The 218,932-nt window shown below is 45.7% G+C and overlaps 1 protein-coding gene and 2 long non-coding RNA genes across 4 annotated transcripts in view; 2 read left to right on the forward strand and 1 right to left on the reverse strand.

The window, feature by feature from the left end:
• LOC149747470 (uncharacterized) overlaps positions 1 to 3,505 on the forward strand; it is a 6,937-nt gene extending 3,432 nt beyond the window's left edge. The window contains exon 3 of the long non-coding RNA XR_016387888.1: positions 3,089 to 3,505. This is a non-coding gene — a long non-coding RNA (uncharacterized LOC149747470). The remainder of the gene's footprint in view (positions 1 to 3,088) is intronic.
• A 99,197-nt stretch (positions 3,506 to 102,702) lies between these two features.
• STK35 (serine/threonine kinase 35) lies at positions 102,703 to 144,198 on the reverse strand. The gene is made up of 4 exons (XM_022592828.3): positions 143,867 to 144,198; positions 142,676 to 143,276; positions 128,979 to 129,728; positions 102,703 to 102,913 (listed from the first exon to the last, which is right to left on the reverse strand). Exons 1-3 carry the CDS (start codon positions 144,170 to 144,172, stop codon positions 129,016 to 129,018), a joined length of 1,620 nt encoding a protein of 539 aa, XP_022448536.1. The 5' UTR covers positions 144,173 to 144,198; the 3' UTR covers positions 102,703 to 102,913; positions 128,979 to 129,015.
• A 163-nt stretch (positions 144,199 to 144,361) lies between these two features.
• Positions 144,362 to 204,315, forward strand: LOC111184365 (uncharacterized). Of its 2 annotated transcripts, XR_002647247.2 has the most exons (6): positions 144,362 to 145,935; positions 168,325 to 168,417; positions 168,996 to 169,082; positions 170,966 to 171,059; positions 181,182 to 181,339; positions 204,003 to 204,315. It is a non-coding gene; the product is annotated as an uncharacterized LOC111184365 (long non-coding RNA). The 2 variants fall into 2 exon arrangements; XR_002647245.2 differs by lacking the exon at positions 204,003 to 204,315 and having other exon boundaries at positions 181,182 to 203,995.
• The last annotated feature ends 14,617 nt before the right edge of the window (positions 204,316 to 218,932 follow it).

Consider the following 218,932-nt stretch of genomic DNA (forward strand, 5'->3'; position numbering starts at 1 on the left):
AACTATATGCTGAGTCCTGTGAGTCCTGATAAGGAATCAATGAACCTGTGGGTGTTCTGGGGGACCCCAATGCAGAGTCAGAAGTGGGCTTCCCCAGAAGGACCCTGACTCTGAAATACATTGAAAGGACTGTTTGGGAAAATGAAGGACGAAGGGGCAGGAGATGCTGAACACTTGGTGTCAGGATGGCTCTGGAGATAGGGCTGGCATAAAACAGCAGTTCGGCTGCTGCCTCTTGTGAGAGGGAAAAGTTACCCATAGACTTTGAAAATGAGAACTCAACTCCAGAAGAACAGGCTTGCAGCTGCCCTGGCTACTTGCTGGCTAGAGTGAGAGGGGAAATCCAGCCTGAGAGATGCCTTTGCTTTCGTCCTCTCCTCCAGAGCCCAACTCTTGCAAAAGAGGAGCTCGCGTGGGCTACAGAGGTTGATGTTTGTAATGTTCTTTCCTCTAAGGGGGAGGGCAAATTGGTTCCCAGGAGTAAAGCTTTAGACCAACTAGAGAAAAAATAAAGGAGGAGGCAATGCAGCCAATTCTTCAGACCCATATCCCCCTGGCACTCCAGCCAAGATTTCCTGGCAGCTGTAATGTTAACCATGTAAATGCTGAATTTACTGTGTGGGATTTGAAAATTTGAAAAATGAAAGAAAAGGGGAGGGGAGGGGAAATTTTTTAAATGGCTTTTATTTTGTGGCTAGGGCATTTGGATGTATGGCAAAAATTGAAGAAAAGTGTTATCCTTGTAATTTCACAAATGCTAGAGGGATCATCCCAAGCAGGGGAACTGCAAAAAAAAAAAAAAGTATTAAACACAACTTCCTTGCTTTTTTGCCACTGATGAGTAAATTAGAATTTAAACTCTTTGGATATTAAGCAGAGTAAGTCTCCATACTGATGATCTTCACTATGGGTTTTGCCTATTGGAGCCTCTGGCGTGCCAAAACTGGGTCCGTTTGCCCAATGCCCAGCGCAAGCCAAATGCTGAGACGCCAAGGTTTGCAGTGGAGAAAGGGTTTATTCACCAGGCGGCCAAGCAACAACATGGGAGAACAAGTCTCACATCCGAGGGGCTGGGATATTCATGGGATAAAGAAGCAGGGTGGTCTGAGGTGTGGGGACAGAAGACTGGAGGCAAGAAAAGGTGAAGCAAGCGGTGCTCTGTGCAGGCGTATCTGGCTTGTGTGCTCCTTCACCGGATGTGTGTTCAGAAAATGGTGGCTAGCATGATCTGAGGGTGGAGTTTTTGGCCTCTGATGTCAAAAGGTCGTCCACTGGACACTCACACAGGCCCAGGTAAGTGGTCTCTACTGGTTTGAACTGGACAAGACTAGCTCCATGTTCCTGGAAAACAACTTAAGCAACCAATTCTATAGCGACCCACACATCCGAGGTGTTATCTATAGGGGTTGGTTAAAGGAGTCTTGTGATATATTGTCTAAGTTTCATGAAGCTTGGAGGAGATGATTTGAGAGAACAATTAAGGTGAGCTTAATCAATGAAGGCAGGTTACAGGATATTATTTACTACGCAAGTTATAATTTAAGGGATCTAATTGATGGTTGCCCTTGGTTTCACTGGGAAAAGGCAATTGATATGAAAAGAGAAGCACTCACCAGTAGAAAACACACTTTGGAGATTTAGAAAGCAGTCTTTAGTAGCTAATGCCCACCTGTAATCATATCAGATCTTGTAAACGCTGACCCTAACAGGCTGGTGATTTTCTTGCCTGCTGTGCAAATTCTGAGTGTATCAACTTGGACTCTAAGAATAAGACAGAAAGTGCTTAGGAAAGACTGGCTTATCACTGGGCTTGGAACCCAGCCCTTTGGTCCACCAGTGTCAGACTTTTCTGCTGCCAAAGAAATGCTATTGGCCTTTTTGGAGTCCTGAATTCACTGACTCTAAGGGCCTGAGCCTAACTTGAAATCTGATACTCTCTGCTCTGGGTCTTTGTAGCCCCAGCTGGAGCTGGGCTGAACCAAAAGCTGGACCCGAGCTCTGGGAACTCTGGGACCTATGTAGATAAAGGGCCCTAAACAATGAGAATGTCATGGATTCTGGCTGCACTGTCTGGGTCGCATACAAGGGTCCACAGGAAAGGGCTTAGGTTCAAGATGGGACCCTCTGAAAAGGAGCTCCTGATAGGCTCTGCGCTTCTGATACAGAGACTGATGGTATTCTGATGGCGGCTGCCAGGTGGGGAGGGCACACCTCAGGGCCTGTAACCCCTCAGTCCCCTCCTGACAGATGGGGCTCTCAAGCCCCTCTCAGGGATGCCTCCCTGCTGTTCCCAGGTCAGTTCAGCTCAGCAGACGCATCGATGGCCCAGCTCCCTTGCCCTCCCCCTCCCCTCTCTCCTGGGCCCATACCTTAGGAGGCAGTTTGATAATCAAACGCAGCCTGCTCTAGAAATCGATGCTCACAAGATAAAAGATCAGGATGAAAAGGATGGGAAGTTATGTAAGTCCATTCTGAAAGGCGTTGAAGATGCTGAATATCATCCCAACCAATCCTTGAACAGGATTATCTTTCTGGTTCAGTTGTGTAAAAATATTTTTCTGTAAGAATGCTTTTTTTTTTTTTTTCCGGTACGCGGGCCTCTCACTGCTGTGGCCTCTCCCGTTGTGGAGCACAGGCTCCGGACGCGTAGGCTCAGCGGCCATGGCTCACGGGCCCAGCCGCTCCGTGGCATGTGGGATCTTCCCGGACCGGGGCACAAATCTGTGTCCCCTGCATCGGCAGGCGGACTCTCAACCACTGTGCCACCAGGGAAGTCCCTGTAAGAATGCTTTTGATCCTCTTGCATACAACCCTTCTGGTGAAGGGTTTGAATGACAGTAAGGCATCCCTTACTGTCATGTAAGGATTTTAACATGTAAGGTTATGATTGCTAAATGGGACACACTGAGTTTGAAACAACAGAGGAAAAACCAAATCCCAGCACCTAGGGAGGCTCAGGGCAGCACTAATGCCCTGTTTTTCAACTGTCCCTGGAAGCTGCCACTCTTCCTGAAGGAAAACTCCCTGAGCACCTTTCCAAGCGGCTGGAAGCTTTTAACTCACACTGAGCCTTTATCACACCTGACAGCTCTGAGCATGGGACAGCAGGGGCAGCCCAGCTCCCCGCACTTCACATGGAGAACGCCTGCAGATGCTGTCCACTTGCGGGTGGATGAACTTCTGTCACAGACAAGCCCACCATTCGTAACTGCCAGCCTTGGGCAGTCCCTCCGAATCCGAGGACTGAATTGAACTAACTGGATGGAACTGGAGGCCTTTGGAGGGAGCCCCATGATGGGGACCCACAGTGGGGGCCCTGTGAACCCGTACTGCCTGCCCAGTGGCTGTCCTGCATGGGGTGCCCCAATGATCATCAGCTCTTGGTTTCCAGGGGTTCCACGTGCACCCTCTGGGGTACTCTTCTTGTGTGTTGCGCTTTCTAGCACCACCTCAGTCCTTGGAAGCCTTCGGGTCAGCTTTCACATTCCGTGCAGAGCTGTGCTGAACCTCATCTGATGCCTCGGACCAGTAAAAACTTGACAAGAAAGCCACCTGGATTGCTAAAACAGCCCTTTATGGTTATTGGGCTTTGTTTAACTGGCAGAGTCCCGAACTTCTAAAGGGCATGACTGAGGTCAGTGCTGCAGGCTGGTCTCATCCTGCTGTATGTGCTCCTAATGAGAATAATTTTGCTGCAAAGATGCCTTGGCCAAGAATGGAGGGGGTGGACAGTGCAGAAAAGAGCGAGTATAGCAGGCCTGAGACTGCACTTCAGAAAGACCGGCCCTTGGCTAGCACTGGGCAACATGGGTTTCAGGAGGGCTCTCTCCAGTCCTGAGATGATGAATGGCTCGCTGTGCTGAGCTCTTTGTACAACCATGTGATTCATGCTGAATATCTGCTTTCCTTCTGGAAGCCTGGAGTTTGGGTGCCTGCCAGGCACAGGCTACCTATGTGACTGACCCCCGATAAAACCCCGGGCCCCTAGGCTCAAGTGAGCGCCCCTGATAGATGACATATCACATGTGTTGTCACAATTTGTTGCTGGAGGAATTAAGGTACATCTACTGGGAATCTATTAACACTCCAGAAAGCCTGAGCCTGGTGCCCTCTAGACTGCCCCGTGTACCTCTTCCCTTCACTGATCTCACCTTGTGTCCTTTCACTGTAGTAAATCACAGCTGTGAGTCCTCCTAACAGATCACAGAACCTGGGAGTGGTCTTGGGGATACCTACACACTATGGAAAAAGGACAAGAAGGATTAAGAGATTTGTAGGAAGGATGAAGAAAGCTCAATACAAGAAGATGGGAAAAGGGACAAAGACAGGAAACGAGGCAAGAATCAATATAGCAGCAGGACTGAACTTGTGGCCCCTGAGGCTGCCACCCTCAATGTGAACTCAAGGGCTCACAGGATTGTCCAGAGGACAGTCCTCAGATGACCCCTGCACAGCACAACTGCCAGAGGGAACAGAATGACCAACACCCCCAACTCTACTGGAAACATGAGCAGACAGGGCAGTAATCCTTTTAGGATGTACAGAGGTACAGGATTTGAGACTTTGTGTCCATTTTGTTGAGCTTTTGCAACCACTCTGTGAGGCAGACTGGACAGGGATGATTATTGCTCCTAATTCACAGAGCATGTAAAGGCCTCCTGCTTCTAGAGTCACAATTAATTGTCCCAGCTGTTTGTACCACTTTGATAAAACTCACCATGACCTACCACATGTGCTGGTTCACCGTGCAGTTCTGTCTCTTCTACTAGACTGTGATTTCCTTCATGGGGCCTGCTCTGACTTTTTTTTCTTGTCTTTCTTTGGGATGGGGGGAGAGGATAATCTTTTCTCATGATAAATTCATTGTGGGAAAATAATGAAAATAAAAAGCTCATGTAATCCTTATTTTAGTCATTTCTGTGTCCCACCCAGATCCAAGAATAACCTGGCACGCAGTAGGTGTTGAATCAACAATTCATTGTTGTCAGCTGAAGGGCTGTCGGAAGATGACATGAGATTAGGCCTGGCACATAACACGCAACCTATCATCTCTGTGTTCCACCCAGATCCAAGAATAACCTGGCACACAGTAGGTGTTGAATCAACAAATCATTGATCTGTTGTCAGCTGAAGGGCTGTCGGAGGATGAAATGAGATTAGGCCTGGCACCTAACAGGCTCTCTATCAATGCTAGTTGAGTATCATTGTTATTTTTCTTTTTGCTGTTAATAAGTTGAAACAGGAGGAAGAAGATCACCTTTTTGGCTTGCAGAACCAAGTGAAACTGGTCTAGCAGGTCACTTGTGAAACCAACCACAAAAGGTCTGCACCTAAGAGACCACATGAATAAAATGTTAAAGTCAGCACCTTCCACCCCTGAGATGAGGCACCAAGTAGAATCAAGCATCTCATCCAGGTGTGAGGCTTCTTTTCAGCATCAGCCTCACTGACTACCTGTGACTCACTCAATGTAGAATGGCTGACTTTGTCTTCGCATCTCATGAATGAGTGTCTGGGCAAGGACAAAGGAAACTATTAGGGTGGGGAAGGGCAATTAAAAACTCCAATGAAGAAATTGAGGAATGACCAGAAACAAGCAATGTACAGAGTTGAGACATGCCAACTTGAAATCACGTCATGATGGTACCTTAGTTATCTCTTTAAAAATGCAAAAACTGCAGTAGACAGAAAATATGAGGGGAAGAAAAAGCTGTAACCATAATCAGAAAAGGCCAAGGTCAGCGAGCAGGGACGGAGCTACAAGATCACCTACTGGTATTCCCTGCAGCCACAGGAGTCTTCAGAGATGCTCCAGATACTACAAATCATTAAGTATCTCTTGCCAAGAAGATGTCTTGCTGCTTGAGGAATCTTTTCAAGCTTTTAATCTGTTTTTGTTCCAGTGGTAGAGATCTAAAAATTAGTGATATATGCCAGGCCTATCTTTTATAGTTAGGAATCTAAAGCCCAGAGAGGGCAATTAACTTGTTCAGAAAAACTCAAGGGCAGACCTGGGTCTTCAACCCATAAGTCTTGCTTCCCTAACCCACATGAGGATAAATTGATAAAATTGATAGACGCACTGGTTCCAATTGATGTATAATACCAGACAGGGGCCTCTACCTGCCCCCAAACTAAAGGAGGTCTTCGTGAGAGCCCTCCTCTTGTCATAAGAAGGTGAGGTTCAGAAGGGCTTCAAGATTTGGGGATCAGAGAGTTCTCACTTCCTGAAACATGACCTCCCCAGATTTCTCTTGCCTGCTGCCAACAGAACTAGTGTCTTACCCCCCGCTTTTAATCCATGCCATTCTGGCTCAGTCTCTCTTTACCTTCTGCTCTCACCTTCCTGTCCCTCTGGGCTCAGTCTGGCCCTTGCACTGTGCAGTGAGTGAGAGGTCTGGATGTCTCCGTTCCCTCTTTCATTGACTCTCTCTGGGCCTGGATGGGGTTTACCTCCTTGCAGTGTCCCAGGGCAGCTAATCAATCCCAGTCAGAAGAGTCCTTGAGGTCTTACAGCTGGAAGAAAACTTTGAGGAGGAAGGACATATGAGAAAGGAGCAGAAATCACAAATTGATCCAAAAGAAGCTGTGAGGGGGACAAGGATGTATTCATCATCCTTAAGAGGCTTATGATCAAGAAGAAAAGGCAATAGCATAGGGAGATCTTCTCAGTGCTTTGCAATGACCTACAGGGGTGGGATAGGGAGGATGGGAGGAAGGCTCAAGAGGGAGGGGATATGGGGCATGTGTATGCATATGGCTGATTGGCTTTGTTGTGCAACAGAAACTAACACAGTATTGTGAAGTAATTATACTCCAATAAAGATCTATTAAAATAAAAAGAAGAAGAAGAAAAAGCAAGACAAGTACATAACCCACGGCAATATATAAGGGCTCTAAAAAGGTTTACCCTTGTTAGATAAGAATGAAGGAAGTTTAAGATGCTTTGATAAAGGCTTCGGGGAAGAGGCAATAATTCAAACAGGTTAAATCATTCACCTCCCATTCAGCTCCCTTCTAGCTGGCCCTTAGAGGCTAGAAAGCCAGAGACCATCCCTGACTCCCTTGCAGTGGGGGTGGCGAGGAGACTCCTTTCTGGCCAATGAGACATAAGCAGGTTCCTTCTAGGACAGCTTCTACCACTTCTGCCTCGTTCTTCCAGGAACTTGGGTTATGCTTAGAGTACAGCAGCTGTCACTAAGGCAGGGACAGTAGGGAAGATAGAAAGAGTCTGGTTCTGGAAGGAATTCAGGATGAAGCTGCCACACCAGCCCTAGACTGCCTGCTCCTGGGCTTCCTGTTACATGAGATACATTGATCCCTATTGGTTCGGCCCCTGCAGCAGAACTTCTCTTATATGCAGCTGAATCCAAACTGGCTGCTTCACAGGCCTTGGAAAAGTGATGGGATTTCCAACAAGCAGAGGTGGAGGGCAAGGAGGGTGTAAAAGCAAGCACTCCAGGATGGGGAATGTATGGGGCACATTCTCAGGAAGCAGGAACGAGTACAGAGGGAGATCAGAGGAGAAGTTGAGAGATGCAGTCTGGTGCCAGGGACAGAACCTGGAAGCCTGTGGACTTCGTTCAGAAAGCAGAGAGGGATTGCTGAGAAGGGAGCAGCACTTCCTTGGGGAGCTGATGTTAGTTCCTTGGCATCAAACACCAGGTGCCTCGGTGAGCAGGCTGGAGCAAGAGTGGGTGGCCCGTTTCCTTCTAATCTGCAGCACACATATTACATTCCTGTTTGCTTAGTGTGTACGCGGAACCTCAGGAACCGCAGTACCACAAACTCCCTCCCATCTGAAGGCGTTACTCTCATCACTTTCTTCCCACCAGCGCTTGCCTGGCTGGCAAAGCACAGCCAGAGCCCTCTGGCTCCTAAAGTGTGCCCTTCTCTGACTGCAGTCCGTGTCAGGCCACAGGCATCCTCATCAAGGATGCTCAAAGAGGGAAGCAATGAGAAGACAGACATATGCAAAAATAAACCTGATCTGGGGTCACTGACGGGAAAATGGAAGTGGGAAAGATATCCAACCTATGATGGTCCTGAACAGGCTCAAGACCACCAGGCAGCAACACAGAATAAATTCTTCCCAGGTTGGACTTGTCTATGTGTTTCTCTGATTCAGACACTTGGGCTCAGAGTCAGTGTGATACAGTGGAGAAGTACTGCTTCCAGTCTGCCTCCAAATAGATGTTTGGACTAAAAACTTCTTTTAATTTTTGAAAATTTTTAAATTTTAAAAATTATCACTTCCTTGACTTCAATCTCCCCATATACCCACCTATACACTGAGAGGTATGGATGGAAAATCAAAAGCTTCACGCTTCAAGCTCCCAGGGCAGCCAGCAGAGGGCCCTGCTCTCTCTACATCCAACTCACCAGGCCCTGTTCTGAGTCCTCAGTTCCTTGATTGGCAAGAATCCTGTTTTCTCCACAGTCAGTGCACATAGCAGAAACTCAATAAATCTTTACTGAGTGGATAAATGAGCTGCACAGTAATTCTTTGATAAAGGTTTTAGGAGAGGTACAGACACTCTACAGGCCTGGGACCACAGATGGCAATTAAATGGCACCAATCTGCACACCTAAGCCCTAGGCCAGTCGGCTCTAGGAGAGAATGAGGCTTAGTGCAGTTTTTCACCAACTACACTCCATAGAACCAGTCCCACTAGACGCTGATAACGTTCTGAGAAAAAGGTCCTCTGGTCAAAAAAAGTTAAGAAATGTGCTAACTTTACCTGGCATCCTACCCAACTCCCTGGGCATTAATTACCCTAGTAAAGGCCTGAGAAGTCCTATAGGAAAGATATTTGGTTAATCTTGTGTAACCTAGGGACTTCCCTGGTGGTTCAGCAGTTAGGAATCTGCACTCCTCCTGCAGGGGGCCCAGGGTTTGATCCCTGGTAGGGGAACTAAGATCCTGCAAGCCATGTGGCGCTGTCAAAAAAACATAAAAAACAACAACAACAAATAAATCCTGTGTAACCTAGAATTTCTCAAACTTATTTATCCATGCAACCTGTTTTTGGAGAATACCTATGAGCATGACCATGGTTGGAGAAACGCTGGTTTAATGTGAATGGTCTCTACAGTGCAGTTTTCACTTACAAATCCTACCGAGCATGTGAAAAGCCCCCCAGGACAAAAAAATCATCGGTTGCTGCATAAACAAATGGACAGGACAAGGAAATGAGGACAGGTATAAGAATTCAGAATTATTACTACAATTATTGTCTCATCCTTCAGTGAACATCTACTCAACATCAGCAGATTATCTATTTGGTGTTAAATACAGGGGATATAAAGAGAAATAAGGTAGCCCTTTCTCCGTAAGAGCACTGCCTAAAGGGAAGAGATAGTAAGTACAGAATAATGTGCAAGTACCTAGGAAGAAAGACCTGGGAGAATCACGGAAACTGGACCTTGAATAATAAAAATAATAATAACATTAATAACAATACCTTTATATAGTGCTCGCCACATTGCCAAGTACTACTGTAAGCACTTTACATATATTAACCCATTTAACCCTCACAACAATCTTATCAGGTACCTTTAATACCTGTATTCTACAAATGAGGTCAGTGAAGCCCAGAGAGGTTAAGCAACTTGCCCAAGATCACATAGCTAGGTGCCTAGACTGTTTGTGCAAACAATATGGTTTATGCTGAATACCATTTTCCTCCTGGAAGTCTGGAATTTTGGTAAATGTTAGGCAGAGGGTGTCTATGTGACCAGCCCCTGGTAACAACCTTGGGGACTAGCTCTCTAATGAGTTTCCCCTGTTGACAGTATTTGACATGTGTTGTTACTGTGTGCTGCTGAGGAATTAAGCACATCCTGCGTGACTCCAGTGGGAGAGGACTCTTGAGAGCTTAGGCCTTGTTTCCTCTGGCCTTCACCCCACGCAGCTTTTCTCTTTGCTGATTCTGCTTTGTATCCTTTCCCTGAAATAAACCTCAGCCACAAGTACAACTATATGCTGAGTCGCGTGAGTCCTCCTAGCAAATTACCAAACCTAGGGGTGGTCGCGGGGACCCCTGACATGTCTCCCCTCAGGTGGATGTGGGCTGGGAAGTATAGTCAGCATCTAAACCTGCATGGCCTCCCTATACTCCTGGCCATCCTCCCATCTCTCTCTGCCTCAGTTCCAAAGGAAGATAGAACATCAGATGTTTATTTAAAATAAGCCTAGAGCTTCTCAGAAAAATGTGGGGTGCAGGTCAGATGTGCTCCTCCAGCCCCACCTGTCCCATGACTGCATCCGGAGCACCAGGCAGGTAACACCCAGGCCCAGCTGCTTGTCGCCAGGAGCCTTAGCAACATATGTGGGCCGACCGCGTGCTTTCTGGGTACCTATTCACTCCAGCAGCCTGTGACTCTGTGATTGCTCCATACTGGAATGGTCTGGGATTCTCCTGAGACAATTCCCAAAGGAGGAAACAAAGGCTGATGGTCATGAAGCTTGTAAAAGGAGGTGCAGGGCGAATCTTCCATGCCATGCCAGAATCCAAAGTAGCCCCAATTAACATGTGATGAGTGAAGGGTGATGCACCCTGGACCTCTGATCTTCATTGTCCCCAAGTTCAGGAATTTGCACGTTCTCCCAGCCAGGCCCTGGCTCCAGGGGTCTCAGTCATAAAGGTGTGTCTGAGGGAGGAGCTGTCAGACCAAACACTGGTTCCTCACACTGGCTCTGCTCTGCAAACTGCCAAGGTCCCCAAGTACTAAGCCAGGGTTCTCTGAGAAATGGGGGTGGGGAGCTGGGGGTGGAGAGCTGGGTGGGGGAGGGTTGATGGCCTTTTTGTGCTACAAGTCATAATTTTTGTTGCTGCCACACCTTAAAAGATATGAGCTGGGGTAAAAAATATGAGGCCTGGCAAGCCCTTCACTGTCAATTCCCCATCATCCAGGGGACTGCCTTTCTTCCTAGAGCTCTAACATTGGCAGTATAGACTTTTTCTTTTCATTCTTTCCAGACATACTCCTCACTCCTCCCAGGAAAACAGAATATCAACAGTATTGAAAGTAACAACCTATTCAACTACAGATGGGAGAGTTTATGGGGTTGCAAAGGGTACAGAGTGCTGCTCACACAATTCCATACCTGTATGTGGAGGTAGGTACCTGATTTTCCTATACAACCGTGAAAACCATTTGAGTCTTTGTAAGATGTAGTCTTTTTTTTTTAGAGAATCCTTAAGTCTTCATTCTTTGATATAGTCACCTGGGGATAGCCTTGCCTAATCTGGGTTTTCCTTTTGGCAGTTTACTAAGAAATCTCTATTTTCTTCTTAGTTTCACCCAAATTCTATTTCCCCCCAAACTAGACTATTCCTTTTGTGGTCCATTACCTTGCAGAAACAACCAGAGTTCTGAGTTAAGATCTAAAAGGGCTTGGTTTCAAATGCCACCAGTGGACTTTGGACAGGTTCCATAATCTCGCTAGGCCTCGTTTTTCTCACCTGTAAAACAGGAGCAAATATAATAATCCATGTGACAGGCTTAGCTGTGCGCCCTTCACATAGCAAACCTGGAATAAAAGGTGGCTATTATTATATCACTTGCCACAGCAAAGACTTTCTCCAAGTCTCCTTAAACTCAGGTTTTAGAGGTCCCCATGCAGACAAAAGTATTGACTTTTTTTCCATTTCTCCCTCATCTTTTATTAACTCCCTATTTGTCTTCTCTCTTCTTTTCCCTTACGGATTATTCTCTGACATCTGAGTCCCGTGAGCCCTCTGACCCCCGGTTCAGCAATCTTTATCTCAAATCCACTCTTGGTGCTTCCTCCTCACGACTCTCTTGGTCAATTAGCAGGTGTTTATAGAGCACTTTCCAGGCTACAGGTAGCATTTTCACAGCAGATAGGACACATTAAATTTTTCTTCAGTTGAGACACTAAGAGTTAATAATTAATAAGAGCTACTAGAAAAAAGTTTCTTTCCTGATTTAGCTCTGAGTTTTGTATTACCTGTAACAAAGATTTTATGGTTGATTGAGATAGCTAAATAACCACTTTTCTTCTTTTATGAGCCACATGCATTCTAGATGCTTTTTTCCTCCTGAGGGTCTAATAAAATCCCACCCTTTCTGCTGGAATAACAATGGCCATACAGCACATTGTGCAGTTGTGTGGGTTTCTGGGATCGGCGGGGGTGGGGGGGAGTAAGTATGAAATCCCATCATTTATCCAGCCAGAGTAGCTCCAAGGAGAGGCAAAAGAGGGCATTTAAATATCAGATTCAAGACACAGTACAGGTTTAGACATCAGGGAAATGCCAATCAAAACCATAATGAGATACCATCACACCTACCATTGTAGGATGGCTATAATCTAAAAGACAGATAGATCACGGGGGGAGGAGGAAGACGGCGGAAGAGTAAGACGCGGAGATCACCTTCCTCCCCACAGATACATCAGAAATACATCTACACGTGGAACAACTCCTACAGAACACCTACTGAACGCTGGCAGAAGACCTCAGACCTCCCAAAAGGCAAAAAACTCCCCACATACCTGGGTAGGGTAAAAGAAAAAAGAATAAACAGAGACAAAAGAATAGGGACGGGGCCTGCACCAGTGAGAGGGAGCTGTGAAGGGGGAAAGGTTTCCACACACTAGGAAGAACCTTCGCGGGCGGAGACTGCGGGTGGCGGAGGGGGAAAGCTTCGGAGCCGCGTAGGAGGGCACAGCAACAGGGGTGCGGAGGGCAAAGTGGAGAGATTCCCGCAGAAAGGATCGGTGCTGACCGGCACTCACCAGCCCGAGAGGCTTGTCTGCTCACCCGCCAGGGCAGGCGGGGCTGGGAGCTGAGGCTCGGGATTCAGTCGGAGCACAGGAAGAGGACTGGGGTTGGCGGCGTGAACACAGCCTGCAGGGGGTTAGTGCGCCACGGCTAGCCGGGAGGGAGTCCGGGGAAAAGTCTGGACCTGCCGAAGAGGCAAGAGACTTTTTCTTCCCTCTTTGTTTCCTGGTGCCTGAGGAGAGGGGATTTAGAGCGCTGCTTAAAGGAGCTCCAGAGACGGGCGCGAGCCGCGGCTAAAAGCGCGGACCCTGGAGACGGGCATGGGACTCTAAGGCTGCTGCTGCCGCCACCAAGAAGCCTGTGTGCGAGCACAGGTCACTCTCCACACCTCCCCTCCCGGGAGCCTGTGCAGCCTGCCACTGCCAGGGTCCCGTGATCCAGGGACAACTTCCCCGGGAGAACGCATGGCGCGCCTCAGGCTGGTGCAACGTCCCGCTGGCCTCTGCCACCGCAGGATCACCCCACACTCCGTGCCCCTCCCTCCCCCCAACCTGAGTGAGCCAGAGCCCCCGAATCAGCGGCTCCTTTAACCCCGTCCTGTCAGAGCGAAGAACAGACGCCCTCAGGCGACCTACACACAGAGGCGGGGCCAAATCCAAAGCTGAACCCCAGGAGCTGTGCGAACAAACAAGAGAAAGGGAAATCTCTCCCAGCAGCCTCAGGAGCAGCGGATTAAAGCTCCACAATCAACTTGATGTACCCTGCATCTGTGGAATACATGAATAGACAACAAATCATCCCAAATTGAGGAGGTGGACTTTGAGAACAAGATATATTATTTTTTCCCCTTTTCCTCGTTTTGTGAGTGTGTATGTGTATGCTTCTGTGTGAGATTTTCTCTGTATAGCTTTGCTTTCACCATTTGTCCTCGGGTTCTGTCCATCCATTTTTTTTTTTTTACTTAAAAAATTTATTTTTCTTAATAATTATTTTTTATTTTAAAAACTTTATTTTTTATCTTATTTTATTTTATCCTATTTCTTTCTTTCCTTCTACTTTTTCTCCCTTTTATTCTGAGCCGTGTGGATGAAAGGCTCTTGGTGCTCCAGCCAGGAGTCAGTGCTGTGCCTCTGAGGTGGGAGAGCCAAGTTCAGGACACTTGTCCACAAGAGGCCTCCCAGCTCCACGTAATATCAAACGGCGAAAGTCTCCCAGAGATATCCATCTCAATGCCAAGACCCAGCTTCACTCAACGACCAGCAAGCTACAGTGCTGGACACCCTAGGCCAAACAACTAGCAAGACAGGAACACAGCCCTATCCATTAGCAGAGAGGCTGCCTAAAATCATAATAAGGACACAGACACCCCAAAACACACCACCAGACGTGGACCTGCCCACCAGAAAGACAAGATCCAGCCTCATCCACCAGAACACAGGCACTAGCCCCCTCCACCAGGAAGCCTACACAACCCACTGAACCAGGCTTAGCCACTGGGGACAGACACTAAAAACAACGGGAACTACGAACCTGCAGCCTGCAAAAAGGAGACCCCAAACACAGTAAGATAAGCAAAATGAGAAGACAGAAAAACACACAGCAGATGAATGAGCAAGGTAAAAACCCACCAGACCTAACAAATGAAGAGGAAATAGGCAGTCTACCTGAAAAAGAATTCAGAATAATGATAGTAAAGATGATCCAAAATCTTGGAAATAGAATAGAGAAAATGCAAGAAACATTTAACAAGGACCTAGAAGAACTAAAGAGGAAACAAGCAACAATGAACAACACAATAAATGAAATTAAAAATGCTCTAGAAGGGATCAATAGCAGAATAACTGAGGCAGAAGAACGGATAAGTGACCTGGAAGATAAAATAGTGGGAATAACTACTGCAGAGCAGAATAAAGAAAAAAGAATGAAAAGAACTGAGGACAGTCTCAGAGACCTCTGGGACAACATTAAATGCACGAACATTCGAATTACAGGGGTCCCAGAAGAAGAAGAGAAAAAGAAAGGGACTGAGAAAATATTTGAAGAGATTATAGTTGAAAACTTCCCTAATATGGAAAAGGACATAGTTAATCAAGTCCAGGAAGCACAGAGAGTCCCACACAGGATAAATCCAAGGAGAAACACGCCAAGACACATATTAATCAAACTATCAAAAATTAAATACAAAGAAAACATATTAAAAGCAGCAAGGGAAAAACAACAAATAACACACAAGGGAATCCCCATAAGGTTAACAGCTGATCGTTCAGAAGAAACCCTGCAAGCCAGAAGGGACTGGCAGGACATATTTAAAGTGATGAAGGAGAAAAACCTACAACCAAGATTACTCTACCCAGCAAGGATCTCATTCAGATTTGATGGAGAAATTAAAACCTTTACAGACAAGCAAAAGCTGAGAGAGTTCAGCACCACCAAACCAGCTTTACAACAAATGCAAAAGGAACTTCTCTAGGCAAGAAACACAAGAGAGGGCTTCCCTGGTGGCGCAGTGGTTGAGTGTCTGCCTGCCGATGCAGGGGACACAGGTTCATGCCCCAGTCTGGGAAGATCCCACATGCCGCAGAGCAGCTGGGCATGTGAGCCATGGCTGCTGAGCCTGCACGTCCGGAGACTGTGCTGTGAAACAGGAGAGGCCACAAGAGTGAGAGGCCTGCGTACCGCAAAAAAAAAAAAAAAAAAAAAGAAGAAGAAACACAAGAGAAGGAAAAGACCTACAATAACAAACCCAAAAGAATTAAGAAAATGGGGTAGAAACATACATATCGATAATTACCTTAAATGTAAATGGATTAAATGCTCCCACCAAAAGACAAAGGCTGGCTGAATGGATACAAAAACAAGACCCATATATATGCTGTCTACAACAGACCCACTTCAGACCTAGGGACACATACAGACTGAAAATGAGGGGATGGAAAAAGATATTCCATGCAAATGGAAATCAAAAGAAAGCTGGAGTAGCAATTCTCATATCAGACAAAATAGACTTTAAAATAAAGATTGTTACAAGAGACAAAGAAGGACACTACATAATGATCAAGGGATCAATCCAAGAAGAAGATATAACAATTGTAAATATTTATGCACCCAACATAGGAGTAACTCAATACATAAGGCAAATACTAACAGCCATAAACGGGGAAATCGACAGTAACACATTCATTGTAGGGGACCTTAACACCCCAATTTCACCAATGGACAGATCATCCAAAATGAAAATAAATAAGGAAACACAAGTTTTAAGTGATACATTAAACAACATGGACTTAATTGATATTTATAGGACATTCCATCCAAAAACAACAAAATACACTTTTTTCTCAAGTGCTCATGGAACATTCTCCAGGATAGATCATATCTTGGGTCACAAATCAAGCCTTGGTAAATTTAAGAAAATTGAAATTGTATCAAGTATCTATTCTGACCACGATGCTATGAGGGTAGATATCAATTACAGGAAAAGATTTGTAAAAAATACAAACACATGGAGGCTAAACAATACACTACTTAATAACGAAGTGATCACTGAAGAAATCAAAGAGGAAATCGAAAAATATCTAGAAACAAATGACAATGGAGACACGACGACCCAAAACCTATGGGATGCAGCAAAAGCAGCTCTAAGAGGGATGTTTATAGCAATACAAATCTACCTTAAGAAACAGGAAACATCTCGAATAAACAACCTAACCTTGCACCTAAAGCAATTAGAGAAAGAACAAAAAAAACCCAAAGTTAGCAGAAGGAAAGAAATCATAAAGATCAGATCAGAAATAAATGAAAAAGAAATGAAGGAAACTATAGCAAAGATCAATAAAACTAAAAGCTGGTTCTTTTAGAAGATAAACAAAATTGATAAACCATTAGCCAGACTCATCAAGAAAAAAAGGGAGAAGACTCAAATCAATAGAATTAGAAATGAAAAAGGAGAAGTAACAACTGACACTGCAGAAATACAAAAAATCATGAGAGATTACTACAAGCAACTCTATGCCAATAAAATGGACAACCTGGAAGAAATGGACAAATTCTTAGAAATGCACAACCTGCCAAGACTGAGTCAGGAAGAAACAGAAAATATGAACAGACCAATAACCAGCACTGAAATTGAAACTGTGATTAAAATTCTTCCAACAAACAAAAGCCCAGGACCAGATGGATTCACAGGTGAATTCTATCAAACATTTAGAGACGAGCTAACACCTATCCTTCTCAAACTCTTCCAAAATATAGCAGAGGGAGGAACACTCCCAAACTCATTCTACAAAGCCACCATCACCCTGATACCAAAACCAGACAAAGATGTCACAAAGAAAGAAAACTACAGGCCAATATCACTGATGAACATAGATGCAAAAATCCTCAACAAAATACTAGCAAACAGAATCCAACAGCACATTAAAAGGATCATACACCATGATCAAGTGGGGTTTATTCCAGGAATGCAAGCATTCTTCAATATATGCAAATCAATCAACGTGATACACCATATTAACAAATTGAAGGAGAAAAACCATATGATCATCTCAATAGATGCAGAGAAAGCTTCTGACAAAATTCAACACGCATTTATGATAAAAACCCTGCAGAAAGTAGGCATAGAAGGAACTTTCCTCAACATAATAAAGGCCATGTATGACAAACTCACAGCTAACATCGTCCTCAATGATGGAAAACTGAAACCATTTCCACTAAGATCAGGCACAAGACAAGGTTGCCCACTCTCACCACTCTTATTCAACATAGTTTTAGAAGTTTTAGCCACAGAATCAGAGAAGAAAAGGAAATAAAAGGAATCTAATTTGGAAAAGAAAAAGTAAAGCTGTCACTGTTTGCAGATGACATGATACTATACATAAAGAATCCTAAAGATGCTACCAGAAAGCTACTAGAGCTAATCAATGAATTTGGTAAAGTAGCAGGATATGAAATTACTGCACAGAAATCTCTGGCATTCCTATACACTAATGATGAAAAATCTGAAAGTGAAATTAAGAAAACACTCCCATTTACCACTGCAACACAAAGAATAAAATATCTAGGAATAAACCTACCTAAGGAGACAAAAGACCTGTATGCAGAAAATTATAAGACACTGATGAAAGAAATTAAAGATGATACAAATATATGGAGAGATATACCATGTTTTTGGATTGGAAGAATCAATATTGTGAAAATGACTCTACTACCCAAAGCAATCCAGAGATTCAATGCAATCCCTATCAAACTACCACTGGCATTTTTCACAGAACTAGAACAAAAAATTCACAATCTGTATGGAAACACAAAAGACCCAGAATAGCCAAAGCAATCTGGGAACGAAAAACGGATCTGGAGGAATCGGGCTCCCTGACTTCAGACTATACTACAAAGCTACAGCAATCAAGACAGTATGGTAGGGCTTCCCTGGTGGCACAGTGGTTGAGAGTCTGTCTGCCGATGCAGGGGATATGGGTTCGTGCCCTGGTCTGGGAGGATCCCACATGCTGCAGAGCGGCTGGGCCCGTGAGCCATGGCCGCTGAACCTGCACGTCCGGAGCCTGTGCTCCATAATGGGAGAGGGCACAACAGTGAGAGGCCCGCATACCGCAAAAAGAAAAAAAAAAAGTAAGGTACCGGCACAAAAACAGAAATATAGATCAATGGAACAGGATAGAAAGCCCAGAGGTAAACCCACGCACATTTGGTCACCTTATCTTTGATAAAGGAGGCAAGAATATAGAGTGGAGAAAAGACAGCCTCTTCAATAAGTGGTGCTGGGAAAACTGGACAGGTACATGTAAAAGTATGAGATTAGAACACTCCCTAACACCATACACAAAAATAAGCTCAAAATGGATTAAAGACCTAAATGTAAGACCAGAAACTTTCAAACTCTTAGAGGAAAATATAGGCAGAACACTCTTTGACATAAATCACAGCAAGATCCTTTTTAACCCACCTCCTATAGAAATGGAAATAAAAATAAACAAATGGGACCTAATGAAACTTCAAAGCTTTTGCACAGCAGAGGAAAACATAAACAAGACCAAAAGACAACCTTCAAAATGGGAGAAAATATTTGCAAATGAAGCAACTGACAAAGGATTAATCTCCAAAATTTACAAGCAGCTCATGCAGCTCAATAACAAAAAAAACACAACCTAATCCAAAAATGGGCAGAAGACCTAAACAGACATTTCTCCAAAGAAGATATACAGATTGCCAACAAACAAGAAAGAATGAATGCTCAACACCATTAATCATCAGAGAACTGCAAATCAAAACTACAATGAGGTGTCATCTCACACCAGACAGAATGGCCATGATCAAAAAGTCTAGAAACAATAAATGCTGGAGAGTGTGGAGAAAAGGGAACATTCTTGCACTGCTGGTGGGAATGTAAATTGATACAGCCACTATGGAGAACAGTATGGAGTTTCCTTAAAAAACTACAAACAGAACCACCATACGACCCAGCAATCCCACTACTGGGCATATACCCTGAAAAACCATAATTCAAAAAGAGTCATGTACCAAAATGTTCATTGCAGCTCTATTTACAATAGCCAGGAGATGGAAGCAACCTAAGTGTCTATCATCGGATGAATGGATAAAGAAGATGTGGCACATACATACAATGGAATATTACTCAGCCACAAAAAGAAACGAAATTGAGTTAATTGTAGTGATGTGGATGGACCTAGAGTCTGTCATACAGAGTGAAGTAAGTCAGAAAGAGAAAGACAAATACCATATGCTACCACATATATATGGAATCTAAGAAAAAAAAATGTCATGAAGTACCTAGGGGTAAGATAGGAATAAAGACACAGACCTACTAGAGAATGGACTTGAGAATATGGGGAGGGGGAAGGGTAAGCTGTGACAAAGTGAGAGAGTGGCATGCACATATATAGAGTACCAAACGTAAAATAGATAGCTAGTGGGAAGCAGCCGCAGAGCACAGGGATATCAGCTCGGTGCTTTGTGACCACCTAGAGGGGTGGGATAGGGAGGGTGGGAGGGAGGGAGACGCAAGAGGGAAGAGATATGGGAACATATGTATATGTATAACTCATTCACTTTGTTATAAAGCAGAAACACATCAGTGTAAACCAATTATACTCCAATAAAGATGTTAAAAAAATAAAATAAAATAAAATCTTGACACAAAAAAAATAAAAATAAAAGACAGATAGTAACAAGTGTTGTCAAGGATGGAGAATTTGGAACCCTCAAACACTGCTGGTGGGAACATAACATGGTCGAGTTGCTGTGGAAAGCAGTTTGGCAGTTCCTTAAAAGGTTAAACATAGATTTATCATATATATGATCCAGCAATTTCACTCCTAGTTATATATCCAAGAGAAATGAAAACATATGTCCACACTAAAATGAACCTTGAAAACGATACGCTACGTGAAAGAAGCCAGTCATCAAAGATCACATATTGTATGATTCATTTTATATGAAATGTGCAGAATAGGCAAATCTATAGCGCCAGAAAGTAGATTAGTAGTTGCCTAGGGCTGAGGAAGGTTGGAGGGAAATGGGAGTGACTGCTCATAGTACAGGATTTCCCTAGAGCGTGATGAAAATGTTCTAAAATTGATTGTGGTGATGGTTGCTCAACTTGGTGAAATGCTGAAAAAACACTGAACTGTACACTTTAACTGGGTATACTGTATGGTATGTCAATTACATCCCAATAAAATGGTTATACTATAAATAGATAAATAAATAAACAAGCAGGACAGAATCTTGATAACAAAGACTAAAGACTGAAGGTCAAAAGATAGTCTGAGTAACTATAATCCCCTAGGCGAACCTAATAATCAGTGCAAAATGGGTGCTACGTGCTGTAAGGAAGGCACTCTGAGAAAACCAAACCTTCAAAACCAGATAAAAGTGGATCATCTAAAAAGATACTTTAATGTCACCTTCCCTTGGCTACTTTAAATTATATCCAGATTGCTCAGGATAGTAATTATGAGGTAAAAGCTAAACCTGTATGCAATTCTACGTGGCAACCAAACCAAGTAAAGATGTTATTGGCCATTGTGTACTCCACGCCATCAAATAACTCCCAGGTTATTCTAGGCCCTGCCTGGGAGTTGTTTACCATGTCTGATTTAGCACTCTGCCTGTTACATGGCAACCAAGTCAGCTTTGCCATCTGCCTCAGAGTCTCAGCTCACCTCTTACCATGTAAGTAAAAGTGCAAAAGTAAAAGATGTTGTTCCTATATCCAGTAATAACCTAAAGTATAGTAATTATATAAGATATAAAAATAAATATATTCATTTCATAATATAATATAAATATAATAAATAAGGCCCTACTGACAATGGCAACAAGGAACACAAAATGTGTGATATCAGTATACAGGAACTATAAAATTCTACTGAAGAACAAAAAAGATATGAATAAAAGGAACAATATTCCATGTACCAGGATGGGAAGACTTGGTATTGAAAAGAAATCAATCCCCTTCAAATTATTCCATAGGTTCAATAAAATTCCAGTGAAATTTCTAGTGGAAGCAAGTGTGTGTGAGAATGTGTACGTGTATGCGTTAGTGGGCATGTGTGTAGTGCGTGTAAACAAGTACTTTTGCAGGGGGTAGGGGCACAATTTGGACAACTTGATTCTCAGGTTTTCTTGGATGAGACTATAGCCAAGAGTTTTTTAAAAATAGGAACAATGAGGGTGGAGTAAAGCAACATCTATAGAATTAGAGGAGCAGAAGAGAGTTCAGAAATAGACCCTTGTATTTATAAGAAATTTGTAAATGATGTTGGGACAGCTGGCCAGTGTGAGAGGCCACGGCTGGCCTGCTGCTTGGGCGGCTCTAGGCCGCAAAGCTTCTCCACTGCAGGGAAAGCCCTCGTGTCAAGCTGAAAAGTCCTAGGTCTGTGACACAGCTAATGTGAGAACAAGAACCCAGACATCAGGACATCTAGACTTGGAGTCTAGATTGGCAGGTACAGAGCAGTTACACTGCTGTGTAGGGTAGGGTTGGGAGCTATTGTATTAATAACATGACTTCCTACTATATTGGGAATAAAAACTCCAGCAGAGGAGATACAAAAGATTCCCCTAATCCTAACCTCTGCCACCCTATGTGAGCCTCAGAGAGAGAAGGTGGGTCGTGAGGAACTGTGAAAACATTCCATCAAGGTACCCTTCACCTGAGTTAAGTAATCGCTTGCCCTCACTGACTCCACATCTGAATGTCTAATTTCCGCTGACCCAGAAACTAACGGGGGCCTTGGCCTCTCACAAGTCTCCATTTGGAAAAGTGCAAAATAGATCTCTCCCTTAATCTGTTCACCAAAATTAATTCAAATAAATTAACCTTCTGACGCAACAATTCAATTTCTAGGAATCTCAACTATTGCAGTGCTCATAAAAAGTATATCAGGATGGGCTTCCCTGGTGGTGTAGTGGTTGAGAGTCTGCCTGCCGATGCAGGGGACACGGGTTCGTGCCCCGGTCCGGGAAGATCCCACACGCCGCGGAGCGCATAGGCCTGTGAGCCATGGCCGCTGAGCCTGCGCGTCCGGAGCCTGTGCTCTGCAACGGGAGAGGCCACAACAGTGAGAGGACCGCGTACCGCAAAAAAAAAAGTATATCAAGACATATGTAAAAGAATATTCATTACAGCAATGCTTGTATTGGCCAAAAGAGTAGAAAATAGTAGTCATGATAATAGGTAATAGATATTGAGGACTCACTGTGAGTCTGGCTTTGCTTGAAGTCTTTACACTGAGGCCCTCATCTGACCCACACGGCACCCCACCAGAGAAGTGGTGTTATCAGTTCCATTTTACAGACTGGGAAACGGTGGCACCGAAACGTGGTCACAGAGCTGGTTTGACTTAGATATCTGGCTCCAAAGCTCACTCTCTTAAGCAGTACTCTTCACTGCCTCAACGCAAACGTTCAGGACTCATTCACTCATTCGTTCACTGGAAAATCTTTATTAAGCACTACCGTGCTAAGCACTGGAGACAGTGAACAAGAGTAAACGTGGTTCCTGCCCTCATTGAGCTTTCAGTCTAGTGGGGGGACAAAGACATACAAAAGCATGCCTAACTATAAAGTATAATGAGTGCAAGAAAGACGGATATACAGTGTTCTGCTAGGAGGCCATTTAATAGGTCACATGATGAACCCAGGGTGCGGGGAAGGCTTCCCTGAGGAAATCACATCAAAGCTGAGATCTGACGGGGGAGTAGCTTGGGGCAGGTAGGGATGTGTGTGTGTGTGTGTGTGTGTGTGTGTGTGTGTGTGTGTGTGTGTATGTGCAGAGAACAACCTGTGTAATGAATCTGTGGCAGAGGGAGTGTGGTGTAAACACGTATACCAGTAACTACAAACACTATTTTAGGGCCCTGGCTTCTGAGAAACCTACACGTGTCATCCTGTTTGCAACCTCCCAGCCACAGAATGCTGGCGCTTGGTAGGGTGCAGGGTGATGGCAGTTTTGTCCGGGTCTGGAGTGTTTGCCTCTAGGGCTTGGGAGGGAAGGAGGCCCAGATACTTCCAGTTGCTGGGCTGGGGCTTAGCATGCTTCACATGCAAACAGCACCTTTGGTGATACACATCTGCAGGAGGGAATGAGTCTAATCTGGTCTAGAGGGAGGCCACTCCTTCTCCAGAAAGGAGGGACAAATTCAGATGGATACAAAGGACCAGAGACAAACTCATTTTCAAAGGCACTATGTGGAGGGCACAGCTGGGAGGTCCTGGCTGCTTCCTGGAGTCAGATACAGTGTGCATCTGCTCTCCACTGGAAAGCGAGTTTCCACAAGCACATAGCAGGGGTAAAGCACAGGCTTGCATGCTGAGGGCAACAGAACGAAATACTGTACTTACATACCTCATAAGGCCTCAAATCATTTTTGAAATGAGAAGCAGTATAAATAAATATAACAGAAAAGCAAGGCATACAGACATAAAAAGATCAAATTCTACACAAAATATATTATGAATATAACCATATAAAACAAACCAACCAGAATACTATAAACAGTAAAAGGATTGGGAAGAAATAGTCTTAAAAAAGAGTGTAAATTATGTTTTTCCTCTCAAATGTGAAATTATGAAAGGGTTTTCCCACTATTCTGTATTTCCTAAAGTTCTAAAATAAACACACTACATTTCTGATGGCAAGATAGTAAACTTTATTTAAATCCATTAATTAATGCACTCAATAGATCCTCACTGAGTGCCTCTTGCACCAGGCATGGTTCTAGAAGCTGGGATTCAACAGTGTGTGTGTTGACATCGCGAGGATCAGGAAGGGCAGCGTGACTGAGGCAGAGGGAAGGAGGGAGGAGGGAGGAGCGGGGGTGGGGGGTTTGGGCGGAGGGGATTACAGGGTAGCGGCATCCTGTAGGCCCTTAGAACATGAAAAGATTTTGGATTTTATTCTAAATGGATTTAAACAAAATACTAAGCGAGAGTAAAATGCCCTTGCAGGAGAGAGAGCAACACAGTATATAACTTCCCGGTTCAGATGTCACGGTGAGGAAGGTAAGGACACTGGGCAGGAGAGTGAGGAAGGCTTCACAGGTGGAGTAATCAGCAAGCTGGGCGCGAGGGAAGGTAGGATCACACCAGCAGCTAAGGCCACGCTGGGCGGAGGACACCTATTTTGTCACAGCCCTTTAACAAAATCAAACCCAAAATACGGCTTAAATAAATCTTGCGAATAAATATTTTAAAGGAAGGAAACTCTGTGTTAAAAATGGACAACTAGACCTTTTACTGGAGATAAAAAATATGCCAAAAATGATGGCAGGAAATTTGCAAGATGTCTGATATAATTGTGTCCATAAGATCTCAAAGTATGTTAAACCTCCTGGCTCTTATGAAATAGTCACATTAGGGAGGAAAAAGAAATTCTACTTAGAGGGCAGCCCAGAACCTTTGTGAACCTATGGAACAATGAGGAAGAACTTTCCATTCCTTCCCCCCCACCCCCTTCTTGGCACCTGCTAAAAGGGACCTGTCCAGCCATCAAACACAGGCTTGTAATTGAACATGATACAACCACTAGCCATGTGTTCCAAAAAGGCTAGTGGGGCTTTACTCTCAAAGTCATCATACAAGGGTACAATTTCAGAGGACTTCAGAGCCAGGTAGAGCGCCAGGCACAATACCAGGTCACCTGTGAGGGTCACTCAACAAGCAGTTACTGCACAAGGAGCAAGGGAAGAAGGAAAGCAGGGAGGAGGCCAGGGTGCTCGTACAAGAAGTAACTGAAGAGTTCTTGTTTTATGTCCCCCCACCAAATGGAAGGCGCCCTAGGCCCAGCATTTCTAACCCCCAACTGAGCCACAGAAGGCAGCCCAGGTAAGCTCACTCCTTCCTCAGATCTAGCAAGAATCTCTCCATCAGCACTAGGGGAGCCCAGCAGTACTAGCAAGTGGAACAGATTGGGAGCCCTGCTGAACAAAAAGTGCAGCTGGGGGAAATGCTCCACTTCTCCACTGGGCCTCAGACTCCTTCCAAGCCCATCAAGGGGATACTGTGGTGGTGGGTGGTACTGGCAGGAGGGACTCTAACACACAGGCAGCCTGGCCCAGGAAGCATCTTTGTCCCCATGGGCTTGAAACTCCATTCTCCCACCCAAAGATGGGGGTAGCCAGGTGATATTGACATGAGGGATTCTGCCATAGCAAGTGCCTGGCCTAAGAAGCCTCTTTGTCCCCATGGGCCTTGTCCCCTCCCCAACTGAGAGACACTCAGTGGCCCCAGTCTGGGGAAACCCCTTCCTCCCCCATAGGCAGCTCCAGCAGAGGCCTATGGGAACAGCATCAGATAAACCAAGCAGACCCAGATAACACTGCAAAGGCTCTGAAAATTAAACTGCCATTGAAACCACAGCCCACCAAAGTAGACCAGGACCTGTGTGCTAAACCTAGCACAGTGAATGCCTGCTAAGATAAAAAAATTTAAATAGGACCTCAAGCATGCTACTCAAGTATCCTAACATAACAGACAACGTGTCCAGGAAACAGCTTTTTAAAAAATCCATTACACCAAGGACCAAGAAAATCACAACTTGCATGAGAAATCAACTGATACCAATCAAGATAAATTAATGTTGGAATTACCTGACAAGGATTTTAAAGCAGTTGTCATAAAAATCCTTCAACAACTAATTACAAATCCTCTTGAAACAAATGAAAAAATAGAAATTCTCAGCAAAAAAAGAAATCATAAAAAAGAACCAGTTGGGCTTCCCTGGTGGCGCAGTGGTTGAGAGTCCGCCTGCAGATGCAGAGGACACGGGTTCATGCCCCGGTCCGGGAGGATCCCACACGCCGCGGAGCGGCTAGGCCTGTGAGCCATGGCCGCTGAGCCTGTGCGTCCGGAGCCTGTGCTCCACAACGGGAGAGGCCACAATAGTGAGAGGCCCGCGTACCGCAAAAAAAAAAAAAGAACCAATGAAAATGCAAAAGCCAACTGAAAAATGCAATAACAAAAATAAAAGTCTTGCTGGCTGGTCTCAATATTAGAGAGGAGATGACAAGATAGAATCAGTGAACTTGAGGACAGAACAAAAGAATTTAAGCAGTTGAACAGAGAAAAAACAGAAAAAAAAAATTAACAGAGCCTCAGGCTCTGGTTGGATAATAACAAAAAAGCCAACATTAATCACTGGAGTCTCAGAAAGAGAGGAGTTAAAAGAATATCCAAAAAATAATAGCTGAAAACAAAAATTTTCCAAATTTTATAGACACAACCTACAGATTCAAGAAGCTGAGTGAATCCAGAGGATAAATCTAAAGAAATCTACGCTAAGACACATGATAATTAAACTTTTAAGAACTTAAGACAAACACAAAATTTTGAATGCAGCCAGGGAGGAACAACACAGTACCTATAGGGGAACACCAATTTGAATGACAAATTTCTCATCGGAATCCACGGACGCCAGCTGAAAATTGCATCACATTTTTTCAAGTGCTGAAAGAGAAGCTGTCAACAGTAAATTCTATGTCCAGCAAAATTTTCTTTCATGAATAAAGGGGAAATAAAGTCATCCTCAGTCAAAGAGAAGTTAAAAGAATTTGACACTGGCAGACCTACCCTTAAAGACTGCTATAGGATGCTCTTCAAGTAGAAATGAAATGATAAAAGAAGGAATATTGGAGCATCAGGAAAGAAGAAGGAAGAATGGATAAAACAGATATATGGTTACATACAATAGAATATTCTCTTCATGACATTTATAAGGATATTTGATGACTGAAACAAATATAAGACACTACCTGATACCCATGTACACGGTATTTAAAAACAGAGAAAGTAAAGGGACCTAAATGAAAGTAAGGTTTCCACACTTTACTTGAAGTGGTAAAGTCATATATGCATAATGTAACACCGACAGCAAGCACTAAGAAAACTATACCAAGAGATACACTCAAAAACACTATAAATAAATCAAGATGGAATTCTAAAAAATGTTCAAGAAACTCACAGGAAGTCAAGAAAAGAGAAACAGAGAAATGATAATCAGAGGAATCAAACAGAAAATGAATAATAAAAGCTTTGGCAGACCAAAGCTCTAACATATCGATAATTATCTTACACATAAGTGGTCTAAACATATCAATCAAAAGACAGAAATCAGCAGAACGGATTTTTAAAAAAAAATGATAAAAATGGGCTTCCCTGGTGGTGCAGTGGTTGAGAGTCTGCCTGCCGATGCAGGGGACACGGGTTCGTGCCCCGGTCCAGGAGGATCCCACATGCCGCGGAGTGGCTAGGCCCGTGAGCCATGGCCACTGAGCCTGTGCGTCCGGAGCCTGTGCTCTGCAACGGTAGAGGCCACAGCAGTGAGAGGCCTGCGTACCGCAAAAAAAAAAAAAAGCAGGAGTAGCTATATTAATATCTGATAAGATAGACTTTTGAGCAAAGAACATCACTAGAGAAAAAGAGAGACATTACATACTGATAAAAGAATCAATCCACCAAGACATAACAACCCTAAATGTAAATGCACCAAACAACAGGGCATCAAGATGCAAGAAGCAAAAACTGAGAAAGCTGAAAGAAGAAACAGAAAAATCCACAGTTACGGTTGAGGACTTTAACACCCCTTCTCAGCAACTAACAGAACTACTAGACAGAAGATTAGCAAAGATATTTAAGAGCTGACCAACACAATGCTGGTTTTAGGATACAATTTCTATCCTCTGGGAGAACTGCTTCTACCTCAAAAGGATTCATACTTTGAGAAAAGCCCTTGAGGAAATCACCAAATCCCTGCCTCCTGAGAGCACAGACAAGCAGTATGGACCACATTTCAGAATCAGCACAGAAACTTCATATGGACAACTGGTCAGAAGGAGATAAGCATCATAGATCATTAAGGTTGGAAGAAGTCGTAAAGGTCATTTATACCAGCTCTGGCCCCAGGCAGTACTTCTTTCCACACTATTTCCTCCATCAAATAATCTAGCTCAGTGATGTACAACTATGGGGCAAGATAAAGGGACTCACTCTTTTTAGAAGCTGTTATAATTCATGCTCAGTATTAGGAAAACAGAGTTGAGACCATAAAAGTTCTTACTCATGAAATGAGCACTCTCTTTCAATCGTCAGCAGTCCCAATTAGTACAAAGTCTTGAGAAGATAATAAAATGTAAGTATACATGCATATATAAGCATAAAAAATTAATAAAATAAAATATACTATTAACAGGGATTATCTCTAGCATTATAGTACCTTTTATTTTTGGCACTTTTGTTTTCCTCATAGTCTTGTCGGCCTAAATAAAGAGTTAAACTGAGCCAAGCTCGAAGTTGTCAAAAAGATGAGCTCTTGTAGGAATAGCAGAGGAAATGCAATTCAGGACACAGACTATAGCAAGCTACAGGTGCTGAGGCTTGGGGGCAGGAAAGCAAAGAAAGGAGAGTTCACTTAGAGTCAGTTACAAAACAGAGACCAGCTTGAAGATTCCCTGAGCAGACAAAACCAGTACAACCATACAAAGCTCAGTTCAGCTTGTTTTTTGAGACCAACCCAACCTGGGTCATGATTCACGCCTCTGGAAACCATAAGCAAAACTTCCCATGGTTGATACGAGGCAACCCCTGACCAAGTGCCTATCATTTAAGAAAATGCCAATATTATCAATTTCCTGTAATCAGGCATTTACAGGAAATCAGTGTCTCGGTCCTTAGGTTTTGTTTTCCTGAGGGCACATGTGTGAGATTTTACATTTCATATCCTCTGGCTTCATTTTATTATTTTTTTTATTATTTATTTATTTTTTGCAGTACGCGGGCCTCTCACTGTTGTGGCCTCTCCCGTTGCGGAGCACAGGCTCCAGATGCACAGGCTCAGCAGCCATGGCTCACGGCCCAAGCCGCTCCGCGGCATGTGGGATCCTCCCGGACCGGGGCACGAACTCGTGTCCCCTGCATCGGCAGGCGGACTCTCCACCACTGTGCCACCAGGGAAGCCCCTCTGGCTCCATTTTAGATTGAAATTCTTTAACAGTTTATAAAATGTTTACTTCTATAATCACAAAATACTCAAGTTAAGTTTTGATTTTGACAAGAACTTTACCTTTATCATCACGGCTGTCAGCCCACCTCTTGTTGTCCCTTTCCTCTCACCATCAACGACCCCGTCCCTATGGTTCTCAAAGTCTGACTTGCACCTCCCTCCTTTTGTACTACTTTCGTTCTAACACAAACCAAAATCCTCTTTTCATTTTTCTCTTCAGCAGGCCAAGACAAGGTGGCATTTTCCAAATTCAACTGAGAGAATTAAAAGGAAAACAATTATAGAAAAGACTAGTAGGAAAAAAACAGTTATGGCAAGCACTGTTGGTCTGCTCACTCAGCACGCTATCCACACCTATGGTACCTGGTCACGTGCGCTACTGAGCACTGAAGGGTGGCTGGTCCAAAATGAGATGTGCTAAATACACCAGGTTTGGAAGACTTCGTACAAAAAAAAAAAAGTCCAAATTCTCTCATTAATAACTTGTATATTGATTACATGCTAAAATGATTTGGGGATATAGTGAATTAAATAAAACATATTTTAAACATTCATTTCAGCTGGGTTTTTTTTAACACCTTTTAAAAAGTGTGCTACTGGATCATTTAAAATTACATACCTGGCTCGGGTTCGAGTTCCACTGGGCAGCGCTGCCCTACCCCTGTCTCCCTCATCTGCCTTTACAGGAAAGGCTGCAAAGCGAAACACTCACCTTCCAGCCTCTCTTTCATGTGGGGGGAGTCGTGGGCCATGGTTTTGGCCAAGGGGGGGCTGCTGGGGTTGGGGGAGGATGGGGTTCCGAGAAAGCCTTTGCTTTCCTGGTAAAAAGAGACAGGCCCAGCTGGCTCTACGCTTTTACCTCCTATTCCATTTCTTGCTGCTTCGAATGAAGGTTGGACGCCAGGAACGAGGGCGGATGATTTGTGGCCACGAGAATAAACGCCAACCCACTGAGGAAGAGGGAGAGAGGCCCCGTGGGCCCGAGTCCTGAGATCAGGACCCACGTCTTTCGTCCCCAAACCCTGCTTTTTATTGTTAAAGACACCTGGGGTGGTGTTACTTGTCCATGTTCCCAGCTGATAGCGAAGCTTCCACAGGATGGCCCTCTGCCTGCGGCCGGCCCGAGTGTGGCCTCTGTGGCCGTGTCAGCCTCCGGCCGCATCCCACTCTCTTCTCCCTCGACTCCCCTCCAGCTCCAGCGAGGCCCCCACCTTATCTCAGGCCCATATGGGAACGAGCTCATCTCCTTCTAGGTCAAGACCTCAAAAAAACCCAGTTTAAAATTTTAGAGCCCCAACGCTGTGCCAACTCTCGGACTGGGGACACACATCAGTTAGATGCTGGCACAGCTGTGGTGACAGGTATGCGGACCTCACTTCAGGCTCACACGCCTCCCATCCAGGGGCAAGCGGTCAAACCAACAAGAGCAGAAGGATTATCCTGTAATTAATGAATAATACTTTAAATAATGAAAACCATAAACTACATATAATTGGAAACAGCAAACACAGTAGCAGGAAGCACACTCTCAGAGGAAACACTCAAGCCCCACTGACTCGTCTCCAGGCAAACATCCCGGTTCTCTGGGCTGTCCCCGGTCAGAGTGCGGTGTTCAGTGCCCTGGCCGTTCTGAACATCCTCTCCTGAATGTACTGTGGTTTGCCTGATTCTCCTTCAAGCATGCCACTGGGAGAAGAGAAAAGCTCACATGCTAATCTGCACACCTGAGCTCTTCACAGCACCAGCCATCCGAGCATCAGAATGCACCGCAGGCAGCCTGCTGCCTCTGGTCATGGCCCCTGGACCTGAAATGGAGCCAACAGAAGTGACAGTGTGTCGACACTAAACAGCCACCAGGAGGCCTCAGCACTGGAGATCAGTTGACCCAGCTTCTAGATCCAGCTTGTGTGCCCTCAGGAAAGTCACGATTATGGGAAAAAAACCTCAGTTAACACCCACTTCAGGTCTCAGACATTCTAACATCACTCCTCTTCCACCATGAGAGCAGCTGCATAGGCAAACTATGACCAATGTCTGTTGTTGCCTCTCCTCTTCAGTAAATGGCACCTTTCACCCAGGTGCTCAGGCCCAAGCCTTGGAGTCATTTGTGATTCCTCGTTCTCTCCCACCAGACATGGAACTATTTGCAGAGCTTTCAAGCTCTACCTTCCCAAATCTAGTACCTCTCACATTTTCTCTCCACCACCCCAGTCCAAGCTATCGTCACCTCACACCTGGGCTCTTGAAAAAGCCTCCTAACTGGTCTCCTCCCGAAAATCTATTCACTCCCCAGTCACCGGAATGGTCCTATCCGTCAGGCGATGTCACCCCACTGCTCTCACTCCTTCAATGTCTTCCTGTCTCCCTTAGAATGAAAATCTAAAGTCCTTTCCACACTCTCTAGTGTCCTAGAGCAGACCCCACCCCTCCCTGCTCCCCCCACTGGCTCCATCATTCCCTCCTCGCCAGCCACTCTGGTCTCCCACCTCAGCGACTTTGCACAGCCACCCCTCTGCTCAGAACATTCTTTCACCATTTATCAGTCTTCACTTCCTTCAGGTCTCTGCTCACAATTCCTCTCCTCGGAGAGGCTCTCCATGGCACATAAATTTATTGTCTGTCTCCTCCCACTAGAATATAAGCTACTTGATGGCGGGAGCTTCTTCTGTTCACTGCTGGGTCCCCAACACCCTCATAGAGAGTCTGGGAATGAGGTGAATGAAGAGCTAAATGAATAAATATCTTGCTCAAAGCCTCTGTCTGATGACTGGGCTGACTTGCTACTAAAGGTTCTACTGCAAGATGAAAAGAGACTTGTTCCTCAATATTCCAAAGATGTCACAGAGCTCACTCGGGTTGAATCAGAGGTAGGATGCTCCAAACTCTGCCTGTTTGGGTAGTTCTTCTCCCCAAAATAGCAGCTTCTGGTGGGGGAAAGGGGCCCTTTGAACCCCCAAACCCCCACAGAGCAGTATTAAAAGCACTAGATTAGGTGATTCCTAAAGGATTCTCTAATCCAAAAGTCAAATACCGTGAGAGGATCAGGAGCAGAAAGACCTTCCCTGGGGCTGCTGCCCTGCTCTGAAAGCGGCCACAGAGGTAGAAGGAGGAACCTGATGCTGTGTGAGGTTGTCCTGGTAAACGGGGGCCCGTGCATCTGAAGGGCTGCAGCAATAAACTCTCATTGAGCCCCGCTGTCTCAGGAGTGTAATGTCAAGCGATCCACTAAGGGATGAGGAAATTGCATCAAGGAAGCCAGCTCACCCTTGGGGAGATAAGAACACAGGGCCTGACACCAGACTCTTAGCAGAGCCTACATCACAGAAATAATGCTCTTGTCAACCTCATTATGAAAATAATACAGAAATCTGCAGCAGATGTCACTGTCAGCTTCTGGACTGTGAATCAATGACACCAACGCTTCAGGAATCAAACTAGAAGGCTAGACAAGGTCATTGAACTTGATTATTAAACGAGGTAATGGGACGTAATACAGTTCCTGGAACACATGTTCAACAAATGTTAATTGCTAGTAGCCAGAGCAATGTGAAACCGACTGTTACTAAAGTTTCCTGCGTGGATTCGCTCATTCATTCCACAAACATTTGCTAGGCCCCTACTACGTGCTAGGCAATAAGGAGAGGAAAAAGGCTATAAAAGATTGTCCTGCCTTTTGTAAGCTAACAATATAATAACAATGATGATGGTGATGAAAAGAGCAGCTAACATGTTTTGAGGGTTTGCTCTGTACCAGGTACTGCTGGACCCTTTAAGTGCAGTATCTCATATGGGTATCACTATCCTTGTTTCAAAGATGAGGAAATTGAGGCTCAGAGACTTATCCAAGGTCACACGGGGCTCAAATCCCCTCTGACTTTCAAAGCCAATTCTCTGTGACCTCCATGAAACATTGCTTATTTACCATTTGACCTAGTGGGTTAACATTTAAGGTGAGTTAAGGGAGGATTTCTGAAAACAAAAGAAGAAAAATACTATTACCAGATGCTCCTGCTGCAGCTGGCAGAGGAGGTCAGCCCAGGAGTCCAAGGCTGGGAATCCGTAGCAGTGGCCAGATTAGAGTGGTGGGCAGGAATGCATTTAGCTGCACAGCTCCCAACAGAGATGGGGGATGGGGGTCTCATGTCCTAGACTTTTTATTGGGTGGAGGGATAGAAATTTACTCCCCTTCCTCACAAAGCCCACAGTATCTCATCTGTAACTTCCTCACAGCACTTGCTACTTTCTATTCTACTGTTCTAGAGACTCGCTGACACACAGTGCTAATTAATTTTTACTGAATATATTACTAGGAAAGGCTAAACATGTATAATACCAGGTGCCCGTGTTGAAACAGCCCCAAAGATAGATGTGGAAACTGTCAGTGATCTGCCCAAGGTCGCACAAAGAAACAGTAGCATAACAAACACCAAAATCCAACTGGTTCACAGCCCAGTGATCTTTTAAGGACATCACACTGCCTCTTTTCACCATGGGAAAGGCTGAAAAACTTTGAGAGGGAAAAAGGAGAAATGTGGGCAAATATATCTGTAATCTAGCCAGAAGCTAAAAATCATTTTGGTAGCAGGACAGATTCCTATTTATAAGCAACCACGGGTGAAGAGATGATTATAGTTATAACAATGCTATAATCATGGTAATAATGGAGAGTATCTATATAGCACGTACTATGCGCCTGGAACTATTCTAGGGACTTGACAAATATTCACTCTTATAATCCTCACAACTGTGTTAGGTGGGTACTATTACTGTCTGCATTTTTTCAACGAGGTAAGGTTAAGTACGGAGAGTAACTTACCCAAGGTCACCGAATAAGTAGCATTTACCGAGCACTTGCCGCGTGCCAGAAACTGAGTCCAGAAATTGTACAAGTCCCATTATCTCGTTTAACACTCAAAGCAACCCTAAGATAATTACTATCATTACCACCACTTGCAGATGAAGATCCTGGGGCTGGGGAGGGTAACCAGTCCTAGCAGTCTCAGCTCAGAGCGCGTGCTTTTAACCACGTAGGTAAGCCGCAGCGTGCAGAGCGGGAGAGCTGATACAGCCTGGGCGCGAGGGGGACCGAGCGCTGGGCGGAGACCTGTTCGCTCCAGGACACGGAGCGTCACGATGGAATCTTCAACCTGGTCCGCGCCGGGGTCAGATCTGAGTGTGAGGAGGACCCTCGGCCTCTCCAAATCTCCGCGCCTCAACGCGGAGATTTCTGCGCCGGGATGCTCGGCGCACTGAGAGCCGCTATTGCCCCCTGCCGCCAGCCCGACCCGGAGCCCAGGCCCCGCCCATCTAGGTCCTTCCAGGAGAACCCGGCCTGAAGCAGGGAGCACACCGCAGCCCGACCCCGGTCCCGTCCCCCTTGCAGCCGGGACCACCACACCCGGATTGCCATTCCCGCCCCCCGCCGCTCCCCATACCCAGAGAAAAAGGACCTCGACTTCCCTGAAGTTTCTGCACTCTTCTCTTCGCCCTCACTTCCCTTCCCACACCTCCTCTCTGCCACTCTCCGTCCCTTTCCCTGGGACGCCAGGCCACTGCCCAGCCGCCTACCCTGGACTCCGCGCAAGCCCGCAGCGTTCTACCCCGAGTTGCCACGGTGGTGCGGCGCAGCCAAGAAGAGCCGGAAGAGGTGGGGTCCCGGGGCCGTAGGCGCGCGCCCAGGACCCGAAAGTTGGCCGAGCGCCCCCGGGTTGCCATGGTGATGCGGAGCCAGGGAGACGAGTCGCAAGGGGCTGGGTTCGATGGGGGCCTGCGAGCACCCGGGATCTGGAGGCGGAGGTCCGGATTCCTCCACCCCGGTACAGGCGCTCTCGTCTCCCGGTAGTCGGGGGAGCTCCTTGTGGCTCCCGCCGCCGGGCTGCAGTCACTGCTCTGCAAGAAGAGCGGGAGCTGAGGGACGCAGAGACTCCCTGGCTCTCCGGATTGCAGGGGTGGTTGGGAAGAAGCCTCTCAGCTCCGGTCCTCCTTTTCCCTCCATCAGTGCTGGGTAGCCCCCGGTTGCCATGGTGATGCGGGCAGCAAAGGCGCTTCGGGTCACAAGTGACTCGAGGTCCGCTCCCCTCTTCCCCCACTTCCCTGCTATGGGTAGTAGATGGCGACCACAGGCGCAGCAAGACTCTCAGGGCTGTGAGGTGGCGAGCTACTTTGGGGAATGGACACGCTTCTCGGGGCCTCTTGGCTTCTCATCGCGGGGTGAGGGTGCAAGAGGGTGAACTGATGATGCCTGTCGCTGCGGGACCGCCTGACCTTTTAGAGACCGCCTAGTTTTCAGTGGCATGAATGTGCCATGAAAGTATTAACCAGTCCCCTACTGGAAGACATTTTTATTCCAATCTTTTATTACTGCAAACAATGCTGTAGTAATACCTTTGACTATACCTCTGGGTACATGTGCAGTTTTCTCTGTAGAATAAATTTCCAAAAGTAAAATTGCTGTGTCAAAAGCCAAATGCAATTTTCATGGATATGGCCAAATTGCTCTCCAAAGACGCAAATTAACACCCCCCAAAAACTGGAATCCAATAATTTTTAATTGGGATTATATCAATAGTGATAAACTGCTGTGAAAGAATTTTTCCAGAGCCAATGCCATTAAGCCAACTTAATTCTTTGATCAGTGATTTTTAACGCAATGTAGCCAAACAGTATCCAATCCCATTTTATTTTATGGAAATTATCTTCTCTGAGTGATTCTTCTACATGTAGACTTCACAATAAACATTTTACTTATTTAGTAATTTGTATATAGAATTTTACTTTAGTTTCTCTCGTGAAGTTTCTTACGTCAGCATCATTTTACTGAAAACAAAAATGAAAAACCAGACTTTGATATTCAGAAGCTGGCTTGACATAGCGTGGCCATGTTATTCTCCTACTGAACGTAAACAATATCACAGAACGCCAATCTCAGACAAGCTTACTCTGGTAGCATCCTTTAATGAGACAGAGCTAGGCTACCACAAAATTTTGTCTAAGCACAGACATAAACATTGTCACTATCTCACCCACAAAATACCAAACATCCCCCTCTCTTGGCTAAAATGAGTGACTGTGACTTCTTTATCAATTATAGTTTTTACTGAGTGAAGTAAGTCAGACAGAGAAAGACAAATATCATATGATATCGCTTATGGGTGGAAGCTAAGAAAAGGGTACAAATGAGCTTATCTACAAAACAGAAATAGAGTTGCAGATATAGAAAATAAACTTATGGTTACTGGGGGTAAGTGGCGGAGGGATAAATTGGAAGATTGGGATTGACATATACACACAACTATATATAAAATAGATAACTAATAAGGACCTACTGTATAGCATAGGGAACTCTACTCAATACTCTGTAATGGCCTATATGGGGAAAGAATCTAAAAAGCGTGGATATATGTATAACAGATTGACTTTGCTGTACACCTGAAACTAACACAAGATTGTAAATCAACTACACCCCAATAAAAATTAAAGAAAAAAACAATTCGAGTTTTATCCTCCTTGTAGTTCACCTTCCCTAGAGATTAGATTTATTAAGTTACCCAGTCACAGAATTGCACCTGCTTTCTTAAAGCATCCAATCTAAAGCAAACCCCACTTTCATAGACCCTCCCCAAATCAACCAACCAGAGCTCAAATCCTATAATAGTTTCTTTCTAACCCTTTTTCTGAGATGCTCCAGTTCCCCTGTGGTGTGCGTTCTCACTGGCTGCAACAAGTAATAAACCCAGCTTGGTCAGTTACAGCTGCATTCCTGGGGGTCTTTGGCTAGAAGGCATTGCCACTAGCAAGTTCAATTTTCTATGGTGGAACTTTTCAGGTCTAATATTTGTCAATGGCAGTCCTCCATAAATGTTTAATAAGGAACAAATTTCACATGGACTGACTATTTTAGTTAGATTGATTATTTCAACCGGATCTGATTTTTCCCAGCTTTTGCGATTTTCAATGTTACCCTCAGGATATGAGTCTTCTGAGTTTTTTTTTTTTAATTGGAGTATAATTGCTTTACAATGTTGTGATAGTTTCTGCTGTACAATGAAGTGAATCAGCTCTATGTATACATATATTCCCTCTGTCTTGGACCTCCCTCCCCACCCCCATCTCACCCATCTAGGTCATTACAGAGCACTGAGCTGAGCTCCCTGTGCTATACAGCTGGTTCCTACTAGCTATCTATTTTACACATGGTAGTGTATTTATGTCAAACCTAATCTCCCAATTCATCCCACCCTTCCCTTCACCCCCCCACGTCCACACGTCCGTTCTCTACGTCTGTGTCTCTATTCCTGCCCTGCAAATAGGTTCATCTGTACCATTTTTCTAGATTCCACATATATGCATTAACATACAATATTTGTTTCTGACTTACTTCACTCTGTATGACAGACTCTAGGTCCATCCACATCTCTACAAATGACCCAATTTCATTCCTTTTTATGGCTGAGTAATATTCCATTGTATATACGTACCACATCTTCTTTGTCCATCCATCTCTGAGTATTTTAAAAATAATAATTGCAGGGCTTCCCTGGTGGCGCAGTGGTTGCGAGTCTGCCTGCCGATGCAGGGGACACGGGTTCGTGCCCCGGTCCGGGAGGATCCCACATGCCGCAGAGCGGCTGCACCCGTGAGCCATGGCCGCTGAGCCTGCGCGTCCGGAGCCTGTGCTCCGCAACGGGAAGGGCCACAACAGTGAGAGGCCCACGTACCGCAGAAAAAAGAAAGGAAAAAAAAAATGATTGCAGCAGGTGCATCTTAATCATTGTCAGTTTTATTGTGTGTTATTTGTTTCTACCAGTAATTGTCATTGTGAATTGGACAGAAGATTGATAACTGGTATCTACTTCCTGACTCAAGAACTATCAGTAGGACTTGGACACACAGAGAAGTAAACATGTTTTGCTTCAATTGGCAGGTTTACCATGTGTCACCATGCCCTTACTGGGCACTGGGAACATGGACCTTGCTGTGAAGGAATTCACAGTCTAATCAGAGAGATAGAGGATCTGGCTGGCCTCAACTTGCCAGTTGGATGAGAATAAAAAAGGCCTTCCAGGTGGAGGGAACAGCCAAATACAAGGTGTTTATTCATTCAGTAACTATTTATTGCGTGCCTACTCTATGCCAGGACCTGGGCTGGGCATTGGGGATGCAGAGACGAACAGTTCCATGGGGTCCCTGCCCTCCCAGAGCTCTCAGTTCAGTGATAGAGATGCATTTTAAACAATCACACTCTTGATTATAATGACTGACAACTGCTGCAAAGAAAACCCCGGGTTCTGTGGGAGGTGGGGGCAATGGCATCCTAACCAGTGGGGTTCAAGGAAGGCTTCTTTGAGAGAGTCGTTGTTCATCTGAGACACGAAGGATGAATTGGAAGGGTGCTCCTGTCCAAGCAAACAACTCATGCCCTGAAGTGAGAAAAGGCTTGGTTCTTTTGAGGGTATGGAAGTCAGCGAGTGTGGCCAGAATAAAGTGGACTGGCGGAGGGTTGGGGGATGAAGTTGCTGGGCAGGTGTCTGGTCCCACAAGGCCTTGTCCACTATGCTAAGGAGTTTGCACTTCAACTTAAATAAGCAACAAGCCAGGGAAGTGTACCGAGTGGAGTGATATGATTAGATTAGAAATACATTTTTACAATGTCTGTGTGGAGAAGGGGTTGGAGAGGGAGGATAAGAAATGCCATGAAACCAATTAGAAGGAGATTTGGAGTTGTCCGAGGGAGTGATGATGGTAACTGGACCGGGTGGTACTCAGAGTAGGGAAGGGTTCTGCGGAGCCTGGAGGATGGAATGAGATTGGCGTGGATTGAGGAGCGCGTGAGGTGAGGGGATGTCTAGCAAAAAATATGCACACCACTCTGTTATGAACTGACTTCTGTCCCCTCGAATTCATATATTGAGGTCCTTATCTCTAGTCCCTTAGAATGTCACTGTATTTGGAGACAGGATCTTTGAGGGGGTGATTAAGTTTACTTGGTGGGGGGACCCTAATCCAATATGATCAGTGTCCTTATCGGAAGAGGAAGAGACACCAGGGATAGAGAAAATGCCAGGTGAGAAGGCAGCCGTCTGCAAGCCAAAGAGAGAGGCTTCAGGAGAAACCAAAGCCACCCACGCACCTGCCTTGGACCTTCACTATCTAGACTTGTGAGAAAATAAATTTCTGTTGTGTCAGCCACCCAGTCTGTGATAATTTTGTTATGGCAACCCTCAAGGACTAATACAAACACAAGTGCCCAAATAATAGGGCAGCGGGGAAATAAATTATGGTGCATCTTATTATGGAAAATAGTCTTACCCCAAGATATGCCCATGCAAGTTCAAGATTTTGACTCATGAGGAGTTTCATTTAACATCCTTTCTTTGACTTGGAGGAATTTCAGCACATTTACAAGGATCAATACAGAGCTTCAGCAGCAGCCACCAGGCTGGAGCTCCACAGTGTCCTGGTTGGTGTAGGCTGCAGTTAAGTTTGCTGCTTTATTGCAGTGGCAATCCCAGGCATCACTAGCATTGTTTCCCTTGCCCTCTTTTGTCTCTATTATTCTGGATTTTTTTTCTTAAGTTTCATAGCTTTGAGAATCAAGCATATGTGTTGTTTATGAACTCTTGCAGTAATTGTTATATACCATCAGTTTAAACAGTAATTATCTTTTCCACTTATGAAAATTCACCCTATGAATTTTTTTAGGAGCAATTAGTCTTGTAATGAGAGGGAGGACTATTCTATGCAAATATTAAAAAGGATAAGGTAGGGGGACTTCCCTGGTGGTGCAGTAATTAAGAATCCGCCTGCCAATGCAGGGGACACGGGTTCAAGCCCTGGTGCGGGAAGATCCCACATGCCGCGGAGCAACTAAGCCTGTGCGCCACAACTACTGAAGCCTGCGCACCTAGAGCCCGTGCTCCGCCACAAGAGAAGCCACGGCAATGAGAAGTCCGCGCACCGCAATGAAGAGTAGCCCCCGCTCGCCACAACTAGAGAAAAGCCCACGCACAGCAACAAAGACACAACGCAGCCAAAAATAAATAAATTTATATATAAAAAAAAGAATAGGGTAGGAAAAAAATCAGCTAAAGCTATACTGACATGAAAAGATGTGGAAAATGTATGTAGATTATGAACCTGTTTTTTGTTTTTTAATAGAACCGTTTGTTAGCGAATGCTTAGGGGAAAAATCTGGAAGCCTATGCAGCCAACTTTTAAAGTATTGTAAAAATTCTACCATTTAAAGATCTGAGTTCTGTCAGATGAACGCTGGTGGTGATTTCCTGTAGCAGGGAAACTGCGGTCCATGGTAATATGCTGAAGGCCAGTAACTGACTGAGAGCCCCAGGCTCCCATGCTGGAATTCCCATGCTTACTGTCCATGACACATGACTGAGGGTGGCCTCTGGGATCAAACCGCATAGTAAATACTAACGAAGCTTAATGCTCACCTCATTTTAAAATAAACACAAATACAAATCCTAATATTCTTTTTTCCCACCCCAGTGGATCACCCTGTGCAGCCCATGTACCCTGCTTAAGAGAAGACCAGTGTTTTTCTAACTATACCTATAGGGCACTCTACAAATGGAGTGGATGGTGATTCATTAGAACAGCATGACGATGCAATTAGAACACAATTTTGTGTATAAAACATCCACTGTGTATGATTCAGTGAACATAACTGATCTTAGAAAGCAGGCAGCAACACTACCGGGTATTTATCTCCTTCGTTAAGAAAGAAGATGGACTTTGACGATCTCTCAGGCTTTCTGACACTCCTGGCCTTCTCTAAGCCATTGATTAAGCAGTTGAGGTGGCTGTACCAGAAGGAAGTACAATTCCTTGAAGGAAATTGTGTCCAGGGTGACCATTCAACTGAGTGATGTGGCAGTCTTGAAATAAAGGTATTTAAAGTCATTTAGTGTGATTATGTGTAGTTCTTCCTTCATGAAGATGATCTGTTTTATAAAACTTGAATTTAATAAAAGAATTTAGTAACTATTCTCTTGTAATACAACAAAATATTGACTTTTAACTACTTCTGCTGGAGGTGGAGGTTCCAGAAAGAAGCTTAAGCTAAATGCTAAGCGCTGTTACCAAGTGGAGAAATGAAGGTTGTACATTGCCAAAGTCATTATGTGGATTTTTGAGAAATTATTTAGTTTATCAAAGTGAAGTTCACAGAACTTTTAAGCAAAAAGTGTACAAATGATCAAAATGGCAGTGAACTAGGGAAAGTTAATGAATCAATAGAACTATCTTTATTTGAAATCTTCTGTGCTAGGGTCGGTGAAGGAAGCACTGTAATGCTGGCTGACATTTATCATGACATTTATTGTACTATGTAGCAGGCTGAGCCAGGTCAAAGGGTGAGTTACCTGCACAGCTGCCCAAAGCACTAATCCATAAGCAGCACTAAAACATCAAGGGGAGGACTTCCCTGGTGGCGCAGTGGTTAAGAATCCGCCTGCCAATGCAGGGGACACGGGTTCGAGCCCTGGTCCGGGAAGATCCCACATGCCACGGAGCAACTAAGCCCATGCACCGCAACTGCTAGCCTGCACTCTAGAGCCTGTGAGCCACAACTACTGAAGCCCGTATGCCTAGAGCCCATGTTCCACAAGAGAAGCCACTGCAATGAGAAACCCGCATACCGCAACAAAGAGTAGCCCCTGCTCACCGCAACTAGAGAAAGCCCGCCTGTAGCAATGAAGACACAATGCAGCCAAACATAAATAAAATTTTTAAAAAATAATAATAAGTATGTAAATTTCATCTAAAAAAAACCATCAAGGGGACAGATGGGAAACATGGTGTCAGTTACTTACAAATTTCACACAGGATTATTTCAGAGTTGGTAAGCTGTTAAGTGGTCCCACTCCCACTGATGCAGGCTGCATGAAGTGGGGGTTAGGGAGCTTTAGATCAAATTGGGAAGGGAACTTTCAAGCTAGGACTACTGAAGGTGAAGGAGCCAGCCGGGGGGGGGGGGAACCAAGAGAAGGGTCTTCCAGGCAGAGTGACAGTGAGTGCAAACACCCTGGTCCCAGGTTCAGGAAGGAGAAGGGGGAGAGGTGTCAGTGGAGTTGGGAGGTGGTCGGGAGCCATGGGAAAGAATTTTAACATTATTTCAGCTGTGATGAAGACACATTGAAATTTTCAACAGGGGACTGGCATGAGCTGACTTACCTGGTGTGTGGAGAATGGCTCCAGGAAGACGAAGATGGAGAAAGAGAGAGTAGATAAGTGGCTATGGGGTAGCATTATCCAGTGAGAGATGATGGAGGTGAGAGGCGGGGATGGTGAGATGAAGGGAAGTGATGATGCTTCTAGCTAGCGCCGATGAGGTTTGCCGAAGAGAAGATAGGAGATCAAATAGGATTCCTAGGATTGTAATTAGTGCATCTGGTAGATGGGGTGGCCATTTACTGATCTGTGGCAGACCTGGGAAGACGGGCTTATAAGTGGAGTGTTCCGTATAGAACATGTTAAGCATGAGGCGTCTGTTAAACATCCAGGTGACAATGTCAAGTGAGCAGTTGGGTATCTAAGAGCCAAAGATAGGAATCTGTAACTTAGGATAGAGATGCATTAAAAACCACAGGTCAGAATGAGATCCTCCAGGGAGACAGGGAACTGTAGGCAGGGAAGGAGAGGGGCTCAGGGCTGCTCCCTGAGGAGCGCCAGTGGATGTTCAGGCAGCGGGTAGAGGGAAACCTGCACAGGAGACTGAGAAAGAGCAGCTGGTGAGACCAGAGGAAACTCCTTGGGATGGATTCCATTCAGACATGGAAGGTGGAAAGTTCCAAATAAGGGTTATGTAACATTCAGTGTATATAACATGTGCTTTTTTGTTGTTTGTTTTTGACCACATAAAGAAAAGGCTAAGTGTTATGCAGAGAATCCATCCTTTACTGCCAGTTCTCCTGCCTTTACCTTCTGCCCCGTTTGCAGAAGTCAGACATGAAATGCTGTTGAGAGAATAAGGGAGTCACCATCCCCCCCACAATTCCTAGAGCTCAAAGTTGTCTTTGATCCCATTTTATTTACTTCTCATATTTAAGTCATCAGCTAGCACTGATGGCTCTGTTTTCTAAACATCCCGTATCCACCCATTTCTCATGCCCTAACTGCCACCACCCTATTCTGTTTCCTGAACAGTGGCAGCCCTCCCTAACTGGGCAGTTAGACTGCAGCTTCCGCCGTCTCTCTCCCATGAGTCATCCTCCATGCAGCAGGGCTCTGTCTAAAATATAAATCTGGGTGTTTCCCTGGTGGTGCAGTGGTTAAGAATCTGCCTGCCATTGCAGGGGACACAGGTTTGAACCCTGGTCCGGGAAGATCCCACATGCTGTGGAGCAACTAAGCCTGTGTGCCACAACTACTGAGCCCACGTGCCACAACTACTGAGGCCCACAGGCCTAGAGCCCGTGCTCCACAACAAGAGAAGCCACCGCAATGAGAAGCCGGCGCACCGCAACGAAGAGTAGCCCCCGCTCGCCACAACTAGAGAAAGCCCGCGTGCAGCAACAAAGACCCAACGCAGCCAAAAATAAATAAATTAAATAAATAAAATTTTTTTTAAAAAGTAACTTTAAAATATAAATCTGAATGTTCCTTCCCCTTAAAGCACTCAAGTGAAATATCCTAATGACTATCGCTAGGAAAACTGTTAAATAAATGCTGGTACACCTATGGAATGGAATACATGCAGACCTACCCAAAAATGATAACGAGAACACTCTGTCAGTACTATCAGATACAAATGATCTCCAGGACGTGAAGAGAAAAGAGCAAAGTGTGACTATTAAGCCACCATTTGGGAGGGGGGCAATGTATGTGTGCTCGCCCACATGTCTGGTTGTACGTGCGTGTGATAGCTTACAGAGATATTAAACAAACACAGGAAACCAGTTCCTAAATGGCTTCCAGGGAGATGATCTGGGCAGGTGGGGGGGAGATAGCTTATCTTTTGGTAATTCTGCATTTTGAATCGAATGACCATATTACCTGTCCAACAATAGATCAATCAAAAAGTTTACATGAATTAAATAATTAGCTCACTTAGAAAATCTAGTCTCCGTTGACGTAGAGAACAAACGTATGGAAACCAAGGCGGGAAGGGAGGGTGGGATGAATTGGGAGATTGGGATTGACATATACATACTACTGTGTATAAAATAGACGACTAATGAGAACCTGCTGTATGGCACAGGGAACTCTACTCGATGCTCTGGGGTGACCTAAATGGGAAGGAAATCTGAAAAAGAGTGGATATATGTATACTTATGGCTGATTCACTTTGCTGTACAGCAGAAACTGACCCAGCAGTGTAAAGCAACTCTACCCTAATAAAATAAAATTAAAAAAAAAAAAGAAAGGAAAATCTAGTCTCCTCACCCCTCTCTGCAAAGCCTCATAACAGGACCTGCCCCATCTCTGCTCTCGTCTTCCAGCACTTTCTTACCGAGTTCCAACCTCTCTGCCTCCTCTTGAACCCCAACAGGCCAAGACAGTCCCTCCCTGGGTTTTTGCTCTTCCTGATCTCTATGCCTGGGCTTCCCAATAGCTCTCCACAGCCCACTCCCCTTAATCTCTGCTCAGAAGTCACTTCCTCAGAGATGTCTTCCCTGACCTCAGCTTAAATTTGCTACCCTTCACCTCCCATCACTGAAAATCCATGTTCTACTGTCTTCATAGCAATTAGCACCATCCAAAATTAATTTATTTACTTGCTTATTGTCCATCTCCCTGGCTGTGCTCACAAGCCACAATAATATTGGTGCCTGGAAACGTGTCTGGCTCATACTATACAACAAATATCTGTTAATGAATGAATGAGTGTCTTTCTATATTGGCTGCAACCTCCTGACAGCCATGATATTTACAATAGCGCTTGTTGTATTTTCTTACAGTTCACAGTGACAGCAAGTAGACTAGCATTCTAATCCCGGCCTCTCTTCTTAGCTCTGAGAACTTGGGCAGGTCACAGGCCTCACGGGGTTTGTGAAGATTAAATGACATCTGAGGAATAAAGTGACAGTTCTGGCAGGCATCCCTCAGTGGAGCCTCAGGCCACCCAAGAGTAGGGGGACTAGGAGGGACTGTAGACCCCGCAGGCAGGAGAGTGAACTGCCCCTGGCCTTGGAACCTGGGCAGCACGGCGTCTCCAATCCCAGGTCTCTGGTTCCAGGCTCATCCTCTGTGCATGACCGGCCTTTCTTTGTATTGTTTTCTAATCCTGAAAGAGTCCCGGCCCTTCCCCTGGGAAAGGAGACTGTGCTTACAATCAACCACCACCATAATTTCCCTCTCTACTGGGAACTGGTCGTTTGTCTTTCGGTTTTCTTCTCATGAATGATTCTTATTTTTTGGACTGGAAAACAGTACATAGAGTTTCTAAACAACATCATCAAATTAAATGCAGTGACACACTGATTTAGGGAAGTTGTTCATCTCGTCGTTTCTTAAAAGCAATGAAACAGTAGATCAGTCTTGCCTCCACATATTTACCTGTTACAACTGATAGAAACACCAACATTTAAAGCCAGAGAATTGAACCCCTGACTTCTAATCTAAGTGCCGAAATTCAAAGTCATTTTCCAGACATCGTGTTCATATTTTATTTTCTCAGTTTAGACCACAGGCCACAGGAACAATTGCTGGATTTGTAATGACCTGGAGGGAGTAGTAAATGTCTGAAATTTGACAACAGATGTCACCTGTGCCATGTTGCTCACAGAGCCATTGTTGCTACCTGGTATTTCAGCGCTCATATATTTTCTTTGGTGTAATAAAATTTTTATGAGAATGGAGTGGATTATTGTCAAAAATCTCTGCTTCCTTGTGCCACGACATCTGATCTTGTTTACCCCTGCAGTGATCTTAGGAAGTCACAGACATCCTCTGCATCTTATAGGCAGGGAAGCCAAAGCTCAGAGTAGCCCTGTATTGCCCAAGGTCATGCAGAGAAGGACCCCTGCCTGTCTGTCTCCAAAGTTGTGGTGTTTCTGTGCCATCCTTGGTTAAAGTCCCCAAAGTGTGCCAACCCTGGAGAGTATCTACCATGCAGAATGTAAACGAGCAAAATGAAGGCCCAGAAGCTCGGGAAGCAGAATTCTAGCTCGCAGCTCCCCCTGCTAAGTCACTGACATGAAAAGCCTTAAAATGTGCGTCCTGTTTTCCTTTTCTGCCTCCTCTCTGTGAAGTAGCAACCAGCTTTGTCATTCATTCTTCAGGAAGCCAGTCAGGGTGTGCCAGGGAGACGGTAACTGAGAACTTAAGACGTCTCTTTCTTGCAAAATTTTGGGAACAAAAAAGCTGTTCTGGGCCCTTTGATTCATGTCAGTCTTCAATACAGGAGAGTGTTCATCTTGCTGCCAAAGCCCAAGTGAAACTGTGGAGGGTAGAGATGGAGGAGGGTGAGGAAGGAGGTCATCCTTGGTTTCGGGGTAGGGGACAAGGGGACACTAACATTTCCTAGTCCCTGCTGCGGACTGAGTGCTTTATACACGGGGTCCTATCTAATCCCAGCGACCTTGCTAAGCAGTTATAACCCCCCTCCTCCCATTTTACTGATGGAAACTGTGGCTTGGAGGTCACAAGTCTTAGCCAGGAGCCAGAGCCTGGACTCAGAGCAAGTCCCTTGAAGTGAAAACCTCTTATTCTCTGCAAATTCCCACTCTTGGTGTTCCCAGTGCCAGGTCCCTACCCCGGGCCCTTCACCATGCTGGATCATCAGAGATGTGACTTCTATACCTAAGTTCTGGTCTAGGCTGTGCCAATGTCTGGCTGGGCAGGATGGACAGGCCATTTCATTCCTCTGAGCCTCAGTTTCCAATGATAAAACTAGGATGACTCATCATTACAGGCTCAAATCGGACCATTCAGTACCACTGCTGGAGCTCAGGCTGCGAGTCAGTACTGGTGCCGGGCCCTGTGGGAGCACGGCATCTTACACCTGGGCATGGGTGGGGGGGTGGTAGGGTTAGTAGAGGCAGGTTTTGATCTCAGGTGGCCTCAGCCTGCAGCGGCTTGAAGCAGGGTCTCAGTTCCCCTGACAGAGACTGAAGCCAGGCCCTGGCAGTGAGAGTGCTGAATCCCAGCCACTAGACCATGAGGGCCAGTGGCCAGAGACAAGGCCCAGGCCTGTCGGCTTTGTAGAAATGAATTTCCACAAAGAGAAGGAAAGTAGTGAAACAAGTAAAGTCTTCATTAGGAGGAAAAAGATTATGCATGAATAGACTCACAAAGGTGGGCTCAGAGAGAGAGTCGTGCCCTTGTGGTAGTTTGAATCACTTATATGGGGCATTTCTTCTGGGTTTCCGCTGGCCAATCATCTTGCTTTGCCTGGCTCTGATCCGTACTTGGTTTATCTCAGGGTCCTCCCCAGTGTGCGTGCATCTCTTAGCCAAGATGGGTTCCAGTGAAGAGGTCTACGGGGAGATGGACATCACCTACTATGGGGTGGTGCCCCATCTCTTTTTGGCCCCTGAGGAGCCTTTCTGCATATGTGTAGTCAGGGAGGTCTCCTTGACCTTGAGAATGAGAAATCTGTGGTCTCTTTATCTCTTCTCTGGGCAGAGCTCAGCTCCTCCTCCCTCCTGCTATTGTCTTCATCTTGGAGTGTCTGTCCAGCTGCTCAGCCAGGGGCCGCCTATCTCCTGCCTCCGTTTTGCACTCTCCAAAGCACCATGGGAGAATACATCAATATTAAGTGAGTATTACTGCTTTACTGGAATGTGGGGAAGGTTCCTTTTCTTAGAGCAGCCTGAGACCAAGTTGAAATTTTTCAAATAGAACATCAGCTAGGAAACTACAGAAACATACACCCTCCAAAAACATATCAAAAAGAGAGTTTACCAAAGGCAGATTTCGGGTATCACCTTTTAAAGTCCTGTGAGCTGGTGGACGGTTATGTAGATGAAGGGTCCCTGAGGGCGGGAGGAAGAGCGCTTCTCCACCCCAATTCCAAGTGTGGCTTCTGTGCAGAGCAGTGCTGCCACCCACTCTCTGCGAGACTGCCTTCTCCCTCAGGTGGAAGACTTCCATCCATCCATCCATCAGGTCGTCACCCATGGCTTCATTCATTCATGTCATTTCTCTTACACCCAGCACTCAGCATTAATGGTTTACAATCTCAAACAACTTAAAAAGAATAAGTAGATTACATGGTGTAAAATTTCTGTGTAGTCCTCTTTCCTCTATGAAATCAGCTCTGTCCCCGCCCATCCTGTGTGTGAGGACCCAGGTGGGCACCCTGGGCTGAAGGAAGGAAGAGAAAGAACAGGGCCACATTGGCAGATGGGAACCCAGGGAGGAGCAAGCCCAGTTCGAGCCCAGTTCTGACTGTGCTGACAAGGGGCCTGGCCTGGTGCCGGCTGGGTCAGAGGTCAGGCTTCTGGAGGAGTTAAAGCAGCCAGGAGCCCCCCCAGCAAGTCATGGAACACTCCTGCCACACCGGGCCCAGGCTGAGGGCTCCATGTGCTGGTCACGACAGCCTGGGGGCTGCACCTTTTGTACCACTTTAATACACGAGGCTCCCGTGGTCCCAGGGAAGTGCCTTGCTCAAGGCCACTCCATAACAGTTGCCTCAAGTGGATTCAAACCCAGGCTTAGCCAACTCAAGCTCTTGTGCTCAAGCCACACTCTGCATCAGAATTACCCAGGGGAAAGAAAAGTCACCCAGAGATGTTGTTTAAAAATGCAGAATCCAGAGCCTCACTCATCCCCTCAGATTATGATCCAAGAGTTATGGGCTAGAGAAGAAATCCTCCTTTAACAAGTATTCAGGTGATTCTGTTAAGAGCTGTCCAGTGCACCTTGGGTACAAATAAGGAGGGTTTAACAGTTGGAACGTTCACCAGAATGGCCCCAGCATAACTAGAACTAAGATTAACTCAATATTTACTAAGTACCAGGCACTGCTCTGAAGGCAGATTAACTCACCGAATGCCCCTAGCAAACCCATGAAGAGGGAGCTATCTCTATCTCCACCTTATATTACATTATATTATAATAATATAACAAATAAATATAAATAAGTAATATTTATTCTATTGTAAATGAGGAAAGGGAGCAATAGAAATTGAGGTTGGGGAGGACCTCTCGGACATATTATAGATGAGGAAATTGAGGTCAGTGCCACAGAACTTTTGATGGACAGGGTTAGGGACCAGGCCTCTGAATTTCCATGCTAAACATCCTCTTGAAACATGTGCTAAAGGAGCCCAGGAGAGAGTGACCAGTGCTTCCTGGGATGCTGGCTGTGGAGAGGGCAGTCAGGGAGAGCTCTGGGAAGACACACAAGCTAGGACTCCCAAGTGCAGAAGTCGGCCCACGGAGAAGTCAGGAGAGGGCACTGCAGACGGAGATAATAAAACTGGCAGAGGCCTGGGCAGGCAGAGGGTGCCGTCCATGGGGTGTGAAGACGTGTGTGAGATTGTGGAGAAGGGAGTGGCCACAGGTGGTGCTGGAGGGGAGCCTACTGATCCCAAAGTCTGGGGGTTGGGCCCGGCCACCTGCGCTTCAACATGTGCTCCGGGTGATGCCGATGCTTGCTGGAGTGTGAGGTCCTCTGAGCTAGAGCATCTCGAGACAGGTCTTCCTCGTGGCCTCGCAGTTTCTGGGGATTTTTCTTAGTCTCCTGGTTGACTTCTCCAGGTCACTCCACACACATAATTACTAGGTTGGCACAGGGGAGTGGAGGGGGAGGAAGGCTGGATTCAAAAAGTTCTTCCGTTTTGAAAACAATGATTCCGAGGACAGAAGCACTTCCGCAGCGAGACATCCTAAGTGAGCATGGCAGCAGGGGCCTGCTTGACCCACCCAAGGGTGCTGGAGCGTGGGCACAAGTGATCTCTTCAGCAGACTCATTTCCAGCTCCACTGTCTCCGAGTGGGGGCTTCTGGCAATACCTCAAACAGGTTAAGCGCAGCGACAAGTGTTTGTAGCTGTCAACCTCCTCACCCTTAAGAGCTGGAGTGTAACCCCCAGCACTCGGCTCCATTCTTTGCCTGGCCCCCCAACTTACTGCTCCAGCCATGTGGGCCTCCTGCCTGTTTGCAGATGAGGGGAGGCTGCTCCTTACTCAGAATCGTGGCCCCTGCCCTTCCCTCTGCCTAGAATGTTTTTTTCCAGGCTCTATCACTTTCTACAAGTCTCTGTTCCAATGCCACCTAATCAGAGGAGCCTCCTTGGCCACTCAAGCAAAAGTGGTCACCCATCCCCACCCCATTCTACTTACCCTATTTGGTTTTCTTCCACTGGACAGTACTCGACATATTTGTTTATTATATACACTCATCTCATCCAGGATGTTAGTTCCATGAAAGCAAAGACATTTTTGTTTACCACTAAAAACCCTAGCTGCTAGAACAATACCAAGTACATAAGGACTAAATAAATCTTTGTTGAATGAAAAATGTATGAAGTCTTTGTGACATCCTTGGCCAAGGTGAGCAGCTGCATTGGGCAGCAGAGACACAACTTTGGGATTCTTGCCTTTGAGCCAAGGATGAGGCCTGGGTCTACAGTCTAGGTCAGAGACACCTATTGATCATTCATTCGTTTGTTAATATTCCTAAATGTATATTAAGTAAACCCCTACTAAGTACCAGGCTCTAAAGTAGGTGCAAGTGATACTGATTACGAAACGCAAGCAGTGCCCTTAACACCCTAGAGCTTACAGTCCAAATACTACAAAATAATCACACAAACGAAATATAAATGTGCACCAAGGAGAGGTACCTGGTGCCCCAAATCTCTCTAATGGAAGGACCTGATCTAATCTGGGTTGATGGGGAGAGCTTCCCTGAGGAAGTGTAGGATGAACAGGGGTTAGGAGGTAGAGAGGAGGAAAGATGATGGGGGAGAACATTCTAGACAGTGGGAGCAGCATGGGCAAAGGTCCTGTGGCAGGAGAGGGAGCCTGGTGAGTGTGAGGGAACAGGAGGAGGCCAGGGTGACTGGAGCAGAGAGAATGATGAAGAGGATGACCTGAGAGTGCCTGGGAGGCATGTGGGGGCTTAGAGGTCATGATTAGGGATTTTGCCTTGATGCTAAGAGTGGTGTAGAACCACTGATGCGTTTTAAACTGGGTCAGAGTGGGTAGATGGGTGGCATAATCAGATTTTTATTTTAAAAAATATCTCTTTGGCAATCCATTTGAATACATATATTGAACTCAAAATGTTATATATATATAAAATAAGTGGTGGGTAAAACCGTGGAGCTGGACGCTTAGGTTCAAATCCCAGAATTACCAGTCATTACCTGTGTATGCTTGGGAAAATTACTCAGCCTCTCTGCCTCAGTTTTGTTATATGTAAGATGGGGATAATATTAAGTACTTACTTCACAGGGTTGTTGTGAGGAGTAAATTAGCTAAAACATATAAACAGCTTAGAACAGTGTCTACCTCACAATGTGCATTTATAATATTAGTTATTATTATTGTCCCCATTGAACAGATGAAAAACTGCAGCACAAAAAGTTAAACCATACATTCAAGGTTGTTAGGCACAATGACAGAAACATAATTCAAACCCTGTCTAACCCCTACATTATAAGACATCCCAGCAGCCAAGATAAATAAGACTGGCTGAATTTTATTGAAATATTCCAGCAAAGTCATTAAACAAGAAAACAACTCTGGGAGAGGGGAGGGAAATATATCTAGAGTTGCTGCAATATATTATCTAAAATGTCCAGTTTTCAAAAGAATTATGACAAATGCAAAGAAGCAAAAAGTATGGCCAATCAAGAAGAGAAATGGGAAACAGAAATTGCCTTTGAGAGGGTCCAGACAAAGACTTCAAAGCAGCTATAATAAATATGCTCAAAGAACTAAAGGAGGCCATACTTAAAGAAGTAAAGGACTAGGTCAGGGCACACAGGCAGAAGTTAGAGTGAAGGCTGGGAGCCTAACAAAGGAAGAGAAATTCTTAAAACCAGACAAAAGAGCATGAAAATGTTGGGCTGCTGAGAGAATAGGCCAGTAGCTCTCAACAGCTATATACCTTCTCCACATTATATAGCACCTTTCATAAATGGGTATTCTTTGCAACAGTTATGATTTTTTTTAAAGTCTAAATATGCTTGGTGTTGTCTCAGAAGATAAGAAAACATAATATATTTTAGATGGATTTCATCAGTAATGTGTAAAACTTAGCTATCTGGGAATTCACATAGGTGATAGAGATCAGTTCTGAGTACTTCTAGCTGAATGAGGTATGCTGGTTGCATTCTCCATGCCAGTATTAGTTAAAGGTGTGTACTACAAAGGAAAATGTGAATTTCCCTACGTGCATGCCTACTCCTCTTAATCTTACTATTTAATACATTGGATACAATCATCATTAAAAATATGTAGATAAATACACCAAGAGGATTTTGCTGCTTCAAGTGAAAGTTTTGCTCCTAATTCTTAAAATGTGGAAAGCACTTTATGTGGCTAAATATTTTGATAACCAAGCTCTCTAGGAATTGCCTCATTTGGCTGTTGGATTTTGAGCAAAATCATCCAAGGGAAAAAAAAGTGTTGTTTAAAAACAAGGGCTTCCTTAGTGGCACAGTGGTTGAGAGTCTGCCTGCCGATGCAGGGGACACGGGTTCGTGCCCCGGTCCGGGAGGATCCCACATACCGTGGAGTGGTTGCACCCATGAGCCATGGCCGCTGAGTCTGTGCGTCCGGAGCCTGTGCTCCGCAACGGGAGAGGCCACAACAGTGAGAGCCCCACGTACTGCAAAAAAAAAAAACAAAAAAAAACTCATCCACCAGAGGGCAGACAGCAGAAGCAAGAAGAACAACAATCCCGCAGCTTGTGGAACAAAAACCACATTCACAGAAAGATAGACAAGATGAAAAGGCAGAGGGCTATATACCAGATGACAGAACAAGATAAAACCCCAGAAAAACAACTAAATGAAGTGGAGATGGGTAACCTTCCAGAAAAATAATTCAGAATAATGATAGTGAAGATGATCCAGGACTTTGGAAAAAGAATGGAGGCAAAGATCTAGAAGATGCAACACATGTTTAAAAAAGACCTAGAACTAGAAAACAATAAAATAAAATAAAAATTAAACAGATCTATGGGCTTCCCTGGTGGTGCAGCGGTTGAGACTCCACCTGCCGATGCAGGGGACATGGGTTCGTGCCCCAGTCTGGGAAGATCCCACATGCTGCGGAGCGGCTGGGCCCATGAGCCATGGCTGCTGAGCCTGCACTTCCGGAGCCTGTGCTCTGCAAAGGGAGAGGCCACAACAGTGGGAGGCCTGCATACCGCATAAAAAAAAAAAATGACCTTGAAGAATGAAAGAACACCACCTAGAAGAATTAAAGAACAAACAAACAGAGAAGAACAATACAATAACTGATATGAAAACTACACTAGAAGGAATCAATAGCAGAATAACTGAGGCAGAAGAACGGATAATTGACCTGGAAGACAGAATGGTGGAATTCACTGCCGCAGAACGGAATAAATATAAAAGAATGAAAAGAAATGAAGACAGACTAAGAGACCTCTGGGACAACATTAAACGCAAAAATGTTTGCATTATAGGGATCCCAGAAAGAGAAGAGAGAGAGAAAGGACCCGAGAAAATAGTTGAAGAGATTATAGTCAAAAACTTCCTTAACATGTGAAAGGAAACAGCCACCCAAGTCCAGGAAGCGCAGAGTTCCAGGCAGGATAAACCCAAGGAGAAACACGCCAAGACACATAGTAATCAAATTGACAAAAGTTAAAGACAAAGAAAAATTATTGAAAGCAACAAGGAAAAGATGACAAATAATATATAAGGGAACTCCCATAAGGTTAAGAGCTGATTTCTCAGCAGAAACTCCGCAAACCAGAAGGGAGTGGCATGATATATTTAAAGTGATGAAAGGGAAGTACATACAACCAAGATTACTCTACATGGCAAGGATCTCATTCAGATTCGACAGAGAAATCAGAAGCTTTACAGACAAGCAAAAGCTAAGAAAATTAAGCACCACCAAACCAGCTCTACAACAAATGCTAATGGAATTTCTCTAACTGGGAAACACAAGAGAAGAAAAGGAACTATATAAAAAAAAAACACATTACAATTAGGAAAATGGTAATAGTACATACATATTGATAACTACTGTAAACGTGAATGGATTAAATGCTCCAACCAAAAGACACAGGCTTGCTGAAGGGATACAGAAACAAGACCCATATATATGCTGTCTACAAGAGACCAACTTCAAACCTGGGACACATACAGGCTGCAAGTGAGGGAATGGGAAAAGATATTTCATGCAAATGGAAATCAGAAGAAAGCTGAGGTAGCAATACTCATATCAGATAAAATAGACTTTAAAATAAAGAATGTTACAAGAGACAAGGAAGGACACTACAGAATGATCAAGAGATCAAACCAAGGAGAAGATGTAACAATTATAAATATATATGCACCCAACATAAGAGCACCTCAATACATAAGGCAACTGCTAACATCTATAAAAGAGGAAATCGACAGTAACACAATAATAGTGGGAAACTTTAACACCTCACTTACACCAATGGACAGATCATACAAACAGGAAATTAATAAGGAAACACAAGCTTTATATGGCACAATAGACCAGTTAGATTTAATTGATATTCATAGGACATTCCATCCAAAACCAGCAGATTACACTTTCTTTTCAAGTGCACATGGAACATTCACCAGGATAGATCACATCTTGGGGCACAAATCAAGCCTCAGTTAATTTAAGAAAATCGAAATCATATCAAACATCTTTTCTGACCACAAAGCTATGAGATTAGAAATCAATTACAGGGAAAAAAATGTAAAAAACACAAACACATGGAGGCTAAACAATACGTTACTAAATAACCAAGAGATCACTGAAGAAATCAAGAGGAAATAAAAAAATACCTAGAGACAAACTACAATGAAAACACAACGATCTAAAACCTATGGGATGCAGCAAAAGCAGTTCTAAGAGGGAAGTTTATAACAATACAAGCCTACCTCAAGAAACAAGAAAAATCTCAAATAAACAATCTAACCTTACACCAAAAGGAACTGGAGAAAGAAGAACAAACAAAACCCAAAGTTGGTAAAAGGAAAGAAATCATAAAGATCAGAGTAGAAATAAATGAAATAGAAACAAAGAAAACAATAGCAAAGATCAATAAAACTAAAAGCTGGTTCTTTGAGAAGATAAACAAAGTTGATAAACCATTAGCCAGACTCATCAAGAAAAAGAGGGAGAGGACTCAAATCAATAAAATTAGAAATCAAAAAGGAGAAGTTACAACAGACACTGCAGAAATGCAAAGCATCCTAAGAGACTAGTACAGGCAATTCTATGTCAATAAAATGGACAACCTGGAAGAAATGAGCAAATTCTTAGAAAGGTATAACCTTCCAAGACTGAACCAGGAAGAAATAGAAAATGTGAACAGAACAATCACAAGTAACGAAATTGAAATTGTGATTAAAAATCTTTCAACAAACAAAAGTCCAGGACCAGATGCTTCACAGGTAAATTCTGTCAAACATTTAGAGAAGAGCTAACACCCATCCTTCTCAAACTCTTCCAAAAAATTGCAGAGGAAGGAACACTCCCAAACTCATTCTATGAGGCCACCATCACCCTGATACCAAAACCAGACAAAGATACTACAAAAAAAGAAAATTAAAGACCAGTATCACTGATGGATATAGATGAAAAAATCCTCAACCAAATACTAGCAAACAGAATCCAGCAACACATTAAAAGGATAATACACCATGATCAACTGGGATTTATCCCAGGGATGCAAGGATTCTTCACTATATGCAAATCAATCAATGTGATACACCATATTAACAAATTAAAGAATAATAACCATACGATCGTCCAATAGATGCAGAAAAAGCTTTTGACCAAATTCAACACCGATTTCTGGTAAAAACTCTCCAGAAAGTCATCATAGGGGGACTCTACCTCAACATAATAAAGGCCATATACAACAAACCCACAGCAAACATCATTCTCAATGGTGAAAAACTGAAAGCATTTCCTCTAAGATCAGGAACAAGACAAGGATGTCCACTCTAACCACTATTATTCAACTTAGTTTTGGGAGTCCTAGCCACAGCAATCAGAGAAGAAAAAGAATAAAAGGAATACAAATTGGAAAAGAAGAAGTAAAATTGTCACTGTTTGCAGATGACATGATACTATACATAAATTATCCTAAATATGCTACCAGAAAACTACTAGAGCTAATCAATGAATTTGGTAAAGTTGCAGGATACAAAATTAAGGCACAGAAATCTCTTGCATTCTTATACACTAACAAGGAAAGATCAGAAAGAGAAATTAAGGAAACAACCCCATTCACCATTGCAACAAAAAGAATATAATACCTAGGAATAAACCTACCTAAGGAGACAAAACACCTGTATACAGAAAACTATAAGACACTGATGAAAGAAATTAAAGATGATACCAACAGATGGAGAGATATACCATGTTCTTGGATTAGAAGAATCAATATTGTGAAAATGACTGTACTACCAAAAGCAATCTACAGATTCAATGTAATCCCTATCTAATTACCAATGGCATTTTTTTTACAGAACTAGAACAAAAATTCTCACAATTTGTATGGAGACACAGAAGACCCCAAATAGCCAAAGCAGTCTTGAGGGAAAAAAACGGAGCTGGAGAAATCAGACTCCCTGACATCAGACTATACTACAAAGCTACAGTAATCAAGACAGTATGGTACTGGGACAAAAACAGACATACAGACCAACGGAACAGGATAGAAAGCCCAGAGATAAACCCACACACCTATGCTCAGCTATCCAACTGTAATTAGTTGTATATTCTTGCCAAAGGAGGCAAGGATATACAATAGAGAAAAGAAAGTCCCTTCAATAAGTGGTGCAGGGAAAAGTGGACAGCTACATGTAAAAGAATGAAATTAGAACACTCCCTAACACCATACACAAAAATAAGTTCAAAATGGATCAGAAACCTAAATGTAAGACTAGACACTATAAAACTCTTAGAGGAAAACGTAGGAAGAACACTCTTTGACATAAATCGCAGCAAGATCTTTTTGATCCACCTCCTAGAGTTATGGACATAAAAACAAAAATAAACAAATGGGACCTAATGGAATTTAAAAGCTTTTGCAAAGCAAAGGAAACTACAAACAAGATGAAAAGGCAACCCTCAGAATGGGAGAAAATATTTGCAAATGCAGCAACTGACAAAGGATTATTCCCCAAAATACATAAGCAGCTCATTCAGCTCAATATTATAAAAGCAAACAACCCAATCAAAAAATGGGCAGAAGACCTAAATAGATATTTCTTCAAAGAAGACATACAGATGGCCAAGAGACACATGAAAAGCTGCTCAACATCACTAATTATTAGAGAAATGCAAATCAAATCTACAATGAGGTATCACCTCACACCAGTTAGAATGGGCATCATCAGAAAATCTACAAACAACAAATTCTGGAGAGGGTGTGGAGAAAAGGGAAGCCTCTTGCACTGTTGGTGGGAATGTAAATTGATACAGCCACTATGGAGAACAGTATGGTGGTTCTTTAAAAAACTAAAAATAGAATTACCATATGACCCAGTAATCCCACTACTGGGCTATACCCAGTAATTCCAAAAGACACATGCACCCCAATGTTCATTGCAGCACTATTTACAATAGTCAGGTCATGGAAGCAACCTAAATGCCCATCAACAAACAAATGGATAAAGAAGAAGTGGTACATATATACAATGGAATATTGATCAGTCATATAAAGGAACACAATTGGTTCATTTGTAGAGACATGGATGGAACTAGAGACTGTCATACAGAGTGAAGTAAGTTAAGTCAGAAAGAGAAAAACAAATATCGTATATTAATGCGTATATGTGGAACCTAGAAAAATGGTACAGATGAACTGGTTTGCAGGGCAGAAATAGAGACACAGATGTAGAGACCAAACGTATGGACACCAAGGGGGGAAAGTGGTTGGGCGGGGGTGTGGTGGTGTGATGAATTGGGAGATTGGGATTGACATATATACAATAATATGTACAAAATTGATAACTAATAAGAACCTGCTTATAAAAAAATAAATAAAATTAAATTTTAAAAAAGAAAACAAGTCTACTTTTATTCACTGTTACCTTTTTTTGTATGCAACAGTCTAAGAGCAGGGTCTCCTTATAAACAATAAAACAAGATCATAGGGGCTTCCCTGGTGGTGCAGTGGTTGAGAGTCTGCCTGCCGATGCAGGGGACACGGGTTCATGCCCTGGTCTGGGAAGATCCCACATGCCGCGGAGCGGCTGGGCCCGTGAGCCATGGCCGCTGAGCCTGCACGTCCGGAGCCTGTGCTCCGCAACGGGAGAGGCCACAACAGTGAGAGGCCCGCGTACCGCAAAAAAACAAACAAAAAAAACCCAAGATCATAGCTATATTTGATATTAAAAATAAATTGTTAAAAACTTCTTTTTAAATTAGTAATTTAATAACAGCTCTAAATAAACATGTTTTGGTTTTACTCTAAAAAAGAGAAATAATAGAAGTTATAAGGATAATGTCTCATTGAATAGAGCGTAACAGTAAAGAGATAGGAATTACCAAAAAAAGAAACAGGTGGAAATTCTGGAGTTGAAAATGTAATAACTGAATTGAAAGACCTCACCAGCAGGAGTCAGCAGTAGATTTGTGCTGGCAGAAAAAAATAATTAGTGAATTTGAAGATAGATTGATATAGACTGTACAATGAAGAACAAACAGGAAAAGAAAAGCAGAAATTAAAATGAAGAGTTGCTTAGAGGCATGTGAGATACCACCAAGTCTACCAATGTATACATAATGGGAGCCCAGACAGATAGGAGAGAGAAAAAGGGACACAAAAGCAAAGAGAATATCTGAAGAAACTGTGGCCAAAAACTTCCCAAATTTGTTAAAAAACATTAAATGTGCAAGAAGCTCAGTGAAATCCAAACAGGATAAACTCAAAAAGATCTACGTTAGACACACTATATTCAAACTGTTGAAAGGTGAAGACAGGGAGAAAACGTTGAAAGCAGCAAGAAAGCAGCAATTCATCACTTATACACGATCATCAATAATATTTACAGCTGATTTCTCATCAGAAACTATGAAGTTCAGAGGGCAGTGGGATGTCATATTTAAAGTGCTGTGAGGGGAAGGAAAGAATTCTATAGCAAGTAAACTTATATTTGTACATGACATAATTTTGTATAAAGGAAATTCTAAGAAAACCATTAAAGTCTATTACAATGAATGAGCTTGCCAAGTCTGCAGGATACAAGGTATACAAATCAGTTTTATTTCTCTACACTAGCAATGAACAATATGAAATCAAATTAATAAAACAATTCCATTTACAATAGTATCAAAAGGGAAAAATACTTAGAAGTAAATTTTACAAAATACATACAAGACTTTTGCTCTAAATTCCTAAATAAATGGAACAACATTCAATGGTGATGAATTAGAAAACTTAATATTAAGAAGGCAACAATCCTCAATTGATCTATAGAGTCAATACAATCCCTAACAAATCCAAGTTATCTGTCTCCCAGAAATTGACAAGGTGACCCTAAAATACATATGGAATCTCATGGGACCCCAAATAGTCAAAACAATCTTGAAAAAGAAGAACAAGGTTGAGGACTTGCACTTCCTGAATTCAAAATTTACCCCAAAGTTACAGTGATCAAGACAATGTAGTACTGGCATAGGATAGACAGACAGATCAATGGAATAAAGTCGAGAGGTAAGAAATAAACTCCTGCATTGATCATCTATTGATTTTCAACATTGGTCCCAAGAAAATTCAATGGGGGAAGAAGAGTCTTTTCAACAAATGGTGCTGAGACAACTGGATTCCTTTGCCTCACACAAAGGAATGAAGTTGGAACTCTACCTCACATCGTCCACCAAAATTAACTCAGAATTGATAATAGATGTAAATGTAAGAGTTAAGCGTATAAAACTCAGAAAAAAAAAGGAGTAAATTTTCATGACCTAAAGTTAGGCAAGGCCTTCTTATACATAATACCAGAAACATTTGGTAGATTAAAAAAAAAAAAAGATAAACTGCACTTCATTAAAAGTAATAACTTTTGTGCTTACAAAGGGCATCATCAAGAAAGTGGAAAAGACAATACAAGGAATGAGATAAAGTATTTGCAAATCACATATATAAAAAAGGACTAGTATCCGGAGTATATAAAGAACTCTTCCACTCAAAAATAAAAGACAAATAACCCAATTTAAAAATGGGCTAAGAACATGAATGAATAGACATTTCTCTGAAGAAGATAAACAAATGACCACTATCACATGAAAAGATGCAACACCATCCACCATTAGGAAACTACAAATCAAAACCATGAGATATCACTTCCCACCATTAGGATGGCTGTAGTAAAAAAGACAGACAATAACAAGAACTAGCAAGGATGTGGTGAAATTGTTACTCTCGTACATTGGCAGTGGGGATGTAAAATGTGCAGTCACTTTGCAAAATAGTCAGGCAAGTCCTCAAAAGATTTTGTGTTTACACAAAGTTGCCATATGACCCAGCAATTCCACTTACAGGTACATACCCAAGAGAAACTGAAACATATGTCCACACAAAAAATTGTGCACAAATTTTCATAGCAGCATTATTCATAGTTAGGCAAAAAGTGCAAACAACCCAAATGTCCATCAACTAATGAATGGAGTTTTTAAAATGTGGTATAGCTATATGATGGAATATAATTCAGCAATAAAAAGGAGTGAAATATTGACGCAGGTTCCAACATGTATGAGCCTTGAAAACATGCTAAGTAAAAGAAGCCAGTCACAAAAGACCACATACTGTATGATTCCATTTATACAAAATGCCCAGAAAAGGCAAATCTATAGAGACAGAAAGTAATTTAATGATTGGCTAGAATTGAAGAGGTTGAGAGGAAATGAAAAGTGGTATGAAGAAATTAAGAGTGCTAATGGGTAAAGGGTTTATATTTGTGGTGGTAAAAAGTCCCAAATTATTTGAGGGGATGATTGCACAACTCTGTGAATATATTTAAAACCACTGAATTTAAAAGAGCCAATTGTGTGGTATGTGAATTATATCTCAATAAAGCTGTTAAATAAAGAAGTTTCACCTTTGCCATGTTTAGAGTCAGATTGTTTTCAGGTAGCTTCTTTTTTTCTTTTGCAGTACGCAGGCCTCTCACTGTTGTGGCCTCTCCCGTTGCGGAACACAGGCTCCAGACGCCCAGGCTCAGCGGCCATGGCTCACGGGCCCAGCCACTCTGCGGCATGTGGGATCTTCCCGGACCGGGGCACAAACCCGCATCCCCTGCATCGGCAGGCGGACCCTCAACCACTGCGCCACCAGGGAAGCCCCCTTCAGGTAGCTTCTTAATCATCACAAGATAATTGCCATGGTTCCAGGCATCACATTTTCATGGGACAATGTCTAGAAGAAAATAAAAATGTGTGTGTATGTGTGTGTGGGAGGGGGTTCTTTCTCATGCTTTCTTTTAAGGTCAAGGAAACCTTTCCCAGAAGCCCTCGGGCAGATTTCCTCTCACAACTCATTGACAACAACTGGGTCTCAGGTTCACCATTAAAATAAGGAGACTACCACTTCTCTGCTCAGAACTATTTAAGGGTTTCCCCTTAGAGAGCCAAAGTCCTATGATGGCCCAAAATATCCTACATGACCGAAGCCCTCCTCCTCTCCCCAATCATTACTACTCTACCACAACCTCTCTAGAAATTATGGAATCTCTATTATGTCAACTCTAAGTAGGTTTCAGCACATTCCATCAGCAGCTCAGGCCTGATGGATGGCCTGATGGGTGTTTAGACCTCAGCTCAATCTTTGCAAGTCCATCTATACCCTTTGCCCTGAGACAGGGATCTGCCTTGCTTAGAAGGCCATGTTTCCTAAGCCGGGAAGAGTCTTTTAACCCCAAGAAGTTTTAACATTGTTAATAGAAATAATGAAGTAAACCATACTCACATTGAATACTTTTTGTGTGTTTGGTTCAGGAATATTTATGTATATTTGGTATTTTTAAAGTACTAGTAATGTTTAAAATTATTTGGCATATTGGAGTGTACAAGAGATCAATTTATGATTCCAATTAAAAATGTAATTGAGTAATTGATTTAGATTTATGATTTTACATTAAAAAGTGTGATATTTTTAAAATTAATTTATTTTTGGCTGTGGTGGGTCCTCGTTACTGTGCATGGACTTTCTCTAGTTGCAGCAAGCAAGGGCTACTCTTCTCTGCGGTGCGCGGGCTTCTCATTGCGGTGACTTCTCTTGTTGCAGAGAACGGGCTCTAGGCGCGCGGACTTCAGTAGTTGTGGCATGTGGGCTCAGTAGTTGTGGCTCGCAGGCTTAGTTGCTCCACGGCATGTGGGACCTTCTGGGACCAGGGCTCAAACCTGTGTCCCCTGCATTGGCAGGTGGATTCTTAACCACTGCACCACCAGTGTAAGTGATTTTATTAAGTTTGTAAACTGATTTGAAACATGTAAGAAGCATTAAAATCACCATATTGCAAGTATTACTTATATATTTAAGTTTTATTTATTAGATAATGAAAGTACTCAAAAATAAAATCAACTATATTAAATTTAATAGTGCAGTTTGATATGTTTAAGTTATTGCAAAGGCCACCTAAAGTTGATGATTAAAGTCGGCTAGATCTAGAGGTAGAACAAAGATTTATCAGTTGAACTTAACAGTTTAAAGAACTAGGTTTTTAATTTCTCACCTTAATATGTTTAATACTAAATGCAAATTTTAAAGTAACCAAAAATAGTCTTTTCTGTTTATAAAAGTCATCCTCAGGGAACACACACTGATATTTTTGGGAGTAGGCACATGACCCACCAGAGCCAATGACATGTGAGAAAATGTTTGCCAGAATTTCTGGAAAGGTGAAGTTGGTTTTCTCTCCTTTCTACAAGGGCTACCAGGGTATATCTTCTCTCTTCCTTTAGTCAATAGTGTAGATGATATGAAGTATAGAACAATGGGACCATGGTGCACAAAGGAGAACCTGGACCTATTTTTGTGATGGGGCAATTGTGGAGCCAGAGGAAAAAGCTAAACAACACAGCACTGTGAGATCAAAAGAAATTAGGCCTTTGGTGAGTTCATTTGAACTGCTGGAGCAACTCTTAGCTGAACCCACAGTAAACTCTTTGGTTACATGGTTCTGTAAATCCCCTTCTCTGCACACATCTCAGGCAGGGCAGTTTGATTCAGTTGGATTCTCTGAAGGTGTCCTGATGAGTAAAAGGAGTCAGCGTAATGTTGTGTATTGAGCCTGGATTTGGATTCGGGTATATCTGGATTCAAACCCTGACATAGCACCCATGGACAATACTTCTCTTTTCTGGATGTCAGTCCCATTTTGAAAAAATGGCAGCAACCTCTTTACCCAGATACCAAAAGTGCCCAGCATAGCGCCTCTCAAACTCTGTAGGTGACTAAGAAATACGCTCATTTAACATCTTCTATTTGCTGGGGACCAATCAGGAACAGAGCCCCTGCATCATGGATAAATCTGTTCCTTTTCCTTTTATTTTTATATGCTCATGTCATATGTACCCCCAATAGGAATTTTGCAGCTGAACTGAATCTCTTCCTCCCGTCCACTGGATACAAAGTTACCTCACTTCCCAGGACTCCAACACATTTTGCTCCTCTACCAAGATTCCCAAGATCCCTTTGTTTTATGTTGTAGTTATTTGTATCCTTGGTTTATTGACTCCGCTACACTCAAGAGTATCTTGCTGACAAGCAGCATGGGAACTGGTACACCATAGGTACTTAATAAATACTTGATGAATAAATCAATTAGTTTATATCCAAAGCCCTTGAAACTCTCATCCTGTCTGCTTTCTCATAAATAAAATAGTGACTATAGCTGCCTACTCTTGATTGATTTTTCTTGCGCATGAATGCCTACTCTTATTCCCTCAAGCTAGAAGTGGCGTACCCTTTCCCAGCTCTCCTGTTTGATCATCCGTTTCTCTAGCGGGATCCTGAAGTTGTTGATGATGAAGGGATTAAAACCATAGCCAGCGAACAGCTGATATGGCAACATCCATCACTGGCTTCATTTTGCTGCCTTGGCTTTGCTTGTGGATGAGTTTGAGATACACTATTAACTTTGATGCTTCACTGGAGGGCTGTTCTGTACCTTTGATAATGAGATTTGGCAGTTCTTCTCTGTTCTCACCAGGGCTGGAGCTGAGCCTGTTGGTTCCAGGCATCTGATTAAATTGTCCTCTGAATTTGTCTTTAATTCTCAAACATGAGTAAAATCAAGTCATTTGGGGGGCAGTTTCCTTCAGCCACCTCTGTACCCATTTAGAAATGTGTTTAGTGCAAGAAACAGACAATTTGACTCTGAAGGCTATAATCCAATAGAGGTTTATTGTTCTAATATAATGAGACCAGAGATAGGTGGCTGTTGGTTTTGGTTCAGCAGCTCAGCTGTGTCAGGACACATGTCTTTGTGATTTTCTTGACCTTTCCCTCATGGTAACAAAATGGTGGCCATTACACCAACCATCGTGTCTGTGTTCAAGGCAGAAAAAGAAAGCAAAAGCTTTAAGAACCCCCAAATCCACCCTACACCCAAGTCAGCAGAATTTTGCATAGGTCTCATTCATCAGAACTGTGGCATGAGGCCACCCTTAGCTGGGAAAGTGGGGAACAGGACTGTTGAGATTGGCTAAGACCAGTTGTGATCCAAGCCATGGGTCTGGGTACACAATCTTCCTGGGTATGGCTACCTCAACCTTCAGGTGCTACTGCTATTGTGTTTGGGGGATGGTGCTTGTAGTTGCCATTTTTAATGTTTTATTTAAAACCTGTATTAGCTGGGCCTCCCTACCTCTTGAGATCTTAATAAGATTTGCTAGAACCCTTGGCTCCTAGCCTTGTTAAAGATTTCCTTAGTGAATTTCCAGGGTGGGGTAGGAGTATGATTGACACCCTCAATATCAATTCTGGCTTCGAACTCCTGCTTCCCCAAGTGTTACCTCTGCTTCAACATGGCTGCCTTCAAATGTTTCCATACTGCTCCATCCTCTATACCATCACCACCATCCCCTGCCAAAGGAAAGAAAACCAATCCACACAAAGAACCTGTTAAAAGAGCAGACTTTAATAAACTGTGGGAGTGATGGAGAGGAGTTGCACTGTACAGCATTCTGTAAGCAAGGTTGCATTTCGGTACCCAACCATGTTCTTGAACTCCAATTGGTCTCCCAGTGACAGGGGCTTCCTCCAGGCCTTTTGCCCTCCACAGCTCAGGCCCAACTGTCTCTGCAGCGAATCCCCTTCCCTCCTCCACTTTCTTCTCTCTCCTTTCCAACCCCCTTCCTGGGAAAAAGCACACATCTCAGGCAGGGCAGTTTGACTTTTCCTCATTGGTGCCCTGACCCTGCCAACACTTAGGCCCTCACTCTCTACCCTTAGTTACTTCCCAAGGTATCTTCCCCACTCCTACTCCCCACAAAAGAAATTCTGATGCCAAACATGAATACAGTTTTGTTTTGCTACATGCCCAACTTTAGCTATGGGTGGTAGAGGGCTCAATTAATTCCTGAACTTCAGCAGCTGAGGGGCATCGGGTGAGACTAGACCAGAATACACTGGTTTGAAACTATTTTGTCCTGACCACCTTGAGAAAGGAACGGCTTACCCTCGTCTACATCACTCACTAGGTTCTCTTTGCTGATACTTACGGCAAAGCTCAGCTAATCATAAAAGTTTGCCATGCCCCTCTTTGTCGTGGTGTTCTGTATTCATATACCTACTCAGGGTGAGGTTACAAAGGGTTTTCACCTTCCTTTTGCTTATATGCAATGAGCATGAAAAATAACACATTAATTTGCATATATATTATATACACACACACTATATACTTCAACAAATATCTCTCCTCTCTCTGCCATGAGCCTCATACCACTTTGTTCTAATTAGCTGAATTAAGGAGGTTGATGAGGGTGGTTTGAGGGCCAATATGTCCCTGAGTTCCAACCCTCAGTCTTCTCTAACCCAGTTACGATAGTTAGGATTGTGGGTTGTAAATAACAGCAACCCTGCCTCCCCTGCAAGTTTGCTTAAGGGAAAATAATTACAGGGATAGAAACCTTTCTCCTGGAGCTCCAAGGACAAAGGCATGGCACAGACTTGGGACCCAGGCCTCCAAGAAACTTTCTCCCCATGTTACTCGCTGCATCTCTGTTATACTTGTCCTTCTCTGCCATGGCCACCAAGAACCATAATGTTTTTAGAGCTCCTCCATTCAAGAGACCAGCCCAAACTAAACTCTTGGTCCCAAATCTATATTTCCAGGAAAGAGACTGGTTCAGCCAGGATCAAGAGTCTACCCTTGGTCCAATCAGCTATGGGGGCTGGGGTGGGCTGGGGTCACATTGCTTAAACATGACAGCCTGTGTCCTACCCTATGGTTTGGGTGAACGGTTTCCACAGAAAGTTAGGCAAGGCATTCCCAAAACTGTCCTCTGTACTCAAGAAACACTAAGCCCCTCCCAACACATCAGACATTTTTACTTCTGTAGTTGTGGATGGACAGACATGGGACCTTTCATCCCCACCTAAGGAGCTGGCCTGGCCACAGAGAGGCTTCTGGTGTGTCCCCTTACCCCTCCATACCTCGTCAACATCTAAGCAGCTGAATTAGTTCCAGTACAAACATGTGAAAGCCATCCCAGCATCTCCCAATTCTGAAGAGAGCAATGTTTATTCATGTGTAGTGGACACAGTGGATTGGTTTGATTATAATCTAGACTAGCTAACAAATTTAACAATTTAGGTGGAATGAGAAAATTCCAAAATGAACAAAAATAGCAAAACTGACACAAGATGGAGCAGAAGATATGAGTAGCTCTATAGCTGTTAAAGACATTGAGTTTGTTAACATAAAACTTCCCACAGAGAATACTCTACCTCAGGTAGTTTTGCTGGTAAATTCTAACAATATCTAGCTGAACCGACTTCCAGTGTGACTTTCTCTACTGCAGCGAATGGAAAGCTAGGAACACATGTCTCAGACTCTTGTGCAGCTGGAGATTTGGATGTAATTTCATCTGACCAATCAGATGCACTTGTGCAAGACTTAAATGTAGAACTGAGTGAGGTGGGGAGAGGGGCAGGACACAGGCATTTACTTTGCCCACGTGGGTCACAGCGAAGGCAATATGGTTCTGGAGCCAGCAAGCAGAGCAACTGTTTCTCACTTTTGTTTTTTAATAAGTGGCTGCGTTGGGTCTTCATTGCTGCACGCAGGCTTTTCTCTGGTTGCAGCAAGCGGGCTACTCTTCGTTGTGGGGCACAGGATTCTCATTGTGGTGGCTTCTTTTGTTGGGAGCACGGGCTCTAAGTGCACGGGCTTCAGTAGTTGTGGCACACGGGCTCAGTAGTTGTGGCTTGCGGTCTCTAGAGCACAGGCTCAGTAGTTGTGGCGCACGGGCTTAGTTGCTCTGTGGCATGTGGGATCTTCCTGGATCAGGGCTCGAACCCGTGTCTCCTGCATTGGCAGATGGATTCTTAACCACTCCGCCACCAGAGAAGCCCTGTTTCTCACTTCTGCAGGCAGCTTCCTCATTGTGGTAGGGACAGTAACTTGCTTGGTGGCCCAGTTCTGCAGCATGACTTTGGGAATCACTTCCAGAAGGTGAGCCTAGAGGTTGTTTCTCAATCCTTCCACCAATTCTGTTAGCCACTTACTACTCTGGTGTAGACTCCTTTCCTCACAAATTAGCAAGAGTAATTCTGTTCTCTGAAACTGAACAACACATAATCTTTCAGGTCCATACCCTGGAGCTGCCTCTTCCAGGAAGCTTTCCTGGATTACTCATGGAGCTTCTGCTCCTCTGAGCTCCTGCAGCCTTAACCATCTGGGCTTTACATCTGCATTTGCTAGCTGCCTTGTATTATAAGTTCACTTTACTGAGACTGTAAGCTCCCTGAGGGCAGGACCTGCCACCACATGGGTGGTAATATTTATCATGGTGCTGTGTCCCTTAGCAAATGACTGGTGAGGAATGAACGAAAGACCAGGTTCTAATGAGGTTACTGGGAAGCATGAAGGCTCTTAGTAAGATTTTTGTCCCAGAAAAAAGAAAAGAACATTTTGAGAAAATGGTCCCTGTTTGATCCATTCCCTTCCTCCTGTCTTGACTCTGGTTTTATAAAGCTACAGCAGCTATTTTATAACCATGAGAGTGATGACAAACCTAAGGACAAAAAGCCAACACAGCTGTATCAGTTTTTGCCAATTAAAAAAAATTCCCAAATGTAGTGGCTTAACACAGTAATCATTTATTTGCTCAGGATTCTGTGGGTCAGAAATTTGGGCTGGGCTCAGCAGGGATGGCTTACATCAAGGTCTCCTGGGGCCTAGGCTTAGAATTTTCACATCCTTACTTCCATTGCATTCTATTGATCAAAGACAGTAAGAGGCTGGCCCAGATTCAGAAGTTGGGAAAATAGACTCATCTCTTCATGGGGCCATTTGTAATTGACTGGAACAGACAAGGATGATTGGACAGAAAGAAAAAGTCTGGTCATAGAAAACACCTGTGAGATGCTCAACAATGCAGAACTGCCTTCCTCAGTCTTGACTATATGTTATAGGGAGATTTCCTTTTCTAAAAGGGCGGTCTTTTTCTTGCAGCCAAAAGGAGCCCTAGCTTATGTATTAGAGGGAAGAAGAATATCTACTCATTGAACTGTTGGGAGATGAGATGAGATCTGCAAGCGTGTAAAGCGCTTGGTGGAGTTGCTAGGGTACAGCAAGCATGCGGTAAAAGTTAGCAGGTATTGGCGATTAAATGGCATTCTCAGCTTGCATCCTAAACACGAGCCACTCCCATTATGGGTTTTTATTAGCACCCACCGAAGGGGACACACATATGCTGAGCCTGGGCGCCACAGGCCAGTTGCTAGGGGTCAGTATGACTCTCAGCTGCCAGCTGCTGCAGAGAGCTTGTGTCCTATAGAGAACCTAAAGTCAAGGGCGCCGACAACTTCAGGCTCACAGAGAGGGGTTTCAGGTCCAGTTCCTGAGGAAATCACTACGTTTTCCAGATGGGGAAACTGAGGTCCAGGCAAGAGAAGTGGCACAGCCCAAGTCCTAGAACCCCAATCTCCAGACCCCAGCCCAGTGTTCTTATATCATTAAACTATGTCTTTCTGGAAACGGTGGGGTTTTCCCCTCAAGAATGGAAATTCTTGCCCTGAGGGTAAAGTGGCCACTAAAAGTCAAGCTGAAGGTAAAAGATTTTCCCAGGGATTGTGACTTGGTGGTGACACCAAAGTTTGGAGCTTCTGGGGAAATGTTCTGTTTCTTGAACTGGATATTGAATCTACAGTGAAATTTTGTGAAATTCACTGAGCTGTGCACTGATTTGTGTTTGTTTTTTAATCTATGTTATATTTCAATTCTAAAAAAACGTTTAAAAAATGCTTCCCCATGATCTCAGCCTCACCAGAGGCTCACGGAAGGTGGACGCAGCCTGCTGTGACAGACAAGGCACTGGGTCAAAGCTCAGGAATTAGGTTCTAGACCAGCTTCGTTGCCTTGTCTTAACCTGTGTCAGTGTCCACTGCCCTCCTTCTGAAAGAGGAAATCGTACTTCTGCCAAATCCATGAGGTTGAGTGGAGGCAGATGAGATCATAGATGCGAACAAACTTTGAAGACAACTGGGAATGTGAGTTATGTGCTCTCCACGCCAGGGCTCATAGTTCTTCCATGAATTATTGTGGGGGGCAGTGGGAGGGGCCAAGGTGCTGGCTCACAAGGGAATTGGTGATCCAGCCCCTCCCACAAGCAAATTAAACCCTGTCTGGCCCTGGACTTCAAAGTCCTGTTTCTGCTGAGGGAGGCAAGTCAAAGCAAAATTAAACAAATGTGATTTCGCAGTGCTGCCAGCTGGGGGTGTGCTCTGTGGAGGCTGACTGCTGCCCTGCCCATGCACTGGCCTCAGTCCCCCTTCCCTTGCAGCTCCTGGAAGCCATACCACTGCCAGGAGGTGGGTCAGTGCCTCCTTCCTCTCCTTTCATTAGCAGCTCTTCCCAGAAGGTGGGAGCCCGCTAACCTCTGCTCCAGGCTGTCAGGCCCAGCGGGAGGGGAGACGGGCTCTCCAGGCCATCAGGCCAGTGTGGGGATTGTCAGAGGCCGAATTAAAGTGGCACAGTGGTTAAGAACCTGCCTGCCAATGCAGGGGACATGGGTTCGAGCCCTGGTCTGGGATGATCCCACATGCCATGGAGCAACTAAGCCCATGTGCCACAACTACTGAGCCTGTGCTCTAGAGCCTGCGAGCCACAACTGCTGAGGCCACGTGCTGCAACTACTGAAGCCCGCACGGCCTAGAGCCTGTGCTCAGCAACAAGAGACGTCACCGCAATGAGAAGTCTGCGCACTGCCACGAAGAGTAGCCCCCGCTCACCACAACTAGAGGAAGCCCACGCACAGCAACGAAGATCCAATGGAACCAAATATAACTAATAAATTAACTTAAAAAAAAAAGTCTCTAGCAATTTACGTCCTTGTCTCTCATGCCATTGGTGCCTATGAAATTGCAATATATGGGCCACATTAAGGGCTAAAAGAAAAACACTATGGCGTTGGGGAGGGGGAGGGGGGATGGGGACACCAGCTGCTGCTGAGGCTGAGGGTGGGCTGACGGTGTGGGGGGTTCAGTTCCAGATCCAGTGGGCTCTGCAGCCCCTCCCCACATGCACACCCGCCCCCTTACTCTGCTCCACTCACCGCTGTGTCTCACCTATAACACATTTACTTATCTGTTGCGATCATTGTTTATTGCATGTCCAGCCTGCCCGTCTCCCTCACTGCTCTCCCAGCCCACTCCCTGCCAGTGGCTGCAACACCCAGGACTCTGCCTGAAGATCCCCTCCAGCAGGCGCAGCTCAGGCTGCACTTGGGCCGGGCCAGGGCATCCAGGTGATGCTGGAGAATGGGAGGTAGTGGACCAGTCTCCCCATCTTTCTCGCCCCTCGGGTGGGAGACTTCTCAGAGTCCCCGTGGAGGCGAACCCCTGTGCTCACAGTCACCTGCTGTTTCACTTCCTTGTGTGGCTTCTCTCCCTTTCCTGTTTCACTTCCCCGTCCCCTCCGGGTGCTTCCTGTTCCTCTCAAACACCCCTTTAGCACTCAGATCCTAGCCTCGGGGTCCGCTCCTGCCTGGACCAACCTAAGACAGTTAAGGTGTGTCTCAATTGCTAGAACATAAACTCTACAAGAGCAAGGGTCTCTGTTTGACTCAGGGATTCAGCCCCCGCACCTAGAAGCGTGCCTGGCACATCAGAGGCTCTGCAAAAATATTTGAACAGATTGTTTATGCGTTGACTGACAATTCAACAGATCTTTAAGGAGTGCCTACTGCCAAGCTCTGCACCAGGCAGCTGGGACATTTGGGGAACAAGATAGATGCAAGTCCTGCCCCCTGGTACTCACAGTCTAGTGGGAGGAGAAAAATAGACAATCACTGCTGGTGATCATTACCAAGACCAGGACACACAGAGGGCTGCGGAGCACAGAGGAGACCCTGGGTGCAGACACTGGGGTGACAGCCTAGAGCAGGGTAGGCTTCAGGGGTCTGCAACATGTACAGTCACACGGGGCCCTAGCTTAGCAGGGCCGCAAACTTGGTTTAATGCTTTGCTGTTGCATCTTGAAATTCTTAATACATTTTGAACAGGGCCCCCATGATTTTATTTTGCACCAGGCCCAGCAAATCACACATCTGGTACTTGCTGGTGTGGGGTCCACCCTGAGTCCTGAGAGGCTGCACGGTGGGCTGGGGGGATGCAAAGCACATGTTCCAGGCTCAGAGGTGAGAGAGATCCTAGAACATTCTGGAAACTGTAGTACTTTGGTCCAGTTGGAGTGTAGAGGGCGCAGGGATGCCAGAGAAGGTGGTGGGGGCCAGATGTGAAGGGCCGTGCGGGTGTTCCATGCTCAGGGCTGTAGACTTTATCCAGAGGGGTTCTTTGTGGGGCAGGAGGGCTTGGGGCAAGACCAGAGGCAGAGAGCCCAGTTGGAGCTGCTTCCAAGGACCCAGGCTAGAGAGACAGGGAGAACCTGGCAGATCTGAACGACGTTTAGGAGTTAGAAGCCAGTTCTCAGTGATTGATTGCTATGGAGGGAGAAATTGCGCCAAAGTCTGTGTTCACCCAACACCTTCAAAGTGAGAGTCCCTCGGGAGTGGCTCCCACAGGCCCGGGCATCGCACCCCTCAGATGCTGGCTGGTGACGCACCCCAGCTCAAGCGGGGGAGATGGAACCCCTGTGGGGAGAGACTTGGCTCCGGCCTCTCCTCCCAGCTCAAACACAGGCTCCAAATGAGCTTTCTGCCTGGAACTGTAACGTTAAAAATGACCGTGGCACTGCCTCTGCCTCCCAGCACCTGGTGCTGTGGGAGCCACAGAGGCCCTGGCTAGAGGGAGAGAGGAGTTGATAGACAACGGAGGGGCCTGGCTTGATACCACCTGAGTCCCCAGGATCAGACTGCTCGTTCCAGTGAATCCTGGAACAGAGAGTGTCAAAGCCAGACCGAAGGTTAGCCATAATCTCATCCAACCTCTTTCCCATTATATAGATGGGGGAAAAGGCCCTGCGGAGAAGGGTCTTCACAAGGGAGGGATGAAGCATCCCAGGCTCCTGACTTCTGTCTGGTGCTCCTTCCATCACCCGTGTTGCCTCCCTGACCCAGAGGATTTGGGAGGCACACAGCTCCATGTCACAGGATGCCTCAAGATGCTTTTGGCTTCATGGAACAGAAACCTTAACTCAAAATGCTTTAAACAGTGGTTCTCAAAGTGTGGTCCTCAGACCAGCCAGCGTCTACATCACTGGGAACGTGTACAGAAATGTAAATTTTTGGCTTTGCCTACTGAATCAGAAACACCAGGGGTGCGGTCCAGCCATCTGTGATTTAACTGCGATGTTACTGCTGCTCAAGTTTGACAACATGAAGCAGTAAAGATGCCTCCTACATCACAAAGCAGGAGGCCCAGGGCTGGCTATTTCAGTGGCCTGATGGCTTTGTAAGGATCCAGCCCTCCATCAGTGCATGGGCCTGTCTTCAGGCTTGGCCACTCCCGGTCGCTAGGTGGCTGCTTCCATTGACAACTTCGCAACGCAAACATCAGGAAGAGCGGAGACTATGTTCTCTGGACAGTCTTTTTTTTTTTTTGGCTGCACTGTGCAGCTTCTGGAATCTCAGTTCCCCCACCAGGGATTGAACCCGGGCCATGGCAGTGAAAGCCCAGAATCCTAATCACTAGGCCACCAGGGAACTCCCTGGACATCTCTTTTAATTAATAAGAAAACCTTTCCTAGAAGTGTTCCCCCTAACATCCCCCCACCACCCCCGCCAGACATCCTCTCACATCTCATTGGCCAGAAGTGTGGCATGTGCCCTTCTCAAACCAATCACTGCTTAGGAAAACAGAGTTCTAACGATTGGTTAGGAGTAATCTCCAGCTACAGAGAAGAAATATAACATAGTGATAAAAAGCACGGATTCTTTGGCTCCTCCACCCTTCAAATCCTGGCTGCACCATTTACTCGTTTCACGACCTTGGTCAAGTTACTTAACCTCTCGGTTTCTCAGTTCCCTCATCTGCAAAATGGGTATTATAATAACTCCCATCTCACAGAATTCTTGGGAAGACTAGGTGAATTCATATTTAAAAAACACATATAACAATACTTGGCTATACAAGAGTTTATTAAATAAATATACAGAGAGTTCTTTATCCTGATTTTTATTTATCTTTATTTATTTATTTATTTATTTATTTATTTATGGCCGTGCTGGGTCTTCGTTTCTGTGCAAGGGCTTTCTCTAGTTGTAGCAAGTGGGGGCCACTCTTCATCGCGGTGCACGGGCCTCTCACTATCGCGGCCTCTCTTGTTGCGGAGCACAAGCTCCAGATGCGCAGGCTCAGTAGTTGTGGCTCATGGGCCTAGTTGCTCCACGGCACATGGGATCTTCCCAGACCAGGGCTCGAACCCGTGTCCCCTGCATTGGCAGGCAGATTCTCAACCACTGTGCCACCAGGGAAGCCCTATCTTGTTTTTTTTATATAGCTAACTATAGGGCTTGGGGATCATCCAGTGAAAGTATAGAGAGGACTTATTCATTCTCTTGTTTGTTTTTTGGCAGGATATTCCATTATATGGGTACGCATAATAAGGTTATTTAAATTTCTTTGCTATTACAAATAGAGCTGCAATAGATGAACTTGTGGATATGTTGTTTCATGTGTGTGTGAGGATATACACTGGAAAACATCCTAGAAATAAAATTGCTGGGTTGAAGGATTCGTGTATTTGTAATTTTGACGGATCCTGCGACATAGCCCTCCACAGCAGTTACGCCAATTTACACTCCCACCAGCAGCGTATGAGGTGGCTGCTTCCACACAGTCTTATCGCCACAGTTAGCATTTCTCAAGTTCTCCTACCTTCATGACAATTCACATGGATTGTTGCTCTCACTTGCCCAGAAGTGAGAAGTGAGGGTGATCAGTGGCTCAGATGAGAGCCGGGAATGAGGACCGGGTACAGCACTTCACAGTTTCCAGAGCACTTCCCTCCTATAGCAGATGATCCCTTGGGCACCAGCTCCCAGTGTGATTTCACTCCCAGCAGCCAGCACCCGTGTCTTTCAGAGGACTGCTCTTGGCCTGCATTTATGGAGAAGGAAGTGCCTGGAGATGTATGTATGCCTGAGAGGAATTTACTTCCTCTAATCACTGATGAGTGCAAGGGTATAAATACCCCAGCTCCTTTGCCCCCCAAATGTGACACCTCTGAGATGCCATCTACAGTATCTCCAGAACACTGTTGCCAGATCGGTCCAAAGTGGGACTTTGAGATGACACATCATTGCTTGACTTCTGTTCATCCTCTCTCTTGATTTGCCATCCTCTACCAGCTTTCCTGGGAATGCTTCACAGTAATTATAGTATATCATATCATGTCATCTTCTATTATATGGAATCTTTACTCTCACTGGAATCCCTGTCTCAGGGTCAACCTCTGGGGACCTAACCTGAGACACCTGCCATAGTCTCCTTCATGCTTCCTCGTCATTGTACCCATTATACAGATGAGAAAACAGATTGGGGAAGGGACTAGTTGGAAATTACAGAGCTACCAGGCAGCCCAGTTAGGGATGAGTGCCCAGGATGTCTAACTCCTCTTCCATGTTCCTTCAAAGGAAGGACGGAAGCTTTAAACCCAGGTGAGAAATGAAATTTGTCCCTTCCTCTTTTCTTACCTCCTGAGCACAGTGAATCTTCTGCAAACACCTGCCTGTGTATGCCTTTCCCCACGTGGCATGTCTGGGTCTCTGGGCCTCTGCCTCATCTTGTCTCCCATGTGATTACGCTGTCTGATACTAAAATCAGCTCATCATTTCATGTCGGTCACATCCTGAATGCTGACTTTAACTATAATGGCAGCAGGCAGACCATAATACATTTATTTAACATACCTTGAATTAGGACCTCTTGCATATATTTGCATGAGATTTGCATCTATTTGATTGGACTGGAAAAAAATCAACAGACGTAGCTCTTGAATCAGGCAGGCTGGAAAGGGGCTGAGCAGACCCTCATCTCTGCTCTGCCCACAGGGGCACCTGGGCAGGAGCTGGGCTCTAATCTGAGTCTCTTCTCACCCCAGGACTCACCATGCCTAGGACTGGGGTGATGCCCCTCTGAGTCCAAATCCCCCTCCTACACATGTCACCCCAGACCATGCTCCGTGAAGGCCACCATCACCTCCGTCTTGTCGCTGCTGGATTCCCATAGGCTGTTGGATGAATGGATAAATGAACAAATGGACACACATGGTCTGGTCTATTTTCTAGATCCTGCCCCTTCCTTGCTCAAAAACTTGTGGTGGCTCCCTATGAACACAGGATAAAACCCAGGGCTTCGTTCAAAGCCTTTCACATCTGATTCCGAACGTTTGAAGTACAAAGGCTGATTGCACCCTACCGTACCAGGCCTCTGACAATGATCCTGAAATTTGGCTTGGAGAGGCGAAGCGGTGAGCTGACTTCCCTGAGTCACACTGTTTCCCACTTCTCCTTCCCGCCTTCCTTCTGCACACCTGGTGAGAACATTTTGAGGTTCAGGCCTGGGGCCAAAGGCCCGGGTAGGGAGGGAAAGCCCAGAAATGATAGCGAGACCCCACCTGGGAGGGGGCTGGCAGGAGTCCCCGGTACCTGCAAGGAAGGAGTTAGGGTGAGCCTCAGGTCGGCGTCCTGAACCTGGCTGCACTTCCTAGATTGGGCCAGGAGGGGGCGGCAGCGTCCCTGGCTGCAGGTACCCGAGCCTCTCCGAGTTTCTGGGCAGGATGCGTCTGGGAGCTTCTGAACATGTAAGCCAGGCGTGGATGAGGGCATATGTTTGCAAGTGTGGGAGAGGGTCTGAGCATGCGACTGAGTGCCCTAACTGAGAATATGTGTGTCGTGAGTGCATTTATTCTTTCAACTCTGTCGCTCATTCACAAGTGTTTACTAAGCGTCCACTCTTCCCCAAGCCCTGCTCAGATGCTTAGGGCACAGCAGTGAGCGTGACGAATGTGGTCCCTGCCCTCATGAAGCCAGGGCTGGGTAGAGGGGAGACAAAGAAAAAGGCAAGCCAAACCAGTGACGTCACAGGGTGGGAAAGATGACCTCAGGTGGGGGTCAGGACTCATTTAGGCCAGGTGGGCGTAGAGCACCTCTCCAAGGAGGTGACACTGAAGCTGCGTCCAGAAGGACTAGAAGGAATCAGACAAGCAAAGATGCGGCAGCTCATTCCAGGCGGAGGGAGTGAAGAGGGCAAAAGGTTGATGGCGACACCTGTAGGAGCCTAGGTTTGAAGAGCTTAAATCTTATTCTAAGAAGTCCTCAGACTTTTTAAACAGGGAGTGATGTGATGTTGGTTTACAGTTTAAAAAATTCTCTGGCTGCTGAGTGGAAAATGACTGGGAACTGGGCAGGGTAGACAGTGAGGCGCTTCCTGCAAGGGTCCAGGCAAGAGCTGATGGTGGCTGCACCCCAGTGTGACCATGGAGCTGGGGGACTGATGTGGACCCCTGCACTGTGGAGGCGGCTTGACGGTGGGCGAGAGGAGGAATCAAGGGCACTCCTGGGCTCTTGGCCTGGACGGCTCAGCTTCTAAGTGTGAGCAGCTGTGTTTGAAAGGCCTGTTTCTGCCTGGGGCCTCTCTGTCTGGCTCCCTGGCCTGACCAGCTCAGACCTCCTGGGGCCGAGTCCCACCCACCCACCCCCGCCCCCACCTCCTGTGCTCCGGCCCTGCCCTCCAGGCTTACCCAGGCTTCAGGGACTCAGTTCGCTTGGATCCTGTGCGGGGGGCCTGTCAGCTCCAGGCAGCTGCCTCTCCTCCGCCCTATGCTTTGTTACCCGCACATTCAATCCTTGCCGGGGTGGTGGGGTAGCAATGGGCTTTGGAGACAGAGAGACAGACTCTCCCGGGACTCTTCCTCTTGGAAGCGAGGCCCCACGGAGAGCCACTCAGGCCACAGCCAGCAGCTACCACCCAGCCCGGCGTGAAGAAGCCTTCGGGAGACTCAAGCCCCAGCCCCCGAGCTACCAGGCTAAAGCCAACAGGAGCAGAGATGAGTGGTCTCTGTGCCCTGCCAAATTGCACTTTCAGGCACACAAGAAGTGTTGCTGTTTCAAGTTGTGGGGTAGTTTGTCACACAGCAATTGAGGGTGGCTTCAATTGAAGGTGAGCAGAGATGTGGAAGCCTGGCCTGGGGCCTGTGCCACGTGTACTGCCTGGTCTGTGTCCCCTACGCTGAAGCAGTCCCTAGAGACCCAAGCTGGGCTGGCCACGGAAGGGGTGAGGTGGGGTCTGAAGAAGGGTCGGCACCGAGGCTCAGTGCTTCTAGGTTCATGACCTGAGGGTGTCCACGGAGGGGACTGCCTGCCAGAGCCACTGCCCAGGTGCCACGTGGGCTCCTCCCACCCCAGGGAGTTCAGGGCCTTGACCACTTCACCTCTGGGGACCTTCCTCTCCGCTGCAGTTGCACCCTAGACCTTATATCTCCGGGACCTGGGAGGCAGGAGGCCCACAAGCACCATCTCTCTCCACCCCATCTTCCTCCTCTCCCACCAAACTCACTCTGAAACCTACCCACGGCCTCCGACGCCTCCACTCTGTCTCTTCAGGCCACAGTCAAGGGGGGCCGCCTGCCGACCCACCACCTGATCCTGGGTCGCACACTGGGCCAGGCTGAGTCTCAGTTTCCTCACCTGTGCAGAGGGGAGGACGATCCCCATTTGCTGGTTCTCCTCAGGATTAAGGATGATAATAACTACACAGTAGCACCTGTGTACTTCTAGGAGGGCCACAGGGAAAGGTCCTGCAGAGGGAAGCTCTCTAAGTGGGAGCAGCTGTGTCAGAGGCCACTTTGCATTTGAAAGGCCTATTTCTGCCTGGGGCCTCTCTGTCTGGCTCCCTGGCCTGTCTGACCAGCTCAGACCTCATGGGGCCAATCCCTCCATCCTCCTCTGCTCCAGCCCTGCTCTCCAGGCTTACCCAGGCTTCAGGGATGGTGGTGTGGTCTGGGCCGGTGATGTGGGCCACCACTGGAACCCGTGGCCACCCACGGTGTGTGATGGTGCCTGTTGCCAGGCAACAGGCCTCAGCTCAGACCCTGTGCCCCCGGGGTCAGCTGCCCACCAGCTGTCCTGTTATTTCTGGGCTGTGGGGCTGCCAGTGTCCTCCTAGATTTCCCTCCTCCAACAAGCCTGGGAGGGAGGAGGGGGCAGGCTGTGCTCTGGGGACTCCTTAATTTGCCATGCTCCTTGACAGGCAAATCCAGGTGGGGGGCTGGGGAGTGAGGAGTCCCATCATGTTTGGGGCCCAGCGAAGGGAAGGAGCTCGCCAAGACACAGAGCAAGTCAGTGGTGGAGCGTGGGCTCTAGAACACAGATCTATCTCCTAATTTCCATCCCCACTGGAAAGATGATGCAGATGGTTCAGAGATATCAAGTGACCAACCCAAGATCACACAGCAAGAGCAAAGCGAGGAATCCTGCTGCCCCTGTCTGCTCCAAGACATTATTTATGTAGCTTGTGGTTTGCAGGTGGGACTGCTAGGCACCTCAGGTGTCTGCAGAAGTGTCTCGGGACCTCAGAGGGGAGGTGACAGAGAAGCTGACTCTCAAGTCGAACTTCTCCCCCACTTTCATCCATTTTATTTGGGTCTCACAGGAACACAGGAAGGCTAAAATTTTTGAAAAACTGCTGACTGATTCTGCACCTTAATCACATCAATGTGAAAAGCAAGGCTCACAGAGGGGAAGGGGCTTGCCTGAGGAGCACAGCAAGGACCAGGAGCCAGGGTTCCTGAGTCCCCAGCCAGGAGCTTCCCAGGGGCAAGGGATGGGAAATGACACGGATGGAATACAGAGGGGCTTTGTATACACCAGGCAGCAGCTAAGACACTAAGTGCTCTCTTTACACCAGTACATGAACATTTTCTTTTACCCCATCACATTACCTAAGCAGCACCCTGTTCATTTCTTTCCCGTTCGTCTTGGTATTTGGTGTCCTCAGGAATCATCATGTTATTTATCGAATCACTTGTTCAGTGCCAGCCCCCCCACAACCAGAAGGTGCACCCTGGGGGGCAGGGACGAGGTCCATCTCCCTGTACAATGCTCGGTTCAGTCCCAGAAATGATGAAGCCAAGTCTTCACAACACCCCAAGCTGGGACATTTGTCATTTGGGGTCACCCAGTATCCATCCTCTCCTTCCTAGCAGAACCCCAATTTCCTTTGCGGGAATTACCTTTCCCACATTGTGTGGAATCCTCGTGATTTGACAAATCACGTAAGATAATTTCTGTAGTTCTCCCCTCCCTCTGCAGAATATAATAAAAATAATACCAACCAGCATTTATTGAGTGCTTTCTGAATGTCAGGTTCTGTCCTAAGTGGTTTGCACATATCACTTTATTTCATGTTTGCAGTAAACCCGGAACACTGAGGCAGCTCCCAACACATTTACACAGGGCCAAAACGAGCTCAAAGATTAATTTGCTTGGACGCAGCAGCCTGGGATTTTAGCTCAGATAGGCTGTCTCCGAAGGTTTCACACTTTCTCATTGCCCTGTGGGTGTCTTTTTCTCAGGCCCTGCTTCTTCCCTGCTTCATGGTACAGCCGAGGTGGGACATGTGACCGTGTACAGGGCCTTTGACTTCTGAGCAGATGGTGCAAGGACGAAGGCTTTGGTGGAATGGCCCCTCACACAGGCAGGGCCCTGACAGTCTGGTAGCTACTATTCTGGTTCCTGCCTGATTCCAAGCCTGGTTTTCCAGGTTTCACTGCAATTCTGTGATCTCCAATAATCTCTCAATAAATTCCCTTTTTACCCAAGCACCAAAGAACCTAACAGATACAAGACCAAGAGGTGATATATCAGTTAGCTGTGGTTGTGGAGCAAGACAGTCCCCCCAGATTTAGTGGATTAAAACAAGTATTTATTTCTCACAATCCTGTGGGTCTACTGGAGAGTTCTGATCTGAACCAGCTCCTCAGAGCTAGATGGTCTAGGATGGCCTTCATCACCTGTCTGGCCGTTGACGGGTTGGTTGGTCTGGGACCTCAGCTGGGATAGCTGGGCTCTGTCTACTCCAGCAGGCTAGCTCAGGCTCTTCACCGGGTGGCCTCAGAGCCTCAAAGAGCAGCACATGCTTTGAAACCTCTGCTTGTGTTGCATTTGCAACTGTCCCGTTGGCCATAGCAAGTCACGTGGCCATGCCCGGAGTCAGGGTGAAGGGGAACCACCAAAGAGCACGGACAGAGGGAGGGGCACCGTGTGGCCATTCTTACCATCCACTGCCGGCGGCGATTGTTAGTGGTGATGATCACCATTGTCCAGACAAGGAAACCGAGGCACAGAGAGGGAGAGTAACGCCTAGCAGCCCTGGGTAGAGGCAGAGCAAGGATTTCCCAACCGCCTGGAATCTCTCGCCTAGATCCACTGGTTAAAGCAGAGCCTGATTTTTCTCTCTGATGTGAAACAAGCTGATACGATAATCCTCCTTGCAATAAGGAAAAGCCATAGTGAAACATTTGTTGTGTAAAATTAACAGGCTTCCCTGGTGGCACAGTGATTGAGAGTCCGCCTGCCAATGCAGGGCACACGGGTTCGTGCCCCGGTCCGGGAAGATCCCACATGTCACGGAGCGGCTAGGCCCATGAGCCATGGCCGCTGAGCCTGCGCGTCCAGAGCCTGTGCTCCACAACAGAAGAGGCCACAGCAGTGAGAGGCCCACGTACCGCAAAAAAAAAAAAAAAAAAAAAAAAAAATTAGCGAGTCCCATTTCCTGTGTGGAGAGCTGACCTGGGATAATTGTCTTTATGCACAGGAAAATACGAAAAGGACCTGAGAGCGCTTTCCACGGCCCAGAAAATTCGCCTTCTTTAAAAAATCAATTACCTATTCCCACTTCAGAGAAAACACTTCACACACGCATTTTACATTCTAAGTAGAACCCAGCTCTCCCAGCTGAAACCTACCTGAAAATTCTTTTCAGGGACCGAGTGGTCAGACAGAGGCCCTCAATTATTTCAGCTATTGATGTTTCAGGTGGCGGAACGCAGTGGTCCCCTCAACAATGAACTGCTTTTACCATCCAGAAGAAAACCCCAAATTGTAAAATAAGCCTTGGATTTGGTTTCCCCTCCCCCTGCCTGGTCCGCTGCCCCCAGGGGTTTCCTGCCCCCTTCCTCCTCCCCCTCCCTCTCTGCACACTTACTGGTCTTCTGGCTCTGCATGAGCTCTGGCATCAGACAGACCCAAGTCCAATCCCTGTTCTACCTCTTTCCAATCGTTTGAAATTGGCTAATGACTTAACAGCTCTTGACCTTGGTTTCCTCATCTGTAAAATGGGCACAATAAGAGTAAATCACAGAGTCAGGGACAACAGTGTCCTAACAAGCCATTTCAGGTGGCAGTACCCTGTACAGAGGCAAGGATGAGGGAGCGATGTCTATCAAGCACTTTCTGTGGCCTCAGCCTCCCTCAGTCCTGACTGCAGCCAAGGGTAGGCTTAGGCTCTGGAGCAGGACTGCCTGGGTTCAAACCCCGGCTCTGTCACTTACCAGCTGGCTGACTTTAGGCAAGTCACTTCATTCTTTGTGCCTTGGTTTTCTCATCTGTATAGTGGGAGTGTCTGCCTCATAGAGCAGATGCACGAGGGAGCAAGTAAGCTATTACCTGGCAAGTGCTGAGGGCGACACTGTCTCCTCGCCCTTGGGGGTGGGAAGAAGAGGGTGGGTGAGGGAGGGCATTGGTTGTACCCTCGGCCTGTGGCTGCTGCAGCACCGGCCTCCCACTTATCCAGCCCCCCACTCAGGGCCTTGGCACTTGCTGTTCCTCTCCCAAGCCACCGCCTGTCTCTCCCTTCACTCCAGCCAGGCCTCTGCTCAAACAGCACCTCTTCAGGGAACCTGCCCTGCCACGCTGACCCCTCCGTCCCATTGCCCTGATTTCTCTCCTTCCCAGCACTCAACTGCCTGCTGCATACTTGTGTTTATGTATATCTGTCTCCCTGCACTGGGCTCTAAGTGCCAAGAAGGCAGAAGCGGGCGGGATGCGCTGATGATTCTGGGTCCCCAGCGGTCTGCGTGGGCCTGGCTCAGAGAGACCCCTCCGTGACCGTGACCCTTGCTCCATGACTGTGAGAGGGAGCCCGGCCCCTGACGTGCGTGCATGGTGCTGTAAGGTCAGTCACCAGTACCACTCCCTGGGGGCAGAAGAGGACGCTGAGGCTGGCAGAGCCCCTGCCCTGCCTGGGTCACGCTGTGGGCAGTGGAGGCCTGGGGCCTGGGCTGTGCCTCTCCTGGCAGCTCAGGCCATGAGTCCCAGCACAGGAAAGGTCAGGGAGCAGACAGGCAGAGTCTCAAGTGAGCACCTGCAGCCCAGGTGTGTGTGGGCAGGGGGACAGGCAGCCTCTCAGGGTCCCCACTGCCCGTTCGGGGAAAGGGCCTCGGGCAACAGCGTCCGGGACATACCAGCGCCCCAGCTCCTCCCAGGCCCTGGGCATCCGTGCAGCCTCCTTTCAGGGCCAGTGGGCACAGTGAATGGGCTGTGGGGCCTGTCAGGGCGATTAGGGAGCACAAAGCTGAAGGGTTGGCAGCTCAGGATGTGGCTGGGGAAGCTTCTCTGGGCAAACACATAATAAAGGCCCTGCCTGCCCCTCTCACCCTGTCGGGTGCCAGATTATGTAATTTGTTGATGCTGCAGGTGGCACCCACCCAACCCTCTGAGAACTCTGCCTACACCCAGGAGATGGGTCTCACCACCCCTGCCCGCCCAGCACACATGTACATGTTTGCACATGCATGCATGCACACACACACACACACCACTGTCCAGAGGGAAGCAGGGACTGGCTTTGGCCTCAGTCACCCCAGAAGTTTCTCTCTCTTTTTTTAAAATGCAATCTGTCTTTTCCTTTCTTTCTTTCTTTTTCTTTCTTTCTTTTTTTTTTTTTTTGCAGTACGCGGGCCTCTCACTGTTGTGGCCTCTTCCGTTGCGGAGCACAGGCTCCGGACACGCAGGCTCAGTGGCCATGGCTCACGGGCCCAGCCGCTCCGCGGCATGTGGGATATTCCCGGACCAGGGCACGAACCCGTGTCCCCTGCATCGGCAGGCAGACTCTCAACCACTGTGCCACCAGGGAAGCCCCCTTCTTTCTTTCTTTTATAAAGCTGTTATTTATTTATTTATTTTTGGCTGCGTTGGGTCTTCATTGCTATGCACGGACTTTCTCTAGTTGTGGTGAGTGGGGGCTACTCTTCACTGCAGTGCACAGGCTTCTCATTGCGGTGGCTTCTCTTGCTGCAGAGCACGGGCCCTCAAGCGCGCGGGCTTCACCTGTGGCTCGCGGGCCCTAGAGCACAGGCTCAGTAGTTGTGGTGCACGGGCTTAGTTGCTCCGCGGCATGTGGAATCTTCCCGGACCAGGGTTCGAACCCGTGTCCCCTACATTGTCAGGCGGATTCCCAACCACTGCGCCACCAGGGAAGTCTTTATTGAGGGAAGTCCAGAAGTCTTTATTGAGCACCTACTATGTCGCAGGCACCCTTCTAGGTGCTGGGAATACAGCAGTGAAGGAACAGACAAGCCGACTGCCCTGGGGAAGTGGCATTCTTGTAGGACAGTAGGGCAAAATACACAACAGATGGATGGCAGGTGACATGGTGAGGTGCGCTCAGGACAAAGACAAGACAAAGCCAGCAAGGAGGAGGATGACAGGAGGGGAGGGAGGGCGCTGGGAGCTGGCACAGGGGTGGGGAGGGCATTTCCAGAGAGCAACAAGTACAAAGCCCTGAGAGGGGCACAGCCCTGATGTGTGTCCTCAAAACAGCACAGAGGCTGGTGGGGCTGGAGCAGCATGGGTGAGGCCAGGAGGAGAGAAGACGGGCAGGGAGGGGACAGTGGCAGACCCAGGGCCTGTGTGCCATGGTAGGACTTGAGTTGGCACACAGGGTTTCTGAGAGTGAGCCGGGCTGAAGGCACACAGTTTCCTATCTACGAGCAGAGCTGGTGGCCTCTCACCACTTGAGGCTGTGGCAGGGGCTGAAGGGGACGTCCGAAGTCCCTGGGCTGCTTCTCCACACCTGCCCCCTCCCCCGAGATTTGCCCACGCTTTATTCTGAGCTCTCCCAGGGGCTCCAGGAGCAAGAGGAACTGGGCAGGAGGGGACAAGCGCCCTGCCCCCAGTGGCCCAGGCCGGACAGGCCAGGCAGGGCTGTGGCTGCTGAGACGAGAAAGAAGCGCCGGATACTGCCTGGTGGGCAAAGGTCTGAGCCCTAAGACAACTTGCCAAGCAACCCCTACCCATTCTCCTCCAACTTTTAACTCCAACTCCAACTTTGCACCAACAGAAAAGTTAAGAAACATGCAATGAACACCCATATACCCTTCAGCTAGACTCACCAATTGTTAGTATTTGTCACAATGCACTCCCTCTTTCTCTCTCTCTCCCCCTCCCATCCTTCCCTCTCTTTCTCCTTCCCTTCCTTCTCTCTCTCCCTGGAAGGACAGAGTGAGAGAGAGAGGGAAGGGGGGGGGAGGGAGAGAGAGAGAGAGAGAGAGAGAGAGAGAGAGAGAGAGAGAGAGGGAGAGTATGGAGGTATAAAGGTAGAGCTATCATACTTCAGCACGTACCCATGTATCGCCCAGAAACAAGGGCATTCTTCTCTACAACAAAAACACCAAACACCAAAATAACCAATATGTTTCAAATTGTTACAATACATTGTTGCAATAAAATCAGCATATAGTCTATCATCTTATAGCCCATATTCTGAATTCCCCAAATGTCTTGATAATGTCCTTTATAGCTGTTTTATTCGGACTTTATTTCAATCTCAGAGTCCATCAAGATTAGGAACATCACTTGCTTTAGTGGCTGACCTAGAATGAACCGTGTACACTGCACCACCCACACCACCTATTTTTCCTTTTATGACATCGACAGATTTAAAGAGACAGCCCCGTTGTCATGTTGAATGTCCCTCCATTTGGGCGAATCTGATTGTTTCCTCGTGATTAGATTAGATTTGGGTGGAACATTTGGGGCAATAACACTACAGAGGTGAGGTCGTGTCCTCCCCGGCGCATTATATAAGGAGGGAGTCATGCAAGTTTGTCCTGTCATCAGTGATGCTAAATGTGATCATTTGATTCGAGTGGTTCCAGCAGATCTCTCCATTGTAAAGTTAACCTTTCCCTTTGTAAACAGTTCATCTGTTTAATGAATGATGATATTTGAGACTGTGTGAGTACACTGTGCAAATTTTCCCCAAATTTTCACACAGTGATTCGAGCAGCTATTGGTACCTTGCCTGAATCAAGTATTGCATTGGTGGCTGCAATATGGGAATTTTCCTAATTCTATTACCCTTTCTACATTCTTCTGTAAAGAAAATTTTCCTCTCCCTCCCCTCCCTTTTTCTGTAAGATTACCACACACTTATGGATTCTTTTATTATTATTACTATTCAATGTATTAAAAAGCCATTATCATCGTTCATTTTGATGTTCAAATTGTTCCAAGTTTGGCCTGTGGGGGTCCCTTCAGGCTGACTCTTATGTCTCCCAACTTTTTTAAATAATAATTTTATTGAGGCATAGTTGACATATTTAAAGTGTGCAATTTAATAATTGTTTATGTGAATACATCCGGGAAACCATGTCCGTATTCAAGATAGTGAACACATCCATCACTCCCAAAAACCTCCTGGTGCGTTCCCGTCCTCATTTCATAGTCCTCCCTCCAGCCCTTCATCATCCCCAGGCAACCACTGACCTGCTTTCAGTTACTATTGATTAGTTTGCATTTTCTAGAGCTTTATATATGAGAACTAAAACATTGCCTGCCATTTCAGTAAACAAAAGATGTTGTAGCCATCACGCCATCACATTACAGCTGCCCAGACGGTGAGCCCTGAGGGAACTCAGGATAGAGACAAACGGGGGCTGCCGACTGCCAAGCCCATCTAGCAGTCAGCCACTGCAGCCACCCTCACGTGCACCCTGAGGAAACTCAGGGTGAGAAAACACAGGAGGAATGATTTCAGTGAGCCCAGCCTCTTGCATCTTCCCATACATAGAAAATCACTAAATTCCTTAACTTGAGATGTCTGGTTTTCTTTTATTAACAGTAATCCTTTGATGTTCTGACTACCTGGTCTTTTGCTGTAAAAACTTCTGTATATCTGGCTTACCCCCCTTGCCTCTTTGGAACAGTTTTCTCAGCATTATCTGAGATGCTGTGTCCTGGGTTTAAGTTCTCAGAAAGTCCGCCGAATAAAACATAACTCTCAACTTTCAGGTTGTGCATTTTTTTTCAGTTGACAGTATATACAGAATCACTTTTTTGTATTTTTTTTTTAATGTCTGGTTGCTTTTAAGTCTAGTTCCTTTCACTCAGCGTGGTACTTTGAGATTCATCCATGTTATTGTGTGTATTGAGTTCATTCCTTTCTGTTGCTGAGTAGCACTCCATTGTATGGATATATCACAATTTGCTTATCTGTATGTTGATAAGTTGATGAACATTTGGGTTGTTTCCAGTTTGTGACTATTACAAATAAAGCTTCTATGAGCATTCGTGTAAGTCTTTGTATGGACATATATATTTTTTCTATTTTCTTTTTATAAATACATATCAGTACCACTACTCTTTTTTTAAATTTTAATTAATTAATTAATTTATTTATTTATGGCTGCGTTGTGTCCTCTTTGCTGCATGTGGGTTTTCTCTAGTTGCGGCAAGCGGGGGCCACTCTTCTTTGTGGTGCACGGGCTTCTCACTGTGGTGGCTTCTCTTGTTGCAGAGCACGGGCTCTAGGCATGCGGGCTTTAGTAGTTGTGGCTCGCATGGTCTAGAGTGCAGGCTCAATAGTTGTGGTGCATGGGCTTACTTGTTCCGTGGCATGTGGGATCTTCCCAGACCAGGGTTCGAACCCCTGTCCCTTACATTGGCAGGCGGATTCTTAACCACTGAGCCACCAGGAAATTCCCTATTTATTTTTCTTTTGGGTAAGTGCCTAGGAGTGGAATAGCTTGATCATATGGGAGTTATACGTTTAAGTTTTAAGAAACTATCAAGTGTTTTCAGTGAGGTAATACCATTTTCCATTCCTTCCAGCAGTGTATAGGAGTTCCCGTTCCTCCACATACCCACCAAGACTGCCATGGTCAGTTTTTTTAATTTTAGCCATTACATTAGGTGTGTAGTGATTATCTCATTGGGGTTTAATTTAATTTTTAAATTAATGACAAGTGATCTTGAGCATCTTTTCATGTACTATTTGCCATTTGTTTATTTTCTCTTGTTACATGTCTTTTCAAATCTCTTGCCAAATTTTTATTGGATTGTTGGTTTTCTTATTGTTCAGTTTTGAGAGTTCTTTAAATATTCCAGATACAAGTCTTTTTTATTAAATATATGCTTTGTAAAGTTTTTTTCCCAGTCTGTGTCTTGTCTTCTCATTCTCTTCAGTGACTTTTGAAGTGCAGAAATTTTATATTTTGATGTAGTTCAATCCATTCATTTGTTCTTTTATGGATTGTGCTATTGGTGGCATATTTAAGAGCTACTTGCATAGCTAACACAAAGATTTTCCTATGTTTTCTTCCAGAAGTTTTATTGTTTCACATTTTACACTTAAGTCTATGATCCATTTCTTTCTCTTTTTTGGCCGCACTGCATGGCATGTGGGATCATAGTTCCTCGACCAGGGATTGAACCCGTGCCCCCTGCAGTGGAAGTGTGGATTCTTAACCGCTGGACCACCAGGGAAGTCCCTCTGTGGTCCACTTTGAGTTAAATTTTGTATACTGTTTGAGGCATAAATTGAATTTTTAAAAAATGTTTATCCAGTTGTTCCAGTACCATTTGTTAAAAATGCTATTCTTTTTCCATGGAATTGCCTTCATAACTTTGTCAAAAATCAGTTGGCCAAATACATGTGGGTCTATTTTTGGACTCTATTCTGTTATATTGATATACACGTCTCTCTTTATGCCAATACCATACTGTTCTGATTACTGTAGCTTCGTAATAATTCTTGAAATCAGATAATGTTAGCCTTCTAACTTAGTTCTTTTTAAAATCTGTTTTGACCATTTTAGGTCCTTTATATTTCCATATGAACTTTAAAATCAGCTTATCCATTTCTACAGAAAATCCTGCTGAGATTTTGATTGGAATTGCATTGAATCTATAAATCAATTTGGGGAAAATTACCATCTTAATATTGAGTTCTCTGACCCATGAACAAATACAGCTGAGTCTCTTTATTCCCAGTAGCTATTGTCTATACAATCACCATGAACACCGAATTGGTGAATACTGAGCCATCGCTCCTAGGGAAAATACAGGGTTAGTTTCCTGTGAACCTCTAATCACAGTTTTGTCAACTGATCAATAACTAAACTTGTTTTATGTGTGTTTCTGTTTAAAGGTATCTTTTGTCATATCTACTGCTGATTTATTAACATTGAATTCACAGCCAACAAACAGCATTATAACTCAGGCCTGAACAAAGTTTATCTAACACAGGAGTTTTTGTTAAGGCACCTCCCAGACTTCTTGCACAAAAGAGCACCAGAGAGCACTTCAGCACTATGCTTGGGGGTCATTTTAAAATCACCAACAAAAAGGACAAATGTGAAAAACATAGTGCCAAATAGACCGGGAAAAGGACACTTACTAAGAGTCTGAAACAAGAAGACAGAGAGTCGGGGACCTCCCTGGTGGTGCAGTGGTTAAGAATCTGCCTGCCAATGCAGGGGACACAGGTTCGAGCCCTGGTCCGGGAAGATCCCACATGCCGCGGAGCTACTATACCTGTGCGCCACAACTACTGACCCTGCACTCTAGAGCCCATGCGCTGCAACTACTGAAGCCCGTGCGCCTAGAGCCTGTACTCCGCAACAAAAGAAGCCACCGCAATGAGAAGCCCTCGCACCGCAACGAAGAGTAGCCCCCACTTGCCACAACTAGAGAAAGCCCGCGCAGCAACGAAGACACAACACAGCCAGTAAATAAATAAATTTATTTTAAAAAGAAAAAGAAGACAAGAGTGTCACCTTATTGACCTCAGCTGGGAACATGCGCGTTGTGCTGCCCTGGGTAGCCTGTGAATCTGTGGCAGCACTGCCATCACTGACTTGGGGTCTCAAATGAACTTTAGAGAGTAAGTGAATTCGCAAATGCGGAATCTACAAATGAGAATCGACTTTTTATATCTCTCCATTTGTAGGTTTTCTTTAATTTCTCTCAGCAGTGTTTTATAGTTTTCACTGTAAAAGTCTTTCATATGTTTTATCCCTAAGTAGTTCATATTTTTTGATGATATTGTAAATGGCATTATTTTTTCTAATTCAATTCCTGATTTTTCATTGCTGGCATAGGGAAATACAATTGATTGTTGTATATTGATCTTGTATCCTGGAACCTTGCTAGACTCAATTAATTCTAGTAGCTTTTTTTTAGATTCTATTGGATTTTCTATATAAATGTCATGTGCTAATCAAGAGTTTTACTTCTTTCTAATCTCATGCTTTTTCTTTCTTTAGTTTTACTTCTTGCCTCTTTGCACTGGCTAGAAACTCCAGTATAGTGTTGAATGGTAAGAGTGGACATCCTTTCTTGTTCTGATCTTAGGGGGAAAGCATTCAGTCTTTTACCATTAAGTATGATGTTAGTGGTAGTTTTTTCATAAACGCCCAAGGAAGGACAAACTTGGAAGGGGTTTAGACCTTGTTGGAAAAGGTGTAGTTCAGCCGCCAGATAGCAGAGAAATTTGATGATTTAGCCAGGCTGGAAATGGTCTGGAATTCCTGAGCAAGCAATAGGCAACCCTCCAGTGTATACATGTGGGCACAGAAGGCCTTTAGCCAACAGTGTCTCGGACACTGGGAGAACGGGCATGTGCGGGGCAGGTGGACTTCAGGCTAACTGGACCACACACAGGTTTGCGGAGGGGACACTACTGGGTCTGTGAGACGCTCCAGGCCATATGCAACTGCATGCAGGCCACGAAGGGGCTGCGGTTTCAAGAGGGCTCTGGAAAGGTTATCACTGGGCCAAGGCTGCAAAGTTGCAGACGGATCGCATTCTGTTGCCCATGGCTGGGAGTGGAATCTACCGCAGACCTCCCGCCCTGAGCTGGAAATTGCAGGAAGCCTTTTCCTTCTGCCATGTCCTTCCAGAGTCTTCTACTGAGAGCTTAAATTCATGTTCACTTTAAAGAAGAAATGTGTAAAGGAATTCTGTTGCTAATCATACAGCACACATTGAAGGAGCATTTAGAACTGAGAGGCAATAATTAAAACCTGACATAGGTGGGCAGAGCTCATTGTTTTAACCACCCTCCAAAGCTGGCTGGGGAGGGTATGTGAGGGTCTGAAGAAAGAAACTTCTTCTCTGTGGGGCAGAGAGAAAGTGTCAAAGAAACTGCCCTGGGAAGTGAGTCTGGGGCCCTGAGAACAGAGAACTGGCTGGCCTCTGAGGTGAAGGCAACTGGCTCAGCTCCGCAGGCATCCACGGCTAACCATCTTTTGTTCCCAGATTACTGTCCATCTGATGACTTGAGAAAACAAAGGACGGCTTTTCTGTGCTGGAATTGGGTGACCTCGTCCCCCAGAGTCCTGTCCACAGGCCTGGCTGCCTGTCCAGAACTATGGGACACAGACACGGACAGGCTGCATCCCACCAGAGACTGGGACCAGCCCCAAGTCTCTTAGCCCCTTAGATCCATCTTGCCTGGACCAAAGTTCTCAGGATATGTCCTCTGTGTGCCCCTCGCCTGACCACCCACCTCTGCCTAGCCGCCTTCAGGACTGTCAGCTTGGTGCACAGTTGGGGGCATAGGAACATCCCTGTGATGAGGGAATCAGGTCTAGATGTATTTCATCTATGAATCTGCAGCGCCCAGCACAGTGGGTGCTCAGTGAATGCTCAAGGCGGCAGGAAGAAAGCGAAGTAGGTGTCAAGGAGCTCCATGAATCTATTGAAGAGATCACAGTGCTTCTATTCAGTGTTCAAAACACTTTGTATTAGTTCATTGAACTCTCAGAATAATCTTGTGATGGTGTTTATCATCTTCTCCAACTTAGAGGTGAAGACAACGAAGCCCAGAGAGGTTAAATAAGTTGCCAAGGATCACACAGGAAGTGGCAGACCTGGGACTCTGACCAGACACTGTAGTTCAGACCCCACTCTCTTAATTGCCACAAAATACTGCCTCTTCACCCATCTCTTCTCTATCCTCAGCCCTAGAAGAGTGCTGACACATAGAGGCACTCGATACATATGTATTAACTAAATACCCAGCATCGGGTGGTTCCCCTGCTCGCACCACACAGGTGGCCACTGTCCCAGCTCTGAATAAGGCGCCCTGGATCTCTTCTGGCTAATTTGGTTATTTCCTTTCTTTTTGAGCCCAGGTTTGTAGCGCTGTTATTAATAATGGTAGTACCTAACCTTTATTAGAAGGAGCCATAGGCACACTCGCAACTTGCCTACCCAATACCCAGTCTCCCCTCAACCTTAGTGACAGATCCACTGCCCCCTTGTGTCCCAGCCTCCTTGGCAGCAGATGTGACCCAGTGCTAAGGTCTAGCCAGTGAGAGGTAAGTGGAAGAGTGGTGTGGGACTTCAGCGAAGTCTCCATAAAAGGAGAGGCAAGCTCTCTTCCACCCTCCCTCCCTCTTTGCTATCACCTGGGATAAGGAGAAAATGCCTGAAACTCCAGCCGGCTTCCTGGACCGGGAGGCAACCTTAAAGGTGGAAGCCACTTGCTGAAGATGTTGGAGCAGGAAGCCAGAAGGAGACCCCTGATGACTCCATATAATCAGCACCAGAGCCCTGGATTGCCACCTCTCACTTCTTGTATGTGAGAGAGAAACTAACTTCCCTTTTGTGTCTCCTGTTTAGGCAGCCATACCGAATCCTCACAGACACAGGTGCAGTTATTATCTCCATTTTACATATGAGGAAACTGAGTCCTTAAAGAGGTAGAGCCAGTTGGTGTGAACCAGGCAGTCTCGCGGCGGGGCGTGTGTGCGGCCCCACTAACTACAGGAGCCTCCCAGCAGAGAGCGGCTGGGCTCTGCCAGCGTGGGAACCAGGAATGCGAGGGCTTTGGCAGTGGCCTTGGTCTGCTGGCTGGGGGAACTGCTCTCTGTATTCTCACCACATTCGAGTTGTCTGAGCTGGGGCCCTACAGCACTTTGGCAGGGGACCCAGACCATGGCTATTAAATTCCTCATATTTTGATCTGCCCTCAAGGAACCAGTTGACCCAACAGAAGCAATTATTGGAGGCTTTTGCCAGAGGGAAGTGATTCCAGCCCCATGTGAAACATGATGGACGGCTGAAGTCCCCTGACAGGGAATTAGGATCTGAGAGCTGCAAAGATGATCTGTTTAGCATCTCTCAAAGTGGGCCTCAAAGCATTTTCCCAGAACACTAGTGTCAGGAGATGTTAATAGGCCTTCAATGTGGAAGCACTGATGATCCAAGAAGCTTGAGAAATAGAACCTCTCATAACCTTTACTGTACATTGGGACATGGAGGGGAGCTTTCCTTAACAGTATTTGAACCTTGAGCCTCCCACCCTTTTTTTGAGGAGCACCTTAAAGGATGTCTTTCCTCTGTAAAAAGGATTATCAATATCATTTATGGCTAGTTTACTGCCTGTGAGGCACTATGCTATGGAATATACATGCACTATCATTAATACTCAGAAGAATCTACGAAGTGGGGTAATGGTATTATTGCCATCTCACAGGTGAGGAAACAGGCTCAAAGAGTCACAGGTCATGGTCACAGGGCTGTCAGCATAAAGCGGTAATCCCAGCCTCTGTCTGGCCCTGAGCCCACCATCCTACCCAGAGACGAGAGACCTTGCCACAACCCGCGGCTGGTTGGAGGCAGTGCTGGATCTGGATTCAGGCTTCTTGACTCCTGTTCCAATTGTTTTTTCATACTTTTCTGCTTCTAAATTTATGAACATATGTCAGGTGGTGGGTGATGTCCATCTCCCTGCGTTGTCCTTCCCTCCCCCACACCCAGAGCTGCGGCGGAAAGACCAGCTAGCGATGAAGCAGAGCCTCTGGGCCTGCTTCTCCCCCATCACCCTACATGACCTCTTATTCACCCCTGTGGACGTGACACATGACCCAGGGCCACATCCCTGAGCTGGCCCCATCAGTTCCGGGCCATGCTGTCTACCGCAGGCCCAGCTGTAGACTGCTCTGGATGTGTGGTTTTTACATTTTGAAATGGTTGAAGAAAAATAATATTTTGTGATACTGTGGTGCCAGTCATATGAAATCCAAACTTCAGTGTCCACAACTAAAGTCTGATGGGCTCACAGCCACACTCACCTGCTTGCATACTGTGCGTGGCTGCTCGTGTGGGAAAACGGCAGAGCTGGGCGGCGGCAACAGGGGCCCGGGGCCCGCGAAGCCCCGGGAATTAGGTTCTGAGAGCTAAAGTGCTTACTTTTTGGCCCTTGACAGAAAAAGTTGGCGGATCCCTGTTCCAGATGAAAGGAATTAAAGCCCAGTAGTATCATCACCCACATCTGGCGATTCCTTCTCAAGTAGGTGGTTTCATTCCACTTCTCAGGGTTGGCAGGAATGAAATGGACTGTGACTAAACCTCAGGAACGGAGAAGAGTTGCAGGCCAGGCCAAGAGGGTGGAACGGGCTCAGGAGCCCGGGGCTCATGTGATGGGGCTGCTCCTGCCCTGCAGGCCCCTGAGCAAGTTCCTTCCACGGGGCCATGTTCCTGCAGATACGATGTGCGCTCATCCATGTACTATGTAAACATGTAGTGAACGCCTACTGTGGGCCATATCGGGCACTGTTTAAGGATGTGGAGATTATTTATATACATTCACAGACAGGCTTGTGTATGTATTATATACATGTACGTAACATAAAACTTTCTGCTAGTGGTAACTGCCCTAAGGAAAAAGAAAGCATGTTAAAGAGATAGAGATGATGATGAGGTGTTTCTTTAAATAAGGGGGCCAGGAGAGCTCTCTCAAGTGCATGAGCAGAGACCTAAATGAAGCAATGAAGTAATGCCTTCCAGGCAGCAGGAACAGCAAGTGCAAAGGCCCTGCGATGGAAATGTCCTGTGTGTGCTTAAAGGACAGCAGTAAGGCTGAGATGGCTAGTGGGTAGAGCCTGAGGGGCACTGGTAGCAAGAGGGTCTGGGGAGTTAGAGGAGGAAGATGGAGAAGGGCCTATAGGCCAAGGAGAGGGTCTGGGTGATCCCCTAAGTGCAGTGGAGCCTCAGCGGGTTTGGGCCATGACCTGTTCTGATGATTTAAAAGGAAATCTGTGTGGAGGCTGGATTGAGGGGTGGGTCTCAATGCCACAGGCCCTCCTTTGGGTCCTCAGGGGGGATACGATGAGGCAAAGACCTCCTGGGAGGCGGGAAGATGCTGCAACTCTCCAAGTCGAAAGACTAACAAAGGCTGGGGTGCTGTGCCCACTGCAGTCTGTCAGGGCACTGCAGGCTGGGGGCCGCAGCACAGCCTGGAGAGGGCTGGGGGCCCGGGTCAGACAGCAGGTTGGACCAAGCGCAGGTTGGATCAAGCCTCTGGCCTCACCTCGTCCAGCACGTTCCCACCACGCTAGCTCCACAGCCTGGGAACTTCCCTCTGTCTCAGGCCGGGCACACCATGGTGCACCTGTCTTCTCCGAGTCCTTCCTCCTCTGGATCTGGAGCTCCTGGCCCGCAGGGCCTACCTGGTTCACAAGCACCGAGTAGGTGGTGGGGAGCAGCTATCTACCCAATGACTGAGCCAGAGGCTGGAGTCAGAGGGACTTGTGGGAGCAGGGTGGGCGGGGACAGGCAGTGAGGGCCCGGATGTGTGACCTCTCCTTCCATGGGAGAAGAGCTCTCCAGATCCCTCCCTCCAGGGCCTGGGTGACGCACTCTCTCCTCGGCAGAGCCTGGCCTCGAGAGACCCCGTGTCACAGTGATGCGTCCCACGTTCCTCATCACCGCGCCCAAACCCGGCACACAGTGAGCCCCTCAAAGCCCCTCCATTTCTGATCCCGGCCCTAATTAACCCCACAGTGCCCAAGGCATGGGCAGAGAAGGAAATGCTCTTGAGTACCCACCACGTATGTGGCGTGAAAACCCTCAGTCTTGCCAACCATCATATGAAGGGGATATTTACTATTTTGCAGATGAGAAAATCAAGTCAGAAAGGTGATCTGCCTCAAGGTCAAGGAGCCAACAAAACAGCAGAGATAGCGTGCGTTCTCTGAACGCACGTTCAGAACGTTCTCTGCACCCCACGCCTGCTGGAGCAATGACTGGATCTGAATCTAAAGTAGCTATCTACTATTCTCCCTTACCCGCCATTAGCAGTATAGTGGTGAAGACATCTGTAACACCCACTAGGACGACCACAAAAGACAGTAACAAGTGTGGGCAAGGATGTGGAGAAAGTGAAACCCTAGCACATGGCTGGTGGGAATGTAAAATGGTGCACCCTCCTTGGAAAACAATTTGGCAGGTTCTCAGAAATTATGCTTCTTTACCATATGATGTAGTCAGTCTACTGCCAAGTATGTATGTGCTGAAGAGCATTAAAAACACAGGTCCACGTAAAAACCTGTACATGAATCTTCATATTAGCATTATTTGTAATAGCCAAAAAAATGGAAAAAACCCAAATGTCTATCAACTGGTGAGTGGATACATAAAATGTGGTATTTCCATGCAATGGAATACTATTCAGCAATAAAAAGGAACGATGCACTGGTATGTGCTAATGACGTGGATGAGCCTTGTAAACATTATGAAGTGAAAGAGGCCAGACACAAAAGGCCACACACTGTGTGATTCCATTTATATGGAATGTCCAGAACAGGCAAATCCAAAGACACAAAAGGCAGATTACTGGTTGCCTACGGCTGGGGGGTGGGAGGAGCGTGCTTGGGAGGGGATGACTGCGAACAGGCATGGGTTTCTTTTTTGAGGCGATAAAAATGTTCTGGAATTAGACAGTGGTGATGGTTGCACAACTCTGAATATGCTAAAAACCACTGTCGTGTACATTTCAAAAGGGTGAATTACATCAGCAGTTATTAAAAAAAAAAAACGTACTTGTGGGTTGTTCTCCTGGCTCCAGGCTACTGCCCAGGCTAAGCACAGAAGTATCCTTTGCCAGAGCTTCATCCCCAGCTGCCACTGGACACCAAAGCCCGGGCCTGGAATGCAGCCTGTTCACTTTCAGATTAGGCAGGGAGCCCCGTCTTATCTTCTCCTCTAAACCTACATTCCAAAGTCCTGACTCTGTCCTCCTGCAGCTCTGTTATTCCTGGGCTCACCAAGTCTCCTCCGGAAGAGCCCAGGTGGTGGGTCCCACGTCAAACACCAACCCTTTCCAGACTTTTAAGCTTTACTGAGGCAGTGCAGTGCCAGGAGTCAGGGTCTGGAGTTCAGCAGGCTCCGGGAGAATCCCAAACCTGTCTCTTTGGGAAAAGCAACTATGGAACCGTTTGTTGAGAGCCTACTGAGTGCTGGGCCCAATACTAGGTTTTTACGAGCCCTCAGCTGCTCTGAAGGTAGTGATCACCCACCACCACTGCACACGGGTACACGAGGAAAGGGACATGCAGCCAGGCTGAACCGCCTGTCCCAGCTGGCATGTGGCATGTGGCTTTTCCTGGTGCACCAAGCACTCAACAGTCTGGATTTCTCTGGGCTTTAGTTTTCTCCTCAGCGAAGGGGCACACACCTACCACACAGGCCAGCGAAGGTAACAGAAGTGCCTGACTTTTAATGAAAGCCAGTCCTCACTCCGTATGGAATGTGGTTTCTGCTGGCCAGGCGGAGGGAGATAGATGGGCTATGTGCTCTGCCTTGCGCCCCTCCCCCACCCCCCGGCCAATCACTGGTCCGCGGACACAAGTGCTACCCCCTCACCTACAGAGCTGTTTCGTCCAGCTCCTCTGAGAGCCTGGCTCCCAGCTGAGCTTTCCAAAAATGTCCCCTTCCCCTTGCTGCCATGGTTGGGAGACTCATCTCTACATTAAAAATCCCTGAGGGCAGAACTTGCAGAAGCACAGAGCTGGGGCTTGGAAGGGCCTTTGGATGTCTGGGGGGCTGGCAATGCTGGCTGGGCCCTGGGCCCCTGGGGAGAGCAGACCAGGCCTGGTGTGGCTTCCTGTCCCAGGTGTGGATGGGGAGGACCACCCAAGGCCACCAGGCGTCTTCTCATCAAGCAGCTGAGTGTCCTCTTCTCCTGCCGCTCACGCAACCAGGACCCAAACAAGCTCCTCTAAACAGGAGGCGACAAAACCACAAAGCACTTCTTTTCAAATCACGTATGGCTTCTTTGACCCCATCAAATAACTTTATTCACACAAACGTCCCTTAATTTACAAAGCCTCAGTCATTCATACACATTAGGGGGATCCACAGTGTTCAAGGAACTTAAATATAATGTATCATACCAACCCAAGTAAACCAAGTACAAAAAATATTCATATATAAAGTTGTTCACACGTAGGTCCTAGATTACCAGCTTCTGTGCAAAAAAAGAAAATAAAGAAAATAGATTTATTAACTAGTCTTTGAAACTAACCTTGTGCCTGGGTTAAACCCTCCCTCACACCCAAGTCGGCCCCACACGAATATGAATCATTGCAGCAACATTCTCTCCTGCTCTGATGGAAAGAGGCGCCTGGTACACAAAACGATTTCTTTAAAATGTCCCTAAATGAACTCCCTTCCTCCTGCGGCCTCTCAGGGAAAAAGACGTGGGGGCCTCCTTCCCATTACCCCCAGTCTAAGGACTCCTGGAGCTGCTGGCAGTGGACTCATCCCTCGGCTATGGATGCTGACATCAGCCAACCTCACGGCACATCCTGGTCCCCCGCCTCCCAGGGCATCTCTCCAGACAGGAGCCTGGCCACCTAAGCCTGGCAGGGAAGGATCAGAGACGGTCCGCACTGTCCCGAAGGCTGTGCCTCAGCCACAAGCCAGGGGCCTGGAGAGCGGAGCAATGTAAGCTCAGCTCTTCTCAGGTTGCCAGGTCCTATGAGACTCCAGCAGCTGGGCCCCCCCCAGACAGGCCCAGGACAGGGAAGGAACAAGAACCCGAGCCCCACTTGGAGGCAGAGCCACCAGTGCCCCCAAGATGGGCAGGGAGGGAGCGGCACACGAGGAGCAAAGGTGGGTGGCGCACTTGGTGGGTAGGGCTGGGAGCCCGGGCGGCGGAGCCGAGAGTTAGGGGTGGAGGCCCGACTCCTACCTCTCCAAGCTTCCTAAGGCTGAAACCCAGACATCCACCCAAGTAAGATCTGTCTTCTAAAAAGGTGAACAGCCAACAGCAGGAAAAGAAAGAAGATTCCCACAGTGCCCGCTCTTTTCCTTTTCTTAGAAAAAGACTCAAGCAAAAAAAAATTATCTTATTGCTCCAAACACTGGTTTTCTAGGAGACGCCTAAGTTAAGGAGCGAGATCCCGGAGGAAGAGAATGAGGGGCGGGGAATGAGGCTGTGAGGAAGGTGGTGAGTGGTCTTAGCACCGCAGGGTCGGGGGCAGAGGGGGTGTAGGGCCTGTGCCCCGGTCCCCTGCCTTCATTCGCTCTGGGGTCACCACTGGCAGTGCCATAAAGGAGCCAGGCGCCGTCCAGAGAGTCAAATCTCCACCCAGCATGGGGCACGTTTCTCCTCCAGCTGTAAACATGGTATTTCTTAAGTAAACATTTAATACACTCCCTCAGAAAGGCAGCCATGGGGGCACGAACCACATGTGGGTGAGAGGAAAGAATTCCATTCTCTTGTCCCAGTGCCTCTGGGATGAGAGGGTGCTAAGGCCTGCGACCTTAGTCCTGGGGCCCAGGAGGGGGTCAGATGGAGCTGGTCTCCAGGGAAGAGACTGCATCCTCCGGGCCGGAGGTAAGAGGCGGGACGTGCTGGGGAGGAGGTGGCCGAGAGTGCACCTGTCTGCAGTGCAGCCCTGGCCTCAGGAGAAGCTGCTAGTGAGTGCCCTGTGGTGGCTGAGGGTCACGTGCCTGGCTGCAGCTCTTAGGAAGGGATGGGGCAAAGACCGGGGCGTCCATCCTCCCACGAGGCTATCTGTGGGCGGGGGGTGAGAGTTTGAGTGGCAGATGAACACCGAGAGGGAGAAAGAAGCCTTGTCCTGCCAACTGAGCCAGGCGGCCGGGCGGGGAGGGCAATGGAATAAGGCACTATGATCTGTCTTGCTGATTCTTCTCACTGAGGGGGAATGGAGCTCAGATCCGTAGGGCTGAGGCCCAGATCCTCCCTCCAAAGGCTATCCTTTTCACAGATCCCAGGAGACAAGAATAACTGACTGCTATTTTAAGGGTTGGAAACTCCTAGAACTTGGACAGGACTAACAAATTGGTGGCGCTGAGATGATGCTCCCCAGGGCGGTTGCCAGGCCTGAGACCCAGGTAAAAGGCAGGAAGAGATGACAAGGCTGACTCCAGTGGGAAGAGGTGAACAGTGGCTAAGGGAGAGGACGGCTACCTGGGCCTAACCGGGACTAGTCTGCCGACTGGGCAGAGCCAGCCTTGACTTCGGGCTGACTTCCACCCGGGTGCTGGGTGTCCAAGGTGGATGAAGTGGAGAACAGGGGAGGGGGAAGAGAGACAGGCACTTGGGGCTAACAAGGTGGGCCTCAGGAGCTAGGGAAGGAGGTCCTGCCACCAAGCAAGGACGGGCTGGGAGTCCTGCAAGACAAGGGTACGTGGAGGCTGCCCACCTCACCCGAAAGGTATGGCCACCTGTGACCTACAGCTCCAAGACCTTAGTCAGAGCTAAGAGACCTGGGGAGGGCGGAAGGGAAGGATAAGCAAAAGGTAAATAACCTGTTAGGCTTGAACCCTCACTAGGACTTCAGAGTGTGGGCTGCGGCCAGGGACAGGTGAGGGTGCCAAGTCCGGGGACTGTTTTTCCCACGTGCTCATGGACAGACAGACAGCTGCCCCAGAGGGAAGGCGGGGAGGTGGGGCAGAGAAGGGGTGCACACTGCAGTTAGGGGATGTGCTCTCCCAGCTGCAGCTCAGAGTAGACTCTAGGTTGTCTGAGAAGTCAGAGGGAAGAGACAAGAGACAGGTGATGACAAAGAATTTTGGCTGAGGGAGGGGAGGGAAGGGCCTAGTCACCTCCTGCTGCCCTGCTGGATCCTGCTAAGCACAGCTAGCCATCTGCCCAGGAGGAGGAAGAGGACTTGAGAAAAGGCGGAAAGAATGTGAGCAAACATATTGCTGAGTTTGCAAGTCTGGGCTGATGCTGTGCTGGTCTCTCCTAAACTCCCAGGGCCGAAGGGCTGCGGCTCTGGGGGGGAAGCCCTCCTTGGTCACATACCAACTTAAATGCCCTCCAACATCTCCCCTATCCATCCTATGCTGGTTTAGAGAAAACAAACAAAAACAACTAAACACAAAAGAATTCCTTTTCCCTTCCTTGCTTTGCCGTAATGGGCTGAGAAGCCAGGTGAGGGGCAACAGGGACAGCTCTCCTTCTCCTGGCAAGGGGAGAGGACACCCCGCTTCAGAAGCCCAGGAGTAGGGAGGTTGCAAGAGTGGTTGGAGAACGGAAGAAAGGCTACAGACAGACACTGGAGGTGGGGTCACAGGGTCACAGCCAACAAGCCCACAGGCACCTAATGGCCATGGTCCACCCCATCAGCCAGGTCCATCCTTTCCCATCAGACATTTATACTGAGGGTAGCCCCTAACAGTAAGTCCCTGCAGTGAGGGAGATGATGCTCGGCACTGTCACCGTATGTGACACCATGGGGCCGGCACACAGGGCACACCCCTCACTGTGAGGAGATGACAGTGGCAGACAGTTCAGGACACCCTGTTCCTATGGCAATGGTCACAACTGGGTCTTGGGGACTCAGGCGGTGTCTGACGGCCTGGACATCTGGTGGGTACATCTGGGAAGACGACGATGCAGGAGGCAGGAGGTGATGGGTGCTGAGCTCACAGGAGTGACAGATGCCCGCCGAAGACCGAGCTGTGTCCCAGGCAGAGGTTTGGCACAGTTTTCTCTGGGAATCATCCTCTGGGAGGAAGATCACTAACAGAAAGGTAGGCTTGTAGAGCTGGGGTGGGCTGGCCGTTCAAACGCCAGGAAGTACGAGATGATCACCCTCTGTCCCTTCCCCCCTCAGAACTCCTGGTTTTAAAGGGCAGTAGAGGGAATGGATTCCCTCTGTAAGTTCTGGTGTGGCCCTGGGCTTCCAACTGCTTAAAGAGGACAAACCCAAAATACAGATCTTCTTTCTCGAGTTCTCCTGGCCAAGCCCTGGTCCTCCCCTTCCAGGTGGTTCTTGGCCTCTGATCATCTCCAAGGCCCAAGGGCCAGCCAGGAGCAGGCCACCAGGGAGTCCAGCAGTTCCTGCACCTGGTGGGGAGGCAGCACAGAGGCCTCCTTCTGGCTTCATGTCCCCCATTCCAGGAGAAATCCCCAAATTCTCCATGGAGGGGCAGGCCTTCTCTGGGGAAGTAAGGTGTTATAAGCAGAACTAAGAGATGGGTAAAAGAAAGGAGACAGGAAAAATAAAGGACAAAAACAAAATAGCTCCCTAACCCCTTATAAAAATTAAAAATGAAATTTATACATATGCTTTGTCCATACTAAGTTTCTTTAAGGAAATTGATGCCTGTCCACAGCATAGCTTCCTGTTCTTCTGAAGTCTTAATCGTTTAAATTTAAAAAAAAGGGGGGGTAGGAAGACAAAAAAATAAAAAATAAAAAAATTAAGCAAAACTAAAAGGAGGGGGAAAACCCAAACAAAAGCTTCACATTGCTGGAGATCCAGCTGTTGGGAGATCGCCAACCGGCCAAGCCACCGCCTGTACCCTCTGCCGTCCTCTGTGCGAGACATGATGAGACTGTGGGTCCCGAGGATCAACCTGAAAGACAGAAGGCAGGGAGAGTGGACGTGGGTCAGTGGGCATGGGGCACCTCCAAGCTCCAGAGCCCCCACTAGGTACCAGCACCCAACCCCGATAAACTCCGGAGCCGTGCTGTGCTGGGAGCCGGGGGAGTTGGGTTCTAAGCGCTCTCTATGGAGTGAATCCAGCCTCACTACAACCACCGCGCCATGGACACGTTATCCCCCTTTTCAGATAAACTGTGGTGTGGCTTAAGCACCACGCCCCAAGTCACATCACTGGAGGGGCAGACTCCAGCTGGAAACCCAGGCACGCTGACCCCAGCTACAAATCCGAGCACGAACCCCACCCCTCTGCCCTGGCTTCCCCGCACTGCTAGGAGAAAGATGCCCCAGGACCCAAGCGTTCTGTCCTTTGGCAGCCCGAGTTCCCTCACCCCCTCCCCCTCTGTGACCAATCATGCTGCACTGGAAGTTCACAGCAACCCTCTTACCCCATTTCAGAGACAAGAAAAGTGAGGCTCAGGCCTCTGAGAACCTGCACCAGGCTACCCACCCAGGTCACAGAGGGGCCAGAGTCCCACAGGCAGGGGTAGTGTTGGTCTCTGAGCCGCCCGCTGGGCCCCAGGCTGCAGGACACTGCCGTGCTTAGGAAGGAGGCTGCAGCCAGAACTGTGGTCCAGTCCACAGTCTCTGCCACCGGACTGTGGGCAAATTTGAGTCCTCTGGTTCTTTGGTCTTGTCACCTGTACCACATCACAGGTTACTACAAGGACCAAATGAACTAATACATGGAAAACTTACAACAGTGCCTGGCTGTACTGTTATTAGCTATTATTTGGGAATGGCCTTGGTGCCAGGCCTCAGAACGAGACCAGCAACCAGCCTTTCAGGGACCTGTTCTAATGGAGGTCTAGAATACAAGAACCCGCAGAGATTAGCCCTGGGCCAGCCCCCACCCTGCCCAGCCCAACTTTCCCAGTCTGAGCCTGATTAGAGCTAAGTATAGCCCTAATACTGGGCAGGCGGGCCACCCAGGGCAGCAATGCTCCGTGGCGACCCATGGTCTGTCTCATCAGAGTTTCCAAGTGCCCACTCTCATCCTGAATGACTTAATCAGACAGTCTTACTCAGTGTGTGTGAAATCCCCCCACTGGCTTCAAGGCTCAGTAAGCTCGCTGCAGCCCGACAGGTATGCCCCCCCCAGCCCTGCGTCCTCCCCACCATTGCCTGTCGCCTGTACAGTCATATCACACTGGCCTGTCATCCTCAGGTCCCAGGGAGATGCCTGGCTAGTCCTCACGAGAGGCAGCAGGGTACTGCAATATTGGACAGTTTTGCTTCTCCCGGTCAGCCTTCATTTCCTCCTCTGAGAAATGGGGGCTCGTTTTCGAGGTTTGAGTGGAATACCGGCTGTGAAGTACCTGGCCCACGGCAGGACCCAACTCCTCGACATCCCATCCTCTCCCAGCCATTTGTCCCCAACCAGAAATTATGAATGTGTCAGGCTTAACAGGCCGCGGTCCTCAGCCAGTGAACCATCCAAACTGCTTCCAGCCGGGCGAAGGTGCCACGGCAAGGACACGCACTCCACTGGAGGAGTATGACAAAGCCTTCTAGAAAGCAATTTGGCAACGTTTTCAGAGCTTCAAATGTATTTAGACCCTATAATTACACTTCTGGAAATCTAGTCTAACTGATTATCCTAAATACGAAAAGGACTTTATGAATAAAGATGTCCACTAAAGTAGTATTTAAATTGAGGTAATAATCGCAAATCCAAAAATGAGAGATTGAAGCAAATGACCCATCTACTCAATGATACATTACAGAGGAAATGAGAAAGCTGTGTGGCTTTTTTTTTTTTTTTTGCGGTACGCGGGCCTCTCACTGTTGCAGCCTCTCCCGTTGTGGAGCACAGGCTCCAGACGCGCAGGCTCAGCCGCCATGGCTCACGGGCCCAGCCGCTCTGCGGCATGTGGGATCTTCCCGGACCGGAGCACGAACCCGCGTCCCCTGCATCAGCAGGTGGACTCTCAACCACTGCGCCAACAGGGAAGCCCTGTGTGGCATTTTGAACAACAGTATGGCAGAAGCACTTCCATGGGTTAAGTGGAAAAAAGCAGGCTATGAAGTTCTGTGACATATGACCATATCTATGTAAAAAATAAAAACCTCCAAGTATAGGAAATCTGGCAAGAAAATACATCAAAATGTTACACTTACCATGGGTGGATTTTCCTCTTCCTCCACTCTCCCTCTGTATTTTTAATACTGAGTACACATCATACTGTCACACTTCACTTTTTTTTTTTGCGGTACGCGGGCCTCTCACTGTTGTGGCCTCTCCTGTTGTGGAGCACAGGCTCCGGACGTGCAGGCTCAGCGGCCATGGCTCACGGGCCCAGCCGCTCTGCGGCATGTGGGATCTTCCAGGACCGGGGCACAAACCCGGGTCCCCTGCATCGGCAGGCGGACTCTCAACCACTGCGCCACCAGGGAAGCCCCACACTTCACTTTTTAATGGGAAAAAAAAAGTGTACTTTAATGAATAAAGAAAGCTGGCAGCCCCATGAGAAAGGTCTCTGGAGTAGCGAGGGGTCCCAGAGACCAGACCCAGTCTCTTCTTTGGCCTCTTCCACACACAGTGGACAGTGGAGAATCTTCCACACCTCTCAGACGAGAGGCTAGACTGTGTGATTCTTTTCTCCACTGCACAGGTGAGGGGTGACTCAGGGTCCATGTGTGGAATCAAGTGGGGATGGATGATAAAGGCATTGGAAAAGTATTTGATCAAAGTATTTGATCTCAGGCCCAGCCTTTTATTCTACTGGTTCTGTTTCCCTGCCTGTTAATTCCCCTCAACAAACATCCTCTGGTGGGTCTTATATGCCAGTTTTGACTTGGAAAAATACAATCATCATGAGCACGTGCTGTGAGGGTCCAGCAGCCACCTCAAACTTAGTTTTATTCAGCAGGCCTACGGGCCTTCTCCCTGTTGCTTTCAGTAGATGAAGTAGAGCAACCAGAAGATTGGGGGAGGGAGGGCTTGGGGGAACCTTGCTATCTAAGATGCTAAGTCCTTGTGAGATACAAGAAAGGCCCGGGAAGTTGTATGGTCATGTGTGATTTGCTAAGATAATCTTTGGAACCAGTTATGACCTGTTTAACACTGCTTTCCTACCTCCCCTGGTTGGACCCAAGCTGAGGACAACCTCAAACGGATGACCATCACAGCAGGAAGGTGACGCACGGCAGCAGAAAAGCAGTGTCGACAGGGAGGCAGAAGTCTCTTTACATAATAAACTAGCAGAACAGACTGTGCCTGCAAAAGGTCACACCAAGCACCCAGCACTGAGAGAGTGCCTGACACCAGCGTCATGACCACTCTAACCCTGACTCCCCTGGCCAGGAAGCGGCTGACATTTCCCACAGGCTCCTCCACACTCCCTCCCTCCAGCTTTGGCACTGGCTCTGGCCCTCCTGGTAGGACGCCTCAGGATAGGTTTGCCTCCTTCTGCCCAGTGGGCAGGGACAAGAGAAATAGGGCTCCTTCTTCCACAGAGAGAACCCCGGCTTTGCATTCCTTTCCCGTCTTCCATTAGAGAAGGTGCACCTTCCCCCAGGGAGCCAATAGCTGCGACCTCCCTGGAAAGGGGGGTTGGGGGGGGCGGGGGGGGGCTTTCTACAGCTCCAGGTAGGAAGGGCTCAGACCACGTGGTTCTGGGGTAAAGCAGCAGCAGGCCCTCCCAGGCACCTGCTGGAACAATGAATGTTTTAGGTCCCAGCCCAGTGGGCCCTTGCCCTTTGTCCTAGTAGATGCCACACCTCCACTCCGACTGCCTGGGCTGTGGCTCGACTGCCTGATTGCCGGCGTCAGCCAGGACTTGCCATGTCCCTTTCAGTTGGAACGCTGACTTCTGACCACAGAGCCCTCCTAGAGGGCAAAGCCACCCCTCTGAGCACAATGAAAAACAGTGACGTGGTTAACCTCCAGGTGACGCCTATAGTGCACTCCCATCTCTCACCTGCCTGACAAGCTCATCCAGTGAGGAGTTAACAAGTGAACAGGCCCAGAGATGGAGCCACCTGGCCCACACCAGAGCAGCAGGACTGGCACTCAGCCCCATCTTCCCCGGTCTCACTGCCCACAGCCTTTCTACTACGAGCCTCCATTAAGTGCTTCCAGAGCCGGCTCCACCGTGGCTCTAACAGCCTGCATTTGAGACGGTTCCCTGCGGGAAAGGTGTCCAGGAAGGTGCTGGCAAATGCTTCCCTTTCTTAGTTCAGCTCTCGGACTAAGTTCCCTCAGTACATCCGAGCTCCTTATTTCTCTATGATGATCGTAACAGCAATCACTTACTCAGCATTGAATATGTGCAGGCATGTTCTACAATGGATAAAGGTAGGACACTTTTATATGTAACAACTTGGTAAAGCTGTGTAGGAGGACTGACAGCCTTACCAAGTTGTTACATATAAAAGTGTCCTACCTTTATCCATTGTCTCCCAGTGAGCCATGCCCTGCTGTATCCTGGGCCTGCCGCTTGCAGCCATGAGAGCGTGTGTCCTCGTTGTGCTGCGTGGGCTGCAGGTTGGGCTCAGCTGACACACATAGAGCCCACCTCCTCTTGGTGACATTCGTCCACTTTAAGGGAGACTCAGGTTCTGCTTGAAAGCCTGTAGAAGAGGGACCTCACCATCCTGCTGTTCTGTTTGGAAGGGCCCTGGTGCAGGAGCTGGAGTCGCCCTCCCACCCTAACCCCCCATCACAGCGCCCAGGCCACTTTTGCCTGGGAAGCCCGCATAGCAACCCTGTGCTGCCTTCTGGTTAGGGTGTTTCCTCAATCGAGAAGGAGCCTACAAAGCTCGTCTTGATTCTCAGTACTCCTTGGGTCCTGAGAATCTGAATGTTGAGGATATTCCCCCAGAAAAACTCACGTGACTTACACACACTGAGATGCTTCCTGTGCCTTCAAGGGGATTGCTGTGTGTGCATCCTTGGAGTTAGAAGGACCCTGGGTAAGGACCCCTGGTCCCAAGCTCCTCAGCACATGAAGAAACCAGGTCCCCAGAGAAGAGTGGGGAGAGCTCGATGAGACTGGAAGCCGGCTTTCCCACCTGTACTCTCAACACTGGGCAGGTCAGTGTCTCTTTTTAACAACAAGAACAAAAACAACAACAAAATATATATATATATATATATATATATATATATTTTTTTTTTTTAATGTATGTATGTATGGCTGCATTGGGTCTCCGTTGCTGCGCACAGGCTTTCTCTAGTTGTGGTGAGCGGGGGCTACTCTTCATTGTGGTGCACAGGCTTCTCATTGCAGTGGCTTCTCTTGTTGAGGAGCACAGGCTCTAGGCGCACGGGCTTCAGTAGTTGTGGCACGCAGGGTTAGTTGCTCCACGGCACGTGGGATCTTCCCGGACCAGGGCTCGAACCCGTGTCCCCTGCATTGGCAGGCAGATTCTTAACCACTGCGTCACCAGGGAAGTCCCAGTGTGTCTTAAGAGGCTGCCATGCGGGGGTACACTCCTCTGGTTGTGTCTGTGTTGTCACAGCCGGGGTGACAGTGTGCCTTTCAGAGAACTCACTGGGCACTTGCTCTGGACGAGCATAAGTAGGTGAGGAGGATGTGAAAGATGGGAGGGGTGACTTCTCAGGCAAAGGACAAGTCCTCTGGCTGCACAAGGGCAGGTGCTTAGTTCCTCATGGGGCTGCCCTGTCCTACTGCCTGTTTCCATAGTCCATGTCCTTCCATTGTGGAGAATGGGAGGCCACCAGGTATGAACTCCACCACCTCTTGAGCCACTTGTCAGCTAAGGAGAGTTGTTGGACATTTCTGCCATTTTGCAGATGGCTGGGTGTGGAAGGAGGCCACAGGGGTTCTTTAACATCTGGGAAGTCCAAAGAGTTGAGGCCAAACCCAAGTCTTCCAGTCTTTCTCATTAACCTCTTACTGTGGCTGACTTAGACTGGGGACATTCTCTGAAGCCAGGCCGGCTCCAGCTAGCTGCAGCTGGATTTCAAGCTCCCTTTCCAGATGAAACAGTCTGTGTTTGCAGACTGCGGGCTGTGTCCTTCCCCTGTGAGGGCCGACCTCCTGTGCGGAAGTGGGTACGGGGGGAGTCACGGAGGAGCCTCCTGGTTCTGTCACTGATAGGCTGTGTTGTGTCAGGAAAACCCTTCCTCCCCGTGTGCCCATTTCGCCCACTGGGCTCTGAGGGTAGGGTGGGGACACAGTGGAGCGCGGGAGAAAAATAGCGCCAGTGAAACCCCAGCCGCTCCCTTCGCAGCCACTGGGGGCTGGAGAGGTGGCCGACCTCCTGGGGTGGGCTGAGCATCCCTCTGTGCACCTGGCTTGTTGGGATGTTTGGTAGGAACTCAACCAAAGGCAGGGGTTTTATAGCCATATTTTTATGTTAAACTCCTGTCGTGCTGAATGAATGATTCCGTGAAGTTTGTGAATTAACTTTTTTTTTTTTTTTTTGCGGTACACGGGCCTCTCACTGTTGTGGCCTCTCCCGTTGTGGAGCACAGGCTCCGGACGCGCAGGCTCAGCGGCCATGGCTCACGGCCCCAGCCGCTCCGCAGCATGTGGGATCTTCCCGGACCGGGGCACGAACCCACGTCCCCTGCATCGGCAGGCGGACTCTCAACCACTGCGCCACCAGGGAAGCCCGTGAATTAACTTTTTATTGCCATATGCTAACTCCCGATTCCTATCAGTCACCCAGTATTCGAGCTCCTTCTGTGCTTGGCAACCTGAGAGTCTTCAGAGGAGCAGAGGGTTGTCCCTGTACCCCAGGAAGCTTGTAGTTAGGGGGTGGTGAGAGGACACACAGCATGGTTAGTGGGGGGTCTGTGGTCTTCCTGTGCCTACTCACCAGAGAACAGAGAAGAGTCCCTACCGAGGCTGGGTCCCTGGGAATGCTTCCTGGAGGAGGTGTGCACCATCCGAGCTGACGGCAAGGGGAAGGGGGGTGCAACCAGACTCGCAGTTCCTGAGGCCCGAAGCAGGAAGGACACTGTCTCCTCCAGGGAAGACTAACATGAGGCCAATTTATATCTTGTCTGGAATTTTTGCCTGAGCGAATGACTTTTGTGAGGTTTTTGGTTTTGGGGATGTGATTTAAGGCTGCCATCGCAGCGTGATTAAGTACCTCCTGGTATCTCACTGACACCGTTACACAGACTGTCACTGGGCTTCACACCCTGCAAGGTAGACATTTCCACATTGTAGGTTAAGAAAACAGACTTGATAAAGATGAGAGCTAGTAATTGGCTGAGCTGGGGTTTAAACCTTAGATCTTCCCGCTCCAAAGCCCAAGCCCTTGACAGAGCACCAGACTACCTGTACTCTTTGAATGGTACTCCCGCCACACTGGGGACCTGCTCCTGCACTTCTGCCTTGTTTTGGTCCCCTGGTCAGGGCTCAGAGACCGCAAACACAGCACCACGGCCTTCCAGGTTGTTGTCCCTATCTGCTGTGAAGCTCCTGCTGGGTAAGCTTCGGGGCTCTCTGACCTCCCATCCCTTACCCTAATGCCATTCCCCTTCTGTAGACCTGGAGACTGAAGGCACCATTATCCCATTTATAATGTCTACTTCATTTTCTTTTACCCTGATGACAGGACCTCATATGCTGTGCCATGAGCCACCCACAGCACAGTCGTCCCTGGTTTTGCCCTACTGTGAGCACCACTGTTGCTTAGCTGAGCCTTAGAGGAATGATGCACCAAGCCTGGCTCCCTGGCCTCAGTCCCTCTGACAGATTAGAGCAGACAGTAGTGCCAGAGCCGCTGATTCCCCCAGGGTGGTATGTTGATATCTGAGTATGAAAAGCCAGCTGTCTGGTGTATGAAACAAATGAAAAATGACTCATTTTGAAGCTAATCTTGCTTAGAAGGAGAGGCCTGCCCTCTGTGACCCTGAGATTACCTTGCCTCTGGGCTTCTCCAGCATGATATGCTGAAAATAAGTAACCTGAGCCTCAGTTTGCTCATCTGTAAAATGGGGATAATTCCTACGCGGTCCTTTGCCTGGACAAAGGAGGCTTTGCATATCAGGCCTTGCATAGTATCTAGTTTATCACAGGCATCATCAACTACAGTGATAAGACCAGGCTGGATGTTAGGGGAGCTTTGGTAAGGGTGAGTTCTTGGCTTCCCGCCCAGTAAACCACAACTTGAGTATGCTAGTCAGATGACTTTCTTTCCTGTTAAATAGGTGAGAGGCAGAGAGGAATAGAGAAAACTAGACTTTAGATTTGGATCCCAGTTAACCATTTACTACCCATTTAACCTTTTGCAACTTGCTAAGTAACTTCTGAGACTAAAATTCCTCATCCGTGGGGAGAGCCTTTTTCATAGATAGACGTGTCTGTATAAAGTAAAGAGTATTGTGAGGACTCTTGTTCAGCGTTCCTGCTTACCCTAGCACAGAGCACAGACTCGAGTGCCACCCTGAAGCCTGCAGGAGCCCTCCTGAGGAGCACCCACCTCCTGAGTGGTCACCTGGGGAACTGGCCCGCCCTTTGAACGAGTAGCTGTGACACTTTTGTGCGAAGCCACAGAAAATTGGTCCTCTCAAACAGCCACGTGGTATTTCTGATTTCTAGGTCCCTGGACTTCAAAAAGTCCACCTTTAGGGGACTTCCCTGGCGGTCCAGTGGTTAAGACTTCGCCTTCCAATGTCCCACATGCCTCACGGCCAAAAAACCAAAACATAAAACTGAAGCGATATTGTAACAAATTCAATAAGGATTTTAAAACTGGTCCACATAAAAAAAAAAAAAAATCCACCTTTAGGCCTGAGCAGGTCGAAAGGTGCTGAGGGTGCTTCTGCCACCATCTGGCTGTCCTTGGGGCATTCTGGTAAAGGTGTGGCAGTGGAGAGCTACCCTTCCCTTCCCCCTCCACCGTCAGCTTCACTGCCCTCATTCTTAAATCTCGCACTTTGAAAACACAGGAGAGAAAGTTCCTGAATTAAACTTTGACTCCGGATAAGTTATACATAGTTGAGTGTGTGACCCCCCTAGACACCAAAAAGACCATCAACACAACTAATAACAAGGTAGAGCTCCCTGACTGCCCCACTGCTGGGGATCCTCATTCCTTACAGCTGACCCCAGAGCGGAACTGGCAGCATCCCCATTTGCTAGGAAGGAAAAGGAGGCTCGGATAATGTAAACTGCTAGTGAGTGGCAGAGCTCAAATCTGAACCCAGGACTGTTCACCACAGCCTGCACTGGAGTAAAAGTGCGGAGTTAAAGCTTAGCTGTGGGATTTCCCTGGTTGCACAGTGGTTAAGAATCCGCCTGCCAATGCAGGGGACACGGGTTCGAGCCCTGATCCAGGAAGATCTCACATGCCGCGGAGCGACTAAGCCCATATGCCACAACTACTGAGCCTGCGCTCTAGAGCCCGCGAGCCACAACTACTGAGCCCGCGTGCCACCACTACTGAAGCCCACGCACCTAGAGCCTGTGCTCCACAACAAGAGAAGCCACTGCAATGAAAAGCCCTTGCACTGCAACAAAGAGTAGCCCCCGCTCGCCGCAACTAGAGAAAGCCTACACACAGCAATGAAGACCCAATGCAGCCAAAAATAAATAACTTTAAAAAAAATTAAAATAAAATAAAGCTTAGCTGTGGCTCCCAGAGATTTTTAAATCCTGTGGTTGCCAAACTTACACATTTTGAAGGACAGTACAATTTCAAAGCCGGGGGTGGGGGTAGGAGATGGAAGAACAGTTTTTTAAACCACTCCCATACACTTTCATCGTCATTTCATCAAAGAAATGACATTTTGACCAAGGTAGGAAGGCCATACTTTTAGAATAAAGGGTAATCTTTTGTTCACCCAGCCATTCCCAGTCTGCGAGCTGAAGACATGGGGAGGGAGTTGGCCGTGGGAGCCCACTGGGTCCCCAGCCCCATGGCTGCCTGCTCCCACCTCAGCTTTCCCCAGCCTCTGTTCTCCAACCTGCTGATGGCCTTAATGGGAGCAGTTTGGTTCCTCAGTCTCCTTGGACAGAAAGGACAACTGCTTGGCTGGCAGAGGAACTTGCCAGAAGGCTGCTCACCACCTGGTTGGCACTGCATCCCCCGTTGTGCTCTGGACCCCAGACCCATGCAGAGGTACCTCAGCCAAGCCTTCTGGAAGCCTTCTCTGAGGGAATCTGTTTATAGGTGAAGGGATTAAATGGGTTTTAAACTCCACTTAGGCTCTTTTTGTCTCTCTAGGAAGGGATTTTACATTACAAAGTTACATGTTAAAAGCAGGAGCTTTGGAGTGAGTCAGACCTAGGTTCAACCCTTTTCTCTACCACTTACTAGCCATGCACATCTTGTCTCTGAACTTTAATTTCCTCATCTCTAGAACTGGGGCAACAGCAGCTCCTACCTAGTAGGGTGGTTGAGAGAGATGAGGCAGTAGATGTAAAACACTTGGGTCCATGACACAGCCCACAACTACTGAGCCTGCGCACCATAACTACTGAAGCCCGTGCGCCTAGAGCCTGTGCTCCTCAACAAGAGAAGCCACTGCAATGAGAAGCCCACGCACCACAATGAAGAGTAGCCCCCGCTCGCCACAACTAGAGAAAGCCTGCGCGCAGCAACGAAGACCCAACGCAGCCAAAGATAAATATATATATATATATATATATATTTATTTAAATTTTTTTTTTTTTTTTTTTAAAGAGACACTGACCCGCCCAGTGTTGAGAGTACAGGTAGGAAAGCCGGCTTCCAGTCTCATCGAGCTCTCCCCACTCTTCTCTGGGGATCTGGTTTCTTCATGTGCTGAGGGGCTTGGGACCAGGGGTCCTTACCCAGGGTCCTTCTAACTCCAAGGATGCACACACAGCAATCCCCTTGAAGGCACAGGAAGCATCTCAGTGTGTGTAAGTCACGTGAGTTTTTCTGGGGGAATAATATCCTCAACATTCAGATTCTCAGGACCCAAGGAGTACTGAGAATCAAGACGAGCTTTGTAGGCTCCTTCTCGATTGAGGAAACACCCTAACCAGAAGGCAGCACAGGGTTGCTATGCGGGCTTCCCAGGCAAAAGTGGCCTGGGCGCTGTGATGGGGGGTTAGGGTGGGAGGGCGACTCCAGCTCCTGCACCAGGGCCCTTCCAAACAGAACAGCAGGATGGTGAGGTCCCTCTTCTACAGGCTTTCAAGCAGAACCTGAGTCTCCCTTAAAGTGGACGAATGTCACCAAGAGGAGGTGGGCTCTATGTGTGTCAGCTGAGCCCAACCTGCAGCCCACGCAGCACAACGAGGACACACGCTCTCATGGCTGCAAGCGGCAGGCCCAGGATACAGCAGGGCATGGCTCACTGGGAGACAGGGAGTGGACAGAGCTTAAAGCCAGGATGGCATGTGGATGCAAACACATGGCAGCTTTATCTCTAGAATGTCCCAAGTTCAGTCAGGGCAGCGACTGGTTCTATGCAAACTGCAGCAAGCAGTCACTGTGAAGCTCCTAGATAAGGAGACTCGGTCATATTTTAGCAGTGGCCGTGGTGTCACCATTGCTGACTTGCTTGATATTGTTTTAAACCTTCCGAATCCCTGAAGTGTGCTGCCCAAAATGCTAGTATTTAAGTTTGCCAAATGCACAAAAAGAAGAATCATTGGGCAAGACCTAAGATTCTGAGATTTGGAGGTCTCTGGGGATCTGCACCCTGAGTCACCATCTATGTCTGAGGATGCAGATCCAATTAAACCCGGTCTTTTTGGCCTTGGGAAGTCACCAGGCTGTCAGGGCCTGGGGGTTGGTGTGTCTCTTAACCAACTCAGTTGGTAAACAGGTATGGGTGGAACTCACTCAAGACAAACTAAGGGGGAACTTTTTGTCTCCAGAAACAGCCCTGGTAATTGGCAGTCAGTTGCGGGGATACCCTAATTCCCTTCCTCAACTTATTAAGTGTGGGGATGAAATGAAGGCTGCCAACAGCCTCAACTGGCCCCCAAAGAGACTGGGGTTCAGCTGCGGCTGCTGTGATTAGCAGAGAAAGGGCTTAGGGGGAGGCTGGGCTGCTGGGAGAGATCTCCTCCCCTCTTGGGCCCTTAGCCAGGAGGAAGATGTCTAAGGAGTTGTCAGAGCTAAAGGGGAGAGGTGGCTCCTCTATACGGGGACGGGACAATTTGTGGTTGTGGACGGCGTGGCTCAGACAAGGTCATGCCCAGAGTGGTTGGGGCCGAAGGAGACCATATGGACTCTGGTTACAGCAAGCAGTCCAAAGCCCAGTGTGCTGAGGGGAACTCACTGGGGGCACTTGCTAAGGGGTTTGGCGCTCTCTTAGGGAAAAGAAGGGCACTGCAAATTGTCAGTGAGAAGTGAAGCAGAAACGAATGATTAACCTATGAGATCCGGCAAAAATAGAACAAGGGAGCTACACAGAGGCAGCCACCATTTTACTGAACTCCCACTGTGTGTTAGGAGTTGCACTGGGTACTTTGGTTCTTGTGCATTTTGTCCTTACAACAGCATACAGTGAGCATCACTGTTAAAGGAGCATCATTTAATGGATTAGGAAATGGGGGCCCAGAAAAGTTAGATGACTTGCCCAAGGCACCCTGCTGATAAGAGGCAGAGAGGTGATTCAAACCTAGGTTAATCGGCATATCAGATTCAAAAGCAAAAATGGAAGCACAGGGTCTGTAATTGCCCTGGTCAGTGGTGGCCCTTTCTCCCCTCCTGTGCTCGGGCAGGTGCCAGGGCAGTCTTGCACCTTCTGGAGACTGGCACTGTCAGGTGCAGCATCTCATCTCCCTCCCCTGGGGGGCTAACAGCTCTCCCCTCATTGTGACCGACTCATCTGCCAAAAATCCAGCCTTGTACATCACCGCCACCTTTTTTGTAGGATGAAGTTCACCTTTCTTAGGCTGACATTCAAGGCTCTTGGCAACTTGGCACTACTTCACTCTCCAACTTGAGCCTCTGCGTGAACCAAACCAAAGATCTGCTCTTTCCACAAATTCTCAGTGTTCTGCTTTTGCTCACACTGTGTCTCCTGCTTAGAAGACCCTTGTCTGCTCTCCATTCTTCAAGGGCCATCTTAAGTCACACGTCATACAGGTTGCTGTTACTTCTTCAACAAAAAGCCAGTACTTGGTCCTCTGAGCTCCTGGGAGCACTGAGACAGTACCGTGCTGCAACATCTTTGGAAGCTCGATGGAAAAGAGCACGGACACCCGAGCTTTAGCCTGGAGCTGGCACGCGCTAGCCACGTGGCCAGTGGGGCAAATCACTCTCTGGAGTGGGAGCAGGGCGGACACCGTACCTAGGATGCACGTGAGCATTCAACGAGACAGTAAACGGGAAGAGTATGAACCTGGCAAACAGCCCGGGCTCAGTAAGTTTAGGTAAGAGAAAGTGCTCCCTGGCACCTCCCCACCATGCCTTACAGATGATAAAGGCTCCAGGCTGTAGCAGGCTTGATCCTACACAGAAACAAGTGCATGCAAGACCCCCAGCAAGCTGCAAAAGCTCTCCGCAAAAGCTCTCCTTAAGCATTTGCTAAACAAGTGCAAAAAAGGACTCTCCTGGGTTCCTGAAAGGAGGTCTGGTGGAAGGCAGGGGGGCCATCCTCCACCCCAAGGCCTATACAGAATTCAAACCAAGGCACGGCAGGACAGCTGAAGGACTGTCCTTAAGGGAAGGGCCACCCCTCTGCTCCTGGTAGAGACCTTCTCCCTCTACCTCCGTCCCCAGTACTCCTTTCCTTAACCCAAAATAGAAAGTATTTCCCAATTTACAAATTAAAGTGGCTCTCAAAATCAATTTTATAGCCAGCAATCATGGTTCTAATGTTATGTAACTATTAAAAAAAAACAAAACCAGTGAGATGCCAGCGCTAGAAAGCTGCTCTTTGGCAGAACCACCAGCCTGCCCATGTGACAGCACAGGTTTTCAGCTCTAAAAAGCAAAAGTAAATACAAAAACAAAATGCTATGTCCTTGAGACATAATTACAGCAGAATGAATATGCAAATACAGACTCAGAAGAGTAAGATACATCAGTCAACTAATGAGAAGCTGATTACAAAGGGGGTTAGAACAAAACACAGCAAGACTCAGCCATCAAATAAAGGCTGTGAAGGCAACCCTGGGTCTATGGAGGTCACTCCGTGCCCATGAAGGCGCTTTACGTTCAGTGGTTTTTTTTGGGGGGGGGGTGAGGGGGAGCCAAGAACCTGCATATATTCTGAGATACAACTTCTAGCTCTGTTACCAGCATGGCCAACAACTGGTATGAAAGAACGGCAGGACTCAACAGCTGTGGAGTACCTACTGCATACCCAGCACCCCTAGGCTAGTTTTACATGAATTTTTCATTTACTCACAAAAAGCCTATGGGTAAGTGCTGGCAACCCCACTTTATAAATGAGGACTCCAAGACTCAGAGAGATGCCTAAGGTTTAGATGGACTGAGGCCGGGAGCAATATTTATCTCCACGGCCCACACCAGGCACACAGTAGGTACTTAATACATGCCTGGAAAGAATAAGTGAAGTTTCCCAGTCTGGTTCAAAGCCACGTCTAAGACTCCACTCAGAGACGTAAGCCCAACTCCAACCCCACTGCTTCCCCCTTTCCTATGCCTGCTGCCCCTCAACTTCCCCTTCCTCTAACAGTGACCTCCTGTCCTATCACAGCGGCCTCGCAGGGATCTGTTATGTCTCTGAATGACTCTCCGGAGGGCACCCCTACACGCTCACTGTTATCATGGCTTAGAAGCCCACTTCCCCAGGACCTGGGAAGCCCGAGGAGAAGTTCAATTGTTTTCCTCCTCCTCCTCCCCCCAGGAGCAGATGGCCACAGGGCCTCACCTCATCCTCAAGACAAATGCACAAGGCAGAAACTAAGCAAGAATTAGAGGAGTCCCCGTCCTAGAACCACACCCACTGTGGAACTCGAACGCACCGGGGCTGAGGGATGAGGGGAAAGAGGACCACCTTTTATACTCTGGTTTTCTGGATGAGGAAACGACGACCTACAGGGCGTGACCTGTCCAAAGCCCCGTGCTACGTAAGTACAGAAGACAGAGCCCCAATTAGAACCTGGCAGGTCCTCCTAGTTCTCAGACCTCGATGCAAGCTTTCTAAGGGTAGAACTGCAGGATGCTAGGCAGATGGTGTCTTTACCCTCTTCTGCCAGAGCAGTTTTCAAACCTGAGCGTGCCATCAGCATCACCTGGAGGTTCCTGTTGAAACACTCACCCCCAGCTTCCAGCTCTGTAGGTCTGAGGTGGCGTCAGAAATATGTTTTTTTTTTTTTTTGCGGTACGCGGGCCTCTCACTGTTGTGGCCTCTCCCGTTGCGGAGCACAGGCTCCGGACGCGCAGGCTCAGCGGCCATGGCTCACGGGCCCAGCCGCTCCGCAGCATGTGGGATCTTCCCGGACCGGGTCACGAACCCGTGTCCCCTGCATTGGCAGGCGGACTCTCAACGACTGAGCCACCAGGGAAGCCCAGAAATACGTTATTTTTAAGAAGTTTCCTGGAGATGCTGCCAGTCTGGGGACCACACTTTGAGAACCAACAGTGCTGAAGTTTGTTGTGGTCACCGTGTGTGTGCTGGGGGGGTGCGAGCTGGTGAGGGGGAGCAGGGAGGAATGTGGCAATAGCATGTTGATGTCTTCAAGGTCACAGGATAGACTCTGGATCTGTTAAGTTAGAAAACTTCTTACTCCTGACACCCTCAGTTCCTTCCACTGATAAAATGGAAGCAATCTTTCTAAACTTTACCCAGGGTGTGTAACATGAGCCTGTGGATTCTGAAGAGGCACATCTGGGTCTGCCTATGTCATCACTATCGTATGACCATCTCAACGAAATTCTAAGAGTAGGTGGGAAACTGGACTTCTGGGGACAGGTGTCCCCCTGCTATAGGACTTCCAAAACACTGGGCTGGAGTGATGTGCTCCCGAAGGCTCTCCATGCTACACCTGGTTGGTGCCCATGCCCCGAGATGCTCAGGGTCGGGGAGGGAGGAGGCTCTCTGGATCACCTCAGTGGTGACATCTGGATTTCAGTTTAGGCAACTGGCCTAAACTCCCAAGCAATTTTTTTTTGGAAGGTGAAAGTCACCCTGTTCTTTGGTCTCGGGTGTGGTACATTCACACTCATTTCCGCTGTCCCATGAAACCAAGGGTTCCTTCCAAACATTCATCACATCCAAGCCTGCAATCTGGTTACTAACAACAAATGAGTCTTTAGTTGTCACTTCCAGCTCTCCTTATGTCTGGTACAAGGCTGGGCTGGGCTGGAAAGGCCCATGTATTCTGCCAAGATCTGACAGCACTACCCTTTTTTCAGTCCATGCCTTAGCTTTGCCCTAGACTGGAACTCTCTGGGAGGACATGCCTTAGACATGTACGAAAAAAGCAGAAAGGAAAAAAACAAAAGGGTGCTGTACATGACATTTAAGGGCTTCCTTTTTACAAAAGGATGGAAGTAAACACGGAATGAGTCAATTGGCTCCCATCATCTGTGTCTTTCCCACTGGAACAGAGGGTCAATACCAAAATCCAACACGATGTACCAGAGCCCACCTGCCTTCCACTGCTGCTCCGGTGCCAGGCCTTGGAATTATAAAAAGCCAAGGTTACCTACCATTCATAAGATTACCTGCCCAGGCCCCACTTCTGGCTCCTTTATGCAGCCTGGGAAAATAGAAGCATTTTCATCTTCTTCATTATGCCCTAAGGTGTGCCTGGGTGGCTCTAATCCATTCCTCCTGAGTCCCTAGACATCACTTCCTTTTACAAAGAAACAAAATACAGAATTCTGACCTGTGTACAGTGCAGGCTGAGTTACAGCTTTCCCCTGGCACCTGTAACTGAAAGCGTAATTCCTTTAAAGTTGGGAAATTCATTGCAGTATTTTACAGTATTGATTTATTTTAAACTTTGCTGGCAGTTTTAAGGCCTGCATGCCTCTGAATCCTAGAAATGCTGGAGGAGGTCTCCATTTCCTTTGATTTTGTAAAATCACCGAAGACTCACTAGTAGAAATGAAAAGAGCGGCTGGGAGCTTATATGTTGCTGCCCTAGTTTATCAAGACAGAACCCTGGGCATTCTCTCCAGGTCCTCATCTTGAATGCCCCTCCAACTGGGGATTTCACTACAACGACAGTCCCCTCTCCCCTTACCAGCTGAGTCCTGTACCCAACAAAGCCTCAGTGTGCCAGGGCGAGTTTCACACAATCCCTGAGATGTGACCTCCTCACTCACCACCTGGCTTACAAGGTGCCCCTAAACCTATCTTCAAGAACCAGCCCAAGGCACCACCTTCTCCAGGAAGCTTTCCCTCCACTCTCTCCAGGCTTCCTGTATTTCTTCCTGTATTTCTACAACTAAATGTTGTCTTAGGTCCACAGCTAACCTGTGAGCTCCTAGAGGACAGCACTGGGGTCTACACTACCAAGACCACCGCTGGGCAAGCGCCAGTCATACGAGGGCTCCTGCTCACCAAATCTGACTTGGCCTCAGAATCTTTCAACACAGGGCTGCAGGCAGCCACATCAACAACAGGGACGAATCATGAAAGCCCTCGGCTTTGGTCAAGAGTCAATAAATGAGCTGGAAGATGGGTCAGGGAGAAACCCAGCAACCCTGCCATTTTGCTTTGGATCCTCATCAACCTTAAGTGTCCAGGCTAAGCTCACTCAGAACGGGCTTCTGCCAGGTCCTGGGGAACAGAGACAACAGGGTGCCTTTGGGTCACATCAGAGCCCTTCCTTGTCCTGGTGCATAGACTGTCCTGTCAGCACCCCCTCAGTGCCAGTGCTTTCCTGCCGCCCCCAAAGGGGATGCACTTTGGGTCTCCCGCTTTCCAACCTTTTGGGAATTTTAACCTCTGCCTGCTTGTGTGGCTTCTGCCACTGTCGCCTGGCCCTTGGTTATGTGGGTGCCTCACCATCCCAGCCTTGCCTCGCCTGCCCATGTTTGAGGCTGTATCAGTGTGACACAAGAGGAATCAACACACAGGTGATCTCACCTGAAGGAGCAGAAGGTGGCCCTGCTGCGGTGTGCTGTGCCGAGACTGTCAGACTCTGAAAGATGCCCACGGGCAGCACCGACACTAATACCTGGGGGCCTCTCGTGTGGAGCTAATAGGAGGGGGAACCCACCTATAAACCCATCAAAAGCTGCTTTCAAAGAAGCTGTAGGAGGCAGGATAGAACAGTGGAATTTCCAGTCAGCTATCCGGTTTCAAATCCTGCCTCTGAAAACTGTGTCAAAACGATTCTCAGCTTCCCCATCTGCACCGTGACGGCAGATAACAGAACACTTGCACAGATGACGTGATAATAAGATACTCTATGTAAAAGCACTTAATTCAGGGCTGGAGATAAAAGGGCAGGGCCTCTGCCCTGCACAAGTCAGAGGGCCCCTCAAAACAGGTTTTTAGAACCAGAGCTGTTATTGTTGGAGGGAGTATCTGTGTCCCTAGCGTAAGAGGAAATGGGAGTTGGAAAGACCCCAACCGTCAGGCAGCGTTGCTCACAGCTGGAGGATTACAGGCGCTATTCTGATTTGCCCAAAGGGATGCTGCCTAGGCTGACAGGGGCCAAGGATGCCAGGGAGGAGGAGAATGTGAGCAACAACAGCCCTGGGGCAGGCCTGTCCCCTCATGAATGCTTTGATGTCCTGCAGAGCTTCAAGGGACAGATTATCCTTGTGGGCAACCAGCCCCATTACATAACAGACAGCTCAGTTTCCTTGTGTTGAGACAGCAGGAGTGACAGACAGAGAGGGCAACAGCAGGGGCAAAAGCGGGCGCCCAGGGAGCTACCTGGCCTTACAAATACCAGCCTTCCCCACCTGGGGGATCTCCCAAGAAACACCAGTAGACAGACCCAGAACCAAGGGATGGCCTGCACACCAATGGTTCCTAGAACTGCCAGGTCTTCAGTGAACGTTGAGCTTTACATTCCCAGGGAAAAGAGCAGCAAACCCACAACCCTCTGCTCTCACACAGCCCCGTGACGTCTAGTGAGACAGGGTAAAAGCAAGGCTGGGGCCTCCAGTTATAGACAGGGACTCAAAAGATGCTCAGCAGTTCTAGTTCTGCTTGGATCTAAGAATTAATAGTCACTGGCTAAATACCAACACCCCCGCCCCCAAATCTAACTAAAACTTCCATTCTTTCCAAGGACCTAATCATCCACTTCAAGGTGAGGCTGGCACTTCCGTCTTCTGCTCCTCCCATCCTCCCTTTGGGCAGTTCAAGGCTCCACCAGACACTAAGAGGGATGAGCCTCTGGGCTGTGAGAATCAGACTTCTGACTTGGGTCTCTTCGGCAGTCACACCCTCTCCGGGAAGCCTTCTTCCATCGCTGTCCTTTGGGCTACCTAGGTGTTTACCAGCACACTCTGAACCTTCTCAGAGTAGAAGAAACAACCTCCCAACTGGAAACCGACTAAGTGCCAGGCTCCTCCGGTCCACCTTACTCAACTCAGAATGCATTTCCTGCCCCACCTAGTGCCGCGCAATATACGTGAGGCTCAACTGTTTGTTGAATTTTGAAAACATTTGAGATTTATAGGCAATTCCATGAGGCAATACACCATACTGGTTACAGCCATGGACTTGGGCCTGGGTTCAAATCTAGGCTTTGACCCTTACTAGCTCTGAGAGCTTCAGGAAGTTACTTGAAAAGCAGTAAATGAAATAATGGTCATAAAGCACCCAGCCCAGGGATGTCCATAAATTATCATCATCTCTGGCACTGTTGCCCTCCATCAAAGCCTTAGCCTTCTAGACTCAGGAGGTGAGGCTCCAAGTGGGGGTCTTACATTCTCAGAAGCTAGGTCTCACCCATGGTCTCATCCTGCCCCTTCCCACAGGGAGGGCAGTCCTGTGAGAGAAAGGCCTGTCTTATGTGTTCCTGGGTTAGTTCCGATGGCTGGGTCAGGAAGTCACACTCAGAGATGGGGCCTGGAGACCTCTCTAGTCTTGGGTTCCCAATTTTGCACTTAAAATCTTTTAAAAATTTACCACCACCCGCCCCCCTACCCCAGATCCTGTTTTGAAGACTCTGTTGTTTAAAACAAACCACATTAATTAAACATTTCCCCCCCCATTTTTAAGTTTTTAGTCTTACTTTTGATTAACTCGATACCTATAATGTGACACAATTTGGGTATAATTCCAGCCGAAAGGAAGCGAATGATCTGAATTGGCTTCTACAGCTTCAGTGTAAGCATATGTGCTGCTTGCTGCCCGTGAGATGAGCTGAAAAAGCTTTTGAATCTCCAGCAAAGGGGCTCGACTAGGGGTTTAGGAATCCTCATGTTAAAAAACCTCAGATCTCATAAAACAGAAACAAAATCTGAAGCCCAGGTCAAGGGGCCAACCGGATACCCAACATGTTAGCCCAGAGCCACATCTTTGGACCCTAGGCCAGAGAATAATATATCATTTATTACTTCAACAAGAAATTAGGCCCGATTTCTTTCTGATGTTGGGCAGCTACCAAGATCGCATATGGTACAAAGAACATTCTCTATGACCCCTTAGGTCACAACAACATCTGATTTCCTTCAGCAGACCTGAGCTGCCCACTCCAAATAAACATCATTCAAGGCCCTGGCTTCAAAAGGCCCTAGGTAACTGAGGTTTGTGTATTAGACAGCAAACTTGGCCATGAATGCAGAGTCCCTTATCCCACAGCAACCTCCCCGGTAACATGTGGGCAGTGGTACCTGGAACATCAGTCTGGCTGGCTTCCTGCTTTGCATAAGGCTTTTGGATGGATGGTAGGAACCATTAGGGATTATTAAACATCTTCAAAAAGTGACAAGTAAGAGAGAGCTAGGACCCCTCACCGAGTAACCTTTAAAAACAGAGACATTTTTCTGGAACAAGCAATTGGATAGAGTTGCCTTGACTATAGCTTTGTTTCAAAGAAGAAAGCTATTTGGCAATCCTCAGAAACAAGGCAACTAAAGACCACCATCTTCAGAGGAACAGAAGACAACGCTTCCACCTCAAGCCCAAGCGTGCATCTAAGACTGTGCCGTCCAGCATCTCACTTAGACTGTTTCTACGGGGCACTTTCACAGCCTCTTGCAACTCCCCCAACAACCTCAATCAGATAAGTATGATCTACTCCACTTTATGGATGATGAAACCCAGAGAGGTAAAATAACTTGCCTGAGGTCACAGAACCAGTAAAGCACAGAAGTGGGACTTGATTCTGGACAGTCCACGAGGCAACACTCCTTTCAGAGGAATCCCATGTTTCCAACCCAAAGTGCAATTCCATTCATGGTTGCAAAAAACTGAAACCATTTAGCCCCAATTTAAACATTACTCTGAAATCTACAATCCTAGATTGCTGAGGTGTTCCTTCACCATTCCTTCATCACGCTGTTACTGGGAACGACTGGGTTTCCTTTATGCAGCTAGAGTCTGACCCACGACAAAAAGTTTCATAGGAAAGCTGGCCAGGAATCAGGACACACAAGTTCTGCCCCCTTCATTTGGGACCTTGAATAAGTCCCTTCTTTCTAGGTCTCTCCCTACTTCTCAGCTCCCCCTCACAGTAAAATTCCTCAGGAAGAGGCATCAAAATGTGGTTTGTAGCTCGGCAGTACACGAAGCCAAAACTTTTCATAGTTATTTGCCTTTTCCACTTTCATTCTCTCACAAGTGTACTGTGAAGTTTTCCAGAAGTTACACGATGAGTGACAGCACCAGTTTACAGAGCAAAAGCAAGTAAGAGTCCAGCTGACTATCAAGGCAGTTAAGATTTGCAAAAATATAAAACAATGCCACTCTGCTCACTAAATACGTTTTTGAAAAGTCATTTTTCATAAATTGTATGTTAATATGTAACTGAATTACTATTCATTTGAAAGGAACGTTTAAAACAATTCTCTGTTTTAATTTCTAATACCAATACCTGTAGATATAACCCAAAACAAAAACTCTGGAATCCTCAATTTCAGGAGTGCAATGGGGCCTTCAGACCAAAAGCTTTGAGAATCATTGGCCTACTCTCTCACGGTCTCCAATTCCACCCCTTCATTCTCTCTGAAACCCACTCTAGTTAGGGTTCTCCTCATTATGAGCCACCAAAATTGCTCACGAACACTAATGACTTCCCAATCGCTAAATCCAATGGTCAGTGGCCAGTCTCTTCTCATCTCACTCAGCCTACCTACAGAACACGCTGCGGCTGATTCCTTCCTCCTCCTGAGGTCTTTTCTCCACCTGGCTTCCAGGACACCATGCCCAGGTCTCCTATATCTCTGGCTTCCTTTCCTTCTCTCCAAGCTGTTTTGCTTTGAAATCTTCTCTATGCCCACTTTAGAACCTTGGTCATCTCAAAATTTGTACCTCTAGACCATTCTCTCCTCTGAATTCTAGACTCATACAACAGCCTACTCGACCTCTGTACTTGGTCACCAGTGATTTTTTTTCTTTTTCTGCCGAGCCGCATGGGTATGCAGGATCTTAGTTCCCTGACCAGGGATGGAACCACTGCACCCTGCAGTGGAAGTGTGGAGTCCTAACCACTGGACCACCAGGGAAGTCCCTCAACTTCTGTACTTGGATTCTAAACAGGCATTCCAAACTTTCAGATGACCAAGACCTAACTTTCTCCAGTCAAATCTGTTCTTCCCCATCTCATTTGATCCTCTCTATCCTTCCAATGGCTTCCAAGGCCAAGAACTTGTAGTCATCCTTAATTCCTCTCTCTCACATCTTATGTTCAACCTAGCATGAAACCCTGTTGGTTGACTTCAAAATTCACCCAAAATCCAATCATTACCTCCCCTGTTCCACTGTTCAAAGCCACCATTATCTCTCACCTGGGTTATCATAGTAGCCTCCCATCTTGTCCCCTCACTTGCTCCCTTCAGTTTACTTTTAGCACAGCAGGTACAGTGATCCTTTCAAAAGATCAGACATCATACAGCTGAAAACACACCAATGACCAGAAGATTAAAGGCCAAAATCCTCACAGTGGCCTACAAGGGCTATTCTAGTTGACTCCTAATTACCTCTCTAGCTTCTTTTCCTATACTCTCCTCCCTGCTCACTCTATCTAGCCTTCAAGCTATTATAATGGCTATTGCCTCTGTCTGGGATGTTCTTCCTCCAGAAATCCTCATGGTTCACTCCCTCTACTCCTTCTAACCTCTGCTCAAAGGTCACTGTCTTAAGACCAACCCTGATCTCCTCCACTTGGAAGTACACCTCCATCCCTCACCTCCCTGCATTCTGATCTCCCTTATCCTGGTCTATATCCCTCCACTAACCCACAGCTAAGTTATGTCTGTCTCCCCAGTAGATGTAAGCTCTACAACTGTAAGAATTTTTGTTGGTTCTGCTCACTAATGTATCTTCTGTGTCTGAAATAGTCCCTGGCAAATAGTTTCTCAATAAATGTGTTGAATGAATATATGGAATTAGCCTCTCCATCTATAAAGCTTGATTGGGAGAGAGGGGAGTTTAGACTCAATAGTTCCTCCCAGCTCAAGCCTCTGATTCTCTAACCAGCCAAATACTCACTTATACCACAACTGATTTGAACCTTTGGCACTACAAGGCTCAGCTCCTGGTCACAAAGACCAGGGCCCTGGACCCGGCCCACAGTTCTAAGTGCCCAGCTAGGACAGGGTAGGATAGGTACCAACTGACCAAGCACTGTCCTCATTAGTTGTCAGAGTCTGGGACACTTGGCTGTAACTATGTTTCTGATCTTTTCTCATCCCAAGGTCACCTATTTCTCCTACCTGAAGCAATCACTGCTATTAAGCTTTAACTTTAACTTTGCCCTGCAACAAAGCACAAATCCCAAGTGTGGATGTCCAAGTGGGAGCCATGATTTCAATTAGTTATGACAACCCCATAATCCTAACCCAAATTCAGATCCCTCTTCCAATGACAACCTTCTTTCTACCCCAGGGCAAACTTGAATTCTAAGAGGTTTTTTTAAAGTAGAAAAGATGAGATGGAAATGGAAAGTGACAGCATGAAATACAATTAAAATACTGTCTAGCCAACCCTTTTTAGGCTCGAACATGGTACTACCCCAAACCTAGCTTTAAGAACGCTGTTCTCTTACTCACTGGGCAGTAGGACAAACTGGCCTGGCACCTGGAAGATCATGTTTGTGGAATGGGAGAATTAAACCTGGAGTGACTCATTTGAGAAGTAAGTTCACTGAATACTGAAGCATAACCAGGCTCAAATCAGCATTAACCAATACCAACCAGAAATGTGAGGGCGATGAAGGGAAAGAAGGGATTAAGAACCCACCTAGGTAATGGAGGGCTCTGTGCCCCAGGTGCTGAGGCTCCTTCCTCATGACCACTGGGATCTGCTTCCGCTCCCTATCACCTCCTCTCAAGCCTTCAGCAAAATCTAAGTCTAGCTTATTTCCAGCTTGCCATCTTGATACTAAGAAAAAGGGGGCTGGGGGGAGAAGGAACATGAGTTAAGATATACCTGCCCTTAAATTAGTAGGATCGTGAGTAAATGACTTAACCCTTGCAGGGTTGCAAAGGTGAAACAAAATGGTACATGTGAAAATACCTAGCATTCATGGTAGGTATTCAATGTTCTTTTCTTTTCCATTCCCTTTAAGGAAAATGAATCAAATCTGACCAATACGCTAGCCAGCATGTATATCTACTGACATTAATCTCCCAACATCTATTACTTCCTTCTTCTTCAATATTGGCCAGTTGCCTTGCCAATTCTGCCCCAAAGATCCAAGCACTCCTCTATCCTCAGTGCTACTACATTTAGGTTCAACAACATCCCTTACTAGCGTGAATCAAATAATTGGTCCAACTGGTCTCCCAATCTCTGGTTCAAATCAGCTTACACATGCTGAAGCTCTTTATGCTACATTGCTCTGCTCTGCTTTGCATATGGCTCCCAAATGCCTACTAAGTCAAGGTCAAATTCCAGGGTCCCATGTTTCACCTTATTTCTAGTCTTATTTCCCTTGCTCACATCTCAGACTCTGGTCCAACTGAACTACCAGTGCTGTTCCTGGTACACACTTTTGGATTATCCACCTCAGCTCTATCCACGCTCCAGCAGGCCACTGTCCTCCCCAACTACCACCTGTCTACTACATCCTTCACTACTCCAAACTGCTGGAGGCTCTCCAATATGCTAGGCTCCCGCTGGCTTCAGGTCCCTTGCAGAGGCTAGGCCTTTTACCTGGGATGCTCCCCTCTGCTTCCAATTCCCTACTCTTGCTTCTGGGCACTATTCCCTGAAAGGTCAATTTCCTTACGTTCGTTGTAAAGCAACTATGATAAATACTGATTTAATGTTTCTCTCCTTGACTAAGCCGCAGAAGTCATGAGGATGGGGCATGTTTTCTGATTTTGCTTACCACTGTTATCCCAGAGCCTAGCACGGTACTTGACAAATGAAAGCCCACAATCAATCTGTTAAATAAGCAAAGATTTCTCTAAAAGAATAGTCACTCACACACTGTTTATAGTATCTAAAATGGAGGAATGGACATGTGCTATCTGAAGTGGGAGAATGGTTACGTTACTGTACCTATAATAGAATGTCAATTATTGAAGGCCACGCTTTCAAAGTATGACATGGAAAATGCTCGGGTTAGACCTGAATGGAAGAGCAGGAAACTAAACCTAAAAGAGCATGATCTAAACTATGCAGAATTGGATGTGCGAGTAGGAAGGATACAAATTGGGGACAGTGTTTATATGCTGAAAAAAATGTCCGTACTTCTTTTGCACATTTTCTACAGTAAGCATTTATTAATTGATGAGAAAGTATTTCTAAAACACTTAAGAGACTCAGCTCAAATGCAATGTCTACTCAAAACTTCCCTAGACTTTCTCATTTGTACTCAAATAATCCCACTCAAATAATCCCTCAATTTCCTCATTGAGACTTGGGAGGAATGAATCTTTGGTAACCAGCACTTAGTTCTCTTCAACGCTGCATTTGCCCCCAACTCCATACCCCCCGCCTCCCTGGGCTCAGATTGAAGAATCCAGTAGTCCAGGAAGTGTGCATGCAGAACAAAATTAAGTACACTCACCTAGTTTAAGAACACCCAAGATGCTCTGCCCTGAATTTTAAGCAGCACATGTGACCTGGTCCATTCTGGTTTCAAGTTCAAAGGCATCAGGCCGGTCCTGTGGGTTAGCAGCTAACATATCTTTCAAGAGCTGCTTGATCCCCTCAGACATGGAAGTCCTGCGTTTCTGGGGGATGTGCAACTCCATCTTTGGGTTTTCTAGCAGCGCCTCACCAACAGGGACGATCTCAGTCCCCTGTTTGATATAGGTCCCCAGGAGCTCCTTCTTGGTCTCAGAGTCAATGAAAGTGATTCTTTCTATCATTGCCCAGATGATAATGCCCAGGGCAAAGATGTCAGCCTTGGCTGTGTAGTGTCCCTCCCAGACTTCAGGGGCCATGTAGAAGTCTGAGCCACAGGCTGAGGACAGCCAGTATTTATTCACATTCACATTTTTGTTGTCTTGATTGCCCTCTTTACCTCGGGGGGCCAGCCCAGCACAGACCTTGCTTAGTCCAAAGTCTGCCACCTTGAGGATGGGGGTGCCAGACCGCTCTGTGATGAGGATGTTGTCTGGCTTTAGGTCCCTGTGCACGATGTGGTTTTTGTGCAGGAAGGCAATGGCGCTCGTGAGCTGTAGCATGAAGCTCTTGTTGGTGGCTGGGTCCGGCCTCCGGGACAGGACATACTGATTCAGGTCTCCACCTTCACAGAATTCCATGACAAACCAGAGATAGCAGGGCTCCTCAGCATAACCCAGGATCCTTTCTCCTAAATCAAGGGAAGACCAGAAAGAGCCCAAGTGAGATGGACACAGTCACACCACTTGTAGACTAAAGGGCTGTAGCATATTAGAGTAGAAGTGACAGTGATGACGATCGCTCCAATCCAAGAGGACCAGCATAACCGGCACGGAGCCAACTCTGCACAACAAGGCCCATCTCTACTCACACAGGGTGAGTCAAGTGATAACAAGATAAGGGAACCCTGGTTTACCGGTGATTAGCCAGGAGGCACCTTAGTTCACCTCTCCCAGTTTCCACTTCTGCTTCTTCACCTGTAAATGGCCATGTGTAACACAGAGTACCAACACTGGCACCTGACGTTCAATTTAGTATTTACTACCACCCTAGGAGGTAGGAAGAAATAGCCCCATCTAATAAAATGAAGAACCCGAGGCTCACAGCGACTTAAGAGTTAACAGACTCAAATCCATGACTGCAGCGCCACTGTGTTTCATTACACTGTCTCCAAACAGGCAGCACCATACCACCCACATCTCCCAGGGCTGCTGCTGAGACGAGGGAAAATATGTGAGAAGACCGTCAAATGTCTGTTACTCCATGCTAAGCCAAAGACCTTCCCTCCCTTCCTTCCTTCCTGCCTTGTGCAGGGATTCTTGCCGATGCAACTAGAATGGCACTACAAGTTTATTTCAGACACACTCCAACTCAGTGTTTTCTGGTAGCCCACCACATGCCTAGCACAAGTTGGGTAAGTGACAGGCCCATCTCTATAAGTTTAGTTTGAAGGAGATAACGGATGTTTAAAACAGCAAGCATCATTAGCTGTGCATCTGCATCAAGGTCAAGTTTTACGAACAGTGAAGGGTGGGTAGGAGTCACCAGATCTAAAGAAGTCCGAAGGGGCAGGACTTGAGTGACCCCGAAAAGACAGGCAGTAAATCAGCAGGGAGAAGCCAGAAGGAAACTCTGGGCTGAGATGGGATGGATAACGAGGCACAGGAATAAACAGACCAGAGAGGTGTACATAGGAAGTCTGAAGTGGATGTAAGATGTCATCAAGTTATGTGGAAACTTGAAACTCCAGCTCTGCCTTCCTCAGAAAATCTTTCCTTTTGAACCACAGAAACTCCAGGAAAGCTGCTGACTGGCATCTCCAAACAAATCCCAATACACTTTATAAAGCAATTAACGGTACACTGAAGCCTTAGCATGAAGTTATCTGGTGACTGCAAGAGCCCAAAAAGCTTGAGCCTAAGCAGGCAGGTGTCTCATCTTGCTGATGAGGCTGGGTCAGCCCCGGGTGGTCACATGGATCATTCGTGACTGAGCCAGACCCTCAGGAAAAGTCCTCTGATCCCCTGTACAGTGTCTCCATTCTACCAAAGATGAAGGCTGCAACCCCTCACAGAGCCTCTGCCAGAGGGTTTCTTTCACTAGTCATTTACTTTATTACAAAGAGAATGGGTGATCCAGATGAGATGTTGCTAAGCCCCGAAATTACCAAGGAACATAGCCTACAAAAAGCCAGTGGTCTGGAAGTTCTAGGTTGATCCAAGAAGATGACTAGACGGACAAGGCAAAAGCTTTAGGCTTTTCTGTTTTGTTTTGTTTTTTTGTGGTACGCGGGCCTCTCACTGTTGTGGCCTCTCCCGTTGCGGAGCACAGGCTCCGGACGCACAGGCCCAGCGGCCATGGCTCACGGGCCCAGCCGCTCCGCGGCACACGTGATCCTCCTGGACCGGGGCACGAACCCGTGTCCGCTGCGTTGGCAGGCGGACTCTCAACCACTGTGCCACCAGGGAAGCCCAGCTTTAGGTTTTTGACCACGATCTGACAGACCACATTTCCCCTGTAATTATATAGTTTGCTTATACTGCTCACAATCAAAAGTCATACAGGTAGAACTAGTTTAGGGCAGATTTTTTTTTTTTTTAAATCAGTTGTTTCCCATCTCATAATCCTCTTTCTAGGTCATCTGCTCCAGTAGGCTGAGGTTCTATCTAAAAGGACCCCAGGGACTTCCCTGGTGGCACAGTGGTTAAGAATCTGCTTGCCAATTCAGGGGACACGGGTTCAAGCCCTGGTCCAGGAAGATCCCACATGCCGCAGAGCAACTAAGACCTTAAACCAGAACTACTGAAGCCCGCTGTGCCTAGAGCCCATGCTCTGCAACAAGAGAAGCTACCGCCATAAGAAGCCCGTGCACTGCAACGAAGAGTAACCCCCGCTCACTGCAACTAGAGAAAGCCCGCGCGCAGCAACAAAGACGCAACGCAGCCAAAAATAAATTTAAAATAAATAAATAAATAAAAAGACTGCAAAATGAAGTGGGGATCTGAGCCCTGATCAATCAACCTAGACTCCCGAGTAAAGACCCATAAAAAGGAGAGCAAGAAATGTTTGGGGGTGGTAGAGCCAGAAAGGAAACTATTAAAAAGGCATCAAATTCCTTCTGCAAAGGCCACATCAGAAAACAGTGAAACTTCTGGTGGGGAAATAAAGGGTGGGGAATGATGATTATTTTATACACAAAGTTGGTAACTATGGCAATTGAAATAAAAAGACAACAACTCTGTAAAACAGACTACATATAAGTCCAGGTTATGAGAATCCAGGGAAAGAAAAGAAAAAAGGTAAAAAAGTGCCCTCAGTCAGTGAGTGAGTGGGTAGATGAGACCTGGGATTAAGGGACTTGCTCTGGGGAATGAGCTAAGGTCAGGAGACGCCAAAGAAGGGGGCTGTTTGTAGAGATGACAGAACTGGACAGGAAGCAGACAAAGTATCAGTGAGCATGACAGAATGGAAAGTGGGGGACGTAGCTACTTGTCCCAGAGACAAAAAGCACTTTGCACTGGGTAGGACCTTGGGCTTATTTCATGAGAAGCTGCAGTATGTGTTTTCATGAAAGAATCCCAACTGCCCACAAACAACATAAGAGGCATGTAAGAATTCCAGCCCTTTCCTTCAGGCAGATTGTCTACTGGGCCTCTCAGCTACCTCTCATCACAGCAAGATGGAGGGAGGGAATGCGGCACTCAACGCACTGGGTGCATTTCTGTTGAGAAGCAAGTAGTAGAAGAGCACACAGTAACAGAAGAGTAATAGAAGACCAGAAGACAGTAGTCTAGGTTGAGACCCCAATTCTGCCCCCGGTTTACTGGGTGGTTTCGAGGCTGAGTATGATGGGAAGATAGCTAGAACCTGGGGCAGGTCCCTGAACCTCTGAGACTCAGTCTTCTCATCCATCAAATGAGAATGACACTTACACCACATACTCCTGAGTTAAGTCACAGTCGGCAGAGTATAAGGTACTTTGGGGGAATCACATCCTTTACCATCTCCTACATCATCATTCCCACCAGACCCCAGCCAAGTCCTAGCAAGTCACGGATTTCAATACTCTCAGTGCTGGAGGCCAGAGAATACAGCTTTCACACGTTAGGCAAAAGATGAAACTGAGAAAGAAAATGAAAATGGATGATGATATCACATTTCTCAGGCTGTAATAGCTAAAATCCATATTCTAGCCAGAGCAGGCCACTTTTATTTGGGGTGACCTCTCTACGTAAAAGGTGACCCCTCTCCCCAAATCTGTGCAGGTGCATCTGAACGTGTACCTTAGGACCCAGCCTGAAAGCTAACCTACTCGACATGTGCCTGATTTCCCAGGTAACTTTCCTCTTCTGATCAGCCAAAGCCCAAGTCTCATTATTTACCAGGGTGACTGCGCACTGGGGAAGGGAAAATGGTCAAACTTCCAGGGATTATCGAACACTGGTTCTAAGCTGATACAAATTCCTGGAGACTCAAAACGTCGCCATGGTCCAGTCAGGGTAGGGGGCCAATAGAGGTCAGGTGACCAGTGGAGTTTCAGCTCAGGTCTGTTTCACAGCGACCCCAGTGCGTCACTGAAGCCACCCTGTGGTTACTTCCCCAGTTTTGGGATGTAAAACTGGAACAAACAGATGCAGACACTAGTAGAATCCTCACATGAAATTCAGTTTTTTGAACCGATAGAAACAAACAAAATTTACTCAAGTTTTATAATTCCCTTGTTTGGTATAAATCTGACAGTTCTGTAAGACTAAAAAGGGCTGAAAATTTAGCTGCCCAGAGCTGTAGAAAAGAGAGTGTTATTTGAAGGTGATAAGGATTTGTGGCAAATCAACCTTTGAGAGCCCACTGGGTTCCAGGAACTATTTATCACAGCTGTGAGTGGTTGGTAAGGTGCGATGCTGCACAGCCACATCCCTCCACCAGAATGTGCTAACTCCCAGGTTACAGGGGGCAAAGAAATGCACTTTGATTAGAGGCAGGCCTACCTTCAGGGGCGTTTTATTACCTTTCCCAAGTCCAGTAGCCAGAAGATCACAAAATAAACTCTGTATTTCAAAACATATCCTATGCCACAGTTCACAGGGAAACAATTAAAAAAAAAAAAATCAAGCAGGGGACTTCCCTGGTGGTCCAGTGGCTAAGACTTGGTGCTCCCAATGCAGGAGCGATCCCTGAGTTCGATCCCTGGTCAGGGAACTAGGTCCCACATGCTGTAACTAAAAGATCCCACACTTGGCAATCAAGATCCCAAGTGCTGCAACTAAGTCCCGGCGCTGCCAAATAAATAAATTTAAAAAAATAAAGTTAAAAAAAATCAAGCAGGTGCCTCGCGTCTCATTACTCATGGGCATAAGCAGTGGCTGAAGTCTCCCAACAAAATGGGCTGTATTCAGAAACTTGAGGTCAGGAGGCTCAGCATGACAGTAAGTCAGTATGAGCTGTGGAAAGGCAGGCACTTCCTGGAAAGGGATACAAAATACTCAGAATTTTATAAGCCTATTTCCAAGCATCCTCCAGAAATTCGACTTTTTTTTATATTGAAATATAGTTGATTTACAACGCTGTGCCGATCTCTGCTGTACAGCAAAGTGACTCAGTTATACATGTACGTATTCTTTTCCATTATGGTTTGCCACAGGACAGTGAACATAGCTCCCTGTGCTGTACAGCAGAACCTTGTTGTTTATCCCTCCCCTATATAATGGCTGGCATCTGCTATGCTCTAGTATAAGTACACAGTTATGCTAGAGCATGCACTGCTTGGCAGACCCCAAACATGTGATGAGCAAAAGCCTCTGCCCTTATGAAGGCTTCCAGCCATTAGAAGCAGAATGACTGCAGCTATGAGAATAAGGAAGAGGAGGCAGCCCTGCCTGAGGGGTAGGGAAGGGTGGTTAGGACGAAAGAAGGGCAGGCTGAGAGTAAGCAGCTCATGCACTGTGTTTCCCGGGGTGAAGAGCGTGAGCACACGGCACAGGGGGGTGTAAGCGTGCAGCGAGGGACCCACGTAACCTGGGGTAATCACAGAAGAGATGTGGTAGGAGATGGGGAGGAATGAGGCTGGAGGTGAAGCTGGAGTCAGCTCATAATGGTATCTGGCAGACTACAAGAATGTGAACTCTAAGAAATGGGAAGTGACTAAAAGTTCTTGAAGTATTTTAGAAAGATAAGTTGCTTATTGAAACTAAGAAGTCACCAATGTAAAGTTAGACGTACCATTTAGGTAAGACATCCAAGCTGTTGACAACACTCTGGTTTGCCACTGACTGAGTTCTGATTTCAGAGATGTTAACATGTGGAAGAACACGTCTGAGAATCGACGAAACAGGTTCCCTCTGGAGGCAAGAGGAGTTAGAAACGGAAGACAGACTAGAGGCCAAGAGATGCATCAGGAGGTCCTGAAAGCTGAAGAAGTGAGGGCTCGCCAGGGAGGAGGCAGGAAGGGGATGTGAGAAAGGTCTTGGAGGTTTATAATCAACAGAACTGAGCAACTCATCACTTCACATGTCATGGAAGGAAGGAAGAAGCCAATCCTCTCTTCTTACTCCCAACTTGCATCTACGTACATGACCCTTTCACAAGTGAGGAAACTGAGGCTCAAAAGATTAAATAACTTGCCTTCGGTCTCACTACAGTCTCACAGAGGCAGACCCCAGAGTCTCCACAGCCTGGATTCCTAACCCTGATGCTTTACTGCTGCCTCTCACTGCCTGCAGCAGAAGTTAACACCTGGATGCTCCACTTCCCACTGTGACAGTTCCTCGTTAAGTACTCTTATGGACGCCCCCAAGGAGTTCAATGTTCCTTAAGTCTCCAGTATTGATAGGCCAACCACATAACACACTGATTCATTTTTCACAGAGGATTATGATCTTGATAAGCATGCTGAGATAAGCAATTCAGCAATATTTATCACAAGTCTTCAAAATGCTCAACACGACATAAAAACCCCACTCCAGGAATTTATTCTAAAAGAAGAGTACCAAAAAGGCAAAACAAAAACAAAAACCTACCACTACCAGCAACAAAAGGGCACACCAAGCACTAAAAACACACAGAACTGGTATTCCACACAGCACAGTACAAGTAAGGAGTTAGAACAACTGTCCACGAGTAATTAATGGTTAATAATGGCATCACCACTTCGTTGAATCCTTAAAGGGCCATGTTTTACTTCAACAAAATTTACTTAAAAAGCCAAAAGAGAAGATCACATAACACATCATAAGCATGTTTAATGTGAAGTGAGACATAAGATATAAAATTTTAAAGTTATGTTTAAGAAAATATTATAAAGGAATCCAGAAATGAGGTTTGAATTTGTTATGACCATAGCTATCCCTGCTTCTGATTAAATAAAAATTTTAATATACAACTTTTAACTAAAGAAGTGGTTCAGAAGATCAGTCCTGAGAAGATGCTGAAGATGAGGACCATTCAGCACATTCTCCCAAAAGGAGCATAGACCAAGCCCTCCTCCCAGCCTCAATGACCTTGAGCTGTGTCACTATAAAGAGGCTGGGTCCAGTGTCAACACCACAGGGTGTGTTCAATTCAAAGTACTTCATTAATCAAATGTCTTTGCGCACTACAGAACACACCCGCTCAGGGTGGCTGCCAGGGCAAGATGCAGTGTCCTGTAGAGGCCAAGAGGCCAGTTAGGAACTCTCAGGCCCAGGGGGAAAGGAGAAGGAGCCAGCCAGGCCTGGGGTCAAAACCACCCACTCCCACACTTTCATGGCTAATGTGACCCTGGGCAAACTGCTAAAAAAGACCCCATGAATATTTCATTTTCCATAAATTGGGAAGAGACACTTACCTCAATGGGCTGTTGGGAGGCTTAACTGTGACATACGAAGCCTCTTGCAAGGTGCCTGGACACCAGAGCAGACAACTATTGGGTACTAATCATGTTAAAAATTGCAAAGAACATCTGGATATAAACCTAGAGCCTGACCTTTCACCACTGTGGGAATGGACAAGTTACTTGACTTAATGGATCTTGATTTTCTTGTGTGTAAAACCAGATTACAAAAACTCCAACCTAAAGTGGAGAGGATTAAATGAGAGGATGAACCATAAAAATCTAAGGTTAGCTATTAGGACTTGGAACATTGCAAGGCTCTTGTTAAAAATGCAGATTCCACTGGCCAGGCAGACTGGGGAGTAGGGCAGTCCTGGTTGTTTCTCTCTCCATGTGCAATGGTCCTTGCCACATGCCTAGCCTTACTGCGTGCCAGGCTCACATCTGATTTACCCTTTTACAACTCATCCTTCCCTCCTCTAAACTTAGTCCACATTCCTGCCAGCTGTCCCCCCTAAAGCACCTCTCACAGGCTGCAGTGAAGTATCATTGGTTGTGCTGTGCCCACCTCCTCCCTTAGACTGGGCACCACAGTGGAACGAGACCATGTCTCTGGGCTCCCGCAATGCACCTCACACACATTGAGTAGGTGATCAATAACTGGGTGAAATGAATCAAGATGAGAACTATTAGCTGGAGAGGCTTAAAAGAGAGAAATATCAGAGAACATTCTAGTATAGGGCATGAAGAATGTTTAGATTAAGACAACTAGGTAAGCATCCAGAATTTGTGAGTTACTGAGGAGGGCCCGTGGCTAAATACCACCAAAAGCCAAGTTCGAGCTGAAAATAAACTGATGTTCTATTGGGAAGCTAAGCTCTCTTTGAGAGTGTACTTACAGTGTAAAAAGCCCTACCCAATACAATGCCAATTAATCAAAGCTCTCAAGTAAGTGTTGCTTCTATCTCCTGGGGCCGGTATCTAAAACCCCCAATGCACACAGAAGGAAAGCAGTCTGTCAGTAGCAAGAGAAAAGGAAAGTCTGTGCGGTTGTCCCAAGACAATCAAGAGCAGAACAGAAAGGAGGCAGAGGGTCCCTGGCAGCTGAGACCTAGGGGAGGCACCAGTAGAAATCAGCAGTGCCGCAAGTACTGGTTAACACATAATTGAAAATAGATAGTAGCCATTAGCTTCTGAGTAAAATATGATTACACCCATTTAACAACAAGAAAAACAGGAGAGCCCAGAACTTAAGCCACCTGTCCCAAGAGTGCAGCGCAGCTGTGAAGGAAAGCTGACTCAATCCAGAATGCTGGGGCTTGGAGCCTGGCTTGGAGCCTGGCTTGGTTCTGCTGAGCTGCTATACATCGGGCAATGTCACTAACCTCAGTGCCTCAAGTTGTCTCACCCGTAAAATAGGGATAATTATAGTATTGACTTCAAAAGGTGGTTACGAAGACTGAAACAGTTAAGAGGCATAAAGCCTTTAGAACAGCTCTTGGCACACAGCAATCAGTGAGTTTTAGCTTTTATTAACAGGGTGAAACTGGGACTAAGACCTTCCGACTCCCAGTCAATACCAATGTTCTACTGTATCCCATTCATTTCCAGGGACCCTAAATGCTGCCTTTATATCTATGTCAGGGTAGCCGAAGACTACCATTCAGCTCCCTGCCTCTACCCAGGGATCTCTAAACTCTGAGACCCCAAAGCTGCAGTAGAGAATTCAGAGGTGCTTTCCAGCATCCTGGGAAGGGGGCACCCAGCTCTGAGCCCAAGATTTCCCTGGGCTCTCAATGGGCTGAGAGGAGTTTGCAGGCCAACAACCCATCCACTAAGACACTGGCTCCCCCTCAGCTTCCTGAGGTCTACCTCCTTCCTTGCTTCCCCAGGCCTCTATGCTCCCAGAGGGAACCTCTACTGTTTTCTGGGACACCCACCACTCATGACCTTGCACGACTGTCATGGCCAAGCCTTCTGCATGCCTCGTGGAGGAAACTCTGCATAGCTTCTTCTAGTGCAGTGTATGGCTCACAGTCACACCATCCATCGGCGTGCAGACAAGACTGCCTCCCAAGGGCCAAGATTCCCACCCATGTGAAAGCCCCTCCAGGTATCTTGAGTACAGCAAACGTCAAATAATTGGTCAAGCGGAACATGTCACGTTTACCAAGTTGGGATAAGCTAGGTTCCTGGCTTTTCCAAACTTCTAATTATTCAGTTTTATGAGCCTTGACAGTTTGTTGTGGATTTTTTTTTTTTGTCTTTATTTGCTGCTATTTGTATAAGGATCAGTGTGCACTTTGTAGAGAGCATCAGAATTTCTGAGTTTGACAATGAGCTCAGGCATGCCTGCTGTCTAAGTGGCAGTAATCTTGAATTCAGTTTTAGGTGCAATCAGGAGAGGGTCCTTTGGCAATGGAAACAAGGGGATAAAAGCAAACTGTTAACCCTTTTTTAATGAAAAGTTCTTAAAAGTTAAACAAAGCCACCAACCCATCAACCAAATAATTTACAGGATTGTTAATCTGGTTTAAAAAAGCCTGGGAGACTGGTTTGAATACTACCACTAACTCATCTGGGGCAAGTCCTGTCTCTTTTCTGGGCTTCAATTTCCTTCCCTGTGAAACAGAAGGCCAGATCAGACATCTAAGATGGCTCACTACTGACTGTCTGAAACTTCTGTTCTCTATTTAATGCTCTGGGTAGGACTTTTTGGTCTTTGTTCAGAGAGAAAGGAAGGACATAAGACATAGAAGTCTATCTAAGTGGAGAAGATGAAGAACTGCATTAAGAAGTCCCCTTACCCCTTTTTTGATATTGGTTTATTCATACATAATTTTTTTAAACTAGAGAAATGCCTTCTGGTGGAGTTGATACTTGGAGAGGGGGGGAGGAGAAAGGAGACAGACAACCATTCTCTATTCTCTATTTGGCCAAACTGTGAAATAAATAGCAGTCTCTTCTCTACCTATTCATGTGTTCCTAGGCCCCCTTCTTTCAAAGCCCACCTTCTCTGCTAACTTCTGGCTAACTCCTGATTCTCATTCTTGTTAATATGTACAACACAGAACAAAGCCATTAATGAGCCAACTTGCCTTTTCTTCCATGACCTTGATTAGCATTTGAGTCTTCTACATGTCCTCAAACTTCAAATTAATTTCCTTTGGGACAAAGAGTTTTTTTTTCCTCTGCAAATACCACCATAGGGACCTCAGTAAAAGTTTGTGGATTTGGTTCATTGAGACTTTAAGGCAGATTAACACTTTTCAGTCTATTCAAAATTATTCTAAATTGCAGGAGTCGGGGCAAGAGGTGACCGCATCTGTTTACAGACAGAGCTGAACCAGATTACTTGCAAACTAGAAGGAATCTGCCCCGGCGGCATATCAGGACTGCTAAATTTTGGAAGCTGAAGTCAGGAAAACTTAACCTGGAGTAATTTGGATATTTGTTCTCCACTTTAATACTGATAGCAAAAAGCTTAACGCCTATTAACTGCTTGTTAAATTTACACTTGACACATAAATCTGAATATCAGTTTATAAGCAGAGGCAACATGCATTGTCTTTACTGCTCTCTCCCTAAGCCCAGAATATTAACTGACCCATAGTAGAGGCTCATATATTTAAGACTCCAAATAACTAAAAGGGACATATTAAGTATGTGGGCTAAAGCAAAATATTTCATTTCTTTTAGGCCTCAGTTTTAGTTCACAAAGGGAGGAAGAAAATACCAGTGTTTCTGTCAACTTGGCGCTGCCTACAGTACAGGAAACAGAATGTGTTCCATGGTCAAGTTTGGGAAACTTGAACAGGAACATTGTGAATTTCGAAAGGGATGACAGTGGAAGAAGATTCAAAACGTAGCCTGAACTTACTGAAGCAGCAAATTTCTCCTCATCTGGAGCACTTGTTGACATTCCCAGGCTGCACAGCAACCCTATGACAGAGGAACCCTCACCCTATTAGTAAAGGAATGCTCCCCACAGGTTTGAAACAACTTGTCCCATGCAGTCAGCTGAGACAAACTATGACTAAAAGTGAGTCTAACCCCAAAGCCTGTGTTATGCTGCCACTGTTTACTGCGGAGTTTTGACAAATTCTACAAGTGAGGAAAGTTTGAACAGTATATGTAGGGACACAAAGCAAAGACTTCCAACCCAGGTTGAAGTTTCAAAACTGGTATCAATGAGCTGAGGATAGAAGAGGATCCTTTGGAAAAGCAAACTCCTACATCCCAAGGCAGTCATGTAAGTTGGAAGTCCAGACCATTCATTAACCACAGAAAAGACAGTCTGAGAGTGAAGTGAAGAGCCTGTAGAATACAGGTAAGCTGAAAGAATCTCCTGGCAAGTCTTTTCAAAACAAATATATTTACCCTGGAGAGAGAGTGGGCTTTTCAGGATGGATGGGACAGGGATGGGCATAAAAAGTAGAAGCCTATTTTGAAAAAGGACCCCGGGTAATATTGAGCATGTCCTCAATCCGCTGTCAAACAACTGACCTGAAACAGGACCAGGAGTTCTCTTGGGATGGGCCTGGAGGATCTTATAGTCAGGCAAAAGCTCCAAACAAAACGCCCTATCCAACCCCACCCCAAATCCTACCTTCTGTTACTAAGGTCAGATCTAGTTCATCCTTTGGGGAGGGAAGAAACCATTACACCTTTTAAAAGGATTGAGACCTTGAATCAAGACAGATCTGAGTTCACATCGCTTAAGCTATGAAAAATTGTAAACAAACCAGGAGCACAACCATACCTCCCTTACAAGCTGATTAACCTCCATCAACTTAGGTTCGTTCACCTCTAAACCTTAGTTTCTCCACTTATATAAAGAGAAGAGGAGTTACTTTTCAAGTTATACCTCAAGTCACTCTGTAAGAGATCTAGGGCAGAGCTGGGTCTCAGATTAGCAACTTCTCCCCTGAGGAAGTCTCCTCAGGCCTTCCTAGCTCACTGGCTCTCTCTTCTATGAACAGACCCTTGGCTACTTGTAGTTTGAACAAGGCACGTGAGCACTCAGGATGCACACACTCCCTAACTGCAGTTAAAACCCCGAAACCAGGACTAGCCCTCCCAGGACTGCAAAATCCCCTTGCTTCACTGAGCCCCATCGTCCCTATAAATAAAACCACTTGGAAGCCAGCCTCAGAGGGTGGCTGTAGAAGGGAAGAAAAAGATGTTAGGTGTGTTGTGTGACAGCTCTAGACCCACCTGTGGAGTTATTATTCTGCAGGCCCCTAGAGGACCTAGGCTGAAAACCGCCGGTTTGCTTGACTGCCCTGGGATGAAGGGCTGGTGGTGGTGGGGTGGGGAGGGTCTCAGAGGAAAAGGAAGACCAGGAAACAAGAGTTAGCAGGGTGGAGCCGGAGGGTGTCAGGATTTTTGGAACCAGACAGGGAGCGGGTGTGGGTGGGTCCAGCAAAGTTTTTTTGTTTGCTTTGGGAGGGAAAGAGAAGAGGCCCTAGAGTGTGAGGGGGCTCGGCAGTTCTTCCACCGACTCTGAACCCAACGCCCTCCACTCCCAAGTCCGACCTTAAAAGTGCTACACGTTTCATAGTAATGGTTCACACTTATGGAGCACTTCCTATGACAATGGTTAGCACTTAATGAGCCCTTGTTATTAAAATACCAGCTAACATTAGTGCCGGGGACTAATCATGGATCCGGAGAGGAGAGGGCGGCCCGAATGTCTGCCCCGGAAAGGAGGGTGTGTCGGGTCCAGGGCGACAAAACCGGGACCAGGGTCTAGGGGTCAGTTTGGGCCGAGCCCAGCAGATTCGTGGGTCCAGGCCATGCGTGGCCAGGGCGGCCCTCGGCATTCCTACCTTTGAGCGAGGTTTCCACCAGACGCAGGTAAAGCTGTGAGCTCTTGTTGCCGTGGCTCATGCGCTGGGCTAGCCCGTTGCGCTGCAGGACGCACTCCTCAAACTGCACGACGTTTTGGTGGCGCCGCTTGAGGCTGGTCAGGGCCCAGAATTCGGCTAGCGCCAGCTCCACGTTCTCGGGGGCGTCGCAGCGGATCTTCTTGACCGCCACCCGGGCCCCGCTGCGCCCGGCCACTGCCTCGTACACCACGCCGTAGCTGCCGCGCCCGATCTCCGCCAAAAGGCTGTAGCGCGGCCTCGCCGACCCGCCGCCGCCCTCCGGCCGCCGCCGCGCCAGGTAGGCCTCGCCCGGGGCCTCGGCCGCCACCGGATCCATGGCCTGGGCCACCGCCGCCGGCCTCAGCTTCGCGCTGAGCGCCCGCGGCACTGGGCTTCGCCTTTTCCGCTCGGGGCTTTGTGTACCTCTGCGGGCGCCGTCCTCCTCCCCCGTTTCCATGGCTGCGGGCGGCGGGGGGAGCAGCAACGGCGCTGCCCGGGACCCCCCTGCCTCATCCCTCCGTCCGGCCCCGGGACGCGGAGGAGCGGGACCCTGGATTGTGACCTGCGGGCGAAAGAATCGGTTAAACGACCAGGCCAAGGCCGGGAAGCAAGCAGCGCAGGCCTCAGGGCGTCCCACCACCTCCTCCGGCCGCCACGGCCCCTTTAAGACGGAAGGCACGGCTGCTGACTGAACGGGGGAGGGGAGGGGAAAGCGGGAAAGACGAAACCACGGGGCACTGGCTCAGAGGGGGAGCCGGAAAGAAAAGCAGAAACTCCCCGCCTTTTCAGTTAACTTATTGTACAGCAGTACGAGAAACAAGGACTCGCAGTTTTCGTGACTTATGAAAATCGCCCTTAAGAAGAAATTCGGACTGTGGAGATCTTTTTTCCGCTTGGCTCCCGCTGGGATGCCCCTCCCCGCGTCCCGCCCTGCGTTCTCCCGGGTGTAAACAGTCCATTGAATTAAGCCGGAGCGGAGCCCAGCGGACCGACCCAAGTCCCGCCGGGCTGCGGGTGTAAGGGGTTGGCTTGAAAGTTCGGAGTCCCTGAGCGCGCCCAACCCGGGGCCCAACTGCCCTCCCCAGACGCCCGAGGCGGCGGGCGTAGTTCCAGTTTGGGTGCTAGCTTTCACTCCGCGGACCGCGCCCTTACCTGGCCTGCGCCCTTCCACTTCCGGGCAGCGCGTTTCCCCTCTAAGGCCCCCAGCTGGGGATGGTCCGCTCCGGGCCAGGGCTGCTTCGGGTACCTAGCCGGGCGAGAGACCGTGGCCCGGGTCGGGTGTGCGACAGAGCCTGTTGCCGTACGGGTGATGGCAGCGGTGCTCTCGGGGGACAACTGGGCGTCAGGGATCCCGCGGCTTTCCACGTGTTCGCGCCAGCTGAGCCCTTTACGTAACCTTTTTATATAAGCCGCACGTCCCGCCCGCACTCGGGCCAGCGGGGGTTCCTGGTGGCCCATCCCCCGGGAGGCCAGCCGAGTACTGCGCCGCCGGGGTCCTGCCAAGGTCGGCCGACCAGTAGCAGCCGGGTGAGCCCACGCGGGGCCGGGGCCCAATCACAGGCGAGAACACCCAACCAACAAAAAACTGGCGCCAAATTCCCGCGATCGGGCAGCGGCCTCCGGTCTCCGCAACCGCCTGCGCACCGCAACCTCCTCTCTTCCTTGCCTGCGCTGCATGAAGAGGAGCTGTACCCAGTAGGCCCTAATAAATACTGATTGGTTGATTGGATTGGTCGGTTTAATTGATTCATAGGTCTTGCCTGGGAACCGCCCGCACTGGGACGGAATCCACGCCCCGTCTCCTATTAAGCTCCTTGATCCTGGGCAAAACATTGCCCCACTTGGAGCCTCAGTTTCCCCTTCTGAAAAATGGGTAGACTCGGCCTTGCCTCCCAGGGTTGATAGCCCCAAATAAAAATATATATATATTATATAAAATATTAATATATAAATATTTAGATTTTGATATAAATCTAAAGTGGCTAATTGGGTGCAGGGCTGAGAGTGCTGAATGTAAGCTCCATTTAGACATGAATCTTTATTTTGTTCACTGCTTTGTACCTCAGTGCCCAGTAGGTGCTCCATATTTGTAAACTGAATCTACAGATATTGAGTGCCTGTAATGTGCTAGGCACCGTTTTTGTTCTAAATTGTTGGGGAAAGAGCAGTGAACAAGACAGTCTCTACCTTAGTTGAGGTTCTGTGCCTCGTCAAATCATATGGGTGACTTTGTGCAAATAACACTTTCTTAAGTGTCTCTTGTCCTCATCTGTAATATGGGAAGAACAGTAGTTGAAGGATTCACTGAGGTTAGACAGTTAAAGCGCTTAGAATAGGACAGGGCCTTGCACACATTAAATGTTAGATATTATTAAATAAATACATAGGATCATTTTTGACAATGTAAGTGTAATAGAGGAAAAGAATGAGCTAAAGAGTGCCTGGGGGTTGGGGACAGGCCACTTTGTTAGTGTGGTCACTAAAAACTTAACTTTTTTTGGATAAAATTTCAAATTTACATATAAATTACAAGAATAGTAAAGAATCTCATATTTTTAACCATAATAATAATTTGTTATATTTTACTACATTTGCATTATCATATTCTCTCTTGTGTATTTGTTTGTGTATGTATTATATATAATATGTATTTGTATTTTCTTTTCCCCCAAAACCACTTTAGACTAAATTTCAGACATCATTCCCCTTTCATTCCTAAATATTTCTGTGTGTTCTTCCTAAGAACATGGATATTCTCTTGCAAAATCTCAGTACAATTATCAAAATCAAGAATTTTGACAATAATGCAATTCTTTAATATGTCTTCCATATTTAAATTTTGTTAATTGTCCCAATAATATAGCTATTCCCTACGATCCAGTCAGGATCACTTTGCATTTAGTTGTCATGACTCCAGAGTTTCCTTTACTCTAGAAAGGCAGTTAATTATTCAGCTTTTCTTTGTCCTTTATGACCTTAACTTTTTTTTTTTTTTTTTTGCGGTACACGGGCGGCGTCTCACTGTTGTGGCCTCTCCCGTTGCGGAGCACAGGCTCCGGACGCGCAGGCTCAGCGGCCATGGCTCACGGGCCTAGCCGCTCCGCGGCATGTGGGATCTTCCCGGACCAGGGCACAAACCTGTGTCCCCTGCATCGGCAAGCGGACTCTCAACCACTGCGCCACCAGGGAAGCCCTGACCTTAACATTTTTGAAGAGTACTGGTGAGTCATTTTGTAGATGTCCCTAAGTTTAGATTTGTCTGGTATTTTCTCATGATTAGAATTAGGTTATGCATTTTTGGTAGGAATGGCACTGAAAGGAGTTGTGTCCTCAGTGTACCACACCAGGAGGCACATGGCATATTTTTATTCCAATACTGATGATGTTCACTTTGATCATTTGGTTAAGGTGGTGTCTGCCAAGGTACTACACTGAAAAGTTACTATTTTTCCCTTTGTAATTATTAAGTGTCTTGTGGTAAGATATTTTGAGACTACCCTGTTCTTCATCAGACTCTCACCCACTGTTTTTAGCATTCATTTATGGTTCTTGCCTGAGTCAATTACTCCCATGGTTACAAAATGCTGATTGAAAGACCTCTGTATTAGTTTGCTAGGGCTGCCATAACAAAATACCACTGACTGGGTGGCTTAACGGAATTTATTTTCTCACAATTGTGGAGGCTAGAATTCCAAGATCAGAGTGTTGGCAGGTTTGGTTTCTCCTGAGACCTCTGTCCTTAGTTTGCAGATGGCTGCCTTCTGGCTGTGTCCTCATAAGACATTTTCTCTGTGGGGATATCTTTTCCTCTTCTTATAAGGACACAGTCGTATTGGATTAGGGCCTACCCTAACTGGCTCATTTAACTTAATCACCCCTTTAAAGACTTTATCCCCAAATGTATTATTGATACATTCTAAGGTACTGGGGGTTGCGAATTCCACATATGATTTTGGCAAGGGTGGGAAGGGGGGAATTAAGTCTATACCAGTCTATAACAACTAAATCTATAACAGTGACACGAGCTGAGACCTCAAGCCAGCCATGCTAAAACTAGTGGAAAGGCATTTCAGGCAGAGGGAGTAAGTATAGAAGCTGTGAGGAACATGACTGATGTCAAATTTAAGCCAATGGGTGAGAATGTGAAATGGTACAACCACTTTGGAGAAAAAAGGTTTGGCGGTTTCTTATAAAGTTAAATATATATCTACCCTATAGCCCAGTAATTTCATGCCTAGGTATTTACCCAAGATAAATGAAAACCTGTGTTCACTAATAAACTTGCATAAGGATGTTTATAGTGGCTTTTTCTATAAGTCCCAAACTGGAAAACACTCCAATGTTCATCAATAAATGAAGGGATAACCAAATTGTGGTATTTTTGTACCAAGAAATGCTGTTCAGTGGGGGAAAAAAAAAAGGAATGAAGTATTGATACAACATGGATGAATCAAAATAATTATGCTAAGTGAAAGAAGTCAGGAACAAAAGGGTATATACTGGATGATTCTATTATACAATTCTTGAAAATGCAAACGAATTTATGGTGACAGAAAGCAGATTAGCAGTTGGGGTGGCGGAGAGGGGATGGAATACAAAGGGACTTGAGAAACTTTTTGAGGGGATGGATATGTTCGTTATCTTGAAATTACCTTGTGATACTTTCAAGGGGGGAATATGTTCAAAACACTTCAAAGTGTACACTGTACACTTTAAATAAGTGCAGTTTTTGTACATCATTTTTGCAGCTTTACCTCAATAAAGTTGTAAAAAAAAAATGGGGAAAAAGAGTCCATACTATTTGATTCCATTAACGTAAAGGCAAGCTACACTGATCTGTGGCGGCAGAAATCATATCAGTGGTCACCTTTGGGTGGGAATTACTGCTAAGGGGCAGTAATGCATACCAACTAGAAGAACATTCCATGTCAGGGGGAAGAGCAGGTGCAAAGGCCCTGAGATGTAGCACCCAAAGCGGCCAGTGTGACTGCAGCGCAGGGAATAGGGAAGAGTAGTGGAAGCAGAATGGTGATGCTCCCTTCCCATCCCCGCTACTTCAGTGGGTAAGAACACCCAAGGGGCAGCTGGCCCTGGGGTGGGGGGGAGGGGTTCTCTGGGAAAGCAGTAGGCTCTGGGCTGGGAAGGAAAGGTTGGGTGAGTGGAGGAGTGTGGAAGGGATGGAAGCTGGGAGAAGGCTGAGACTACTCCAGTGGGCTGGGTCAGAGGGTAATGGGAATGAGGAGGGGGCTTGGGAGTCGAGGGTTGGGGGCTGGAGGTGGCACCGGGCCATGGCAGAGAATCGTCTGAAATGGCGGTTGTAGCAGGGGAGCTGAGGATGGGAAGGGGTTAAGGGGAGAGAAGCTGATATGGGGTATGGGAGGAGGACCTCAGAGGGGCTGTGGATGTTCTGAAGGAGAGAAGCTTGAGGTGGGTGCCTCAGTGGAGGGTGTACTCTGAGTGGGGGACGCTGGGGAGGGCTGTAGGGAGGCTATGCCTTTGGCTTGAACTCCCCTCGCATGATGGAACTGGATTTCAGAGGCTCCAGGAGGGCTGTCTCCAAGAAAAACTGGAGCCTGTCATGCTTCCTAACAGCCCGAAGCTCACAACAATTACAGGGAGATACGGTTAACCCCATTTTATGAATGGGAGGATTGAACTTGGAAGCTGTCACGTTACAAGCAAGTGGAATAGCTGAAATGTGATCCCCAGCAGCCTTGGGTTTTGGTGCCCAAACTCTTAACTTTTACACAAACCGGGGTTCTCCAGCTCAAGTGCACCTCAGCATCACCTAGATTGCTGGACCCCACCCCCAGAGCAGCTAACCAGTAAGTCCTGGGTAGGGCTTGATTATTTTCATGCCTCACTAGGTCCCAGGTGATGCTGATGCTAACGTTGTTGGTCTAGGAAGCAAACTTTGAGAACCACTGCATTACACTATACTGCCCCTAGACTGAGCACAAAGCTGAGGCAATTGTAGAGGATTGGAGTCCTGGCAAAGAATTTGAGGATGGATTGGAGCTACTCACAGAAAACTAAGCAAATAAGCCAAGGTGATTATTAAAGCCAAAAAAACAAAGACAATTTATAAGAAGAACATTGTAATCATCATAAACTACAACGCTCAGCTGGAAATAATATTACACTGTCATTATAATCGAAGAACAGTAATTGATTTAACCAGAAATTATGATATAATTATTTTGGGAAAATTGGAGCAGGAGGGTATGTGTGTGTGTGTGTGTGTGTGTGAGAGAGAGAGAGAGAGAGAGAGAGGGAGGGAGAGACTAAATTTTTATTCTCCATAGCTGTAAGTTAATAGAAAAGGTCTAAAATTGGAAAATCTTGAAGTGACACCATAGTCAGGTATAAAGAAGTAACCATAGAATGAGTTATTGCTTCATGGGATGGGACTTAGTGGTGAGAAAGGGGATTTTTGTTATAAGCCTTGTAACAGTATCTAACTCGTAGTAGTAATTAACTCTTAAACATTATGTATATTTATTACTTGGATTGAAATTGAAATTAAAAATAAGAGTGGGTGTGGGCTTTGGCCACCACTGAAACAGCCTGTCAGCTTGGTGGCGCTGTTCAGCTTCTGGCCATGAGGTGCTCCTCTTGTCCTTGAATCGCCTAGAAGTGATTAACAAGTAGTTAAGTACCCAAATCACACCCTGGGGACACCACACTAGAGATATTGCACCCACTGAAACTCAACAGAGAGGGCCTCTTGTTTATTTAACAAGGGTCTGAGTCACAGAAAACAAAGATGGAAGCAGATACAGCCACCCTGTTTCCCAAACTTAACGGATTGTTCTCATTTCACATGTTCTTCCCATCAGCCACTTCAGGGCTCTGAAATTCCAACCTTTCCTCCTCTCCCTTCTGGGAATGTCATAGAAATTCTTTGTCAGGCTATCATCTGAGTATTTGCTGCAGAAAATTGGTTGCTAAGTTCTTAGGAGTTGTTTATGGTTTTTAGAAAGGTAAAGGAATACAGTGAGCTAGCAGGGCAAAGTCCTTGATTCTATAACTACTGGGACATTCAAAATAAACTATTGGGGAATCTGGTTGAAAGGTACACAACCATAAGGCACCAAATTACACTCATTGATCAAAGTATGAAGCATACAGCCTTTTAGGAAGGCAATTTGAAAATTTGTCTATTAATATATTTAAAAATCCATACACTTTGAACCAGCAATCTCATTTCTAGGATTTATCCTATAGAAATACTTACCCATTAGTGGAAAATATATGTGCTGCAAGAATTTTTATTGTGGTCATTTGTAATAATAAAATATTAGAAATACTCAAGTGCCAGAGATGGGATTAGTTACATACAGCCACATATTTGAATATAATGTAGCCATCAAAAAGAAGGAGTTAGCTCTGTATATGCTACAGAACAAGTATTCACAACATATTGTATATGTTGTGAACAAGTATCCACAACATATTGTTATATAAAAAGCAAATGTAAACTAGGATCTGTAGTATAACCTCAAATTTTGTTTAAATATGTATAAATAGTTGCTAGCCTTCATTGAGTTGTTTTTCTGTATTGGGAGCTGCCCTAAGTGCTCTGTACATATTAATTTATTTATTCCAATACACTGTGGGGTAAGTTTCATTATTATCTCCATTTTCCATAGAAACTGAGGCACAGAGAGGTTATGTGACTTTTTCAAGGCCATAGCACTAAGAAGTGATGGAGCTTGGTTTCAAACCAAGGCATACCTGATTCCAAAGCTCGTGGTACTTACATGTTACATGTACTTACGTGTTAGTTTCTACATACATAAAGGAAATATTTGGATAAATAATACTCTAGATGCCAAGAAGAATTCTCTTTAGGTGATTCTTTCAACACTTCTGTATTATTTGAAAGTTTTACGTACATATTTTTGGTATTAGTTTTTAAGTACTTTTTTGTAGATATGAAAAAACAATAAAATTCAGTTTAAAAAGAATGTGCAATAATGCAGACTGCATCTCATCGCTCATTTGCTCAGTGAGTACTGATTAAGTTCCTACTGTTTGCTGGATTAGAGACTGAGATGAATGAAACCCAGTTCCTGTGATGGAGGAACATAGAGTCTTGTGAGGACTGGAAAGAAGCAGCCAGTGCTCAGTCTTTTCTGGCTCTATTGCACTGTGACTTTCCTTTAGATTTTGGTTGGCCAGAGAGAAATGAGGCTGCGCCATAGGTATCAACACTCAAAATTTCCTCTTTCAACTAATGGAACCAGGTGCTATGCAGGGCCTGAACATTATACACTGTCTTTCTTCCTCTATAGAACTTACTATTATTGGTTCAACCAACATTTAGTGGGCATTAGGCCCTGTGTGTGAGTTGGGGATCCAGAGATGAATAAGACAAGTTCTCTGCTGGTAAAATCTGGTGTTGTGAGGAAAACTGCTATGTTTCTAAATAGTTATAGTTTTCCATTGGTGAAAATAATGATTCCAACAAACAATTAAGAAGTACTTACTAGGCACTGATTCATACACTTCTTACATATACTAACTTACTGAATTCTTAACCCTCTGAGATACTATTGATATTATTATCTCTGTACTATAGATGAGAAAACTGAGGCACAGAGAGTTTAGGCAACTTGCCCAAGATCACACAGGTAGGATGTGGATGATCAGGAAATTCCAATCCAGGTAATGCTTAGAACAGCACAACCAAACAGCCCAGCTTGTGGGAGAGCAATCATGATAAAAATAGTATTAACAACTGTAACAGTACCTGTCACAAACCACACAGAGCTTTGTGGGTTTTAAGTGTTTGTATATACGTGTCTCAATGTTAGATGATCCCCAATATAAAGTGGGGATATAAAATATCCTCCCATATTTCACAGTGAGAAGGTTGCAAAAAAGAAAATATTTGGAGGGCCATCTTGAATATATAAATTCTTAAGGCTGTAGATGAAATAATCAAATGTCTATGTATAATATTTAATTTATTATTTTAGGTATGCACATGCTTTCAAGATTATTAGTATGTTATTTAAATAATGTTATTTAAATATATTATATATTAATAACTAATATATTAATTTAGAAATATTGGGTTTTTTCCTAATCTGACACTTTACAAAACAGCTTTATTTCATCTTGTCCTGTGCCTCTTTGATCTCATATCTTTATTATCACTAGGGATAGTTTCTGAATCATCCAACTCACTTTCTAGATCACATACATTTCACTCCTAATTTGTTTGTGATCCAGCACTTTCTGAGCCTTTATATAATGCTGTCATTGAAATATTTTATCCTTAAAGTCCCAGTTCACTCAATCTTAGGACAGTATTGTTTTTCTGTTTGCCCTATTGGTTTATATTTGTGATCACAACATCCTAACATTTAATGGATTACTTTTAAAGTCCTCTTTATAAGGCTTGCATCTTTACAAGATCAGCCCCTAGTATAATGACTACATCTGTGTCAAAAACTGGTTTTTTTTAACCCCTTCCTTCAGGTGACTTCTATAAATTGGTCTTTTGCAAACAATACTTTGTTGTTTAAAGTTATTGAGAGAGTCTAGGGAATATGAAAGACTGTGAGGCTTCGTAAGAACTTAAATATAAGGCAACTCCCACTTTCTTCTGAGGGATAATTTTTGGGGGAAAACCATCCTGCCTTATATCCAGGTGTAGATGACACATTAACCTTATCTGTTAAACTTGGCAAACTTGCCTGTACAAATCTGTATAGTGGGCACTATCCTCACTTAACACATGAGTAACTTGAAACTCAGAGGTGAGGTGACTTGCCCAAGGCACCTCACAAGTGGCAGAACTGGAACACAACTTGAACCCCAGTCTGTCTGATCCTCTCACCCACCCTCTCCCATTAAAGCACCAGGTAAGTTTCTAAACCACTTTCCTAATTTAGATTGCTGGCCCTGATAAGAATGTGGGGCTGTGTTGACAGAACACTAACACTGATTAATTTATTGTTCTTCTATCGCCTTATGCTTGTATAGCTGTGTGCAGTGTTTCATAAAGAGAATGGCAAAGCAATTTGCAAATATAAAACCCAGATGCTTAATTTTAATTTCTGGGTTTCTGTTTCAAATTTATTGTAAAACAAGGCAGGTTGTTTATACCGTAAATAAATGCCCCAGTGTCTATAAAGATCCCTGGAAGCTGCTTTTAGGTCCTGAAGTGGCATATTTGCTTACATTTGTTTTGTTTTTGAAAAACAACCCCTTCAGGTATGAGGTGGGAAGAGTCAATGGTAGCTTGTTTGGGGGTGCAAGTTCCCCTACAAAGCTGTGCTGGAGCTGCTTCCCCCAGGCTCCTGAGAGCTGTTCGTGCACATCGTTCCCCAGCACTGCTCAGTGACATCACAGCAGCAGCTGGAAATCAGCCAGGCAGGGAGAATTTACACCATGGAAACTGGCAAACCTTACAAATCAAGGTTCCTTCCATCCCCCTCGGCCCCTCCCCCAAATAATTTAACCTCCCTGTACCTTGTGAATAGCAAAAGTACTTCCCTTCTAGGTTTTCTGAAAATTTAGTGAGATAAAGCATGTAAAGCACATGGCACTGCTTCTGTGTTCACTTATTTAGAAAAGTAATGCATATGCCGGGTTGAAAAAAATCAAACAAACAAAAAAGTTTACAGTAAGAAGTAAGTTTCCTTCTCAACCTGGACTTCCATTCCAATTCCTATCCTGAAAGGCAGACTGTTTCTCAGAATCTTTTCAAAGATGTGCTCTGCATATATAACCATATATACACGTATACAAATGTGTATATATATATTTAATAGGTATATTTGTTTTTAATTAATTAATTAATTTTGGCTGTGCTGGCTCTTAGTTGTGGCATGAGGGACCTTTAGTTGGGGCACGCATGTGGGATCTAGTTTCCTGACCAGGAATTGAACCCGGGCCCCCTGCATTGGGAGTGTGGAGTAGTCTTACCCACTGGACCACCAGGGAAGTCCCACAAATGTGTATATATATAAATATATATGTAGTTATATATATACACACACACACGCATTTTTATTTTGGCTGCGTTGGGTCCTCGTAGCTGCGTGCGGGCTTTCTCTAGTTGCGGCGAGCAGGGCGACTCTTCATTGCAGTGCGTGGGCTTATTGAGGTGGCTTCTCTTGTTGTGGAGCACAGGCTCTAGGTGCATGGGCTTCAGTAGTTGCGGCGCACGGGCTCAGTAGTTGTGGCTCATGGGCTCTAGAGCGCAGGTTCAGTAGTTGTGGCACACGGGCTTAGCTGCTCTGCGGCATGTGGGATCTTCCTGGACCAGGGCTTGAACCCGTGTCCCTTGCATTGGCAGGCAGATTCTTAACCACTGTGCCACCAGGGAAGTCCTGTATATATTTTTAAACGGCAGCATTTTACAACAGTGTTCTGCCCCTTGACATGTGCGCACACACACACACACACACACACACACACACACACACAACAAGGCATATACTTCTCTATCTCTATATCTACCTATGATTATTATAAACTGGCTTACATAGATCTAACTTGTTATTTTTTAAAATTTTTTTTGCGGTACGCAGGCCTCTTACTGCTGTGGCCTCTCCCGCTGCGGAGCACAGGCTCCGGACATGTAGGCTCAGCGGCCATGGCTCACAGGCCTAGCTGCTCCACGGCATGTGGGATCTTCCCAGACCGGGGCACGAACCCGTGTCCCCTGCATCGGCAGGCGGACTCTCAGCCACTGCACCACCAGGGAAGCCCCTAACTTGTTATTTTTAAGGGCTGCCCATTTCTCCATTTTTGGATGCACCATGGTTTATTTAACCAGCCCTCTGTGGGTGACATTCAGGTTTTTCCCCATCCCTTGCCAGCACAATGGGCATTGAATAACCTGTCTTTTGCACACAAACACGAGTGTATCTATAGACTCAATTCCTGGAAATGGAACCATTGGGTCAAAGGGTATAGGCATTTAGAGTTCTGGTTTGATTGTCACATTGCCTTTCAGGAGTTGTACCAATTTTCTCTCCAACCCATGGTGTAGGCGAGTCCATGAATCCCCACAGCCTTGGGACATGGTCCGACTTTTCAATCTGTGCCATCTGGCACCCTGGATAGGTAAATGGTCCTCATTATTATTATTGATGGAAAAACTCAGGTGTGAGAGTGGCCCTTGGGCACTGGATTTCGGTGAACTCTGCTTTGCAGGCTCTTTATCATCCCTGGTTTTCTTGAGTGAAGTTTCTCAGGAACATTAAGGATCAAGAGGGTGAGAAGCTCTAGTGCTCTGGGAAGCTCTAGTACAGCTTGTTCCCTGTCGTAACAGAATCAGCTTTTTGAAATGCAGGCCTTGTCATCTTGCTCTCCTCTCTAAAACTTTCTGTGGTTCCACATTTATCAAAGTTCTTGGACTAGCAGTGCCAGCATCCCCTCGAACTGGTTAGGAATGTACATTTTCAGGCTCCTCTGCAGACCTATTAAATCAGACACTCTGCAGGCGGGGCTAAGCTTCAACAAGCCCTCGGGTGATGCTGTTGTGCACTCAAGTTTGAAACCACTGCCTTACAGAATGAAGTGGCCCCTTTCCACCATGTGGCTCCAACCCACCTTTCCTACTATATTTCCTTCTGTGTCCCACAGCTTCTAAACACACCTAGCTACTGGCTTCTCAAACCTCCCTCCACTTTCTCACCTCTATTCTTGGAACAGAAACCTCTAGTTGTCCCCCAATTTCTTATAGAGCAATAGAAGCTCGCATTTTATTCTTTTTTTTTCTCTCTCTCTTTTTGGCTGCCCCATGCGGCATGTGGGATCTTAGTTCCCTGACCAGGGATCAAACCCATGCCCCCTGCAGTAGAAGCGTGGAGTCTTAACCACTGGACCACCAGGGAAATGCCAAAGCTCGCATTTTAAAATTGCATTTCCCAGACTCCCTGGAAACTATGTTCTGGCAGATGGTTTATGAAGTGTGCAACTTCCGAATTGTACCCTCTGAAGGAAGGAGCATGCCCAGCCTTCTGCTTGCCTACTTCCACCGGCTGGAAGGCAGACCTGATGGTTCTGAACCACGAAAACAGGTGAGGGCTGGGCCTCAGGTGTGGTGGAGCATCAGGAGGGATGCGTCTGGGACCCTGACAATGTGGGGTGACCACAGAAGCCAGAAGACCACTTAGCCTAGACTGTGAAAACAGAAAAAGATAAACTTCCATTTTATTTAGCTCAGTGTTACCTGAGGTTTGCATGATCACAATTGACCATCTTACGTAATGCAATGCCTTCAGGTGTTCTGTGTTCCTCCACTTGCCTGGCAACAATCTTCTCTTTCCTTTCAAGAGACACTTTTAGCGAAGCCGTATTATTTTAATAAGAATACTGACAGGGCTTCCCTGGTGGCGCAGTGGTTGAGAGTCCGCTTGCCGATGTAGGGGACACGGGTTCGTGCCCCGGTCCGGGAAGATCCCACATGCCGCGGAGAGGCTGGGCCCGTGAGCCATGGCCGCTGAGCCTGCGCGTCTGGAGCCTGTGCTCCACAACGGGAGAGGCCACAACAGTGAGAGGCCTGCGTACTGCAAAAAAAAAAAAAAAAAAGTCTCTATTTTAATTTCAAATATAGTAAATACCAGTTGATATAGCCTACATAAATGAAAATCTCTTTGTGGCCCTCAGTTCTTTATTTAAACTTTTCATTTTGAGATCACTGTAGATTCACGTGCAATTATAAGAAATAATATGGAGAGATCTGTGTACCCTTCACCCCGTCTCCCCCGGTGGTAACATCATGCATAACTTTAGTACAATATCACAAAGAGGAAATTGGCAGTGATACAATCCACCCATCTTATCCAGATATCACCAGCTTTACATGTATGTGTGTGTGTGTTTAATTCTGTGCAACTCTATCGCATGTGTACATTTGCGTGACCTCTACCAGAGTCAAGATACAGAGCAGTAGTCCCCTCGCAAGGATCCCTCGTGCTGCCTTCCTGTAGCCACAGCCACCTCCTTCCCTCTCCCCTCCCTAACCCCTATTCTCCCACTCTATAATTTTGTCAGTTCAAGAATATTATATAAATGGAATAATTCACTATGTAACCTTTTGAGGTTGGCCCTCTCACTCAGCATAGTTCCCTTGCGATCCATCCATGTTGTTGCATGTATCACTAGTGTGTTCCCTGCAACGGCTGAGGAGTGTTCCAGGCATGGATGCACCACCGTTTGTTTAATTGTTCTCCTGTGGAAGGACATTAGGGTTGTTTCTGATTTCTGGCTATTATGAATAAAGTTGTTATGAACATTCATGGATGGGTTTTTGGATGAATGTAAGTTTTCACTTCTCTGGGATAAATGTCCCAAAGTACAATTGCTGGGTAGTATGGTAAGCACATGCTTAATTTTGTAAGAAGTCACTGTACCTTTTCCAGAGTGGCTGAACCATTTTACATTCCTACCAGCACTTTATGAGTTTCTGGTTTCTCTGCATCCTCACCAGCATTTGGTGTTATCAGTATTTATTCTTTTACCCATTCCGATAGTTGTGTAGTGTTAACCTCATTGTGATTTTAATTTGCATTTCCTGATGGTAATGATGTTGAAAATATTTTCATATGCTTGTTTGCCAGCTGTATATCCTTTTCAGTGCAGTCTGTCCATGTCTTTTGCCTATTTTCTGATTGGATTGTTTGTTTTCACTCTTGAGTTTTGAGAGTTCTTTATGTATTCTAGATACCAGGCCGTTGTCTGTTATGTGGTCTGCAAACATTTTCTCCCAGTGTTTTTGTCCTCTTCACAGGCTCTTTCTCAGAACAAAGGGTTTTCATTTTTAAATGATCCAATTTATCTTTTTTTTTTTTCCTTTATGGGTCATGCTTTTGGTATTAAGTCTAAGAACACTTCACCTAGCCCTAGGTCCTAAAGATTTTCTCCTATTTTTTTTCTCTAAAAATTTTGTAGTGTAACATTTTACATCCAATCTTTAATCCATTTTGATTAATTTTTTTGTTAAGTTGTGAGGTTTAGGTCAAGGTTCATTTGCCTATGAATGTCAATAATTTCTAAGGGATCCTGGGACCAAAGATTCAAGAACTACAATAAGGTGTATGAGGTACTCCAAGACAGGTATGTGCAAAGTGCTATGGAAAGGTTATCTTTGAGCAAGGTAGTTCTGGAAGAATTCCCAGAAGAGGTGACATTTGAGTTCTGCTTTGGAGAATGGATAGGATTTTACCAAGCAGAGGGGAAGTCTTGTTGCTTTCCTTTGTCTCCCATAGCCAGAGATATTCTCAGTGATGGGGTGAGTTTTAAAAGAGGGAAGTATGGAAAATAAAGAGAAGGACCTAAGAAATCAGGCAGACCTTGATTGAAATCCTCCTTAACTAGCTAAGTTACCTTTCCTAAGCCTCAGTTTTCTTATCTGTAAAATGGGGGGATAATTCTTTCTTTTCAGGGAAACTGAGGATTAAATGAGATGTATGTAAACTGGCAAGCAAGGTATCTGACACATGGTCGTCAGTCCATTAATTACCTCCTCCTCCCCTTTCATGATTCCGTTTACCTTTTCTCCATGTGATGGAGTTAGATCCTTCCTTTGATGTTCAGCCTATGCTTAATTTCATTCTTTCCCCCCCTTATTGCTCTAGATGAGTGATTCTCAAATTTTAACTATATATCAACCGTCACAAAACTGATACTCAATATTTAGTTACCGAGAGCCTTTTAAAACACAGATTGCAGAATTTCTGATTTAGTAGGTCTAGGGTAGGACCTGAGAATTTACATTTCTAACAAATTTCCAAGTGATGCTGATGCTGCTGGTCTGAAGACCACACTTTGAGAACCACAGCTTTAGATATTCCCTTTAATTGTCTCAATAAACTGTATAGAAGGAACCAAAATATCCACATTCTATATGTAAGTAGATTTTCAAGGAAATGCTTGTTGTGTTTGTTTTTCAAAATTCGCAGAAAACTCAATGGGGAGACTTCTGGTTTTAAGATGGCTGACTTTTGTTTTTAATTTCGGCAAAAAAACACACAACATCAAATTTAGCATCTTCACTGTTCTTAAGTGTGTAGTTCAGTACTATTAATCATATTCAAGGGTGGCTGAGTCTTGTTTCTATCCTGTTCTCTTCTTATAAAAGCCACACCGGACACAAGGAGAACATGCAAACACCCTCTCTATCTTTGATGAAACCAGGAGACAGCTCCAACCCTGAGACAATAAATGGAGACAGGAACTGGGTTGGGGAGTGGCAAGCGATTGGGCAAAATGGAGGAGGGTCAAACCATCCAGCGTAAGGAGGGGCATATATCGAGGAAGAGCCCATTCACCCCAGAAGCCCGGAAGGCTCAGGAGCTGGGAGAACCAGGTAGTGCAGGAGGTGGAGATGAAGCAGGAGAATTGACCCAAAGTCTCTGTTGTGGGGTATCTTGACCCCTTGCAGTCAGGCACTCACCCCTCAGAGGATACCTGGGATCGAAGCTCTAGAGAAATTGAACCCAAGAGGTCCCAGATTTAGTGGCCACCGTATAGGGAAAAGGTGGGGGCAGGGGCATGGTGGGGGCTGGACTAGACTTATGGGTTGACTAAAAAGCTGCCCCCTGAATGATGACACCCCCAGTCTGTTCCCAGCCGAGCTCCAGAATATTTACACCTAGGCTGATTAAGCAACAAGCCCTGCGCACCCCACCCCGCTGCAGCAAGCAGAGGATTTGAGCTTCACTTTATAAAGAAACCCAACTGCCCCAGAGAAAAGACTGGCTATTGTGATATTTGAGTCTTCTCGGAAAAATCTGGCTGGCCACTTACTTACCCTACAGTGAATCACATCAGTTTCATGCCCTCTTCATGCTTGCCAAGCTTTCAGTCAGCTTTCACCTGCTTCACTTTAAAATACAGATCATTAGTCACTTGAGGTAAGTTTCCAGTCTGAACAAGAGAGACCCAAGAAAGTACTGCCTGAGAGGCAGTGCTTTACTGTGACTGCCATTTTGACATTCTCTTGGCTTGTTTGGGCATCTGTGAATGAAGGATTGACTTATGTAAAGGGTCTTAACTGGGTATCCCTGGACAGCGGGTGTCAGTGTGTGCATATGGGCTCAAGTCTGGGGTAGAACCCACCAGATCCCCTGGGGGTCTGAGATGCACTAAGAAGTGATGAGCCACTTATTGATTGGATTTCTAAGCTCTCTCGCGGCGCTCATTCATTGAGTGTGTTTTGCCCTCTCACACCTCGGGAACTCTGCCCACACAGGTACTTTGACTGGATCAACTTTTCCTTTATAGTGGAGTTAATTCCTACTCTTCCTTCTAGACTCATCAGAAACATTGGGTTTTCTAGGAAGTCTTCCCTGACCCCAACCTCCCTTCTGGGTTGGGTGGTCGCTTGGTGCATCCTCAGACCTCTGTACACCTTCCTCATCTCCTTCAAAGGGATGTGTCTGCTGCCTCTGGATGCAAAAGCCCCTCTTCTCCCAACAGCCTAGCTGGAGAGCTGAGTAATAATATCCCGGCAGCACCTGCTTGCCCAGTCCCAGTATAGAGCACTTGTTAATTGGGCTGAGAGCTGGGCTGGATGAGTGCTCAGGAGTAGATCAGCTCAGGTCTTTGAGTTACACTTTAAAGCTCAGCAGAAGGCAGAGTGAGCTGGCTGGAAAAAGAAACAGGGGACGATAGGGCAATTATTAAAACTCTTTTTGCCTCTGTCCTTAGGTTACCTTCTAAGGCTCGGCTTACTGAGGCTGTTTTGAATACTGTGAACATGAACTTAAACTTGGTAAAGGGAAATCAAGATCAAGGCAACACCTCCCCACTCTGATTCAGCACCAGATGCTAACATCTGTCAGGAGAAGGGTGTGAAGTGTCTGAGTCAGTCCAGCCCTAAGCCACATGATATGTGGAATAGACATTTTATTTTTATTTGGGGGCCACCCTGCATCTGAACCCTTTCTCTATATTTGGAGAATTTCTCATGTTTTGAGTCTTCATGGAAGGCAGAGACCACTTCACTTCTGTTACAGAGGTTTTAGTCTCTAACATTTCTTTTTCATTATTTCTTAGAATTTCCATCTCTCTGCTTACATTGCCCATCTGTTCTTGCATGTGGTCTACTTTTTCCATTAGAGCCCTTAGCATATTGATCAAAGTTATTTTATATTCCCAGTCTGGCCACTCCAGCATCCCTTCTCTTCCTGAGTCTGGTTCTGACATTTTGTCTGTCTCATCAAACTGTGTTTTTGCTTTTTAGTATGCCTTGTAATTTTTTTGTTGAAAGTCAGGCTGGATAAAAGGAACTCTGGTAAACAGGTTTTTAGTGAAGTGGTGGTAACGTGGTAAGAGTGGAAGCATTCTATAGTCCTACAATTATGTCTCAGTCTTCTAGTGAGCCCATGTCTCTGGGCTGTGAGCTTCATAAGCATGTCTCAGTTTTTTCCTCCCTCCCTTAGATGGGGCAGAATGTGTAGAGAGGGCTGGAGTTGGGTATTTCCCTTCCCCCAGGTCAAGTAGCCTCTGATAAAACCCCAATAGGTTAGGCTCTGGTAAAATACTTTCTCTTGAAGGCTGGTCTTCTGTTAAGAAGAACAGAATGCTCTGGCATATTTTAAAATACAGTATATTTCCTCTCCCCCTGCCAGAATCATGAAGGGATTTCTCTCCCATATTCACTGAAATTCCAATATTCACTGTGAGAGCCTGGCTGAGCTCCCAGGGGTGAAACTCATAAACTGTGGGGGCTCCTCCTCTAGAGTTTGTATCTCTCAGTCTTATGCATGCTGAGCTTCCAGCAATCTGTCGATTACGGTTCAGGTTTTCCTACCCTGGCACTGGTTCTGTGGAGGTTTCTGCTCTAGTAAGTTCGACTCTCTGTATCTACCTGTCTCTCCAATTTTGGGGGCTGAAATTTGCCCTGTGACCTCATTTCTCTTACAGACCTAAGAGTCGATTTTTCAGCTTTTTACTTTCTGTTAGGACAGAGTGACAACTTCTGAGTTCCTTACATGCTGGACTGGAAACTGGAAGTCAGTGATTTTTTTTTTTCATTGTGGTAAAATATACATAACATAGCATTTATCATTTGAACCATCCTTAAGTGTCCAATTCAGAGGCATTAAGTACATTCACATTGTCGTGCAACCGTTACCACCATCCATCTTCAGAACTTTCTCATCATCCCAAACTGAAACTCTGTTTTCACTAAGCAATAACTCCCCATTATGTAAGCGCTAACTTTTATATTATTCTTGATGCTGTAGTGAATTACTATGTGTTGTTACTATGTAGTGTAGTACTATGTAGTGATGCTGTTGTTATTACTATGTAGTGAACAACAGCAGTTGTTCTATTAGGATGTTAGGCATCATTCTGAAGAACATTTGGGGTGGGGCATCATAACATACTTTATGAAGGGAGCTGATGGGATCAACATGTGTGTTTTAGAAAGAAAGGGTCAGTGATTGGGAAAAATTGGGGACTGAGTGTGATATTGACACTCCTTCAAGTCAGAGCTGAGCAAGCTGCCCTGAAAGTCTGTCCTAAATGGGAACATTTATCAGTGTAAATGTCATGGGTCCACATTAACTTCATTTCACCAGTTTTGTTTTATTGTTTCATCTGCCCAGGAATGGAACCTTGAAACTCCAGAGAGATGAGTGGGAAGATTCCATGTGCTAATCTCATTTCCAAATGTAATTGGCACCTGAACTATGAAGCTCTCTGCTTCCAAACGCAATGTTAACAGAGCCATCCATCCTCCTTCCCATCTAGTGGGCCAGCGTGCCACTGTAATGCACGTTCATTGCTCCAGCAATGGAGGCATAGTGGAGTTGGTACAACCTTTCTGGAGGGCAATTTGGCAATATGGATCAAAAAATTTTAATTTGTAGAAACTGCAGCCCAGCCATTTCATATCAAGGGTTTAATTTATCTCAGAGAAGTAACTGGACAAATGTGTAAGGATGCTTGTACAAAGATGTTCAATGCAGTTTTGTTTATAATTGTGAAAAATTGGGAACATTCTAAATGTCCAACGATAGAGAACAGTTTACATCCATTATGGCATACACAATGACATGTCTACTATGTAACTGTTGCAGAAATAAAGTAGAGTTGTATGTAAGGGAAAACCTCCATAGTATTAAGGCATATCCTGCAGAATGTTTCCCTGGTTAATGTTTTCCCAGTACAATGACTCTTCATTTATAACACACAAACTTGATAGTGTCTCAATAGCAACTTTTTGGGCAAATGTTTGTATAGGAAGGCATTTATATTTACATCCCTAAAACTCAATAGAACATTTTAAGCCAAATTACTTGGGAGACAAATGTCTCACATTTTATCCCAAATAAAATCGATAGCTCAGAATTACATGTAGAAGTATTGAAAAATCAAGCAAGTGACCCAGACCCTCTAGTACCGAGGGATTCTGGCTGAGAAGTGCAGTAGAAGTCACTGTGTGAGACGCCCAGGAAGGCTTTTGTAGGGGAACAGACCCCACTTTCTTGACCTGTTTGGCCTTTTTGCCCCTTGTCCATTCTTCCTGTCTGGAACATTGACGTGTTGCCTAGAGGTACAGCAAACATCAAACAATTCTGAGGCAACAAAGCTGAAGATGAAAGTCTTTGCACTGTGACAGAGAGTAAAGAAGGAAAGAGGAGGCATACCTGGGGCTCCTTGCTACATGAGACATATAAGCCTTTCAGTTGTTCATGCCTCTTTTCTCATATTTTCTGCCATATGCTTCCGAACACAATCCCTATACAATTGTTTTCATTTCTCTCTTTCTAAAAGCAAATGATAAAAATTATGTACCAATGAAGCAAATGATAAAAATTATGTACCAGTAGATGAATCAAATAAAAGAAGATACAATAAAAAAATCAACTGAGTGATAACAAAGGGTTTGTGCACCTTGGCTGTTGGTAGCAGAGGGAGAGGCCATGTTACTATACCCTAAGCAAACGTTTAGCAACCAATTTAATTGGTTGGATGATCTGGAAGTAATGCTAAGCATCTTACAGCCTAACATATATAGTTTTAAAAAACTGTGTGTGTGTGTGTGGTGTGTGTACATTTTCCTGAGTTTTACTAAAATTTCAGGAAATTGGTTGAGGGTTTTGAGCTAATGTGTGTATAATTTTTCCCATTTAATGTAATGGGAATAGGTTTCCTTTTGGCATTTTCATAAAGAATATCTGTTTTTTAGACCCAATTACTGATATTAAGTGGGATATGCCAGGATTGGGAGGGGACCCTGCTGCCCTGAAGCCAATTCCTATCTCCATGGGCTCTCTGGTCCCCAGTTCCAGTTTCACCCTTTCTCTCCCCCAGGGCCCTGGATTTGCCCACCTGCTGACCCTTGCAGGGGCTCTCTAGACCCTGACCTCATCTGGCACAACCACTGGACCCCTTGCTCCTACAGCTGAGCTGGGCCTTCCCTCTTTTAGGATCTCCCCCTTCTGGTCCCCAGAACCCCCAATCTTGGGAGAGTAGCTAATTTCCAGATTCCCAGCTGGAGCCCACAACTGCCTGACCAGTTCTTAATCCTCCCTTCTAATGGATGATCCCCAGAATGGGGGGCTGGGAACAAATTAGCAAGAAATGCAAAACTGCAATAAAAGTTTTTTAAAAATCTAAGTTAAAAAGCAGGTTATAAACAGTTTTATACTGTACTAGTCAGGAAGCTTTTGGCTGTATGTAACTCAAAATGGTAGAAACATTAATGAAATCTTATTATCTCACTCAAGAAGTTGACAAGTAGAGTATTTCCCGAGTTGGCTGATTCAGCAGCATGATGACATCATCAACAACTCAAGTCCCTTCCATAGTCCTGCTCTGCCATCTCCAGGTCATTGGCTCATCCTCTTAGTCTCATTCCCCTCATGGTCCCAAGATGACAGCCATTGCTCCAGGAGAGGCACTCTGCTGTCAATGTGTAGAGGCAGAAAAGACCTTATGCATGTCCTTCTCTGAGACTGAGGAAAACTCTCCCAGAACCTCCATCAAATTTCCCCTCATTGCTCATGGCAAGAACTGGGCCATGTGCCCCATTCTTAAGCCAGTCAGTGGCAAGGGGAATGGGAGCATCACCAAGAGTTGAACCCAGTAGATCTCAGCCCCCGCTGCATGTTAGCAATACCTGCAAAGTCTTGATGCCTGAGCTCACAACAGACCAGTTGTGAGCAGTATCTCTAGGGGTGGGACCTGGGGCTTAGTATATGTTTTTGATTCCCTAGGTATTTTAAAAAATATTTAATTTATTTGTTTGTTTATTCATTCATTTGGTTGCACCAGGTCCCAGTTGTGGCAGGCGGGCTCCCTAGCTGCAGCTCGCGGGCTCCCTAGTTGCGGCTCACCGGCTCCTAATTGTGGCATGCGAACTCTTAGCTGCAGCATGTATGTGGGATCTAGTTCCCTCACCAGGGATCGAACTCGGGGCCCCTGCATTGGGAGCATGGAATCTTAACCGCTGCGCCACCAGGGAGTCCCCACTAAGTATTTTTGATGGGCAGCAGGGGTCAGAACCACTATTTTACACTAATCATAGTTCATCTTCTGGGGCTAGGGAAGGGGCTATTTTCCCTGAAGTATCTGGTCACTAGACACCTGAAGAATATTAAGGTTCTTAGCACAGAAAATGATGGAAAGTGTTTGTTGTGTAGGCAAATGATAGTGTTTGACATATATGGTGTGCTCTTGCTTTAGGTTAAAAATTATGTAAATATATAATATAACACATATGCCAAGAAAAAATTGTGGAAGACCATGAATCAAACTTTTAATAGTTACTATCGTGGTGTGGTGAGGCGGAGAATTAGTTATAGCTGATTTCCACTCATTAATTGAAATTTTACTATGAACATTAATCACATAATCAGAAAAACAATGAAGATACACGCATTTTGAGAAAAAAGTTTTTTTTTTTTTAAAGAATAAAAGCAGTTGTAAGGGATGAAATGCTGCTTTATCCCTGTGGGGTAACCTCTGTGGGGCAAGCCCAGTTCCTCGTCCAGGAACTCACTGCTATGAGCTTAGAATTTATTACTGACCCAGCAAGAGTTTCCTCTCTTTCCCACCTGACCAGGAGAAAGGTAAACTCTCATCTGGACAGTCCCATTTTCCTCACCAGTGATTGGGTTAAGCCAGGACATGTGATGCAATTGTGGCCAATAAGATGTCAAGAGGCATCTGCTGGGGGTGTGGTGTGTGTTTCTGGGAAATGTTTCTTTACTTTTCAAAGAGACTCAGGAGAAGAGGGTCTCCTCTTCCCCAAGACATATTCTTGACTATGTGTGATGCCTGGATATTGCAGCCGTTATTTTATGATTATATGGGGAAAATGTCCACATGCTGAGGATGACAGTGAAAATCCTTGGTAACATGTTTTTAAACCTAAGGCATAATTTCCATACAATAAAGTATGAAAATCTTAAGTGTACAGCATGGCTAAATTTTGTGTATGTACACACTCATGTAAGCACTACCAGATCAAGATACAGAACATTTCCAGCACTCCAGAGGGCTCGCTCCTGCCCCTTCCCAGTCAATAGCCAATACCCACTCTTCTGATTCCTATCTCCATAAATTACTTAACTGCCCTTGAACTTCACATGAATGGATTCATACAGTACATACTGTTCTGTGTTGGGCTTCTTTGTTCAACATGTTTTCTTTGAGATTCATTCATGTTTTTATGTATATAAAAAGTTTATCAAACCAATGTATAGTGTTCCATTGGTACCACAATTTATCCATTTCCTGTTGATAGACATTTGAGTTATTTCCAGTTTTTGGCTGTTATAAAAAGAAAAGATACTGTGAACATTCTATGTATCTATCTTTGGGTGGATATATGTCCTCATTTCTCTTGTGCATATACCTAGTAGTGAAATCACTGACATAGGGTGAATAGCTATTTATTTAGCTTTAGTTAGATACTGCCAAACAGTTTACCAAAGTGGTTTAACCAATTTACACTCCCACCAGAAGTGTGATATATATATATTTTAGAAGTGTGATATTTTTGATTGTTCTATATTCTCACCAACACGGTATTGTCAGCCTTTAATTCTGGTGGGTTAGTAGTGGTATCTGATTGTAGCTTTAGTTTGCATTTCTCTGATGACCTTTTCAAGTGCTTTTTGGTCATTTCCTCTTCTAAGAGGTGCCTGTTTAAGTCTTTTTCCCTTTCTTAAAAGTGGGTTGTTTTGTCTTCTGTTATTGATTTGTAGGAGTTTGTTTACGTTTTGGATATAAGTCCTTGGTCAGATATACGAAATGCAAGTATCTCCTCTCAGTCTGTAGATTATTTCTTCACTTGCTTAATAATGTGTTCTGATGAGCATATTATATTTAATGAAGTTCAAATTATCAATGTGTTCAGCATGGTGTTTTTTGTGCTCTGTTTCGGAGATATTTGCTTACCCTCAAGATCATGGGGATATTTTCCTATCTTTTCCTTTACAAGCCTGATTCTTTTTTTTTGCGGTACGCGGGCCTCACACTGTTGTGGCCTCTCCCGTTGCGGAGCACAGGCTCCAGACGCGCAGGCTCAGCGGCCATGGCTCACGGCCCCAGCCGCTCCGCGGCATGTGGGATCCTCCTGGACTGGGGCATGAACCCGTGTCCCCTGCGTCGGCAGGCAGACTCTCAACCACTGCGCCACCAGGGAAGCCCAAGCCTGATTCTTTTTAACATTTACATTTAGGTCTGTCATCCATACCACATTAATTAAGTTTTTAAAATAAATTTATTTATTTATTTATTTTATTTATCTTTGACTGCGTTGGGTCTTCGTTGTTGCGCGCGAGCTTTCCCTAATTGCGGCAAGCGGGGGCTACTCTTCATTTCAGTGTGTGGGCTTCTCACTGCAGTGGCCTCTCATTGCGGAGCAGGGGCTCCAGGCGCACAGGCCTCAGTAGTTGTGCCATGCAGGCTCAGTAGCTGTGGCTCCCGGGCTTAGTTGCTCCACGGCATGTGGGATCTTCCCAGACCAGGGCTCGAACCCGCATCTCCTGCACTGGCAAGTGGGTTCCCAACCACTGCACCACCAGGGAAGCCCCAACACATTAATTTTTATGTATAGTGTTGGGTAAATATTTTTCCCATACAGATTATTTTCTGTATGGATATCCAGTTTTTCCAGCACCACTGAATTGCAGTGGCACCCTTGTTGTAAATCAAGTGAACATACATGTTTCAGTTCATTTCTGGATTCCCAATTCTGTTCCATTGGTCTATTTGTGTATCCTTGTATCAATACCACCCTGGCTTAATTACTATAGCTTGATGTTAAGCATTGATATCTGGTGGTGTTATGTTCTTCGTCAAGATTGTCTAGGCTGCTCTAGGTCCATTGTATTTCCATATAAATTTTAGAATTGATTTGAAAATTTCAGTACATAAACTTAGGAATTTGATTGTGATTGTATTAAATCTATAAGTCAATGTAAGGAGGATTGACTTAGCAATATCGTCTTCCAATCCATTTACTTAGATCTTCTTGATGGCTTGGTTGAGCGTCTGATTTTATTTAATCAACCGTGGAGCTACCTTACATTTGTCTTATTATTATAAACAAGATTATATAAATGTATTACATATTTTCCTTACTGCTTAAGGCATTTTTTTCTGGTTACTTGCAGCTAAAAACATCTCACCTGATATAACAAACTTGCCCTGTAGGGTGATGGATTAAGCAGAAGGCTTGAATCTATGCTACTCCCTGTGTGGCCACGGTAAGTCACCCAACTTCTCTGGGCCTATTTCCTTATCCATGGAAACCCCATAGGGTTGGAAAGTTCTTCTCTTTTTCATAAACCAGTGAACACTGACTCATCTTTTTTGTCTCAATTGAAGTATCATTTTCTTTGGGACGTCTCCTCTGATTCTTCCAGTAAAACCTAGATATTCTTTTTCTATTCATGCCTTTGAAAGCAATCAGTACACTGTAATGTCATTGTTTGCATGCTTGTCTCCATCAGTGCCTTATTAATCAGGGAACAGAGGGTGCACTTAAAGGGCTTAATTGAAGAGAGTTTAATGAAGAGACAATTACAGAGGAATAGACAGGATTAAGGGATGATGAGGTACCCCAGGGACTAGCCATGGAGGCAAGCCATTACCATTCTTGGGTCTGAAGGATAGAGATGAAGGAAGTGTTACTGGAACACAGTGAGACCAGTAGCTGTGGAGGAGAGGCTGTCCAACATATACTATGGGCTATAGGGGAACATAGCCATAGGGAGAACCATGGGCAGGTAGGGAGGGGAGAATAAACACCCTACCCTTTTTCTTACCCTCTGATTTCCTTCAGCTCCCATTGGATCAACCCAACCAGAAGACAGATGGCAAAGGATTCCAGGTGATACAGTCTGTAGAGGTCAGCCTCCTGGGGAACAAGGTAGGTCAGCAAGAGGCAGCAAATGGACATAGGGGAAGAAATAGGTAATGGTCAGTATGCTCACCTTCAGTGCAAGCTTCTTGAGAATGGACACTAAGTCTTTGAAAAACAATGTTGCCATAGTTTTTTACACACCCGTTACAAAAATTTAAATGTTATAGAAAATAAAAGACCCTCTGTTATCCCCAGAAATAATGATAGCTATTTGTTATACATCACTTCAGGTTTTACATACATGTACACCGAATATGTGGGTCTGTGGAAGACTGTATTTCCAAAAATGACCACAGCAATATTTCTGGTCTTCTATGGTCTTTCTGATATTGGCACTCCCCATCACTAGGTAAATCTATATCCTCTCCCTTTGAACGTGGGGAGGGCCTTGTGACTGCCTTGACAGATGGGATGTGGCAGAAGTGATGCTGCATGGCTTCCAAGGCCAGGTCATAAAAGGCAAAATGGATTCTCCTGGAAATCTCTTTCTTTTGGGGTGCTTACCATGGGAACCCAGCCACCACATTGTGAGGAACCCCAGGGCACATGAAGAGCCACATACAAGTGTTCTGGCTGGTTGCCAGCTGAGGTCCCAGCTGACAGTCAGCATTAATTGCTGGATGGGGGAAAGAATGAGCCTCCAGATGATCCCAGCTTCCGGTCTTCGAGCCACCTCAGCTGATGCTGCATGGAGCCGAGGCACGTATCCCCCCAAGCCCTGCCCAAATGGAGGGTTCATGAGCACAATAAATGTTGTGTTTGTTTTTTGAGCCACTGAGATTTTGAGTGCTTTGTTACATAGTCATAATAACTAAAACAGAGGCAGTATTAAAGGGCTATGATCTCAGGCTGTGGAACCAGACTTCTTGGTTTCAATGTGATCTCTGTCACTTATTCCCTGTGTAATATTTGGCAAGTTGCTCAAATTCAAATCCTCAATTTCTTCATCTGTAAAATGGGAATAAGATTAAAAATCTCACAGAGTAGGATTGGTCTATGAAACAATCAGCTTGGTTCTCAGCACATATTAAATTATTATAATTATTGATCACTGATTCCCTCAAAGACCACCAGAAAAAACCTGATGATCAAACAAAATGAAATATATTAAATTTACTGCAGAAAGGGAGAATAACACCTTGAAAAAGTCTTAGTAGTACCTCCAAGTAAAGACATTAAGGAAGGATACTTACAGGGTTTTAAAGGCTGCACTGGATGGTTTTAAGATGGGTCACATAAGGCAGGTAGCTGGTTGGAATTGGGCAGAATTTATAAGAACTTTGGATTAGTGAACGCAGAGGGGCAAGGGCATTGAAGTGAGTCTAGATGAGCAAGTTTTCTGTTTTGATAAGTAAGGTGTTTAGTTTTTATCTGTCTTATCTTCAAAGAGTGGGTACTTCCTGGAGCAAACCCCTAAACTATTACTTGGTCCCAGTATTCTTTAACACAGGAACAGAAAAGTGTGTTGTTTTCAGTTCTCATTAATATAAATTTCTTTTCATGGAAAAGGGCTCATAGCCTACCCCACCTATTATATTGAAACTTTCATTTTCATTGAACAACATACCTTGGATAGCTTTCCTTATGAGAACATATCAATTAATTTAATTCTGCTTAACATCTGCTTGATATTCACTGGTATAGCTGCAACATGACTTGTCTGCCCTTTCACATATCAACAGACACCTGGTGTGTATATGTAGTGAGGTGGGGGGCCCAGACCCTCAGAACAGTGTCTGGCACAGAGTAAGCACTCAGAGAGGGTTTGCTATTGAAAGGAGAGTGTACCTGAAGTCTGTAAAATGCCATATACATGTAAGGTAAGGATGGATGGTTGGGCTTCCTTATTACCGCATCTTATCCCATCCCACTTTTGTCATCTATGTTAGGAATCACCTCAGGATGCACGTGGCATGAAAGAGGTCCAGAAGCCCTTATGTGCTCACGGTGAGGAAAAGAGATTGCTGAGATGCAGGAAAAACAGTGAGTGTGAGGGGCGGTAGGGTGGCCAGCCAAGGCGGGGCTGGATGGAGGATGCAGCTGAGATTCAGAGGTGCTCAGGTGCCCAGGAGAGAGCTGGTGGCGTTGAGTCAATGCCAGTGAGAACGGATCACGAGTTTCAGTGGCTGCGGACTTTAGCAACTTGTGCCATCAGGCCCCCACTGAGCAGGCAGGGCAAGGGGTACCTCATGAAACCAGCAAGGACTCAAAAAAAACCAGGAGGGCCACCTTTCCCTATTGCCACGAGGACATTTCCCCTACATCCAGATATCGTCTTCAGGAGAAGGAAGCCGAAGAGGAAACATTTGAAGAAGAAGTGGCAGCCCCAGAGGGGTTTTAAATTGAAAATCAGACACAACATTTATGAAAATGAAGCTGATACAAAATGAAAATATAGGTTTTCCACTAGGGGTGGTAGCACACCAATTGGAGACCTTCAGAAATAGGTGGGGCATTTCCCCCACTTTTTTATCATGAAAACTTTCAAACGGCAATGTAAAAAAAAAAATTGAACAAATACACATACATCATCACTTAGATCTTTCAATTGTCATGGGGAATTTTTTGGCCATAATTGTTTTATCTATTTTTTCTGAAGTAGTTTAAAGTAAATTACACACAGTCTGACATTTCACCGCAAATGCATCTCTGAAAAATAAGAACATTTTTCTACATAATGCGGGGGTGTTCTTTGTTGGCAGTGGGGAGTGCCCCTGGCAGGTGCATAGGCGAGGGGCAATGCAGGGCTTACTTCAGCTCAGGGAAGAATCGTCTGGCCCAAACTCTGACAGCATCATCTTGTGGAAAGCCTGCTCCATAGAAAGACACAATTGTGTGGGACTGTGTGTGGGGTGTGTGTCAGAGGGTGCTATCCTATATTTATTCATTTAATATATATGTCTTTATTATAAAAGTCACACATAAACTGATAAGATGTGGGGACATACATGTAAAAACATTATAAAGAAGCAGCAGGAAAAAAATCACCTATAATCCACCCTCCAGGATCAACCACTGTGAACACTTTGCCTCATTTCCTTCTAGTCTCTATCTTTTTACATAGTTGAGATTATACCATGTGTGTACATATTCAGTTTCTATTTTAGAAAGCCATACTTTGAATTGGTTATTTAAAGTCTTCTGACTCCTGTCCACTTACCACACCCTAGTAGGGTGAGGACCTGGAGAGTCAGAGATCTGTTTCTGAAATGAACAATATGCCACATTTTAAAAAATGAGCCTAATTGGTGGCTTGTTAATTTACTCCACCCTACTTACTCTTGACCTCAGTTAATCCACAGGATGGTTTTATAATGTAGAGCTTATCGTGCCCATTTTCCAGATGAGACACCCAAGGCTGAGGGAGTGCAGGAAGCCACGCAGAGGTTCCACAGACTATGGGCTTCTCCACTCTTACTTATAGCCCCAAATACAACGATCAGCTCCCTGACCAGCTCCGGGGAAGGCACAGCAGGAATACTGGCGATGCAGAGCAGGCACTTCACAGGAGATCTTGGGAGATGGGAGACTCACAGACTCTCTTCTGTGGAATCCTAAACAAGTAGGATTTATCCAGTTGCACGGGGGTGTGGGTGTCTCTCTTTCCCACTTGGATCATCTGCCTCTCGGTTGGGGCATGGTTTAGGGAAGAAGAGTTTATGTCTATGTCTGTGTATGTGTACCTGGGGCCAGTACTTGGAGTGAAAACACAAACTATCTGTAGTCGGTTAAAGATGGCTGCAAATTCTTTGACATTCTTTCTATTCAAGAGGAGAGATCTATGTGCCTCTCCTTGACCCTGGGCAGGTTCAGTGACTGCTTGACGAACAGAAGTGAAATTGTGCCTGTTTGTGGGCCAAGACCTTAAGAGACTGGAAGCTCCATATTCTGTCTTTTGCACTTGCTCTTAGAATGCAGCTGCCATGCTGTGAGGAAGCCCAAGCAGCCCTGTGGAGAGGTCCATGTAGAGATAATGTAGGCCACTGGTCTACAGCCCCAGATGAACTCCTAGCCATCAGTTAGCACCAACCTGCTACCCATGGGAGTGGGCCATCTTGGAAGTGAATCCTCCAGCTCTACTCTAACTGCCCCAGCTCGTGCTTCATGGAGCAGAGATAAGCCAACTCTGCTAATCCCTGCCCAAGTCACAGATTTGTGAGCAAAGTAATTGACTATTGATATTTTAAGTCACTACATTTTGGAGTGGTTTATTACGCAGGATTAGATAACAAGAATACCACTGTTTTCTGAGCTGATCTAATAAGCCGAATTATATGTGGAACTTTTCACACATGCTGTGTCCTTTAGTCCTCATATTTCCCTCTAAGGTAAGAAAAACAATAGCTAACATTTACTGAGTGCTTGCTATATGCCTACTGCAGTTCAAAATCCTTTTCCAATTCACTTAATTTAATTGTTCCAGTAACCCTGTTTCATAGGTACTCTTATCCTCCTTTTACAGATATGGAAAACAGGCACAGAAATTGGAGAACTTGCCCCAAACCATGCAGGAGGAGGCAGAACCAAAGACACAGTTGTCTGATTTGAAAGGCAGCAATCCTAACCACTCTAATTTTCTGCCTCTCAGACAGAGGGCTGATGAGAGCACTGAGTCTCAGAGAGGTGAAGTGACTTCCCCAAGGTTGCACAGCTAATGGGTGACTTTAGACCACTTATCCTCTGGGTTCCTCCATTGAAGCTGCCATGGCCCTGACAGCACTGCCTGCCTTTTGGGCTTATTTCTGTGTGAGCCATGGCTGGCTCTCAATCTGCAGCGGTATTGCCTAGCTTGATCTGCTTCCTTACTCTGCAGCTGTGGTACCCAGTGACCTTTGGCTGTTCCCACACATTCAATTCCATCCTCAAAGCACAGGATTTTTCAAATCAAGAAAGTTCTTTAGAAGAATGTGCCTCAGGCTCAGAAGGACTTTCCAGCAGAAATTTCCAACATTCCAAGGATAGTTTGTGCTTTGAGCACTGCCTGGCTGCAGACCTCTCGCCCTTCCTGCTGGTCTCTGCCCTCTCCTACACCTTCCTCTGTCTGCTTTGCAAATGAGGGGTAGGAGTGAGCCAGGCAGGATGTCAGGGATAAGAGAAAGTGAACATGAGCTCTACTGTCACACAGACCTGTGACCTAGGGCAACTGTTAAACCTCTCTGAACCCCTGCTTACTTAGCTGTAAAATGGGATTTTGAATAACCTCTTCCTCGTAGGGTTGTTGTGAGGATTAAGTGAGGCAGTATATGTGTTTCCCAGAGCTCCTTTCAGTGTAGGCCTTGTTGCCTGTAGCTGCACAATTGACTGTAGCTCCCACACTTAAGAGAGAATATCTAGAGGCTGCTGCAGGACCCCGTGTGGCCGTCCCTGGAGCCCACGTGTCTGTCCACCAGTGCGGAGGAGCACAATGTGCCTTCTGCTTCTCTTCTGCTTCCCAGATCTGATGTGAGTGCCTTTCATTGGCAGATCCCACGTGCAAACCTGTTGGCAAGGGATTCCTGGGAATGTCCCCTCCATGCTTCTAGTCCCTGCTATGGGGGAGAGTGTAGACGGGGAGGAATGGTGCTGAGTTGCCAACAAGAAATCTAGCATATTTTCATTTCTAAAGAACCAATGGGCAAGGGCCATGCTTAACCCAGATGGGGACCAACAGTCCTCATCAGATGAAGGTGCGAGAGGCATTGCTGATGTGTGGAAGAGAGTGAGAAGCAGAGAAAGCCACGAAGGTTGGTCTCTGGGTCTCAGGCTCTTTGGAACTGCGTTTGAACATGTGACCTGGCTCAGCCAATAAGATGTGTCCTATGCTTCAAATCAGGGGCTGGGAAAACAGAGATGAGGGAGGGGTGGAGAACTTGTGGCAGAGGCAGCAATGACTACAGTACCGCATTTCCGGGGAGCAGTGGTACATTCCAAGCCTGCAGTGTGTCCAGTGAGCAGTTCTGGTGGGGCAGTGGTGTGCAGGACCGGGACCCGGAACCACACGGAAGCAGTGTTCTCATTAGACTCGCTCTGTGGCACAGTTCAGGCTGTGTTTTTGGTTGCAGAGTTTCCAAGCCTAGTTCTCTAGGCTTTCCCTTCCCAGTGATTCACTGGGTTAACTAATATCTTTTCAGTGAGCTCATTTTGTGCTTAAATTAGTCAAGGTTGGTTCTGTTGCTTGCCACCAAGTAACTGACTATAGTGAACTCAGAAGGCCATTGTGAAGATTAAATGTAAAGAACTTAGCACAGGTCCTGGTACATCACAAGCACCCAATATTAGTCAGGTTCTGCTGCAGATAACCAGACCAGGTTAAACTGAAAGAGACTTGATACAGGGGATTAGGTGCTTGCAGGATTGTTGGATGTGCTGGACAAGCAGGTTCTAGATAGAACTTCCAGGAATGTCTCCCAGAATATATCAACAAGATTGGTGTACCAAGGGAGCTTCTAAATCCTCTATGGTTGGGAGGATGGAGCTTCAGGAAGTCCCTGTCCCAGTTGCTGGCTCCAGGACCACGTTCCCTCAGCTGAGAGGCACAGATCAGGAAACTGTGCTACTACTGTTGGTTCCAGGACCACGCTGCCTCTGCCTTGATTGATGGCAAGAGAACGCATGTCCATAACCTTCCTCTCAGTAATACAGTGCAAGGCACCCATCACGCTGGACCTCTGCTATCACTGCTGCAGGAAAAAACAAATGCTCCCAGCACATGCTTACCAGTGCAGAGAGTGGAAATACATTCTCCGCCTCACTTCTGGCTTCCAAACAGTGCATCCATTTTGAAATATAGGTGTCTCAAGGACCCAATCTGTAGACCTGAGTTTGCCAACTTTGGATCTGCAGTAAAGCATGCACAAATGGAGCTGAGTGAGCCAACCCATGATGTCAGAAACACACCCTAAATATAGGGATCACTTCCTGCTTAGTGCATTGCTTGCACTTCCCTACTCTCGCTTTTGGTGCCCTGCTTTGCTGGTACCCTAAGCACATGCTCAGTCTGCCCCTGCTAGACTAAGAACCCAATGAGGAAAAGGTGAGCAGCCACAGCTTGGGTCTTCCAAGGCAGAGAGACAGAAAATGGGCAGAATGTCCATTTCTTCTGTGCTCGGGTGAACTAGTTTGACAGAACAAAAAGCCTTGCCGTGTCGCTTGTCTCCTCCAAGGCAGAGAGACAGAAAATTGGCAGAATGTCCATTTCTTCTGTGCTCAGATAAACTAGTTTGATAGAACAAAGTGCCTTGCCATGTTTCTTGTCTCTTCAAGCCTTGAGGCCTAGACTCAAAATTAATTCCCCCAAGGAGGTGCTCAAGAGGTGATACTTCATGATGCCTCTGGGACACGTGTGGGCCGAAGAGACCAAAGCCTGGGGCAGGTAGAAAGAAGACTTCTCCCATCCATCTGAGTTATCTTGGTGGGACACCAGTTAAGAAGGCAGAGCAGAAGTAGAAGACCTGCCAGTTCCTGGCAACAGCTTCTCCCACAGCAAATCTGGGTCATGTTTGAGGGAGGATGCTGATTGAGGCATGTGGCACCCGAGCTCTGAAAAAAGCACAACTGGGCAGCGTGTCAGAATCAGCCCTTGGCAGCGCAGGACAGGGTAGAGGTTAAGAGCAAGGGCCCTGGAGTCAGACAGACACGGTGCTTATGTGCTCAGGGAGTGGACAAAGTGACTTAAGCCCTCTGAGCCTTTGTTTCCTTTTCTGTATAAGGAGGTTAATACCTGTATCGTGGGTGTGGGTAGCACTGAGTGTAGTGTCTGACACTGAGTAAGTCCTCCATATGGTGAAGCAATTATTAAAATGAAAAAAGGGAAGGGAATGGACGCATACTGAGGGCCTGCTGTGTGTCAGGCATTTGCTCTATACCACCTCCTTTCATCTTCACAGCAGCTCAGGGCCTCCAAGTTACCAATAGAAACCCCTGGAGTGTGCAGTTCAGCAGCACAGAGGCAACCCTGTGATGTGGAAATTCTCCTTCCCATTTTGTAGAGAAAGAAACGTCGGTATAGCAGACACTTTCGGGGCCTCACCCGTATCCTTTTGCCCTCACCACTTCAGCAACTTCCGACAGCTGACACCTGCATTTCTTTGCCCAAGGATTTCCTGTTGCTGTCAGGCTGTCAGGCTGGGAGGACTGGGACGTTAACAATCCCCTTCCCAGCAGCTTTCAACCACTGACGACTGATGGGCGTTTGTGCAGAAATACCCTGTCTGCCATGACCCAGGGGGATAACCCTGAGGTGTCAGTGCTGCACTGTCTCTCAAAAATTCCCAATGGGATTAAGCTTCCTATCTAATAAGATATATTTATCCTTGTTACAAGTGAAGAAGTTCTCACCCTTTCCCCAAAGTGAAGAGAAGTGTGATCCCCATGGTCATGGTATCCATTGCTAGTTTGGTTTTTTTAAACTTTATATTGGAGTATAGTTGACTAAAAATGTTGTGTTAGTTTCAGGTGTACAGCAAAGTAATTCAGTTATACACGTATCAAGTCTTTTCCCATTTAGGTTATTACAGAATATTGAGCAGAGTTCCCTGTGTCCATTGCTAATTATATTAATTGTTCTTCACGATCCCACGGAAAAGTCTGTTACCTAAAGACCGAATTGTAAAATTAAGGTTAAAATTTTACATAAGACAAAAATAAGAAGAATAAAGTAGCATATAAAAATAAGCACAGGGACTTCCCTGGTGGCACAGTGGTTAAGAATCCGCTTGCTGGGGCTTCCCTGGTGGCGCAGTGGTTGAGAGTCCGCCTGCCGATGCAGGAGACACGGGATCGTGCCCCGGTCCGAGAAGATCCCACATGCTGCGGAGCGGCTGGGCCCGTGAGCCATGGCCTCTGAGCCTGCGCGTCCGGAGCCTGTGCTCCGCAACGGGAGAGGCCACAACAGTGAGAGGCCCGCGTACCGCAAAAAAAAAAAAAAAGAATCCGCCTGCCAATGCAGGGGACACGGGTTCGACCCCTGGTCTGGCAAGATCCCACATGCCATGGAGCAGCTAAGCCCGTGCACCATAACTACTGAGCCTGCGCTCTAGAGCCCGTGAGCCACAACTACTGAGCCTGCATGCCACAACTACTGAAGCCCGTGCACCTAGAGCCCGTGCTCCGCAACAAGGGAAGCCACCACAATGAGAAGCCCACACACCACAACGAAGAATAGTCCCCACTGGCCGCAACTAGAGAAAACCTGCGCGCAGCAACGAAGACCCAACACAGCCAAAAATGAATGAATGAATGAATGAATGAATAAATAAATAAATAAATTAAATTTAAAAAATTAAAAAATAAGCACATATATATAACAAGCAAAGAGAATATATGCAGAGTTCCATATTACGGTCTTTGGCTGTAATTGGTCGTGAGCTCACAGTTGATGTCTATGGCTTCCTTCTTTGCTACATATGCTTCATTTTCCTTGCTCTCAGACAGGACCTGAGCTAATTAAAATTCTTCATTTGATGGAGTGACCCAAACCATCCTTCTCAAAGGGTCTGAGTCCCCGGTTATTCTACTTTTTGTTTGTTCATTTGCTATAGTTTTACCTTAACATTGATGACCCAGAAAATCCACTGCATTCTAGACATAGTTCTTCTTGTCCCCATTTTTTTAGCTGCAATCCAATTTCCTCTTGGTTATCAAGATCAATCATTCTATCCTGTAAATAACCCACTTTCTGCTGTTTGCTTCAGTGGCATAAGGAGCTCAAAACTGCCAGGTTGGGCTTCCCTGGTGGCGCAGTGGTTGAGAATCTGCCTGCCAATGCAGGGGACACGGGTTCAAGCCCTGGTGTGGGAAGATCCCACATGCCGTGGAGCAACTAGGCCTGTGAGCCACAATTACTGAGCCTGTGCGTCTGGAGCCTGTGCTCCGCAACAAGAGAGGCCGCGGTAGTGAGAGGCCCGCGCACCGCATTGAAGAGTGACCCCCACTTGCTGCAACTAGAGAAAGCCCTCACACAGAAATGAAGACCCAACACAGCCATAAATAAATTTAAAAAATTTTAAAAAAACAAACAAAAAAAGCTTGCCAGGTTAACAGTATCATTCAATGGAACTGTCCTTGTGTCCTCTGGTTGAAGTATTCCCACCCTGGAGACTAAGACCTCCAAACCACCAGAGTTCAAGGTTCCTGAGTTGGAAAGTAGGTTATTGGGTATCATAGTGAGAGGAGACACTTCTACTTCTATCTCTTTATTATTTATGGTTCTTCATAACCAGGATCAGTGGTCTCTGATTCAAAGCACATACAGTATCCTGTAAGACAGAACCCATTCCTTTCAGGATGTCGACTCACAACTGGTGCAGTAACTGAGTCTTCAGCAAGCTATTCCACCTTCCAATTAGTCCAGCCACTTCCAGGTGATAGGGTGTGTGGCAAGAACAATTAATTCCATGGGCATGATTCCATTTCTGCACTTTCTTTGCGATGAAATGAGTTCCTTGGTCAGAATTAATACTACAGGGAATGCCAAGATGGTAGCTAAAGCATTCAGTGAGTCCGCAGATGATGGTTCTGGCGGACGCATTATGGTCAGAGAAGGCAAATAGATATCCAGAACATGTACCTTTTCCCAGGAGGATGGATCTCAGCTCCTTCCAAGGTGGAAGAGATCCAATGTAGTCAACCTGCTACCAGGTGTTTGGCTAGTTTCCCCAAGGAATGGTGTCTATTGGGAACTCAGTTTGATCTCTTCTCTTGATAGATTAGGCACTCAGCAGTAGCTTTAGCCGAGTTGACCTTATGGGGAAATTCTTGTTGTTGATCCTGTGCATAGCTTCCACTTCTGTCTCCATGACAACTTTGTTAATGGACTCATTAAGCATGCGCTGGGGTGGCTTGGGAAAGGGAATGACTGACATTCACTGAATGCATCATTTGGTCTACCTGATTATTAAGAACCTCCTCTGCAGTGGATACCCTTTGTGGAGGCATTCATATGGGCACAAATATCCTCATGGTGTGCGCCCATTCTGAGGGGGTCCATTCATCTGCTTCTTCCCCAGACTTCTTTTTCACCAATCTTCCAATTATGTTTCTTATAAGTTCATGACCGTATGGCCAAAATATATGGTCTGCCCATGGATTAATATAGATCCTTCTGGCCTTCTCTCACTCTAGACATAGTAGACAGCCAGATGTATTACTTGAAATTTTGCCCATTGGGAAGATTTTCCTTTATTATTGCCCTTCAGGATCACCCATGAGTAGGGCTGTTGTGCAGCGGTTGTCCACATTGAGGTGGTACCAGAATTTTTTGCATACTCATCTGTAAAAGAGAATTGAGTTTTCTCTTCCTTAGTCAACTGGTTATAAAAAAAAAACACCCCAGGAAGCCAAAGGCATTGATTAAGAGAAGGGAGGTGATGCAATAGAAGTTGATGTCAAAGGAGTCTGAGCCACATCTGCTTGTGCAACCTACTTGTACCTTCTGGACCTGTGCAAGCCTGGCCTCTTATACACTGTTTCCATTTTATGACAGATTTATATTGCATGTGTGCAAGCTTATGTTTAGATGGGTCAGGCAACACCCAGTTCATGATGAGAAGCTCAGGCCATATGTCCTGTGACTAGGTGTTCAGTCTCTACTAAGGCCCAGTGGCAAGTCAGAAGCTGTTTCTAAAAAGGAGAATAGAACAGAACAGATGTGGAAGAGGTCATAGATTTGCTCCAAAATCCTAGGGGTCTGTGCTGTGATTCTCCTATTGGTACTTTTCAGAGGCTCCACAGAGCATCCCTATTTGCCATAGGCACTTCAGATATCATTAGCTATGCTAGATCATAAGGCCAAGCTGGTAGAGTGGCTTCTATTGCAGCCCAAACTTGCTGTAGAGCCTTCTCTTGCTCTGGTTTTCACTTGAAACTGACTTACAGATAACTCTTAGATGGGTCCAATCTCACACTTACATGTGATATATATCATCTCCAAAGTCCAAAAAAGGCCTACTAAGTATTGTATCTATTTTCATTGTAAGTGGTGCAAGGTAGTGTAACCTGTTTTTCACCTTAGAGGAGATAATCTTGACATACTTCAGACCATTGAATCCCCAACACTTTATCTCTCACCCTTTGTTCATATATGTCCTTCTAAGGTGTCTAAAATACTTGTTACTTTCTGTTCATCAGATCCAGCGAGCAAAATGTCATCAATGCAGTGGCCCAGTGTGATGCTTTGTGGACTCTCAAGACAATCAAGATCTCTGTGGATTATGTTATGGCAGAGAACAGGAGAATTGATGTGTTCTTGAGGCATGGCTGGGAAGGTAGACTGTCATCCCTGATAGGTAAAAGCAAGCTGCTTCTGATTGTCCTTATACATTGGTATGGGGTGCAGGGAGGCATTAGGCATAAGTCGCTGCTTACTAAGTGCCGGGGCCGTGTTAATTGTTCCAGTAAAGATACTGCACCTGAAGCAGCAACTTCAGTGGGGATCACCACCTGATGAAGTTTATAATAGTTAGGATCTCATTTTTCAAGATCCATCTGACTTCTGCATGGGAGAAACTGGAAAGCTAAATGGGAGATATAATAAGTAACAGTATTCCTACTTTTTTCAAGATTTCAAAGGCATTAATCTTTGCAATTTCCCCAGTGATGTGGTATTGCTTCCGATTCACCACAGCAGTAAGAGGGGAAGTTCCAAGTGTTTCTGCTTAGTCTTTCCTACCATAATGATCCTCATCCCATTGCTCAGGGAGCCAATATGGGGATTCTGCAAGTTGTCAAGTATGTCTATTTAAATAACAAATTTAGAAACTGAGAACATAACCCACAGGGTAGATTTGTGGACAGACTGGGTCTACCATGAGTCTGACTTGAGCTGAAATGCTATTACTTGACACTACAACCCCATTTTGGACCACAGTAACATTTTGGGTCCCCAGGAATTAGCATCAGTTCAGGGCCCGTGGATAGTAATCTCTGAAAATTTCTTTTTCCTTATAACACAGTCACTCTAGCAAGTGGCTGCAGGTCCTTTGGGGGAATGCTTAGAGGAAGATTCACTGTGTGTACCTGAGACAATAGTGCAGAGCCATTCTTCAGTAATACCCCACATCCCCTACAATAGAAGGGCTCTTTGTGTGTGAATTGACTTAGGTTTCAAAACTGAGTGAGAGCCATGACTCTTCACAGTCGAGACTGCCAGATTTTTGGCTACCAGATCTAGAATTTTTCCTGTTACAGAAGTCAAACAGTTCTCTAGTAGGGTGCCCATCTATTTCATTCGTAGGACTCCATGATCAATTAAACATTATCAAAGACCTCTGTGGACCAAGACGTTCTACTTACTGGGACATTCCCTACTGCCCTTTAAGATAGATGTGCCCACCTGGTCTTAGTTAAGTGCTGCCATTTGTCTTCCACTACTTCAGGATCCCATCATTTTCATTGGAATCAGGGAGCCTGTATCAATGGTGACACTCCCTGTGGTTGAATCTGTCATTCAAAGAGATCAACCACAGAGCTTTCAGGGACACATGTGCTCCCCTCTTGAGGCCTTAGTCAAGGCAGTGTCTCCTGGGCCTTCTCATGGAACACAGTTGGTGGGTGGGTGTGCAGGCTGCACATGATAAATCCAGTCAAAACTTCTCATGTCCCTATGCCTTTGAATTTCCTCCTCCATGTAATTCAGGCATATAAATCCAGGCTCTGGCATCCCAGTCTCATTAGATGACACTCACTGCTGGTTCAAGTTTTAGTCAGTCACCAAGTAAGCAGTTAGAGACATCTCCAGGGGCATGAGATGACACATTAGATCTGGAGTCTCTATTAAGATCAACAGTGTCAATGAATTTGCTCACTATGGTGCTCTTGGTCTCCTTATTCATGAACAGGGGCTGGTTGTCCCTCTGCAGCCATCACTCAGGACCCTGTTCACACCTTAGGTGTGTCTTTTAAAAAACAATAATTAGGGACTTCCCTGGTGGTCCAGTGGTAAAGAATCCGCCTTCCAACGCAGGGGACGTGGGTTTCAATCCCTGGTCGGGGAACTAAGATCCCACATGCCGTGGGGCAACTGAGCCTGCGTGCCCCAACTACTGAGTTCACGTGCCTCAAAGAGAGAGCCTGCGTGCCACAAACTACAGAGCTCACACACCCTGGAGCCTGCGCTCCGCAACTGGAGAGAGAAAACCCGCACGCCACAAATGGAGAGAAACACGAGCAGACAGCACGCCGTAACGATAAAATCCCACATGCCTAAGATCCCGTGTGTCGCAACTAAAACCCAACGCAGTCAAAAAAAAAAAAAGAAAGAAGGAAAGAAAATGTTTTTATTAAGGTATAACTGACATACAACATTATACTGTGTACAGCATAATCATTCCCTATTTCTATGTATTGTGAAATGATCACCATTTCGATTCCACATATAAGTGAGATCATATGTGAATTTCTGTTCCACTGGGTCCCCAATGATGCCTCTGCCCACTCACCTGACTGCCCCTGTCTCCTTCTTCCCCTTATGAATCTATGAGGCCATAAAATGTTCTAACTGGCAGGAATTGTAGGTATACATTTGGAAGTTGTCTATATATACTTATGGCTCATATAAATGATACAAAGAGAGCAACGAGAATGATCCTGTAAGATGCCACCCTTCTGCTGCCTCCCCTCCTAACTAGCTCTTGAGTCTGCCCACTTCTCTATCCTCACTTCCACATGCCAGCCCAGGTACCTTCATCTCTTATCTCTTACCTGTAAAGGTGTTCTAATTGTCCTCCAGCATAATCTGTTCTCTCTCTGTAGCAAATGTGTTGTTTTTAAAAGTTATTATTCATAAACAATAAAATTCACTGAACACTATATAGTGTTCAGTTCTGTGAATTTTGACAAACACACACAGTCAGGTAACCACCACTATAATCAAAATATAAAACAATTCTGTCACGCTAAAATATTCCCCCATGACCCTTGGCAGTCAACCCCACCAACTCCACTTACCCCCTGGCAGCCACTGATCTGTTTTCTATCCGTGTAGTCATGGCTTTTCTGAAGTATCCTATAAATAAGATAATATAGTAGGTACTCTTTGGAGTCTGTTTCACTCAGCAACATTCTTATGAGATTCATCCATGTTGTTATGTGTATCAGTGATGTGCTTCTTTTTGCTGCTGAGGAGCATTGAAGGGATGTACAGGGTTTATTTACCCCCTGACCAGTCAATGGGCATCTGGATTGTTTCATGATTATACATAAAACCACTGCAAACGTTCATCTCCATTATTTTTTTGGTGTGTGTGAACATGTGTTTAATTTCACCTGGGGAAGTACCTAGAGGGATTGCTGGGCTGCACAGTAAGAGTATTTCTAACTTCATAACAAAGCTGCCAAACTGCTTTTCTTATTTGTTCATTTATTTATATTGAGGCATAATTGACATACACCATTATATTAGTTTCCGGTGTACAACATAACGATTGTCAAAATAGTTGTAACCATTTGCACAGAGCTCTATGAGAGTTCCTGTTGCTCCACATCCTTACCAGCACTTGGTATGGTATTTTTTTTTTTTTTTTTTGCAGTACGCGGGCCTCTCACTGTTGTGGCCCCTCCCGTTGCAGAGCACAGGCTCCAGACGCACAGGCTCAGCAGCCATGGCTCACGGGCCCAGCCGCTCCGCTACATGTGGCATCTTCCCGGACCAGGGCACGAACCCGTGTCCCCTGCATCGGCAGGCGGACTCTCAACCACTGCGCCACCAGGGAAGCCCTTTTTTGTTTTTTTTAGTAAGAGGGTTCTTTGAAAAATTCTGATTTGATCACTTCACGCTCCTCCTTCACACTCCTGCTGATCCTTTATTGCTTCTTATTGCTCAAAATTCTCAAAGTGGCCTTAAAGATTCTGTACTTTTGCTACAGTTTTTCCCACTAAGTTCAGACTTGCTCTCAGACCAGGTCCTCACCTGCCCTTAACCCCACACATCAGACTGGGCCCCTCTTATGTCATCATGTATCCATAGCAGTGGTAATAAGGTAATTAACTTTGTAACTAGACATGGAATATCTGTCTCCAGCTTTAAAATATTAGCTACATGAGGGCAGGTCATGGTCTTGGTCATCACCGTATCTGCAGAGCCAGAACAGAGCCTGCACATAGTAGGTGCTTAGTATGGATCTCTTGGGCAAGAGATCTCATTTAGTTGTCTCAACAGCCTTGAATGGGGAAGATGATGGTTTTCATTTTACAGAAAGGCTCAGAGAGGTGCGGTAAATTGCCCATGTCACTCGGCTGGAGCCCAGATTTGAGTCCTGGTCATTCTGAAGCTATTCCTCTCCTCTCAGTCATCTGGTCTGGAGGCCCTCTGCTCCAAGGTTTACAAATGGCTGGGAGGAACTGGAGCCTAGAGAGGAGGAAGCCACCTGCTGGGAGTCACCCAGAGCCTCGCCTATCTGTTGGTTTTCTCTTTACAGTAAATATATGTATGTTTCCAAAGCCAGTGAACTAAACTGCTAAATCAGCAGGGAACAGCCTTATGTCCCAGGGATATTTTCCTAAGGTCTTCCAGGAAGACAAAATAGGTAGGATGGGCCATAAGATCTTGTCATTTCCGTAATTTCATTGCCTCCGCATGACAACGCTGTGTTTTCACCCATTTTACAATGGGGAAAAGTGACGCTCAAGCAAAGGGAAAGACCTGCCCAAGTCATAGCCACTCTGCCATGTTTATCCATCTTAGAGGAGTTACCATGAGGGGTGTTTTAGGAGGAAGGAGGGATGCTTATGGTTCTCAGATTTCATCATGCACCAATGTCACCAGAGTGTCTGTAAAGCCCAGATCCATGGTCTCCACCCCCAGAGAGTCTGATTAGTGGGTCAGTGTGGGGCCTGAGAATCTGCATTTGTAACAAGGTGCTGGTAAAGCTGGGATGGGAGCATACTTTGGGGATCACAGCCTTATGGCATACTTGTTTCTTTAGGTTAGTGGGGCCTCTGATGGCCCCTGGAACCCTAATAATAATAATATCCAACATTTTGTTGAGCAGTCACTACATGCTCAACACTGTTCTTATGACCTCACACACAATGACTCACTTAAACCCACAATATCCACATTTTCCACATGGGGAAATCTGAGGCACAGCCATGTTAGGTAACTTGCTCAAGTTTGTATCACCTGTAAGAACTGGAGCGGGGCTTTGAACGCAGGCAGTCTGGCTCCAAAGCCCACACTCATGAGCACCACACTCTTGTCCCACACTCATTAGTATCTGCCCTTCCACTAAGACTGAGGGGCTAGTCCTACTCAAGTACTCTTCAGGGCACAAGCCAGAGGGCATATTCACCATTTGGTTTACAGCTACCCTCCCTGCCCCCAATTTAGTTCCTGGACTACATTTAAATGGAATGCAAACTTTCCTCAGTTCTCAAGGAAGTGACAGTTGACACCTCTGTGGGCATTTGGGGAGCCCAAATTTGGGGAGCCCAAATTTCCGGTGTAATGCTACTTGCTGACAACTCCTCAGCTAGATGCAGTCAGCAATTATATACTGTCAGAGGCTTATAAATAGCTTCCCCCTTGGAGTTAGTGGCTCTGGAAGGCAAAGGTGTCTTCAAAAGGATTCTGTAGAGACAAACTAGCGATGACACCAGAGGGTCAGGAGAACAAAGCTTTATGTTGAATAGTGGCCCAAAACAACACTTTTATACTGGGAGGAAGAGCCATTGGCACTTCATGATAGTGCAAAAAAAAAAAAAAAAATGCAGATGTCAACTTTCTTGAGGGTGTCATGAATGGCTAAAAGTGGCACATTTAGCTACATAATCCCAGAGAACATCAGAGGGAAGAATAATGTCAGAACTGGAGAGAGCCCTAAGAATCTGTGAGTAGCCCCTTCCTATTCTGTAAGGAATATGAGGCCCAGTGAGGTCAGGTCCTGCTTAAGGTCACACAGCAAATCAGTTGTCTTGGCCTCCCATCCAGTAAATGGGCTCAGGGACCTGGGAGGTAAGATGCAGGTCTAGGCAAAGGCAGGCACACAGAAAAGGTGGACTTACAGAAGAGACCGGTTTTGTCTTACTCTGTCCAACTTGCATAATCAACAGAGGGGATATTTCTTTCTTTCTTTCTTTTTTTAAATTTATTTATTTTATTTATTTTTGGCTGTGTTAGGTCTTCATTGCTGCGCACGGGCTTTCTCTAGTTGCGGCGAGCAGGGGCTACTCTTTGTTGCAGTACGCGGGCTTCTCATTGCAGTGGCTTCTCTTGTTGTGGAGCAGGAGCTCTAGGCGTGCGAGTTCAGTAGTTGTGGTGCATGGGCTTAGTTGCTCCACGGCATGTGGGATCTTCCCAGACCAGGGGTTGAACCTGTGTTCCCTGCATTGGCAGATGGATTCTTAACCACTGTGCCACCAGGGATGTCCCGGAGGGGATATTTCTAATACACACATTTTTCAGGTTGTTTCCCTGTTTAAGAGCTTTCAATGCCTTCCTATGGGACAGGATGAAGTCCAAACCCTTGTGGAATGGATAAAGTTCAAGCTCACACGGGGCAGCACAGGGCATGAACTTTGGAGTCAGGGAGACCTAGGTTCAAGTCTTGACTTTGCCACTTATTAGCTGTATAACCTTCAGTAAGTTACTAAATCACATGCTCAGCTTCAGCTGCAAATCAGGATAACTATAGCAACTAGTTTCACATATTTGAGAGGATGAGATAAGAGAATACAAGTAAAAGTACTTAGCAGAGAGCTTGACTCATAGCATTCATTGCTACTAATATTACCATTAATTATTCTATCTGTGGCATTCAAGACCCTCCATGATTTGGTCCTAGCCTACCTTTCCAGTCTTATGTTTTTTCCTGCTTCCCTCTCACACTGTAGGAAGGGCTGTTACACCTCCTCAGCGCTAGGCTCTCTGTGCTTTCCATCTCGAAAGCTCTTTATTCTTCTGGCCTTTGAGACTCAGCTCAGGTGTCTCCTCCCCTGGGAAATATTTCCTGACTCCTAGTTGGTGTTATGAGACTTTTTTGTGAAGAAAAAGTCAATCACAGAACTGACCCCAGAGGTTAAGAACGCGAGCTTGGAGTTTTCAGCAGCCTGAGTCGGAGTCCTGATTCTGCCAGTTACTTGCTGTGCGCCTTGGAGCAGGCCTCTCTAAGCTCTGGTTCCTTATGGATATAATTACAATGATCTCAGGACTTTTGTGAGATGATCTCCGTAAAGGGCTTAGTACAGGCTCTGGTACATAGTAAGTACTGAACTACAGTACTTACCAGTTATCATTAAGTAGCTGTTATTTTAACAAAGAGTGAGCTGTTAAGTACCTAACTGTACTTGGTTGCACTTCACCCTGGGCTACTGCTTAACCTATAGGTTATATCTCACGAGCTTTTAAGTATAAAGCAAGTCTGTGCCTCTGTCCATTTATCTGCCGTCCATCCATCTCCTCACCATCCATTCATCTTTCAACTATCCAACCATTTATTCACCTACCATTCTTCCAGCCCCCATCTACCCATCCATCCACTCTACATCTATCTAGCCACCATCGTCCTTTCATCTACCTACCGTCCCTCCATCTCTCCTCTACTTTCCATTCATGCACCACCCATCCCTCTCTCCACAATCTACCCACCACACACCATCTACCCACCCTTCCATCCTCTCCATCAGTATAGGATGAGCAGCTGTTATTCTTCAGAACTTGTGAACAGGTAGAGAGAAATCAATGAAGACAGTGGGATGTCATAGAAACATTAGGAGCTTTGGCATCAGATAGACATGAATTCTACACCAGGCCAACTCCATGACCTCTAACGTTATTTTCCTGCGAGAGTGTAGCAGGACACTTCTCAAAACACATTTGTCTGGGGCTTCCCTGGTGGCACAGTGGTTGAGAGTCCGCCTGCCGATGCAGGGGACACAGGTTTGTGCCCCGGTCCGGGAAGATCCCACATACCGCGGAGCGGCTGGGCCCGTGAGCCATGGCCGCTGAGCCTGTGCGTCTGGAGCCTGTGCTCCGCAACGGGAGAGGCCACAACAGTGAGAGGCCCGCGTACCGCAAAAAAAAACACATTTGTCTGTAACAAACGTCCTTATGTTCACCTGAGCATCTCCTTGGGCTTGATTCTAGGCTGATTCCCAGCCAGAGATGAATTAGTTCCCATTCTTGCCCTGTAGAGCTCACTCCGATGCCTGTACTGTGTGTATGAGCATCAGTGCTACCTTGAAACATATTTTATAGGGGACTCCTTTATAATTGTTTGCATTATTGTTTCGCTTCCCACTGCACTTTTCCCTCTCTCCCCACCTTGAGAGCAGGGACAGTTTTCTTGGCCCTTTGTATCTACCTCCATATCTAACACCACATGCAGCTCTCCCTGATTGCTTGTCTACCTCTGTCACCCCGAACGGTTGGTAATAACAATAATAATAATAGCTGTCATTTACTGAGGCCTTGCTATGTACCAGGTTTTCCTCTTGCATTCATTATTTCACTTGAGCTTTACCACAATGTTATTAAGCAGGTACTTTTTCACTCCATTTTATTGATGAGGGAACTGAGGCTCAAAGAAGCAGAGTCACTGGCCCAAGATTACAAAGCTGCTAACTGGCAGAGCCAAGAGTGAATGCAGGAAGTCTGATGCCAGAGCCCATGCTTTTCCCCGTGACACTGCACCACCCCCTCTGCTATCAGACGAACGGATATGACTATATTTATCACACTTGCGTCAAAGGATGGTCTGAACACAATAAAATGAAATAGCTGGAGAGTGCTTTAAAAAAAAAAAAAGAAGAAGTTAGGAGTTCAAAGGAAAACATTGCCATTAAACCTTGGGAATTTTCAGAAGTTATTTAATAGTGCAGGTTCCCTGACATTATCATTCAGTACCATCTCACCTCTATTAATACCTCCCAAGGGATTGGTGTTGACGACAAACTAGTGGTAATTGGGAGGAAATTACCTTCAAGATCTTCTGGAGAGAAACTTAAATCTCTGCCTTGCAGATAAAGCCAGTTTCTGGGAAGTTCAATTCTGATGCCTCCATTTGATGCAATGACAGAGAAGTGAAAAGCATTGATCTTTGGGGGATCTGGGATTCTGGAGACCTGGATCTGCAGCTTGTCAGTCTCCCCTTCTAGACCCAAGTGTCTCCTGGGGCCAGGGCTGGGCTCTGTCCACTTCTGTATTTCTGGTTCATTGTAGGTATTCCAGATCGTGGTGGCAAAGCTTTCCCAGGAAGCACCCTGTGTAAGATGATGCTAATCCTTAAAGTAACCACTGTTGCTGGGAGGAAAGAGCTTTATCTGAACCTGGGTGAATGGCTACCCCAGAGGCAGTAGGGGAAGCAGAGTTAACCCAATTCAAACCACATTGAATGGGTTCCCAGATGAAAAGGGCTTTCTATTAATCGAAGGAGGTGGGGGGAGGGGCTCTACAACTACAGGTGTCCACAAGTCAAGCACCCAAATTCAACAGTTGGAGCAAGACCTCCTTCTGCTCCATCACACAGCAGACAGCACAAACTGTGATCACCTTATCTTGTGCTAACAAGAAAATAGCAGCACTCATTAGCTGGGTGATAACTTTCCTGTCAAATCAAGAGAAACTCAAGACAGTGGAATTATGTATCCATTAAAAAGAACGGGGTACATGATAATGACAGTTGACATTTACTATGTCAGCAACTCTGATAAGCACTTTGCAGGCATCATCTCATTTAATTCAACAGGCTCATGAGGTAGGTTCTATTATTATCACCCTTTGACAGAGAAGGTGCTTGGAAAAGTTGAGTCACCTTCCCAAATGGATTGTGTAGATCAGACTCCAGAGCCAACTCCCTTAACCACCAGCTTTTTATTTTGAAAAATGTCAAGGCTACTGAAGACTGGCAAGAAAAGTACAGTGAACCCCCATACGTCCTTTACCCAGTTTCACCAGTTGCTAATACTTTGCCATATTTGCACTACATTCAGGAAATTCGACATTAATACGTTCATTAATACATTCTATACATTATATATTCAAAGTTACATTCTATATTCAAATTTCTCCAACTGTCCCCCAAAGTTCCTTTTTAGCTAGTGTCTTTCCAATCTACAATTCCCCTACATTTAGTTGTCAAATCTCTTTAGTTACCTTCAATCTAGAACAGTTCATTTCCCCCCTCCCATAATATTGATCTTTTTGAAGAGTCTAGGAGGCTCTCTCACATTCTGGATTTGTCTATTTCCTTCTGGTTAGATTCAAGATGTATGTTTTTAGTGGGAATGACTTGGAAGTAATGTTGCGTCCCTGTTAGTGCATCACATAAAAAGACGTGTGGTATCAGAGTGGCCCTCATTCATGATGTCAAATTTGACCCTTTGGTTAGAGCAGTGTTCATCAGATTAATCATTGTACAGGAACCCCCTCCCTCTGTAAATAAGTAACCTGTGCAGTGATACTTGGAGACTGTGTGAGTATCCTACTCTTCATATACATGAAGACTTCATATATAAGTCTATTGCACATAAAGACTTATGTGTACAGACATGGGCTGTGTCCATAGTACATTATTAGATTAAGAAAGCAAGTGGTAGAACAGTGTGGGTAATTACAACCTTCCCTCCTTTGTAAGCGATTATACATGTAAATAATGCATAGGAGAAAGGTGTTGATTGGGAAGGGCCTGATTGGTTGGGCTGTTTATTTGTGGGAAACCTCAGCTGTGAGTACCTGTGGGCCTTTTCTCTTAGGTTGCTCATTTTTCCCAGAGTAGAAACCTTCCAGTTGCCTGCCTGGTGGAGTAACATCCTGACTCTCAGAGTAGAGAGGAGAATGAGGCCTCAGCCTTCAGATTATATCTCTTTCTTAACTCAGCCTCTTCCTGATTTCTGGATGGAACCCCCCAAGGCCAGAGTCTCTTGCTTCAAGCCTGAAAGACACCCTCTAACCTGCCTGACTAGGGGTCCTCACTCAGAGGTCTAATCACTTCTTTTACAGACTTTTTACAAACTTGCCATTTCCTGCCCTATCTGTACCCTATTTTAAGAGGCCCATGACACCTCCAATTCCTGAGCCTTTGGGGGAATCCAGAACATAAAGTTGATGGCTTTTCTGCTTCTCCACTGCCTTGCACAGGGTTCAGATTTCTTAGGTTGGCTGAGTCAGTCACTATTTGCCCATTTGTTGCATAACGTCTATGTTTTATTGCTGTTCTCTTCTCCCTCATTCTCTCCACCCTGTGGGCCGCCTCTTTTATCTCTTTACTTTAATTGTAGTGGGAATTTGAGAGGGTGCAGAGGAAGTGCATGTGCTTCATTGGTTATGCTTAACCCTAACTCTATACCTTATATAGTTCTGTATGGTTTCAATTTTTTATTTTATTTTTTCTTTTGCTTTTTTGTTTCAATTTTTTAAAATGAGACTTTATTTTGTAAAACAAACTAAAATGTTATATACATAATATTAACATTTAGTGTGTATATGTGTGTGTATATATATATATATATATATATATACACTTTTTTTTTAAAAGACACATACAAGAGGCATAATAGTCAGAAGACTTGTGATTTCAAGTGAGAGAAATTCAACTCGAACCATTTTAAGTAAAAGGGAGGATTTATTGGCTAACGTAACTGAAATCTCCAAGGTGAGGGCCTGGGAACTCTACAAGCGCTGATGTCGTCAGGAAGCTCTCTTTCCATCTTTGAATTTCTCTTACGTCTTTGATTTCTTGTTACAGCCTTTCTCCACTGCTCTCCATCTGCATATTTTTCCACCTGCAAAATGGGGCTGTCAGGAAACATGAGTGATGGAAAGGGCTGCAAATTAATGCATTCAGCAAACATAGAAGGTTTCTGAAATCCTAACCAGTAATAAGCATAATTGCTTTTCAGAAATCTACACAAAGCCCCCGCCCCCAAGAACAGTCACACAATAAAGCAGTGGAGAATTTTCAGCTCTGCATCAGGAACTGCCTGCCCTGAGAAAATGGGAAGGATCTGAGTGGATGAGTCAGTCGTCAGCCTTGGTACAGGCTGATCCCTGCCCAGGCCCCAGGGAGCTGTGCCCCACTTGAGGGCTGCTCCAGGCTCCTTGTTCTCAAGGCGGGGCGTTGGGAGTGCTGGAGGAACCGGTCTCAAGGTCACGTTTTCCTACCTTTCATGCTGACTTGGCTGTGTGTCTGTGTTGGAACTCTCCAGCTTTTACAGACTGAGTGCTGTTCTGCAGGTTGAAGGATGGGATAGGGTCTATTTGTGCAGCAGATACCGGGAGAATTGGAGAATGTGGTGCCATCAGTGAGAAGCACAGGGAACAGCATGAGGGAAGGCACTGGAGCAGGAAGACGTGCTGCAAGTTCAGGGTCAGTAGGTAGTTCGTGTTGCCGTGGCAGCGTCTTTTAGAGCTCCTGAGAGAGTGTGAGGGTAGGACGGCAAACAAATTATTGTATTTCTTTTAGCCTCGGCTTTCTCACCTATAAAATGAGGCAGCATTAGCCCCTGTCCTTATAGATGTTAAAAGCCTGGAAGAACATTTTTCTTTTCATTTTTTCCCCTGTTTTTTGTATGGAAATAAATACTTCGATAAGTCTGCGGAGGATGACAGACACATACTTGCCCTTATCAAGGCATGTTTAAACCACCTAAGGAGGTTCCTATGCTGCTGTACAGACAGGGAGAGGAATGTATTCTGCTCCTGAGAGGGACAGAGAAAGCAAGAACCGATGAGGTTGCCCAGAAGGTGCGCAGTAAGCCTCTTGCCTGCTTCCTGCGGCTCCCAAGTCTTTATTCATGTTGACAAAACTTAAAAGTGCTCTGTGTGAGTAAAGCTCTTGGACAAACAAGTGAAGAAGCAGAGTAGATAAGGGGATGAAACAAAGACTTTCCTGCAGGGGCTTCCCTGGTGGCTCCGTGGTTAAGAATTCGCCCGCCAATGCAGGGGACATGGGTTCCAGCCCTGGTCCGGGAAGATCCCACATGCCACGGAGCAACTAAGTCCGTGTGCCACAACTAATGAGCCTGCGCTCTAGAGCCCACATGCCACAACTACTGAGCCCACAAGCCACAACTACTGAGCCCACGTGCCACAACTACTGAAGCCCGCATGCCTAGAGCCCATGCTCCACAACAAGAGAAGCCACCGCAATGAGAAGCCCGCGCACCGCAACGAAAAGTAGCCCCTGCTCGCCTCAGCTAGAGAAATCCTGCGCATAGCAATGAAGACCCACTGCAGCCAAATAAATAAATAAATAAAATTATATATAAAAAAAACTAATCCAGTGTTATAAAATCAATAAAAAGAAATATCCGCAAAGGTAGCCACCCAGATGTTGATTGTGATTTTCTCTGGGTGAGCAGGGTTGTGTTTTTGCTTATTGTCTTCTTTTTACTTGAATATTGCGGTAGTTTTTAGATATGCCTGCAAATTCTTTGATACCCTTGCCAGCAAAAGACGGGGTCTGTGTCCGCTCCCATTGAATCTGGAGTGACCCTAGTGACTGAATGCCCATTGGAGTGTGGTGGAAGTGATGCTATGTGACTTCCAGTGCTGGGTCAGAAAAGGCCATAAAGTTTTGGTCTAGTTTTTTGGGACACAAGCCTTGGTGCCTTGAGCTTCCATGTAAAAATTCTGAGGCAGCCATGCTATGAGGAAGCCCAGGCCACACGGACAGTCCATATATATGTGTTCCAGCCCCAGCTGAGGTTCCAGCCTATAGCCAGCTTCAAAGGCCAGACATGTAAGTCCAGTTACCTCTAGATAATTCTGCCCCAGCAATCAAGTCAATCCCAACATTTGGTCTTCCCAGTTGAGGGTTCATGGTGGAGCAAATACATGCCATCCCCACTGTGCCTTTTCCAAATTCTTGACCCACAGAATGTGGGAGCTTAATAAGACTGTTATTTTAAGCTACTAAATTTTGGAATGGTTCATTACACAGCAGTAGATAGTTGAAATATAGATATTTTCTGATTTTCTGTAATGATCAAGGGTTGTTTTATGTTAAAAAAATGGAAAAGGTTACTCTTAAAATTTTCAGGCATAGAAAAAAATTCATAGCACCATCTGGGAACAGAAATTTGTCTTTCATCTACCTGTTCCTCCAGGTTAGGGGTGACAGACATCACTTGACTCCATATTCTACTGCTTGCTGTGGTGGTGGAGGGGGTGGCAATATGATTGAATCAATCCTGGAGTCTTTGTGACCCCTGATATCCTGAATTATTGAATTCTTAGAAGCAGCTGTCTTATCTAATAAGTTAAAAACAATTTCAGCCTAGTTGCAAAAGTTGACAACTCTTTGAAAAACAGTTTGGACGCAGTGTAGTACATGAGTTAAGATGCTTTTGAAAGTAAGCTTGAAAATAAAAACAAACAACAAAAAATCCAATTTAAAGTGGCTTAGACAAGAAAGGGAATTTATTGACTTAACATAGCTCAAAACCTGAGTGGTAAGTTTCAGGTGAGGCTTAATCCAGCAGCAATGTGACCACCTCAGTTTCTTTTCCTGAATTTCGAAAATTCAGTGGATCTGAATCTGGTTGGCCCTGATGGGCCTGGCTTTGATCATGTGACCATCCCTGAATCCATCACTGTGTGTGGCAGTTGGTGGGTGGAGGCAGTAGGTTATCCTGATTGGATTAAACTAGAGATTTACTCACGGGATTGAGGGTTGGGTCAATCCCATCTAAACTCTATGAGTGACACATTCTGGGTCTTATTAGGAAGGGGGAAGAGAAAAGTGTGGAGTGAGACACATATGCCTATAAAAATAGACACATGACTCTTTATGCCCCTGTTCCAGTAGCCCTACTAATAGGGAAATATTCTAAAACACAAGAAAAGTCATATTTATGGAGATGTTCACTGTTATTTTTAAGAGCAGAAAGCCAGAAACATCCTCAATGTTCGGTCACTCATTTCTTCCACAGGTACTATAGCTCTTTTACAATGGGTAGGCCTTTGTATAGATTAGAGAGACACATGCCTATACTAAGACACAATATGGATGTAACACTCAAGGTTCAGAGAGGAAGAGATAGTATATGCGCAACTTCACCAAGGTAATAAGTGTGAATACTGTAGACACAAAGTGTGCTGCGGGAGTTCAGAGGAGATGCACCCAACTAGGAGTTATGGAACGACAGCAGGAAGTCTTCCTGGAGGAAGTGAGGCTGAAAAGGCCAGTGAGAGTTAACCACTCAAGGGGAGTAGAAATGGTTATGGGTAGTGGCAGGGGTGGAGGTGGGGTGGGGATTAAGAAAAATACCAATGCCTGGGTCCTACCCCCACAGGTTTGGTTTCTGTTGGACTGGGGTGGGACCTGGAGAGCCCTGTCATTGTTTAAAAGAATAAGCTGGGACTTCCCTGGTGGCACAGTGGTTAAGAATCCGCTTGCCAATGCAGGGGACAAGGGTTCGAGCCTTGGTCCGGGAAGATCCCACGTGCCACGGAGCAACTAAGCCCATGCACCACAATTGCTGAGCCTGTGCTCTAGAGCCCGCGAGCCACAACTACTGAGCCCATGTGCCACAACTACTGAAGCCCACATGTCTAGAGCCCGTGCTCCACAACAAGAGAAGCCACCGCAATGATGAGAAGCTCGCGCACCGCAACGAAGAGTAGCCCCCACTCGCTGCAACTAGAGAAAAGCCCACATGCAGCAACAAAGACCCAACGCAGCCAAAAATAAATAAATTTATAAAAAAAGAATAAGCTGATAAGCTCCTTGGGTTGGATGGAACATGAGACCCTCCAGACCATGGCTTAGTGTCAGGAGGTGAGTGCTATGGTGTGGACACTGAGACAAGGAGAGGAGTACGTTCTGGTTCTGAAGTGAATTAGGCATGGTGATGGGGTGGGGTGCTGCCAGCTGTTTGTGCATCCTCCCTCCTCTCTCCCTCCCTCCTCCTGGAGTGCCTATGGGGTCAGGCAGTTCCCAGCTACCGCCCAGCCCTTCAGGACCCCTCCCCTCCCCATGAACTTAAGTTAGATTGTTCATCTGATTACTATTGTTACGAATCTTTTCTTCAACATAAGAGAAGAGCATGGATTCAGTCCATAAACGCTATACAGCACTGTACCTCCTATATATAAATACCTGGCACTCAACAGTAACTAAGGATCAAAGAAGCAGTTTCCCTCTGTCCTTAAGGTTGGGCCAGGGGGATCATCACAGTTAAGAAAAGGGTACCAGGAGGGTGCTAAAAGAATTCTGGGGTGGATCTGTGACCCTCTGGATCTGGGTTTGTTTTCTGAGTTCAAGGCCTGATTCCACCAGTTAGTAGAAGTGTGACCTTGGGCAAGTCTTTATGTCACACATTTTTTCATCTGAAAAATGGGGAGATTGTGGGAAGGGGAATAATAACATCTCTCTGTAGTAGTAGTAGTAGTAGTAGTAGTAGTAGTAGCAGTAGTAGTGAGTTACTACATATAAGTGCTTTTTGTCCCTGGCACATAATGAACACTGAAAAAGCTTTAGTTATGACGATAATGACGATGATTCTTGAGTGTTTACTCTGTGCCAGGCTTTACATTTATTGTCTTGTTCCAGATTCACACAAACTCCAGAAGACAGAATATATATATATATATATATATATATATATATATATATTTACCCATAGAGGTGAGAGCTTGGGCTCAGAGACTTTAAATAACTTGCCAAGGTCACACAGCAAGTACATGATGAGGCTGGTATTTGAATCTCCATCTATTTGATTTCAGAATCTAAATCCTTAACCACCCACTATCCTTCCTCCTGTCAGTCAGCAGCCCCACCAGACTTTGAATAACATGGGGGCGAAAAGCACGTCTTATTAACTTTCATACCCTCCAACACTGCACTCCCATTCCCAAGCGCTCCTCCCAGAGTCGGTATCAGGAAATGTTTGCTGAATGAATTGCTCTCTCCTCCCACTCCTGGCACTTCCAGTCCTTCAAGGGCCTTCACCTCCACATCCTTGAACCAGCTTTGACTAAACACAAAAGAAGGAGTGATGAAAAAAAGTCTTTCTCACCAAGGATACAATTAATCAGAATGCTTCAGTTGTGCACATACCTCTGTATAAATACATATACTTGTATCTATATAAAGAGTAGCACTCACAAAGTTTGCTGGCTCAATGATGCGGTTGAATGGGAGACTGACAGTATGATTCATGGCTCAGGTCAAATTTAACTCTAACCTGTTCGTGCAAGACAGATTTACTTCCAGAGCCCTTTCTGCTGCATAATTGCCTTGAGTCCACCTTCTCCCCAGGGAGAGGATATATTCACATCAGCCCACAGCCTCTTGCTGCCACACAGCCAAGTCAGATCTGGATTCTTTTGGCTACTTTCCCAGCAGTGTGGGCCCAGGTAAGATCCAACCAGGCAGTCTTTGCCAGCAAAGGAAGGAGGAGTAATCAGAAGCTGTAGCAGGAGGCAGCCTGCCAGGAAACCTGGGAATATGAGATGAGAAGCCTCAGGGATAGTGGTCTAGAGAATGTCTCTTGTCCGTCCATCCATCCATCCATCCATCGCATCTGGCTCCTCATCTGTAAGATCCACCCATCTATCTGTTTATTCATTCATCCATCCATTACATTCTTCCATCCATTATATCCACCTATCCATCACATTCATTTGTCTATCCCTTCAGGCATAAAATGCTTACTGAGCACCTACTCTGTGCCAGACACTGTGCTGAAGACTGGGGATAAATAGAGTGAATGAGTCAGATACTTTGCCTTCATGGAGCTTACATTCTAGCATGAGTTCAGACAATAAACAGATAATCATTCCAATATCTTTTTAGTCATAGACTCCAAGAAGTGCTATAGAAAAGGGGTAGGCGGTGTTAAGAGATCCTGGGGGATCTGGGGAACTTGACCTAGGAGCCGCTGAATGGAGCAAAGTGACCTGAGTGCCACAAGGTGGGGAGAGTGACAGGAGACTGGGTTAGGGAGGCATTGAGAAGCTGGATCACGCAGTGTCTTGGAAAGATTCCATTTTTCCCAGTTGTTCCATTTTCTCTGAAGAAATGGGAGTTTCATAGCTTTTTGTAACAGAAAGATTGTGAACAGTGGAGAAAAGCACGGAGCTAAGCTGAACTCTTGGCTTTTCCATTCTACAGATGTATGACCTCAGGTTAGGCAAGCCATTTAACTTCTCTGAACCTCAGATTTTTCTCCTCTTTCTTCCTTTGTTCAATATTTTTAGAGCACCTATTACGTGTCAGGTGATTTTCTGGACACTGGTGGTATTCCAATGACCAAAACAGAACAAACTCACTGAGTTGTTATAAAGATTAAATGAGATAATGCATATAAAACATTTGGTACCACACCTAGTCTATTGTATCTGCTTATTAGATGGTGGATGTTTGATTTTTATTTAAAATTAATCAAGGAACACTTTCTTAATGTTGTTCAGTATATCTGGAACCCCAAGTAAATAGCGGCTAGAATTTTCCCCTTCAGTCCAAGCGTCCCCATTCTCCTTTTCTACCAACTCAGAAACCTGAGAGGCGTCCTTCATTCCTCTCTCTTTCTCATAACTGATAGCCGGTCAGTCACCAAGTTCTGCCCTTCCTGTCTTCTGTATCACTCAGATGTATCTGCTCACCTCCAGGCCCCATTCACTGACATAGTTTGGGGCTCTTAAACTCATACCTGTCTGACAGACATTGTTAATTGCTTATCCAACATATACATTTCTTCCTTCTTCCATTCTAAAAACATTATTATTTTGTTTCCATCTGTAATGTGTATAATCTCAGATTACTCACTTTCTGAGTCTCTTTTCCACTTAGAAGACACAGTTCTGACCAAGGAGATGAAAGCAAAAGTCTGCTGGAGGTAAAAGAAATAGAAGTAGAGCCTTATATCTGTCCTGAGTTTTTCTTTCTTTGAACATGGATGTGATGTTTGGAGCTGTGGGAGCCATCTTGGACCATGAAGTGACAACCATGAAGATAAAAGCCAATGTAATAGAACAAAAAGACAAACAAAAACCGCCTGGATCTTGGTGAAATATTTAACAGCAGTAACTGCTGACCTTTGTTTTTCTTGTGAGAAGAATAAACCCTTCTTTTGTGTAAGCCACCATTATTTGGATTTTCTGTTACTTAGAGTCAAACGGATTCCAAATTGTCTACCTGTTTTATTATAACAGCCTCCCAACTCACCTCCTCCAGGTTTAGCTCTCTAATTCATCCTCTGCATGACAGCCACAGGTATGTTGTGAAATACACAAATCTGATCACTTTTCAAAGTTTTCCCATCACCTACAATAGTCCCTGGGCATTGTGCTATTTTCTGGCTAATAAGGATTTTCAGACAGCATCTCAGCATCTTGATCAGCTTTTTTTTTTTTCCTGATGAATATTGAGATATTAATCATTCAACTCATGTGACACTGGTGTTATTGCAATAGTGTTTTAAATAAAAGTATAATTTAACTTTACCTGAACTTGAAGAAAAAAAGAAACTGAAGTGAAATTGAAGTAACTGCTGACTTTTGAGTAATTTTTCTTCACCCAAGGGATATTATTTCTTAATGATCACTCTAAGGGAATTATTAGGCAGATATAACAATTATATTTATTTATTTATTTAGGCTGCGTTGGGTTTTCATTGCTGCGTGCAGGCTTTCTCTAGCGTGGCGATCGGGGGCTACTCTTTGTTGCGGTGCGCGGGCTTCTCATTGCAGTGGCTTCTCATTGTGGAGTGTGGGCTCTACGCACACGGGCTTCAGTAGTTGTGGCACACAGGCTCAGCAGTTGTGGCTCGTAGGCTCTAGAGTGCAGGCTCAGTAGTTGTGGTGCATGGGCTTAGTTGCTCTGCGGCATGTGGGATCTTCCCAGACCAGGGCTCGAACCTGTGTCCCCCTGCATTGACAGGCAGATTCTTAACCACTGCGCCACTAGGGAAGTCCAGATAAAACAATTAAATGCAATATGGGATCCTGGATTGGATTCTGAACCAGAAAAAGGACATCAGTGGGAAAATTGGTGATATTTTAATAAAGTCTATAGTTCCATTAGTAGTGTTATATCAGTGCTGATTTAATGGTTTTGATCATTGTACTGTGGTCATGTAAACTAATGAAGGGCATACCACATTCTCTGTATTATTGTTTTCAACTTTTCTATAATTCTAAAATTGTTTCAAAATAAAAAGCTTTAAAAATCACTTTAAGGTTAAGAAAAAAATTATAAAACACAGATTAGTTTTTAATTATGTTTTTTTTCTAGAGAGTATGGAATTACTCCCTGTTATGAAACATGATGGCATTAGCACCCTTATAATTCTTTTTATTTTCTCTTCCCAAACTTACAAATTTTTGTTATTTTTATATTGTCAAGATTTAGAACGTTGATGTCTTTTTTGGCAATCAATCATAATTATTACTGGAGCTGTTTAATCTTAATTACATATTTAAATAATTCTGTGCTCACCACTAGTTCTTTTGTTTCCTGAATTTTTAATTTTGATTTATCTCTTTGTTGGCTGGATTTCATAAGTAAGTACTATTTTCAAGAATGTCTTTTTGCTCCTGTGTTTCCTGGACTCACATTGACAATGTCTGGGTGTTGCCATTTCATTCATAAAAATGAACACGGCTGGGTATAAAATTATGGGGTTTTGGTTTGGAATTTTGTAGACATTGCTCTACAGTTTTCTGTTATTGAGGCTTTAACAAATTTAGATAGAATGGCAATGACTTTTTTGATATACTGTTTTATGACATTTAATACATGTAATTTTTATATAACCACAACCAGAATCAGAATACAGAACAGTTCCATCATCCCTCCCAAGTTTCCTCATGCTGCACCTTTATAGACAAACCTTCCCTCAAAACCAGAAACCCCTGACAACCACAGATCTCTTCTTTGTCCCTGTAATTTTGCCACATAGATGTCACATAAATGAGATGATGCAGTACGTAACCTTCTGACACTGACTTTTTTCATTCAACATAATGCGTCTGAAATACATCCGTATTGTTATGTGTATCAACATTTCCGTCTTTTTTATTGCTTAGTGGTAGTCTGGTCCACAGTTTACTTATCAGTGGTTGAGGGACAGAGTGGCTGTACCATTTCCTTCCCACCAATAATGTATGAGAGTTCCAGTTGCTCTGAATCTTCAACAGTAGTTAATATTGTTGGGTTTTTCCTTCCTTCATTGTAGCTATTCTAATAGGTGTATAATGGTATCTCAATACAGTTTTAATTTGCATTTCCATAGGGGCTATTGATGTTGGGCACCTTTTCATATGCTTATTTACTATTCATAGATCTTTTCTGGTAAAGTAGCTGTTAAAATATCTGGCCTATGTTTTTGTCTTCTTATTGTTTAATTTTGAGAGTTCTTTGTACATTTTGAATACAAGTGCTTTACAAAATATATGTTTTGCAATATTTTCTCCCCATATTTAGTTTGTTTTTCATTCTCTTGCCAGAGCAAACATTTAAAATTTTCATGAAGTCCAATTTATCAGTAATTTTTTTTTAACATCTTTATGGAGTATAATTGCTTTACAATGGTGTGCTAGTTTCTGCTTTTTAACAAAGTGAATCAGCTATACATATACATATATCCCCATATCCACTCCCCCTTGCATCTCTCTCCCAACCTCCCTATCCCACCCCTCTGGGTGGTCACAAAGCACCGACCTGGTCTCCCTGAGCTATGCAGCTGCTTCCCACTAGCTATTTTACATTTGGTAGTGTATATATGTCCATGCCACTCTCTCACTTTGTCCCAGCTTACCCTTCCAACTCCCCGTGTCCTCAAGTCCTTTCTCTACATCTACGTCTTTATTCCTGTCCTGCCCTTAGGCTTTTCAGAGCCTTTTATTTTTTTTTAGATTCCATATATATGTGTTAGCATATGGTATTTGTTTTTCTCTCTCTGACTTACTTCACCCTGTATGACAGACTCTAGGTCCATCCACCTCACTACAAATAACTCAATTTCATTTCTTTTTATGGCTGAGTAATATTCCATTGTATATATGTGCCACATCTTCTTTATCCATTCATCTGTCGATGGACACTTAGGTTTCTTCCATGTCCTGGCTATTGTAAGTAGAGCTGCAATGAACATTGTGGTACATGACTCTTTTTGAATTATGGTTTTCTCAGGGTATATGCCCAGTAGTGGGATTGCTGGGTCATATGGTAGTTCTATTTTTAGTTTTTTAAGGAACCTCCATACTGTTCTCCATAGTGGCTGTATCAATTTACATGCCCACCAACAGTGCAAGAGGGTTCCCTTTTCTCCGCACCCTCTCCAGTATTTATTGTTTGTAGATTTTTTGATGATGGCCATTCTTACTGGTGTGAGGTGATACCTCATTGTAGTTTTGATTTGCATTTCTGTAATGATTAGTGATGTTGAGCATCCTTTCATGTGTTTGTTGATAATCTGTATATCTTCTTTGGAGAAATGTCTATTAAAGTCTTCTGCCCATTTTTGGATTGCGTTGTTTGTTTTTTTTGATATTGAGCTGCATGAGCTGCTTGTAAATTTTGGAGATTAATCCTTTGTCAGTTGCTTCATTTGCAAATGTTTTCTCCCATTCTGAGGGTTGTCTTTTCGTCTTGTTTATGTTTTCCTTTGCTGTGCAAAAGCTTTTAAGTTTCATTAGGTCCCATTTGTTTATCTTTGTTTTTATTTCCATTTCCCTTGGAGGTGGGTCAAAAAGGATCTTGCTGTGATTTATGTCATAGAGTGTCCTGCCTATGTTTTCCTCTAAGAGTTTTATAGTGTCTGGCCTTACATTTAGGTCTTTAATCCATTTTGAATTTATTTTTGTGCGTGGTGTTGGTGTTAGGGAGTGTTCTAATTTCATTCTTTTACATGTAGCTGTCCAGTTTTCCCAGCACCATTTATTGAAGAGGATGTCTTTTCTCCATTGTATATTATTGCCTCCTTTATCGAAAATAAGGTGACCATATGTGCATGGGTTTATCTCTGGGCTTTCTATCCTTATCAGTAATTGCTTTTTTTTTTTTTTTGCAGTACGCCAGGCCTCTCACTGTTGTGGCCTCTCCCGTTGTGGAGCACAGGCTCCGGACGCGCAGGCTCAGCGGCCATGGCTCACGGACCCAGCTGCCCCGCGGCATGTGGGATCTTCGCGGACCGGGGCACGAACCCGTGTCCCCTGCATCGGCAGGCGGACTCTCAACCACTGCGCCACCAGGGAAGCCCCCTCCTTACCCGTAATTTTTAATGGATCATGCTTTTGGTGTCATATAAATGAACTCTTTGCTTAACTGGAGATGATGAACATTTCTCTTCTGTTTTATTTTTAATAAATTTATTTATTTTTGGCTGTGTTGGGTCTTTGTTGTTGTGCGCGGGCTTTCTCTAGTTGTGGCGATCGAGGGCTACTCTTCATTGCAGTGCACGGGCTTCTCATCACAGTGGCTTCTCCTGTTGCAGAGTATGCACTCTAGGCATGGAGGCTTCAGTACTTGTGGCACATGGGCTCAGAGGTTGTGGCTCATAGGCTCTAGAGCGCAGGCTCCGTAGTTGTGGTGCATGGGCCTAGTTGTTCCGTGGCATGTGAGATCTTCCTGGACCAGGGCTCAAACCTGTGTCTCCTGCATTGGCAGGCTGACTCTTAACCACTGTGCCACCAGGGAAGCCTCTCTTATGTTTTCTTTTAAATGTTTTTATGTTTTACATCCTTCTGTGATCATTTTGAGTTAATTTTTGTATAAGATGTGTGGTAAAAGTTGAGGTTTATTTATTTTTATTTATTTATTTATTATTTATTTTTGGCTGCGTTGGGTTTTCATTGCTGTGTGCAGGCTTTCTCTAGTTGCGTATTTATTTATTTTTGCATGTGAATGTCCAATTGTTCCAACACTATTTGTTGAAAAGACTATCTGTTCTCCATTGAATTGCTTTTGTAACGCTGCTGAAAAGCAGTTGACCATATTTATGTGGCTCCCTCTTCTATACTCTCTATTCTGTTCTATTGATCTATGTGTCTGTGCTTTTGTTAATACCACTATATCTTTATTACTGCAGCTTTATAATAAATGTTAAAATTGCGTGACGTGAGCCCTCCAACATTGTTTTCTTCATCAAAATTGTTTTTACTATTCTAGTTCTTTTGCATACTCATATCAATTTTAGAATCATCTTGTCTTTAGCTACAGAAAAATTCCTGCTGCAGTTAGTTTGGGGATAATTGATAACTATGTTGTCTTTTAATCAGTGAACATGGTATATCTTTCCATTTATTTTGGTCTTCAGTGTTTTGGAATTTTCAGCATACAGATCCCATACATGTTTTGTTAGGTTTATGCCTAAATATTTTACTTTTTAAGGATTTATTGTAAAGAGTACTATTTTTAAAACTTCAGTTTCTAGTTGTTTATTGGTAGTATATAGAAATATGATTAATAATAATCTACATATTGACCTTATATTTTGTGACCTTGCCAAACTCACCCATTAGTTCTAGAAGCTTTTTCTTTTTGTATATTCTTTGGAATTTCCTATATAGATAATCCTGTTGTCTGTGAATAGTGATAGTTTTATCCCTTCCTTTCCAATTTATATGCCTTTTATTTCTTTTACTTGCCTTTTTTCAAAGGCTAGGACTTACAGTACAATGTTGAATAGGAATAGTGAGAATGGACCTTCTTGCCTTGTTCCCAGTCTCAGGGAAAGCATTTAATCTTTCACCATTATGACATTTGCTGTAGTTTTTTGTAGATACCCTTTATCAAGTTAAGGAAGCTCCCTTCTAATCTTAGTTTGCTGAGAGCCTTAAAAAAGTCACAAGAGGATTTTGGGTGTGGCTTAAGTACTTTTTCTGCATTAGTTAATATGATCATGTGGTTTTCTTCTTTACTATGTTAGTATTGTGGATTACATTGATTTTCAAATGCTGAATGAGCATTGTACTCCCAAGATAAACCTCACTTGGTGAAGATCTACTGTGTGGTTGTGTGCCTGTGTGTGTGTGCACATATATTATATGTAGATGTATATATGTGATTTGCTAATAGTTTTTGAAACCATATGAGCCTGGAGTCATATTGTTCAGAATGTTTTCAACTACTTGTTTGATTTCTTAGACATAAGAGTATTAAGGTCATCTATTTCTTCTTGGGTGAGTTTTGGTAGTTTGTGGCTTTCAAGAAATTGGTCCATTTCAACTAAGTTGTTGAATTTAAGTGTATAGAGTTGTTCATAGTATTTTCTTATTATCCATTTACGCCTGTGGGGTCGGTAGTGCTATTCTCCACTTCACTCTGGATATTGTTAATTGTCTCCTCCCTTTTATTCTTTGTTAGTCTGGCTAGAGATTTATCAATTTTATTGATATTTTTACAGAAGCATCTTTTGGTTTGATCAATTTTCTCTATTTTTCTTATTTTCAATTTCATTGATTTCTGGCCTTAATTATTATATCCATCTTTATTTTTTATTATTCTTTATTTTTATTTCTACCTTTATTATTTCCTTCCCTCTGATTGCTTTGGGTTTATTTTGCTCCTCTTTTTTTTTCCAGTTTCTTAAGGTGGAATCTTAGATTGTTGGCTTGACACCTTTTTTTTTTCACATATATGCATTTAATAATGTACAGTTTCCCCCTAAACACTGTTTTAGTTTTATCCCATAAATTTTGAGATGTAGTTTCATTTTCCTTCATTTCAAAATTTTCTAATTTCCCTTGAGACTTCCTCTTTGACCAATGGATTATTTAGCAGTTATTTTTGTTTGTTTGTTTTCTTTTGGTCGTGCCACGCGGCTTGTGATTGAACCTGGGTGGTGAGAGCACAGAGTCCTAACCACTGTGAAACAGCAGGGAAGGGGGCAGGTCACAACCTTTGAAAGAATGGCATAGCCCAAGGACATGACATAAACTGATTAGAACCAAATGGGTCCAAGATGGCGGACAATTCGACTTCCACCAGACCTTGAGCCTCAGTATACACCCCCCTCACTTTAACACATCAGCAAGCTAAATGCCACACCCACAGGCGCCATGACAGTTCCAAGGCCAACCATAAGGATCAAAAAGTGGGGGTGCGGGGCTTCCCTGGTGGCGCAGTTGTTGAGAATTCGCCTGCCAATGCAGGGAACTATGGGTTCATTCCCGGGTCTGGGAAGATCCTACATGTCGCGGAGCGGCTGGGCCCGTGAGCCATGGCCGCTAAGCCTGCGCATCCGGAGCCTGTGCTCTGCAATGGGAGAGGCCCCAACAGTGAGAGGCCCGCGTACAGGAGAAAAAAAAAATAAAAGTGGGTGGTGGCCCAATTCCTGGAAATCCCCACCCCTTCCTGAAATAGCTGGAATACTCCTTCCACTCATTAGTCTATGAAATTACCCAACCCTATAAAAACTGACAACCCCACACGCTGGTACCTTTCTTACCTTCTGAGATGGCCCACACTCTGTCTGTGGAGTGTGTTTCTCTCTATATAAATCCACTTCTTACCTATCACTTTGTCTCTCACTGAATTCTTTCTGTGATGAGACATCAAGAAACTGAGCTTCATTAAGTCCTGAAACCAGGTGTGTGATCTTTTGAATACTTTTTAGTGTTCCATTTAAATTTTTCCATTTTTATTTTACTATGTCTCTTTGTATAGGGTTTTTAGTGGTTGTTCTAGGGATTACAATATACATACATACTTTTAACAGTTTGCTAGAATCAAGACGATGTGGTGATTGATTCAATGTGGGGGTGGGGAAAGGAAGGAATTAAGTATGACACTGAAGTTTCTGGATTAGGTAACTTGGTATAAGGTGATGTCATTCACTACCAGGGTGAATTTAAATGGAGAAGATCTAGGGGAAGTGAGTATGTAGAGTTTGGGATACTTGTGAAACATTCAAGTGGAGATGTCAGAAGGCAGTTTGTCACATGGGTCTAAAGTTAAGAGAAGGGTCTTGGGCTTAAGGATAGATTTGGAAGTCTTCGGCTGTACTTGGCATCTGTTGTTTTTGCCACTCAACATTTGTTTACCTCTGGCAACCCATCCCCAACTCTGGACTTCATGAGAGGCACTAGCCCACTTTCAACTCTACAAGTGGGCCTTGGGTAAGCTCAGCTAATTATCGTTCCATTCCTCCTGGCCACAGGGATTGGTTCAGGGTTAGATTTGTAACTGAATTTAGCCAATGAGAATGAGGTCCATCCAATACTTCTGTCCCATCATCTTGGGGAGACACACTTTCTTTCTAATTGGAGTTAATCTAATAGGAAGTAAGATCTGAAGATGCTGCTGCCATCTTCCTTCCCTGAAGAAATAGCTACCTGAAAATATGTCAGCAAGGGAGGAAGCAGAGCTGAGGGATGTTGGGAATGAGTGGGTCCAGGGGAAATTAAGCCCCTGGGCAATCTGTTCTCAGTCTCTGGACTTTTCAATCGTGTGAACCGATACTTCCCATAGTTCCTAGATTATGTTTGCTCAGGCTTTCTACATCTTTCAAATGAGAGTTCTGACTGACGCATAAGCATCTGGTGGGTATAGAAGCTGTGGTGGTGAATGAGAGCGTGTCAAGAGAGAGAAGAAAAGAGGGAGCCCATTTAAGGAAAAGGGGCCCATGAAGGAGCATGAGAGGAGTGCTCAGAGAGACAGAGGAGAGTCCTTTGTCTTGGAAGGTCCAGAAAGTGAGTGATTGAAGAAATAGAGAGTAATTAGCAGTGTAAAATACTTATGGGGTATCAGTCAAGATAAGGACTGAAAAGGGCCCTTTGGATCTATCAACAAGGAGGCTGTTGACAAAACAGTTGTAGTTACCAAGCAGGAAGGATCCTCTGAAATCATTACTTTATACCCTCTTCTGAAGATGAGTAAATTGAAGCAATACCATACTTAGATTTTTTTTTAACAGCTACAAGATTACAAGTAGCGATCAGGGCTTTAAGGGTCCTTAAAGATCACATCATCCAATACTTAAATCTCTTGCACAACATCTCTCTGAAGCCTGTGCTTAAATATAACTATTGAGAAAGAACTCATTACTTCACAGGTCTAATGAGAACCCTTAAATCTGTTCTCTTTATACCACAGAGCAGACACATGACAGGAGAATGTATGCATCCTGAGGTGATCCCTGGAAAAGCTGGTTGTATTTGGGGAACTCAAAAGATTAAGCCAGATTTTGAGTTTTTAGGAGGCCTCTACCCCATTGAATAATCCAGTCACTGTTCCAGATGAACCCAGCCTTTGAGTCACCTCAGCCCAGAACTACATGAGTGAATAATAACTTCCAGGTTATTCCAACCTCCAGCCATTTAGGTTTTCCCATTTGAGACCCCAGATTTCATGCAGCAGGAACAGGTCATATGTGCTATGTCCTGTCTGAATTCCAGACCTCCTAAGAATCTGTGAGTATAATAAAATGGTTGTTTTATTATGCCACAAAGTGTTAACATGTTTTTTTCTTTATACAGGAGCAGATAGCTGGAAAAGTAAGTATTGTTATTATTATCCCATTTTACAGATGAGGTAACTGAGTTTCAGAAAGATTAAACAACTTGATCCAGGTCCCGTAGGCAGCCAATGGCAGAGCCAGTATCTGGACCCAGGTCTGGCTAATTGCATAGCTTGTTGTCTTCCAATTATCCTAGATACCTCCTACTGAGTTAGACCCCTTGACAAAACCTCCCAAGCCTCCCATTACTGTTCTTCAATCTGGAGACCATCCTTGACAAATCTAGAGTTCAGTGACTAAGATGTGGTTAGAAAAACAGCCTTTATGAAACATCTGATTCACATTCTTTTCAAATAATTGGAAAATATTCACTCTGCAATCAGTTCTTTCCTTATTTTATTTTCTCCTCCACACCCCCAGGCAGGAGCCAGATACATCTGCCAAGCCTGACAGATCTGCTCCTCCTCTCCCCACACCACCCAGTGCACAAATACCCACTGACCCCCATTAAATCCCAATCAGGCTTGGAGAGAGCTGATTCATCCCCCTCCCCTGCCTTCTGGGAAGAGTTAGGGATGAGCAAATCACTTATTGGAGTAATTCTGGGAGCTGAGGCAGAGCCGTGGCTGGAAGCCACCCACTAACTAGAAACCCAGGACATCAATCAACCAAACTGATTTTTCCGCTGCCGCAGCCATTTAAACAGTTATCTTTGCTTGGGGCTTTGTCCAAAGTTACTCAGCTAGTGGGTTCCTGGGTGATAAGTCACCGCAGCCTCATTCCACTGTCTCTGTGTCCTGGGGCTGCCTCTTTACTCACTTCTCAAGAGGGGTTGAAGTTCATTTGTTGCACTCTAAAAAGAATAGAGCCTGCACGGCTTGCGCACAAGTTCTGGTTATAGCAGGAAGATGAAAAAGGAGCCAGAAGTCTGTTGGGATATTAATACAGTACTTCTCGTTTGACGCCCTGCTGAGGCACGGGGAGGACGTTTCAAATTCATTTCATAACGCCCCCTGCTGGTATCCTTTCTCAACTACTGCAGATGCCTGATCCCGTTTGGGGGTGGGGGGGGGTGCAGGGAGAGGGGAGCCCTTATTCCACACCAACCTCCTTCCCTCATTTTACATATGGGGAAACTAATGCCAGAAAGAAAAACGGGATTTACTCAAGGTTGGGATTTACTCAAAGTCTATGTTAAGGCAAGAACTAGTCTCTCTGTGGCTAGAACTTTTTTGTAGGACCCAAGAATGCCCAGCACATAGTAAGTGCCTCTGATTGGCAGTTTAGCGTGAAATCTGAAAGCCCTGGTTTCTAATCCAAGCTCTGCCACTTAATAGCTGTCACGAGAAGGTAGTTTTCCCAGCCTCAGATTTCTCATCTGTAAAATAAGGGTAAAAAGACAAAGAGTAAAATGGGATTTTATAAGAATTCCTTCACACATCCATTCAAAAACTACTGAGTATCTGCCATATACCTTGCTGGGCACTTGGAATGTAACAGTGCATAGGACATTGCAGTAACTGTTCTCTTTGAGGGTGGTAGTCTAGTGAGAAAATTAGATGACATATGTGAATGCACATATGTGAAATTCAATTGTTGGAAAAGAAAACATTTTCCCTTTGATTCTTCCCACTTTTCAAGTATCAGAAGACTTGGGGCCTTGCCCCAGCTGTGTCAGTCTAGGAATGTTGATGACTTGAAGAGATTAAGTTATTTGAAGGTCAAGACCACATAAATCTTTGTATTCTCCAGTGTGCCTGGCCCCAGGATGTGCTCAGTCAATATTTGTTTGGCTCCATGTATGCCCCAAATTCTGGCTCACTCTGCCTCCCGGCTGCCAGCAGATTGCTGTCCGTGGTACTGAAAAGCAAATTCCTGCTTCTCAATATGAGGCAGCGCAGGTGCTGAGGCAGAAAATGGAGCCCAGGGGAAGTGAGTAGAGAGGGGAAGAATGAGCCAACTTTTCACTGGCTAATAGTGACATCTTCATTTTGCCATATCTTGGAATTCAAAGCTGATGTTTCTTTTTCCAGCTGTCCCCACTTGCATTTCTTGCTAGCTGGAAACACTGCAGGTATAGGTTAATAACCACACAGGGTGATAATCTCTACAATGCTGGGAGGTACTGGGAGCCCATAGCCCTATAAAGTCCTATTTTAAAGTGTTGTTGAAAATTGGTGGGCCCCTTTTCCAGCTTATTCCTGGGCTAGGAAAAAGCATCAGTCATAGATGCCTCCCCCAGCTGATTTCATCCATGTCTATCACCCGAGAATGTGGGCAGATCTGAGTCAGAACTGGCTATGGGGAAACCAGAGAGGTAGGGCCTGAGATTCACAGTCTGGAGTTGGGTGAGTTCCAAGAGTTCATTTTGACCAGTATTTCATGTGATAATATGTTTGTTCATTCATTCATTCTATAAATATTTATTGAGTGCCTACCATGGTCTGGCACCATTATAAGAACTCCAGATACAGTCAAGTACAAGAAAGACAAGGTAACTGACTTCCCAGAACTTACATTCCAGTGGGGGAGACATAAAATAAACAAATGTACAAATGAGTGTGTAGTATAATTCCAGGCAAATGATAGATAATAATAGGAAATGCTCTCTTAGATAAGATGATTATGAGAGACCTCTTTAAGGAGTGACATTTGAACATAAATGTGAACTAACTGAAATAATGAGACATATAAATATCGGGGAAAGGCAGTGTTCCAGGCAGAGGGCACAAGAAGACCAAAAAGATGTGGGAAGAATATAGCATGTCCAAGGAACAGCAAAGAGGCCAATGCAGATGGAGCAGATTTATCAAAGAGGACATTAGAAAAGGATGGGTAAATACACAGGGACCAGATCTGTGTCTTGAGGAGGACAAAACAAGATGCTCAGAATAGAAGAAACACTTACAAAATGACAGTGACTGCTGCACCTGCCATGGATAAACCACAATAGTCTGGATGCCACCAGGGACACAAGGATAATTAGAGCTCCTGATTTATAGATCTCACCATGTCTAAAGATCTAATTAATGGAGGCTAGTGGGAGTTAGTGATGTACTATTTATTCAGCCAACATTTTCTGGGTACCTACTATGTACCCAAAGATCATTGTTTTTTTGTTTTGTTTTGTTTTTTTTCACAGAACGTCCAGACTGAGTTTATCACAGAGTTAGTTATGTAAGAAAAAAATTTTGATAAGGAGAAACATGACATTTTGTTCTTCTTAAAATAACAAGGACTTCTAATATCACAGCTTTGGTTTTGCTTCAATAATGCGATTCCTTGTATTTTATCGTTACTGCTTGGGAATTTATTTTTTAAACATCTTTATTGGAGTATAATTGCTTTACAACGGTGTGTTAGTTTCTGCTTTATAACAAAGTAAATCAGTTAGACATATACATATGTCCCCATATCTCTTCCCTCTTGCGTCTCCCTCCCTCCCACCCTCCCTATCCCACCTCTCTAGGTGGTCAGAAAGCACCGAGCTGATCTCCCCAAAGATCATTGTTTAATACTAGTCTTTGCTCTAGGAGCTGAGGAGAAGAGGGAAGGAGTCAATTGATGGAACCAGAATGTTTAAAGGCAAGTAAGAAGCTCCAGATAGCAGAATCTCAGGCAAAGCCACTTGCCTCTGATTTCTATCTGCTCTCCAATAGGGCCACTTGAGAGACAGGAACAACACTGGTCTAGAGTAGGCAGCACCTTAGAAATAGGTACTTTAGAAAAGCACGCCCACCACCGAGGTTCAGTAACAGGAGTGAAGCAGTGTGGGCTACTTTCTGCCAGACGGCACAGGGAAAGGAATGCACATTCCAGGCATCTTTGCTAAGAATATGAAGTAGTTGGAATTTCCTTATCATCCCCATAAGAAGACTACCAAGTCCCCAGCAAAATCCTGCCAGACGAGAAGAGTCCCTCCCTCACTGGTCCTAGGTTGCAAGGAATTTTATACCCTGGCCTTGTTGCTGCACAGTCACCAGCATCTTTGAGATTTTGGCAGAATAATGTCTATTCATCTGACCAATGAGAAACTAAAGCTTGGAAAGTTTAAGCAACTTACACAGGGTCACAGAGTGCTTAAGGGCTAAAATAGGACTCAGCCCCAAATCTGTCTGACCCCAGAGCCACTTGCAGTACAATTTTTTTCTTGGATCTCAAACATAAAGTTCATGTTTGGCTTTTTAAAAAATGACCAGTCCCCCGCAGAGCTAACTTTGATAATGGTAGCGCCTGATATCTCTGCTTCTTCCACGGTACAGTCTTATTTTTAATCTCTCTTAATCCTCTCAACAATGCTGGAAGGTAGCAGTGATAAGAATACTAGCAAAGCACTTATTGAACACTGAGTCTGTAATAGGCACTGTCATAAGCATTTTACATGTATTAATTTACACTTTTGCAAAAACCCGGTGAGGTAAGTGTCATTATTATTCCTATTTCAAAGGTAAGAAAATTAAAGCCCGGAGAGATTAAGTAACTTGCCAAAGATCACACAGCTAGTCAGGGATCGAGCCAGGCAGTCTGACTCTGGAGCCCTTGCTCTTAATCACTGTACTTTGTTGACAAAGTAGCTGTTACTCAGAGAGGTACGCTACATAGTCCAGAAATGGTGATCAGACTCAAGCCCGGGATCAAACCCCAGCATGTTTCCACTACTCCACACTGTTTTTCTCAATGGTAAAGCAGAAGAAAGGAGAGAAGCTGTTTTGAGACACCTCCATAGAGGCACAGAGTGACTTAACACTGCCAAGGAGCCCTGCGGGGATTTTACTTAAATGATGATCTGCACTGCACTGCTGTCTGATATTCCCTCCCACTTACTTTTCTCAAATGCGGAAACTGCATTTCTCCATGCACCCTCCCTGGCACGTAAATGCTTCACCAAGGGAGCTGAACTTTTCTGTACGGATTTGGGGTGTTCAGAAAACTCTCTCTTTTTTTTTTAATATATATAAATTTATTTACTTATTTATTTATTTTTGGCCGCACTGGGTCTTCGTTGCTGCGCGCGGGCTTTCTCCAGTTGCGGAGAGTGGGGGCTATTCTTCCTTGCGGTGCGAGAGCTTCTCACTGCGGTGGCTTCTCTTGTTGCAGAGCACGGGCTCTAGGCATGCAGGCTTCAGTAGTTGTGGCGCAAGGGCTTAGTTGCTCCGTGACATGTGGGATCTTCCCACACCAGGGCTCAAACCTGTGTCCCCTGCACTGGCAGGTGGATTCTTAACCACTGCGCCATCAGGGAAGCCCGAAAGCTCCGTTCTTAAATGCCATTACTCCAGGGACTTGTAAGGATGACTCAGAGAGAGAGAGGCTATAATGGAAAATTAATTATTTTATCTGAGCTGGATCCCAGGCTGAAGACTAGGAATTAGACTGATAAAGGCCCTTCTACAAGGGCTGTGGGGAGCCCTGAGCTGTTGCTGACCAGTTATTCAAAGGGAAGTCAGAAACAGGGCCTCCCAGCTGCCCTTCCTGCAACTTTCAATATTCCTGGATGTGCCACAGAACTGGGGGAGTGAGGTGTGCATCAGAGGGTTTATTTGCATGTGTGCTGCTGTGGTTACTCTGTGTGTGTGTCTGTGTGTGTATGAGAGAGAGAGAGAGAGAGAGAGAGAGAGAGAGAGAGAGAGAGAGAGTATGTGTGGAAGTGCTGGCTGGTGAAAACAGTCTGTGTTCGTGATTATGTTAGTTTGTGTGTCTAACTACCTGTCCATTCCTGTCTGTGTGTGTGTACTTCAGTGTGTGTTTGGTGTGGCTCTATGCGTGTGGGCCTGAGGATACTTGTGGGTCTCTGGGTGTATATTTCTGAGGACCTTTATGAGGGGAGGAATCTCGATGTGTAGCTGGAAAATGATAAGTGTCGGTGGGCTAGGATGATGCAAGCAGTTACAGGGCAGGTATTTTGATGCTGCTGTGATGTAGGAGAAGAAAAAGAAATGAAGGTTAAACCACTTAAAACCTTTACAATTTTTTCCTCTTGAACTGGGGAAGATCATCTACTATTAATAATAATAATAGCAGTTTATAGATGAACAGTAGTACTGTAGAACTAGTCATACTAGCTCCATTAGAGAGTACTTGCTCTATGTCCTCTTACATATATTAGCTGGGCTCTTGCCACAACTCTGTGCCGCCACTATGCCCCGGCTCATAGAAGAGGCAGCTGCGCTCGAGTAACTTGCCTGGGGCCATGCAGCTGGGAGGAGCAGAGCCAGGAAGACAGCTCCGGTCTGACTCCAGAGGCTGAGCTTTTCCCACCTGCCTCAGCTCCAGCCAAGCCCCAGCCCTGGCGGGGTGAGCCCCAGAATGTGAAGCAGAGCGATGTGGTGGCAACAGCTGAGTTCTAGGTCCAGCTGGCTCTTCCGTGGTTGAGCAGCCTTGAGACAGTAGCTCCTCCTCTCTGGACCTCAGTATCCCCATCACTAAAATCACAGTTTGGATTCATTAGTCTGGTGGGTTCTATCCGCTCCGACCGTGTGGGCCACGGGGCAGCTGTTTTGTGGGCGGCTCCCACGCCACCTGGGGAGTGTTGACCTGCAAAAAGGCTCAAGGCAGGGGGCGGAAGAGATGTGTGTCCGTCCGGCCTATGGCACTTTTCTTCTTTCCTTCCTCTATGCGGCGGGCACGCCTGCTTGGTCCTCAGCTCCCAATCCCACCTCCTTCTGCTTCTTTATCGTGTACCTGCCTGGACTGCAGAGGTGAAAACTATTTTCCCTAGACTCCTGTGCAGCTAGGGTTCTGGGTGCAAATTAACGTTCTGCCAATAGCTAGACTTGTGTGCGACCGACGTGATGGAATGAAATGGAGGCCATCTTGCCACTGCTTTGGCCGCTTCGTCCAGCCAGAGTAGTCATGGGGGTGTGGGGGTCCTGCAACAGCATCTCAAGGCCCAGTGCCTACCCCCGGGAGTGCTGAGAGGCTGGCCCCAGCTTCCAGACCCCTGGGTCATAAGGTGGTGGTGGGTTCGTGAACGCACGACAGGCAGGGGTTGCGTCCTGTTGGTCTGCTTTCTGGCTGTGTGGCTGGAGGCCCTGCAGTGCTCTGGAAACGCTCCCGGAGGCCCAGTCTACTCCTCCAGCAGTTCCATACCCACCTCTCCCCCAGCCAACACCTATTAAAGTTTCCCAGTTCCCTATGTTGAATCTCTTTTTGCTTATAAAAGCCAGGGATGTCTCCTGCTTCTGCAGTGAACCTGACCCATCACCACGGCACACTCCTACCCAGTCTCCCAAACCCAGCCTCGGTCTCCAGCTCCAGGATGATTTCCCTGATCCACCAGGCTGACTTGGGAACCTGTCCTCTGTGATTCCACAGTCACCCTTATCTCAGACTTTCCTACGTGCTGCTGAAATTACCTGTTTGCTTTCTGTCATCCCCTCCAGACTGCGGCCCCCGGAGGCAGGGACTGGGTCTTCTCAGCCATGCATCTCAGTGTTGAGCAGAGAAACTGGCCTCTGGCAGCTACTCTGGGAGCGTTTTTGTGGAATGAATGCAGAAAAGGTAGCAACCTGTCAGTTCAAGGGGATTTAGGAGAAACTGTGAGATTCATAGATTGAGAAGAAAAGCAATTTAACCTTCCCTTTTGGCAAAAAGAAACTCCCTTCTTAAGAGCTGTTATTAGGAACCATGTGTCTGGTGGAGCTTGTGGGTGATGAGGGGCAGCTCTCAGATCAAGGGTCTCGTTTCAGGTCTAATATCTGGGATCCCCTGGTGGACCTCTCCTCCTGCTGGTGCCCAGGCTTCTCTGGAGGAATTTCAGAACTGATGGTTTTGCAGTGGCAGCTTGATGAGGGAAAACAGCTCTGGCTTTTGAGGCAGACAGTCCTGGCTCTACCACTTACTGGCTGTGCGACCTCAGGCAAGTGACTGCACTGCCCTGAGCTCAGTTCCCCATTTGCAAAGTGGAGTTAATGACACCTACGTCATAGGGCTGTTGTGAGGGATAAATGAGGTGTTTTAGGGAAAGTACAATACCTAGCACCCAGCAGGCACCTGATACACGGTGGCTGTGATAAGGTTTCAGTGATTTGAGATTTAAGGCTTTTCCCTTTTTCATGTGGGCAGAAACATTTCCCATCACTGACCTCTTGTTGCACTGTGGCTGAGGTCAAGAGGGGGCCCCGTGTGTGGTCGTGAACGTGAGGCCTGTAGTTCAGGATTCAGAACACAGTAAACAGGTGTCCATTCTTGCCAAATGCTGGTTGGGTTCTGGTTCAGGACCTGTTCCCAGGTGGCTGGAAGTGACAGAGGAGCATCATGGGAGATGTGACACAGCAGAGAGGGGCTCACACTTTGGAGTGAGACAGACCTCGGTGCAAGTCCTGGCTTCACCCCTAATGTGCTGTGCTACGTGGGAGCTCACTTCACCTCACTGGGCCTCAGTTTCTTCACCTGCAAAGTGGAACTTACAGTGCTTCCCTCAGAGGGCTGCTGAGAGCTTATTAAAGACCATTTGTACCTGTTCCTGGCATCGTGCCTGGCACAGTGAATAATGGCATTTATGCATGTGTTGCTCTTGGGCATCAGAGAGGTAGGAGTTCACAGCGTGGGCTTTGGCATCAGATTAACTTGAGCTTGGGTTCTTTTCCATTTGAGGGCTGTGTGCCCTTAGCTGAGTCACTGCATCTCTGAGTGTAGTGTCTTCCTCTGACGGAAGAAGGCAATAACACACTCACCATGGGGGTTTGCTATAAGGATGAGATGACATAACACATGGAGGTGACTCAGCAGGGTGAGGGGCGTCAAGCAGATGTGCGAAAGCTATTAGCCACAGTGATGAAGTTCTGCTGCCAGCCGAGGCAAAACAGGAGAGAACGGGAGGTTTGGCCCATTGGGAAAGGGAAGTTCTCTCCAATTGCAGTTCATCAGCTCAGCTGTTGGTATCTGTCTGCACTCTTGGCTGAGAAAAGGAAACACAGCTTTCCCTCTGCCTTCTCATTGCTACTGGAGAGCTTTCCTCCACCAGGAAAACAGGCACCTGCTTCCCCAAGGCCTTTCCTGCCCCCTCCATCTTCACCATTTTTAAGTGTAAAATTTAGTATCATTAAGTACATTCATAGTGCTGTGCAGCCATCATCGGTCTCCATTTCCAGAACTTTTCCATCATTCCAAACAAAAACTCCGCGCCGTTTAAGTAATAACTCACTATTTCTACTTCCTCCCAGCCCGTAGTAACTTATTTTCTACTTTCTGTCACTATGAATTTGACATAATGTTTCGAGGTTCATCCATGTTGTAGCAAGTGTCAGAACTTTTTTCCTTTTTATGGCTGAATAATAGTCCATTGTATGTAGAGTACATTTTGTGTATCTGCTTATCTGTTGGCAGACGCTGGTTTGTTTTACTCTTTTGGCCATTGTGAATAATGCTGCTAAGAACTTCGTTGGACAAATATCTACTTGAGTCCCTATTTCCCATTCTTTTGGGTGTACACCTAGGTGCAGAATTCTTGGGCCACATGGTGGTTCTATATTTAACATTTTGAGGAACCACCCAACATTTTCTCCACAGCAGCCGTACCGTTTTACGTCCCCCATCACAAT

This window comes from Delphinapterus leucas, chromosome 15 (assembly GCF_059928025.1).
Source record: "Delphinapterus leucas isolate spDelLeu-1000000601 "Yukka" chromosome 15, BTC_Dleu_Yukka2, whole genome shotgun sequence".
In the NCBI taxonomy this organism is placed as follows: domain Eukaryota; kingdom Metazoa; phylum Chordata; class Mammalia; order Artiodactyla; family Monodontidae; genus Delphinapterus; species Delphinapterus leucas.

Bases quoted from the DNA above. Each gene is read 5' to 3' on its own strand.
- STK35 (XM_022592828.3), bottom strand. From the start codon at position 144,172: ATGGGCCACCAGGAACCCCCGCTGGCCCGAGTGCGGGCGGGACGTGCG. The intron at 143,277-143,866 runs GTAAGGGCGCGG...TTTCGCCCGCAG, and splicing joins AGTGGAAGGGCGCAGGCCAG to GTCACAATCCAGGGTCCCGC. The intron at 129,729-142,675 runs GTAGGAATGCCG...CCCTTGATTTAG, and splicing joins GGTGGAAACCTCGCTCAAAG to GAGAAAGGATCCTGGGTTAT.